The sequence below is a fragment of the Leucopleurus acutus genome (assembly GCF_964270905.1).
Source record: "Leucopleurus acutus genome assembly, chromosome: 14".
In the NCBI taxonomy this organism is placed as follows: domain Eukaryota; kingdom Metazoa; phylum Chordata; class Mammalia; order Artiodactyla; family Delphinidae; genus Leucopleurus; species Leucopleurus acutus.
Window position 1 is genome coordinate 18,857,693 of NC_139156.1, and position 273,357 is coordinate 19,131,049.

General features: G+C 40.6%; 4 protein-coding genes and 1 pseudogene across 8 annotated transcripts; 1 reads left to right on the forward strand and 4 right to left on the reverse strand.

Annotated features, from left to right (window-relative positions):
- Positions 1-5,447: 5,447 nt before the first annotated feature.
- On the reverse strand, positions 5,448-6,036 carry LOC309971466 (oxaloacetate tautomerase FAHD1, mitochondrial-like; annotated as a pseudogene). The gene has a single exon. The product of its transcript is annotated as an oxaloacetate tautomerase FAHD1, mitochondrial-like (transcript).
- A 51,925-nt stretch (positions 6,037-57,961) lies between these two features.
- ADRA2A (adrenoceptor alpha 2A) lies at positions 57,962-59,359 on the reverse strand (the record flags this gene model as incomplete). The annotated part of the gene is made up of 1 exon (XM_082854043.1): positions 57,962-59,359. One exon carries the CDS (start codon positions 59,357-59,359, stop codon positions 57,962-57,964), a length of 1,398 nt encoding a protein of 465 aa, XP_082710169.1.
- A 23,634-nt stretch (positions 59,360-82,993) lies between these two features.
- SHOC2 (SHOC2 leucine rich repeat scaffold protein) lies at positions 82,994-196,141 on the reverse strand. 2 transcript variants are annotated; one of them, XM_082854670.1, is made up of 10 exons: positions 196,083-196,121; positions 155,157-155,221; positions 128,695-129,625; positions 113,842-113,979; positions 99,109-99,239; positions 94,690-94,878; positions 89,225-89,347; positions 87,142-87,279; positions 86,703-86,820; positions 82,994-85,199 (listed from the first exon to the last, which is right to left on the reverse strand). In XM_082854670.1, exons 3-10 carry the CDS (start codon positions 129,395-129,397, stop codon positions 84,991-84,993), a joined length of 1,749 nt encoding a protein of 582 aa, XP_082710796.1. In that variant the 5' UTR covers positions 129,398-129,625; positions 155,157-155,221; positions 196,083-196,121; the 3' UTR covers positions 82,994-84,990. The 2 variants fall into 2 exon arrangements, with proteins under 2 accessions (XP_082710796.1, XP_082710795.1); XM_082854669.1 differs by lacking the exon at positions 155,157-155,221 and having other exon boundaries at positions 196,083-196,141.
- Positions 196,142-197,598: 1,457 nt separating this feature from the next.
- Positions 197,599-213,374, forward strand: BBIP1 (BBSome interacting protein 1). Its single transcript, XM_082854796.1, has 3 exons — positions 197,599-197,696; positions 208,267-208,337; positions 212,824-213,374. Exons 2-3 carry the CDS (start codon positions 208,292-208,294, stop codon positions 212,988-212,990), a joined length of 213 nt encoding a protein of 70 aa, XP_082710922.1. The 5' UTR covers positions 197,599-197,696; positions 208,267-208,291; the 3' UTR covers positions 212,991-213,374.
- Positions 213,375-214,507: 1,133 nt separating this feature from the next.
- Positions 214,508-243,522, reverse strand: PDCD4 (programmed cell death 4). Of its 3 annotated transcripts, none has more exons than XM_082854795.1 (12): positions 243,412-243,522; positions 237,569-237,676; positions 232,692-232,952; positions 231,007-231,101; positions 229,819-229,932; positions 227,498-227,719; positions 225,848-225,945; positions 224,793-224,907; positions 222,155-222,262; positions 220,660-220,770; positions 219,846-219,985; positions 214,508-215,216 (listed from the first exon to the last, which is right to left on the reverse strand). In XM_082854795.1, the coding sequence occupies exons 2-12, from the start codon at positions 237,609-237,611 to the stop codon at positions 215,156-215,158; spliced, it is 1,368 nt and encodes a 455-aa protein (XP_082710921.1). In that variant the 5' UTR covers positions 237,612-237,676; positions 243,412-243,522; the 3' UTR covers positions 214,508-215,155. The 3 variants fall into 3 exon arrangements, with proteins under 3 accessions (XP_082710921.1, XP_082710920.1, XP_082710919.1); XM_082854793.1 differs by having other exon boundaries at positions 214,510-215,216; positions 232,692-232,994; XM_082854794.1 differs by lacking the exon at positions 243,412-243,522 and having other exon boundaries at positions 214,509-215,216; positions 232,692-232,994; positions 237,569-238,018.
- Between the last annotated feature and the right edge of the window lie 29,835 nt (positions 243,523-273,357).

A 273,357-nucleotide genomic window follows, 5' to 3' on the forward strand; every position in this document is an offset into this window, starting at 1 on the left:
TACCAAAGGAGCGTGACTTGTGTCTTGTCAAATGAAGTGTGAAGAGGCAGGGGTTGAGGAGTTTTTATTTTTCATTTGATTTTTTGAGACACAGCAGGATGTAATCAGCTTATGAGTTAAACAGAGACATCTGTCTGGTTCTACTTGAGACCTCCCAGCTTGCTGTACTTAGCCCAGAGTCCTTTTTAATAATAGGATAAAGATTCGGAAATATGCATAAACACCAAAAGATGGAGAGTGGAGCCACCCCCTTTCCATTGCCCTCCCCCCACCTTCCCCTCAATCACTGATTCCCCTGCTCTCTCTCCAACAGGTGAGAACTGACAGCCTGTCTACAGCCAAACTACATCTAAAGGTCATGGCACCTGGAGGGGCAAGAGGGGGAGCTTCCAGAAAAAGGAGGGAAAAAGTCCTTCAAGATTGGGGTCTTCCCTGTACTGCCCTGGTTATGGATTGCAAATACTGCTGCCACTATTGGACACCAAGGGCCTGGAAAAAGTATTCAACTGGTCGTTCAATGGGTATTTATTGAGCACCTACTTTGTGCCAGGCCCTTTGCTAGATGCTCAGGAGATAAAACACGATAGATACGCAAGTGACATTCAAGTGCGGATAGAGAACAAAAACAAACCAGCCCTATTTGTAGTTTTTTAAGGAGCCTCCGTGCTGTTCCCCATAGTGGCTGTACCAATTTACATTCCCACCCGCAGTGCAGGAGGGTTCCTTTTTCAAAGAGAAAAACAAATACTGTATGCTAACACATATATATTGAATTTTTTTTAAAAAAAGGCACTGATGGACCTAGTGGCAGGGCAAGAATAAAGACATAGAGAATGGACTTGAGGACAAGGCGGGGGAGGGGGAAACTAGGGCGAAGTGATAGTAGCATCAACATATATACACTACCGAATATAAAACAGTTAGCTAGTGGGAAGCAGCAGCATAGCACAGGGAGATCGGCTCGGGGCTTTGCAATGACCTAGATGTGTGAGATAGGGAGGGTGGGAGGGAGGCTCGAGAGGGAGGGGATATGGGGATATATGTATGCATATGGCTGATGCACTTTGTTGTACAACAGAAACTAACACAGTATTGTGAAGCAATTATACTCCAATGAAGATCTATTAAAAAAAAAAGCACACAAATGAGAAAGGTTAGATGGAGAAAAGGTTAAGGACTATGGGGAAGACAGAGTGATGGAAGAGAGGGTCACTGGGGGCTGGGTGCTTGCTACAATAGCCAGGGAGGGCCACTCTGAGCACATGACACCTGGGGCAAAACCTGGAGGCTATGAAGAAGGCAGGTTTCAGCAAAGGGAGCAGAAAATGTATCACTGGCGTCAGTAGGCATAGCGATGGAGCCATTCCCAGCCATGCAAGGTGAAAAGAGACAGACAGATGTAAGGAATTACTCACAGGGCAGTTCTGACTCATCCACATGCATGGCACTGCACGCACTTGTACATGTATATTTGCATGTAAGACGTCCCATGTTCCTTCCACGGCTAGAGCGCCCATCTGGCTTCATTTAGCAAGCCCAAGGCAGATCCAGAGCATGTAAATAAATGGCCAGATGAATATATCAACCCAGTTCACAGGCCACGGAAAACCATCCTGCACTAACAACAGGGCTTCCTGCTCTTCTACACTCTGAGGGTAGCATCACCTGATGCTCCTGTTGTATCAGGGAAACCTACTGGGCATGCACGGAGAGCAAGGCACCTTTCCTCCAAACGCTCAGGAGCAGAGACAGAGCTCCCTCACATTTTACAGTGAGCTTGGGGCTGGATTTATGCTGGGTCATTGTGCCCCATTAAGGTTGCCATGGTTACACCAAGCCCGTGTTACCTGGACTTTTGATGTGCTGGTCGCAGGGGCAACAGCTGCTTTGCTTCTTCTGTAATTTGCCAGGAAAGTGGCAGAGAGGCTCGAGGTAGAAATGCTGGATAGGACCCCAGGGTTTAGAGAGACTGCAGGTAGACAGGGCACACCCCCTTCCAATGAAAAAGCAAGGCTCTTCCCTAAATCCACTAGCCTGTGAATGCCAGCAGGGCAGGGACCCAGACTGATAAATCTTAGTCTCCCCCAGCACTTAAAACAAGACCTGGCGCATAACAAACTCTCAATAAGCGTGACTGATTCATGGGAAATATTCCTAAAAGAATTCAAACGAAGAATTCACCTCGGGCACTACCTTCTTTAGAAGTCAAGGGGTAATGAAGAGGTTACAAGGAAAACTATGTGGCTCTCACTGCACACTGGAGATCACAGCGAGTGAAATTTCTCCACATAAGGGAAAGGCTCTGAATACGTGGGAAGGGAGGCAAGTCAGTGTCAGCCTTCCGAGAAGCAGACAACAAGACAGCGTTAGATGAGCAGAGGTTTATTTAGGGAAAATGCCTGTAGAGGATAAAAGGGGAGGAAGCAGGAGGGGAGAGAAGAGCCTTCAGACCATGATGCGGGCCTAACCCCCAGGAGAGGAGGTGGTGTGGGGGGGGGGAGGGATGAGGGGGAGGGGAGGGGGAGGGGTGGGGGGGAGGGAAAATTAGACTTCAGGGCAGCTCCGGGAAAGCCTTGGCCAGGCTGATGGAAAGCCTCCGAGAAAAGGCTGTCTGTTAGAAGAGTCCCACGCTGAGGAGGAATGGCCAACTCTAGTGACCCTGCTGCACTCAGTCAGGGGCCGGGTGGACCCAGGGGAAATGTGGTCTCACCATGAACGTGGTGGGGAATCGAAAGGCAGGCAGCTGAGGCTGTGCAGCAGCTGTGCCCCAGCAAGGAGATCCGAGCAGGGCACCTCCATGACTCCCCAGAGTGGGGGGATATTTGGGGTGGGAAGGGGAGTCTGGAACCAACATGGCTGGAGGCGTGGGGAATGTCTTCAGGCCACAGAGGCAAGATGAGGAGGTGGCTGGGAGGCTGTGCCTATCCTGGCTGGTTGCCTGCCAGTGTGTGCTCTGCCCTTCCTGCTGAAACCCAGAAACACCCTAGACTCCCGTGCAGCTGGAAGCAGCCATGTGACCCAATTCTGCCTGGAGAGATGGAAGCATGGAAGCAGAAACCTGCTGGATGTTGATAAAAAGGGACCAGCTAACTGGCAACGTGACATGCTCTCCTCTCTTCTCCTCCTTCCTCCAGAATATGGACCTGAGGCCCGCAGGGGAAGCAGTCCTCTCGCTACCATGAGATAAGCCTGAGCATGAAAGCCATGTGCTAGAGATGGCAGAGCACGAAGACAGAGGAAGCCAGGAAAACCTCCACCAAGGTGGAGCTGCTGCCCATGGGAAGCCCACCTCCAGAATCCTTGTTATGAGAAAAATAAACTCCCATGGGATTAAGCCCTGTGAGTCAAGCTAGCACTCCCTGCAGCCAAGCCCACGTCCCAAAATAATCCGGAGGAGATGCAGACGGAGAGTGAGCAATGGGACTCCTTGTCCTTGGACAAGACATTCAGTGAAATCTCCTCCCCGATGCCTTTGGAGAGCCTTGGCAGGGTCAGAGAGGGGCTTCTGGAGGGAGGTGGGCATGAGAGAGTTGCTCCGTGTTTAAAGCATGCACAGGGCAAGAGAAGAGGCTGTCCAAAAGAAGCAGTCACCTGCACTATAAATGAACGACTCCCAAACCCTGCCCTCAAGTAGTTTACAATCTAAGTGAGGGGAAAAAAGCACAGAAATTCTACCTTAATCTAAACATTAATCTTTACATTCTGTGGCTTCGTCCCCAAGCCACTCTTACCCCCATGCCCACCACCCATGACAGACATCAGTAACAGTCTCAGGACTTTCCCCTTTGGGCCTAGGGAAGGCCTGGCATCCTCCCTGCCCTCAGGCAGCCCCTACCACTCAGGTGAGGTTGGCCCTTGAAATGAGACCTATTTACCTGGCTGGCTATCATCTGCAAACTTGAAGATTTTAGGCCACAGAAAAGAAAGTTGCAACACGCTTTTTCCTCTCATCTCAACTGACTGAAGTAAGACAACTTCCCCCTAGGGATCCCCAGAATATGATTTGCCTTTCAGATACCAGTGAACATGAAACAGGCACCCAAACCCACCCATCTCTTTGTGGCTAATGTTAGAAAGTGATCCAAATGATCCAGTCCTTCCTCTGGTCACCAGAGGGAGAACTCCTGCTTCTGAAGCTCTGGGAGGAGGGCTAGACCAGGGCAATCACCGTGACAAACACTGTACATTCTCAGTGATGGAAAAGATTTCCAGGCCACACTTCACTTGTCACAATATCAATCTCAGAATGTTAGCAAAGACGTTCACTTACCATCACTGCTCCGTGGGTCAAGCACTGGAAATCTGATCAGTTCTGTGTTCTATGAAGGCATGGCTCATGGTCCAGAAAGTTAATTAAGGCCTCCAAAGGAAACAGAAAATTCCAGTCTTTAAAAAATGAAACCAACTGCCCTCCCCTCCCCTCACATCCCCAGGAAACTCACCTGGAATCAATCTTCTCATCTAAGTGCAAGTTCCACAGCCTTTTCCAATTGTCACAACAAGAAGAAGTTCCCCATGGACTTTTTCAGTTTTTTCTTCAATCTGGAGGGAAAAAAAATGATTAATAATCATGTAATTACATTTCCAATTCAATGACCATTATCACTGGATGGGACCACCTCGGGGCTTCAAAGATGAAGTCCATCTGACAGTGAAGAGTTTAGTAAAGGGGTGTCACTGGTGATGAGGGGAGGCTTCATGAGAATCACAGTCACCACCTGGTTATATGATTGGAGTCCTACCCTTTTGCACTTTTTTCTTTTTTGTGGGGGGGGGGGTGGTGCAGAGCAAACAAAAGACAGAGTATTTATTTGGGAAACAAGTTTCAAAATTATCCCAAAACCAGAATCTATGGGCTAGAATACACCCCCTAAGCAAATAAGTGAGGTCCTCATTAATTGCTCAGTTATTAAATAAAACTTTTAATTAACTGACTGTGTAGTGTTTTCTCACATTTCCATGATAAGAATCACTTGGAGTGCTAGAGATTAATTCCATTAACTAATACGTGGGGCCTGGGATGGGCCAGTAATTTGGAAATTTTAATTTTACAAATACTTCCAGGTGATTTTAATGATCAAGGAAATTTGGGAAACACTGATGAAACGTGCTTTTCTGCTTTCTTTGCAGATTTTAAGTCTTGAACACCTGGTCCCAGAATGACCCAGTGAAAAGTCTTATCCAGTCCAGCTCTAGGAAAGGAAAGTAAGTCTTCTGAACATTTGGTTCGTTGATTCCTAGAAGACACTGTTTCTCATTTCCATTTCCGGCCCAGCTCTTCTAGATCAGGTTTTTCCTTGAGTTGAGGCACGGCAGTCCAGTCATTTTTAAAGAGTGGTTTCTTATTAAAGGATTATCACATTTAATTAAATAACCTTTTCTTGCTTTTGTCTTGTTCCCTTTTCCCCTGAAACTTCTGTTAAGAAGTTAGGGTGCTTTGTATAGACTCAATATTCTGGCCTTTCCACCTTAAATCTCATACTGACGACCCCCTGTATACCAGCCTGGATCTCATTGTTCTCTTTAACAGGTCCCACTCCCTTTGGCGTCCCGGTCAAGATAATATCTCCTTCTTCAAGTTCATTATCTTCGAAACGTAGCTAATGGTATAGGAGGATGGAAAAAAATCCTGAAGGATATTTCACCCGCCTGCCTGAGTTAGCCATTGACTTTGAGCCAGAGCTTCAGGCTTTGAGGGTCAGGAATCTTCTCTTTGGGCACCAACACTCTGACAGGGCAGGAGGCCGTGGAGCTCTTGGCCTGAGTCGCAAGCAGCCCCTTCTTCTTGCACTCTTCCTGCATGTCCCTGGCGGTCTCATCCAAGCACAGAGCGTAGCCAGCCACGCAGTCCACGACCGCGGCCTCCCGGCCGGCGCAGAAACGCTTGCGCATCACCATCCCCAGCTGGAGCTCGTGGTGCAGGCTATACGCGTAGGTGGGCACGAAGACCCGCGAGCGCAGGCAGTGGAGGCTACGGGGAAGAGCTCCGGCTGGCTTTCTCTGCAGGGCTGGCTTTCTCTGCAGCGCGCTCTGCATCTCCCCGACAGGGGCCGCGCGGCTCCTGCCCGAGCACACGATGCTCATCCCCCACCCTCAGGAGCGGGACGGCGGCCTGGCGGCTGCCGCGCTCCTACCCGTGGCCCCCGGAGTCACGTGGACTCTGCCTGGCCGGCCATCGGACGCCTACAGCTGCCCAGAGAGGACCGACTACCTCGGAGCGCTGTCCCCGACTCTGACCTCGGTGCCTGGGAGTCGCGGTGCGAGTCCCCTTAGGAGCCGCCGTCTGGTGGCTCCCTGTGCGCTGCCCGGCCTGGGGACGCAGCCTGGTCCCCGGAGAGAGGCGGAGGCTCCGGCGCAGCTCTCCAGCCGACGCTGCCTCTCAGGTGGCCCTCAGCAGCCCCACACCGGGCCTGCAGACTTTTTCTGAGAAGAAACCCACGTGAGAGAGTGGCATGGACGTATATACACTACCAAGTGTCAAACAGAGAGCTAGTGGGAAGCAGCCGCATAGCTCAGGGAGATCAGCTCGGTGCTGTGTGACCACCTAGAGGGGTGGGATAGGGAGGGTGGGAGGGAGACGGAAGAGGGAGGACATGTATGCATATGGCTGATTCACTTTGTTATAAAGCAGAAACTAACACACCATTGTAAAGCAATTATACTCCAGAAAAGATGTTAAAAAAAATAAAAGACCAAACTTACCTCTCTTAAGCTGAACAGACGAAATTAGGAAAAGAGAGGCAGACAGGAGCTGGTACCATAGAAAATGTGCCTAAGAGAAGGTGGTCCAAAAGGCAGGCTGCTGTGCTCTGCTCTCCCTGCGCCACTCCCCGAGGCTCCTGCCAGCACCCACACGGCTAAAATACCATCTCCAAGCCCAGAAAGCCTCACTTCCGGCTTGAACGCCCAGCTCCCTCATCAGGACTTAAATATCCTAGCCATTTGCCCCACCTGCTTAGTTCAGGTAGTAACTGCCCATCACTGACTTACCTCCTTCACAACCTCCGCTAAGCTGTGTCACCTGTGCCGCTATCTAGTGGGAACTCCTGTGTGTTAACCTGGCAAAGCAACAGCCCCAGTTACTCAATCAAACACTAGTCTAGGTGAAAGCATCTGCAGATAGGATTAAAGTCCGTAATCAGTTGACTTTAAGTAAGGGAGATGATCCCAGATGATCTGGATGGATCGATTCAATTAGTTCAGACACCTTGAGAGCTGAGGTTTCCCAGAAGCAGAAGGAATTCCCCCCGTGGAAGCAGGTTCAGCCCAGCCTGCCCTCCCTGACCACCCACCTATGGATTTCAAGCTCACCTAGCCAGACCCACACCTATGTGAGCCCCTTGCAATAAATCGCCATACATATCTCCTCCTGCCTCTGTTTATTTGGTTGAACCCTGACTGACGCATATGACACATCTAATTAAGAAGGTTTTCTTCCAACCCACTCACCTTATTTTACTAAAAGAAATGTATTTGTGCACAAAATATATGTGCCTATCATAAGTAGAAAACCAGTGCCACCTGCCATAATGGAAGGAAACCATAAAGATAAATACAATAAAAACAAAAGCAGTGCCATGGAATTCCAGCTGGATGCTACTGCCTGCCAAAGGTGCTGAGCGTGAGGCCCATCCTGCTAGTGTCAGAAAGAAAATGAGAGAGTGGTGATTTGGTGCTGGGATGTGCTTCCATCAACGACAAAGTCTTGGGGAGATGCTGACCAGAAGGACTGACAGAGAACAGGGGACAGAATACACTTCTCACCATGTGCTCTCTGGAATTTAATGCTACCGCTGTGTATATCCCATCTGAATCCTCTCCTGTGCAACCAGAAGTTCCCATCCAACACTTGCAGATACAACACTGCAGCTTGTGGAAGGGTGGTCTGGGAGCCCACAGATCTCCTTCCCGGTGATCGCTCAGTGTCCGGAGCAAGTGGTCCTGGTTCAACTGCAGGGAGTTGCCAACCCCAACCGCGAGGACAGCAGAATCAGCCCACCTGCCTCATGTTTCCTATGCACCCAAGAACAGAGCCCAGCAGAAGGCTCCCTAGTGACATATTAGGGTGGCAAGTTCATGCACCTTCCCTGCCTCCTAAGGAACTTGCTCTGTGCCTGTCCGCTCTGCCAAGGTTCTCTGGGGGCAGATTCGTCATGTACAGGAATCAGATTCACAGCACACAACAGAGCTTTTTTCTAATCTTCCACCTGCGTAACTGGATTACTTCTTGTTTGACAACTGGCTCTAATTGCTCACCACTAACCTGTAGGAAGCCAAGCCCGCGGAAAGACGCAAGAGGTGCTCCTGAGTCAGGGACTGTAATATATTTGGTCAGGCCCAAAATAGGCCAAATAATGGAAGGAAGACAGACTGAGGGTTCAAATTCCAGTTCCGGCACTTCCCAGTGGAGAGATCTTAAATTACACAAATTCTCTGACCCTCAGTCTCTTCGTCTATGAAATGGGCCCAATAAAAGAACTGTGGTGGATGCCTGATATTTTGTCTTCTTTGGATTAAAGGGCCCCAGTTTCCTTTGGGAATACCATCCCTTCCCAGTCTCACTTCATATGCTATGGATGGGGTGGACCTTACTCCTCCCCTCAAAGGACCCGGTATAAGCACATGACCCAGCTCTGGCCATTCAATCTAGTCTACCTCCCTGGTTCAGGTTTGAAGACTACCTTTGGAGCATGCAACCAAATGTAGTACACTCAGAGTGACTGCTGGAGCCACTAAGCAAAAGCACTTTCTTTCTACTTGGGCCTCTACGCTGGGAGGATATAAGCCAGAGCCACTCTCATAGAGAGTTTCTGCTGAGAACAAAGTCAATATAAAGGAAGGCAAAGCAGTATGAGGAGAGAGAGGTCTGATCATATCATTTGAGCACCTGGATACAGCCAGGCCTAAAGCTATCCAGATTTATCCCAAAGACTTTTTTTTTTTTTTCAGTTTCATCATCCAATAAAACTAGCTTGGAAATTGAAGAGAGCTGAGTCAAGTTACTCTCACTTGCATCCTCACTAGGTAACTACACTTCCTAGGAAGATATGAAGGTCAAATGAGACGCTATAAAATCACTGAGCACAACTTGATGCACAGCAAGCACTCGATAAATACTAGCTGCGGTTTTGGAGGGTCTCAGTGGAAATAAGGCACCTAAAGTACTTCTGCAGTTGCTCGCACAGGGTGAGCTTATTCAATAATGGCGGTAGTTACTTCTCCATAGTAACCCCCTTAAGCACCATTTCATTTATCCAGCAGCCCAACCAGCCAGTAGGCTCACGTGGGCATATTGCTGAAGCTCCATATTTCAGGCTCCAGACATATAAAGGTTAATAAACCAAAAAACTATTTTTTGTAAGTGGCAAAGTTCACTGTAGTCACCACCCAGCTCTGTGTGGTTTGGTGGACCTCGGCAGAGCTGTTCAAAATGGGAAAGTCATTTTGCTACGGATCAAATCAAGACAAGCTCTGAAAGGTAACCATCAGGCTCCTGCAGAAGCTGAACTTTTTTAAAAGGAAAAAAAGGGCCAAGGAAAAAATTCATCTTGTTTCTAAAATCCAGATTTAGACACTGCCAAGAGTTATGCATGACACACAACCCCATTACATCTTGATGACAAGAAAGATTTAATAATTACTTTTTTTTTTTGAAGGTTGATGTACTTAACCATTCTTCCAAAAATACCAACGAAGGTGGGGAGAGGAAGGAGCTGATGGAAAGTGACAAAATGTGTCAATTGCCAACATCATTTCACAACACCAGTGGTCAGAAGAAGTCAGTTTCCAAGTGAGGGAACTGTCATCTTTGGATCCAGCTACCATTGGCAGATTTCACCTGTACCTGCTTCAGATGAGCCCCCTGCTTTAAAAGACAAAAAAAAAAAAAAAAAAAAAAAAAATCTGTTAAGGGAAATCATTACGGAATGAGTGTTGCTAGATAAACTCTTTTAAAATAATCTTTTGAAGGCTTCTGAATTCTTCCAAGGTCTATGTCATGGGCAGGCAACTTATGACCCTGGCTTTATCTTGTTAGGGTAAGGACAGGAGGGAGGTAAGAAATTAATATTTATTGAGTAGCTACCATATAAGTTCTCTCCTTTAATCCTCACCCCCACCCCATAAGATAGGTAGAGAGTAACCCCCTTGTAAAGATCTTGGGTTCTAAATAGCTAAGCAATTAAGGTCACACTAGAGATGACAAGGACAGTCTTTGTCAGACTCCAAAACTTGTATGCCCAACACCACTGCCCACCCTATGAATCTCTTTTCTCTCCCATTCTCCCAATTATTGTCTCTCCTTTTATTCCTTCTCTATAAGAACTGGAGCTCAGTGAGAACAGGAAACAAGTCTGTTCTGTCCAAAAAATATTTAAGGAAGGACACAGGAAAGCAAGAAGGAAAGTTGGTCTAGCCAAGCCACTGGTCCTCAAAAGTAGCCCCGAACCTGGGTAGATGTGATGACCAGCACTATTTGAGTGGCTTCCCTCTGTTTTCATCTTTCAACCCTTTGAAGTCCATGAGGAGTCCATGTCGATTAGAACTTTCCAATCAAGCAAAATCTAAAAAACAGGAGAATGAGCCTGAAGTTAAAATAACAGTTGTTGTTTTTTGACCTAGGTGCTTAGCATCTACCTAGCACTTTTTTTAACCATTTCATTTATATTAACTCAGAGAATCTCTATAGCAATATTATGATGTAGGTACTATTATCTCCACTTTACAGATGAGTAACAAGGCCCAAAGAGGTGAAGCCATGTGACTGGGATCACCCAGCTAATAAATGGTACGAACCAAAGCAGCTGGCTTTGGAGCCCATTTGGAAACCCATCATGTGAGTCCTCAGTGGGTCAGCGTGTCCGATAAACTATGTTCATCCTAGACTTCAGTCACATCAGGGCAAGAAGACTTTGCCTGAAGGAACAAGGAGTCCAGGAAAGGAGAAGAGGTGCAGAGTTGCCCACATCCTCTCCAAACAGAATAAACCAGTGTCAGGATGGCAAGGGGCTTCCCATACAGCCGCCCATCAAATCATCCTCCTGCCCAATCCCCAAAGATTCACTTGAATCTTGGCCACGGAAGGTAAAATTACAGAGCCATTAAAATGAAAACTGCTGGAGCCCTGGGCAGACTCAGGTGCTACCGAAGGCAGCCCCTGGATGCAGACATCATCCTCTGCCTCTTGCTGTTGGTCAGCCAGGCACAGACGGCTCAGCAGGGGCAGCCAGAAGACAGGAGGCAGAGCCGCCACTCTTGGCATCCCTGAGATGGGAAAACCAGAGTGGCAGAGACGGCAGGTGCCTTGGGTTACCAGGAGGCGAGCAGACATGTTCATGAGCCCTTTAAGGGATGCTGGCGTCTCCACAGAACACATGAGGTAGAGACAGAAATTCTTATTTGTCACTATCATCAAGACCCTACTTTTACCCTGGGCTGCTATAATCTAGAATGTACAGTATCTTTATTGAGAAAAATATATAACAATAAATCAAGCATCAGACAGGTATACACGCACATGTACACACACACGGGTTTTGTATGCAGGTGCGTGTATAGACATTATGTGTAGTCACGCTTCACTTATCATTTTAAAAAGTATGTACATTTTCTTCTCCCCTGAGTCACAGAGTCGTTTGAAAAAGTAGAAAAGAAACTCTTACCTCCTGTGATTTCTTCAGTTTTCTGAACAGAGAGCTTCTTAGAAGAGTCATTCAGGAGAGAACCACTTGGAGCAACCTCTGGACACAACCCATAAAATGCATCTTGGCTGTTTTCAAGACCCTGCAGCAGCACCCCGCCCACCCCTTCTTTCCTACAGCCCTCTTCCTTGACGGCACACGTGCTTTTCCTTCAGTCCTCACGGGTACCTGCTTCACCTGCTCAATCTGCTTGTAAATCCCTTTGACTAAGGACTGGCTCACCTACTTATTTCACTCCCATCTTAGTGACCAACAAACAGAGATGAACCCTCAAATCTTTACTCAACATGTGGAGGTTGAAATTTGAAAAGGAGACGCCCTGGAATTAGCTCTCTCTGTGTCATCCCGTCCTCTTGTCTGCTTCACCCCTGAGAGGCACAATCTCCAATTCTGGAAGGATCTGTGGAGATGGCGTGAGCTGGAAACCAAACCAAGTCAGAGAAGCAGCGTTGAAAGGCGCCACGAAGCTTTCTCGTACCATCGTTCTTTCAGCAAATGTTAATTGAGCACTTAGAGAATGCCGGGCAATTCTTAAAACGCGGTAGAAGTGTACATATATACACTACCAGATGTAAAATAGATAGCTAGTGGGAAGCAGCCGCATAGCACAGGGAGATCAGCTCGGTGCTTTGTGACCGCCTGGAGGGGTGGGATAGGGAGGGTGGGAGGGAGGGAGACGCAAGAGGGAAGAGATATGGGAACATATGTATATGTATAACTGATTCATTTTGTTATAAAGCAGAAACTAACACACCATTGTAAAGCAATTATACCCCAATAAAGATGTTAAAAAAAAAAAAACGGTAGAAGGTCAAGCTATGAGATTAGCTTATTTTCGCAGTTGTCAATCTCTTCTCTTTTTGTCTGCTTTTAAATCATTAGAAATTTCACTCACATAGTGAATCAAAATCTTCCTCCTGATAACTTAAATCCTTTGATTTGGATATTAGTTTAAACTGCATTGTAATTAAATTATGAGGATTTAAGTGTGAAAACAAAACTTAAAGGCATTGGGAAAAATATATAGGTGAACATATAATCTTAGGTTAGGAGAGATTTTTCTAGATATGACACAAAAGGAAAAATTGAATAAAATTTTTGATGGATTGAAAAATAAAAATTTTATGGATTGGACAATATAAAAATTTGAAATATGCATACACTAACTCAAAGGCAAGAAGCAAACTGAAAAGAAATATTTGCAACCTGGATGGCAGATAAAGAGCTAACAGTCTTAACATTAAAAACGTTTAAAGTCAGTAAACGAAAGATAATACCGACAGAAAAAAAATGGGCAAAAACACAAATAGGCATTTGTAAAAAGAGATTAAAAATGCCAAATATGAAAGAAAAAATATTTAACCTCACTAATAATCCAAAACAAACAAATTAAAATAAGATACCACATTTCACTTATCAATCTGGCAAGTTATTTTAAACTCATAATACCCAGTACTAGGGAGAATGTGGGGAAACACAGGTACATTAGCGGCACAGCTAGGGAACAGTTTGGTCATATGCATCAAAAACAACAAAATAAAACCCTTTAAAATGTTCATAATCCTTTAAATCCTAGAACTTCCACTTCTAGGACTTTATATTAAAGAAATACTCAAGAGTGAGCACAAAAATTTATGTCCAAGGCTGTTCATTCCAGCATTTAATGTATTAGAGAAAAATTGAGAGGAAAAATGTACAAAATAAAATTTTGTAAATAAATTTTGGTAAATCCTTAGAATGCTTGCAATACCTGAAAATGGTGTTGCAACTATTATAGATAGGATGGATAAACAACAAGGTCCTACTGTATACCACAGGGAACTATATTCAATATCCTGTGATAAACCATAATGGAAAAGAATATGAAAAAGAATGTATACATATGTATAACTGAATCACTTTGCTGTACAGCAGAAATTAACACAACATTGTAAATCAACTATACTTTAAAATAAATTTTTTTAAAATGAAAATGGTGTTGCAGAAAAATATATAACTGAAAGTTGTTTATAATAGTGAGCTATTAAGCCAGTTTTCTAAACTATATTCTTTCAAAAACTATATATTTATATATACGCGTGTGTGTGTGTGTATTTGTCTAGGGGAAAAAAATAGGTTATAACCCAATGGGTTAACAGATAATTGTGAGAATTAAGGGTAATTATGCACCACTACCATCTCTCTCTCTGCCCTCTGTAATTTTCTAATTTTGGGGGGGAACAAATACGAGTTTCCTTTCTAATCGTAAAATTTTGTATTTAACCTAAGATTACATTCAGTGTTTTAAGAAGCTCTATCACACAATTAGTCCATGTTAAGTCTTTCACAAATATAAAGTCCAGGGAATTTCCCCCTGATCTTATGTAGTTGACTTCTGGGAACTAAATGCCATCTTTTGCATCTATCCCAGCAGAATTTCATTCATTTCTGACTTCCAGCCTGTTAGGGGCCTTTCGACCCCATGCTGCCATAGACACTTTAGCTTTCTGGCTCTGAACCTTTGGGAAATTTGATAAGCACGCTTTCTCTTCCCTCCTCCCCTCCCCACGGACACAGAATTGCGGACGGCCCACTGTGGGGTCATTTCCCCTCTCTAATCCTGCCTGGCCAGTGGGTCTGGAAGGACGAGAGACACAGCAATTTACCATGTCAACCCTCAAGACCAACAGGGAGCAGAATGGCAGAGGAGGGGAGATGGAATCAAAACAGAGAGATTATATGGAGGAACCACAGAAAAACATTCTGCCTCAAATCTGATTACAAAGCCGAAGAAATAAAACCTCTGAGGCCAGCTCTCCTGGCTGCCTGCTTCCTCCACAGACCCAGGCACTGTGGGCGACCCATTCTGCATCACTCACTTAAATGGCAACGACATCTGACAGACAGAACACTGAGCCGTGGCCGCGTGTGTCCCTAACGTGGTTAGAGTTGGAGAAATTATTCATCAGAGAATATACTAAAGCACTTAGGATCCCCTGGATGCATTAGGGGAAGGTTCTGTCAGCCTCCGTGAAGCACCTCTGTGTGTTTATCCTGAAAACCCCTGAGCTGGCTCCACACTGATGCCCTCATTACTCATCTCCATGACTCACAGCCATGTGGCCTCATCACAGCCCCTTGTCTCTCTTCATTGCCCTCCAGGACTCTTCGGGGCCACTTGCTTCCCTCTCCCTAGGTGCCACAGTCTCCAGTGAAGATGCAAAGGGCGCCCACTTGCTGTCCTCCCCCGATCCTCCCATGCCCCCTGTCTGCCCAACGGGTCTCTGCTCCCCAGCATCTCCACCTGTCCTTCCTGTCCTTCCGGGTCTGGCTAAAGCCCCTCCTCTTGATGTCTCCCCAGCTTTCGTTAGTGGAAAATATGCCCACTCTCAAGTGCTTACCCAGCACTTTCTTTTTCTTTTATTGAATTATAGTTGACGTACAATATTATACAAGTTACAGTTGTACAATAGTGATTCACAATTTTTAAAGGTTATAGTTATTATAAAATATTGACAATATTTCCTGTGTTGTACAATATATCCTTGCAGCTTATTTTATTCTTAATAGTTTGTACATCTCACTCCCCCACCTCTATGTTGTCCCTCCCCCCTCCCTCCCTCCCCACTGGTAACCACTGATCTGTTCTCTATATCTGTTAGTCTGTATCTTTTTTATTATATTTACTAGTTTGTTGTATGTTTTAAATCCCACATATAAGAGATAATGTACAGTGTTTGTCTTTCTCTGTGTGACTTATTTCACCTAGCATAAGACCCTCCAAGTCCATCCATGTTGCTGCAAGTGGCAAGATATCATTCTTTGTTATGGCTGCTTAGTAATCCATTGTATACATATATCGCATCTTCTTTAGCCATTCATCTGTTGATGGACACTTAGGTTGCTTCCATATCTTGGCAATTGTAAATAATGCTGCTATGATTTTTGGGGTGCATGTATCTTTTCAAATTAGTGTTTTGGTGTTTTTCAGTTATATACCCAGGACTGGAATTGCTGGGTCACATGGTAGTTCTATTTTTAGTTTTCTGAGAAATGTCCATACTGTTTTGCACTGTGGCTGAACCAATCCACACTCTCACCACAGAGCACTTTCTTTTCCTTCCCTCCCACATTTCTGAAACAAGCATGTAAGGGTAGTAGAGGGGTGGGGGGGGGGACAGCTGTTGTGAGGGAGATTATCATCTCCTACAGAAAGGAAAGACCACCACCTCCTGCTCCTTTATGCTTTGCATACAGCATAAAACCAAGTACATGGCCGTGGTGTGCCTTGGCTTGGGTTTCCTGTGCTCTGATTCCCTGTGAAATAGAATGGTTTTACCATCATTTCCAACAACCATTATTAAACACTTACCTACCTAATATTCTGAAGTCTGAGGTTAGGAAAAGATCTCTATGAAAGAAACTCATTATAATTGCATTACTGTCATCATTAGTAGTAGTAATCGCCTTCATGTACTATGCATCTTCTATGAACCAGGTCCATTCTGCATGTTCTATGTATACTGTCTCTAATAATTACAATAATACCTCAAGGTAAGTCCTAACTTCATGTTAGAAATGGAAAAATTAAGGCAAAGAGAGGTATAGTGACTTGCCTAAGGTCTAATTACTCAAAATTTGTGACGTCAGGATTTAAACCTGTGATCTAACTCCATATTCGTTTTGTCTCCACTATTCAGTGTTTTCTGGTAAACTTTAAGACTCTTCCTGTGGATTGTGAATTACTAAGCCGTACTTAGGGATTTTTACTGGGGGGAGAATGGTGTCATGGTTAAGAACAGGATCCTGCAGTCTGGCATACTGGGTTTAAATCCTGGCTCCAGATGACAAGCTGTGAGACCTTGTTCAGGGCATTCATCATCCTCATGGCTGAGTTTCCTCATCTGTGAAATTGCAAGTTAGCTCAATGAAATCCCAGCTATTGCAGTTCTGTGTGCCAAGCACATTATGGCAATGAGCTCATTAATCCCTAAAAACAGCCTGACGAGAAAGGCATAATCCACTTGGCAGGGAGACTTTTGAGGTGAAGGGCTGGAAAGAGTTTTGAAATCACCAAACTTGAAAGATCCCTCAGAATTTTTTTTAAAAAATCCAAAAGTAGCTTGTAGGTAATTTGGAAATCATTTTGTGGTTTATAGAATGCTTACGATGTGCACATGTTCAGAGACATTGGGTTTACCAGTTGTCCTGGCAACCTGGGAAAGATTTGTTAGAGCATGAGAGGCAGAAGGGAGCCCTGTGCCTTTAGTAGCTCATTTAAAATCCTTCCTTCAATAAGTCCTTAATGCCAATAGGTAAAAGTCCAACGCCTGAGCATGCCTTACGTGAATCCTATCAAGCTGCCTCAGGCCAAATTACCAGTCTTATCACCTCACACACTAACCTTCCATTCCTGCGTATTGCAAGCTTCTACTCATACCCAACTCTAATGTCCCCTGCTTAGTAGAGCCTTCAATGATTTCTGTGGAGAGAGGTCATTGTTACTGCAGCCCTGTAACCACGGTCCTTTTGAATACCTCTCTACTGCAGCACTTCTTACATCGTGTGTTAATTAAAGGTTTATGTGTCTGTCTCCACTGTTAGTCATGGATAGTGAACTGCTCAAGGTTGGAGTCATGTCCTGGTCATCTTCCATCTTTGTATCCCTAGTACCTGCCCATATCAAGTACCAAGTAAATAAATCAATAAAATCACTCCAGCAAACCAGAATTTTGTTTGGTCTCAATAAATAGTAGCTCCCTCATCCTCGTCATCCTCCTCCTCAAGCTCATTAAGATCCCAGCAACGCAGCCCGTGTAACTGAGAAAACTTAGGATCCTCGAAGGAGGATTTTCCTGCATTGTTCTCATAAATAACCAGTGTCAATCGAAAGGCTTTCTTAGAGGTCTCAGATATAACTACCTTCCTCATACAGCCAATCTGCTATGAGATGGGAAAAGCGCAAGGACCGTTCAAAGGTTGATTCATTGCTCTTGCAGAGGCACAGGGAAGCCTGTGTTCACAGGGGCAGCATATGCGGTAGGCACCCTGGTAAATACTTGCATTATGAGTATTCATGGTGTAAAGCAGCTCTCCCACAGTGCCAGCTTGGAAGTCAACTGTCCACACATCTCTGGTTCAACCACCTCAGTTATGGAGGAAGAGGTGGTGTTGCAAGGAAGAAAAGCACTCAGTCAGAAGACCCAGGTTTAAGTTTTAGCCCTGCTGCTTAGCCGTTGGGTGACTTTGGACAAATCACTTGCCTCTCTGGGAAACAGTGTCCTTATCTGTAAAACAGGGATGATTTCCCTTGCCTTGTTGCAGGGATGCCACAAAATCAATACATCAGAAGGTATCTAGCATAGGCCCGATGGGGTGGACCATGGACATCTGTAGGGTATGAACTTGGCTCTGTGGCTTTGCTCAACTTCTTTCATGACCCTCAGCTTCAGGACCCAGAATTGTATTCCTATCCATCTACCAGCATCCAATACAAGAGGATGAAGGAAGAGTAGAAAACAGAACGGAAAGACTGAGTCCTTGGAAGAAAAGGTACTTTATCCAATTGGACTAGAGGTGGGACTAAGAGAAAGCATCAGGGAAAACCATCACATACACACACACCCCAGACACTGAGTGTGATACTGGGGACAAATTCAGAGAAACACCCAGTTTATTTTGGCTCTATAAAATCTGACAAAGTACTCCCCTTACGGAAAGCACTTACCATTTGTGCCCAGTTTTATGCTGTGCACATTATTAAATTATACGTTGGCTTCACTTGCTATATGTCAGTATGCATGCTGCATCTCTTAGTGTGTTGCTTATTTGTTGGAGTCAAACAGTCACTATTTTTAAAAATCAAAGGGTATGTTGGCTCTTGTTCATATTTGTGACTAAAGAAAGAGCAACTTAAAAAATATTTGTATGCACCCATTCATATGGCAATTAACCAACAAAAAATTGTAAAATAACAAGTGTTGGTGAGCATATGGAAAAATTGGAATCCTTGTACATTGCTAGTAGAACTTTAGAATGGTACAGCCACTGTGGAAAACACCATGACAGTTCCTCAGAAAGTTAAACATAGAAGTACCATATAATCCAGCAACTCCACTTCTGGATATAATATACCCGAAAGGATTAAAACCAGGAACTTAGATACTTATACACCAATGTTCATAGCAGCATCATTCACAGTAGCCAAAAGGTGGATACAACCCAAATGTCCATCAAAAGATGAACGGTTAAACAATATGTGGTATATGCATACAATGGAATATTACTCAGCCTTAAAAAGGAAGGAAATTCTGATACAGTGCTACAACATGGATGAACCTTGAAGACGTTATGCTAAGTGAAATAAGCCAGACATAAAAGGACAAATTTTGTATGGTTCTACTTATATGAGGCAACTAGAATAGCCAAATTCATACAGACAGAAAGTAGAATGGTGGCTACGAGGGTTAAGGAGGAAGAGGCAATGGGGGATTTTTGTTTAATGGGTACAGAATTTCTGATTGGGATGATGAAAAGTTCTGGAGCTAGACAGTGATGATGGCTGTACAACCTGTGAATGTACTTGGTACCACTAAATTCTGCACTTAAATGTGGTTAAAACAGTAAATTTTATGCTGTGTCTATTTTATCACACTTTTTAAACACTTTAAAATATATATGGAATACATTTCTGTGACGCAGTGATTGGGATGCTTCTCAATTTCTCCTTAATCGTTTCAGTACAATAGCTGGCAAACTGGCAACGGGGGAAACATCCCAACGTCAGTGCCTTTCTGGAGACCTGCATTTGGAGGGATCCTGAAGGGATAGTCTTTTCAATTCCTCCTTGTGAATGTCCAAAACCCTGCCAACAGGGTTGGCAAAAGGTTGAAGGAGCCCATTCCTTCTGGAGGCTGACACTCCCTGGCAGGTCCTTAACCGAAAACAAACCCACCCTATCATCCTATTCTGCGCTTCTATATCAGGTCACCAAACGGCCATCTGGGGCCCCTCAGAGTCCAGTTACGTAGCCAGAACTAATTCAACAAACTGGTGATATAGACTTAATAGCTTAACAGGCTACCTTTCCCAGAAATCATATTTACATTTTCATTGGGTTTTCTGGAGACAATAGTTTAAATTGAAAGAGCAAATAAAAATCTGCTCTCTCAACAGATATTTGTTGCTATGGGACACACAGTAACACAGCAACAGAACACTTTTCCTATCAAGGCTGCGCAGGTCACATGCTACAGGTAGCTGCAGTTAAGGCATGAGTTCACTGGCCCCAAGGGAACGAACAGAACGCTGGACATTGCAGAGAACCAAGGGCACCTTTCTGTTTTGTGCCAGTCTCAGCCTATGATAGTGATGCTAGAGATGCCAGGGGGCAGCCTCCTGGGCCCGGGTTCCCCTTTCAGAACCCATGTTGTGGCTGGACCACCCCTGTGGTGCTTATTATGACTGCAAGACGCCCTCAGCAATAACCATCAGGAAACTTTGAAAGAGAGGGTTCATTACTCACAAGTCCTAGAAGGTACGCAGCACACCGGGGGCCACACAGCCAGGTCTCGTGGATGGTGAGGTCAGGGAGCCTGGGATTCTGCTTTTACTGGGGTTGAGGGTGGGGTTCACTCTTTATTGGTGAATTTAAAACATAAGAGTGGGGGGCTTCGCTGGTGGCGCCGTGGTTGAGAGTCCACCTGCCGAGGCAGGGGACACGGGTTCGTGCCCCGGTCCGGGAAGATCCCACGTGCCATGAAGTGGCTGGGCCCGTGAGCCATGGCCGCTGAGCCTGCGCGTCCGGAGCCTGTGCTCCGCAACGGGAGAGGCCACAACAGTGAGAGGCCCGCGTACCCCCCCCCAAAAAAAAACAAAAAACATAAGAGTGGGAATTAAAGTTCAGAAAGAAAAGAAAAAAAGAAGTGGGCAACCGGTCAGTTATCTAAACCATCCAAAGATCGCTGAAACCAAGGAACTTGTCAGGGGTGGGGGAATGTGGCCTGGGTCTAGTCCTGTGGCTGGCAGTGTGTTTATTCAACATGTTTATTCAGGAAGTGAATCTTTGCCATCTTTGGAGTGGATGCCTGAACAATCCAAGCTTAAATCGGGCACTCAACTTACAGAAAGAAAAACCAACTGGGAAGGCTTAACACTACCCTCTCTAAGCCTCTAAGCATGGGTCCCCTCACTTGTAAAGGAGACTCTTGGACTGCATTCTCTCTGGGGCCTTTTCAGACCTGAATTGCACTGATTATGCTCTGCTATGATATTCGACAGCTCAGCTCCAGCCACACAAGCCTCTCAAGTTTCTCACCTGAGTCACATGCCAAACAGAGGGCTTGGTGGGTAAATAACACTGTCTTCCCGCCCAGTTAATTCCATAGGTTTCCTGAACAAGCACAAGGCCAGTGCAGCTTTCATCCTCCGTGTTTGTGGTTATTGGATTACCCCCCCAGGTTCCAGCTAAATTCCATTAACTGAAAGCTGGACTTTTGAAACAGACTGAAATTTATTCCCAAATGAGCTGGGGCAGAGCCCTAGAGGCACCTTGTTTTTGCTGGACAAAGGCAGGCAGGATGAGCATCCCAGAATGGCTTTGGTCCAAGAGGGTAAGGGGTTGATCCTTGAAGGAGGCAGGAAAGAAGGGGGGAGGGGGGGAGACAGGGGTGCATGGATTCCACAAGGAGGAGGAGCCATGGTGAGCTGTCCGCCCTCTCCCAGCCCTCCTGGGCAGCTCAGGCCACACCCTCCCAGACAAGCAATTCTAGTACAAACGGGTAAAGATTCTCAGGCAGAAGAACGGAAGAAAGGACTGAAGGGAAATCTTGGGCTCAGGGCAAGTTGCCCACCACCCACTCAGCTGACTGAATAACCCTGTCTAAGAGCATCAGAGCAGCTGCCTGCCCTCAAGCTCTTGCAGCAGGTCCAGCATGTGCTGTACACTGGGCAGACATTATCTCATTTAATTTTCAAGCAAAACAGGAACTATTATCTCTTCTTTGTAAGTGATGGGACTGAGACACAAAGATGTAGGCTGACGGTGCAAGAAAGCAAATCTGTAGCTCCTCTCAGCTACCCTCATAAATGACGTTTTTTAAAGGCTCAATTCATGGCGTGCCTTTCACCCACCATCCACGACACCTTCCTCATTTTCCTAATTAGAGGTGGGTGCCTCTCTAAAGTCCCCCAACCTAGGACAGCGCTTTCCCCTGCCTCTGCCCTTAGAAGAGATGGGCATACATTTGAGGCCCCTCTGGACGGCACTTGGGTGCCAGGCTCTTGTGTCTTGTCCATCTTGGATCCCAAGTGAGCTGAGCCCAGGGCTGGAGCCCACAAGGCCACGTGGGTAACACAAGAGGAAACCATCAGAATACAGGATGTTTTGCCGGGGGTTCCTTCCCAGGGCTGCAGACACTGAAAGGACCACCAGACACCCTGTCCCCATCCTCCAGGCCTGGGGGAGAGCAGGGCTGACTCTTGCCTACTGTCTGTAACTAACATCAAGGCCAGACCTTGTAGTGTATGAGCCCTGGGTATTTTCTTGGTCTTATGGAGCCAGTTGCCTTGAAAATATCCAACAGCTGCGCATCCCACAGTCAACTGTACGTTAATCACGCATCACAGGATCTGCTAGATTCTCTCATCACACTTTCTTTTCTTTCTTCCCACAATCCTGTCAGGTCCTCCTGCTATTGTTATTACCTGGTCAGGATCCCAAAGCCCGGAAATAAAAATGACTCACCAGAGAGGCCAGGCCAGCTCAGGGCAGAGAGGGGGGTTGGGTGGGGCAGGACGGGGCAGGGGCGGGGCTAGGGCTGTCAGAGTGGGAGGAGCCTGTGAGGAAGCTTATGCAGAAGGAAACTATTGTGAAACGTTTAATTGTCGCACTTGGGGGTAATTTATTATCAGGAAAATTAAGTGATTCCATTAGCCTCCTGTCGCTTTCCAAAATAAATTTGTCAGAGTGGGATGAGCAGGGAAAAGGAGATGAGAGCTGCTCTGTTTTAATTTGTTTTTCTGCTGATTGCCATATGGAGGTCCAGGCTCCATTTATCTATGGGAAGGGAGCTGGCGATGGTCCTGCGTGCGCCTCTCTGCTACATTCATCCCCCTGCAGCCACATTTCCATACCAGAACAAAAACCGAGCCCAGCTTGGGAAAATGGGACAAGTGCCCAGTCAATGCGGAAAGAGACCAGAGGCCTGGGAGGTGGAGGCAACTCTGCCACCAACTGGCTCTGGGGCCCTGGGCGACTCATTCCCGGCTCATATGTGAGATTCTCAAATGGTCATGCCCTCCCCGCCAACATCTCCTAAGCACCGACTGATTCAAACTTCCAATAATCCTTGTGCCTAAGTCCAACACTTGGCTTATAAGAAGAGCTCAGTCAATGGCAATGGTCTCCTTCCCTCCCCACCGCCAGGTATATTGCTCTCTGTGTCTAACAGATGTGGTCCTGAGGGAGCCCATGGTGGATCCAGAACAGGGACCCACATCTAGGTCCTCAGCCAGCACTCTAAGCCCCGGCCCTGCACTGTCATCTCCTCCCATGTGGGCCCAGGGAATGCTCTACAGGCTCCTCAGTCATCTACCTCACAGCAAAGCGAAGTCCTGTCTCTGCCCTATTGCTTTCTTCTTTATATCTGAACTAGTCCAGAGCCTAACCAAAGGCAAAAGTGCTTTTTTGTATTCCCAGCGCTTGACACTCAATGGGTAACCCAATGTATATTTGTTGAATTAATTGATCTCTCTGTAATATGAAATTTCTCACTTAGCTGAATGGATAACCAGATCACAACCAAGGGACAGGGAACTGTGCCTTTTTCACGGAAAATCTAAATATCTGGAGGAGAGCTGATGACGATCTCATAATTCCAGTAAAGAGAAGCCAAAGTATGCTCCTCTACCAAGAGCTCCGATTTCCTCAGCAACTCCATCATGGCTCCAAAGAGATGAATGCCACCAACTGATAAGGGTGCCAGAGGCCAAGGGCCACAGAAATCTGCCTTTCCCAGATGCCCAGCCCTGGCCATGGACCCAGGGAGCAGCAATCTTTCTCCTGGCACAGTTCCCTGGTCGCTTCCTCATCTATAACGTGATAACAGAGCAGCAAGGCTCAGCCCCTGTAGGCAGAGCCCGGACCCAGGCACTGTGTGAGACCTTCTGGAGGGTTCAGTGCCAGGGAGTCAGGGCACTTCATGGTCCAGGCAGACACCAAGCTCAAAGCCAAGGGGGCCCAACTGGGCCACATGCAGAGGCCCAAGACATGTGGCTGCCATTATCAAGGAGTTATCCTGGGTCTCCAGTCACATTCCGTGTGTTGGGAGTGAGACTTCCCCACCATGGACAATGTGTCTGACCCCACTCCCAGCCCACCATCCGCGTTCACTCAGTAATCCACATCTGGAAGGAACATACGCCCTGGACACAGTCTGGGTGGTTTTGTAAATCAATAAATAGCTCTGTTTAGCATAAGCCACTCAAACTATTTGAAGATGCGCCTGCCAGGGAGCCAATGAACACCATCTGGGAGCGAGATCCAGGTGTCTGACCCAAGTTTTGCACATCCTGGTCCCCACTCTCCTAACGTGGGTGTGGAGGGTAGAGCCATCCCCATCTCTTGAACGATGGCTGCCTGGACCCCTTATCTATATCTGCCATGAGCTAGCTAGACAACATCAAGCAAATCCCCCAAATCAGTGTGTCTCAAATTTTAATGTGCACACAAATCACCTAGTGAGCTATTGTTAAAACATAGATTTGGATATTTTGATATAGGACTGGGGAGGGATCTGAAATTCTGCATTTCTAACAAGCTCTACTACTGGTTAGAAATGTAGATGCTACTGGTCTGCAGACCATTTGAGTAGCAATGCCCTAAACTCTCTGAGCCTCAGTTTCGTCTATAAAATGAGGTTCACACTAGCTACCTCACAAGGCTGTTGGAGATTAAACACCATGACACATGCGGAGCACTCAGCAAAGTGTCTGGCACATAATGGGGCATGTAATTAATATGAGCTTCCCTGCCCTTCCACACCTTTCTAGCTGACCCCCGAGCCAGTGATTCTTGACCTTGTTTGGCTAAGAGACCCCTCGGAGAACCCAATGAAAACTAAAGGCTCTTTAGCAGTCAGGATGGGCAAGGCTGTGCTGTGGTAACAACCAAGTCCAGAATCTTCGTGGCTTAACACAACCAAAGTTTACTTCCTGTTCCTGCTACAAGTCTAGCATGGGTCAGCAGGGCTTCTCCCATTATGGTCATTCAGAGACTCAGCCTGATGGAGGCCCCATCTCAACATATAAGTAAAAGTCCATGACCATATCCTGGTGGAGGAAAGGCACACAGTGACTCACACGTTGTCACTTACAGCATCTGCTCAGAAGTGACCTATGTCACTTCCATTCACATTTCAAAGGCCAAAACAAGTCCCAGGGCGATGCCTCATTTCAAAGAAGCCAAAGAAGTACAGTCCTACCCTGTACCCAGAAGAGAGAGAGTCAGAAATATTTGATAAAGAACACTAAAGATTACCACCAACCTACTTCCCAGGGAAAAGAATGCAATATAGAAGCTTGCCCATAATTCCAGGAGGTCCATAGCTCCCCACCCCGCTCCAAAGCCTGGTCCACCCTTTACACTTTCTTACCATGGTCAAAGCAGATTGGGGAGAAGTAGTGCTCATTCATCAATTCGATAAATGTCAATTGAGTATCTACTATGTCAGGCATATTCTGACATAGTAGTGGGAGGTCTGGGTGGGAGGCCTATGCCCTCACAGATCTTATAGAGGGGATAAACAGATAATAAATGAGGAAGTTACAGCAGGTAGTAAGTACTGTCAAGGTAAGGAACAACAGTGTGATGTCACAGAGTAACTGGGAGGTGGAGAGAGACCTACTTTAGACGGAGCGCTCAGGGAAGGCCACTCTGAGAGGAGCCGCCTGAAATCAGAAGTGAAGGGTCAGAAGGAGCCAGACCTGTGCCAAACTAAAAGAAGAACATTCCAGGCAGAGGGAACAGCAAGTGCAAAGGCCACGTGGCAGGAAGAGATCAGTGTGCTGGATGGATGGACAGAAGGCCAGTGTGGTGAAGGCGTAGTGAGTCAAGTGGGCAGTGGCAGGTGGCGTGATGGGAGGTGGATTCAGAGAGGTCAGCATGGGCCTGATTGTGCAGGTTCTGGGTGTGTGTTCATGCTACCTGACCCAGATCCTGGGTGTCCTTCCCCACTGCAAGGGGAGTCAGAGCTATCCTGAAGACCGTGGTAAGGAATCAACTGTAATCTTAGGACAACACAGCCCGTAGCAGAAGCCAAGACTGCGAGGGCAGATGGCACTAGTGCTAAGCCCAGTAGCCTTGAGATGAAGATCCTCCATTAACATCTGCTTTCCCAATCTCCTCTCTCCCCTCTACAGGACCCACTTGAGGGCTTCCTTCTATAACACAACACATCTCTCCTTTCTCTTGTATGAAGACCCATAGTGCCTTCCTCTTCTCCCCTTGGCTGCACCAGACTGGCCTCTGTGTCTCCAGAACAAGTTTTCTGCTTTCTTACCACCAAGGTTATGATGTTCCTCCTTACAATTCTGTTCCACGTCCTCCCTAACTGAACATGGACTATTCTTCCGGCAGAAAACAGCTTAAATCCCACCTCCTTTCTGACAACTCTAGGGATCCGCCCCCTCCCAACCGCAGCTGGAGCCAGCTGAGCTCTTCTTGAAGTTTTACATCTTCCCCAGCAGCACTGACTTGGCCTAATGGCATTGGTTACTGTTTCACACGCACTTCTTATCTCTGTGAGGAGACGGTAAGCTCCTGGAGGGCAGGAGTGATGAAGATGGGCAGGTGCCCCTTGGGTACCCACCTAGCACAGAGTTTGTACTCAGAAAATGGTTTGACTTGTTAAGACAGAGGCAGCAAACTGGGAAGTGTATCAACATTGCCATCTGTGCCCAGGCCCCCTGGACGACAGGGTTGGGCTCATCTCTGTATCCCCAGTCCCCTAACAGAGGGCCTGGAGCTGGCCAGGACTCCATGAATGTTTGTGAAATAAACATCCAGACTCATCTTAGGTTGGTGATTTGGGATAAGGGACTTGACATCTCTGAGCCTCAGTTTCCTTATCTCTAAACCAGAGATGATGAGTTCCTCCCACATATGGTTATTCTGAAGACCATATAAAACATGAAAGGATTTTGCTAACTGTGGAGTTCTCACATATTATGAACGGCTGATCCCTTGTCATTTCCCAGTGGACACCACACCCAGCTGAGTAGGATGTGAACCAGAGAGTCGACTGAAGTACATCCTGCTTCCTACCAGAACAGGTCAGACCAAAAGCAAAGAATAACAGTGTTGTGCTTCAGAGAAGAGTGTCTGTGCTTTGAAGGATGAGTGCCTTCTCACCCACCACGTCTGATATCGACACTGCTTGCCCTCTGATTCTTTTTCTTGCCCTTGTGGGGAGAGGGGAGGGAAGCTTGGGCGGTCAGGTCTCATGCTGTTCTCGGTCCCCAGCCTCCTTCCATCTTGTCTACATTTCAGGGGGCTTATTTGAGTTGGGTGGCTCTGCAGAGATCTGCTCTGGCTTCCCGCACAGTCTGTACATCAGAGGAGAGCCTGAGTGGCAGTGATAAAGGTCAACAAGTCCATCATACGTGCAGACAAGAGGTTTAGATCCTACAGGGCAGTGAATGATGCAGAACTGGAAGCCAGCACCTTTCAGCACCTTCACGCCCAGGTGACATTCCCCCGGCAGACAGGGCTGAGGGATATTCTGGCTGTGCCGTGTAGGAACTGTGTGATCTTGGGCAAGTCCCTTAGTCCTGTAAAGCTTCAGTTTCCTCCTGGACCTACTGCATAAGGTTGAATAAGGTACAAATGCATCCAGAGAATGCCTGGAGAGCACTTAGCACAGTGCCTGGCACGTGGAAGAGCTCAATCGATTTTAGCTATTTTCATTATTATACCATCAAGGCACAGGTTTAGGGTTTGCAAAGTATCCATTTGGAGGGCTGGAAGCTAGGACCCCGATGTCCACTCACACCTCCCCGAAGGAAAAGAGCCACAATCCCACAATGAGTGTCCCTGAGACACTCCCCCAGGCCCACTCTACACACTCTCAGAGACAAAGGTGTCCGAGCCCTGTGAGCTTCTGCTGTACAACATATACAGAACAAACAGGAAAGTCTCTACACTGGCAGGTTCCCAGTCCCCGGTTGCTCACGTAATGGCCACATGACAGAACACCCCTTCTGAATAGGAAGTGAGGGAGGTGGCACGGACGGAAGGCAGAGCTCTCAAACATTCCTGTCCCAAAGCCAAGACAGCCCAGGCACAATTCAGGACCACCATGGAAGTCTCACCTCATCAGCTGATGAACCAAGACACGTCTGCCTTCCCCTCTACCCCGTGCAGCACCCGTGTGCTGGTCATCCATCCGCCTCACTCATCAGACTCAGAAACCCTCAAAGGCAGAGCCAAGTCTGCTCGTCTTTAGGGACCCAACACCTGATGGACAATATGCACACAACAAATGTTTGCTTAAGTCAGCTGAGTTGAGAGAATCCTATTTCTCTCCCCAAAGTGCAGAGAACAACAAGCTCTGCCTAGTGGGGCAGCTCCCAGAGAACTCCAGCAGCTTTCCTGGGGCAGATGCACACCCCGACCAGTGACCAATCTTCTCTGCTCCATACTGGCATTTTGGTCTCGGGCTGTTAGGTACCTGTTCACGTCTGCCCCCCATCTGGATGGATGAACTTCTGAAGAGTAGAGACACTCCATCTTCTGGAGCAGAGGGGGCAGGATGAGCTCACCCATCTTATTGAGGCCAATCCGCTTTCCTCAAAGTCTGTTGAGTTAAATGATAATCTCATCTAAAAAAAAAATCATAGAAACATCTAGAATAACGTTAGATCAAATATCTGGGTCCCAAGGCCTAGCAAATTTGACACGTAAAATTAACCATCCTCTCTTCATTCTAACAAATCGCGTTTCCTGAGGGAAGGGCCTAAGCAGGACAAAGGTGAGCCTGAGGGCAAGGTCAACTAGGGTAGAGGGCCTGTGATGACCAACTCCAGTGTGGTCTCAGGCAGCATCAGTAGAAGTCAAGGGACCTGTTTGCTTTCAGGGAGGCTAGACCAGCGCTGTCCTGATTCGAATGTGCATGTGAATCACCGGGGATCCCGGGTGGGGGCCTGAGATTCAGCATTTCTCACAAGGCCCCAGGGACTGCCTGCTGCCGGTCTGAAGGCCACACTTTGAGGAACAGGGTGGAGGGGTTAAGAGCACAGGCCCTGGGATTAGATTCCCAGGTCCAGGCCCAGCTCTACCCCCTCACTTGCTATATAACTCCAAGTGAGAGTGGTACTTACCCTGCATGAATCTCAGTACCCTCATCTATAAAGCAGTGGCTAATGATAGTATCGACTTTAAAAGGTCATTGTGAAATTAAAGAGAAAATGAACACGAAGTACAGTGGCACAGAGTCCAAGCCCAGTAAAAGCTGTTGGCTACCACCATTAATACACTATGTGCACCAGATTTTTAAAGAGTCCATGTCAAGTAAGTTATAAATAAATCCCATGTCCGTTGATGAGCATGGTAAAGGGACCTAGACGTAAAACCACGGGAAGAACAATAATAAAATTGACAACATTCTCCCTGGAGAAAAATAGATGTAGGAAGGAGGCAGAGGGGGAGTGAAGGCTCCCCAAAAAGAAATGATTAAGGGCTCCCTGAACACACTTGAAATAGAGTGTTCGTGGAAATGAAGTGAGAATTATCCTGCAAGGCTCCAGAAGGTTAAACAAAGACCAAGAGATGGAGCTTCCTGGGAAGTCAAGATGGGATCAATAACAGGGCTTGAGAGTAATCGAAGCTGTCCAGAAGTGAAGCATGCCGCGTGGACTGAGAGATCCATCCGCCCTGAGCCGGGCCAGCAAACTGCTCCACCACCCCTTCGTCCCAGGCCACGAGGCTAGCGTCACAAATCCATGGGACAATTCCTCAAACCCTCCGAGCACTTCTTGAACTTGGAGCAGCTGACATCAGTGGCTGTTCCTGAGAATGTTCTCCAACGCGCAATCCTGGCACTCCAGCCCTGCTACCCGAGGGCCTCTCCCGGGGGACACTTGGCACATTGCAAGCTTAGTCATGACGCCTCAGACAATTCATTCAGATTTCTTCAATTCCATTACCAGGCCCTTTGGGAGGAAAATAGGAAAAAGAATCAGTACATGTGCCGGCCAGAGAAGCAGCGTGTCCAAATAGCCCATCCCCCACCCCCCATGAAACCACGGGCCTGTCCTCCCGCAGCCTCCCAGACCAGGGCTGCCATGTTGCCAGGGTGCTCCGGCAGCCACCCTGCTTGGTCAGATGTTGGAACGCCTTATCTATACCAGTCAAGACAGTTCCCTCAGTACCCTCTGCCCCAGCCCCTACCCTAGGACCCCCGGACGCCCACAGTCTAGCAACCAAAGGGTTAATGTCTGGCACACTGGGGGTCTGGTCTGCCCAACAGCCAGTGACCAGCTGTGGAATATTTTGCTCGTCATTCTGTACTTTCTGGATGTGCCCCCAGGACTCACCAGCCACGTGCTGCTCGCCTCATGCACGTGGCTGATAATTCCCTCCATGCTGAGCAAAGCCTCCTGAGAGAGAAAACACTGCTTCCCCAAACACATGTGGCTCCATGCAGCCTTATATCCTCATCTCCTGCACCCCACCACCCTCCCGGTACAAGAGAAGAAAGCCTGGGAGAGAAATAGGATGAAAAGGGCAGAACCACAGCAGGGAGGGGTGGGTACCTGGGCCCAGCTGTGGGGTTGGGTGTTGGACCATCTAGGGAGACTCTTTGCCCCAACACGGGAAGGAACAGCCTTCCATGTCCTCCTACCCCTCGGGGATGGGGGCTCATTTATTCTTCCTGCAGGAACAGGGAGTCGCTCAAGGCCAAGGACAGATCTGGGGGTCAGGCAGATAGTCCTAACTTCAAATCCTGGCCCTGTTGCTCATACCTGTGTACTTGTGAGGTAACTAAAGCTCTCAGAACCTCGGTTTCTTCATCTGTAAAATGGGAATGAGAATACGAATAATACCTGCCTCGCAGGGATGTCATGAGATTAAAAAAAGATTAAAGCACATAAAACACTTAGCCTGATCCTTGGCATTCCATCCTGAATCATCGTGGGAGTCACACCTCACTGGAGATACCCTGGCCTCCAAGCCTGGCACAGAGCGGCCTCTGACTAAATGCCCATCAAACTGAATCAAGCTAGGTTCTGTCAGGAATACTCACCAGCTCCCAGGTCTGTCCTAAAGTGGATTCCAGGGGCGGAGGCAGCTGTGTCCTGGCACCCCCTCTCCTGTGTCAGCAGGACCCAAGGCCAGGGAGATGGGGACATCCCCATCCGAGCTCTCCCGGGGAAGACAAGAGCTCTGCCGAGTTCAGGGAGCCCACGGCTCATGCAGCTGACGCCGCTTCAAAGTCACAGCTCCTTCAGCCCAGGGGCCAGGGAAGGAGACCTCCCAGTAGGCCTCGCTCCTATGTCTATCAGGCCCAGGCAGCTTTAGCCTGAATGTTCTAACGTCTCTCTGCCTGATGCCCATCCTGTCCTCAATTAAAGGGCCTCCTCTGCAGGGGCTTCTTGAGTGAGTCCAGAAGGGAGTTGGACCCACACCTGTCACAATTGGCCCCAGCAGGCTTCCCTGACTGCTTGACCAACCCACTGAGAAAGGCCTACAGGCGACTGTGGGCCTGGGCACTAACCCCCAGCCGGCCCGGGCTCCTGGCACTGGGCCTATTCAGACAACTCTGTTAACAGTCGGGCACCTGTTGTGTGCCAGGCTCTGTGTCCCTTACAGGGGAGAACAGGGCACTCAGTCTGCAGAGGGAGGGAGGGAGAAGGATGACAGCACCAGTGCCCATCATCTGAGGCTGCGGTGGAAAGGGCCACAGGGACCTCTCACAGATGCAACAACGATCTGCAGCGTTCCCAGGGATGCTTTAGTGGGGACACAGAACTAGCACCCCATCCGTTAGAGAGGTGCTTACAGACCAGTGGAGAAGTGCTCCCAGGGGATAGGATATAGATGACAAGAGAATATGGGTCGTTCCTGGTGAGGTGGGGTCACAGGAAAGGCAGGGATGAGCATCTGAAGCACAGCGACACTAAGTCCATGCACCTGGGATCCAGGGGTGCTCAGAGAAACACTGACTTGGAGAGAAAGACACCCACATGCAGGGATCAGGGGAAGCGGCCAGAGGAGAGAGCCCTGGAAGCTGCTCTCACACATGCTGTCCCCCTTCCATGGAGCAGGGGGTGACCTCAGACCCTGGAGAACCCCAAGTACTAGTGCAGGTACCCACCCTCTCCTCTGTGAGAGGCTCCTGTAGAGACCACGCCCTAAGAGGTGAGTCTGATTGCTTTTAGCCAGTCATGGTGGTCCTTTGGGCTTGGATATGTGGTTCTGGCCAATGAGATGTAAGCCTGCTGGAGGGCCACTGGGCAAGGTCTTCTTGCGGGTGGGTGATGGCCACCAGATGGCAACAACATGGATATGTTACCTGGAGATACTGCATCCATCCAGTGACCCTGAGGGGCACCATCCTGGAGACAGAGCTGAGAGAAGCTCAGAGCAGGTGCAGCTGGAACTCAGGGGGCAGGGGGGATACCTCCCTGCCCTCTGGACTTCTTATTATGAGCAGTAATAAATGTCTGTATGCCCAAGTCCATCCACTCAGAGTTTTGTTACCGGCAGCTGCAGGCCTTCTAAAAGATTTAGGGATTCCATCTCCCCTCCTGTCCCCACATCCAGCTTGAGAAACGTCCAGAGCCTATCGACACTAGGGTTAGCAAATAAAAATACATGACGCCCAGTTAAATTTAGACTTCGGGTAAAGAAGGAATACTTTTTCTAGGATAAGTATGTCCTGTACTATACTGGGGACATATTTATCCTAAAAAATTATTCATTTGTTTATCTGAAATTCAAATGTAACTTGGCATCTTCTATTTTCCCTGCAACTCTACTCCAAACCCCTCATCTTCTCTTACCTAGTAGTGGACTGTGCTCCAAAATGGTTCCACTGCCCTTGGGGGCTTCTGGGGGGGCACCAATACACCCCCTGGGGCAGCCTAGGATGTGCTCACAGACCACCTTATGCCCCCCCAGTGCTATGGGGTTAGGGCTGGAGGGGGCCCAATACATGGTCCCTCTTCCCTACCACAGCCTAACAAACGACCAAGAGAGAGGAGTGCGCAGGAAAGGAGACAAAATATCACCTTGATGGCTGAGAAAGGCGATTTGGGGGAATCATGGCTGAGAGCTGCAAGCACCTGGGCCTCCTAACAGTGAACCCCAGAATTAGACAAATCACCTACCCAGCCCCAGGCAGCCCTGGACCCTCCAGCCCTACTGTGGGCGGGCTGGGGGAGGGGAACTGCCATCTCCCTAACCCTTAGTAGGACCAAGAACAATGGAGACTTTCTCCCTCTGACTTGCTTCACTTAGTCTGATAATCTCTAGTTGCTGCAAATGGCATAGAATGGATAAACAACAAGGTCCTACTGTATAGCCCAGAGGGCTATATTCAATATCCTATGATAAACCATAATGGAAAAGAATTTTTAAAAACAAATGCATATCTATGTATAACTGAATCACTTTACTGTACAGCAGTAATTAACACAACCTTGTAAATCAACTATTCTTCAATTTTTTAAAAACATCCTTCTTTAAAACAACAACAACGACGACAACAATGGAGACTCAGGCAAGAAGAAATGAAGGTTCTCATGACCTGTTTCTTCTCCCAAGCTCACTCATCAGCTAAATCCTGTGTGCTTTCCTCCCACCCACTCCCTTGGGAGAAGAGAGGTCTGGAGTATTGTTCTAACAGGTGGGCGTCCACATGGAAGGATCACTTGTGGGGCTTGATCCCGCCCCCTTCAGCAGCTCCAGGGAGCCCCGCTGCCCCCACCAGCAGCAGGTCACTCACACGAGTGCCCTTTGATGCCGAGGCCTGGCCCATGGAGTTACTAGTCAAAATGAGCCCTGGCCAACAAACAGAGCTCACGGCCAACCTGTCTTGACTCAATTTTCTCATCTGTGAAATGGGGAGAAGAAGAGCCCTTACCTCAGAGGGCTTGTTCACAGATAAGCCCACAGCCCATCAACCAACACAGAGAGCACACGGCATGGGCTGTGGCTGCTTCCATCCCTGGCCCCATCCCACCAGGCGGGGAAGTGGGGATGACTAGGCAAGGATGAGGCTCTTGAGGGAGGAGAGAAAAGAGGAAGAAAGGGAGGACTAAGCTGACTTAGTGTGAGATCTGAACCTGGAAACCAGCTGGGGGTTGGGCAGTTTTGAGGAGGAAGAGGGATGAACTGATGAATGGGGGCTGGTCCGGCCTCGAGGGTGAGCTCAGGGAGGAAACAATGCCCTGCAGGTAGCATGAGATGGAGGAAGGGAAGCCCTCTGTCCCCCATCACACCCTCAGAACCACATGGTCTCAGAGCTCTGACAACCTTGGGGTCTCAGAATTCTGACAAGCATAGTGCAAGCTACGACTCAGGGTGTGGCTCCAGGCCCAGCCAGGGAGGTTCATGGGACCCGAACAGAAGCCACAGGAAACCAACGCAGAGACAATGAAAGAAGTAAAGGGCAGCTGGATAGACCCTTGGATACCTGAGTTCATGCCAGATTCCAGGTCAGGCATTCATTCCCTTGCTTCTTTACATATATGTTCATTCATTCATTCCACAAAATTAATTATCTCATCTGCCCTGGGCCCTGTGCTAAGCACTGGGGATATAAGGGTGAACATGACAACTATGGCCCCTGCCTCCATGGAAGAGCTTTCTTATACTGGGAGAGCTGGACCCAAACAAATGCATGAAATAACTGCACATCATGGGCAGTTCTGTGAGGGGAACATGAGAGCTGAGATAAAGAATTATAGAGTCCAGCTTTAGAAAGGTGATCAAGCAAGTCCTCGTCAAAGTGGTAACATATTCACAAGGATCTAACGGATGTGAAAGAGCCAGCTCTGGGAAGAGATTTTCAGGTAGATGGTGCAGCAAGTGCAAAGGCCCTGAGGTGGAAAAGGGCAAGAGGATTTAGGGCTGCAAGATCAATGCCCAGCCCTGTTCTCCATGTGGAGGCCACAGTGCTTCCCTCCACACTCCACCCTGGTTAGGAATGGCTCAGCCCATGACTGGGATGACACCTGCCGGGTGAAGGACCAGGAGTGCAGTCAGGGGACACGCTCAGGGTGAGGGCTCCTGCACACGCACTCATTTAGTGGGGAGTCAGTCTCCACAAGGCAGTTAGAAAGCATGGCAGGCAGAGTGCTCCTGGGTGCCCGTTTGTGAGGCCACAGTGCAGGGAGGCTCCCATTTGTGATGGCTGGAAGCCTCTGGAAGGCTTCCTGGAGAAACCTCACAGAGGACCCATTTGGACAGGCTGGGGGTGTCCAAAATGAGAACAACACAGGACAGGAGTGATTCCTGGCCATCTGTGGGGCAGAGAAGAAATTCTTGTGCCCAGGTCCACCACAGGGCAGCAATGATGTCATGGGGGGGCAGTTTTCTTTATACTTGCTGGGGTGGAGGAAAAGGGAAAAAAGAAAACCATTAAGAGCGCTTGTTGGCTGCCCACTCATCTCCCAGCCCTCTTTTCCTCTACCCAACCAAACCCAGATTGACACTGGGATAGCCACCCTTTACACACACACACACCACGTGCTTTGCAGGAATTGAAACCTACAGCTCAAGGGGTAGGTCCCAAATGGGCTAAGCCAATCAGTACATTCTATCTCCTGGTCAGAGTCCTTGGTCTGAGGGAGCACATGTGACCAAAGCCCAAAGCCCATCCAGTCAGAAGGATCCCTGAGACTCTGTCTTGGCCTAAAAGCCCAGCTATGCAGCCTGAGGCAGCTGGCAGTCACTGTGCATCAGACAGAGAGATGGAAAGAAGCTGGGTCCCTGGTGACATCACTGAAGCCCTGGATCAACCAGTCCTGCAACTTACCCACCTCCAGGCTTTCTGGTTACATGAACCAAACATCACCTTTCACGATTAAACCAGTTCAAGCTGGGAGTTCTATTCCTTACAATGACTGCAAAAGTTGTTCCACATCTAGTAAGTACTGGGCCCTGAATTAAGCTCTTCATACACACTGTGTGATGTTGGAATTATCACTCACACTGCACAGAAGGGAAAGCTGAGGCTCAGGGAAATGCAGTAATCTGCCCAAGGTCACGCAGCTGGAAGTGGCAGAGCTGATTCCAGGGCCTGGGCCGTGGCCCCTTCCCACCAGTTCCTTGAGGCCCTGGAACCAAGGGTCTAAAGCCACCCTAAGCCAGAGCCCTCACCCAGACTCTATGGAGGCCATTCCAGATGGAGGATCCCAAGGGCTCTGAGTCTTGTTCAGGAAAAGCTGGATAGGGCAGAGGACTAGACTTTGGGCTGGTGGAGCCCTGGGTTCTAATCCTGGCACCCCAATCAGTGGCTATGTGACCTTGGGTAAGTTGCTTCTACTTCCTGAGGCTTAGTTTCCCCATGTGTGAAGTCACGGTTAAAATAAGTCCCTATTATGTCATCTATTACTTACTTTAAAATACTTATGTATAAACAATGTGAAGTAAATGTATATGTGTATATAAATTTACTGTCATCTTCACTGAGGCAATTAGTCAATAATTGCAGTTCCCTGTCCAGACACTCTAAGAAGGTGCTACCAGGCTTCCCTGGTGGCGCAGTGGTTGAGAGTCCGCCTGCCGATGCAGGGGACGCGGGTTCGTGCCCCGGTCCGGGAAGATCCCACATGCCGCGGAGCGGCTGGGCCTGTGAGCCATGGCCGCTGAGCCTGTGCGTCCAGAGCCTGTGCTCCGCAACGAGAGAGGCCACAACAGTGAGAGGCCCGCGTACCACAAAAAAAAAAAAAAAAAAAAAAAAAAAAAAGAAGGTGTTACCGAGGGCTTCAAATATCCTTTTCTAAATTTGAACCATAGGGTCTGTAGCCTGACCTAAAGGAGATCAGATAGACTTGCCATGGGTGAAATGATAGGGGTTCCAGGAACGGGGCTGGCTGGAAAGACTGTCTTTGCATAAACAGGATTCAAGAATTCAGAAACCCAGCCACCTAGCAGAGGACTAGTGTTCCCTTTGGTCGTGTATGCCCCACTCCCTACCTAATGGAGGGGTCTGTCACCTAATTTGCCTAGAAGGGTGGCAGGTCCTGCCATCCAAACACTGTTTCTTCCACCTGGAGTGGTTTCATGCATGGAGCTGTCCCAGCACCAAGGACAGAGCAAGGAGCTCTCCCAGCTCATAGGAACAGGTGTGATGTTTTCATACACTTGCCTGCAGCTCTTCACGTGGCAGAATCTGGTCACCTCCAAGTAGCAAGAAAAAGATGCAGAACTCCGGCCCAAGAGTAATTGTTGGAAGATGCATATTGATGGAAAAAAAAACCCTGACAAATATGGAACGGCCAAGAGGATTCAGGTGCCTTCCCAGCTTCTGCTTCCAGGTTGTTGGGAGGATTCATGGTAAGAGACATCTGGCAAACGTTGTTATTATCATCGTTCTTGTTATTATTCAGGCCACTCTCTCTGTGCTGGAGGGAGGAGCTGAGAAAGGGGGGGAGGAGCAAAGAGGGGAGTTGTTTGCTGAGACTTAAAGTCCAGCCAACAACACTCCCAGCCCCCAGAAACTGCAATACATTAAATATTAGGGCACGGGGGTTTTGAAGAACCCCTGGTAAGAGCCTACCCAAGGCCCTCCACCCTCATCACCCCAATCTCACAGCCACACAGGAGCTGCTAGAGCCCGCTTTCTCTGTCACCCACAAGCGACACATGACATCGAGATATGGCTACTCTGATGTGGACACACTTTGTCACGGAGCTATTTTGATGATGATTATAAGAATAACACCAGAAATAATCATTGTATCGTACCTGGTACACAGTAGATGAAATGCGTTGGCTGTGTTCTGTACGTGAAGATTCTCATGATATGATACAGTTTCTTATGAAATATACAATGGGGAAAGTGAGGCTTTAAAAAATTAACAAATTTGCCCAAACTCACAGAGTAAGTGGCAACAGGGATTTGAACACAGGCAGTCTCACTCCAGAACCTGTACGCCTAACCACTGGTTTATAAAACACCAACAGAATCCTATTTGGGGGGTTAAATTAAAGCTCCCCACCCTGGCCTGTCCAGTCTGTAGCCATATGACCTTTAAAATAAAAGGTTAGTCGTCTCACACTGGGGTCCAACATGCTGTGCCCAGCACAGCCCCCTACACACTCCAGAATGGTCTAGCCTCTACTCAGCTTCCAGAGTGAGCGTCCTACAAAATAGACACTGACAGCTCCCTGCTGCCTCCAGCAAAACCTGTGACCCTTCCAGTTCTGGACCCAACCTGGCTCCCTCGTCTCCTCAGCACGCGCCCTTTCATACATCCTTGCGTTGCACGTGCTGTTCCCTCTGCCTGGAACATGTCTCCCTTTCTTCTCAGCCTTTAAGAGCCAGCTAACATGTCACTTCCTCTGTGAAGTCTTTCCTGATCCCTCCGGACAGACTCAGCCCCTCCATCATCTGTTTGCCCACAGCCTTGTGTTCAGTTCCCTAATGCAGAAGCACACATATAGGCAGGCAACTCAAGAAAAGCATTTGGTAAACTGCAGAGGACTGACTGCTGTGCATCCCCTGGTTCCTGATGAATTACAGTGAATTCCTCCAGTGGAGAAAATCACCCCTCTTTGTTCCTCACAGCCTAGAAGGCACTGGTTCCTCCTCTTCGCCTTGGAAATGCTTTCTGAAATAAACAAGCTCTGTGTCAAGCCCAAGTTGTACCAACTTCAGGCACCTTGAACCCTAAATCCTGATGTTCCTTCATTCACGTCTGCCCCACTACGTGATTCACAACAATCACATGCCTACTTGAGAAAGCAGGTTACACGGGGCCCCAGTGTGGGGAAATGGTTGGATTTTTCCCATGTGAATGAGTGACACAAGATATGAAAATAGAAATGGACAGAGGAACTCCACCCCACAGCTGATTGGTCTCCCTGAGCTAAAAAGGAGAGCGAGGTTTTAAAACCCAGGCAAGGTCAACAATGAATTGGCTTGTGGGGAGGAAAAGAGATGGCATTTTCTTGAGCTAAAAGGACTAAAAATAGTGTGAGGTTTTCCAAGAGGCTGTAGTGGTACTTCAGGATGTGGCTATGAAGCCCTTATTTCAACAGCTACTGGCGAGCTCAAAGCCAAGGCCACTCACCGTGATGGTTGTTGTGACGGTGACAGACTGGTCACCCAGCTCCCGGGGGCCAGCAGAGCCGCACCTTGCTCCCATCTCCACGTCTTTCTCATGCTGTGCTCTCCCCAGAATGGCTTCCCCTCTCCCCAACACTGAGTCACGCCGCCCCAAGCCCTGAGTTCCAGCCACTCCTCTGAGTAGCGCTTCTCAAATTTTTTCCGCCAAAGCACCCCGAAGAGCAGAGGAGAAATTGCAGTGGGAGGTTGGAGCGGAGAGGGAAGCAATACCTGAGAATTGCCTGTCAAGGGCTCCGCAAGTATGAAGTTCCCTCCAAATCTCAGTTTTATCCTAAGAATTCACAAAAATATCTCCCTCTATTTCAAAAACATAGTCCAAGTTTGTCTTAGTGTTTAAAAATCAGTTTGTTCTCTTATCTCACAGTTATAGTGTCACCCCAGACAGGAGAGCTGCGTTTATCCCGTGACATCAAGAGTCCAGTGACTCAACGTCGTGTGCGGTGCCCCACGGGGACAAAACAAAAGCTTTCACTGAGGACCTCAGCCTCAGAGCTCCTTCAGCCATTGAAGTAAATCATCTATCCATCCATCCATCCATCCATCCATCCAACAGGTATTTACTAAACTCTTTTTAAATGCCTAGAACTCGTGATGTAGCAAGGAGGATCCCAGTCCTCCAGGAACTGTCTCATGGAAGAAACAGATGAGACTAGGCGTTTCATGGCTCTGTGACCAGTGTCCCAACAGCGAAGAACCAGAGGGCTTTGGGAGCAGGGAAGTGGGGATTGGGAAAGCCTTCCTTCCAGGAAAAGCACAAGCCAGGCTGCACCCCAGCCTAACAGTTAAGATCCATGTGTCCTTGGGCAAGCCAGTTAACCGGTCAGTTTCCTCACCTGTGAACTGGGTATAATAGCTTCATACCATATTCATTGGGATTAAGTGAGTTATTCAGTGCAAAGTGCTTCATACTAAGTGTTCAATAAATATGATATATTAAGCTGAGGCCAGAAGAATGGATGGAATTGGGCTGCAGGGATGGGGCAGAGATAAAGGAGGAGGGAGAGGAAGACTGTGTTCCAGACAGAGGGAACAACATGTTTAAGAACAAATATTCAATAAATATTTGTTGAACTAATAAGTTCTTTAAGGGAAGTGAGAGTAATACAGTCTCCATAAGCCGTATCTTTTATCTATTGTTCCGTGGTATGTGCGTGCGTGTGTGTGTGTGTGTGTGTGTGTGTGCGCGTGTGCGTGTGCGTGTGTGTGCATGTGTGTGTGAGGTGGGAGGCGCAAAGTGGCACCTCAGCCAGGCAGCCACAGGCCAGCCTGCTGCATTTTTCTAACCAGAGTGTCAGATTCTTAAGAGCAGAGATTAAGTTCTTCCCTTCTTTAAGTCTCATAGCCCTGAGCCTTTAATCCCCCGAGGGTGACCAATTCCCCCCTCTACGCCCTCTTTCTGCTCTATCACCACCACGTCCATCCCTGAACTTGCAGGCAGAGGGCCTGGATTCAACTCCTTGCTCTCCCGGTTGGCAGCCCTGTGACCTTGGGTGGGTTGCCTGGGACTCCAGTGAGCAGGCTGGACCCCCACAATGAGCCGGTTTAGGGGTGCAGGGGGTAATGCAGTACGGTGACCAACCATCCTGGCTTTCACGGGACTGAGAGGTTTCCTGGGATTCAGGACTTTCAGTGCCAAGACCAGGAAAGTCTCAAGCAAAGAGGAATGAGTTGGTCACTCACAGTCTTGGTTCTCCCTCTCATGTTCTGCCAACTCCTCTTCCCAGATCTGAGTCACAAGTCAACACAGAGCAGCATCTGAGCCCTTTGGCTTCGCGGCTGACCCATGGGACCGCATCTATGTAGAAGGAGGGAGACAGAGGATGAGTAAGGCTTTGGTGTTGCTGCCATGTTTCCACACTGAAGGTTGGCATCAACCCATCGTTTGAGATGGGAGGGTTGGGCCAGAGTCTCTCAGAGATCGATGGAGGGCCAAGACCAGGTTAGCCAGCGGTCCACAGGGCTGGGGGCAGGGCAGGCTGGTCCGTGCCGCTCTCCAAAGGGTTGGAGGAATGGAATTTATGACGGCCCTGGTGGCACAGGCACACTGATCCTCCCCACGAGAGCTAATTGGGCCAGTCAACCTGCTGCTGAGCCGTCTGCCAAAGAGGGGGCAAGAGGCTGCAGGGTGATCTCAGCCGGGCCCTCACCCCACCACACTGGGAAATCCAGGAGAGCCCCCGGGGGGGCGGGCTCTGGAGATCACAGCAGGCTCCCTGCAGCCCCATCGGAGAGACATCTTGTGCTTTCAATTACCAGTCCCCATTTCTGTCCTGGTTTGGGCTCGAACGCCAGGCTATATTAGGTCATGCCGAGCCAGCCCTGCTGTGCTTTCTCATTAGCCGTTATCACATCGTATTTTTAGGGGCAGCCAAGACTGAGACAATGCCAGAGGGCTGCTTTTCTTCCTGAGTCCCCAAACACCACCTCCATTAAAAGATTACACTTGAAGGTCCAAGGGCCCCTGTAGTTGCTGCTGCAGTCAGCAAAGGCATCAGCTCCGAGGACAGCGGCAAGTGACCGGATAAATTGGAGGCAAGGAGGAAAGTGGTCGCTCTGCCTGTTTTTCCGTCCACTTCAGCCACCTACACTCACCACCCCGAAACCACACTGAGCTCCTGGTTTCTCGTGCCCCAGCGCAAAAGGAGAAAGATCCGAGACGCCTGTGGGGACCAAACTGCCTTCCTCGGAGCAGCCTCTCCTGTCCCTCCTGTCCCTCTGCAGACCCACAGCACAGCAATGCGGGGTTCCCGTGCTCTGGCGTCTGCCCTGCCCACCATCACTACAGCAGGAACATTACAGTTTGCAAAGCGCTGCCTCATCCATGGTCTCATTTGACTGACCTATGGAGGTGGTGGTAGGATACCTATTTTACAGATGGGGAAGTCAAGGCAGTGTAGAGGAAGATGACGTATCCAAGACACAGAGACAGTAGGTGGGAGGGTCGGCCTTCACATGGCCCCAGGGCCTTGGCTCAGAAGCCAGGCCCAGACGCCCATTTTTGTCCACACACTGGGTAACCAAGGAGAGGTCGCTGTTCATGTGTTTCCTCTCCCTGAAGCGCACTGCCCACTGCGGGAAGTGAGGGGTCCCGCAAGTGCCTGGGCCCTCTGTACTTCACTCCCACCACAGCTTCCTCATGCCAGGACAGTCACCATCCACAGGGCCGGGGACCAGGGCAGCAGAGAGAGAGGAAGTCCTTTCTGTGACTTTCTACTTGTCTCTGCCCCCTATTCCTGTCCAGTCCTCAATCAGTCTGTCTGTCTGTCTGTCTCTCTCTCCCTCCATACACACAGACACAAACACACATGCACACATGCCCCCAGGTGAGTCTGGGATCCAGCATCCAAGAGACCCCCAGGCCATCTCAGATGGGAGGGGGAGGGGTAAGGCTGCTCCTCTGGCTTAAATTTCTTTCCTGGCCAACAATCAAACACAGAGTCGATGTGCAAGGCCAGTGGGTGAGGGGTGTCTCCTACGGAGTGGGCAGCGGTCATCCTGGGGCTGAGATAGTAGGGAAGAAGGTCCTACTATCAACGCAGCTATTCTGAGAACAGGGCTGGGACTTTCAAGATTCCTGCCGCCATGAGATCCTGAGGATAAGACTGCAGACAGAAGAGGATCAGAAACAACTCCAGATGCCTTCCATGCTCTCTGTGGAAGAAGGGCCAGAGCAAGCCCTTCGCCCACAGCTCTTTGGCCTCTAGCCCTTCCATGTCATTCACAGGTCATGGGTCAGGACACAGACCACCCAAAAGGGCTGGCCCACGGGAAGGGCTGGCCCAGGGGAAGGACACCAGACCTGCAAGTCAATCCACCTCGTGTAAGTGGCTGTGGTCACTTTTGCTTCTGCCTCAAGCCATGAATCCAGTCTGACGCTACAGAGGCTCAGTGCAGCTATGAAGCACCTGAACACAGACTGGACAACAGAGCAGGCATTTAGCCTCCACCTTTCACTGGCCACTTCCGCCCTCTACTCCACCTGTACCTCCCCTCCTATACCCAACGTCTGCCCCCAGACTCTTCCCTCACACTCACTGACCACGCCCCACGCCCCGGGCAGCAAAGGCCTGGGGGCAAAAGGCCATGCCAAACACCCTCTATATGTAGGGCCCTGCGATAGACGCTGGGGGCTGAGGGAGAAGGAGAGGTGGATTTGTAGAGAAGTAAAGCAGAGTCTTGACCTACCCAGCGGTTTCAGGCTAGCTTGAGACAAAGGAAAGGCTCACATTGACCAACCTCCCCCCCCCAAAAAAAACCATCAAACCATATGGCAAGACACATATCCAGAATTCATCCCTGTACATGGTGGAAGCAACAGAGAAAGATCCTAAGTGAGAAAAAAACCTGAGGAATTTGGAGAGTTGGTGACACCCCAGCTTATCTTGGAAAGATGAGAGAAATGTGGTCCCCAGACACTCCTCTTTTTCTGGAATCACATAGCTTGTAAGGAGCACAGGTCTGCAGACCCAGTGTACATATTCTTGACCACAGGACTCCCTCATTTTTCACTGGACCCACATTCACACAGAGCTGACTTGCAGATATTACTGGCACTTATAGGATTCGTGCCCAATCACCGTTGCACAGCTTTGAAGGCTGAACATCTATAAAAATGTGAAAAGAGGCAGAATGTAAAGGCAGAAAGCTGGAAGCCCAAATGGCGCATGCTCTCAGCTCATACGGTTTCATTTTGCCAACTAGGTCAAAGAAGAATATCCCCAAAACTGAACACAAAAAAATACACATGCATTCCAACAACCTCTAAATCCATTTCCTGGAAGGCTTAGCCATGAAATAAATCACTGGGTGGCAATAGCTCCTATTCAGGGACAGTCAGCATTTGCGTCATGAGCTCGGTTGCCTTTGGTGCTGATGGCCATGTTGTAGTATTTGCTCAGCCAGGAGACTGTTGTGAGAACAACGGCTCTGTCCTCTTTAGAAACACATGAAGGATAAGTTGGATCCTGGGAGTGGAAGCCCAGATGACCGGGAATCTTTCACCTCCTATCCACAGCAGAAAAGAATTCCAGTTGCAAGCTCCTCTCCACTCATCCAAGGAGGTGCACCGACTAATCCTATACATTCAACCTGTTGGCTCCCATAGTCCAAGTGAGGTATGGGTTTCCAACTTTCAGACAAGTTCAGACAAGTTCAAAGAACAGTCTGAGGCTGTTGAAAACCAAAAGCAATGTCAACACAGTTTGGATTAGACAGCTAATCATAACACAAGGACCAAGGGACACCCGACTAAAGAAGCGAAACAACTAAACTCGCTTCAAAATCATGCAGCCTTTGAGAATACTGACGAGGTGACTTTGACGCAAAGGTCACAGGGCTGTATCCATTAGTATTTTCTTGGTCGCAAATGGCAGAAAACCCAATTGAGATTGGCTTAAATAAGAGCAAGGGAATTTATTTGCTCATGAAAAAAACATTTTTTAAGTCTAGAGGCAGAGCTTACTTCACATACATCTGGACTGAGGGCTAAATTGATGTCACCAACACTCCATCCCTTCAGACTCTGCCATCTACCATGGTGAACCCAGGCAATAGATAAACTCAGCAGGTCCGGTGGGAGAGTACACCTGCCTCTCTCTCAACAAAACCAACAAAAGTCTTCTGGCTCTGATGGATTCAGGGATGGGACCATGACTGCTGTGGTCTGAATGTTTACGTCCACTCAAAATTTGTATGTTTAAATCCTAACCCCCAATATGATGGTATTAGGGGGTGGGGCATTTGGGAGGTACTTAGGGCATGAGGGCCGAGCCCTCATGAATGAGATTAGTGTTCTTATAAAAAGGACCCTGAGGAGTTCTCTTGCCCCTTCTGCCATGTGAGGATACAACTCTTCAACCCAGAGGAGGGTCCTCACCAACCATGCTGGCACCCTGATCTTGGACTTTCCAGCCTCCAGAACTGTGAGCAACACATTTCTGTTGTTTATAAACCACTCCGTTGGGGCTTCCCTGGTGGCGCAGCGGTTGAGAATCTGCCTGCTAATGCAGGGGACACGGGTTCGAACCCTGGTCTGGGAGGATCCCACATGCCGCAGAGCAGCTGGGGCCGTGAGCCACAACTACTGAGCCTGCGCGTCTGGAGCCTGTGCTCCGCAACAAGAGAGACTGCGATAGTGAGAGGTCCGCGTACCGCGATGAAGAGTGGCCCCTGCTTGCCACAACTAGAGAAAGCCCTCGCACAGAAACGAAGACCCAACACAGCAAAAATTAAAAAAGAAACCACTCCGTGTGTGATACATAGTCTGTGTTACGCAGACTGAAGGGACTAGGACGACGACCCAATCACTGAAGTCAGGGAGGGAGTTACACTGGCGGGTTACTGGCCTGGGTTTAGCTCAGATGGTCACCTTGGGGCCCACCCCAGCTATATGGACTGAGAGGAAAGCACCCAAAGGCAGATTGGAGGGGTGGTTAGGCCCCTCCCATTGGAGAGGGAATGGAGGCTGGGGGAGGGGGGCGGGGGCAAAGCATGACGCTCACCACAGGACCTACAGCAACCGGATCAACTTTCACTCGTGGACTCCATCATACACGTGACCTTGATGAGCTACAGGCAGAAACCACGACCTCTGTTCCCTCTGCCTGGTGCAGGGGAGAGTCCTGGGGGTGCTGCCGTGAAGCTGGGATATGCAGAAGGTCAGACAAAGTGTCTGACCCCATGAAGATCTTGGAGGTGGAGCCTAGGAAAAGCACTCTACATCTACTGCCCCCCTCCACTTTGCCCCCATGGTCCACCCCCACCCCCCACCAGGGGAACTATCTAGCCTCATCTGCAAAGGTGAGCCCAGCAGAGTATAAGTCATCCCTGTCACCCTCCTAGTAAGGCCCCAGGGACTGGATCAGGGAGGCATGCCCAAGACATTCTCCGTGTGTTGCTGGGACAGAGAGCAGACATCACTATTACTGAGCGAGTATCATCATCACCACCACCATCATTATCACCAAGAGGAACCAAGACCCAGAAGACAAGAGCACGTGCCAAAACCAAAACCCAACCAATCACAGGAGAGGCAGTGACCACGTTGGCCACCAGGACAGCCCGGAGTCAGACACGATGGCGTAGGCAAGTGAGTTGCAATGAGTGGTTCAGGACCAATACTGTGAACCGTGAGTACAACAGAGCTGCTTGAAGGTTGAGCAAGCGTGATGATAAGGAGGCCCAGATCCTGCCACACGACAGGAGGCCACACACAAGGAGGCCACACGACACAGAACCCAGAGCAGCTACTAAGGCAGTCCCAGCGTGACCCTGACTTTGAGGCTCTCCTCTCGCAGTCTCCATGGAGAGTGGCAGGGAGCAGTTGAGTCACCCAGGGAGCAAAATAAAGGCTGGTGTCTTTGCTGCACCCACAAAGGGTCATCAGGACTGTGAAGCACTGAGTCACGTGAGGTGATTAGTTCTGCGCCCTTTCTGGTCCTTCCCCGCTGAGTCAGGGCCAGTCTTAATGAGCCGAGACTACCTTTTGTGTTTTGGTTAAAAGCTGGGACAGGAAAACCTGTCCCAGCCAACTCCAATGTCCTGAGTACAGACAAACTCCTAGATCAGGGCTGTTTTAAACCTACCTATGACAGTTAATTTTATACATTTGTATATACATATTTGTATTTGAAGAATGAAATGGCTAGGCCACAGTACCCAGATATTTGATTAAACGTTATTCAAGATGTTTCTGAGAAGGTGGTTTTTATTTAGATGAGATTAATATTTAAATAGGTAGACTTTAAGTAAGGCAGATTGACCTCCATAATGTGGGGACACCTCAGCCTTTCCGCTGGGGGCCTTACTGGAAAAAGACTGACACCCCCCCCCCCCACCAAGCAAGAGGGGATTCTGCCAGCAGACCACCTTTGGACTCAAACTACAGCTCTTCACTGGCCCTCCAACCTGCCAGCCTACCCTATAGATGTTGAACTTGCCAGCCTCCACAATTGTGTGAGCCAATTCTCTAAAATTAATCTATATAGATAGATAGGTAGGTAGATAGATAGATACACACACATACTCCTCTATACCCTCAAGGCCCTGCACAGAAGTATTCTCTCTGGGGATCCCTCCATGACCCTCCAGCCTGTGCTCATGTCAGGCCCCTTGGGACCTCTACAGCCTTTAAGTCTGTCCACATACCCTGGAACACCTGCCTTCATTCTCTAGTCATTTCAGGCACCAAAGCACAGCAGAACCGCAGTTCTTGGAGGTCAGAAGACCTGCGAATTCGGTTGATTCAACCCGAGCCCAGAGAAGAAACATTTGACGAAATCAACCCCTACTTAAATACCTTTAGGAGACGGGACTTCATCTACCTGGAGACAGGTTCTTCTCTGCTGGACAGCACACCCCCTGTTCTGTCCTGCCCAGTGGGCAGGTACACGTGGGGAGCATCACATAGTATATGCACCTGCTTTAGGCTCTCCTTTTCCCACTTGACACCATGCCTTCACTTTTGCACTCACCATTCTGTGTTTTATCCTGGTTCTCAATGGTCATGTCTACTGCCCTGTGTGTACTCTATCACAGTAAGCATCATTCACTCATTACCTAACAAACGTTTACTGGGTACCTACTATGGGCTGTAGATGCCTGAGATTCAGCAGGTAACAAAGTCCCTCCCCTTGTGGAACTTAAACTCTCACGGATAAAACATGATGAACATGTGGATATGACATGATAACCATGCAGCCATGACACCGTGGAAAAAGGTCATATAGACAGCCAGAGATGGAGCCACGGTGTGACCCCACTTCTAACACCAAAATCTAAGCTCCTCTTATCCAGGTGCTGGAGAGCTTGGGAGAACTTGTAGGCTAAGCGTAGCTGAAAGGGGAGAGAACTTTTCAAAAGCAAAATATCTACATTTCTCACGTTTTCCTCTTGGTTTATGTCTGAAACTCTTCTGACAGAAGTTCCCCCATGAAGCGAGTACAGTAGAGTTGGTGAAGACACCAGTCCTCAGCCTCAAGCCATTTGAGCAAGAAGGAGTGGTGAAAAGACGTTCCCTCAGAGCTTTGGAGGATGGGCTTGGGCAGGCGGCAAGCCCAGGAGCAGCCCCTCTGAGTAGAAGCGTGGTACCCCTCCCCATGCACCCCCATTTGCCACCCTCAGGGACAGGGAGGGAAGGTGACAGGGAGTCAGACCCAAGGTTTAAGTCCTGGAATAACTGATGCCAGATCCCAGGTTCTTCCCACTATTAACATTCAAGGGTGTTGTGGCGCAGCTTGGCTTTAAAGTTTGGGTATGATTTTTCTAGGCAGCCGGGGAAGAGTGGTGTGGCATTCCCCATGTAGGAGAAGCAGAGTTATGGAGGCAAGAGCAAGAGTGTTATCATCAGGACACACTAAAAACAGCCTGGGGTGCAGCAAGGCAGGGAAGGGCACCAACCTGGCCACCAGGAAGCCTCTGTTTCAAGGTTGCTTCAAGAGAAACCATCGTGGTCACCATGGGTCTGGTCTGGATCTTGGAGTTCATCCAGTCCCACCCTCTGGCTCTAATAAAGAACACAAGGTCTTCCTTTCATCTGGCTGGAAAGAGAGAAAGCTAACAGCCTAACAGTTCAAATCACCATCACAAATCTCCCTAAAACAGCGGTTCTAAGGGCATGATGCTAGCACCACCCAAACTGGCCAGCCCAGCCTGACTCAGCCCAGAGCAGCTTCCTGAGCAAAAAGAAGCCTCCAGCTTCCAAACTGGAGCAGAAAAGATTAACAGTACTGGTCTCTGCCCTATGCGAGCACCGGCCTGGGCAACTCACTGAAACGCTAGGAACCATTATCTCCAAGTTACCGGTGGGGAAAATGAGGCTTGGTCATTTGTTCAAGGTTAAAATCAAAGCGATGAGGTAGAACCAGGATTGCAATCAGGTCTTCTGACTCCCAAGTCTTAACTTTAAAATGTCCTTCTCAGAAATGCCAGCCATTCCCTCCAAGACCTGGACACGTTCTCTGGGAACTCCTGGGAGAGAGAGCTCGCTAGCAAATAAGCACTTGTTGAAAGCCTAGGGATTGGGTTTTAAGCAAACAAGCAGGTGTAGAGAGTCAGAGGAAGAGGCGCTCAGGAGTCATGGGTCTGCAGCTGCGAGCGCCTGGCAGCAGGCAGAACAGACAGGTGTGCCAAGTTACGGGTTTCCTGAACTCCTTGCAAACAGGGGGCTTTTCTCCTGGAGAGTCCTGGTTAAGCCTGGTGCAGGAGTAAGCGGGGCGAGCCCCCGATTTGTGGGTTATCAGATTTTCTGATCCCAAGCGGAATCCATGGGCTGCTGGGGGCCTCCAACTCTCATGCTCTTGCATTGCCAACGAGGCTTTGGGAGGCTCAGTAGAGCACACAGCCTGCTGTTCTCATGGTCTCCTCTAATCCTCCCTGACCGTCATAAAGACAAGGCGACTGAGGTTCAAAATGGGCAGCGAGTCAGACCAGGTCGCACGACCAGTTAGGTCTACAGACCACCAAGATGACGGAGTTAACGCTTCAAGATGTTTTCGTGTCAATGGCAACAGGAAGCTCTGAGCCCGGAACCACCCTCTAGAGATGGAAATTCACAGAGGGTAGGGGCGGTGGTGTACAGTACTTTGCAAGCAAGGGCACCTCTGAAATCCCAATATCTCGGTCTGCACGGAGACTGGCCCTGCCCTTGAGTGACCTTGGGGGAGGCAGGGACCCTAGACTTTCTAGGCCCCTGTCATCTCCAGGTTCTTTTTTTTTTTTTTGCGGTACACGGGCCTCTCACTGCTGTGGCCTCTCCCATTGCTGAGCACAAGCTCCGGACGCGCAGGCTCAGCGGCCATGGCTCACGGGCCCAGCCGCTCCGCGGCATGTGGGATCTTCCCGGACCGGGGCACGAACCCGCATCCCCTGCATTGTCAGGAGGACTCTCAACCACTGCGCCACCAGGGAAGCCCCCATCTCCAGGTTCTTGCTCCCGACACACCCCTGCCCATCAGTCTCGACCCAGCAGCCAGAATATTGTTCCAAATAAAAAAAAAATCAGATCACGTTCACCCTCTGCTTAAAATCCCTCCAGGGGCTCCCCATTGCCCTCAAGATAAGTCTTTCCAGGTGGCTGCATGATCTGGCCCCAACCTCCTCCAGCCTCTCCGTCCTCCTTTCGGCCTCTCACGACACATGCTCCAACCAAAGTGGACTTCGTTTAGTTGCTTGAACATCTGTTTCTCCCACTCTCAACCGCAGTCCCTTCGCCAGACCTGTTCTTGCCCAGCTTTCAGTTCTCATCCGGCTGTCACTTCTCCAGGCCCCTCCCCTGACACCTTAGCCCAGGCCAGTTACCCGCACAGTGAGTCCCTGTCATCCACTGTCTCATCCTTGTCAACCTGCTTACCACTCCTCGGTACCCACTTAATATCTGACTGCCCCACAGAAGAAGAAGCTCCGCAGGGTAAAGATCTAATTATCATGTTCACCACTCTACCCGCCTCACCAAACACGAATAGAGCACTGTCAGTGATATGAGTTTGGGGACAGCTCCAAAAAATAGTTGTTGAGGGAATGAATGAATGAAGAAAGGAATCGGTCATGCATTAAAACTCTCAGTGCCTCCTCTGAGGCCAACGCATGAAAAAGAATCCTAAAGGTGCGTATATGCTGGGAAGGAAGGCTAAGGGGTGTCCACGGGGGCCGAGTAACAAGCAGCCGAATCCCTAGTGTACCCAGGGGACAGACGGGGTCACTGAGCTGGGCCAGTCCCACCACTCCTCACCCAGGCCCAGCGTCCTGGGTCGTCACTTCCGGGCAGCTCAGTGTCTGCTTCTTGGCCTCCGAAGCTGGACCTGAGCCACAGATGTGAAGACAGTCTAGAGAACTTTGGCCAAGAGCCAGCCAGAGGGTGTCTGGGGCTCTCTCTCACCTGACGCGCCAGCTGGCAGGTGTGTGCGTCTGTGTCTCTGTGTCTGTGTGTGTCTGTATATCTGTGTGTGTGCACAGCCTGGCCATGTTCATAACGACTCCAATACACGCCCTCCCATCCACGAAGTCCAGGAGGAAGTAGGGCCTGAGATTTTCTTCGACACCTGCCCAGTGGCCCACACAGCTGGCCATGGACAAATTGAAGGAACTAGGCACTGACCTCCCTCCAGCCCATCCTGAAAAGCAGTGACATCGCTCAGCCTTTCTCAGGTGGTGGGTCCTGCGCTGGGTAGTGCCCACCTGCCCCTGCCGTTGCCCATCTGCTCCAAGCCCTGGAAGGCGGCCCCCAGGAGCTGCTGCCTTCCTCTTTGTCTCTGCCATGCTCTCGGGTCCTGGCTGCGGGCACACACCAGCAGGTGTGGGCGCAGGGGTGATGTGGCCAAGGAGGAAGTGTTGACCCCCGGGGCTCTCTCTCTGCCTGTGGGCTACAATGACCCTCGACCAACAGCACCTTCCAGCCATCCTCCCTCCAAACTGCAGTTCTAATGGATTGAGTTACAGCTCCGTCCCTCCCCTCCCCTCACCCCTGACAGCTCCCAACAGGGCGCTTCACCTCCCCTTGTCAGATTTAACCCAGCTGCACCTTGTAAATAGTTCCTTTTTTTTTTAACATCTTTATTGGAGTATAATTGCTTTACAATGGTGTGTTAGTTTCCGCTTTATAACAAAGTGAATCAGCTATACATATACATATGTCCTCTCTCTTACATCTCCCTCCCACCCTCCCTATCCCACCCCTCTAGGTGGTCACAAAGCACCGAGCTGATCTCCCTGTGCGATGCGGCTGCTTCCCACTAGCTATCTATTTTACATTTGGTAGTGTATATATGTCCATGCCACTCTCTCACTTCCTCACAGCTTACCCTTCCGCCTCCCCATATCCTCAAGTCCATTCTCTAGTAGGTCTGTGCCTTTATTTCCATCTTACCCCTAGGTTCTTCATGACAATTTTTTTTCTTAAATTCCATATATATGTGTTAGCATACGATATTTGTTTTTCTCTTTCTGACTTACTTCACTCTGTATGACAGACTCTAAGTCCATCGATCTCACTACAAATAACTCAATTTCGTTCCTTTTTATGGCTGAGTAATATTCCATTGTATACATGTGCCACATCTTCTTTATCCACCCCTTCTCAGTGCACCATCTTGTTTTTCTCAGATGCAGATTCCAAAGAGGCCCCAAGTTCCTGCCCTTGAGCAGACTGGTGCCTTAAAGGCCACGCCCACCTGGGCTCCCACACCCTCCTGAGCTCCCTGGGGTCAGACTCCCCCCTCCATGGAGAACAGGACAGCCCGGCTGCTAAGTAAACTGCTACAGAACCTGTGTCAGCTTCTCCAAAACGGCCAACCCCGTCCTCCAAGCCTCCTCCTTCTGACTCAGCTCCACTGCCTGACAGGCGAGTGGGATTGCAGCGCGGGGGGCGGGGGGAGCACCTCACAAGCTGGAGGGGCTTTTATAAGTAGGATTGACGGCACAACCCTGCTCTGCCCTTCACACCCCTTATGACCTCTTCATCCGGTACATACATATCTACCCTCAACTCCCCTGCTGCTTACTCCCCAGATCCTGGTGAGCGAAATATCCATTTAAAACAGGTGTTCACACACACACATCCATTCACAGACACAGACACATTCACATCCACTTTTCACACATGTACACACACACACACTTATTCACATGTTTACACACACACACACACACAAAGGCACAGCCCACATTTGAAAAACACACCAAACTCACTTTTACCCCAAGCATCAGTAAAGCCAATGACTCTTAGAGCTGGCTGTCCCCAAGAAGAACATTCCTTCCCGAGCCAGTGGGCCTCACCTAAAGCAGGGACAGGAGAGAGCAGAGCCAGCATTTCATAGAAGCTCAAAACCCATCAACAGAAAAGCCTGGTGAGATCCAACAAGTGTTCCAGCAAAACACAATTCACTGAGATGCTCTGTGAAAAATGAGATTCTGCAGTCCGGGGAGTTTGGGAAACAGCACACCATATCATCCCCTTTTGAGAATCACATCCACACTGGCATAGCCAAGGTTCTGAGAGGTCCTAAACAAAAGATACTTGTTAAAGGTCACTTAACCCAGCATTTCATCAGCTAAATGATGTAGATGGATAGACAGACAGACAGAGAGGCAGATGATAGATGGGAGAGAGAAAGAGAGACTGATTTTATAGTTACATAAATTCAACAGAACAGACTTTTAAATAACACGGATCCAGATCAACGATTTTCATTTTATAATGAAGACATGGGGGCTCAGAAAGGGCTTTGCCCAAGGTCACACCGCTGGTAAAAGGCAAAGCTGGCGCTAGAGCCCAGGCCTCTTAATGCTCTTTCCAATAGGCCCTCTTTCCTTTTCCGTTTAACTCTAACCCCCAGGACTTCTGGTGATGAAAGAGATGGATGCTATTTCCAAAACAGACCCTGGTGCTTGTGACGGCACTCAGTGAATTCGCAGGGCTTCCCTCTCAAGTGTGCTCTCTACTGCGGAAGGCACTCTTTCCTGCATCCCAGACTCCAGGCCCACCGTGGCGGGGTGGCAGGGCCCAGGACAGAGGCCTGAAGGTGAGGGTGATGTTGAGCCCTGGATCTGGGTACCTGGATCCGGGTACCTGGATCCTGCTACTCTGCTGGAGCTGGGGAGGCGGGCTTCCTGATGTGTGTCCCCAAATGGGAACAGACACTTGCCATGCTGTCCCCAGGGATGGGGTTGGAGAAAGGAAATCTGGGGCCTGACCTAGGCCTTGGGGCACCGCCTGGCCTGGCACTGCTTCATGGAGCTCAGCTGCTAGAACCAGATCTGCCTTCCTGCCCCTGCTCCCTGGGCATCTCTGAGCTCCTGCAGCCACAGCGACCTCTATCCCACCGCATGCTCACCGTCCAGAAAGAGGCACGTTACCCTCAGTGGACGCTCAACGTCCACTACTGCCCCCAGCTATCGCTGTTACATGGCGGCTACTTAATGCCTCACGCAGACACATCCTGTCTCCCTACAGCGCCTTCAGGATTGCTGGGTGCAGGGCAGGCCCTAATCTCTGCTAGCTTCCCAGGGACGAGGGCTGGGCTCTGCAGGGCACACACATGGATGGAAGAGTGCCTGCCAGGGTGTTTGGGGTTTGTAGCAACTCACCATGTCCAACAGCAAGATGAATTCCTGTTGGATATCTGTGGCAACAGGCAGAGTCATGGGGAGGGGCAGGCTCGAGGGACCCCAGGAAGCCACAGAACCAGCCTGCTTTTCAGGGTCTCAGTGCCCCCCACCACACAACATGGGAGTTGAGGATGTAGGTGGACCCTTCTAGCTCTAAAACTCTGATGCAATTCTATTATAGAATCATACAGAGGGGAAAGCCTAAGCCACTTTGTTGTCATTCTCTTCTCCAGCCCTTTAGCACAGAAGAAATTGAACAAAGACTTGCAGGGAGGATGTAGCACTGGTGCCCAGGCTCAAACAAGGCTGCCCCTCCCCCAACTCCAGGCACCCTGTGGGAGTGTATCTGGCAAGACACTTCAGACCCCAAAGCCAGTGGTTTTTGATGCCCCAACCAAAGTCGCATAAAATAGAGGACTCCACCACAGTGACAGGCCCAGATAATCAGGACCAGGTATGGACAGGAAGATGTAGGGTGACTGTCTCGTCTCCTGATTTTTAGGCTGAGAGCCCCGAGTGAGCCATTTATCTTCCTCAAATCCCCTCCCCACCTGAGACCTTTTAGACTGTGGCTTGAGCTCTCTGCAGTGAACAAACAGGGATGCCCCCAGCATCCTAGCCTGGCTCCAGCCCTCTCTCGCCCACTTTCCCCAGGCCCCATCCATCTCTGAGGCTTCTCTGCAGCTGGAATGGAGGGGTGGTGGGTGGTATATGACACCAGAAGCCTGCCCTCTGTGGCACCAATGCCCACACTTCCCTCTTTCCCAGGGAGCAGGGTCACTTCCCTGAAGACGGAGCAGAACAGAGTTAATAGCAAGCAGTGTTTGTATCTGCCCCATGTCTGGGACACACAGCCCAGTTCCTGGGGACCTGCCAGGGTGGCCTACTGTCTGGCAGTGTTGCCTTTGGGGCAATGGTTGCCTTGAGCGGGGAGGGACAAGGAGGCTGAAGTGGGGGTGGGGAGCAGGGCACAGCCTGAGACCAGGCAGCCTTGGTGCCAAAGGCCATGGCTTCTGAAGCCCCAGATAAGGGTCGCTGGAGCCAAGGGCCTGCCCACCGTCCTCTCTTCAGCATCAGGGGACCCTGATGACGGTGGAAACTCCTTCCCACCTCTAACAAAACCCCTCAGAACCATGGTCTTTCTTCTCCCAGGCTCCTCAAGGCCCAGATAACTTCTCAGGGCTCTGCACCCTCCCACCCCTGCACACCTACCCTCCTTAATAAGATAAGGAGATGCTGCAGGTGCTGCCCAGAGGGAACACGTGGAGGAGAGCTGAAGCCCTGCTTCCGGGGGTGTCCAGAGCTGGGCTGCACCTGTGTTGTAGGCGGCTGGCCTTACAAACCCATCTTCCCCCAAACCGTGACCTGTCACTTCTGACTGCCCCTCAAACCCAGCTCCTGGGGCAGCGTCTCTCCTTCACCAGCGCAGCATCTGATTATACACATCCAAGAACTATTCTGCTCTTGGGCAGCTGCTTCTAACTGAATGTCACCCAGAGCTGTGGGACCCTAAGCAGTCACTTCCTCTGGGAAGATGAGGGGCTGGATTCCTGGATCTCTAAGGACACTTCCAGCTTCAAAGTGCCGTACCCATAAGCACAGGGCAGGGGTCTTAGGCCCTCCTGGACATCAGGACAGAACTTGATATTACAGGAATGCAGCAGGAAGCACCCCAACCTTCTGCCAGAGACCATTCAAGCCACCGACTAATACATGGTTCCCTTTAGGCGTTTATACCACACTTGGCGCATATACCATACTATGGGCTGTATACCACATGTTATATATCATCACACTGTAAGGTGTGGTACACATTTTGGAGTATATGTCACACTTTGTGCATGTACCGTACTTGGGGGATAGATACACTTTGAGGCATAACAAACTTTAGGGCATAAAGACACTTTACAGCACGTACACACTTTGTGTATATCTCCACACTTGGGATATACCCCATGCTCTGTGGATACAGCACACCTTGTGTAGAGACCTCACTTCTGGGAGCATTCTGCAAAGTATTAGTGATGTAACTCCGGCAAGGCTGCAGGGTGAAGAGTACAGACCCTAGAACCTGATCATGCTGCATGCAGTGCACTCCCACCACTGTGGTTAACCTTGAGCAAATCACTTGTCCTCTGAGATTCAGTTTCCTCACCTGTTAAATGGGGATCATAATAGTACCTACCTCATGGGGTTTGGGGGACGATTAAATGAAACGGAGCTTATAACAGACTTACCATCGTGTCTAGCACAGGAGAAACACATGGTAAATGACAGCTTTGTTATTGCTTGTACTTTTTAAGATGTTTTATAATGCATAAGTATCTTTGAATTTCAAATATACATAAATTCAGACATTCCCAGAGTCTTAATGATTTTGAAAACTCAGATAACAGACCATTTAATTCATATTTATTTCACATTTGATCTGTAAACTTTTTATTTAAAAAAAAATTCCACTGTCATTAACAACATGTGCTGACATTAGTTTTTCTTTAGTGAAATGAGAGCACAGGCCTTAAAGAATCTCTGTCTAAAACATGGGGAAACTTGGATGTAAACAAGGTCTCCACCCTCCTCCCTTGACTTTGGGAGTTCATTAATGACTTGATCTCAACCAGAAAAAACAGGGAGGAAAAAATGGACAACACTTTGATACCTAGGAGCTCTTGGGGCAGGAACTGTACAGTTTGGCAGGCCCATTTGTCTCTTCAGACTGTTTACCTTGGGCAAATTGTATCAGGTTTGCTTCTTCCACATAATTTCCACTTCTCTGTGTCTAAAAACAGCAGGTAAAAGATTCCCCACAGTCAGCACTTTGGGGGAGGGAGGGGTGCACATACATACAAGATGGAAACATACATATTTTTCAAGCAGTGGCCCCCGAGGAAAGGAGGGAGGGGACACTGGAAAGAGGAGGTTTTAAAGTGAGGTACTGGGGCGAAGAAGGATGCATCAGAGGATAATGGCTTTATACACAGGGCTGCTGCAAGGCAGAAAGGTTCATTTACTTCTGTCTTGGTCCATCATTGTAATATTTACATAGGAAAAGGCAATTATGCTGTTAGGCACAGGGGAAAAAATGGACAGAAATCTTTTCCCCCTCAGGAAATCTCAAAGCAGGTCCAGTCCCAAGGGACAGTCACCAGTTGCTGGTGAAAATGACACAGAGGGAGGTAATGACAACAGAAAAGGGCTCACATTGCAAAGAGGCTTGCCCTGAGCTAGCCACAATGTGTCTGCCTGGAGAGCATCTCCAACAGCCAGGATGCCAACATCAAAAGCCAAGCGACATTGCGGACAACGTGTACTATCAAAAATAGTGTATATTTACAAGGGGGGGGGATGGGAGGGCGGGCAGGGCTGCCCTGAGCTTTTGTTTAAAAATAGAGTCGGGGGGAGGAGGAGAGCCAGGGCTGGGTACCACCATCTATTAACCCTTTGAGAGCCATCCCCTCTGAGCTCTCGTGCTTGCTCTGAACCACGGTGAGAGCTGGATCCAGGGGAGGTGAAAATACTTTTAGGAAACAATACTGATTTGGGGGCCCGCCCAAAAACCCAGGAAGATGGCTCCGAGTGAGGAGCGGCCCTAAGAACAATTGGAGGGGGGGGGCGTGTGCCCTTACGGTCCCCCACCCACCCCCAGCCAGTACTTTTCTCTGGTAGGAGAGTGCAGATGCCTGCAGGGCGCCGCAGAGCAACCCTCAGGCCAAGAAACTCGGAATAGGCAGGACCCAGGTTTCGGAGTACTGGGACTGCGTAGACGCACCCCTGGATCCCAGCGGCCGCTGTCGGCGCGAGTCTGTTCGCGGGGCGCGGACTCCGCGCTCACACGATCCGCTTCCTGTCCCCCCGGCAAAGGATCTTCTTGAAGGCGCGGCGGAAGTCGTGATTGAAGATGGTGTAGATGACCGGGTTCAGCGAGCTGTTGCAGTAGCCGAACCAGAAAAAGAACTTGAAGAGTGTCCGCGGCACCGAGCAGCCGACGGCCGTGAGCGTGTAGGTGAAGAAGAAGGGGAACCAGCACGCCACGAACACTCCGATGACCACCGCCAGCACGAAGGTGAAGCGCTTCTCGCGGTTTTGCCGCCCGCGCCAGCGCGACGCCTTGGCGCCTCCGCCGCGCTCCTCCCCGTGCCCGGCCGCGGGTGCCCCCGGCCCCGTCGCCCCTGGCCCGCGCCGCGGCAGGCTGTCCCCGGGCTTCACCTGGCTCGCCCGGGCCTTACCCTTGGCCCGGGGGCCGCGCTCGGACCTGAGGGTCCCCGGGGGCCGCTCGGCGTGCTCGGACGAGGAGCTCTCCTCGAGGTCCAGCGCGTCGGCGTCCCGCGGCCCTGCCGGCGTGGGCTCCCTCGGGGCACCGTTGAGCTGGGCCGGCAGCGACTCCGCCTCGGCGCCCACGGGGCCCACGCCGCGCTCCGGGCCCAAGCCGTTGGGTCTGCGCTTGGCGCCCCCCGGCAGCGTGGCGGCGGCATCAGGACCCCTGCGACTGGGCGGCACGCGGGTGCGGCGCTTGGCGATCTGGTAAATGCGCACGTAGACCAGGATCATGATGAGGCAGGGCGCGAAGAAGGAGCCGATGCACGACGAGATGACGTACCACTTCTGGTCGTTGATTTCGCAGCGCGGTTCGGCCGGCTGCTGGCCACCACTGCCTCCTTTCTTCTCGATAGAGATGAGCGGCGGGAAGGAGATGACGGCCGAGATGACCCACACGGTGACGATGATGGCCTTGATGCGGCGTGGGGTGCGCTTCAGGTTGTACTCTATGGCCTGGGTGATGGACCAGTAACGATCCAGGCTGATGGCGCACAGGTGCACGATGGACGACGTGCAGAAGAGCACGTCGAGCGCCAGGTAGGTCTCACACCATGCCTTGCCGAAGTACCAGTAGCCCATGACCTCGTTGGCCAGCGAGAAAGGGATGACAAGCGTGGCCACCAGGATGTCGGCCGAGGCCAGAGACACCAGGAAGAGGTTCTGGGGCGCCTTGAGCGCGCGGCTTGTGAACACGGCAATGATGACAAGCACGTTACCGAACACCGTGAACAGCATGAGCAGGCCGGCCAGGCACACCAGCGTCAGCGTCACCTGCAGGGAGTAGGGGGTGGCCCGGGCGCCACCCCCCGGGGCCTCGGTCCCGTTCCAGCTAGCGTTGCTCGCGTCCGGCTGCAGGGAGCCCATGGGCGCGAAGCTGCCTTCGGCCAGCGCCTGCTCCTGGCGGAACATGAACGCGGGTGCCCGCTCGCCTGGGCCTGCTGCCAGCTGCCTTCCGGCCGGCGCCCGTTGAGCCTCCTCTTCCTCCTGCGCCCCGCTCGCCCCGCCGCGCCTCACATGGAGAAGCGGCCTCTGGGAGGCCGAGCCCGAGCTGGGGGACCGCTAACGGCCCATGGACCCGGCTCCCAGGAAGCACGCCCGGCCCGCGCTTCGAGCGCTCGGGGTCGGCGCCTTCTCGCTCCCAGCTCCTAAGCACCGCCAAGTTTTATTTCTAAGCGGCGGGAGAGAGTAGTAGGTCGAGCCGATGAGGAAAGGGAGATTTATTCTTCAAGAAGAGAGAACAAAAATAATCGGTGGCCTGATGACTTGGAAGGATAACAGGAAATTAAATATATCTCTATCTATATCTTTGACTCCGGAGCCTGAGCGAAAGCAAGAGGTCTTACCGTGTGCGGGGCCCGCCCCCACCCCGAGAGGCAGCCGAGGGGTGCTGATGCTGGCTTGGGGTCCTATGTCTGTCTCCTTACATCCCCGAAGCGATTACCGACTCTCTCGCTTCCCCCAGACGCTGCGGGGTCGGCGAGGCCCGGGCTAGGGCCAGGGCGCAGACTCTGCCGCCTCTCGGAGCGCCGCGGGACTTCCAAAGTTGCGTGCCCTGCAGGGGCTGGGGCGCAGCGCGTGGAGCTCGGAGGCGGCGGCGGGGTGAGGGGTGTGCGGGCCGCATGAAGGCGCCCCCGTCCTAAGTCGGGCCCAGGCGGGTGGGCGATCGGCCCTCCAGGAGCCGCGGCCGAGGCAGGGGGTCTCCTGGGCGTCGGCCCGGCGAGCTTCGGGCGCTGAGCGCGACGGGACAGCTGGGGTCCGAGGGCAGCGTGAGTTGGGGCAGGAGCGCAGGGCTTGGGGGAGAAGGTGCTGGGGGTGGCCGGGCGGCGGCGCGCCGGCTGCTGGGCGTCTGCACGGGAGCTGGGGCCGGTGCTTCTCCGTGGCGCTCACGGTGGACTGGTTTTATAGCCCCAGGATCAAGCCGGCGTTGCCGAGCAGCCGGCGTCACCCCCACGTGGGAAGCCGACCCTCCCCCGCCCCTTGCGCCTCCCCTCCGCGGGTCTGGAGTCCGCGCCGGGCGCCGGACCCACTGGAGCCCTGGCCCCCTGGCAAAACTGGCCCTTTGGGGAGGCGGGTACCTTGAGCGAGGGATTTAAAGAGCGTGCCCGGGCAGTGAGCAGCGGTCCCTGCTGGGAATTGGCCAAGCATCTCTGGGACCGCCGAGCAGAACGCGTCGGGCACCCGGGAGTGCCCACATCGAGCTGAGTGGGACTCGGGCGGAAAGGGTAGGGTATCCCCGGCCGAATCGGGAGAAGCAACCACCGGTACGGGTCGCATCCGGAGCAGCCCCCCAAGTGCTCCTGGCGGCGGGGCAGTGGGGCTGGTGAGAGAGGAAGGTGCACGTCCGGATCCAACCCCTGGGGCGAAATGGGAAGCATCCCCCGGGGAGCGGGCCCCGCCAGAGTTCAGAGCTCCGCTCTGGGGAGAAACGGCCACTTGTCCCAGCTGCAGAGCTGTCTGAGAGACACTAGCAGGCAGGATCTGAACCGCGCCCCCTAGACCGCGGTGAGGAAGGGTCCTGGAGCGGAGGCCGCGCGCGGCGGCAGAGCGAGGGCGCACTGACACCTGCCGGCCGCTTGCCGTCACCGCTGCGAAGCTACAGGCCAGCGACTGTAGCCTACTCCCGCCCCTGCAGTCCTTTGCCTACAGAGCCTTCTCCCATCTTAGGACAAATTTGTGTCCAAGCTCAGGAAAAGAGAACCCAGATTTCTACTTGCACTTTGTCATGTTGGAGAAATCTTCCTAAGGAGAAATCTTGTGTGTGTACCCTCTCCACCAGCGAGAGTGAGGATTGTTCTGATAAAGTCACATCAGATAGGGCTCGGCAGGCAACAGAGCCCAGGACTGGCATGCCACCCTGGACCGGCACAGGGCAGCCCACCCTTCCCGCAGATCCGAGAGGCCTGGATTCTGCCTGGCTGGTTGCTCTGCTCTGGCCTTCTCTGAACCATTGTGTCTTTGTTGAGGCCAGAAAGCTAGACTCCACCCCCCACTCCACACCTCCATTTCAGATGCACACACGCTGCGTCTTTCAGTAAGGGGAGGATGCCGGCCAAGAGAAGAGAGAATATTTTCTATATCCTCTCTGATAGAAATAGTACGGAGTGGGGGTGAGTGCAGTTTTCCTCTGCCTGCTAGATGTCCTGAGATAGATTTTAACGTTTGCTAGAGTACCAGCTTGCATTGTGCTATCTGCACTTTTCAAATAAACAGAAGGCAGTTTAAGGGTGAGGCCCAGGAGGATAGGAACTGTCAGCAGGAGAGAGATTAGACCTAAAGAAAAATTGTCTTATTTAAGGACCTACTAAACCAAAATACCTTATGTAGTCAACTAAGCTGGAAGTTCCAAGTATTGAGCAGATTGCCTTTCTGCCCGGCAGGGTTCAGGCTCAGGGGCTGAGGACTAGATTAAGGACCTTGAGCATCACCCTCAACAGCAGCTGATGTCTACAGCCCCCACCAGTGACACAGGCCAGTGATACAGTGATTGATGCTGTTGCCCTTGATGTAGATAGTCCTGAAGTCTGTACTTTTCAGAGTACTTCACAGGTGTCTCATGTGACCTGAGTAGGTTTATCTTCCGATTTTTGCTCCAGTGGGATGACCTCCCTTTCCAGTCTTAATTCTGAAGAGCCTTTCTAATCCCCTTTTCTGGAGCATCTAAAGAAAGTTAAGGCAGAATTTCCTCCCTCTGTTGAGTCCATTCTTTTCCATCTTCTAACCAATTCTCAGCTCTGTATATTCTGTCAGGGGGCAGAGACATTGCACTAGGCTCAGCTGGAAATGTGGTTACACTCACCTTTGCACAGAAACTAGGAGCCCCAAACCTCAAGTATGAATGCTAAGAGAGCCAAAAACCAAAGCCCATGGCAATGTGGACTTCGCTGTGTTGTTCCCAGACCTTAGGGACTGAGTTTTGAGAGGCCATCAACTCCCATCTCCACACCAGCTGCTGACACACATCTCTCCTTCCTATCTCATTTCAGAAGCAAAAAGGGAAATGAAAACACAGGCCACAGTGCTTTCCTTTCTTGGAATCTCTGCTGCTAGCATGTGTATGACACCTCTTGTCACATTTTCTAAATGCTTCCCAAACAGCCAGTCATTTTCTTAATTCCTGGGTTTGGAAACTTTTCTCCTAAAATGGAAACAGGCTTTTCAAAGAGCTAGGGTCTCGGAGGCCAATACACCACAATTATTAATAATAACAATAGCTGCCTTTTGTTAAGTTCCTAGTACGCAACACGTCCAGGGCTATATACAGAGCCCTCTTACATGCAGAGTTCTTCCTCTGGATACACATATCTTATCACCAAAGGCTCTGCCTCCTTAGTTTGACACTCATGGTCAGTATCTCTGAGCTTTAAAAAGCTGTGTGGATGCCATTTACTTATTTATTGCTAGAAGATTTAGTGTTGTGCTTGCTGAGTGAGACAGCATTGAGCAGAGAGATATCCACAAAGACAATAATTCTTAACCAGGCCTGTATATCAGCATTGCCTGGGAAGGTGAAATACACTTACTGGTGCTCCACCAGGGTAATTATAATTCATCAGGTCTGCGATGGGATGCAGAGTGTGTATTTTAACAAAGCTCTGTGAGAGATGCTAATATGCGTGCTCAGTTAAGACTCGCTGCTCTAAGTAATAAATCTCAGTGGGGGCAGGAGTGATGAGCAATTGCCTTGGTGGGGGCAAGAAGGGGGTGTCCAAATGACCTGGGAACTTTTATCAAGCCAGCCTGAGCTACCAAGAATGGGCTCCAAATTGAGAATAACTGTCCTGATTCTCCTGGGACAGCCAGGAGGGTGTCACAACCCTCCAGGCACACGAGGCATAACAAACAGTTGAGAGCCACTGTAAATATGGAGGTTGGCATTCCTGGCCTGAGGAGAAGTCACTCCTGGGCACACAAATGGGGATCCACTATTATTTCTACTATTAGTAGATACTACAGAGCATCTGAATAGACATTTTCCCAAAGAAGACATACGAACGCCCAACAGGCACATGAAAAGATGCTCAACATCGCTAATCATCAGAAATGCAAATCAAAACCACAATGAGATATCACCTCACGCCTGTCAGAATGGCTATCATCAAAAAAGATCACAAATAACAAGTGTTGGTGAGGATGCAGAGAAAAGGGAACCCTTGTGCACTGTTGGTGGGAATGTAAATTGGTGCAGCCATGGTGGAAAACAGTATGGAGATTCCTCAAAACTTAAAAACAGACTAACATATGATCCAGCAATTCCACTCCTGAGTATATAACTAAAGAAAATGAAAACATTAATTAGAAAAGATATATGCAAAAAATATATATGTTCATGACAAAAGACCCCAACTAGCCAATCCTGAGAAAGAAAAACAGAGCTGTAAGAATCAGGCTCCCTGTCTTCAGACTATACTACAAAGCTACAGAAATCAAAACAGTATGGTACTGGCACAAAAACAGACATATAGATCAATGGAATAGGATAGAAAGCCCAGAAATAAACCCACATACCTGTGGTCAATTAATCTATGACAAAGGAGGCAAGAATATACAATGGAGAAAAGACAGTCTCTTAAATAAGTGGTGCTAAGAAAACTGGACAGCCATATGTAAAAGAATGAAATTAGAACATTCTCTAACACCATACACAAAAATAAATTCCAAATGGATCAAAGACTTATATCTATATGAGGCCAGGCACTATAAAACTCTTAGAAGAAAACATAGGCAGAACACTCTTTGACATAAATCTCAGCAATACCTTTTTTGATCCACCTCCTACAGTAATGAAAATAAAGACAAAAGTAAACAAATGGGACCTAATTAAACTTACAAGCTTTTGCACAGCAAAGGAAACCATAAACAAAACGAGAAGACAACCCTCAGAATGGGAGAAAATATTTGCAAATGAAGTGACCAACAAGGGATTAATCTCCAAAATATACAAACAGCTCATGAAGCTCTATGTCAAAAAAACAAACAACCCAATCAAAAAATGAGCAGAAGATCTAAATAGACATTTCTCCAAAGAAGACATACTGATGGCCAAAAGGCACAAGAAAAATGCTCAACATCACTAATTATCAGAGAAATGCAAATCAAAACTGCAGTGAGGTATCACCTCACACCAGTCAGAATGACCATCATGAAAAAGTCTAAGGACTTCCCCAGTGGTCCAGTAGTTAAGACTCTGCATTTCCACTGCAGAGGGCTCGGGTTTGATCCCTGGTTGGGGAATTAAGATCCCACATGCTGTGTGGTATGGCCAAAAAAGGAAAAAGGAAAAAGAAAACGTCTACAATCAACAAATGCTGGAGAGGGTGTGGAGAAAAGGGAAATCTCCTACACTGTTGGTGGGAATGTAAATTGGTACAATTACATTACCACTATGGAGAATAATATGAAGGTTCCTTTAAAAACTAAAAATAGGACTACCATATGATCCAGCAATCCCACTCCTGGGCATATATCCAGAGAAAACCATAAATCGAAAAGATACATGCACCCCAATGTCCATTGCAGCACTATTTATAATAGCCAAAACATGGAAGCAACCTAAATGTCCATTGACAGAAGAATGGGTAAAGAAGATGTGATACATATATACAATGGAATGTTACTCAGCCATAAAAAAACAAACAAAATAATGCCATTTGCAGCAACATGGATAGACCTAGAGATTATCATACTAAGTGAAGTAAGTCAGACAGAGGAAGACAAATATATGATATCACTCATATGTGGAATCTAATTTTTTAAAAAATTATATAAATGAACTTATTTACAAAACAGAAACAAAGATTTCAAAAACAAACTTATGGTTACCAAAGGGGAAACATGGTGGGGGAGGGATAAATTAGGAGCTTGGGATTAACATACACACACTACTATATATAAAATAGATAACCAAAAAGGACCTACTTTATAGCACAGAGAACTCTACTCAATATTCTGTAATAACCTGTATGGGAAAAGAATCTGAAAAAGGAATGAATATATGTATATTTATAACTGAATCACTATGCTGTACACCTGAAATTAATACCACATTGTAAATCAACTTATACTCCAATAAAATTTAAATATACATGTATGTATATATATATATATGTTCATGGCAGCATTATTTACAATAGTCAAGATATGGAAGCAACCTAAGTACCCATCAATAGATGAATGGATAAAGAAGATGTGTTATATATATATACAATGGAATATTACTCAGCCATAAAAAAGAATAAAAGCTTGCCATTTGTGATGACATGGATGGACCCTGAGGGTATTGTGCTAAGTGAAATAAGTCAGAGAAAAACAAATACTGCATGATTTCGCTTATATGTGGAATCTAAAAAACAAATGTATAAACAAAACAAAATAGAAACAGAGTTATAGATACAGAGAACAAATAGGTGTTTGTCAGAGGGGAGGGGGTGGGGGAGAAGAAAAATAGGTGAAGGAGATTAAGAGGCACAAACTTTCAGCTGTAAAATAAATGAGTCACCTGTATGAAATGTACAGTGTGGGGAATTTAGTCAATAATAATGTACTATTGGGGCTTCCCTGGTGGCACAGTGGTTGAGAGTCCGCCTGCCGATGCAGGGGACACAGGTTCATGCCCCGGTCCAGGAAGATCCCACATGCTGCGGAGCGGCTGGGCCCTTGAGCCATGGCTGCTGGGCCTGCGCGTCCGGAGGCTGTGCTCCACAACGGGAGAGGCCACAACAGTGAGAGGCCCGTGTACAGCAAAAAAACAAAAACAAACAAAAAACACACGGTCATCCGTCTGAACGTGATGAGCAGGTGGGGAACACAATGTTCCCACTGCCGCCCATGCCCCACACACAGCTGGAACCGAATGCTGCAGTAAACTACAAACATCTGTCAAGTCACTGCATTGCTGACACAGGGGCAGGGGCAGGGGCAGGGAGGGGGTGGCAGTCACCAGAAAAATATCTATTGCTTCCTCTGAGCTATAATTTAATTCCTCCACTTTCTTGCTACCAGTGCTGGAGCTCTTTGCAAGCACATTGTTCCTGAAGGTGAATGTAAGCCAAAAGAAAAGCATCACCTCCAAGAGTGTTGTTGGAAGGAGCTGCCTTACTTACCACCTTCCGTGTTTCTCGTCACTGACTGGCAGGTCCATCCTGCTTTTCCCATGAAAACAAGTATGAAGTCCTACCGCCACCTTCATCTTTTTTCCAAGGTGCTAGCCCATCCCGCCCCCACCTGGAAGATGAAGCCAAGTGTTTTCTGCCCCTGCAAGGGCCTCCGGCCAAGACCCAAAAGACAGCAGTCTGTGCCAGGATCAACTCTACCTTAAGGATGCCAAGAAAGGTTGGGCTCCCATCTGGCTCTTTGCTGCTGCCAACCTTGCAGGACATATGTGTGTTTCCCCTAAAATGTGACTGCTGAGAGCTGTCCGCACACATGAAACTTACCATCACCTCCTGAGTTTTCCAGGTCAGTTCTCACAAATAAGGGCCCTTTCCCACCACATCCAGGTGAATTGCCTTGACTGCTTTGTCCAGAAGCATAAGAAAAAGCACACCTTGAATCAGTTATGGCGAGTGATGGCTATTTGTGGCACACAGGTGAGCGAGAGCCACTGGCCCTTGGGTGTAAAGGAGATATCTGTCACCAACATTAATAACTTTTAAACTAACATTCATTAACCAAATTAGGTAAGGTGAATCCCCCTTCACATTCACGTAAAGAAACTGTGGAGACCCCATGCCTGAAACACACACACACACACACACACACACACACACAGTATAAAAGGTAATCTGGTCATTCTGCTCCCTGGAAATGATTTCTTTTTTCCATTCTCCCTAGTTAATGACACCAGCAAAGCACAAGCTTCTCCCTTCTAAAGGGAGGGGTGCCTGCCAGCTCCTGTGAGGCATTAGAGTGGAGTCATTAAGAATTTGAGCTTTGGAATAAGATAAACCTGGGCTCTGGTCCTGCTTCTGTCACTTAGTAACAGTATTAACTTACTTAACCTTCTGGACCTTGTTTTTCTCATATGGAAATGGGGAAAATAGTAGTAATCACCTCATGCAGGCTCTTAAGTGAGTGTTAAATGAACAAATACATGGAAAATACATAACACAGTGTTCAGTATTTAATAAATGCTTGACATGCATTAAGTACATTTGTTTATTTGGCAAAACTTTCTTCTTTATTAATCTGATTCTTCCTCAGACAGATGCAAAGAGATCCTAAGACCTGCCCACTTAAAGTTTGATAGTTAGTTAATAAATTGGCATGAGAGGGACTTCCCTGGTGGTGCAGTGGTTAAGAATCCACCTGCCAATGCAGGGGACACGGGTTTGCTTCCTGGTCTGGGAAGATTCCCACATGTCGCAGAGCAACTAAGCCCATGTGCCACAACTACTAAGCCCATGTGCCACAACTACTGAAGCCTGTGCACCTACAGCCCGTGCTCCACAACAAAAGAAGCCACTGCAGTGAGAAGCCCGCGCACTGCATTGAAGAGCAGCCCCCGCTCACCGCAACTAGAGAAAGCCTGCGTGCAGCAATGAAGATCCAATGCAGCCAAAAATAAATAAATAAATATTTTTAAATTGGCATGAGAAATAAGAATTAAAAAACAAAATAAAACTGGGGAAACGTGACTTTAATGAGTTTTAACAGGTATTTATTCCTTTTTGTGTGTGCGAACGGCAAGGGAGGGGGTGGAAGTCCCTTGCCTCGAGACTACATAAAACTAAAAAGCTTCTGCACAGCCAAGTAAAACCATCAACAAAATGAAAAGGCAACCTACAGAATGGGAGAATATATTTGCAAATCATGTATCTGATAAAGGGTTAATATCCAAAATATATAAAGAATCCACACAATTCAATCACAAAAATATAAATAAATAATCTAATTTTTTTAACTGGGCAGAGGATATGAATAGACATTTTTTCCAAAGAAGACATACAGATGGCCAGCAGGTACAAGAAAAGGTGCTCAAAATCACTAATCATCAGGGAAATGCAAATCAAAACCACAATGAGACACCACCTCACACCTGTTAGAATGGCTATTATCAAAAAGACAAGAAAGGGAACTCTTGTGCACTATTGATGGGAACATAAATTAGTGCAGCCACTATGGAAAACAGTATGGAGGTTCCTCAAAAAATGAAAAATAGAACTACCATATGGTTCAGCAATGCCACCTCTGGGTAAAACACTAACTCAAAAAGATACATGCACCCTCACGTTCATTGCAGCTTTACTTACAATAGCCAAGATATGGAAGCATTATTTACAATAGCCAAGGTATGGAAACAACCTGTGTCCGTTAGTAGATCAATGGATAAAGAAAATGTTGTGTATATATATATATCAATGGAATACTACTCAGCCATAAAAAAGAAAGAAATCCTGCCATTTGTGACAGCATGGATGGACCCTTAGAGCATTATGCTATGTGAAATACGTCGGACAGAGAAAGACAAATACCATATGATCTGACTTGTACATGTGGAATCTAAGGAAAATTCAACCAAACAAACAAAAAGAAAACCAAAAACCAAGTTCATAGATACAGAGAACAGATTGGTGATTGCCAGAGGTGAGGAATAAGGGGTGAGCAAAATGGGTGAAGGGCAAAGGGTACAAACTTCCAGTTATAAAATAAATAAGTCATGGGGATGTAGTGTACAGCATGATGACTATAGTTAATAATACTGTATTGCATATTTGAAAGTCACTAAGAGACTAAATCTTAAAAGTTCTCACAAGAAAAAATAATTTGTAACTATATATTAACTAGATGTATTGTAGTGATCATTTCACAATATATACAAATATTGAATCATTATGTTGTATACCTGAGGCTAATAAAATGTTATATGTTAATTTATATCTCAATACTAAGTGAATGAATGAATGAAGTAAATTAAACCCAAAACAAACAAGGAAGGAAAAATGAAGGGCAGAAATCAATTAAAAACAGGACAACTATGGAGAAAATATCTATAAAACCAAAAGCTGGTTATTTGAACAGATACATAAAATTGATCAACCTCTAACCAAAATGACCAATGATACGACACAGGATAATGATACCTGTTGGCTGCGAAGAGACAGGGCACGTTCATTTTCTCTTAATGGTCACTCTTCACTTCTTGGTCTATTGATGTTGAAAGCCAGATTTTGAACTGAGGGTGAATAAAGTGTGAAGACAGAGTAATTATAGCACAATATTTCTAAGCTAATGGACATTCTTAAAACTCTCTGGCAAAAGAAGCATCACCCCAACGTGACGTTAGGTTAAAGGAAGCAGAGGTAAGGATTTCCTGGCTGTGCCTTAAAGAGATGTTTGTTAAGTATTAAAAGCCTTTTATCTTCCCAGACTTTGAATATTTTGGTTTCTAATAAGAAATAAATGAAAATTATTTATTTTTTGATCTAGCTAAACTAGTTTTTTGTGTATATGTCAGGCAATCGCCAAATAATTTTTTTACAGAAACTGTTTAAAATAATTTCAAACTTACAAAAAATGTTATAAGAATAGTGTAAAGATTCATATGCCGTTTACCTAGATTCACCTATTTTATCCCAATTGCTTTATCATATACTTTCTATGTGTGTATGTATGTGTGTGTCTCAAACACACACACACACACACATAATTACACAATATTACTTTTCAGAACTACCTGAGGGTAAGTTGCAAATATCATGGAACTTCACCTCTAGATACCTCAGTGTTTATTTCCTAAGAATAGAAATGTTCTTTTACATAATCACAGGACAGTTATCAACTTCCATTGGTACATTATTTTATCAATCTCCCTTTGTATTTCAGTTTTGTCAATTGACCCAACAGCATTTTTTCTCCAATACAGAAGTCAGTCTAGGATGCATTTAGGTAGGTCCCCTACATACGAACCTTCAAGTTGCGAATTTTCAAAGATGAGAACATGTGTTCCATCAACGTCAGGCGTGAGTGAAATTGCAGCTTGCCCTCCATCTCCTATTGCTGGCGATCCTTCAGCTCTACCATCTCCCACCTCCTCTCCTTCCTCCAGTCAGTAACTCTTCTTGCCCGTTCCCTTGATGGCAGCCCCTGTATGCCAGCCGTTGTACTGTACTGTAAGATTAAAAATGTTTGTGTTTGTTATGTATTTGTGTGAAAAGTATTATAAACCTATTACAGTACAGTACTATATAGCCGATTGTGTTAATTGGATACCTAGGCTAACTTTGTTGGACTTACCAACAAATTGGATTTACGAACGGGCTCTCAGAATGGAATTCGTTAGTATGTAGGGGACTTACTGTACTTGTCATGTCTTTAGAGTAGCCGCCAACGGATTATTCTACAGCCTTTCTTTGTCTCTTATAACATTGACATTTTTGAAGAACAGAGTTTCATTTTGTTTTTTAATAGAAGATTCCTCATTTTGGGTCTGTCTGATGTCCTCCTGATTAGGTTCCAGTTATACATTCCCAGCAGGAATACTAATATGTGTGACATTGTATCCTTCTTAGTGTATCACATCCAGAGTAACTTCATATCCATCTGCCCCTCATTGGTGATCTTAATTTTAATCACCTAGCTAAGATGTTTATTGGATTTTTTTAAAAAAATAACTATGATTTTCCCCCTTGCAACTAATGAGCAATCTGTGGGGACCCACTTTTTGGTCATGCAAATGTCCTGCTCCTCATCAAAACTCCTCCCCTAGATTGAACATCCATTGATGGGACTTCCCTGGCAGTCCAGTGGTTAAGACTCCGCGCTTCCACTGCAGGGGGCGCAGGTTGATCCCTGGTCGGGGAACTAAGATTCCGCATGCAGCGAGGCCAAAATATAAAATAAAAAATTATCATCACTGATATTTGCTTGAATCATTTTTTACTGTGATGGTTGCAAAATTATTTTCTCAGCACTGCCTCTTCATTTACGACATTGCACAGAACCCTCACTTCTTCCCTGTTTATGTGTCTATCACAAATATGGATTCATGGCTTCCTATTTTTTTCATGATTTATAATTAAATACTGCTCTTATTTTGGTGTCCAAATAATCCCTGATTTGGCCAGTCCTTCAAGCTGTCTTCTCTGTCATTGTGACATGCTCCCATTAATTTGGGGAGCACTTTCTTGCTCTTACTTAACAAGATGTTTCAAGGATTCTGCAGCCTTGGAATCAGCCATTTCTGAGGAGCCCTGGATTCTGTTAGTGGGGTAATAGAAACAAAGATCTGGATACGAGGAGTACTCTTTGCTCCTGGGGTGTCTGCTTCTAGGTCCTTCCAGTGAGCTAAGAAATATACAAATGTATATACACATACACACACCTAGATACACACACACACATACATGTGCACATGTACATATTTTGGAAATCATGAGCTTACATTGTTACTTCCAGTGTCAGTCCATCCCCACAGGGTTCTTTCTTGCTTTCCCCATTCCAAATGTGTATGACACTTCTTTCATAGTGAGAATCCTGGCTCCCATCCATTTGCTCAATTTTATAATACATATAATTTCAGGATCACTTCACCTAAACCACTACAAAAAAAAAAAAATCAAGTTCCTCAAAAGATTTCAGAGATAACAGTAGGCTAAATGAAAGAAGCCAGACACAAAATTCACATATTATATGATTCCATTTATATGCAATATCCAGAATTGGTAAATTCACTGTGGCCGATAGCAGATTTCTGGTTGCCAGAGTCTGGGAGAAGGGAGAAATAGGGAATGACTGCTTTGGGGTATGAGGTTTTCTTTGGGGGTGATAAAAATTGTTGGAACCAGATGGAGGTAGTGGTTACACATAATGAATGTACCAAAGAGCACTTTGAAATATTCACTTTAAAATGGTTAATTTTATGTTATGTGAATTTCACCTAATTTTTTTTTTAAAGAATTCAGAAATCATAAGCAGTTTTCCCCTATCCTGCAACCCCAATGACTGAGGGAATACAGTCAAATACAATTGAGTTTGTACGTTTGCTTCCAGTTTTCGGGTTTTTCAATTTCCCATTCCAATCCTTGCATATTTTATATTGTGAATGTGCTGACTATGCTTCCAAAAGTGAAAGCTATACCCAAAAGTTATACTCAGAGAAGTGTCACTCCCACCTTTATCCCTTCCGGTCTGTAATACACCACCACTTGAACAAACTTAATCGTCTTCCTTCTATAAAGATAAACATATATTTATTTTCCCTCTTTCCCCTTATTTCTAAACAAAAGGTAGTATATATGTAATATCCACTTCCTTTTTTTTTCTTTTCTTTTGCGGTATACGGGCCTCTCACTGTTGTGGCCTCTCCCGTTGCGGAGCATAGGCTCCGGACGTGCAGGCTCAGCGGCCATGGCTCACGGGCCTAGCCGCTCCGCGGCATGTGGGATCTTCCCGGACTGAGGCACGAACCCACGTCCCCTGCATCGGCAGGCAGACTCCCAACCACTGTGCCACCAGGGAAGCCTTTCACTTCCATTTTTTAACTGAACAAGTTACCTCCGGCAAGTGACTCCATATCAGTGCATAAAGCCTTCTCTTCATATAGTGTTGCGTAAAATAGTCTATAGATTTCAATTAGATCAGTTGATTGGTTGTGCTATTGAGTTTAACTATGTCCTTGTTGATTTTCTAACTGCTGGATCTATCCCTCAGAGACAGAAGGGTATTGAGGTTTCCAACAGCAACAGTGGATTGATCTATTTCTCCTTACAGTCAGTTCTATCAGTGTTTGTCTCACATATTTTGATGCTCTGTTGTTAGGCATCCACACATTAAAATTATGTCTTCTTAGAGAATTGATCTTTTAATCATTTTGTAATGCCTCTTTACCTCTGATAATTTTCTTTGCTCTTATGTTTGTTTTGTCTGAAATATAGCTACTCCAACTTTGATTAGTGTTAGCATGGTATATCTTTCTCCATTCTTTTGCTTTTAATATATATGTATCTTTATATTTAAAGTGTGCTTCTTGGAGGCAACATATATTTGGTCTTGTTTTTTTATCTACTGTGTCAATCTCTTTTCATTGGCGCTTGACGTGATCACTGATATAGTTGAATTAATATCTAACTTCATTACCCTTGTTCTCTTTTTCTGTCTTCCATAATTTTTCTGCCTTCTGTGCTTTGAATGGAGCACTTTATGATTCCATTTTCTCTCCTCTTAACATATTAAGTATATTTTAACTTTTTTTAGTGGTTGACCTAGAGTTTGCAATATACATTTATGACTAATCCAAGTTCACTTTCAAATAATACTTACATCACTTAATGGGTAGGGCAAGCACTTTATAGTAGAGTGTTTCCAATTCCTCTCTTTCATCCTTTATATATAACATTACTGCCATTTCACTTATCCATAATCTATAGTCACCAAATATAGTTATTATTTTGAAGTTATGTTAAATCAGTTAAGAAAAATGGGAGATTTTATTTTACCTTCATTTATTCCTTAATGCTCTTCCTTTATGTAGATTAAGTTTCTCACCTACATCACTTTCCTTCCTTCTTAAGAATTTCTTGTAGCAATTCTTGCAAGCCAAGTCCACTGGTGACAAATTCCCTAAATTTTAGTTGTGTAAGGAAGTATTTCTGAAGGAAATACTTCACAGGGTACAGAACTCTAGGTTGGTTTTTTTTTCTTCCTCTCAACACACAAAATATTTTACTCCACCCTCTTCTTGAATGGTTTTGAAAACAAGTCTGATGAAATTCTTCTCCTTGCTCCTCCACGCGTAAGTTTTTTTTTTCTCTCTGGCTTTCAATTTTTTTTTCTTTAGTTTTGATTTTTCTGTCATTTGAATGTACTATGCCTAGGTATAGATTTGAGGGTATTTATCCTGTTTGGTATTCTCTCAGCTCCCTGGATCTGTACTTTGGCATCTGACATTAAATTTGGGAAATTCTCAGTCATTATTGCTCAAACATTGTTCCTCTCTTTCTTCTCCTTCTGGTATTCCCATTACATGTACATCAAACTTTTTGTAGATGTCCCATAGTTCTATTTTTAAGATTTATTTTTTATTTATTTGATTTATTTTTGGCTGCATCGGGTCTTAGTTATGGCACGGGGTCTTCGTTGAGGCATGCGGGATCTTTCATTGTGGTGCATGGGCTCTTCATTGTGGCACGAGGGCTTCTCTCTAGTTGTGGCTTGCAGGTTTTCTCTCTCTAGCTGTGGTGCGCAGGCTCCAGGACACATGGGCTCTGTAGTTGTGGCGCACGGGTTCCAGAGTGTGTGAGCTCTGTAGTTTGTGGCACACAAGTGCTAGTTGAGGTGCATAAGCTCAGTAGCTGTGGCATGAGGGCCTAGTTGCCCCACGACATGTGGGATCCTAGTTCCCCAACCAGGGATCGAACCTGCATCCCCTGCATTGTAAGGTGGATTCTTCACCACTGGACCACCAGGGATGTCCCTGTTCCATAGTTCTTGGTTTTTGTTTTTTTTGTCTGATCTTATTTCTCTTTGCTTTTCATTTGAAATATTTCTACTGACATATCTTCAAGCTGATTCTTTCCTCAGCAGTGTCATCTACTGAACCCATCAAAGGCAGTCTTCTTTTCTGTTATGGTTTTCCATTTCTAGCATTTTAATTCTTAAAATTTCCATCTATGCTTATATTACCCTTCTTCCTGGCACATTGTGTACTTTTTCCATTAGAGTCTTTAGCATGTTAGTCATTTTAAATTCCTGGTCTGATGATTCCAGCATCCCTGTGATATCTGAATCTGGTTCTGATGATTGTCTCTTCAAGTACCTCTTTTAGTATGCCTTATAACATTTTGTTGAAAGCTAGACATGACATATTGGGTAAAAGGAGCTGATGTAGATACGGCTTCAGTGATGTGGTGCTAAGAGGTTGGGGGAAAGGGAAGTGCTCCATAGCCTTATGCATAGGCACATCTTTGTGTTTTTGCTCCTAGGCTGTGACCAAGAAATACTTAGTTCTACTCCCCACTGCCCCACCTTCAGTGGGACAGGAAGGCTAGAGTTAGATATTTCCATTCCCACACGTGGAGAGCTGGAGGGACCTATAGTTGGATATTTCTCTTCCCCAAGAACAGCCAGGCCCTGATAAAACCCCAGAGATTAGGCTCTGGTAAAACAGTTTCTCTTGAGGGCAGGGCTTTTTAAGAACAGAAATGCTCTCCGTATATTTCAAAATGGCTACTTTTTACCTCCCCATGCTATAAGTATGAAGAGATTCTTCTCCAATCTTCACTGTGAGAACCTGTTAGAGCTTCTGGAGATAGAAACTCAAAATAAGTGTGGGGACCCCTTTAGACTGGGCCACAGCAAGTTTTTAATTCTCAAGACTTGTCCATGCTGAACCATCAGCAATTATTAATTACAGTTTAGGTTTCCTACCCCAGCACTGGTTTCCATGGAAACTTATGCTCATCGGTTTCTGCTCTGGTAATTGTGATTATCTGTATCCACTCACCTCTCTAATCTGGGGGGCAGCAATTTTCCCTGTGACCTCAATAATCTGACAAATCTAATAAGAGTTGTTTTCAGTTTGTTTAGCTTTCCATTTATTGTTAGGACATAGTGACAACTCCCAAGCTCCTTACATGCAGGACTAGAAACTCGAATTTTGTTTTTGTTGTTGTTTTTTATAGCATTTATCAGCCTCTAATAGACTGGAAGTTTTATTATGTTCATCACTTGCCTTACTCCACTAGAATGTAAGTTTCATTTATTCTGGTGTTTTGCTCACTAATATATCCTGCACCTAGCTCAGTGCCTGGCATGTCAGAGAGTGCTCAAATATTTGCTGAATGGATGCCCACCATTTCTTCATATCCAAGTCTAGGGTATAGAAAAACAAATGAACTTCAATGCAGAATCCTCTATCAGCCATACCACAAAAGACAACTGTGATAACTTTAATTTGGATTTATACCCTGCAGGCCACCTGGATTCAATGGTCTTGGAAGCAAATGAAGTCTAGTTACACCACCTGTCACTCCATTGTTCCCTTGGATTAATTTAAACTGATCAGGATGGCTAGCCAGGAAACCACCTTTCTTAATTACTACTCACACAGCTCCAAACATCTCTCTCCCAAAGCTGAATTTTTAGTAAGGAGAATGTGTTCACAGCTAAGCATACAACATCACAAAGCCAACATGATAGAGTCAAAAGAACACTGCACTAGTAGAGGTAGTCCCCAGGTCCACTGCACTACTTATTAGCTGACCTAACAAGCTCTTTGGTTTGGTTTATCTTTAAAATAGATAATGTCTTATCTACCTGAAAGGGAATGGTCCATGTGATGTCTTTGAATCCCCAATTCTAAAATCATTGATCCTTTGTCCAAAACAAATATTTCATTAGTAATATTTCACCTATAATCAAGATGAAAGACTACCCACACAAAAACAGTAGCAGCTAAGTATATAAATTACACATTATAGACTTAAGTCTGACACTCTGTATCTTGCATTTGGTTTAAAAGGATGAGAAGGAAAGAAGTGGGGAACTCAATCTAAACTGTTCAAAATTATGGCTGTTACAATGTATGATTTTTCAAATTAGCAGATTCTTAACAGAGGAAAATTTGATTTGGCTTTCACCTGGTTAACCTGTTTAAATCAGGCCTCACTTCATCAGCTTTCACTTGAGTAACCTATTTCAACTGGGGCCGTGCAGATGACGTGGTTTATTGCGAGTGGAGTAGGAAGAATACCGACTAAGGAGTCAGAAGACGCAGGCTCTAATTTCAATGTTGACATGATACTCACCAGTGTGTAACTCATTTAATTACCCTGGATATTCTCTCATCTTGAAAATAAAGATAATGGAGTCAGATTTACATAAAAACCAAAAGAACAGCAAGGGAATAATGAAACTAGCTTAGTTACTTAGAGTAATACACAACTGATCCTTAAAGCTAAACATAACCCAAACCAAGAAAGTAGGAGAAATTATCAATGTTGTTTTTTAAGATACAGAAGTAAACCGAATCCTTAATAAAATTGAATCCTCAATAAAATTCATAGGCCATGGAATTGTAGTAATTCAAATTATTTTAAAATTCACTGTTGGAGAAATAATAGTAGAGTGGAAAAAAGTGATAAAATAACTGCCAAGGCAATTTGGTATAAGCAAACCCTTTTTGACCTTAGAACTTGTTTTAAAGACTTCCCTTGAAAGAATTATTTGTATATTTTACAATATTTTAAAAAGCTGGTATTTACTACATGGTATTCAAACTGGAGAAATGTAATCTCGACAAAGAGTGAGTGGTGTGTGTATGCGTGTGTATGCATATAAAATGAAAAAAGTAAATCCTAATACTCAGATTATCTCATCTGTGATAGCATCTAATGAATGTGGTAAGACTAATTGTCTTGGGAAAAGTAACAGAATAAGTTATGACTGTACCAAAGCATAAAACTAGAAAAATTTTGCTTCTGCAATCCGAATTAGGAGTTACTTAGAAGAATTCTTGACTGTACGGGGTTCTTTTCAAGTTGACATCAAAGGTCAAAATGTGTAGATTACTTGCATCTACGCTGATGTTCAAGGAAGGAAAAAGAAATCACCAAACATTTGGTGGAAAAATGGTTATCACTCCAAACCCAGGCTCCTTCATAACTCGTTAATATTTTATTCTCTCTAAACCAGTCTATCAGTACTTTTAATAACTCAATTAGTGTTCTCAATTGCCTTGGGATGGCCTTTATTAAACAGTAACAGGAGTTGCTCTGGAGGCTAGAAAAACTGAACTCTCAATGAAATCAGCTATTCTTAATTTTTTTTTAAGCAGATTACTCAAATAGGTGTGAAATTCATTAGATTGTAATCTCCTCAAAGGCAAAATTTTGTGTCCATAGTGTGTGTTTGACAAGGTATATGATAAACATTGCTTTGCACCAAGTAATAGTGCTAGTTAAAAGTATGGAACCTATAATAAAACTGAGCGACACATAACAACCCTCCAAATCAAAACCCAGAGAACTTCTTTACAAATCAGTCACCTGCCTGAGTTAAAACACATAAAGTTCACTTCATTTATGTTTTCACCATTGTGCTCTTTCTCATATTCATATATATGTACTCACATACACGTGACTAGTGTGACTGAGAAATTAATTTTAATTAATCTAACTAGCCACATGTGGCTAGTGGCAACTATTTCAGACAGTGCAGAGTCCTAGAAAAATGGGCATAGAAAGTAAAATGATATTGAAGAATACATTGAGAGGTCAGAAAAACTAAACTCTGAATGAAATTGACTATTCTATTTCCAAAATACCATATTCCTTGTCTCCTTCACAGTTTTACTACAGCTACTTCTCAATTTCTGCAGATTCTTCCCTTTCTCTGCAAAAGCTAAATGTTGGAGTTCATCAGTATTCCACCCTCTTCCCATTCTCCATGTTCTCCCTAGGAAATTCTTGCTTCAATTACCATCTATTTGCTGGATCATCAGTTTCCAGGCCTAACTTCTAAGCACCAGATCTAAGTATCTAATTGCTTACTTGACATCTCCACTTAATGTCCCACAGGTACTAGAAGGCATCTTCCCCTCACACCCAGACAACTAGAAGAACCTGGTCCTCCTGCAAAGTACCATAGTTTAGCAAATACATGCAGGTGCTTAAGCCATAATCCTGGAAGTAACCTTTGATTCTCTAACTCACTTTTTCCAACCAGTCATCAAGTCTTACTAAACTTTCTTCCTAAGACTCCCTTAAATGTTTATTGCTTTCCATCCCCAATGCTACAATCCCAATCAAAGCCACTGTCATCTCTCACCTGGATCACACCAACAGCCTCCCATGTGGCCACTTGGCTCCTAGTTTTGATTCCCTCCAATCCATTCTTCTCAAGATGGCCAGAGTGAAGTTTTAAAAATATTCAACACATATCATAGAATGTTAAGAGGAAAGATGACAGTTAATCACATTGTGAACAGGACAAATATTTGTTACCTGCCCTGATAAGTTTTCTTCAGTCAATTAAATAGTTCCCACTGGGTAAGGTCTCTTTTACCCTTATAGTTTTTGTTCTCATTAACATTTGAAAATACAACTTAATGGTCTTTATTAGCCAATATTAAAACTTTCTTTTTCTAGGAATCCTGTACTCAATTTCCACCTTTAGTTACCAAGACATCTTAAACGGCAGACTTTCTTATGAAAGGTTACAAACAAAACAGAAAGCATTTTCTTCAATGAAGGCTCAGAGAATGGGGAATTACCTCTAATAATTCAATGTCTCCATTATAGGACAGTCTTCATTACAGGATATATTCATTATATACTGTTTTTTAAAAATCTCCCAAAATCCTATAAGTTTGGAATTTTATAAATAGTAAATATGAACAATATAATAATTATGCTGAAGGTCACTATTCACCACACAAAATACTTTGTTGCATTTTTTTGTGCATCTGTTTTTGTGTATCTTATGAATGCCATTTGCTTTTTTAAAGTTTTCCAGAAGATTAAATGGTAGTGAAGAGTCATTTCTCTTAGTTCCACATTCTTGTGGTTCAATGACATTGCAAAGACTGATTTCATGTCCAACTTCAGTTACACATAGGATTGGAGGTTTCTTAAAAGATTCAATGGCAAAACATTAAAAAATACATTATTTATACTGAATACCTACTAATGACTGACTGAAAAAGGAAATTTTTATGTAGTCAAAACAATCAACAGTATAAATCAGGTTAAAAGTACATTTTCTGAAGGCTGTTTATACCTTTTAGCCTTGAGTCATAACTCAGAATAGCACAAACCACGTTAAACATCGGTGGAAGGCTGATTTTTACTAGGAGAAAAGTCAAAACTGTTAAATATTGTTCTCAGGTATCATTTTTGTAGTGTTCTGTCTATTCCCTGTAAACTGTGTACTATGTAAATTATCACGTATCTAATTAAAAACAAGTTCTGGTGTGCAGATTCAAATATAATCAAAAGACACCATCATCATATAAAATACTTTGTTTCATTCTTAATTACAAGATAACTTTCTGAACTCTGTTAAAAATGAGTTTCGAGGTGAGAAATGAGGAAAAAATATACATCAGTATACTTTTCTATTAAAGACTAATATTAAAATAAATGTTTTGAGCCATATATGAAACATTCCCTTTGGTAGTGGAATGAGGTTTTATGTGCTAGCTAGCTAGCTAGACTTATTGAAAAATAATTTCTACAAAATCATGATAAAAGTGGTATAGATGACTAATGCAAATGTTATTTGTATATTAATCCTCATCAGACCAGTGGAAGGTTAAATTCAGCATATAAATAATACCAGTAATGATAAAAGGTAAATTAGATAACATATGAAATCTAAATAATAATGGTCACTGATAAAGCACCTACAGGCTCTAATTAGACTTTTAGAGTAAGATCCTTTTTAGTAGTACCTATAACAAATAAACTGATTTTAATGTCATTTAAATATTATTTGTTATTAGGATTGTTAGGATGGAGCTCTAATAATTTGCATGAAGATCAAAGTCTCTCCACTATCCCACCTAGTGCCATTTGTGCAAATGAGGGAAAATGCTCCTTCCTCAAGACTCTTTACTTCCATGTATCAGAAATTTGACATAATATCATGATTTTGTTAGAACAAGGCACTTTACTGCCATCTGCTGAAAAACTGTCATAATAAATATGCAAATCTATGATGTGACTAAATCCCCCCAACATGTAGTGTTGTATGCTGCACAACCTGCAAAACCTGTGCGTGATAGCCCTGCCCATACTACTTTCAATAGTGGACACTATTCCTCCTACCAAACTTTAAAAAGTCCCCAGTCTGAAACACTATAAACTACTATCCAGTTGAAGTCTTAATCACTAACAGGTATTTATATTGGTGCAAAACAGTTTACATTTAGAATGTATGCTATCAACAGGAAAGTAAGTGTGTAAAGAGAAAGTTTTTCAAAAGGTACTGAGGACCAACTTCAGTTTTAAAAGTTAAAACAAAAAATTCAAACCTTATTTATATTTTAAATTAAATTTCAAAATTAAAAATTAACCCCACAAATGTTTTCTTAGAATTAGTGTTGTCAGGTTTAAGAAGACATTCTATTCAATAACAAAGTACTGATGTTTTATAAAACATTCTCATAATATTTTTGTAATACAACAGCATTCAAGATACTCCCTTAGATACCAAATCAGTATTACAACTCTTGCATATTTAAATTCTGAGATTTGATAATTAACCAAAGATTGTCATGTGTATTCCAGTTCCCCAAATTGGCTCTTAAAGGCTAAACCAACCAAAAGAATAAGGCAAGAGAAAAGTTCTAGCTAAAGATATGTGGTATACCATCTTCTTCTGGTATAGGCAGAAGGAAATCTTTCTTCACAAGTTATTTATTTTAGTTAAATTTGAAAATTTCAGGAATGTATTCTTTTTCTTATTTTGGGTTGTACCACTTGCTTTCAACTAAGTTTTAATCATGCAAGAATAACCATATATCCTGGTTTTCCAGACAGTTCTGATGTATGGCTACTGGCCCAACACAACAATTTATAGCCCCCTTTCCATTTCAAAGTGTACCACTTTATACACTTTAACCACGACCCTTTCTTACTGATGAACAATTACAAATTCTGCAAGCTGAAATTTGGACTCACTATTTATACATGGCTTAGCAATAACTGAGATGAAAAGCAAAAGTTACAACAAAAGTTATCAGAGAAAGACTAAATTGTGATATATAACAGTTTATCTATGTTAAATGATTCAGGCTTTTACAGTGAGATAAATTAGAAATACGCAATTACATTTATAGAGCTCATTTCAATTGTATTTCAATTGTATTATCCACCTTTTACTAAAAGTACAAATAAATATTTATGTGTATTTTCTCCTCCAAGAGTTTCTATCTTCTACTGTTTTCATATGTATCCGTCAAATCCATAAATTACTTAGCATCTCCCGATTCTTTCTGTATGAAATAATCATTTGGGATTTTAAAAGTATTAAACTACCACAAAAGGATTGTTTGACATTGTCAGTTTGCTACTATATATATTAACAAAAAGCAAAGTTTAGAGCAATGTTTTTACAGTGTAACATTCTATGACATTTTCTATTTACTGAGCCTCACAGAGAAACCAAACCTAAATTCTTTTAAAAAAAAAATAAAGGACAATTGATGGACATGGCAATTTGTCCCACTGCAGTTTTAGGAAAATATTAGTTCATATGTAGTCATTCAACAATATCCCTTACTATACTCAAACTACTTAAATATTAAATATGATCGCACAGGATAATTGGGAAATTAGAGTCCATTTTAGTTTTGTGTTAGAAGTAATGAAATTCATGAGTTCTTGCAAGGCGGCAGCCATACATGTGACACGTTTTATGCATCTTAAAAAAATATATATAATTCCTCAGCTATAGATGGTTTGCCTGTTATATCACTTCTACATGTAGGACTGTGATCACTTTGCATTTCTCCTGCAAACTAACATAAATGAGAGTAGGGGGACCAAAATGTTTTAAAAACCATATCTATATTCATTTTTAAGAAACAATACCCATATTTTTTTCAAAAAAAAAAGACATTAGGTTACTGCCTTTAAAGTTCAAGTTCCATTATCTTAAGATATAAACACACCTGGATATGAGATTTTTAAAAACCACACACACACACAAGCTCTAGGTAGAGCTGTAATAAACAAATTCCTTTTATAAACACAACTTTAACTGAAAAGCCACAGTAGATGGAAAAAAAGAAGAAAGGATATTACTTGGTAAAATCCAGTGACATCTACAATAGTTTTACAGCACATTTAAGCATTCTACGGTTTTATATCTTTACCTGCCTTCCATTTCTTAGTTGCTCCTTTAAAAATTGCCAATTACGTCTACAGGTTGAACCTCAAACTTAGTCCTGATTTTGAGTGCCAGGAAAAGCAAAACAACACTCCAAATTTCTATCTTAATGTTATAACCTTACTTCAAAAATGGTTTTATTTAAACTACAATGCCCATCTAAATGGAAAAAAAAAAGAAAAGAAAACCAAGCAGCAATATGTAATTATACATAATAGTTATTCATTATATGGGAAGTGTTTTTTAGGATGATATCTAGAATGCACTTGCTCTGTGAGTCTCTTCAAAAATTAAATCGACTAGACTGACACTATCAAAAGTAAGCATACTGTAATAAGGGGCACACACAATACTGCTAGCCTTAAAAGCAGTAAAGCAAAAGAAAATATACCAAACAGCACATGCATATCTTACAGAACTTCCACTGAACTATCAATGGCTTCTATGCAATGTGCTCTTTTCCATAACTGTATTAACTACCAAAAAAGGAAAGATGAGATTGAAATCAAAGGTACTGAACTGAATTGTCTGAAGCCAGTACTCCACATGTGGGGAAAAGTGCATTTAGTTCAGCAGCAATATAGCACAGTGTGAAGATATTGTGCTTAGACGCAGATATTCCAGAACTGAAAGATGTACAAGGCAAGTCAAGATATAAAACCATAGTACACTGTTAAATAACCTTGAAACATACATATATTGCAGTGTTCAAAGAAAAACATTCATTTCATTGTACAAGGCTAGGGAGAAATCCTTAAAGTTACCTATCGTAGTTTATGATATAATAAATACATATCTATATAGCATTGTATATACATATATAGAATGTGTGTTTATGTGTATCTTTGTCTTTTTTTTTTGCCAAATTATTCTGTTAGTTTTTGTGGATCTGCAACTTTCAGGAATGAAAACTCCTTTACACTACAAGTTTCTGTTCCCCCAAACTTAAGAAAAGATATTTATACTAGAAAAGGTCTCAATACCCTCCCCCCAAACCCAAAGACTCACTTCAGATATTTTGCTTCACAATTGATCAGAGAAACATAATTAAAGGAATTCTAGAATTTCTGACTGTATCTTTTCACTTTGCCAGTTGTTTTAACAAGCAAATATCGTTTAATATTTAAATCAGCTGATGCAAATTCTTTAGCAGAGGATATAAACTCTAGATTTCACTGATCAAAACAGAGCAAATCAAAACCAAAAAAAAAAAAATCCAGTGATTTACTCTGACTGTAAACAATATATAAAATTCAAATCTCAAATTTCAAAATAAGTTAAAGAAAAATTATACCTTCAGGGCCTATAATACTATAAAGATCTGACAATTGGTAAGGGGAAAATATATATGAAAAGTTGCAACAAAATTGTTTGCCCAGTATTTTTGCTAAGAGAAAGTATATCTAACTATACTACCTCTGGCCCTTAAATTTAATAACTTCATAATTTGTTGGCAAATGTTTTAAGCAAACTGGCATATCATATTACACAACAGAAAACATCCATCAAGTTCAGCAAAGAAAACTTATATAAGCCTTTTGTACAGAATTTAAAAAAATCTAAATGGCTATGATTCCTCTATTAGCAGAAACACATAACGCAGTCTTTATAAATCTGCCAAATATATCAATATCTACATAAATAGATACAGATATAGATATGAAACATTAATGGCAGTCTATTTTCGAACAGTGTGTGGGACCAGCAGATTTGTATCAGACCATGGCACGATATGGACCCTGCATCTTTAGGAACTGAATGATGAAAGAAGGACCCCCAGCAACAATCTGAGGTGGAAGATGGCTGAGTGGACAGTTCTCAATACTCATGATTGAAAGCTTGCTGCAAAGAGCCAGCTCAAAGGGAAGGCTATGCAGATTGGGGTTGTCATTCAAATACAGCTCTTCTAGATTCTCCAGTGTACCTGTTTTAAAAAACAAAATTATTTTTTAAGAAAATTAATTACTATTTAAAAAATTCAACTGGGCATGATCCTTATCCTGGGTATTATGCATACTGAACACACATTTCCTTTTACTCTCTTCTCTTAGTTTTAAAACTCTCTACAACTGTGGATCTCAAACGTTCCCGCATATTCACATAAACTGATGTCCAGATCACGCTCTATACTAATTAAATCAGAATCTCTTCCTTTATGGTTAGTTTTCAAGCTTGGAGTTTATTTGAAAAAACATATACTACAACTCCAGAGACTCTGTTTGGGATAGCTTGGCATTCATGTGTATTTTTTCAAAATTCCACAGGTAAGTTTATTATACAGTCAGTGCCTATAATCACTTTCCTCTTGGAGAAAATGTGATAATCTCTCTCAGTAATAAATTTCTCATGTGAAAGGTTTTTGTTACTTTGTATAAATCTTTCACTAAGAGAGTTATTACATATTTGACAGTAAGCCAAAAATCAATTTATGTAATCTTTTAAAATTTTTTCTTAGACTGTCTTAGGATACTCATACTTTCTAGGCAAATGTTTCTAGCAATTGCATGAGGCCAGATGGATAAACATACTAGAAATAAAAGTGTATAGTTGCCTTATTGTTTCCAATTTTTAAACTTCAAAATTTATAATTATTTGATAGTGGTATGTAGAAAATAAAAAAACAACAGTTACTAGGTAATGGATTTGTTCACATTTAAGATTTTGTTTATTATTCAGAGCAACTCTATGAGAAGTTACTACTATCCTTATTTTACAGGTAGGAAACTTGAAGCTTAGGGAGTTTCTGTACCTTATCCAAGCCACAAAACCAATAAGCAGCAGAGCCAGATTTTGAATTGTCTATTTTACTCCAAAACCATTCTTAACCACTAATCTATAGTGCCTCTGAAACAGCATGGTATATAGATGGGAGAATATAATACATGGGATTACTAATTTTAGAATTACTATGTGACCTTAATCAATTAACTCTCTTTGTAAAATGAGGCAATTTACACTGCCTAAAATTTAAGGTGTTTACATTGATAGTATGAAATAATGGATATGAAAACACTTAGAAAATTCTAAAGTACTCTCAAATATTAATATTAATCAAATATTAATATCAATCCTAAAACCTCACAAGGGAAGGTTCTTTTGGCATAGGACACTACTAATTTAATTCAATCTTGTGTAATTTTTAAATTTGGAAGAAAAATAACTCTTCTAAATTGAGGTTAAATCTACTGAAATATAAGTACGCTAAAACATTGTCAAATATAATATTAACCCTAAAACCCCATGAGGAAACCTAATCAAAACCAACTAACCAACCAACCACTACTGGTGCTCTATAAAAAAATCTTGAGCCTGATGTAACCTGATTAAGATGAAAACAATAGTAGATTTGTTATATTTATCTGAAATACTGCTTGAACACACAAAAGCAAATTATTACTACAAAGTCAAGTATCCAAAGGGTTCATACCAATTTCCTCAGGAAGATGAGTAAGTAGGTTCTCTCCAAGGCCTAGATGTGTAAGATTGGTAAGGTGACCAATGCCTCTCGGAAGAGTGGTTAATTGGTTGTTTGTCAAGACTAATTTCTAAAAGATTAACAAAATAAAAGACGGTTACATATATATTTCCTATAACTGATGTAAATTTTTAAAAACTACATCTAAACTACTAAACCAATAAAATAAACATAGAAATTAGATTGGATAATATAAGAATCACTAAATAAGCTTTTCTTTCAAAAAATATCATTTGTTAGGAAGACAAAAGCAGATAGGTTACATAAACATAAAATTCAGCCCTAATGCTGTAACAGGAAAATCTATTTGGTCCAAGAATAACATGCAATTTGGAATGCATTACAAAAACTTTAATTATATACCTATAAAATCATCAGGATAATGTTTTACCTGTAAATCCTTAAGATAAGCAATTTCATTTGGCAAGGATTCTAATTTGTTCTCCTCTAAATCCAACTCTCTTAACTTCCTAAGGTTTCCAAGACCATGGGGAAGCTTCTTTAGAAGATTGTTTGATAATATCAGAACCTAAAGAGAAATTTTTGATAATGTTTGACAGCTCACAAAACAGAATTATGTATTATTGTGTGGCTTAAAATTTATTAAGCAATGCTAATTTCCTAAACAGTGAATATTAAGGGTAATGTTTAATTATATAACAAAACATTAAACTTACTATTCTAAAAAAAAATCACCATAGTTATTGGAAACAAAATAGTTTAAGACAAAACTAATAAAAGCAAAAGGAAAGAATTTAGTTTTAACTAAATTACAAAAAATATAAAATTATTAACTACTTGCACTTAGATTCATACAGTTAATGGTATTTTGATACTGAATAGTTACAAATATGTATCTAATAGGAAACCAATTATTTATTCAAAACTCCTTACAAACCATCATTTAAGGGAGACAATTGACTTCTAAATTGCCCATATCAATCCACTATAGTTATTATTTGTAGAAAATTTATTACATTGCAAGGCATCCTGAAATATCCTGAAGAAGGAAAAAAAAAAAGGTTGAAGAAGATAACAGTCCTTATTCTCAGAGAAGTTACAATGGGGGAGGGTTAGGTGGGGAAACAATACTGGGTACAGGGATAGTGAAAAGAGCACTAAATGAAAAGATCTATATAAAGTTCTGGCTAATTTTTTATGCCCACTTGTTTCTCCCAAAGTTATACTACACATAATGAAGTAAACATATTCAGTAAGACCAAGAAATGATATCATTTATTGAGCTATCATTTACTGAGTTTACTACTATTTGCATTGCACTATACTAAATGAGAAATGTGCATTATTGCATTTAATCCTAACTAAAACTTTATGAGGAGAATACTATCATCCCCATTTCACAGCTGAGGAAACTGAAGCTTGGGCATGTTAAATCCATAAATAGAGAGAGTTAAAGTGGAACTGTACCCAGATCTGTTCGGCTTCAAAGCTCCTGCTGTTAACCACTACACCATACTATTTCACCTTACTAAATACAATAATAATAGAGAAATTAGATTTTTTTAAAACATGAATACAGAGGACATTTTTAGAAATGCTTATTTACTATTAGTAAACTTTTTCATCAAAGGGTGAAAATGTTAGTAACTTAGAGGCAGGAGAAATCATCCTTGACTGAGGAGGTGACAGGAAGATGGATCTTTAATTATGAGAAATAATTTTAAAAGAAAAATTTATGGGGATGAGAAGAGAGCATACTAGATATTGGGAACAATAAGACTAAAGGTACAGAGCTAGAAATATGCACACACTGCCAACAAAGAAAATAATCAACTTAGTAAATAAAAGAGGAGGTGGGTATTCAGGACAGAGAAGTAGGTCAGAATTACGTGAAGGGTTCTGAATTCCCATCTGAGGACGCCATAATTATTTTAGAGGACAATGGTGCAACATTCTTAAACAGAGCTAAGAAAAAAATATGTTCTAAAAGATGCTAAGTTTTAGAGACCCTTTCTTTCAAAGATACTTTATAGCATTCAAACCTACCAACTTTTAGTGGGCAAGAGTAATTCAAAAGCATTGAGCCCAGATTAAGTCAACACTTCATCATCCTAATAGGGCTGCATGTTTAAGAGAGCACTAACATTTCTTTTCTTTTCTTTTTCTTAACTGATTAAATCTGGACTTTATCTATTTATTTATGGCCATGCTGCATGGCATGTGGGATCTTAGTTCCAGACCAGGGATGGAACCCATGCCCCCTGCATTGGAAGCACACGGTTGTAACCACTGGACTGCCAGGGAAGTCCCGAGAGCACTAACATTTCTATTGGGTTGGCCAAAAGGTTCGTTCGGGTTTTTCCGTAACATCTTACAGAAAAACCCGAACGAACTTTTTGGCCAACCCCGGTAATTATGATCTTCACCCACTTAGAAACTGTTTAACTGGAAACTTCACAAGTGAGAAAACTGTGGAAGAGTCTAAGGAGTTCTAGATGCTCTTTTATACTCACCTCAAGAGAAACAAGACCAGACACATCCTCAGGGATCTTCGTGAGCTGATTTGTAGCTAAATTCAATTCTACCATACTGGTCCAAGTTCCAAAATCCAAGGGAAGTGATGTCAACTGATTGTCCTGACAAAGATAAAAAGAAGCATTCAAGGTAAAACCACAAAAACAAAGCACCATATGTACCTCCCTATAGAAAGAGATTTCTTAAACAGAAAAAGTCATTCCCTTTTTTGATGTCTAAATATATTGGATGGGCCAAAAAGCATCTTTGGTTTTCTAAGTAAAAATAAAGGACACATTTTTTCATTTTCACCAAGAACTTTATTGAACAACGTATTCACCCTTTTGTTCCACTAAGTTCTGCCATTTTTCAGGCAACTTCATAATTCCATCTTCCCAAAACTTTTTATGTTTTTGAGCAAAGAACTGGTCCAGGTGCCTTTTACAGTCTTCCAGGGAATTGAAAATTTTCCCATTAAGAGAATTCTGTAAAGACCGAAATAAATGGAAACCCAAAGGTGCAATGTCTGGTGAATACAGCAGATTAATCAGAACTTCCCAGCCAAGCTGTAACAGCTTTTGCCTGGTCATCAAAGAAACACGCAGTCCTGCGTTATCCTGATGGAAGATTATGCGTTTTCTGTTGACTAATTCTAGACGCTTTTCGTCAGGTGCTGCCTTCAGTGGGTCTAACTTCGAGCAGTACTTGTTGGAATTAATCATTTGGTTTTCCAGAAGGAGCTCATAATAGAGGACTCCCTTCCAATCCCACCATATACACAACATCATCTTCTTTGGATGAAGACCAGCCTTTGGTGTGGTTGGTGGTGGTTCATTCTGTTTGCCCCATGAGCTCTTCCATTCCACATTATTGTACACTATCCACTTTTCATCGCCCATCACAATTTGTTTTAAAAAGGGAACATTTTCATTACGTTTCAGTAGAGAATCGCATGTGGAAATATGGTCAAGAAGGTTTTTTCACCTAACTTATGTGGAACCCAAACATCAAAGCGATTAACATAACCAAGCTGGTGTAAATTATTTTCAATGCTTGATTTGGATATTCTGAGTATGTCGGCTATCTCCCGCATAATATAATGTTCATTGTTCTCAATTATTGTTTCAATTTGATCGTTATCAACTTCAACTGGTCTACCTGACCGTGGAGCATCGTCCAGCGAGAAATCTCCAGCATGAAACTTCGCAAACCACTTTTGACACGTTCGAGCAGTCACAGCACCTTCTCCATACACTGAACAAATCTTCTTTTTGCATTTCAGTTGCATTTTTACCTTTCTTGAAATAATAAAGCATAATATGCCAAAAATGTTGCTTTTTTCAATATTCTTCTTATTCTTCAATATTAAAATGGCTACACAAAAATTCACCAATTTTGGTAAGTCTTTTTTTAAATGCACAATGATATGACAGCTGTCACACACAATCTAACAAAATTGTTTTGAATGAAGTTAAAGACAACTAAGTGCTACTAGAGCCATCTTAAGGAAAAAACCGAACGAACCTTCTGGCCCACCCAATAGAAAGAAAAGAAAAGGAACAAAAACTCTAAGCCTCCAAAGTTTTTCAAACAGTAATTAGGTTTTTATTTTTAAGTCTAAACTAGAAGTTTGTTCCCTATGCGATTATCTGTGTTGGATATGGAAAAATACACTATACAGATGAACACTTGAGATTTCAAAGGTCCCAGTGATAAATATAATGTTTTCCTCACTTCACAGTAATGTATAGAAATCACTGAATAAAATCTGAATGTTCATGAGCACAATGGAAGAAGACATATCTAACTATAGCCCACAAGGAATCCAGATAAGCTCAGCAATTCTAGAGATGCTGAACAATAAAGGAGGAGAGGAAAAAAGTTGTAATAAGACAGCAAATTAAATCATTAAAACACTAAGTATCCATGATTTTACTTTAAAAATCCATACGAAAAGATGGTAAAAACATACTTATCATTAAATAATAAAAACAAATGATGAAACACTGTGATTCTAATTTTATTTAAAAATTAGATATAGCTATACACAGAAAATAGAGTGAAATACATGCCAGTGATTCATTAGTTTTTTTTCTCCGCTTCCTCATATTCACTTATAAAACAACTCTTACCACACTGTTGTGTGCTCAGGGTATTTTGGGACTGAGATGGGACCATCAGTATTCCCTGTCCCAGTTGGGTATCAATGATATGTGCCAATTTATTAACAGCAGTGGAATTTTAAAATTTTATGTCCTTTTTGTTCATCTGTATTTAAAATTTTTTCTGCAATGTACATTAATTACTGATCTCATTTTACACAAAATCATCCGTAAGAGAAATCCCAAGTAGCAAACATACATTTGAAAGCCAAGTTTTTCTTTTATTATAATATTTAAACTTATTACCTATTTAAACTTCTTATCTACCTATGCCCAAACTACTGATAGTTATTAGCACGATAAAGCATTTTCATTAAAAAAATTTACTACTGATGCTTATGTGAGGAGGAGAATGTCAGGCATCATTCTGACTTCTTTCAAGAAAATGTTTTGTTAACCATTTGTCTCGATTTTGAAGAAAAATTAATTTCAAAGCTCTATGCAATTTTTTTTATCATTTCACTGAAAACAGCAAGCTTTTCCAAGCTAACATATTACAATAACATAACATCCATAAAAATGTTTAACCAAATGGGACTTCCCTGGTGGCGCAGTGGTTAAGAATCCGCCTGCCAATGCAGTGGACAAGGGTTCGAGCCCTGGTCCGGGAAGATCCCACATGCCATGGAGCAACTAAGCCCATGTGCCACAACTACTGAGCCTGTGCTCTAGAGCCTGTGAACCACAACTACTGAAGCCTGTGTGCCTAGAGCCCGTGCTCCGCAACAAGAGAAGCCACTGCAATAAGAAGCCTGTGCACAATATCAAAGAGTAGCCCCCGCTCGCTGCAACTAGAGAAAGTCCGTGTGCAGCAATGAAGACCCAGTGCAGCCAAAAATAGATAAATGAATAAATTTATTTTAAAGAAAATGTTTCACCAAATGAATACCTGGACTGCTGTCTAAGCCTCGTATTACAAATTGAACATTCAGAACTAATGCCATTACCACTGGTAAACCTCATATAACCAGACTAGTTAACAGTACATTTTACTTGTTTAAGATTATAAGACTATTTTGAACTTCCACTGGTTCACTTATTATATACTTCCAAACAATTATAAAAGATACATATACTTATGAAGAAGTATACATAGAATTAAAAATTATACAATTAGACTGTAGTTTAAAGAACCACAATTATTCTGAAATGGTTCAAAGACAAAAGGATGTAGTATGATACAATATAAAGAACACTATACCTGAAAGCAGGAAATCTACGCTTCCTGGATTCCTACCTCAGCCATGAATTACTTATGTGGCCAATTATTATTACCTGTGGGCCTAAAGTTTGTTCACTACAAATTAAATCACTGGACAAATCATTTTTCATTTCTTTCCTCCTTTTGCAATAAAATTCCTTTTTCTTATTACAAATGTGAAATTCATTCACTGTAGAGAATACAGACAAGTAAAAAGAAACTAAAAATCACCCGTTAGGAAAAAATATTTGCAAATCATCTATCTGACAAGGGATTAATATCCAAAATATATAAAGAACTCATACAACTCAACAGCAAAAAAACCCCCAAACAGTCCAATTAAAAATGAGCACAGGGGCTTCCCTGGTGGCGCAGTGGTTGAGAGTCCGCCTGCCGATGCAGGGGACGTGGGTTCGTGCCCCGGTCTGGGAAGATCCCACATGCCGTGGAGTGGCTGGGCCCGTGAGCCATGGCTGCTGAACCTGCGCGTCCGGAGCCTGTGCTCCGCAACGGGAGAGGCCACAACAGTGAGAGGCCCGCATACCGCAAAAAAAAAAAAAAATGAGCACAGGATCTGAATAGATATTTTTCTAAAGAAGACATACAGATGGCCAACAGATACATGAAAATGTACTCAATATCACTAATTATCAGGGAAATGCAAATCAAAACCATAATGAGATATCACTTCACTGCTGTCAGAATGGCTATTATCAAAAAGACAAGAAATAACAAGTGTTGGTGAGAATGTGGAGAAAAAGGAATCCTTCTGCACTGTTGGTGGGAATGTAAATCGGTGCAGTCCCAATGGAAAACAGTATGGAGGTTCCTCAAAAAATTAAAAAGAGAATTACCATATGATCCAGCATTTCTACTCCAATGTATTTACCCAAAGAAAACAAAAACACTAACTCAAAAATAAATATGCACCTTTATGTTCATTGCAACATTATTTACAACAGCCAAGATATGGAAACAACCTAAGTGTCCACCAATGAATCAATGGATAAACAAGATGTGGTATATATATTCAATGGAATACTATCCAGTCATAAAAAAGTATAAAAACCTTGTTATTTGTGAGGACATGGATGGACTTTGAAGGCATTATGCTAAATAAGTCAGACAAAGAAAGAAAAATACCATATGATCTCACTTATATGTGGAATCCAAAAAAAACAAACAAGCAACAGCAATAACAAAAACCAAGCTCAGAGAGAAAAAGAACATATTGGTGGTTGCCAGAGGCAGGGGGTAGAGGGTAGATGAAATGGATGAAGAGAGTCAAAAGTACAGCATGATGATTATAGTTAATAATATTGTATTGCATATTTGAAAGTTGATGAGAGAGTAAATCTTAAAAGTTCTCATTACAAGAAAAAAAAATTCTGTAACTATGTATGGTGATGGATTTTAACTAGACCTACTGTGGTGATCATTTAACAATATATACAAATACTGAATCATTATGTTGTACATCTGAAACTAATATAATGTTGGAGGTCAATTATACCTCAATAAAAAAGATAAAAAAAAAAGAGATCACCCATAAATAATTCTGATATTCAAAGATAAACATTATATTTTAGTAAACACTGGCTGTATGTATGCATATAAATCTATAGATATTTAATATATAATTGAACACATTAAAAACAGCTTTTAAAAACAATGTGTACAAAGAGAATCTTTACATGCTTAACTTTTTCCTACTTAGTAAATTGAGAATATTTCAACTGGTATTTAATATTCTTCTACACTAGAGTATTATTTGTAATTGCTTCATATTATTTCACTGAAGATATAGTACTTTTAAGAAATGAAATCCCTATTAATTTCAATAAGTTGGTACCAGTTAAATGGAAAGCTCTGCAATAAATATCCCTACAACTATGCTTTACGGATATTCATGATTATTCAAACTGCTAAGGATATTGCATGGTTCTAAGCTATTTGTTGTCTAACACAAATTGTCCTGAAATATCCTTATTATCAGTTTAGATTCTCATCAGCAAGAAACAAGTACCCATTCTGATAAACCATAAATATTAGAAGTACTAGTCATAGTAGTTATTTTCCCCTAATACAAATAGAGGCTTACCTTCATATTCAGCTTACTTAATACTTTTGCTCTGGAGAAAATTCCGAATGGGATTTTGTTGATTCGATTGTGTTCCATGTTGAGGGAATAGATGGTGGAAAACTGAGATGGACCACCTACTGGATATAACTGGAAGCAGTTTCTAGCTAAGGTCAAACTATTCAGTTTCACAAGACTTGATAAAAGACTCTGTAAAAAAAAAATGAAATAAACATAAGAATTAGAACTGTAACAAGACTTATTCTGTAGAGTACAGAGCAGCAGTCCCAAACAAATGCCTCAAAGGGCCTTGCAGGTAACAAATGACAGAGACCGGTTGGACCGGTTCTGTGATGCCTCATCTAGAGGAAAGTCACTCACTACTCAGCTCTAGCTAACTGTTGCCTTGCAGGAATGTGGAGCCAATGTAGTCAGATTTCCAGACTTTACAAAGAAACAGGAAATTCATTTATTTATATTAAATCTCTTGATTTTTATTCTTTGGCTTTAATTTATTTAAAACAGTCTACAGGGTAAAGAAAATATAGCTGTGGGTAAGAGGTGTTTCATGAGTGGCTAGTTTTAGACCTCTATAAAAGCAGAAACATTGGTATCAGACAGTCCTGGGTCTGAGTCCTGACTCTGCCACCTGCTATGTGATCAATCCTATCCAGGTCTTAGTTAAGTACCTATCTCTAAATTATTACTAAGGTTAATATAATGCTTAGCACAGAGTAATGTGTCATTCAGTAATTTAAATGTTCCTTTGAGGAATATTAAATTCAGAAGATAATATACTTCCTCATATTATATATTGCTTTTCCATACAGTAAATTTCTGAGGGAATATACATCTACCAAACAACTATTTACTTAGCATATAACCCCATATTCCCTCTTACTTCAGTCTCCCACCATGTAACCACAGTGCTAGGTGTTATAAAAGAGTCTCTGCCATTAAGAAGACTAAATCCCACTTAGAGAAATAAAGCACACAGAAAGGAAAAAGAAAATAATATATAACTGTATATAATCAGTAATAAAGTATACAGAATAGGCTCTTGCTATTCAAAGTCTGGCTCAAGGAAGAGCAGCATCAGAATCCCCTGAGAGCATGCTAGAAATAAGGACTCTTAGGCCCCACTCCTACAGAATCATAATATGAGTCTTAAGATTCCCAGGTAATCTGTATGCTCATTAATGTCTGAGAAACACTGGTACAGGCTATAAAGCAGTTTTATATCCTGGCCCTATCTTTTAGTAGCTTGTGACTTTGGGCAAGTTATTTCTCTGAACACTAGTTTTATTCATTTGTAAAATGATGATGCCTTATTTTATAGGCTATAATAGAGTTTTTTTTAAAGAAATAAAAATATATAAACAGCTTTACAATACCTCCCATTATAATAAGTGCTCAAATTTTAAGTCACTTCTTTATTTAAATTCAAAGAAAAGAATAAATACTGGAATAACCAGAAAAGCAGGAAGAAGGCTGAGAGTCTGAGAGTGTGCCAGATCTTAAAGGATGAAAAAAAATTTTAAATACTCAGAGAAGCAGAAGAAAATATTCTGGATTGATGTAAAGGCCCAAGCAAGGAGAAAACAAACGTTGTGAGGTGTGTGTTTTAAATAATGTTCTAATTTTGGCTATCCACCATGAGGAAACTGAACACTTAGTACCTGAAGTGTCAGCTGTGATTTGCAAGGCCCACTGAAGGAAAAAAATAACTATATAATTGAAGTTATAATTAGTGAAGTGAACTGAAACTTGTCCTTTATGATGAACACGAATAAGCTACTCAACATTTGTCAACTGCTATACACAGAAAAAAGAAAGAATAGAGAAAGAGAAAACTTTCATGGCAGTCAATTCAGGGAAAATGTCTACATCCTACTCCACTGTAAATAAAGGAGTTCTATTGAGTCTCATGGCAAAAATGTTATTTTTATTATTCTTAGAGCTGACTTACTTTATTGAATTGATATTCTTTTATGAAAAAATGTTAACACCTGAGGATATTTGAAAAGGGGCAACAAGAATGCAGCTCTCCAACCTTTCCATTCTTAGGTCATGCTATGAAGCTTTGGGGTTGCTTATCATTGCTTTAGAGTCAGGCACATCTGGGTTCCCATCTCACATCTTCTACTTACCAGCCTTGTGATCTTTGGTGAATTAATTAGATAATACATCTCTCAACATATTTCCAGAAAAAAAATTTAAGCGTGACAAATTTGGCCAAAAACATGACTTTTCTTAAGTCTTATTTCCCTATTTGATGAGACTACCCCAATAACTAGTAGGATTATAGTGAAGATGTAAATGGAATAATACATGTAGAGCTCCTAGCCTTATGCCTTGAGTATATGTGCTTAAATTCATTAAGTTCTTTCTCCTTTTGTGTTTACGTCTACATTAAAACTAGTCCATTTTCAGACAATCTTCAAATGGAAAAGTAGTCATTTTGCCAGCTCTGATTTCAGCAACATAATGCGCCCCCAGTGAAAACCACTTTCCTGATTTTTCTTGCCAGCTTGAACGTCTAAGTGCTGTTTAATGGATTTTATTATTTTTCTTATTGTGATTATAAATGCAGATAATTACACATTTGCATTAAGAATACACTACTTCCAAAGCACATAGACTACTTTTAAATAAAACAATGTTTTCCAATATTTGAACAAGACCAATCAAGGATTTCCCCCATAGCTTCTCTATCTGAAAACAGGCCTGTTTAAATACACATACACCCTTTCTTCCACAGCCAGACTGAAGAGAGCTGTCTTCTTTATAATTCTCTTATCAAAAAAAAAAATCCTAACTTATTTCAGTAACAAAATATTATATACTTAGCACGTGTCTTTATCCTAAGAGGTTTCCAATAACTATGTTTCCCTTCAGTAACAATAAGACTGGATATATAAATAAATATTAAAATTTCTCACTTGATGAAACTTGATATACACCCAGTCTTTATATTTAGGCATATTGACATTGTAAAAGCAGTCAGTCTTACTTAAGCTCACAAATCACATCCTAAAAAAATCCCAACAAGGTCTAATTAATATGCTAATTATTTCCCTTATTATGGATATGACTTACTGTTAAAAAGAGGATGACATTAAACAGTAGAACCTCACCCATTCTGATCACTGTAAATTACCAACATCACAGAAATTAAAAAATCCAAACAGTCTAGCTGTCAGGGCGATATCTACAATCTGTGGATTCTAATCCTTATCCCACTTAAACTACTACTAACAATAGTACTCTTTTGACACAGGTGATATACTGTCATAGTAGTTTTAGTGAACTGGTCCAGACTAGAAACTACAATCCTGGGAAACTCATTTTTGTACTCTGACCAAGTTTTTTCTGAAAACGCAAGCATCTAGATTATAGGTGCTACTTTATTTTGTATGCCTAAGAAACAAATTAATTAAATAAATTTATTTGATAAAATAATTGCTACAAACCTAGAGCCTCACCTACTCAAATTGTTCATTATAAATCAAAGCATATATCTGAAAAACATTCATCCAAAGCACCTTTATTCTTAATTCAAATACACACACACACAGATGGGAAAATTAGTAATAATCTAAACATAATAGGCCTACTTATATAGTTTTAATTATTAGAGAAAAAAGACTTTGCAAAGGTCAATCAATAACTCCACAATTCCATTCTTTTGCTTGTTAGAATACTACAGTAAGATATTATGCTTGAATAACTACAAGCAAACTTACTAGTTGTTGGGTATGCTAAAACAGCAGGTAGCAAAAGAAGAAATAGCAAGAGTAAAAAATAATAAAGTTGAGAAAAACAATTTAGAAAAGAATATTGCATCTTGCCCAATTAATCTCTACGCAAAAGTGAAAATATTTTTCTAACAGAACCAACAAAACCCAAATTTAAAATAATGTGTTAAAAAAATAGTAGATTCTGGTGACTGGTATTGCTAAACAGGATTTAATGTTATTGTATAAGCAGGGCAATAATTTGGGTCACAGGCATGTTGCAGCTCATATTAATCTGGATAATAAGTAGTGTATTCTATATAGTCATTCTTTTATCATCTTTCTACAATATCTTTTTTCTTTTATTACTGAACTGGGTGGGGTAGCTGAGTTTTAAAACCAGCTATACAACCTCTCCTCAATGGCTTTTATTGTCAAGTCCCAAATGACATGAGAAAGATTTACATGGTACTAAAGCGGAAAGTAGAACACTGATTTTCCACCTTCCTTTCTGTTCCTATAATCTTATCTACTCTTTCTTTTTCGGAATTTTTATCTTAGTGGTGGGCTATATGTCCATAGCATACCCATTATTTAAGCAATTTCAATCATCATATTATTTACCCAGCTGTAAAGACTGACTAGTTTTCCCTTCATTATCTTGCAGGCTTGTTTCAAGAGTTTACCGTAATCCACTTCTTACCTCTGGTAAAGTAGAAATGTTATTGTTCTCTAAATTTAATTCTTCAAGTGCACTGCATTTTGCCAATGATCTGGGTATTGCTGACAGTCTGTTATATCTCAGACCAAGACGACTTAAACTGGACAGGTTTCCTGTGAACACACAAAAAAAGGGAATTTCTTTTAATCCGATGAGCCTGTCACTGTCCCAGGCTATCAAGCAGTATTTATGAATTACTTTGAAGCACTATTTCAGCAAGATCCTTAACTTTTTGTACCAAGAAACTGCACACTACACTCTATCAATTAGGATGAAACTGAAACCACTTTCGTGCCCTCTTAGAGAAATAATGAAATACACAGCTATAAGTCAATTTTTAAAATCAATTATTGGAAAGTATTGTCATACTTTAATAAAAAAATAACCTTTAGATAAGGCCTAATTGAATAACATCAAAGTAGTAAATATTTTAAATTTATAATAGTTAATCCCATTTGTATCTATGTGATGGTGATCCAATACAGAACAAGTGGCTATATATAAAAATGTACATGTAATTTTGAAGAAAAAATTTTCAAATTTCTAAAATGGTATTATTTAAAATATAAGATGCACAACTATTTTGTGAGATCAGAAAGGTTCAATATTTTCCATGAATTTAAATATGAACATTCCAAAATTTCTCTAAAAAGTTGACCTGATGGTAAAAAAATTTCTCAAAGTAATTTTTTACAAACAAAAGTGGAAGTTATAGTCTCTCTTATTATCTAAACATATCCAGCTTGAGCATATTAGCCACTATTGAATAACTAAAATAAGCAAAGCATAAAAATAGACATTTTCTACTTTTATTGCTAAGACCCATGGCAAGCTACATGTAAGCTACATGGATGAATATGATGATATCTGCTATCATAGAAGGTTTAAATCAAATTTAATTTCCCAAATATACATCAGAAAATAAGTTCATTTTGATAGCAAAAAAGATAAGAGTAATGAGAATTTAGTTCAATGTATTTCTTTGCAATGACTGGTTAATTTATTTTCTGATTCCACATTGCAATTGTTGCTATAATATTTTTAGTTGGGCTAGGTTAAAATGTTAAATGTAGCCTCTAGTTTTAAATTAAACAGTATTACCAGTATTAGAAATTATAGGCATACTTCATTTTACTGTACTTTGCTTTATTGTGCTTCACAGATACTGCAACTTTATGTATTGAAGGTCTGTGGCAACCGTGCATTGAACAAGTCTATTGGTGCCATTCTCCAACATCATTTGCTCACTCAATGTCTCTGTGTCCCATTTTAGTAATTCTTGCTATATTTCAAACTTTTCCATTATTATTATACTTGTTATGGTGATCTATGACCAGTGATTTTTGTTTTTGTTTTTGCGGTACGCAGGCCTCTCACTGCCGTGGCCTCTCCTATTGCAGAGCACAGGCTCCGGATGCGCAAGCCCAGCGGCCATGGCTCACGGGCCCAGCCGCTCCGTGGCATGTGGGATCCTCCTGGACCGGGGCACGAACCCGTGTCCCCTGCATCGGCAGGCGGACTTTCAACCACTGCGCCACCAGGGAAGCCTGACCAGTGGTCTTTGATGTTACTAGTATAATTGTTTTGGGTTGCCACAAACTGCACCCATTTAAGACGGTGAACTTAAATTGATAAATGCTGTGTGTATTCTGTCTGCTCCACTTACCAGCTGCTTCCCTGTCTCTCTCCCTCTCCCCTAAGATACAACAATATTGAAATTAGGCCAATAATAACCCTACAGTGACCTCTAACCAAGTGAAAGTTAGAGTCGCATGTCTTTCACTTTAAATAAAAAGCTAGAAATGATTAAGCTTAGTGAGAAAGGCATGTGGACAGCTAGGTTGAAAGCTAGGCCTCTTGCGCCAGTCAGCCAAGTTGCGAATGCAAAAGAAAAGTTCTTGAAGGAGATTAAAAGAGCTACTGTAGTGAACACGTGAATGATAGAAAAGGAAAACAGCCTTATTGCTGAAGTAAAGAATGTTTTAGTGGTCCAGATAGAAGATCAAACCAGCCACTACATTCCCTTAAGCCAAAGCCTAATTCAGAGCAAGGCCCTAACTCTGTTCAATTCTATGAAGGCTGAGAGAGGTGATAAAGCTGCAGAAGAAAAGTTAGAAGCTAACTGAGGTTGGTTCATGAGGTTTAAGAAAAGAGATAGCTCTCCATACATAAAAGTACATGGTGGGCTTCCCTGGTGGTGCAGTGGTTGAGGGTCCGCCTGCCGATGCAGGGGACGCAGGTTCGTGCCCCGGTCCGGGAAGATCCCACGTGCCACAGAGCGGCTGGGCCCATGAGCCATTGCCGCTAAGCCTGCGCATCCGGAGCCTGTGCTCCGCAACGGAAAAGGCCACAACAGTGACAGACCCACATACCGCAAAAAAAAAACGAACAAAAAAGTACAAGGTGAACCAGCAAGTGCTAATGTAGAAGCTGTAGCAACTCATCCAGAAGATGCAGCTAAGATAATTAATGAAGGCGGCTACACTAAACAAGGTTTTCAATGTAGACAAAACAGCCTTATACTGAAGATGCCATTTAGAACTTTCACAGCTATAGAGGAGAAGTCAATGCTTAGCTTCAAAGCTTCAGACAGGCTGACTCTCTAGACTTCTAGAATTAGAAGTGGAGCCTGAAGATGTGACTGAATTGCTGCAATCTTATGATAAGACTTTTAACAGATGAGGCACTGCTTCTTATAGATGAACAAAGAAAGTGGTTTCTGGAGGTGGAACCTACTCTACTGGTAAAGATGCTGTGAAGACTGTTGAAATGACAACAAAGTATTTAGAATATTACATAAGCTTTCATTGATAAAGCAGCGGCAGGGGTTTGAGAGAACTGACTCCAATTTTGAAAGAAGCTCTATTGTGGGTAAAATGGTATTACATACCATTACATGCTGCATGAAAGGAAAAGTCAGTCAATGCAGCAAACTTTATGTGGTTTGATTTAAGAAACTGCCACATCCACCCAAGTTTCAGCAGCCACCACCCTGATCAGTCAGCAGCCATGAGGACCAAGGCAAGATCCTTAAGGCTCAGATTATGGTTAGTACTTTTTATCAATAAACTATTTTAAATTAAGATTTGTACATTTTTTAGACATAATGCTATTGCACACTTAATAGACTACAGTACTGTATGAACATAACTTTTATATACACTGGGAAACAAAAAATTTGTGTGATGCTTTATTGTGATATTCGCTTTGTTGTGCTGGTCTGAGATGGAATCTGTAATGTCTCCAAGGTATGCCTGTATAGAAGTGGATGCCTGTGTCACACTTAACTTTTTGGAGATAAATATTTTTATGCCTTTCAACTTTCAGCCACTTTCTGATGTCTGTCCATTTCTTTCTTTTTGCTTTGACCATTTTTCAAAAAGTTGTTGTACGAATAATTTTCTTTCTTAGATATGTCTAACATTACTTCAATATTTACAGAAAATATATATTAGCCTATAGAATAAGTTAAGCCTTAAAACCTAGGAGGGCAGTCACCATGCCTCATATTCCTTATCCTGTTATACTCATTTGCATCCTTCCCTTTTGCTGAAGAAAACAGTGATCAAGGTTCTAAGAAATGATTAAATGGAGCTAATTTTTACCCTTTACATTTTCAAGAGTTAGTATTGCTATCAAAAATACTCTGGGGAGGGCTTCCCTGGTGGCGCAGTGGTTGAGAGTCTGCCTGCCGATGCAGGGGACGCGGGTTCGTGCCCCGGTCCGGGAAGATCCCACATGCAGTGGAGCAGCTGGGCCCGTGAGCCATGGCCGCTGAGCCTGCGCGTCGGAGCCTGTGCCCCACAACGGGAGGGGCCACAACAGTGAGAGGCCCACGTACAGAAAAAAAAAAAATACTCTGGAGACTTCCCTGGTGGTCCAGTGGTTAAGACTCTGTGCTCCCAGTGCAGGGGGTCCATGTTCGATCCCTGGCCAGGGAACTAGCTCCTGCATGCCACAACTAAAGATCCCACATGCCACAACTAAAGATCCCACATGCCTCAATGAAGACCCGGTGCAGCCAAATAAATATTTTAAAAAAATACTATGATAATTCTATACCATAAGTCTAGCCAACTATAATGTGAAAAAAACCTTAGCAACCATTTCAATTCCTGCAATTAGAACTATTACAGAGGTATGCTATGCTCATTTATATTACTTTCTTATAACAGTGCTTGGAAACTGGGCCGAGAGTTCGCTATTTATGATTAATTAAGATTCCAACAGGCAGAAAACTGAATTAAAAAGCAACAATAAAAACTACCACTTAGGGCTTCCTTGGTGGCGCAGTGGTTGAGAATCTGCCTGCTACTGCAGGGGACACGGGTTCGAGCCCTGGTCTGGGAAGATCCCACATGCCGCGGAGCAACTGTGCCCGTGAGCCACAACTACTGAGCCTGCGCGTCTGGAGCCTATGCTCCGCAACAAGAGAGGCCGCGATAGTGAGAGGCCCGCGCACTGCGATGAAGAGTGGCCCCCGCTTGCCACAACTAGAGACAGCCCTCGCACAGAAACGAAGACCCAACACAGCCAGAAAAATAAATAAATAAACAAATGTGGGGTTTAAAAAAAAAAAAAAAACTACCACTTAGCAAAGACAAGTTAAATTTGCCTTTAAATTGTTTTCTAAATTAACTAAGGATGCTTCACTAGTATCTTTCTGATGACACTCCAGTGAGATGTGTCAATTTTGGAAGGGGAGAAAAAAACAAACAAGCAGAGGGCTGGGTCACTTTTCAAAGCTCCAGAGAATTTAGAGATCAGAAATAAGGGCAAGAATAATATTTACTATTGTTGTCACTGCACTGTGACATTGAATTTGATACAAATGTTACTTAGAAGTTGGGATGGCAAAAAATAATCTGCTTTATGATGAAGTATGTTAATTATAGTCATATTTCTAATAGCAAAAAATGGGGACAACCTATATGTTCAAGAATAGATGAATAATTATTTAAATTGAAGGCACCACAGTGTAATAGAAAAAACAAAGGATATTATATTATCTATGTGACCCTGGGCAACTTATTTAACAAGAGTCTATCTCCTCACTCATAAAGTGGGGATAATGCCACCTATCCGACAGGGTCACTCTAAGGATTAAATACAATGTGTGTAAGATACTTAGCACAATGACTGATACCTAACAGATCTTCAAAACATGATTTTATTCTATGGTATTTCTATATTCTGTTACAGTCTGTACCTATTAAAATTATGTTACAAAAATCTTTAAGATGTGAAAGACTAAGTTACGATATTAAATGAAAAAAGCCAGATAACAAAATCACGTGCTTTTTATTACCTCAACATTGTAAAAAACACATGCATGCAAAAAGAGTGGGGGAAAACACACCAAAACTAACAGTTAGGGCTTCCCTGGTGGCGCAGTGGTTGAGAGTCCGCCTGCCGATGCAGGGGACACGGGTTCGTGCCCCGGTCCGGGAAGATCCCACATGCCGCAGAGCGGCTACGCCTGTGAGCCATAGCCGCTGAGCCTGCGCGTCCGGAGCCTGTGCTCCACAACGGGAGAGGCCACAGCAGTGAGAGGCCCACGTACCACAAAAAAAAAAAAAAAACCAACCAAAAAAACCCTAACAGTTATCTCTGCATGATAGAATTATGGAAGATTAAATTTTTTTCTGTCAACTTGTCTATAATTTCCCTAATTTTCTATAATTTTGTAATTTTAAAACACCCTTTTGATAAAGAAAAAGTCTATAATTCTAAAGTCATTTTACTTTTAAAAACTGTGATATCTTTATACCAGCCTTTTATTCAATGAATATTTTACATTTTGGAGAAGTTTTATACTAATGTAGACCAAGATGTTTGGACATTTTACATTGTGAGGCTCGTTTTCTCCATACAGTGAGGATATGAGCTAAGTTGTGGAAAAACAGAGCATGGTAGTTTGAAGTTTTAGATAGCCATTCTGATAAAAAAGACAAGAGATAAGAAAGATACCCAAGAAGTAGCAGTAAGAGCCAACTGAGAGTACTCAGCACAGACTTTAGCATAAGATATGCAAAGTGAATTAATGGCAGAGCTAGAATCAAACTCAGTTGGCTCCTTATCAAGTAATCATTTTTTGTGAATTTCATCGACTCTGCTCCAGTGAGCTTGTTTCCTCCTGACACAGAAGCCATGATATGTTCATTCTTGCCTCCACGCTGTTTGACTGTCCTTGTTGTGCTCATGGAATGCATTTCTATTCCATACTGAGTCCAGCATATTTGTTCATGAAGCTTTCTCTGGCCATTCTATGAAGACCTTATTGATTTCCCTATAAACTGGACTCATGGCCACACATTGTTTTCATCATACGTTGGCATTTACTTATATTTGGTCTTATGTTGTTAGTTGTTTCATGGATTAGTTACCTCCCCCAAAAGACTGAAAATCCTTTAAGTAAGGGAGGTTGCTATGTACTTCTGTCTCCACACAGAATTCAGTGCTAAGCACACAGCAGGCACTCATTCATACTTTCTTAATAATTATAGAAGCTAAAATATTTCACTTTGTCCTCCTTTCCATTAGGAACAAGATGCAAAAACTTAAAATTATATGAAAGGTTCATAAAAAGATTTTTTCTTTGACCCATTCTCATCTTATAAAATAGCCTGTCTATGAAACACAGATGTTAACTGGACATGGTTTTAAAATACATATCAGATTTGTCTGGTCTGAGTACAAATTAGTTCTTCTACAAATATCTGCAATAATTTTTTCTGAGACACCCAATGTCTACGCAGCCCATTTTTAGATATCGGAGAACGAACTAATCATTTCCAACTCTTTGCACTCCTCCCATCCCACCAAATCATTTTTTAATTACAAAATATATACATGCAACTTACTCTCTTCCCCAGAGAACCATGGTTTGTAGTCTAATATGTACCTATTGAGACCTTTCTGTAAGCATTTACTTACACATATACAAATACAGGATTTTTTTTAATGTTTCCGTGTTTATTTTTACATAAATGGGATCATTTTACGTACTTTTCCCCCTATATAATAGGTCACAGAAATATTTTCTGGTGAGTAAATTCAGATATACTTAATTTTATTTAACCATTGTATTCTACAATGTGCACCATTATCTAAACATTCCCCAACTGACAGCATTTGTTTCTAATTTTTAAAAAGGAATTCTATAATGAACATTCTAATACATATCTGTGCGTACATGTGAAAATATTTCTGATGTATCAAAAGATATAGATTTTTTTTTTTTTTGCGGTACGCGGGCCTCTCACTGTTGTGGCTCTCCCGTTGTGGAGCACAGGCTCCGGATGCGCAGGCTTGGTGGCCATGGCTCACGGGCCCAGCCGCTCCGTGGCATGTGGTATTCTCCCAGACCAGGGCACGAACCCGCGTCCCCGGCATCGGCAGGTGGACTCTCAACCACTGCGCCACCAGGGGAGCCCCGATATAGATATTTTAAATCTTGATAAGACAGTGCCACTAGGCTATATCGATTTCATTCCCACCAAAATTGAAGGACAGCGGCCATTTACTCATATCCTTTCAAAATGGGGAGGGAGGGAAGGTATCAATATTTTATCCCTGTCTATCCCGTGCCCACGGCCACTATAGCTACAAGGCTGGTAAAGGTGGAAATTTTCTTGCAAGCAGTGATAATGTCTGACTACAAAGAATGTCAAAATCTTCTGATAAAATTTTAATTTGCTATACAAAGTTGAAGATAAAAGAGCCTCAATCTTAAAAAAGAACTGGAAGTAAAGAAGCTCATCCCTTTCTCTCCTTCATACCACTGCTTTCCCTATGAAAGAAAGTTGTTCCATTGTAATAAAATGGCAGAAGCATTTACCAAAGGGTCTATGAAATCTGCCAGAAGAGGAAAGGGCTTATTAATAGCAGAAAGTCCCCATAATTTTGCTCCACCAACTGACATGCCTCAATAATTGTTTACAGTAGAAAAGTAGGTGAATACAATATTTTAACCAATTTTTATTCTCAATGAAACCCAAAAACTTTCTCTGGTAACAAAGATTAGTATGGTAACCAAATTCTAAATGCTTATCAACTCACAAACCCAGTAAATAGAACCACATTCCTGAAATTTCTCTTCCAAAAGCAAAATAAGCTTCTCAGTTTTAAAGTCAGAATAGGTTTCTAGAAGTTAAAAATTACAAAATGGGGAATTCCCTGGTGGTCCAGTGGTTAGAACTTGGTGCTTCCACTGCAGGGGGCACAGGTTTGATCCCTGGTCAGGGAACTAAGATCCCTCATGCCGTGCGGCACAGCCAAAAAAACTAAAAAAAAAAAAAAAATTTTAATTAAAAAATAAATAAAAATTATAAAATGAAAACGAAGTAGTGAAAATGCCACATGAAATTATCTAGTACCAAAACTAGTGGTTATTTAAACAAAAATGATACCTCCTACTTTCCTAAACATTTTTTTTCTTTTCTCCTTTTTTTTGGGGGGGGGGTGGTGTAGAAGAGCATGAACTTTAAAAATTGTAACCTATGAGAATATGCTATTCTGATGAAGAAACTAACATTTGCAAAGCACCTGTCACTTTCTTGAGAGCATGGCATGTTCAAGAAGTCATCCACATTTTGTCAAAGTCCGTTACTCCCAGCAAAACAAAAGAGGTGAAAAAAAGTAAGGATAAAATATCAACGCTTTCTTATGCCAGAAGAAAACTTGACATCAGAAGTCTGGCATTTACTGTGATTCACCCCCTGCAGTGGTTTCAACTCTAACCTCTTTCAATAAGTGGTTTTAACCACAAACTAAACTGCAACCTAGAAATCAAGCCATAGCTTGCTTTAATATTGATCCATTGTGACTAAGAAATAAAATCAACGTTGCTGAGCTTCTGTGTATAAATGTAGGCTGATCACTGCCAATCACTGGCATTCAGTTGTGCTTAACTTTGACTGTAAGTTGCTCTGTGTTCTGCTCTGACAGCTTGCTTTCTTATGCTGTCAGATTTTTAAAATATGGAAACATCAAATGGCTAGGAGTTAAAATTAGATGCTTTCAATTTCAGCAAATATAATCAGCATTTTTAGGTTAATTTAGTCTTTTGAGTAAGACTCTACCTCAAATAGTCTTTATCTTATTTTAACAAAGTAGCAAAAAATCAGTAGAGAAGGCACACAAGTTATAACAATGAAATAATGTCAAAGGTACAATTTTTTCCAGAAACATTAAACTGAGAACCTGAAAATAAACTGAAAAGTTATACAAAAATTCTTAAAAGTTAAAAACTCAAAAGAATGCCACCATTAAAAAACAAACAAACAAGTTGTTATATGTAAGCAGCACTGTAATTACCTAAAATTGAATCACTAAAACTCTGCTTGTTGATATAACCATAATTACTGTAACATTTCTTCAGAGACCACTGCAACAAAAAGACCTCTGTGAATTGTTCTGTGCTCCAGCCTTGAAGGCAAGGACTTGTTGCTTATTTCTCTCATTCTGAAAAGAAATAGAAAATAAAATATTTTTTCCTACTTCAGACCCTCCTCTCCCTGATTTCATAAAACCACCTGAGACCTCAGAAGGCTTCAAGATATCAGGTTCATAGCTTGAAACAAAACGACCTCTATAATGAATCTTAACATTTTCTTAAGTTTATAGCTGATTCTTGAATTAGAAAATATTCACATGAAAAGAATATACTTTATACTCTTCAACAGGGCAGATTAATGGTTAAATCAGAGAAACTCTAAATATGTTTTTAAGCGCTCTTTCACTTAACGGCAACCAGCTGCCCCTCTCCCCATTTCCTTCTGCCTCTTCTTCACATCCTGAGTTGTCAGTGATCCTGGCACTGCTCAGCCTGGAAGTAAATGGCAGTGCGTGCTGCCAAAGAATGGTAACTACTCTAGGAGTATTTGTGTTAAATAAAGAGAGGGTTTAAAATATCTGGGTCTACTTACAAGAAAAAGAAAAGGCAAAGAATTAAAGTGATTTTTGGAAAAGTGATTTTAAGGTGATAGAAGATTTGATTTTTCAATTGTGAGTTTAGGGCTAGTTTCTTTAGACCAGGGAAAAGAGCACGGCAACTTCTGTGGGACTAGCATCAACTCTCCAGGATAGGTGTTATTTTTTGTTGTTGTTTTTCATTTTAAGTTATACTTTTCAAGAAGCAGTCCAGAAAAGAGAAGAAAAGTATCAGGAGAACTATATTCTAAAAGTCTGCCACTGACGGTTTGGGGTGAATTGCTCTTCTCCAGTAGATGAGAGGGAGGATCTCAAAGGTCAATTATGACTGCTGAGATTTGTAACAGACCAAGACCCAAATGTTCTGATTTCTCACCAAATCTCAACCTTCCGCTATACAATCAAAATATGGGGGATGAGAGGGATGGAGAAAGGCAAAATAATTATTTTAATAAACATGGTATATGATAAATGACTACAATATTATAAAAACTTTCAATAAACAATACTTATTCACTTTGCTACTACTTGGAATAACAGCTGTATTAGTTTGCTGACAACTATCAAAGCATATAAAAATAAATGAGATATTTAAATTTTTATTACTGTTAATGTTTCAGTTCTCATTGATTTACAATACATATTTGTAATCTGACCATGTAGAATGTGCTAGAAGTGAGGCACCTGTGTTATTCTGAGATAATATGTCAACTGGTAGAGATTAATAATGAAGTCAAATGTTTTCATATTAATAAACACACTTGAAATACAGAAGAATTACTTCTGATAGAAGAGAGAAAAGAAATGTAAAATTAAGAAAGCCAGGAGAAAGAAGGATACATGGAGAAGTTACCCTTTGTCAGAGGAAGTGAATCCATAGCACCCTAGTCTTACTAACTGGATGATTTTACCATCCTCCACTACCTATGCTATCTCTGTTTGCCAAGACTATTCATTTTAGTACTTTAATTGCATCCCTCTTTGATTGTTATTTAACAAGACAGGAAAACAGACACATGCATAAAATACTAAATAACAAAATATTGTTAGATAATTTGAGAGTAAGAACAGGGCTGATTGATGACCATGCCCTTTATAGAACTCTATATATCCATATGATCAGTTGAAAGAGTAGAGGAAATTATGTGTATATTTAGGAGAAAAGAGTTCTAAGCAGAGAAACTGAGAAGTACAAAGACCCTGAGGCTAGAAGTTGGCTGATATGCTCAAGGAACAATAAAGTATATGCATCTATAATATCCTAAGAAATATACAATAATTATCCCTCAATGAGAGTGATAAGGACATAACTTTATAACATTTCAAGCATCTTTAATTTCAGTTCCCCTGTCTGATTTGCTAGAGTAAACAACCTTTACTTTTTTCTAAGACTGAGCAAGCCTTTAATTTTATAAGTTTCTTTTCTAAAGTGCTTTCATGTTTCATTCCACCGAAAAGTGATCATGTTAAAATGCATTATTCTTTCTTTCCTCCTTTACTATTAAAATTAGTTGGTTTTTCAAAATAAGCAAATTTAGACATATTTCAATGTAAGAACATACAACACAAAGTAAATATGTCAATATGTAATTTAAGAAAACTATACTGAAATAAAGATTAAACCTATATGTTGAACTGGATCAGAGTATCCCAGGGAAATGGGCCCTGGGATATAATACAGTTCTTGAACTTTAGAAATAAAGAACACTTTGGGTGGTGAGATATAATACAGTTCTTGAACTTTAGAAATAAAGAACACTTTGGGTGGCCAGGCACAAAGATTAAGTCACTTATAATGGAAAAAAAATTAGACTGGCTTCATACTTTATATTCAATTCCAGAAGACAACAGAGCTACCTCCTAGTTCTCCTAAAATGCTCAAGGAAAAGTAGTTGAACCCAGTGATTTTTACATCCATCAAACTGTTCTTTAAGTATAAAGGTTACAAACATACAAGAACTAGGGAACTACTGTTCATGAACCATTTCTGAGAAAACGACTACAAGATTGACTTCAGCCAACCAAGAAATGACTTGGGCAATTATGGCAACAGCATTGATGATGAACATTATGACTAAAATAAAAATACAGACTGGCATAACAAGACATAACATAAATGTTGCATGTCCTAACAACAAAGCTAATAAAAACTGGGAGGAAAAGAGACCAAAAAGGGCAAGTAGTAGAATAAATTCACTGATTGCCTCATCTACATTACTCTACTCAACAAAAATAGAATACACATTCAATTGCACATGGAACACTTATCAAGATAGACCATACACTGAACCATAAAATAAGTCTCAATACATTTAAATGATTCAAGTCACACAAAGTATGTTCTTGACCACAATGGAATTAACCTAGAAATCAATAACAGAAAAACCCTTGGAAAACTGTCAGATGTTGGGAACTAAATAACATACTTTTAAATAACACACAGATCACAGAAAACAAAAGGGTAAATTAGAAAGTATTTTGAACAAAACAAAAAAGAAAACACAAGATGTCAGAATTTGTGGGATGTTGTTAAAGCAGTATGTAAGGCAAAATTTATAGCACTAAATGCCTGTATGAGAAGAAAGGTCTCAAATCAATAATCTCAATCTTCCGCCATAAGAAACTAGAAAAAGAACAAATAAAACTCAAAGTAAGCAGATGAAAGGGAAGAAGAAAGGTCAAAGTGGAAATCAATGAAACAAAAACCAAGGAAAGAATAGAGAAAAATCAATACTTTGAGACAATCAATAAAACTGGTAAAACTGATAAACCTCTAACCAGACTGATTAGGGGAAAAAAAAAAGAGAGAAGATATAAATTACCAATATCAGGAATGAGAGAAATGGCATTACCACAGATTCTATAGATATTGAAATAATAATGGAATATTATGAACAATTTTATGCCCATTAAATGTGGCAACTTAAAAGAAATGGACACATTCTTTGAAAGACACAAATGATCAAGTTTTCTCAAAAAGAAAGTGATAACCTAAATAGCCCTATGTCTATCAAAGAAATTGAAATTGTTTTCAAAAACATTCCAACAAAGAAAAATCCTGACCCAGGTGGCTTTACCAATTAATTTTATCAAATATTAAAGGAAGAAATATGTCAATTTTATACAAACTGTTGCAAAAATTGAAGAGAAGGGAGTACTTCCCAACTTATTATATATGGCCAGGATTACCCTGAAACTGAAACTAGACAAAAACAGGTTTTATAACATTATGTATGAATATATTGTTTGTTAAAATTAATTAAGTAAATCTAATTTTTAAAACTTCTACCAGAATGTATGTTTTTTCATTATTTCTTCTTGGTAAGCAATTTCAATCTTATTATCTGGGTTTTTGTCAAGTTCAGGGAAATATTAAATTATATTTTATAGCTTCTTCATTGTCTTACTCTATTCTCTTTCTAGAACTTCTAGTCCTGTCTTCCATGACTTTTTTTTCATTTATTTTGTATTTATTTGGTATTTTTCTGTCTGTTCTAGACTCTAGGGGACAAGAATCAGAAAGATATAGGTTCTAATGGCTAGCTATTATATCCTGAAGAAGTCTCAGATTACTCTTCTGTGAACAGGTGTCATCTAACCAAAGACAGTCTATTGTAACTTATTTAAAAATTCCATAACAATGGCTTGTTTCAAGTAGTGGTAGACTAGATAATTCAAGCAACCCCTCCCATTGAAGAAAACTAAAAACACTTCTAAAACAAAAACCAGAAAGCTAACAAGACTGGAAACCAGCTGGGAACCCAGAAACAAGCAAAACACTGGAGAAGATTTTGTCCCAAGAGTGCTTTCCTAGCTAGAAGATGCAGCTGAAAGGCTAAAGCATGTTTCCACCAAAAGTCAAAATCTAGAGCCTGCCAAGGGGGAGGAGTCTAGTAATCAATATCAACTGAGACCCTACAGGGCTGCACCCTAGTACAAGGGGTAAACCGGAATTAAAACAACCCTCCAATTAGTCTGCCGCTTGTCTCTGAATCACTTGGGGGACCAGAAAAATCACAAACCTTAGAACACAGATGGAATAAAGTGGTCACCCTAGGTACCTGAGAGAAGCAAACAAAAATCCTTCTGGAGAAAGATAACATTATCACAGGCCTCAAATGATTTAGTAAGAGAACCTTGTAAATATTCATTACCAAAATTATATAAACTTAGTATAGAGTAATTTTTTTAATGTAAAAATTCCCTCTACTGTTTGTATAAATTTGGGGTCATTTAGAAAAAGAAACAAGAATATATAAATATGGAACACATCAGAGTAAGTGCAATCCAACTTTCTGTTCTTTGGCTATGCACTTTCAAAACACATTTTGCACTCTGAGACATCTTTTAGTCCCTCAATATTACAATGAACAAACTTTAAAATATACTGGCCATGTTTTAAAAACTAAACAGCAATGATTTTATTTTTCAGTGTGGTCTATTTTAGCAAAGAAGGGACCGCACCCTATACAAGAGCATGCAACATTCTGAAGTAAGCAAAAACAGAAAATGCACCCATTCTGCAATTTAAGCAGATTTATATATAGAACATATACATATTACTCAATATTCTATCTTCTTTACAATTTAATTGAGATCATTTCCTAAAATTTAGTTATTTTCTTTGCCTGGAAATGGAAATTAAAAAATGATTTTAAAATACTGTCTTTTAGAAGTTTTACCACTTTGACAACCCTGAATTTTAATTTTTTATTATCAAAATGGATTTTAATGTCCAAGTAGCTATAAATGATGAACAGTATCTTCTTTCTCCTCTCATACCTATAGTATCTGGGAGGTCTAGCAATTCATTGTGCTGCAAGTCAAGGTTGGTTATCTGTGTGCAGTTTCCAATCTCCTTTGGAAGGTGTTCAAGTTGATTGTGAGCTACATCCAGCGTAATGAGGTTACATAATTCACCTGTAAATTGACCAACATAAAAATTTAATAAGAATTTTTAAAGAATATATTAAATAATGAAAGAAAAACATTTTCTATATCATAACTATACTTTTTCTGAAAAAGTAGAAGTCAAACACAAAATTTGAAGCTGTTATTTGAAAATGACATTTTACAAACATTGAATTATGAAGCTAATATAAGGTTATATGTCAATTATACCTAAAGAAAAAAGGAAAATGACATCTGATAATGTTAAAATGTTGGTTGTAAATCATTACCAACCAATATTATATATTTTTTTAACTTAAGTAACCAATTTAACCACATTTACATTTGTATATTCCATTACTTCAAAAAGAGCTTACTAATTTTTTAAACCAAATTCAACACAATAATATCAGATACATCTTGAGTTTAACTTGAGGGTCACCTTTACCTCAAAATATGTATGCTTTCAAATAAGCATATGTTCTGATGTTATATAAATAAGTAAACTGAGATTTATAAATCAAAACTGCTTCTCAATTTAATAGTACTCCAAAAGGATAGAAAATAAGGTATTTTTCTCCTCATTCTGGTTGAAAGGACTGTATTTGGCAATTCAGATTATTCTTAGTGTTTTTCTGTCTTCAAAAACTTATTTATAAAAGTTATATTGGCTCTCTCATGATTTTCCTTTTTTTTTTTGGCAGAGGTTGGAAATACTGAAAAAGTAAGATAAGCAAATGAAGTGCATAAAACTGAAAAATGGGTGTAGGGCATATTATTAAGCCACATATTACAAACATAAGCAACAAAAGAGAAAGTAAATTGGATTTCATCAAAATTTAAAACTTACATGTATCAAAGGACACTATCAAAAGAATGAAAAGACAACCCACAGAATAGGAGGAAATATTTACAAATCACATATCTGCTAAGGGATTAATTATCCAGAATGTATAAAGAACTCCCATAATTCAACAACAAAAAAACTAACCACCCAATTTAAAAGCGGACAAAGAACTGGAACAGACATTTCTCCAAAGATACGCAAATGGCCAATAAACACATGAAAAGATGCTCAACATCACTTATCATTAAAAAATGCAAATCAATACGATGAGATACCACTTCATACCCATGAAGATGGCTACAATCAAAACAACAAAAAGACAAAGAAAACAAACAAACAAAACAAATGTTGGCAAGGATGTGGAGAAATTGGAATCCTTGTGCTTTACCTCCAGGAGGCCCACCCCAGGTTCTCAGGGTGAAGATAAAAGTCCCCTCCTATTGTCACTTAGGCATATCATATTCAAAATCATATACAGATAATCAAAGACAAAGAGAAATTTCTGAAAGAAGATAGAGGGGGGGAAAAAAACACCTTACCTATATAGGAATAAGGATAAGAACACATTGGACTTCTCTTCAGTAACCATGCAAGCAAGAAGAGAACGGAATGAAATATTTAAAGTGTTGAGAGAAAAAAAGAAATCACCAACCTAAAGTCTATATCCAATGAAATTATCCTTCAAAGTAAAGGAGAAATAAAGACTTTCTCAGACAAACAGATATTGAGGGAATTTGTTGCCAGCAGACCTGTCTTGCAAGAAATATTAAAATAAGTTCTTCAGAAAGAAGGAAAATGATATAGGTCAGAAGCTCAGATCTACATAAAGAAAGGAAGAACTTTAGAGAAGTAATAAATAAAGACAAAATAAAATCTTTTATTTTCTTATTCTTAATCTAACAGATAACAGTTTGTTCAAAGTATTAACAGCAACAATATAGCAGGTGATTATAGATTAAGGATAAATGAAATGAATGACAGCAGTGTTACAAGGGACAGGAGGGAGGAACTGGGAATATTCTGTTATAAGGTACCCACACTACCCCTGAATGGTACAGTGTTATTTGAAGGTGGACTTATGTTAGCTGTAAATCCATACTGCAAACTCCAGGGCAATCACACACATACATACATACAAACAAACAAAAAAAATTAAAACAAGTATAAATGATATGTTAAGGAGAGAGAAAATGAAATAATACAAAATGCTCAATTAAACCCAGATAATGCAGAAAAATGGTGAAAGACAAAAAAAAAAACAAGTTCAACTAATAGAAAACAGTTCCAAATACAGTTGATACTATAAAGCCACTACACTCCAATAAAAATTAATTTAAAAAAAGCCAACTAAATCAATAAACACTTTAAATGTGAATGTGAATGAACCAAATAAAAGAGACTATCAAAGTGGATTAAAAAACGAGACGCAACTAAGTAGTACTGTCTTCGAAAAACCTACTTTACAGACACAGGTGGATTAAAAATAAAGGGATGGAGAAAGAAATACAATGCTAATGTTAATCAAAAGAAAGCTGAAGTAGCTACATAGATTTCAGACAAAGTCAACTTCAAAGCAAGGAAAATTATCAGAGATATAGAAAGCATTACATAATGGTAAACAGAACATATCTCCAAGACATAATAATCCTTAAAGTGTAAGCAGCTGCTCATCTCCTCCATATCTAGTATAGTGCTTAGTACACAGAACCATGTTCAACTGAAAGAATAAATGATGATAACTGGGGAAAATAAAACTTGGATTCTAATACTCTTCAGGCCAGAAGTAATAAATGTTTTTTGTATTTGCCACAACTTTTCTAATAATACTTGAAGTTGTTTCAGTTCCCATGAAAGTAAATCCCACTACTTTAAAGGAATATGCACAAATTCAAAAGTGTATAGAGTCCCAGCAAGTAAATAAAGCAAGTTGGGAGGAGACTGGCTAACTTTAGCCTATTCGGAACAGATATGATTCAACTCAGGTCAATTATTGCTACACTACAGGACTTCTCAACTTCAATACTGAAATACTTTGGACCAGATAATTCTTTGCTGTAGGAGGCTGTCCTGTGCATAAGCAGCATCCCCGGCCTTTACCCATAAGATGCCAATAGCACCTCCCCACCAAGTCATGACAATCAAAACTATCTCTAGACATTGACAAATGTCCTTTTTTGTAACACTGCCAAAATTGCCCCTGGTTGAGAATCACAGCAATGTTGGGACGAGAAAGCTCAATATTGTCCAATTCTCATGCTTGTCAAAAGAAGTTGGAAATTCATATTTTCATATAAAATCTTCTAATGTTCAAATACTAACAACTAATTTTTAGGTTGAAACAGAACAAAACACTGTGTTATCGAACGTATCTGTGGACTTTTTTCAGTGTTCAGGATGCCAGTTTGACACCTCTGAACACAGAAGCAGATGAATTACCAATATCTTAGGACAGGAACTTACATATGACTATCTAATATTAAACTAAAAAATAAGTGTTTTTAAAAAGTAGGGAATATAATTATCTAGACTCAAATTAAGTTAAATCCTAAATCCTTTTTTGATTTATATAAGTCACCATATAATAACTGAATTATTTTGAGTATATATTCTCTCCCGAAAATTATCCTCCAGCAATACAACACTCTGCAAAGTCAGGAAATCATGTTAACACCGATACATTAAGAAGAGTGTCATCTAATAACACTAATACTTCTTTCTCACAATCTAGTAATGACGAAAAGTTTTGAAAATGCTTAAAACTCAGGAAATGTGATTTAAGGTTTTAACAGCATCAGCACACAAAAGTAACATGTTTTTAAATTTTATTTTAGTCCATGAAATACAATAAACTCACAAGTAAATTATATATATTATTGAGTTAAATTTGAAACTTTAGATTTTCCCCAAAATCCACGTATACATTTTAAAGGACTCATGCAAAACATTTTCTCTTAGGAACTTTGAATTTTCTTCAGTCTAATGAAAAAGATCTAAAAAATTTCAGGGAAGTTTATAATTAATAAAAGATAGTTTCCAGGAAAATCTAAAATATTTTTGGAACTAATCCAAAATGTCCTATTAAATGCAATTAACAAAACATTTTTAGTGTGAGGAGAAAAAAAAAGGAGTTTAAGATCTCTCTTATTTAGAGCAACACTCCTAACTGCCCAAGCTTTTCTTGTTCATATTCAAATAATCAAAAACATTTGAAAATTCTGAATATATGATAAATTCTGCACTAGACAATACTGTGCCAGGATAAGAGCTCGTGCTACAAATCACAAAAGACAGAATATTAAATATTTAAGGAGTTCATAAACTACTTTCACACTATTTATTATTTCTATACTCTGTCCAGTTAGTTAGTACTTTAAACATTTATTTTACTATATGATCCAAATATTATTAACAAAATATAAGTTCATCTCAGATGGTTCTAAAGGACAATAATCAAGGCCTTAACAGTGACTTGTCTCTGGCTGGGTTGAAGAGTGGTTTTTATTTTCTACTTTATATATTTGTATTTTGTGATTTTTCCTTGTTTTTACACATTTTTTAATCCAAAGAGAAAAAAAAAAGGGAGATTCAAGAGGTAAATACTAGCAGTCTCTCCTACACTGTACATGGAAGAGCATTTTTTGACTCTTAAATAGAAGTTTCCTGTCTGTGGAGCAGATGTATCTTTTAGTGAAAATGAACACATCATGTTATCATATTGATGACACGAGCCATTAATACGATACACCTTATGACTCATATTCCATATTTAGTAAGCAATCTTTTAAGTTTGACTTCCTACATAGATTTGCCTACAGAGAGAACACGGACTTCATTCACTGATCCATTCTACAAATACTTATTAAGCACCTACCATGTACTAGGCACTATTCTAGGGACTGAAGATACAATAGGGAAAAAAGAGGTAAAATTCCTGCCTTTGGGCTTCCCTGGTGGTGCAGTGGTTGAGAGTCCGCCTGCCGATGCAGAGGACATGGGTTCGTGCCCCAGTCCGGGAAGATCCCACATGCCGCGGAGCGGCTGGGCCCGTGAGCCATGGCCACTGAGCCTGCGCGTCCGGAGCCTGTGCTCCGCAACGGGAGAGGCCACAACAGTGAGAGGCCCGCGTACCGCAAACAAACAAATAAAAAAAACAAAAAAAAATTCCTGCCTTCATGGAACTTATATTTTAATATGGAAAAAATAAATAATATATAACCAAGGTGAGGACGTATAAAAGCTATAAAAGAAAATAAAGCAGGATAAAAGAGTGTGATGGGGGAAGGGGAGATTAGAGATATTGATAGTAAGTAGAAGGGGAAAGTAACCCCGATGGAGCAGCATTTGAGTATACACCTGAATAATGGGAGAAGAAAGAAACAATGGAAATATCTGGGGGAAGCTGAGTGAACAGCAAACACAAAGACTCTGGGGCAAGAGAGTAGTTCAAAACACAACAGGAAGCCAGTGTGGCTGGAAGAATGAGTAAGGAAGAAAGTGACAGGAGATGAAGCAGCCCGGAGTCAGGGTCTTGTGGGCTAAGGTAAGGACTTCAGCTTTGACTAAGGAGGTAGTGGTGAGGGTAGTAAGAGTAGTTTTTTTGTTTGTTTTTAGAGCAGTTTCAGGTCTACAGAAAAACTGCACATAAAGTACAGAGTTCCCACATACCCCACCTCCTCACAGTTTCCACTATTATTAACATCCTGCATTTGGTGCATTTGTTACAGTTGATGAACCAACATTTATACATTATTATTATTAACTAGAAGTCCATATTTTACATCACCACCCACTCTTTGTGTTGTCCAGTTCTACAGGTTTTGATAAGTGCATAATATCATGTATCCATCATCACAGTATCATACAGAAGTTTCACTGCTCTAAAAATCCCCTGTGCTTCACTACTCATTGATCCATCTCTCTCCTGGGGCCCTTGGCAACCATCGATCTTTTATTTTGCCTTTTCCAGAATGTTGTATAGTTGGAATCATATAATATGCAGCTTTTCCAGATTGACTTCTTTCATTTAGCAATATGCATTTAAGGTTCCTCCATGTCTTTTTGTAGCTTGATAGTTCATTTCTTTTTTACCACTGAACAAATATTCCATTGTATGGGTGTACTAGTTTACTATTCACTCATTTATTGAAGGACATCTTGGTTACTTCCAATTTTTAACAATTATGAATAGAACAGCTAAAAACATTTTGTGTAGTTTTTTGCATAGACATAAGTTTTCAACTCATCTGAGTAAACAGGAGCATGATTGATAGATTGTATGGTGAGACTATGTTTAGCTTTGGAAGAAACTGCCACTGTCTTCGTCTTCCAAAGTGTCTGTACCACTTTGCATTCCCACAGTAATGAATGAGAGTTTGCACCAGCATTTGGTATTGTTCAACCAAAAACAATAGAATGAATAAATAAAATCATGGTATATTCACACTATGAAATATTATGCAGTAATGAGAAGGAACATTCTCTAACTATATACACCAATATGATGAATAATGTGAAGGACAGCTCTTCCTTATAGAAGAATTTCAATTAATAAATGCAAAAGGAACAAGGGAAATTTTAAAAAATCATCATTAGAATATAGTAATAATTGTTTTGGGGAAGAACCACCAAGGAACCCTCAGTATTTGTTTTGCAATTTTTCTTTACCTCTAAAATTTGTCCAAAATGGATAGCTTAAAAAAGATAAAGTTTAGGGCTTCCCTGGTGGCGCAGTGGTTGAGAGTCCGTCTGCCGATGCAGGGGACGCGGGTTTGTGCCCCGGTCCGGGAGGATCCGACATGCCGCGGAGCAGCTGAGCCCGTGAGCCATGGCCGCTGAGCCTGTGCATCCGGAGCCTGTGCTCCGCAACGGGAGAGGCCACAACAGTGAGAGGCCCGCGTGCCACCAAAAAAAAAAAAAAAAAAAAAAGATAAAGTTTAAAGTAAAAACGATGGCAATATATTATTATGGGATTTATGATATATGAATAACATAATATATATAACGTATATTGTCATATATTGTATGACAATAATGGCACAAAAAACAGGAGAAACAGAAGTGTTCTATTGTAAGGTTCTTAGGATACATGTAAAGTGGTATAATATTATATAAATGTAGACTGTATTGTTATGATATGCACTGTAAATATTAGAGCAGACACTTAAAAAAGGTATCAGAGATGTATAACTAATATGCAGCAGTTGAGATAAGTGGAATCTATAAAAAAAATCCAAAAGAAGGCATGACATGAAGGGTAAAAGGAAAAGTAACAAATGGCACAAATAGAAAATAGCCAGCCAGCTGACAGATTTAAACCAATCATATTGATAACTATATTAAATGTAAATGGTCTAAACCCTCCAATTAAGACAAACTGTCACGATAAAACAAGAGACCTAACCATATGATGTCTACAAGAAACAATTTTAAATACATATAAAGACACAAAAAGTAAAAAGATAGAAAAAGATATGGCTATATCAAATAAAATCAGAATTTAGAAAAAGAGATACTACCAGAAATATTACCATAAAGACAGATGGTTCATAATGATATAAACTGCATCAGAAAAAAAAAAATCCTAAGTATATATACAACTAGTAACAGAGTTTCAAAATGTAAGAAGCAAAAATAATAGCACTAGTGGGAGAAAGACAAATCTACTACTATAGTTGGGTATTTCAACACTCATTTCTTACTAATTGAAGAAAAAAGTAGACAGAAAATCGATAAGGGTATACAAGAAATTAATAACATCATCAACCAATTTGACCTTGCTCCAAAAATAACAGCAAAATGCACCTTCTTTTCAACTGCATATAGAACATTTACCAAGACAGACTGTATTTTATAAATCAGTAACAAAAAATAGGGAATTCCCTGGCAGTCCCAGTGGTTAGGACTCCACACCTTCATTGCTGAGGGTTCAGGTTCGATCCCTGGTCAGGGAATTAGGATCCCACAAGCCGCATGGTGCAGCCAAAAAGTTAAAAAAGGGAAAAAAAAATATGAAAACATCTCTGAAATACTTGGAAATTGAACAATGCACTGTTAAATAATCCATGGATTAGAGAATAACAAGAGATATTTAGAAAATACTTTGAACTAAATAATAATGAAAACAGAACATATCAAAATGTATGTGCTGCTGCTAAAATAGTACTTGGAGGTTTATAGCTATCAATGCCCTTACATAATGCAAAGAAGAAAGATACAAAATCAATCTAACAACTTAAGACAGAAGACAAAGGACATATTAAACATAAAGTAATAAGGAACTAGATAATTAAGAGCAGAAAACAAAAAAAAATGGAAGATAAGTTAAAAAATAATAAAACCAAAAGCAGTTTTTTTGAAAGGACCAATAAAGCCAATATCAGGAATGAATGAAAGAGGGATGTGATAATATATATATTACAAACTTTAGAAGAATAAAGAACCATTATGAACTTTATGCCAAAAAATTCAACAGATCAAATAAAATAGACAAATGCTTTGACAGATTCAAACTATCAAAGTTCAACTGAGAAGAAACAGAAAACCCAAATAACTTCCTATTAACTTAGTCATTTAAAACCTTCCTACCAAGAAAACCCCAGTCCCAGATTACAAGACTGATAAATTCTTCTAAACATTTGAAGACATAATACTAATTCTTCACAAACTCTTCCAGAACATAAAAGAGGAACACTTTCCAACTCATTCCACAATATGAAGCCGGCATTGCCCTGATAGAAAACCATTACAAAAAAACAGAAGAAAAAAAAGAAATTACAGATCAATATCCATGATGAATATAAATGCAAAAACTCTTTAAATTTTAGTAAATTAAACCTAGCAACAATACAGAAAGGCCCTATTAAAACATATCTATTAACAGGCACTCAAATACTGGTAAATAAATAATTTAGGTTTCTTTCATAAGTTGTGGCCTTCCGTATATTATCATTTGACTCACGTTAATAAGGACGCTTACATTTTTAAAGTAACTATCGTTCCTGAGCTTATAGGGTTACTTTTCAAACATTCAGAGCTTAGCTCTATAAAAATCACATCAAATCTTACTAAAATACATTTGTAAAACTACATAATTAACAAGGGCTGGAAATACTTATTACACAAGCTTGAATAGATTTAGGGACTTAGGTCAGAATACACACTATTATATTTGCATAAATTTGTCTTGAAAGCTTAATTCTCCCTTTCATTGCAAAGAAAACTTTAGTAGTTCTTCTGAGCAAGTGCTTCTGTAACTAAGCAACATGGACAACAGTGTCTATATTCTTTGAATGGATAGCATGCTATCATTAGAGTACAATGATTGCCCTCCTCCCTACACCTTAGCAGTGTGGGAAGTCAAATGTATCCTCTGGTTCTATCAGATCCTTCTAAGATGGTTGAAGTGTTTTTTTCTGTTCTCTTACATCCTCCTTTAGCAATAAGAGTAACTTTTCCAGGTTTCTGTTGTTTAGTGAAACACCTGACAATTTGATAACAATCAACTAAGTTAACAGTTCATTTCTAGGCCTCTAAGGTTTCTTACTGATTTCCAGTGAAAAGAAGTTATTTATTAACAACTATGAACTCCCTTTCCTGATTTCGTTTTCCTGCCAAACTAAGTTACTCATTAGCACTTGTACAAAACACTCAAATGAGATCATTAAATAATGTTACCTGGACCATGAAAGCAATTGCAGCACCTCTGGCAGTCCTAGGAGAACTTCAAGAATTTTAGGAACTAAGGGTTACAATTTGGGTTAATATTAAAAATTGGGTAATAGTATTTGGCTTCACTAAATTCACTTCAAGCCACGTTTACTGAAAACCCACTGTTTATTACCTGCAAAAATTCATAGAAAATTACATAATAGGGAATTAAATAAGATCTCTAAGGTCCTTCAACTTAAAAAAAATTGCTGATTCTGTTCTTAGTATTTTTATATATATTGATTATACATACATATTTATATTACTTGACATAAAAAATAACTGCAGTACTATAGTATATATAGTAGAAAATTGATTGTTTTCAATAAATGTTAATGAGTCATATGGGTTAAAAAATTGCTGTTTCTAATTTCTCATATATCTGAATGCTGTGAGAGGTTTTTTTTAATGAGTAAAAATGATCTGGGTTCTCAAAAAGCATACATAACATAGCAGATCATTCTCCTAAGAGAAATTTACACAAAATTGTATACAATATAAATGATGTAGCATTTTATTGAACATACAATATATAGGACAAACAGATTTTTTTAAGATTCCCTCTAACTTAGCAGTTTTTATAAATAATAATAGGAGGAAACTTTAAGGAGAAGCAATCTTAAACCAGCCTTTAATTCAATGAAGGAAAAGTTGTAGGAATATTAGTAAGAGACAAAGATGGAGTTTATTTCTGGTTTCAAAGAGTAATCATTTTCTTTCTAGAAAAATAACATCATTTAAAACTTCACTAATCAGAGTTTCCTTAAGTAAAGTGATTAATTATTCAAACTGACAACCTGATGACCCTCACTCTAATCTATTCAGGCCCACCCAAAAAAATTTACAAAAGCACATCTCTAACATGAAACTCAAAGGAACCAGGCCAATTGCGGGGGGGGGTGGGGGGTGGGGGGTGGGGGGGGTGGGCGGGCGGTGCAGGGAAGGATGGGGTAAGGGAGTGGTTATTCACTGTTTTCCCTCTGAAAACATGATTTCTTGAGTGCCTTGGTGTTCAGTGAAGAGTCTCTTTCAAGATTAAAAATGGTGAAAGGAGGTATGGGCAGGAAGAATGAAACACTAATCTAAAAAAGCAATGACTAAGGTTTCCATCTATCTTATTTAACACAAAAAGATAGGACATTTACTTTATTTGTCCATGACTTACCATACAAAAGGAAAAAAGTAAGTCAATATTACCAAGTGAAGAGTTTTCTTGGCTGCTCTCTAATGTATTATGTCTGGCTCTTCGTATGTCTTTCAGTATCCTTTTACTGCTTTCTGCCAGTATTCACCCACGTGAATATGCATCATTAGTATCAAATCACATGGCATTAATAAAGATACTATTAATGCTTAAACAGGTATTCAGATTTTAACATAATTTCCCTATAAAGGCAACAGCACAGCTGCTAAATTCCAAATACATTATTTAAACTAAATACTAGGCTATGTTTCACAAACTTCTAATTTCTCACATTCCTCAAATATACTGCTGAACACAAACTGGATGGCATGATTGAAAGTGGTATACTCATAAAAACAACAGAGAAGAATAAGCACTTAATATGCATAATATAAATCTAATATATATATATCTATAATAATGTGGATCTAATACGTATAAATGAAAGTTTAACAAAATGATAATTAGCATATATTTTGAATTGTAAATTCTCTTGTTATGAGTTTCAGCAGTAAGTCAAATTGCATTAAAGACGTATAACTTTTAGAAATGTCAAATTCCGTTTTATTTGATCTGGGTGCATGAGTCTTATTTTGTAAGCATTCTCAAAGGAGCTCAGGATTTTGGGGGTTTTTGTGTAATTAAAAAAGCAGTAAAGCAAGATCTGCATCACAGAAAATAACTATTTCTCTCTTTCCTTTATAATAAAAGATAGCCTTCAAGAGTTAAAAACAAATCAATAATAATCAGGAAACTATAAATTAAAAACATAATGAGATACCACTTCACACTCATGGAATGGCTATAATAAAAAAAGACAGATAATCACAAGAATGTTGACGATATAGAGGAATTGGAACCCTCATACACTGCTAATGGGAAGGTAAAATGGTGTAGCCACTTAAGAAAATAGTCCAGTATTTCCTCGAAAGATTAAACATAGAGTTACCATATGACTCAGTAAATCTACTTCTAGGTATACACCGAAGAGAAATGAAAACAAATGTCTACACAAAAACTTTTACACAAATGTTCACAGTAATTTTATTCATAATAGCCAGAAAGTGAAAACAACCCAAATGTTCAACAACTGATGAGTGGATAAACAAAATGTGGTATAATCATACAGTGGAATATCATTCAGCAATAAAAAGGAATGATGTACTGATAGATGCTATGACCTGAATTTTGAAAACATTATGCTAAGTGAAAGAAGCTAGCCACCAAAGACTATATATTTTATGATTCCATTTATATGAAATGTCCAGAATAGGTAAATTTATAGAAAAAGAAAGTAGATTAGTGTTTGCCTAGGGCTAAGGAGTTGGGAGAAAACATGGGTGGGGTGGGGTAACTGCCAAACAGAACAGAGTTTCTTTCTGGGGTGATGAAAATCTCCCATAATTGTTTGTGATAGTGAACAAGTCTGTGAACATGCTAAAACCCACTGAATTGTATACTTCGAATGCATTAATCATATGGTATGTGAATTATATCTCAATTAAGCTGTTAACACTGTCCCCTCTCAAAAAAAAAAAATCTACTGTAATAGCTTTCAACTGCAGCTACACTTGGAATAACCCAACTTACTCATTAAAAGTACAGATCCCCTGGACCTGCCAGACCAGTAAATCATAATCTATGGGATGAGACCCACTCTTCTAGACTAGTGGGAGCAGTACAGTGAGACCTAGATTCAAACTCTGACTATGCCATCTTCTTAACTGTATGATCTTTAGTAAATTATCTAATCTCACTAAATTTTCAGTTCCTTTTTCAGTACAATGAGGTGAGAAGTACCTATTTCATTGGATTACTGTAAGAATTTAATGAGATATTAGATGTAAATTTACATGTACAAAATAGTGTATGTTCTATGACATACTGTGCTCAAACAACAGCTACTCTTATTATTACAATTATGTTATTTTTACTAGATCTTTATTTTCTTTTTCCCTATAAGGAAACATAACGCAGACTTCAGCAATGTTTGTCCCAAATCCATGCATGTAAGTTAAACCTTATAAATTCTAACTCCTTATAAGAAATATTGTTTTATTTTTTAAAGCAGTTTACTTTCTATCTGATGCCCTGCTCGGAATAAAATAAATGACATTTATGAAGTTACTATTTTTATAGAAATACAGAAATTACAAGAACACAAAACTTCAATGTCACTAATGGTGGGAGGGTGCTCATTAAAAAACAAATCAATGGTTATTTTATAAATTACAAATTTAGGAATAAAGTTCCAAAGATTAGGCAGCCACAAAAATCAACCATTTAATTAAATATAATTTGCCAATTTTTAAAAATAAATTCACTTTTTAGTAAAAATGTTGTAACCATCTGCTCAAGAACAAAGTGAAGTAAATTTAAAGTCCTATGAAATAGTTTCTTGCTTAAGAAATGCATGTTCTTAATTCCCAGGTAATTTGACAACATCTTCTAAAGAAAAAAAAAAATCCTCAAAGAAAGACTTTCATATGAATGAAAGCCAACGTTTTAGAATGGAGTGTAACACATGCACAAAACAACAATAAGTACAAAGACTGGAAATAACATTTTATATTTCTACATAAAAATTCAGCATTTCTTTCCCCAACAGCTTATAATTCTATTCTACAATGAGTCATACAAACAGGTCAAATTTTGACTGAATCTGGTACAAAAATCAAATGTCATTCAACAACCACATTGTTATCTGAAGACATGGAAAGGAACATATCCATTCGAATTCCTAGGGATATTTTAGTATCTCATAAGTGTGTCACACTTTATAAATACAAGTACATTGCTTGAGAAAAATGACTGTGGATTTTCTAAATACATTTAATTAAACCAAAATTAAATTAAGTGTCTGGTTAGAGCTAAATATAATAGAACACCATACCTAAAATTTAAACTGCATCTTTCTCAAAGCTAAATAAAAATTTTGAAACACCCAGAGAATATTATATCTCTACATAGCTGCACAGCCTAAAAACAAAGTTTCCTTCATCACCCACTACAAGACCAATGCTCAACCAATATATTTAACCTGTTTTATTCAGAATAAATTTGTGTTTCACACAAAAAAGGGAAACGTCCCTTTAAAAGCTGTATAATCAATTTTTATGTCAATTTTTCAAACTCTCATAAAAAGGGCCCACAAAGATAATACCGTCTATCAATTTCTCAAAATCGGTAAGTCAACGGTTGACTACATTCCAAAAGTTGCTGAAATTTTTTTTTAATTAAAAATATCAAAACAACTAACTTCTTTTTACTGACTTGTTTATACATGTGTATTTCCTATTTTTTATTCTACTATCTATTCTTTTAAAAACAGTCCCCTTTTTTCAGTACAATTTAGCTTTACATATAAAAACAAGAATGAAATCTACCAAAATACTAACAGTGTTGGCATTAACTATCGCTAACTTTTCTACTTTTCTGTATCCTTAGATTGTTTTTAATGAACATGTAAGTACTTTCAAAATGAAATTTTCTTTTCAACTTTCTTACAACCCTGCTTCTTCACAAGGCTCTGATATGCCAATCTTTTGTGGTAAATTAGGTAGAAAAGTAATATGAATTTAAACAAACACTTTTTAGGTAAAAAAGAAGGTGTCAGAGAATGAGAAAATGCAGGCTTAAAGCATCTTATATAATCATATCTTGTAAATACTTTAAAAACAGGTGGTAACAATTAAAAAATTAGGTAAAAATTCTTTTTCTGCTTCAAATTTACTTTTTTCCAATGAAAATGAAAGCAGATTAGATTTGTGTAAAAAAGGCCCAATTACATCTACATTCTAACTAATTATCTAGGTCTATAAAATAATCTCAAACCATGTACTATTAATACCGCTAAAACTGATTAAAGTAAACCATAAAGAAGACAAAACTTAGAAACCAGCTGTTTTTTAGACAAGTATCAGATATTTTCTGATATGGAAAAGCACTGGACAAAATTATTGAGCATAACAAATACTACAAACAATAATAGTAACCCAAGGCCTCTTACCAATTTCAGCAGGTAGTTGTTTGATTTTGTTCTCTCGAATGCTAAGCATGCTGAGTTTTGACAGGTTTTTGATGTCTTTTTCCACAGTAGTTATTCGATTAAAGCGAAGGTAAAGAGTGGTAAGAGAATCCAGCCTATACACCACTGAAGGAATTTCTCTCAGTTTATTATGCCGTAAATCAAGCATCCGCAGCTTCTTCAAGTTATCAAGAGAGTCAGGCAAACTGGTAAGTGAATTTTCACTTAGAGCAAGTGTCATGAGATTTACTAGACAGCCCACTTCTGCTGGGAGGGACTGTAATTTGTTGCTATATAAATAAAGTTCTGTTAATTGAGTCAACTCTTTGATTGATGATGGCAAGATGTGTATAGACCTCTTGGATAAGTCCAAACGCATTGAGTTCTCTTCCCGGCATTTGTTGAGCTCTTTAATCACCTCTGCATTGCTAGATTTCTTTCTAGTCCCAGGTGCTGGATTTGGCCGTTTGATCGTATTATCAACTGAAAAAGCCACCCCTGGTTGGGCAGCACTGGAGTCCTTCTTTCCATCTTTGGCATCTTTCCCTTTGGTCTTAGGTTCTTTTTCTTTGCTCTCTTTCCCAAAACCTCCAGAGGCTTTTGCCTCCTTTTCTCTTTCCTTGGCTGATGGTGCTTTGGGATCTTTCTCTTTAGAGTCTTTTTCTTTTCCTAAACTACTACTCATGGTGACTCAAGCTTGGGCAAAAACTACATGAACTCCTTTTATTTGCCAACAGCAGAAACTGGAATTCAAAGATGAAGAGACAAAAATCCTACACAATCAAAAAAGGTGTTGGCTTCAAGAAGTAATCGCCATCTGTTACGTGTTGGATCTAAAAGCACTATGCCCATTTCTGATAACTCATTCCAACTGGTAAAATGGTGCTGGTCAATCAATGATTCATTAGAATTCCTGAAATATAATACAGAGAGAGTATTATATTACTTTAGGTTATAAATTTATATTAAGTAAATGGGCTCTGAAAAACAATCTTACTGAAAATTTTGCTATTTTCCTAAGATTTGATACAGTAAATATTTATTGAACACCTTCTACTTTGCAAAATCCATTGAAAAATTATAAAAATTAACAAGGCGGGCTCTCTAAGGAATTTACAATCTAACAGGAAGAGGTAAGATAGGTATGCAAGTCACCAAACTGCAAATGTTTTTAAGAGCTGAAAAGTGGGAGAAATCACAACAGCAACTAATGTCTGAGCGCTTTCTATGTACAAGCACTATTGTATGGAATTTACAAACATTATAACTGCTCTATGAGATAAATTCTTATCTCTATTTTACACACAGAGACGACTGAGGCACAGAAATATTTTTAGTAATTAGCTTTGTGATCCTGGAAAAGTGGCAGAGCTAAGATTCCAATGTAGGTGGTACACTGCCTATATTCTTAATCACTACGGTAAAACTGCTCTATCTGCAGCTAATTACCAGATTCTAGGAACTGCAAAGGTAGCTTTTTTAGTTGATAGTGAGAAGGATTAAAGGTTCTTAGAAGTAGAAAAGGTTCACTGGTAACATGACTGACCCAAAATGATCCACAAAGATTGAAAAGATGAGGGGAGATGGAAGTGAGACAGCACTAACCTAATAAGATCTATTCTTGGTATAAGATTATAATGATGATTATCACATTTAATAATTATTTACTTAAAAAACCACATCAATAGACCATATATACTAAATATATTCCTTAGTCTTACCTTAAATGCCGATGTGAAAGCTTTACAATATTGAATCTTGAATTACAATAAACAAGACTTCTGGTTCCATACAAGATGGAATAAGCCCACTCTACCTTGTTCCTCACATTAATTACAACTTAAAACCCTGACAAAATACATGAAGCAACTAGCAGAATATTCTGAAAGGTAGAGAAAAGAAGGCAGACTGGTTAGGAACCTTGGTTTGCAGATGACCTGGTGGTTAGTACTCTAGGGGTTTTTTGTTTTGCTTTGTTTTTATTTCCTATATATCCTGGCCTGGGCAGTAGAGAAGCCCATAAACCCAAAACACCAATAAGCATGGACTAAAACAAGGTCCAAGGAAAGTCTGCTGTCTCTAGTCAAAGGACTATGAAGAGAATAGCACTGCAGGATGGAACCCTTTTGACTATACCCCTCCTTATTCCACTTGAACACCACAGAAGAAGTCATGTCCCACCCCTCCCAACTGGCACTGAGGCCACAAAGACTGTAGAGTAAAACTCTGCCAACCACCCAGCTCTGCACTAACTTGAAGAGAAGCAGTACACATCCCCCTTGGCATCAGTACTGCAGCCATGGAAACTATGGAGGAGAGCCCTGTTGACCATCCCCACCCTGTACTTAGTAAATGTCAGCCAAGAAGTGGTAGCCCTCTCCCTCTCCACTGGTGCAAAAGCTGTACTATGAGGAAGAATCCTGTGGATCATCCCCTGCCGTGCACTAAGCAAATGTTAGCAAAGAGACAGCACACCACTCCTTCACAACTAGAGGTGGAAGGAGAAAATTATGGAGAGGAGGGAGCTGGAGAAAGGGATTCTTTCAATCTGTGTATTCCCAAGCACACTCCTTAGAAGCTCAGCAAGAAACCAACCAGAATGAAAACAACAAATGCTTTGAGAACTGAACTGTAGTGTGGAATATCACCTATTTTTCAGATTGGTCTTGGGGTGGCATACAAACAGGGCAGACCAGAATACCCCTAAAAAGCACATTAAAAGGATCATACACCATGATCAAGTGAGGTTTATTCCAGGAATGCAAGGATTCTTCAATATACGCAAAACAATTAATGTGATAAACCATATTAACAAATTGAAGGAGAAAGACCATATGATCATCTCAGTAGATGCAGAGAAAGCTTTCGACAAAATTCAACACCCATTTATGATAAAAACCCTGCAGAAAGTAGGCATAGAGGGAACTTTCCTCAACAAAATAAAGGCCATATATGACAAACCCACAGCCAACATCGTCCTCAATGGTGAAAGACTGAAAGCATTTCCACTAAGATCAGGAACAAGACAAGGCTGCCCACTCTCACCACTCTTATTCAACATAGTTTTGGAAGTTTTAGCCACAGCAATCAGAGAAGAAAAGGAAATAAAAGGAATTCAAATCAGAAAAGAAGAACTAAAGCTGTCACTGTTTGCAGATGACATGATACTATATATAGAGAATCCTAAAGATGCTACCAGAAAACTACTAGAGTTAATCAATGAAGTTGGTAAAGTAGCAGGATACAAAATTAATGCACAGAAATCTCTGGCATTCCTATATACTAATGATGAAAAATCTGAAAGTGAAATCAAGAAAACACTCCCATTTACCACTGCAACAAAAAGAATAAAATATCTAACAATAAACCTACCTAAGGAGACAAAAGACCTGTATGCAGAACATTATAAGACACTGATGAAAGAAATTAAAGATGATACAAATAAATGAAGAGATATACTGTGTTCTTGGATTGGAAGAATCAACCTTGTGAAAATGACTCTACTACCCAAAGCAATCTACAGATTCAATGCAATCCCTATCAAACTACCACTGGCATTTTTCACAGAAGTAGAACAAAAAATTTCACAATTTGTATGCAAACACAAAAGACCCCGAATAGCCAAAGCAATCTTGAGAACGAAAAACGGAGCTGGAGGAATCAGGCTCCCTGACTTCAGACTATACTACAAAGCTACAGTAATGAAGACAGTATGGTACTGGCACAAAAACAGAAAGATAGATCAATGGAACAGGATAGAAAGCCCAGAGATAAACCCATGTACATATGGTCACCTTATCTTTGATAAAGGAGACAGGAATGTACAGTGGAGAAAGGACTGCCTCTTCAATAAGTGGTCCTGGGAAAACTGGACAGCTACATGTAAAAGTATGAGATTAGATCACTCCCTAACACCAAAATAATATCAAAATGGATTAAAGATCTAAATGTAAGGTCAGAAACTATCAAACTCTTAGAGGAAAACATAGGCAGAACACTCTACGACACAAATCACAGCAAGATCCTTTCTGACCCACCTCCCAGAGAAATGGAAATAAAAAGAAAAATAAACAAATGGGACCTAATGAAACTTCAAAGCTTTTGCACAGCAAAGGAAACCATAAACAAGACCAAAAGACAACCCTCAGAATGGGAGAAAATATTTGCAAATGAGGCAACTGACAATGAATTAATCTCCAAAATTTATAAGCAGCTCAATAACAAAAAAACAAACAACCCAATCCAAAAATGGGCAGAAGACCTAAATAGACATTTCTCCAAAGAAGATATACAGACTGCCAACAAACACATGAAAGAATGCTCAACTTCATTAATCATTAGAGAAATACAAATCAAAACTACAATGAGATATCATCTCACACCAGGCCATCATCAAAAAATCTAGAAACAATAAATGCTAGAGAGGGTGTGGAGAAAAGGGAACACTCTTTGCACTGTTGGTGGGAATGTAAATTGATACAGCCACTGTGGAGAACAGTATGGAAGTTCCTTAAAAAACTACAAATAGAACCACCATATGACCCAGCAATCCCACTAATGGGCATATACCCTGAGAAAACCATAATTCAAAAAGAGTCATGTACCACAATGTTCACTGCAGCTCTATTTACAATAGCCTGGAGATGGAAACAACCTAAGTGTCCATCATCGGATGAATGGGTAAAGAAGATGTGGCACATATATACAATGCAATATTACTCAGCCATAAAAAGAAACAAAATTGAGCTATTTGTAATGAGGTGGATAGACCTAGAGTCTGTCATACAAAGTGAAGTCAGAAGGATAAAGACAAATACCCTATGCTAACACATATATATGGAATTTAAGGGAAAAAAATGTCATGAAGAACCTAGGGGTAAGACAGGAATAAAGACACAGACCTACTAGAGAATGGACGAGGATATGGGGAGGGGAAAGGGTAAGTTGTGACAAAGCGAGAGAGAGGCATGGACATATATACACTACCAAACGTAAGGTAGATAGCTAGTGGGAAGCAGCCGCATAGCACAGGGAGATCAGCTCGGTGCTTTGTGACCACCTGGAGGGGTGGGATAGGGAGGGTGGGAGGGAGGGAGACATAAGAGGGAACAGATATGGGAACATATGTATATGTATAACTGATTCACTTTGCTATAAAACAGAAACTAACACACCATCGTAAAGCAATTATACTCCAATAAAGATGTAAAAGAAAAAAAACTATATTGGAACCAAAAACCACAAAAATGGGTTAGGGCATGTATTCTGAAACAAAACAGGTTGACTGCTAAACAGAAGGCTTAAAAAGAAATCAAAATTTTATAAGTCTCAAAATGTCCAGGATGTAATCCAAAATTACTCATCATACCAAGAACTAGGAAAATATCAACTTGAATGGGAAAAGACAATCAACAGACACCAACAATGAGATGACAGATGTTGGAATTATCTGACAAGGATTCTAAAGAAGGTCTCAAAAAACAAAACCATAAAAAAAATGCTCCAACAACTACATATACTCTGGAAACATACAAATAACTATAAAGTCTCAACAAAGAAATAAAAGGTAAATCGAGAATCAAATGAAAATTTTAGAGCCAAATAATATAATAAATAAAATTTTAAAACTCACTGGAGGGGCTTCCCTGGTGGCGCAGTGGTTGAGAGTCCGCCTGCCGGTGCAGGGGACGCGGGTTCGTGTCCCGGTCCGGGAGGATCCCACGTGCCGCGGAGCGGCTGGGCCCGTGGGCCATGGCCGCTGGGCCTGCACGTCCGGAGCCTGTGCTCCGCAGCGGGAGAGGCCACAGCAGTGAGGGGCCCGCATACCGCAAAAAAAAAAAAAAAACTCACTGGAGGGGCTCAATAGGATAATGGAGATTATTGAAAATTCAGTGAATTTGAAGAAAGATCAGTAGAAATGATCCAATCTGAACAGCAGAAAGAAAAGAGATTTTAAAAACTCAAAAGAGGGCTTCCCTGGTGGCGCAGTGGTTGAGAGTCCGCCTGCTGATGCAGGGGACACGGGATCGTGTTCCGGTCCGGGAAGATCCCACATGCCACGGAGCGGCTGGGCCCGTGAGCCGTGGCCGCTGAGCCTGCGCGTCCGGAGCCTGTGCTCTGCAACGGGAGAGGCCACAATAGTGAGAGGCCCGTGTACCGCAAAAAAAAAAAAAAAAAACAAAAAACTCAAAAGAGCCTCAGTAAGCTGTGGGACAGAAACAAAATGTCTAATATTTGTTTCTTCAGAATCCCAGAAGAAGAGAAGAATGGATATGGGGGTGAAAAATTATTTAAAGAGACAATGACTGAAACATCTGAAATTTGGCGGGGAGGGGTTGGACTTATAGAGACAAAAAGCTGAGCAAATCCCAAACAGGAAAAACCCAAAGAAATTCATTCCCAGAATATGATAATAAAATTTCTGAAAACTAAGGCAGCCAGAAAACAACATAAACCTATAGGGGAACAATGATTTGAATGACAGTGGATTTCTCATGAGAAATCAAACAGGCGTAAGGAAGTGATATTTTTCAAGTGTTGAAAAAGAAAAGAAGTCAACCAAGCCTTCTTCATTCGGCATAAGCATTCTTCAGGAATGAAGGAAATATAATGACATTTTGAGATGAAGGAAAACAAAGAGAATTTGATGCCAGCAGATCTGCTCTAAAATAATTGTCAAAGGAAGACCTTCAGACAAGAAAGCAAACAGAATGAAAATTAGAACATCGGGAATGAAGAAAGATCTATGGAAAGAGTAATAATATGGATTAATATAACTGGCAATTCTTTTCCTCTTCAGTTTTGTAAATTGTTTGACTGCTGAAAGCAAAGAATATATCTCTGAGGTGGTTGTCAATGTATATAGAGGTACTAAGACAAGTATATGACAAGGGAATGAGAGTGAAAGGACCTGAGTGATGCTAAGATTACTACATTGTATTTGAAGTGGTAAAATGTTGATACTAGTAGACTATGATAACTTAAGAATGTATGTTGTATTTCCTAGATCACAAGAAAAAATATAGAAAGAAGTATACTCAAAAACACTACAGATAAATTGAAATCTTTGTTCAAGTAACCCAGAGTAAGACAGGGAAAGAGAAAAAAGAAAAACAGAGGGCACAAAAAGAAAATTATGAACTGGCACATTTAAATCCAAACGTAGCAATAATTACATTAAATGTAAACATTCTCAACACACCAATTAAAAGAATTTGTCAGAATGAGTTTTTAAAAACATGACCCAACTATATACCATCTACAAGAAACTCAATTCAAATTTAATAACAAAGGGGGAGGGTTAAAAGTATAGAAAAAGTTATACCATGCAAATGCTAATCAAGGAAAGTTTGAGTGGATGTATTAATAGCAAAATAAAATTCAGAGCAAAGAAAACTACCTGGGACAAAGAAGGAGATTAGACTACAAAAAGAAAATGGTCATTTCTCCAATAAGATAAAACATTTCCTAACTGTGTATGCACCAAAGAACAGAGCTTCAAAAGACATAGTAAAAACTGATAGAACTAAGAAAAATCCACAAATCCACAATTACAGTTGGGGATTTCAAAACCCTTCTCAGTAACGGACAAACTACAGTACAGAAAGTTAGCAAGGATATAAGATAACAAACAAATACCATAAATCAAATGGATTTAAATTGACATTTGCAGAATACTCCATTTGATAAAGTAGAATACATACTCTTTTCAAGGCATATGCAACATTCCCCAAGATAGACTATATCTTATATCATAAAAAATCTTAAAGAACTGAAATCATACAAAGTATGTTCTCTTACTATGATGGAATTAAACTAGAAATCACTAATAGGAAGATAACAAAAATCTCCAAACACCTGAAAATTAAACACCATACTTCTAAATAATCTGTGGGTCACAAACAGTAATAAGGAAAATTAAACTATATATTGAGCTGAATAAAAATAAAACTATATCAGAATTTATGAGATGTAGCTTAAGTAGTGCTTAAAGGGAAATACATATTACTGAATGATTATATTAGATTACATTAGAAAAGAAGAAAAACTGCAGATCAATAATCTAAGTTCCCACATCAAGAAACTTGAAAAGGGCAAAAGGAACACGAAGCAAACAGAAGGAAAATACAATATAGAACAGAAATTCATGAAATTGAAAACTGAAAAGCAATAAATAAAAATCAATAAAACCGAAAGCTGGTTCCTTAAAAAGATCAACAGAATTGATAAACATCTGGCAACTCTGACAAAGAAAAAAAAAAAGAGAACACAAATTACCAATATCAGGAATGAAACAGAGAATACAGTTAAATACTCCACAGGCATTAAAAGAATAATAGGAGAACACTAAAAATAACTCTTTGGATTTAAATTCAACAAGTTAAAGTCGACCAAATCCTTGATAACCACAAATTACCAAAACTCACCCAAGATTAAACAGATCATCTAAATAGTCCTATCTATAATTGCTAAAGAAACTGAATTAATAGTTTAAAACTTTCCAAAAAAGGAAATTACTAGGCACAAATGATTTCACTGGAGAATTCTAACAAAGATTTAAAAAAGAAATAACACCAATTCTACACAGTCTCTTCCAGGAAGTACTCATTTTATGAAGCCAGCATTATCCTGATACCAAAACCAGATAAAGACAATACAACAACAATAAGGGGGAAAAAAAGCAAGCAAGCAAGCTACAGGCCAACAGCCCTCAGAAACAGAGATGCAAAAATCTTCAATGACATATAAACAAATCAATACAGCTTTTACTACTCCTATTGAACACAGTACTTAAAATCCTAACCAGTGCAATAAGGCAAGAAAAAGAAACAACATACAGATTACAAAGGAAGAAATAAAACTGTCCCTGTTTGGAGATGAAATGTTTATCTATGTAGAACACTACAGGGATTCTCAAAAAACTCATAGAACTAATAAGAGAGTTTAGCGTGGTCAAAGGAAACAAGGTCAACACACAAAAATCGATCATATTTCTCTTTGTTAGAAACAAACAAGTGGAAACCAAAATTAATACCATTTGCAATCACTCCAAAAAATTAAATACTTAGGTATATATATAATATGGAATATGTATGCTTAAAACTATAAAACAATGATGAAAGGAATAAAAAATGACCTTCATTTAAGTTTCCTCCATTTCTTTCTGGGTCTGGATAGCTTTTTACTGCTACACAATATTCCATTGTCTGGATGTCCCATAATTTATTTATCTATTCACCTATCACCTACTGAAGATCATCTTGGTTGCCTCCAAGTTTTGGCAATTATTAATAAAGCTGTTATAAACATTCTTGTGTAAGTTTTTGTTCAGACATAAACTTTCAACTCATTTGGGTAAATACCAAGGAGAGTGATTGCTGGGTTGTAATGATAAGAGTATGTTTAGTCTTGTAAGAAACTAACAAACTGCCTTCCAAAGTAGCTATACCATTTTGCATTTCCATCAGCATTGTTGCTCCACATCTTCACCAGCATTTGGCAACGTCCAGTTGATTTTGACAAACATGCAAAAGCAACCCAATGGAGGAGAACAGCCTCTCAACAAATGCTGTTGGAATAACTGGACCTCTATAAGCAAGAAAAAGACCTTTGACCTAAATTTCATACCTTACAAAAAAGTTAACTCAAAATGTATCAAAGATCTATGTGAAAAAAAAAAACTATAAAACTTTTAGAAGAAAACATAGGAGAAACTCTTTATAACCTATGGTTAGGCAAGGAATTAATAAGACAGCAAAAGCACAAACATTAAAGGGAAAAAATTGATAAACTGGACTTCATCAAAATTAAAAACTTTTGCACTGTGTATCACTCAGTTAAGAGGACGAAAAGACAGGCTACAGCCTGGGAGAAAATGTACCAAGAATACATAAAGGACACCTTTCATCAGTAAGAAAACAATCAATCCAATTAGAAAATGGGCAAAAGACTTGTAGAGACACTCCACCAAAGGTAAAAATGACAAATAAGCACATGTAAACATGTTGGACATCATTAGCCATTAGAAAAATGCAAATATAACTACACACTTATTAGAAAGCTAAATTTAAAAATACAGATGTTACCGAGTGCTGATGAAAATGTGGAGAAACTGATGAAAATGTAAAACGGTAGAGTCACTATGGAAAACAATTTGGCAGTTTCTCATAGTTAAACATACACTTGTAGCACACAACCCAACAATTGCACCCCTAGATATTTGTCCTAGGGAAATAAAAACTTGTGTTCACACAAAAATCTGTATACAAATGTTCACAGCAGCTTTATTTGTAATACCTCCAAAGTGAAAACAACCCAAACGCCTTTTACTGGGTGAACTGATAAACTGTGGTACATCCATACAATGGAATACTATTCAACAATAAAAAGGAACGAACTATCCTTGCACACAAAATCTTCGATGAACCTCAGGGGCATTAGGGGTTAGTGACAAAGTATCAAAAGGTTACAAACTACATGATTCTGTTCACATAATATTCTTAAGTGACAAAAGTACAGTGATGGGGACAAATCAGTGGTTATCATGGCTTAGGACTAGGGTGAGAGTGTGACTATAAAGGAGTAGCATGTGGGAGCTTCTTTGAAGTGATGAAATAGTTCTGTACTTTGTGGTGGTGGTTATTGGTGGTTACAAGAATCTACACATGTGATCAAATTTCATAGGACTATGAACCCCCACCCTCCAAAAAAAGACTGCATGGAAAAACTGGTGAAATCTCAAACAAGAACTGTAGTTTCATTAACAGTATTGTGCCAATGTCAACTTCCTGGTTTTGATAATTGTACTACAGTTATGTAAGATGTTATCATTGGTGAAAAATAAGTAAAGGGTACAGGAGAACTCTCTGTACTAATAATTTTATAAATTCTATGAGTCTAAAATTATTTCAAAAGAAAAATGTAAAAAATAAAATACAATGGACGATACAAATCTACCATATGTAGATTACAAAGAAGTATACTGGCGTTTCTTAAATAAGTGAAAGTTTAAAAGGCACATTTAAAAAAAGCATATTTTGAAAATCAAAATTTTTTAAAATAAGTGAATAAGCAATTCAAATTGGCTGGGAAAAGATTCTCTCAATCTTGTTCAGTATAAGATAAAAATATATACCCATTCATAGATATCACTTGATTTGGGAAAGTACATATTTCAACTGACTGGACTATAAGCAGAAAGAAAAAATTTAAGTGGGAGTGCAGTGAAGGAAACTTTAGGACAAGGAGCCCTTGATGAAAAGATATATATACAAAGATATAAAACTAGCAAAAGTACCACAGACCACAAGTTGCAAGCAGTTGTATCTGAAGAAGCAGGGTGTTTTTGTTTTTGTTGTTTTTAGGTCAATTCCATTTATTTGTATTTGTATTTAAGAAGGCTACAATGATGCCTGGCATATGACAAATATTTTTTGAGTGAACAAATCAAACAATTCATCTCTTTTATATAAACTGCACAAAATTATAAAGCTAACAATCAGATTATTGTTAGTGACTATATTTTGCAACACATTTTATACTAAGTGATTGTTCATATCAAGTTCTTTGATCTTTTATTCAATCATGCTACATGTTAGAAAAGCAGAGGTCAGAAAATCTTTATATATAAATTTTTATGAGTATCATTAATAGTAAAACCACAGAGTCAATAATAGAACAAAAATGAAAATAATCCGTCAGATCTCTCAAAATTTGAATATTGTGCCATTAGGAAAATTTTTGAAGATAATTCAGTAGTGGTAATGACTATCATGTTGGGGTGAGGTTAAAAAAGAAAAAAATGCTGAATATATTATGATAAGTAGTCAAGGAGGAATTACTGCAAAATGTTTTATGTATATGGAAAAGCATTAGAAAAGAAAATTGGAAAATAATGGACTGTTTTATTGTGGAGGTAATGGGACTATATATAATTTGAAAAATTTTTTTATTGGAGTATAGTTGATTTACAATGTTGTATTATTTTATTTTTATTAATCATACCTTAATAGTACTTATACCAAAAAAAATTTAAGCATATTCAAGGACATTGGCTAAAGAAAAAACAAAACAAAACAAAACTGTAGCGTGATAGACAATCTCATAGTCTGAGTTTCACAGAAAATAAGGCCCAAGGCAAAACTTAGGTGCTAGAACCTGTTTCTCCATGCCTTCAACCTGAGCTGGCCTTTTCAACTTTCATTAACCTATAGAATGTAACAAAAACAATTCTGTACCAATTTAGACTGCAAGAGGCCTTGCATGCTTCTGCTCTCTCTCTCCAGACCCTTGCCTCTCTATGTGAACAGACCAGGGCTAGCCTGGTATAGTAGGGTGGTCTTTAAAGTCATGGATTGTAAAAACCTGCTGAGCTCACAGAAGCCAATTCAGGCAATGAGGCATATATGGACAGTAGATGAAACTACACAGGTGACTCTACAAAGCCCTCAATTTAGTAATTTTTATCTAAGTTTCATGCTACCCACATACTTAATAAGCCTATTTCCACTATTTATAACTCTTGTCATATCCTACGATTATTATGACAATGACCTCTAAATTATATGAAAGTATTTTACTCGTTGTTTCTTATATGTCTTTATACTCTTCCCTCTCCCCAACTGGCATGTAAGTTCAATGAGAGCAGAACTTTTTCAATGCTGAACGAATCTGCTCTTAAGTACTGGTTGAAACAAAAAACTACAGAAGACAGAGCAATGAGATTACCTCAGATAATGTGTTTCTTGGTTAAAAAATTCTATTTTTCCCCGAGGTCCCCTGAAAGAAGTCTTACTCCATAAGACTTCCATAAGATAGAGTCCTTGTCTCTCTTCTTCACAGGTATACTGTTAGCATCTGTATCAGTCTGGAATATAGCAGATGCTGAATAAATATGAGCTAAATGACTAAGTCAAATTGAGAGAGTATCCCTGATAGTATGGATAAATTCAAAACTTGTTTATAGCTTACAAACTAAGACTATATAACATATTAAAAGAATGAAATCAGATATTTAAACTTAATTTCAAAGAGAAAAGTGTTTTAAGAAATCATTGCACAGAAAATGACTTTAGTATCCTTTTAATGCCAACATAAACATTTTCTTGTCACCTAACTAGGTACTGACAGCTGATTCTAGATAGCCAAGTCTTTTGATTCTTTATTCACAGAGTCAATCAGTGGCAGAGGCAGGAATGAACCAAAGCTTTACTTTCTAGGAATCTTTCTGCTACCGCATTCTACTATACCATACATACATAACTAATGGATACGTTATTTCCACTTATACCCAGCTACTTGAGTAAATTATTACAAATTCTTTCCTATATAAATACGTAAGAATTTAACTTATTAAAATCATTTACAAGAATCACACTTATTTGTATCTTCCCACAAAGTTAGGTACCATGTTAAGTGTTATATTAAGTGAATTGAGGAGACAGAGTTTTTTCCCTTGGGAGCTCACAACTTAAGAAAAGTTATACTGATTTGGACACAATGTCAATGCTGTATGTTATTAGCTAGATCATATTTTAGGCTATAGCAGCCTTTTTTTTTCTCATGTAGGCTCAGAACCAGAAAATCACAAATTTTATTTGTTTTGAACCAACTTACTACTAAGGACTCCTGCCCCAAATAATTCTAGTTCTAAACATGTATATTCCTTTTCCTCTTCACATAAAAGCAGACAATATTTTTCAGAGTTTATATTTTGACATATTAATAAAAAACTTTCAGCATTTCCACATTGGTAAGTCTAACAGTCAGTTCCTCATCCTTGTCTTACTCAAAACTATTGACAGCATTTAACAAGACTGATCATCCTTCTCTCCTTGAAACACTCTACAATTGGCTTCCAGGATACCACTCTCCCTTGGTATCTCACTGGCACTCCTCAGTATCCTGTGCTGGTTCCTTCCCATCTTCGCAATCTCCAAACATAAGAAATTCCCAGGACTCACATCTCTTCTCTGTCGTACTCACTTTCAAGTAGGGACTCGATGATTTCACCCAGTCCCATTATTTTAATGCTACCTACACGCTCTCAATGCTCAAATACCATCTCCAACCTGGATGTTTTTCCTTAACTCCAGAGATCTGTATATCCAGTTGCCTATTTGGCATCTCTACTTGGATATGTAACAAGCATCTCAAATTAAAATGACTTAAGTTGAACTCCTGAATGTGTTCCATCTTCTCAATCTTCTTCTCCATCTCAATAAATGGCAAGTGCATCCTTTCAAATGCTCAGGCCAAAAACCGTGGAGGCTTCCTTGACTTTTCTTTCACTCAATCTGACATCCAATCCATCAGAAAACACCATTGCTCTATCTACCAAGAATCCAACCACTTCATACTACCTCCGCATTTAAAAGCCCCCATCACCTCTTGCCTGGACTGTAGCCTTCTGGCCTCCTACGTTCCATCTTTACCCCCTTAACAGACTGTTCTCTTAGCAATCACTGTGATCCATTTAACTGTTAAGCCTGATTATGTCACTCTTTTACTTTAAAAAATCTGATGGTTTCCCAGGCTCTTACTCTGACCTTCAAGAGCCCTTTCATGCTCTAGTCCTTTCTCTCTCTATATAGTCCTTTCTCCCAAATATCCACATTGCTTGCTCCCTACTTAAATATCTCATTCTTGACTACAACATATAAAATAAAAATATCTCTTTCCTATTCTTCTTCCTCTGCTTTATTTTTCTTCACAGCACTCACTACCTGGCAAAAAATATACTTAATGATTGATTTTGTTTATTGTCTCCCTCTCTCCCAAGAATGTGAGCTCTCTGAAAGCAAGGACTTCTGATTGTTTGGTTTACAGCTGTATATTCAGAGCCTAGAACCTGGCCAATACTAGATGCCCATTAAGTATTTAACACATAAATGAAAGAACAAATGAAAAAACCCAGATAATAATTTTTTAGAATTCCTTCCTCTTTAGTAAATATAAATGATTAGTTTCAAAATACCTTTTATACCTCAATAAAACAAAAACTAAAATGAAAAATATAGAAGGCACAATATAGAATTGTGTCATTTCCCACACCTATCAAGAGTTACCACTACAATAACAAGATACAAAGGATTTCATTGAGTGATATTATGACATATACTATTCAACTTAAGATACTTTTGTTTATTTTAAGATTGCTTCTGTCACAGCTGTTTGTCAACTTGTTTGGGGAACAGAAACAGAGGAAACAGAAAGGCAGGAAATTTTAATAAATTTTTTTCATATAATTGAAAACAATTATCCTAAAATATCTTTTATACCCTGCAAGTACTGACTTGAAAAGATTACTTTTTGTCTCACATTTCTAATCCATTTATTACTATTCCCTAGAATTAAGGAAACATTCTAATTACGAATTCAAAAACTTCTGTCCAAACCTTGGACCTGAAAGGAAATACTACCAAGAAAACCCCAAGGGAGATGTGAGGAAAGAGAAAACAGTGAGTGTTTTTTACATAAAAAGGACACTATCATCATCTAAATAAACTTTTATCTAGTTCTCACTGGGCACCTGAATTAATGATGCCATGCATAAAAGATAAAATTAAACTAGCAACATATTGTACTAATAAGTAAGCAAAGCAGACTAATGCAAAAGGAGAAAAAGAACAATGCTGAATTACAATGAACTGATATGCTCAATTTTTAAAAAATGAAAACATTCCAATTCATATATTCCTTAATTTTTTTCATCCTGTAACAGCAAGTAGAAATCTCTGGGAAACCTAACAAAATAGTAACATTAGCTGAAACCTGCTTGAGGCACAAAGGGAGCAACATACTGAAATCCACAGCTTGCTGTTTCCTTTATGTAAGGGGAACAAAGTCTCATAAGTGGAACACTCTTAGTCTTTTGGTGTTAACTAGCCCCTAATCATAAGTCACTGGCTTCATGTTGGTTTATCCTCTCAGTTTTTAACCTTCCACTGATTATATCAAATCTCTACTGTCCATATTATACATGAGGCCTAAGGTTTAAATAAACTTAGCCTTTTCTCATGCCATTCTCAAGTCACTAAAATTCCAAACACTTCTCCCCTCTACCCACTAGAGTTCTGTATTGCATTCTCCTTTGTGTTCACTGTCTTCAGGCTCAGTCATTTTCCCATGTGTCCTCACAATGTAAGACTCTTACACTCCAGAGCTGCCAATCAATCAATTCTTAACATCTTAACAACTTGGGTCACAAGTCCCACTTTTGGAGCTGAGCTTGCTGATAATTTCTCCTTTGACCATCCCAGCATTTCTTAAACCGATTACCTCTTCACAGTTTTAATTTTAAATCCTAAACAATAATCCAATCACTACACCAAGTTTTAGCTTTTTCTATTTCTTTTCCCTCTGGCTTCCTCGAATGATCAATTCCCAAGCGTCTCAAACTCCGTGTTACTTCTTATTGTGCCCAATCCCCACAACTCTTACCATATTCTTAACCTTCACTAAGCTATTACATAAGATTCCAAATTCATCTCCCTGACTCTAAATTCTAAACAGCAACCCCTTCTCCATCCCAACCAGTGATGCCAGACTAAGCATCTTCAGGCTAAATCACTGATTTGAAGCCACTCCCCTACTCAACACACACACAAATAAGTACACATACATATACCTACACATATGTATAAACACACATTAGGTTTCTCCATAATCAGGCTCCAATCTATCTTTTCCATGTTTACCTTTTGCACCCTTAATACACTCCATTCCAGTCTTACCATACTATTGACACAGTAGGCTTAAAATGCTTTCATATAACCATATCTTTGCTCGGACTGCTTCTTCTGTGGGGATGATCTTTTCCTCCTCTCCACATTTACTCCCTAGTCTCCCTGGCCATACCCTGTATACACTATCCTCATCAGTATTCTATTTCCTGAACAGAAGGTACTGCTTCCTGTGTCCATACCTATACTCTTGCTGTTTGCTCCTCTGCTTGTACGTCTTCCCCGTTCACATCTGTTCCTTTTCCAAGTACCACCTTTCCAGATGAACCCATAAACATCTCTTGAGACTTCTGGTAATCACTTTTGCCAGAAAGTCTTTCCTACATTCTTCTGATTAGGCTAGGTATCTAGCCTCCTCCTCCTGGGAGGAGCTCTTATGAATGTCTGTCACTATATAACATGAATTTTAAAAAAATTACTGGTTTTATTTTAAGTTCCTAGGTAAATCTTTATACCTCAAATTCTTGTTAACTTTCACAACAGCAGTATACTTGTCTTTTATATATTCTCTCTGTTCCTTTTAGGATCTGTGTTTTTCTTATTTCTTTAGTAAATCTGTAATAACATTGTTGAGTGTCAAAAAATTAAGCACATCTATTCTGCATCCTGAACAACTCAATACTAAAGCAACTGAATGTTGCAGAGCAAGTTGGGCATCCACCCGAGTGATCGTGGGAGGTGACAAATCAAAATGTCCCACAGCAGAAAGAGTCATAGCCCAAGCAGATTAAAGAGGTATAAGTATAGAAGACCCACTGCATCTTGGATTGCAGAGCCTGGGTGAGATGTGAAAGACAATCCCACAAGAGGCAGCTCAGTATAGGGTATCAGAGCCTGAGCAGGACAGGGTGGATATCAACATGTACTGGTAACACACAAGAGGTATTAGAGTTCAAGTGAGGTGGGGATGGGTATCCTCATAGGGAGATGGCTCAGCATGGAGAATCAGAGTCTTATTGGGACAAGAAGAGCATCCACAGGTGGTGACAAACCAGTGGGCGATACTGGAATCTAAGAATGGTGAGGAACATGTCTACATGGAGGGGTGGGTGGTTAAGGGGTAGGTGGCATGGCATGGAAAGTTACGAGTCCAAGCAAGGTGAAGAGGTCATCTATGCAGAGTGGTCTGACAGGGGGAGTCAAAGTCTGGGTGAGGTGGGGGGTGGAGGTTTGGGAGGACTTCCAAACATGGTGGCCTGTCAGCACAGGATGTCAAAGCCAAGTGAAGGTGACATCAGAGAAAACAGTACAGTAAGTAACTCTGAAAATTCTCTCCTCCATAAAAACAGCAAGAAAAATGACAAAAACAGTTGGAATAAACTCTATCAGAACTCTCAAAATTAGCCAAGAGCTTGTACACAGGATGCATTTACAAAAAGGAAGAAAGGATCTCAGTAAGAACAACAAGCTTTGTGACATTTTAACTTGCCCTAGTCCCTTCCCCTGCTCTCCAAATCCATGACAGCCTTGAAAAATTACAGTCCACATTCCCAGCTCAGCTTAGCAGACACCAGACGGAACAGAACAAAGCTGGAGCTCATTCAAAGCTTCATTCACCAACAACCCCTCCGAATTATCACTATTTGACCTGTCTGGTGGCTCCTGGAAAGACCCCATTTGCAACACTATCTGTATTTGACCTAACTCAGAACTTACTCAGTGCAAAAGACCTTTTCCCCAAGAGGACGTTTGTTGAAAACAATTACAGGCGAGTATTTTATCCTCACAGTTGCTTAAGGCAGTGAACAGTTGGAGCAAACAGACTAATCAAAAAGATTGAAAGGAATATCTCAGAATGAGATATCATAGGAACTTTGAAAAGCTCCCACGTTCCTGGGAATCTAGAAGCTTATGTACACACTTAATGCTATGTGCATGGCTAGAGCTGTGTATACACTCAGCAAGACCTGAGAAGGCCCTAAGGTATCACTTTTGACAAACTAACTTTGGAGCTGTGTACAAGCAGAAAGCAACAGCTAAGGCAGTTAACTGCCTGGATGAGTGCTGAAGGTATGCCCTAATACACACAGAGGTCTTTGGCAAAGACTGGGAGATTTACTGGTTGCAGGCATTTAAAGAAGTCTCTGCCCAATCATTAGCCAACCACTAAGCTAACCAAATAGTGACTTCACTGGCCACATGAAACAGAATTAGTTCACAAAGTTACTACACCAACAGCAACCACAATAAGCAGGAACAATAAACACCCCCAGAAAGGGGGCAAAATCTAATTTCCATAATTGCCACATTTTGTTATTTAAAGTGTCCGTTATTTGGACATTTTTATGCTATCTAAGATGCTCACGTTATTTAAATGTACATTTAGTATTTTAAATGTCCATAGTTTTTCAATAAAAAATTACAAGATAGGCAAAGAAATAAGAAAGAATGGCCCAAACACAGGAAGAAAAGCAAACAACAGAAACTGTCCCTAAGGAAATTCAGATGTTGGACTTACTAGACAATGACTTTAAGCCAGCTATTTTAAATATGAGCTAAAAGAAAACATGTCTATAGAACTAAAAGAAGGCAAGAGAAAAATGTCTCACCAAACAGAGAATGTGAATAAAGAGAAAAAAAGTTACTAAAAATATTAAATTCTAGGGCTTCCCTGATGGCGCAGTGGTTGAGAGTCCACCTGCCAATGCAGGGGACATGGGTTCGTGCCCTGGTCCGGGAAGATCCCACATGCCGCGGAGTGGCTGGGCCCGTGAGCCATGGCCGCTGAGCCTGTGCGTCCGGAGCCTGTGCTCCTCAGCAGGAGAGGCCACAATAGTGAGAGGCCTGCGTACTGCAAAAAAACACAAAAAAACAAAAAAACAAAAAATAGAATTCTAGAGTTCAAAGTACAATAACTTTGAACTCTAGAAATGAAAAATTCTCTAGAAAGGTTCAACAGCTGATATAAGCAAGCAGAAGAAACAATGAACTCAAAATAGGTCAACTGATATTATCCATTGAGGAATAGAAAGAAAAAAGACAGAAGAAATAGAAAGAAAAAAGAATGAAGAAAAATACACAGAGCATCAGAGATCTGCGCACACCATCAAGTGAACATTTTAAATAACAATACACATAAATAGAGTCCTGGAAGGAGACGAGAGAAGGTGGCAGAAATACTGGAAGAAGTAAGGGCCAAAAATTTCCTTCCAAGTTTTGAAGAAAAACATTAATCTACACCTCCAAGAAGCTGAACAAACTCCAAGCAGAATAAACTTAAAGAGATCTACACATAGGCACATCCTTACCAACTGCTAAATGACAAAGACAAAAAAAATAAATCTTGAAAGCAGCAAGAGAAGCAACTCATCATGTATGAGACATAAGAAGATTAACAGTCACTTCCACAAGTCATTTCTTTTCAGAAAATATGGAGGCCAAAGGCAGTGGGAAGACATATTCAAAGTTCTGAAAGGAAAACCAAATAAACAAAAAATGTCAAGAATTCTATATGCAGCAAAACTACCCTTCAATAAAGGTAAAATTAAAACATTCCCAGATAAGCAAAAACTAAAAGAATTTGTTGCAGACCTGCCCTACAAGAAGTGCTAATGTGAGTCCTTCAGGCTGAAATGGAAGGGCACTAGACAATAACTCGAATACAAATAAAGAAAGAGCACTGGCAAAAGTAACTACAAAAATAAATATAAAAGACACTATAAATGTATTTCTTGCCTATAGCTTTTTTCTCCTATCCAATTTAAGAGAACTGCACAAAGCAGTAATTATAAATGTGTTGATGGGCACACAATGTACAAAGATGTAATTCTGTATGACAGTAACAGCAAAAGGTGGTGGGGGGGAGTGGAGCTAGCTATATAGGCACAATGTTTAAGTAGACTGTTGAAATTAACGTGGTTTAATCCAAACTAGATTCTTATGACTTAATATGTTAATTGTAGGACAGCCACTAAAAAATGACAAAAGAATTTTAAAAGTACTCTAAAAAATATCTAACACAGAAGAAGACAGTGATGGAGGAAAAGAGAAACAAAAAACATGTGACACACAGAAAACAAAGTAGCAGGGTGCAAATTCTACCTTATCAATAACTAAATGTAAATAGATAATATTAAACCCTCAATTTAAAAGCCATTAGTTCGTAGAATGGATTAAAAAAAAGTGATCCAACTGTATGCTGTCTACAAGGGATAACAGTTTAGATTAAAACACATGAATAGATTGAAAGTAAAATGATGAAAAAAGGTATACCACACCAATACTAACCAGACAAAACAGACTTTAAGACAAAAATTATTACTAAAGACAAGGGACATTTTATAACAATAGAAGGGTAAATCCATCAAGCAGATAAAACAATTACAAACACATATGCACCTAACAGAGCATCAAAATATATTAAATGAAAACTCACAGAATTGAAGGGAAAAAACAGATGATTCAACAATAATAGTGACTTCAATACCCTACTTTCAATACTGGGTAGAACAACTAGATATATCAACAAGGAATAGAAGACCTGAACAACACTATAAGCCAACTAGGCCTAAGAGACATTTATCAATACTCCACCAAACAACAGCAGAATATTCACACTCTTCTCAAGTGAACAGAAAACACTCTCTAGGACAAACTATATTTTGGAACATAAAACTTTAAGTTTCTGTAAGTAAAATGGAAAATACATTCTCCAACCACAAAGTAATAAAATTAAAAATCAACAAAAGAAACCTGAAAAATTCACAAATATGTAGAAATTAAAAACCACATTCCTAAAACAATCTATGAAGAAACCACAAAGGGAATTAGAATCCCAAGCAGATGAGAAGAGTGTCCACACAAGAGGGTGTCCAATTCCCTAGCAAAGGAAGTCAGAGCCCCTGTAAGCCAAGGAAGGTGTTACTAGAAGTGGCCTGATGTGGACTATCAAACCTGAGCCAGGTAAGGAGAATACATAGCTCTGCAGACCCAGGTATTTGGCAGACATTTTCTTAAAAATGAAGCAAGTGAGCCCATCACTTCACATAAAACAACTGAGAATATTTGTTGCCAATGACAAAATTAGAGTTAAAACAAAAATCAGAACTTTGGAAAACACGTATCTTCTTATCATGAGCTTGAAAAGCTACTCAGTATTTAAAGACATTTCTTTCTTTTTTTTTTTTTGTGGTACACGGGCCTCTCACTGTTGTGGCCTCTCCCATTGCGGAGCACAGGCTCCAAACGCACAGGCTCAGCGGCCATGGCTCACGGGCCCAGCCGCTCCGCAGCATGTGGGATCCTCCCGGACCGGGGCACGAACCTGCGTCCCCTGCATCGGCAGGCGGACTCTCAACCACTGCGCCACCAGGGAAGCCCTTTGAGACTTTTCTGATGAGATCAGTGGCATTATTAACAAATGTGGATGTTTAAAATATTGTACTATAAAGTGTGCCAACATTTAGGAAATCGACATAACTCAATAAAACAGTATTTTCCAGTTGACTAATTTATGATGATTTGAAAATCACAAATGGGTAACAGAGCCACTCAAATTACAAGACAAATGAATGAGCCATATTTTAATGGAATGAAAAGTCCACAGGTTGGCACTGGAAAAGCTGAACATCCATAGGCCAAAAGGAAAAGAAAAGAGGAGAGGAGAGAGAGGACAGCAGAGGAGGAGGAGGAGGAGGAGGAGGAAGGGAGGAGGGAGGGAGGAAGGAGAAAAATAAAAAAAGAACCTAAATCTCACACTGTACAAAAATTAATTCAATTAATTTAAAATTAATTAAATAAAAGCTAACTCAAAATTATGATATTTTTAGATATAAAATGTAAACCTATAAAACTTGGAGAAGTAAAGAAATGAGAAAATCTTTGGGACCTAGAGCCAGGTGAAGATCTCACAGGCATGACACCAAAAGTACAACCCATAAAAGAAAAAGATTGATAAACTGAACTTCATTAAAAATTTAAAATTTTGCACTGCAAAAGACCCTGTTAAGAGGATGGAAAGACAAGCTATGGGAGAAAATATTTGAAAACCTCATATTCAACAAAGGTCTTACATCTAAACACATAAAGAACTCTCAAAACTCAACATGAGAAAAACAACCCAACTGGAAAATGGGCAAAAGAGAGGTGTAAACATTTCACCAAAGAGCAGATACATATGGCAAATAGCACAAGGTGTTCAACATCATTAGCTATTAGGGAAATGAAAATTAAAACCACAATGAAATATTACTACACTCTGTCAGAGCACCTTAAATAAATAAAAAATAGTAATAACATTAAATGTGGACAAGAATGCAGAGAAGCCAAATATCTTATATACTGCTGGTGGGAAGGTAAAACAGAGGTGAATACAAAAATTCTGAAGAAATAGTTTAGTGATTACTTATAAGTTATAAGTAATTAGTTATAACGTATAACTAATATGTATATGGTACATATACCTACCATATAATCCAGCATTTCACTCTTCGGCATTTACCTCAGAAAAATGAAAACTTGTGCTCACACAAAAAACCTGTACACTGGGACTTCCCTGGCAGTCCAGTGATTAAGACTCTGCACTCCCCAGTGTTTAAGAATCTGCCTGCCAATGCAGGGGACATGGGTTCGAGCCTTGGTCTGGAAAGATCCCACATGCCACAGAAGCAACTAAGCCCATGCGCCACAACTACTGAGCCCGCGCGTCTAGAGCCCATGCTCAACAAGAAAAGCCACCGCAATGAGAAGCCCATGCACCTCAATGAAGCGTAGCCCCAGCTCACCGCAACTAGAGAAAGCCCGCACGCAGCAACAAAGACCAAATGCAACCAAAATTATAAATAAATAAATACTCCACGCTCCCAATGCAGGGGGCCTGGGTTCAATCTCTGGTCAGGGAACTAGATCCCACGTGCCGCAACTAAAAGATCCCACGTGCCGCAACTAAAAGATCCCACATGCCACAACTAAACATCTCACGTGCTGCAACTAAAGATTCCACATGCCGCAACTAAATATCTTGCATGCCGCAACTAAAGATCCTGCATGCAGCAATGAAGATCCTGCACAGAGCAACGAAGAACCGGCGTGCTGCAACTAAGACCCTGCACAGCCAAATAAATAAATAATATATTTTTTAAAAAACCCTGTACACCAATGTTCATACCATTTATTTGTAATCCCCCCACCCACCCAAAAAAGGAATCAATCCAAAAGTCCTTTGGTGAGTGAATGGTTAAACTCTGGTACATTCACACAAGGTAACACTACTCAGCAAAAAAAGGAATGAGCTACTGATATATGCAACAACCTGGCTGGATCTCAAGGCTATTAAGTTTAATGAAAAGGTCAATCTGAAAAGTTTACATACTTTATAATTCAATTTATGCAACATTTTTTGAACTGATGAAACTATACAGATGGAGAATGGAACAGGAATTTTCAGGGGATAAGGACAAGGTAGGGAGGGAGAGTTCCTTTGAGGTGATGAAACCATTCCATATCTTAACTGTGAACCTATACATGGGATAAAAACATGCAGAATCATAGACACACACAAAAACACCTAAAAAAAAGGCAAAAAACCGAATATGGTCTTATAGTCCCGTATAGTATCAATGTCAATCTCCTGGTTTTCATATTGTACTCCAATTATATAAGATGCTAACATTAAGGGATGCTAAGTGAAGTGTTATTTTTGCAACTTCCTATGAGTCTATCATTATTTCTAAGTAAAAAGTTAGGGGGGAAAAGTTCATTAATATAGGTTTAAATTCTACATTGCAGTTAATCTTCAAGAAGTTATTTATCACTGCCATTTTAAACTAGTTATCATTGAATATCTTCAATTATCTGAAAAGGATATTAAAATATTCCAACTACATATATGTTTGAGGACTGATTTTCTTCATATTCTTCAGCCAAAATAACATATTGCAACTGATTGAAACAATTATGAGAATTCAGCCATTATCTGTTAAGGAAGACATTAAGGAAATTTGCAAAAAATGTGAAACAAATCCACCTGTTTTGAAAAGTAGTTATTTTTCATAGAAGTTTTTACTTATATTACATGTAATATGTCTTTTAAAAATTAATTTTTAAATTCCTTAATTTTAATTTCTAATATAGTAAATGTGAGTAAATATAACCGTTATATAAATAAGTTCTAAAGTTCCAAATAATTTTTTAAGACTGTAAAGTTGTTCTTAGGCCAAAAGGATAGAGAACTGCTGCTAAAATACTCAGGGATGATGGAGCATCAGATGAACACCTTACTCTCAATTAATTTGGGAAAAAACAGGTTATTTTACTGAACTCCAAACTTCTAAGTTTGTGAACATTTAACAACTTTTAAAATGTTAATTAGAAATAATAGAAACAAAAGAACATGCTACAGACTAGGAACAGATCTTTGTAACTCATTTCTAAAAAAGGATTTGAGTCTAGAAAACATAAAAAACTTAGCAGATTTCTAAGAAAAGGCAAATACTGCACTAAGAAGTGGGCAGGCAATTCACAGGAGATATTTAAAAGTCCATTAAATACTCAATAGCACTAATAATTAGAGAAATATGAAAAGCTATAACTGCCATCAGGTTAGCAGGTGAAAAAGTCTGCTAAAACCAACATGGGAGAAAGTGGAGCTGTGAGAACTCACACTCTGCTGGTAAAAGTATCAATTGTCAAAACGACTTTGGAGAGTAACATGGCAAAAATTTGATGAATTAGAAAATGTCCAGGTAAACCCATTTGATCTATCAATTCTACTTCTAGGTATTTACAGTATGAAAACTTCTGTATTTGCACAAGGAGCCACTGCGGCAAGGTTATACTACCCAATGGAAAAATGAATCACTACACCTAAAGGAAGCAACAGAAACAGATCTCAGAAGAGATGGTAAACAATAAAAACAAGACAAAAAACAGAAAATTCCTTCCAGAATTAGCTCAAGATAGCAGAGTAGAAGGATGTGCACTCACCCTTTTTTATGAGAACACCAGAATCACAACTAACTGTTGAACAACCATCCACAAAAAAAAATGCTAGAACCTACCAAAAAAGATACCCTACATCCAAAGACAAAGAATAAGCCACAACAAGACAGTAGGAGGGGTGCAACTGCGATGAAATCAAATCCCATACCCATGGGTGGGCAACCCACAAACTGGAAAACAATTATTCTACAGAAGTTCTCCCACTGGACTGAAAGATCTGAGCCCCATGTCAGGCTTCCCAGTTGACTGGGGGTCTGGCAATGGGAGGAGTCCCCACCAGAGAATCTGGCTTTGAAGACCAGCAGGATTTGATCACAGGACTTCCACAGGACTGGGGAAAACAGAAACTCCACTCCTGGAGGGCACACACAAAGTCTCGTGTGAACCAGGACCCAGGGGAAAAAAGCAGTGACCTCTTAAGAGACTGGGCCAGACCTAACTGCTAGTATTGGAGGATCTCCTGCAGAGGCAGAGGGTGGTTGTGGCTCACTGTGGGGACAAAGACACTGGCAGCAGTAGTTCTGGGAAGTACTCATTGGCTTGAGACCCTCACCTCCCGGAGGCCACCATGAGCCCCACCAAACAGCCTGTAGGCACCAGTGCTGGGTCGCCTCAGGCCAAACAACCAACAGGGAGGGAACACAGCCACACCCATCAGTAGACAAGTGGGTTAAAGTTTTACTGAGCACAGCCCTACCCACCAGAGGGACAAGACCCAGGCTCCACCCACCACCCCTTCCTCCCAGTCAGGAAGCTTGCACAAACCTCTTAGATAGCTTCATCCACCAGAGGGCACACAGCAGAAGCAAGAAGAACTACAATCCTGCAGCCTGGGGAACAAAAACCACAATTATAGAAAGTTAGACAAAATGAAACAGTAGAGGAATATGTCCCACATGAAGGAACAAGATAAAACCCCAGAAAAACAACTAAGTGAAGTGGAGATAGGCAACCTTCCAGAAAAAGAATTCAGAATAATGATAGTGAAGATGATCCAGAAGCTTGGGAAAAAAATGGAGGCAAGGATCAAGAAGATGCAAGAAATGTTTAACAAAGACCTAAAAGAACAAAAGAACAGATGAGCAATACAGTAACCGAAGTGAAAAATACACTAGAAGGTATCAATAGCAGAATAACTGAGGCAGAAAAATGGATAAGTGACCTGGAAGACACAATGGTAGAAATCACTGCTGAACAGAATAAAGAAAATACAATGAAAAGAAATGAAGAATATCTAAGAGACCTCTGGGACAACATTAAAACACACCAACATTTACATTATAGGGGTCCCAGAAGGAGAAGAGTGAGAGAAAGGACCTGAAAATATATTTGAAGACGTAACAGCTGAAAACATCTCTAATATGGGGAAGGAAACAGTCACCCAAGTCCAGGAAGCACAGACAGTACCAGGCAGGATAAACCCAAGGAGGAACATGCCAAGACACACAGTAATCTAAATGACAAAAATTAAAGACAAAATATATTAAAAGCAACAGGGGAAAACAACAAATAAGACACAAGGGAATTCCCATAAGGTTATCAGCTGATTTCTCAGCATAAACTCTGCAGGGCTGAAGGGAGTGGTACAATATATTTAAAGTGATGAAAGGGAAGAAGCTACAACCAGAATACTCTATGTAGCAAGGCTCTCATTCAGATTTGACAGAGAAATCAAAAGCTTTACAGACAAGCAAAAACTGAGAAAATTCAGCATTACCAGACCAGCTTTGCAATAAATGCTAGACGAACTTCTCTAGGCAGGAAGAGTCCAGCAACTTTAGCAAACCTTGTACATATACAGACTGCTATATCAAAACCTCATGGAAACAGCAAACCCCAAAACTACAACAGATACACACACAAAAGGAGAAAAAGCCACCCAAACACAACACTAAAGATGGTAATCAAACCACAAGAGAAGAAAACAAAAGAGGAAAGGAAGGGGTTTCCCTGGTGGCGCAGTGGTTGAGAGTCCGCCTGCTGATGCAGAGGACATAGGTTCGCGCCCTGGTCTGGGACGATCTCACATGCCGCGGAGCGGCTGGGCCCGTGGGCCGTGGCCACTGGGCCTGCGCGTCCAGAGCCTGTGCTCCACAGCGGGAGGGGCCACAACAGTGAGGGGCCCGTGTACCGCAGAAAAAAGAGGAAAGGAAGAAAAAAGACCTACAAAAACAAACCCAAACAATTAAGAATATGGCAATAGGAACATACATATCAATAATTACCTTAAATGTAAACGAATTAAATGCTCCACCCAAAACACAAAGAATAGATACAAAAACAAGACCTGTATATATACTGTCTACAAGAGACCCACTTCAGACCTAGGGACACATACAGACTGAAAGTGAGGGGATGGAAGAAGGTACTATATGCAAATGGAAATCAAAAGAAAGCTAGAATAGCAATACTCATTTCAGACAAAATAGACTTTAAAATAAAGACTGTTAAAGAGACAAAGAAGGATATTACATAATGATCAAGATATCAGTCCAACAACAAGATATAACAATTGTATATATATATATGCACCCAACATAGGAGCACCTCAATAAATAAGGCAAATACTAACAGCCAAAAAGGGAGAAACCAACAGTAACACAACAATAGTGGGGGACTTTAACAACCCACTTCCATCAATGGACAGATCATGCAGGCAGAAAATCAAATAAGGAAACACAGGCCTTAAACGACACATCAGACCACATGGACTTAATTGATATTTATAGAAGAGCATTCTATCCAAATGCCACAGAATACACGTTCTTCTCCTGTGCACATGGAACATTCTCCAGGACTGACCACATGCTGGGCCACAAAAAGCAAGCCTCAGTAAATTTAAGAAAATTGAAATCATATCAAGCACCTTTTCCAACCTCAATGCTATGAGATTAGAAATAAACTATAAGAAAAATATGTAAAAAGCACAAACATGTGGTGGCTAAACAACATGCAACTAAACAACCGATGGATCACTGAAGAAATCAAAAAATACCTAGAGACAAATGAAAACAAAAGCACAACAATCCAAAACCTATGGGATGCAGCAAAAGCAGTTCTAAGAGGGGAGTTTATAGCAATAAAACCTTACCTCAGGAAACATGAAAAATCTCAAATTAACAACATAAACTTATACCTAAAGCAACTAGAGAAAGAACATCAAAACCTGAAGTTACTAGAAGAAATCATAAAGATCAGAGCAAAAACAAATGAAATAGAGACAAAGAAAACAATAGTAAAGATCAATGAAACTAAAAGCTGGTTCTTTGAAAAGAAAAACAAAATTGATAAACCTTTAGCCAGACTCATCAAGAATAAAAAAGGAAGAGGACTCAAATCAATAAAACTGAAAATGAATAATAAGTTACAACTGACACAACAGAAATGCAAAGGACCATAAGAGACTACTACAAGCAACTGTATGCCAATAAAATGGACAACCTGAAAGAAACAGACAACTTCTTAGAAAGGTACAATCTCCCAAGACTGAACCAGGAAGAAATAAAAAATATGAACAGACCAATCACAAGCATAGAAATTGAAAACTGTGATTTAAAAACTTCCAAAAAACGATGTCCAGGACCTGATAGCTTCACAGGTGAATTCTATCAAACATTTAGAGGAGAGCTAACACCTATCCTTCTGAAACTGTTCCGAGGAACGAAAACTCCCAAATTCATTCTATGATGCCACCGTCACCCTGATACCAAAACCAGACAAAGATACCACATGAACAAAAAATTGTAGGCCAGTATCACTGATGAACACAGATGCAAATATCCTCAACAAAATACTAGCAATCCAAATCCAACAATATATTAAAAGGATCATACAACAAGATGAAATGGGATTTATCCCAGGGATGCAGGGATTTTTCAACATCCACAAATCTATCAGTGTGATACACCACATGAACAAACTGAAGAATAAAAACCATATGATCATCTCAACAGATGCAGGAAAAAGCTTTTGACAAACTTTAGCACCCATTTATGATAAAAACTCTCCAGAAAGTGGGCATAGAGGGGACATACCTCAACATAATAAAGGCCATATATGACAAACCTACAGATAACATCATACTCAACAGTGAAAAGCTAAAAGCATTTCCTCTAAGATCAGGAATAAGACAAGGAGGTCCACTCTCACCACTTCTATTCAACACCGTTTAGGAAATCCTAGCTACAGCAATCAGAGAAAAAAAAGGTATCCAAATTGGAAAAGCAGTTAAAACTCTCACTGTTTGCAGATGACATGATACTACACATCGAAAATCCTAAAGATGCTACCACAAAGCTACTGGAGCTCATCAATGAATCTGGCAAAGTTGCAGGTTACAAAACTAATATACAGAAATCTGATGCATTGCTATACACTAACAATGAAAGATCAGACAGAGTAATTCAAGAAACAATCCCATTCAGACTCTGGGAGGGCTCATGCCAAGGAGTACTTCCCAGAACTTCTGCTGCCAGTGTCCTTGTCCCCATGGTGAAACAGAGCCACCTCCCGCCTCTGCAGGAGACCCTCGAACACTAGCAGTGAATATAAATTATATTTAATAAGGAACATTAAAGACAAGGGGAAGATGGCGGAAGAGTAAGATGCAGAGATCACCTTCCTCCCCACAAATACACCAGAAATACATCTACACGTGGAACAACTCCTACAGAACACCTACTGAACGCTGGCAGAAGACCTCAGATCTCCCAAAAGGCAAGAAACTCCCCATGTACCTGGGTAGGGCAAAAGAAAAAAGAATAAACAGAGACAAATGGATAGGGATGGGACCAGCACCAGTGGGAGGGAGCTGTGAAGGAGGAAAGGTTTCCACACACTAGGAAGCCCCTTTGCAGGCGGAGACTGCGAGTGGCGGAGAGGGAAGCTTTGGAGCCGCGGAAGAGAACACAGCAACGGGGGTGCGGAGGACAAAGCGGAGAGATTCTCGCACAGAGGATCGGTGCCGACCGGCACTCACCAGCCCGAGAGGCTTGTCTGCTCACCCGCCGGGGCGGGCGGGGCTGGGAGCTGAGGCGCAGGCTTTGGGGTCCGAGCGCAGGGAGAGGACTGAGGTTGGCGGTGTGAACACAGCCTACAGGGGGTTAGTGCATCGTGGCTGGCCGGGAGGCAGTCCGGGAAAAGGTCTGGACCCGCCGAAGAGGCAAGAGATTTTTTCTTCCCTCTTTGTTTCCTGGTGCGTGAGAGGGGACTGGGAGCGCTGCTTAAAGGAGCTCCAGAGATGGGTGCGAGCCGCGGCTATCAGCGCGGACCCCAGAGACAGGCATGAGACGCTAAGGCTGCTGCTGCTGCCACCACCAAGAAGCCTGGGTGCAAGCACAGGTCACTATCCACACGCCCCTTCTGGGGAGCCGCCACTGCCAGGGTCCCGGGATCCAGGGACTTCACCGGGAGAACACACGGCGCGCCTCACGCTGGTGCAACGTCATGCTGGCCTCTGCTGCCGGAGGCTCGCCCCGCACTCCATGCCACTCCCTCCCCGCCACTGGCCTCAGTGAGCCAGAGTCCCCGAAGCAGCTGCTCCTTTAACCCCATCCTGTCTGAGCGAAGAACAGACGTCCTCCGGCGACCTACACGAAGAGGCGGGGCCAAATCCAAAGCTGAGCCCCTGGGAGCTGTGAGAACAAAGAAGAGAAAGGGAAATCTCTCCCAGCAGCCTCAGAAGCAGCGGATTAAAGCTCCACAATCAACTTGATGTACCCTGCATCTGTGGAATACATGAATAGACAACGAATCATCCCAAATCGAGGAGGTGGACTTTGAGAACAAGATTTAAGATTTTTTCCCCTTTTCCTCTTTTTGTGAGTGTGTATGTGTATGCTTCTGTGTGAGAGTTTGTCTGTATAGCTTTGCTTCCACCATTTGTTCTAGGGTTCTATCCGTCCGTTTTTTTTTCTTTTTAAAATTTTTTTCTTAATAATTATTTTTTATTTTAATAACTTCATTATATTTTTTCTTACTGTATTTTACTTTATCTTCTTTCTTTTTTTCTTCCTTTCCTCCTTCCTCCCTCCCTCCCTCCTTCTTTCCTTCCTTCCTTTCTTTCTTTCTTTCTACTAATTCTTTCTTTCTACTTTTTCTTCCTTTTATTCTGAGCCATGTGGATGAAAGGCTCTTGGTGCTGCAGCCAGGAGTCAGTGCTGTGCCTCTGAAGTGGGAGAGCCAACTTCAGGACATTGGTCCACAAGAGACCTCCCAGCTGCACATAATATCAAAGGGCGAAAATCTCCCAGAGATCTCCATCTCAACACCAGCACCCAGCTTCACTCAACGACCAGCAAGCTACAGTGCTGGACACCCTATGCCAAACAACTAGCAAGACAGGAGCACAACCCCACCCATTAGCAGAGAGGCTGCCTAAAATCATAATAAGTCCACAGACACCCCAAAACACACCACCAGACGTGGACCTGCCCACCAGAAAGACAAGAGCCAGTGTCATCCACCAGAACACAGGCACTAGTCCCCTCCACCCAGAAGCCTACACAACCCACAGAACCAACCTTAGCCACTGGGGACAGACACCAAACACAACAGGAACTACGAACCTGCAGCCTGCAAAAAGGAGACCCCAAATACAGTAAGATAAGCAAAATGAGAAGACAGAAAAACACACAGCAGATGAAGGAGCAAGATAAAAACCCACCAGACCTGAAAAATGAAGAGGAAATAGCCAGTCTACCTGAAAAAGAATTCAGAATAATGATAGTAAAGACGATCCAATCTTGGAAATAGAATACACAAAATGCAAGAAACATTTAACAAGGACCTGGAAGAACTAAAGAGGAAACAAACAATGATGAACAACAAAATAAATGAAATTAAAAATACTCTAGATGGGATCAATAGCAGAATAACTGAGGCAGAAAAACGAGTAAGTGACCTGGAAGATAAAATAGTGGAAATAACTACTGCAGAGCAGAATAAAGAAAAAAGAATGAAAAGAACTGAGGACAGTCTCAGAGACCTATGGGACAACTTTAAACGCACCAACATTCGTATTATAGGGGTTCCAGAAGAAGAAGAGAAAAAGAAAGGGACTGAGAAAATATTTGAAGAGCGTATAGTTGAAAACTTCCCTAATATGGGAAAGGAAATAGTTAATCAAGTCCAGGAAGCACAGAGAGTTCCATACAGGATAAACCCAAGGAGAAATACGCCAAGACACATATTAATCAAACTGTCAAAAATTAAATACAAAGAAAACATATTAAAAGCAGCAAGGGAAAAACAACAAATAACACACAAGGGAATCCCCATAAGGTTAACAGCTGATCTTTCAGCAGAAACTCTTCAAGCCAGAAGGGAGTGGCAGGACATACTTAACGTAATGAAGGAGAAAAACCTGCAACCAAGATTACTCTACCCAGCAAGAATCTCATTCAGATTTGATGGAGAAATTAAAACCTTTACAGACAAGCAAAAGCTGAGAGAGTTCAGCACCACCAAACCAGCTTTACAACAACTGCTAAAGGAACTTCTCTAAGCAAGAAACACAAGAGAAGGAAAAGACCTGCAATAACGAACCCAAAACAATTAAGAAAATGGTAATAGGAACATACATATCGATAATTACCTTAAATGCAAATGGACTAAATGCTCCCACCAAAAGACACAGATTGGCTGAATGGATACAAAACCAAGACCCATATATATGCTGTCTACAAGAGACCCACTTCGGACCCAGAGACACATACAGACTGAAAGTAAGGGGATGGAAAAAGATTTTCCATGCAAATGAAAACCAAAAGAAAGCTGGAGTAGCAATTCTCATATCACACAAAATAGACTTTAAAATAAAGACTATTAGAAGAGACAAAGAAGGACACTACATAATGATCAAGGGATCGATCCAAGAAGAAGATATAACAATTGTAAATATTTATGCACCCAACATAGGAGCACCTCAATACATAAGGCAAATACTAACAGCCATAAAAGGGGAAATCGACAGTAACACATTCATAGCAGGGTACTTTAACACCCGACTTTCACCGATGGACAGATCATCCAAAATGAAAATAAATAAGGAAACACAAGCTTTAAATTATACATTAAACAAGATGGACTTAATTGATACTTATAGGACATTCCATCCAAAAACAACAGAATACACATTTTTCTCAAGTGCTCATGGAACATTCTCCAGGATAGATCATATCTTGTGTCACAAATCAAGCCTTGATAAATTTAAGAAAATTGAAATTGTATCAAATATATTTTCCAACCACAACGCTATGAGACTAGATATTAATTACAGGACAAGATCTGTAAAAAATACAAACACATGGAGGCTAAACAATACACTACTTAATAACGAAGTGATCACTGAAGAAATCAAAGAGGAAATTAAAAAATACCTAGAAACAAATGACAATGGAGACACGACAACCCAAAACCTATGGGATGCAGCAAAAGCAGTTCTAAGAGGGAAGTTTATAGCAATACAATCCTACCTTAAGAAACAGGAAACATCTCGAATAAACAACCTAACCTTGCACCTAAAGCAATTAGAGAAAGAAGGACAAAAAAACCCCAAAGTTAGCAGAAGGAAAGAAATCATAAAAATCAGATCAGAAATAAATGAAAAAGAAATGAAGGAAACAATAGCAAAGATCAATAAAACTAAAAGCTGGTTCTTTGAGAAGATAAACAAAATTGATAAACCATTAGCCAGACTCATCAAGAAAAAAAGGGAGAAGACTCAAATCAATAGAATTAGAAATGAAAAAGGAGAAGTAACACCTGACACTGCAGAAATACAAAAGATCATGAGAGATTACTACAAGCAACTCTATGCCAATAAAATGGACAACCTGGAAGAAATGGACAAATTCTTAGAAATGCACAACCTGCCAAGACTGAATCAGGAAGAAATAGAAAATATGAACAGACCAATCACAAGCACTGAAATTGAAACTGTGATTAAAAATCTTCCAACAAACAAAAGCCCAGGACCAGATGGCTTCACAGGCAAAATTCTATCAAACATTTAGAGAAGAGCTAACACCTATCCTTCTCAAACTCTTCCAAAATATAGCAGAGGGAGGAACACACCCAAACTCATTCTACGAGGCCACCATCACCTTGATACCAAAACCAGACAAGGATGTCACATAGAAAGAAAACTACAGGCCAATATCACCGATGAACACATGTGCAAAAATCCTCAACAAAATACTAGCAAACAGAATCCAACAGCACATTAAAAGGATCATACACCATGATCAAGTGGGGTTTATTCCAGGAATGCAAGGATTCTTCAATATACGCAAATCAATCAATGTGATCAACCATATCAACAAATTGAAGGAGAAAAACCATATGATCATCTCAGTAGATGCAGAGAAAGCTTTCGACAAAATTCAACACCCATTTATGATAAAAACCCTGCAGAAAGTAGGCATAGAGGGAACTTTCCTCAACATAATAAAGGCCATGTATGACAAACCCACAGCCAACATCGTCCTCAATGGTGAAAAACTGAAAGCATTTCCACTAAGATCAGGAACAAGACAAGGTTGCCCACTCTCACCACTCTTATTCAACATAGTTTTGGAAGTTTTAGCCACAGCAATCAGAGAAGAAAAGGAAATAAAAGGAATCCAAATTGGAAAAGAAGAAGTAAAGCTGTCACTGTTTGCAGATGACATGATACTATACGTAGAGAATCGTAAAGATGCTACCAGAAAACTACTAGAGCTAATCAATGAATTTGGTAAAGGAGCAGGATACAAAATTAATGCACAGGTATCTCTGGCATTCCTATACACTAATGATGAAAAATCTGAAAGTGAAATCAAGAAAACACTCCCATTTACCATTGCAACAAAAAGAATAAAATATCTAGAAATAAAACTACCTAAGGAGACAAAAGGCCTATATGCAGAAAACTATAAGACACTAATAAAAGAAATTAAAGATGATACAAATAGATGGAAAGACATACTGTGTTCTTGGATTGGAAGAATCAACTTTGTGAAAATGACTCTACTACCCAAAGCAATCTACAGATTCAATGCAATCCCTATCAAACTACCACTGGCATTTTTCACAGAAGTAGAACAAAATATTTCACAATTTGTATGGAAACACAAAAGACCCCAAACAGCCAAAGCAATCCTGAGAACGAAAAACGGAGCTGGAGGAATCAGGCTCCCTGACTTCAGACTATACTACAAAGCTACAGTAATCAAGACAGTATGGTACTGGCACAAAAACAGAAAGATAGATCAATGGAACAGGATAGAAAGCCCAGAGATAAACCCACGCACATACGGTCACCTTATCTTTGATAACGGAGGCAGAAATGTACAGTGGAGAAAGGACACCCTTTTCAATAAGTGGTGCTGGGAATCCTGGACAGGTACATGTAAAAGTATGAGATTAGATCACTCCCTAACACCATCCACAAAAATAATCTCAAAATGGATTAAAGACCTAAATGTAAGGCCAGAAATTATCAAAGTCTTACAGAAAAAAATAGACAGAACACTCTATGACATAAATCACAGCAAGATCCTTTTACACCCACCTCCCAGAGAGATGGAAATAAAAACAAAAATAAACAAATGGGACCTAATGAAACTTAAAAGCTTTTGCACAGCAAAGGAAAACATAAACAAGACGAAAAAATAACCCTCAGAATGGGAGAAAATATTTCCAAATGAAGCAACTGACAATGAATTAATCTCCAAAATTTATAAGCAGCTCAATAACAAAAAAACAAACAACCTAATCCAAAAATGGGCAGAAGACCTAAATAGACATTTCTCCAAAGAAGATATACAGATTGCCAACAAACACATGAAAGAATGCTCAACATCATTAATCATTAGAGAAATGCAAATGAAAACTACAATGAGATATCATCTCACACCAGTCAGAATGGGCATCATCAAAAAATCTAGAAACAATAAATGCTGGAGAGGGTGTGGAGAAAATGGAACCCTCCTGCACTGCTGGTGGGAATGTAAATTGGTACAGCCACTATGGAGAACAGTATGGAGGTTCCTTAAAAACCTAAAAATAGGGCTTCCCTGGTGGCGCAGTGGTTGAGCGTCCACCTGCCAATGCAGGGGACATGGGTTCGTGCCCCGGTCCAGGAAGATCCCACATGCTGTGGAGCAGCTGGGCCTGTGAGCCATGGCCACTGAGCCTGCGCATCCAGAGCCTGTGCTCCGCAACGGGAGAGGGCACACCAGTGAGAGACCCGCATACCGCAAAAAAAAAAAAAACTAAACTAAAAATAGATCTGCCATATGACCCAGCAATCCCACTACTGGGCATATACCCTGAGAAAACCATAATTCAAAAATAGTCATGTACCAAAATGTTCATTCCAGCTCTGTTTACAATGGCCCGGAGATGGAAACAACCTAAGTGTCCATCATCAGATGAATGGATAAAGAAGATGTGGCACATATATACAATGCGATATTACTCAGCCATAAAAAGAAACAAAACTGAGCTATTTGTAATGAGGTGGATAGACATAGAGTCTGTCATACAGAGTGAAGTCAGAAAGAGAAAGACAAATACTGTATACTAACACATATATATGGAATTAAAGAAAAAAAATGTCATGAAGAACCTAGGAGTAAGACAGGAATAAAGACACAGACCTACTAGAGAATGGAATTGAGGATATGGGGAGGGGGAAGGGTAAGCTGGGACAAAGCGGGAGAGAGGCATGGACATTATATAGACTACCAAACGTAAGGTAGATAGCTAGTAGGAAGCAGCCGCAAAGCACAAGGAGATCAGCTCGGTGCTTTGTGACCGCCTGGAGGGGTGGGATAGGGAGGATGGGAGGGAGGGAGACGCAAGAGGGAAGAGATATGGGAATATATGTATATGTACAACTGATTCACTTTGTTATAAAGCAGAAACTAATACACCATTGTAAAGCAATTATACTACAATAAAGATGGAAAAAAAAAAAAGAAAGAAACACTCCCATTTACCATCACATCAAAAAGAATAAAAAACCTAGGAATAAACTACCTAAGGAGACCAAAGACCTGTACTCCAAAAACTATAAGATGCTGGTGTAAGAAATCAAAGATGACACAGATGGAAAGATATACCATGTTCTTAGACTGGAAGAGTCAGTATTGTCAAAATGACTATACTACGGAAGGTAATCTGCAGATTCAATGAAATCCCTATCAAATGCCATTGGCATTTTTCATAGAAGTAGAACAAAAAAATATTAAAATTTGTATGGAGACACAAAAGACCTAGAACAGCCAAAACAATCTTGAACACGAAAAACGGAGCTGGAGGAATCAGGCTCCCTGACTTCAGACAATATTACAAGGCTATAGTCATCAAAACAGTATGGTACTGGCACAAAAACAGAAATACAGATCACTGGAACAGGATAGAAAGCCCACAGATAAACCCACGCACCTACGGTCAATTAATCTATGACAAAGGAGACAAGACCGTACAATGTGTAAAGACAATCTCTTCAACAAATGTGCTGGGAAAACTGGACAGCTATGTGTAAAAAAATGAAATTAGAAAAATTTTTAACACCATACACAAAAATAAGCTCAAAATGGATTAAAGACCTAAATGTGAGGCTGAACACCATAAAACTCTTAGAGGAAAACACAGGCAGAACACTATCTGACATAAATTGCAGCAATATCTTTTTCGATCCATCTCCCAGAGTAATAGAAATAAAAACAAAAAGAAACAAATGGGACCTAATTAAACTCAAAAGCTTTTACACAGCAAAGGAAACCATAAATAAAATGAAAAGACAACTCACAGAATGCGAGAAAATATTTGCAAATGATGTGATGGAGGATGGATTAGTCTCCAATATTTACAAACAGCTCGTGTGGCTTAATATCATCAAAACAAGGAATCCAATCAAAAAGTGGGTAGAAGACCTAAATAGACATTTCTCCAAAGAAGATAAACAGATGGCCAAGGGGCACATGAAAAGATGTTCAACATCGCTAATTATCAGAGAAATGCAAGTCAAAACTACATTGAGATATCACCTCACACCAGTCAGAATGGCTATTATCAAAAAATCCACAAACAGTAAATGCTGGAGAGGGTGTGGAGAGAAGGAAACCCTCCTACACTGTTGGTGGGAATGCCAATTGGTACAGCCACTATGGAGAACAGTATGGAGGTTCCTTAAAAACTAAAAACAGAGCTACTATATGATCCTGCAATCCCACTCCTGGGCATATATCCAGAGAAAAACATGGTCCAAAAGGATACATGCACCCTGATGTTCATTACAGCATTGTTTACAACAACCAAGATATGGAAACAACCTAAATGTTCACTGACAGAGGAATGGATAAAGAAAATGTAGTATATATATATACAATGGAATATTACTCAGCCATAAAAAAGAATGAAATAATGTCATTTGCAACAACCTGGATGGACCTAGAGATTATCATACTGAGTGAAGTCAGACAAAGTGAAATATCGTATGATATTGCTTATACGTGGAATCTAAAAAACAGATGCAAATGAACTTATTCACAGAACAGAAACAGACTCACAGACTTAGAGAACAAACTAATGGTTACTGGGGGGAAGGGTGGGGAGAAGGGATAGTTAGGGAGTTTGGGACTGACATGTACACAGTGTTATATTTTAAATGGATAACCAACAAGGACCTACTATATACAGGGAACTCTGCTCAATATGTACTAACCTAAATGGGAAAAGAATCTGAAAAAGAATAGATACGTGTACATGCATAACTGAATCACTTCACTGTACATGTGAAACTTACACAACATTGTTAATCAACTATACTCCAATATAAAATAAAAAGTTTTTTAAAAAAAGACAAAAAAATGTAAGTTGCAGAATGGTAAAGAATGGTTCCATGTGTATAAAGTTTCAAAACATACAAATTAATGTATATGGCCTGTGATTACATACATACATACATACACAAAGGATTGAGAAACATCAAATTTGGGATGGTGGTTTCTAAGCTGTAGTTCAGGGTAAAGACAAGGTAAGATAGTACGCTAACCCAATGTTTGACAAGTGGATTTCATAGAGTCCAAAGTTATGTTTTCATTTTGAAGCAAATGCTCAAATGAACCTTGAGTTCCTCTCCTGGCTGTTTGAAAGATCTAGAAAGACATCTTCACTAGTTATTAGAAGAATATTTATTTAACAAATACAATGAGAAGTAATGTTTTATCTATCAAATTGATTAAAAAATAAAAAAGAACCATGCTGGTGAGGACACAGAGAAACTTGCACCCTCACAGACTGCTGATGGGCATACAATCCAGTAAAGACTTTCTGAAAATGTGGCGTCTTCATAATATGATTGACTTGGCACTTTTTGTTTGTTTGAAGAAAAATATAAATGTATGTGAGAGTTAACACATCTGTGTAGGAACACAGAAAAAAATAAAAGAATATACTCTCAAACTGTTCATTTAAGTGCTTACTCCTCTCTCTGGAAAAAACAATGGAGTTAGAGGTTATGAGAGAGAGATAAGAGGAAATGCCAGGGAATGAGGTAAAGAAATGGAAGTTGAGAGCAAATCATAAAGGGCCATAGCTACTGAACTAAAAGAGTTTGGACTCTATCACAAATTCTTCACCTAGGATCTTACAAGCACATGGAGGACAGTGATGAAACAGCTATGCATTCTGAGCCTGACTTATCTGGAAAGGAAGTTATGTGTCTGCATGTGCCACAGTCTAGCAGTACTGAAGGAAGACAGATCTGTCATCAAGACTTCAGCTAAGCCCTTTCCCAAAAAGCAAATCTCCACTCCCTCTGCTTTTACCTGCCCAGTCCTAATGGCGTAAGACTTGTTACCTCAGCTTAGATAGGTTGAGAAGTTTATCAACTACTATCACATGATTATCTTTGATTTCCCAAGTAACCCTCTGTGAAGTAGGCACCCCGAGAGTGTTATTCTCATTAACAGATGAGTTAACCAAGGTTTATGGAAGTTAAATCATTTGCCCAATAGCACGGTGGGAATCTGACAATAACACCACTAGAGGTAGCAGCAGTGCTAAATGCTTTTTAGCTCATATATCGTTAAGTCCTTGCAACAATTCTGAAGCACATTAAAGACCACTTATAGATAAGGAAACTAAGGCTCAAGAGCAATCAAACAACTTGTCAAAGACCACATAGACCATAATTGGCAAGTCACAAGACTAACACAGTTCTGACTGCAAAACCCTTGTCTTAACCAATATACTATTTCAGAATACATTAAGTGGTTATACATAATCATGTAAATAAGCAGGATTAGACACATGAACCAAGGAAAATTTCTGACAAACCAAGACTTGAAAAGGTAGGACTGACTGCTTTCTATAGTCTGAAGAAATGCTGAATAAAAAAAGCCAAAACAGAAAATCTAAATATCTGTCTTTAAAATATTATCGCCCCCCCCCATATAGATCACACTAGTAGTTTACTTAGCAATCTGGCATTTAAAAGGTAAATGTTTTCCAATAATATATTATTATATGTCTATATGCATAATTCATATAACCTCAAGTTCAACGAGTTCAACTATTTTCTACTGGGCTTCCCTGGTGGCACAGTGGTTAAGAATCCGCCTGCCAACGCAGGGGACACGGGTTCGAGCCCTGGTCCGGGAAGATCCCACATGCCGCGGAGCAACTAAGCCCGTGCACCACAACTAGTGAGCCTGCGCTCTAGAGCCCGCAAGGCACAACTACTGAGCCCACATGCTGCAACTACTGAAGCCCGTGTGCCTAGAGCCTGTGGTCTGCAACAAGAGAAGCCACCGCAACGAGAAGCCCGCGCACCGCAACACAGAGTAGCCCCCGCTCGCCACAACCAGAGAAAGCCCGCGCACAGCAACAGAGACCCAACACAGCCAAAATAATTAATTAAAAAAAAATTATTTATTACTGAGTGGTATCTTCTGGAAAAGTATGATAAAAGCAATATATTTTATAAATTAATTTGAATTCAGTACCTTAGAGTTTAACTCTACAACCATTTAGGCCCACTTTTCCATTAATAGAATATATAAATAAATGTTTCAATAACTGACCACTAGGAAGTGATGATGCATCTCAATTTAGAAAAGAACCTGACTCAGGCATCCTTGGCCCATGCACTAATTATTAAAAACTAGCACTGACTATTCCCTTTCAGTAATATTGTCATATAATCCAGCAATCCCACTCCTGGGCATATATCCAGAGAAAACCATAATTCAAAAAATACATGTACCCCAATGTTCACTGCAGCACTATTTACAATAGCCAGGACATGGAAGCAACCTAAATGTCCATCAACAGAGGAATGGATAAAGAAAATGTGGTGTGTGTATATATATATATATATATATATACACACACACATATATACATATATATATACATATATATACACATATATACATACACACACACACACACACACACACACACACAATGGAATATTACACAGCCATAAAAAAGAACAAAATAATGCCATTTGCAGTGACGTGGATGGCCCTAGAGATTGTCATACTGAGTAAGTCAATGACAAATACCATGATATTGCTTATATGTGAATCTTAAAAATGGTACAAATGAACCTATTTACAGAACAGAAATAGAGTCACAGATGCAGAACACAAACTTATTGTTACTAAGGGGGAAGGGGGGAGGGGTAAATTGGAAGATTGGGATTTGACATATACACACTACTATATATAAAATAGATACCTAAAAAGAACCTACTGTACAGCACAGGGAACTCTACTCAACACTCTGTAATGATCTATATGGGAAAAGAATCTAAAAAAGAGTGGATGTATGTATATGTATAACTGATTCACTTTGCTGTACAGTAGAAACTAACACAACATTGTAAATCAACTACAATAAATTTTTTTAGAAGAGTACATGCTTATTTTTTAACTAGTTTTCTCTTGTCTAGGATAAAGAGAATTATTCAGATAAGTGAGGGGGGAACTGGATGTCCAGAGACTTTAGGAGTTCTAGCTATATTAAATTTGACCCACCTTATAATCTAATTCAGTCTCTACCCTGTATTCTCATGTTAAATGTAGGTATCACCTAGCTAGCTTCTGTCTCTAAAGGATTTTGGTTAAAAGTACTACAGAAAAACAAATGCAATTAAAAAAAAAAAAAGCATAAGATCCGGGGCTGTGGGTTTGGGCTCCAAATCCCTTGATTAATTACAATGTGATTTCTACTTCCCTTACATTTCTAGGCCTCCGTTTATCTGAAAAATGAGTTTGGGGAGTTATATGATCTCATAGGTACCTTAAAGCTGTAAAACTCCTACTGCTAAGTCTTCACAGAAAGTAGTTCCAAAGACCAATTTTGGGCGTTCAACACATAGTAGGATATTTAAGAATTACCTTCAGACTGGAAAATTCATTCTAACAAAATGTCCAGGTCAAAACCCAAACCCTTAGAATTACAGAAAAGATACTTCCAAAATTAAGTGTGTTCTGATTATATTTACATTCTGCGACAGTAGTTACCATCTATATATATTAAAAAGCTTACTTGGTCCACATGGCTATAGGTAATCATAGCTGCAAATGTTTGGAAATACCCTTACAATGTATTAATCACAATATGTCCTGTAATACAGTCTCAGCATTTCCCAAAACGTATTTCTACAACATCTAGTTCCATGGTCAAATAGGTTTAGAATAAAATGTGTTTCTGCTGTCTGACAGCAGAAATTATTAGTACTTTTAATATAATAATGTACTTTTTTTTTTTTTTTGGCTAAGTTGTGTCTTCGTTGCTGTGCGCAGGCTTTCTCTAGTTGCGGCAAGCAGGGGCTACTCTTCGTTGTGGTGCACGGGCTTCTCATCGCGGCGGCTTCTCTTGCTGTGGAGCTCGGGCTCTAGGCGCATGGGCTTCAGCAGTTGCAGCACACAGGCTCAGGAGTTGTGGCATGCAGGCCTTAGAGCATGTGGGCTTCAGTAGTTGTGGCACATGTGTCCAGCAGTTGCGGCTCACAGGCTCTAGAGCACAGGCTCAGTAGTTGTGGCTCACAGGCTTAGCTGCTCCGCAGCATGTGGGATCTTCCTGGACCAGCAATCAAACCCATATCCCCTGCACTGGCAGGCGGATTCTTAACCTCTGCGTCACTAGGGAAGTACCTAGTATAATAATGTACTCTTGATGAAGAATATAATATACAAGATTTCCCAATTTATTTGCATCAGAAAACCTTTTCTGAGGAATACCTGTATCTCATAGTTTCAAGTGAAAAGCACAAATATTTAGCAGTAAATAAAAGTCACTGTTAGACAAATTAGAACACTGATAGAACTTCACAGAATTATTTAAAAATTTGATATTTAAAAAACACTGGATCAATAATTGGAGTAACAAACACTTAAAACTGAAATCTCCAATAATCTACCAGGCATTACAATTCTCTGTAAGGATATTAGAATGAGCTTTTGTATCTGGGGCTAACAAAGTAATATATTCAGTCACACAGTCATATAGGAATGGGGTGGAAAAAATATCTACCTTCTCTGAGCTGTCACCCTGCTCCTGCTAGTAGACAAAGGGTAGGTAAAACAGAACTGGGTCAAATGAATATATGTTCAAATCAGAGAACAGAAGAAAGCTTGCCCACTAAGCTATCAAGATTTTTCAAACATATTTCTTTTAATAGAGTCATTAAGTGAGAAAAATAATTGACATTTCCCTTGAAAAACAAGATGCCATTCAGAATACCAGATTATTCCAGAACTAACATGTATTATGCCAAAAGACTTAAAATAAAAAATTCTAGTGGTAGCAACTAAAGTACAAAAGTTCAATTTTCAGATTCAACTGAAAAAGGAATCAACATCTAAATAAACTAAAGAACTAAAGAGTACTCTAATTCCTAACTACAGGCATTAGTTTCTAGTCTCATTTTTAATGCTTTGTAATGTACAAGGCTTCAGAAATATAAATTAAGTAATACAATCAAACTCAAATGTTTGTGTTTTTTTAATTAAAAAAATGATCTAAAAGAACCTCTGTAAATGAATTGTTTTCAACTTTCAGAAAACTACATCAGCACATATTTTATTCCTTGTACTTTTTCTTTTTTTCAACTGACAAAATAACTTTAATGACCTCTAAGGTTAACATTTAACTCTAAAGTCTATGATTTTTTTTTTTTTTTTGCAGTACGCAGGCCTCTCACTGTTGTGGCCTTTCCCGTTGCGGAGCACAGGCTCTGGACGCGCAGGCTCAGCGGCCATGGCTCACGGGCCCAGCCGCTCTGCGGCATGTGGGATCTTCCCGGACCAGGGCACGAACCCGTGTCCCCTGCATCAGCAGGCAGACTCTCAACCACTGTGCCACCAGGGAAGCCCTAAAGTCTATGATTTAACCACATAATGAAGGCTACTAACACTATACATATATATATATATCTCCCTTAACATTCAAGGAAAACCTGCCATGTTAACTTTGGAATTCCTATCTACAAATACCATGGTAAATATAATTCCTGAAGATCATAAAGTATCACAAAACCCAAATAAAAGAAAGTAGATGTATACTTGAATCTCAATGAGAATACTGTATATGCAATGGAGTAACATGTGAGCTAATGAATAAAAAGCTCATTTAGGGGGCTTCCCTGGTGGCGCAGTGGTTTAACCCCTCATTTTTGGATTTCCTTCCCATTTAGGTCACCAGCGAGCACTGAGTAGAGAGAGTTCCTTGTGCTATACAGTAGGTTCTCATTAGTTATCTATATCTACGGTATATATGGCAATCCCAATCTCCCAATTCATCCCCCCCACCCCCATTCCTTGTACTTTAAAAATTATCTTAATTCTGACAAAATTGGACCTACAGCCCTTATGATTTTTGGTTTAAAAATGGCAGGGTAAAAAATGATGTGACCTCTTTCTCCTCTTGAAAAAATCTCAAAACTAAGAAAACAATGAGAAACAAATACAAACTACACTTTCATCCTTAAGCACACCAGGAGACATCCCTAACCATATGTGAGAATGCAATGGGTTAAAGAGGGATGCTGGATGGTCTCAAGCAAGGGAGAAGGCTTGCAGCTTCAAATCTCAACATTATCATACCTCAGTTCTCTAAAGTACTTGGCATGGCCAGAAGGTAAGGCCAACAATCCCTTGTTTGGCATATTGGAAGCTTTCACAGATTTCATTTTGCATCACTGAGACACAGGAAAATCAGAACTGAACAAGAAATCATAGAGTTTAAAAGGGTACATGTTTTCCCTGGGGTGGGGAAAAGACTATTGTACTTCAAGGATTCAAAGAGAATTCTTTGAGAATCTACACAAACTCACTGCTACCTAAAAATGAACAGGAGAAGGAAGTCAATAGCAGAAACAGCGGATCAACATGTATAGAGTCTTCAAGGTCAAAAAATCTGACCAAGAATTAATACTGAGTCTAACAATATAGTTCAGTATAAAAACAACAGGTAAATATTATTAAATATGTAAGAACTCAAGGAATATTGTTCCTATGAACTGCTCTTGAAGAAAACACTAGTTTATAAAGTTCAATCATCCAGAAGACAAGTAGAAAAACTACGACCTCCTGGGCCTCAGCACCACCCACCAGTGGCCTAACACCAAGTCTGGGACCCCGAGGTCCCACAGCCAGAGACCCCAAGACACAGCTCCATGTACCAGTAGGCCAGCACTGGCACCAGGACTCAGCCTCATCCACTGTTGGGCAGGCACAAGCCCCTAGAACCCCTGGGCCTCAGCCCCACTCACCAGTGGGCCAACATCAGTCCCAGAACTATTGTGGCCCCACAGCCAGCCATGTAAAGACCCAGCCCACCCACCAACAGGTCAGGACCACCCCAGGACTCCTCTGGCCAAGTAGCCAAATGTGCCAGGACCCAGCCCCACCCACCAGCGGCCAGCAGCCTCCACAAAAGGCGGGGCCTGGCAACCAACTAGACTGGGGGCCAGCCATACGGGAGTGTGCCCATAATAGGCAGCCCACCACAACATAAGTGCTGACAGAGCCCACAAAGAGGACATTCCTAGGACTTACAGCTCTGGTGACCAGAGGGGAGTGTGCTATTGGGATCCATAAGACATTTCCTATATAAGGCCACTATTCCAAGATCAGGAAATATAACCAATCTACTTAATACATAGAAATAAAAGTAGCAAATTAAGCAAAATCAGGGGAACAGAGGAATATATCCCGAATGAAGGAACAAGTTAAAACCCCAGAAGAACTAAGTGGAGGTATGGAATATACCCAATAAAGAGTACAAGGTAATGATCTTAAAGATGTTCAAAGAACTCCAGAGAAAAATCGATAAACACAGTGAGAAGTTTAACAGAGTTAGAAAATATGAAGAGCAACCACAGATGAAAACGATAACTGAAATAACTAATATATTAGAAGGAATCAACAGTAGATTAGATGATACAGAGGAATGGAGCAGCAAACGAAAGTCAGAGTAGAGGAAATCACTGAAGCCGAAAAGAAAAAAGAATAAAAAGAAATGAGGACAGTTTAAGAAACCTCTAGGACAACATAAAGCATACTAACATTCACATTATAGGGATCCTGGAAGGGGGTGAGGGTTGGGGGTGGCGCAGAGAACATATTTGAGTACATAATAGTTGGAAACTTCCCTAACCTGGGAAAAGAAACAGACATCCAGGTCCAGAAAGCACAGACAGCCCCAAACAGGACCAACCAAAAGAGGACCACACCAAGACACACTGTAATTAAAATGGCAAAAATTAAAGATAAAGGGAGAATATTAAAAGCAGCAAGGGAAAAGCAACAATTTATGTACAGGGAACTCTCATAAGACTACCAGCTGTTTTTCAGCAGAAATTCCACAAGTCAAAAGGGGATGGCATGATATATTTAAAGAGATGAAAGAGTAAAACCTACAATGAAGAATACTCAACCCAACAAGGCTTTCATTCAGATTTGGAAGAGAGATCAAAAGTTTTACAGACAAGCAAAAGCTAAAAGAGTTCAACACCACAAAACCAGCTTTACAAGAAAGGTTAAACCCATAACTAGAAATATGAAAATTACAAAAGGAAAAATCTCATTGGTAAAGGGAAATACACAATAAAGGTAGTAGATCAATAAAACTTGTAGGAAGGTTAAAAGACAAAAGTAGTAAAATCATCTATATCCACAACAAGTAATTAAGGGGTATGTAAAACAAGAAGATACAAAATATCTTACACCAATCAAAACAGTAAATGAGAGAAGGGGAGTAAAAATGGAGGGTTGTTAAAATGCATTCAAACTTGAGATCAGAAACTTAAAATACTCACATACATAAGTATAGATTGCTGTAATATAAACCTCATAGTAACTACAAACTAAAAATCTATAATAGATACATACACAAAAAAGAGGAAAGTATCCAAACATAACACTAAGGATAGTCACCAAACCACAAAAGAGCAAAAGGAGGAACAAAAAGCACTACAAAAATAACCGCAAAACAAACAAAATGGCAACAGATACATACCTATCAATAAATACTTTTAATGTAAATGGACTAAATGCTCCAAACAAAAGACATAGAGTAGCTGAATGGATACAAAAACAAGACCCATATATATGCTGCCTACAAGAGACTCGTTTCAGGTCTAAAGACACACACAGACTGAAAGCTAGGGAATGGAAACAGGTATACCATACAAATGGAAAATCAGGGTAGCAATATTTATATCAGACAAAATAGACTTTAAAACAAAGACTGTGACCAGAGACAAAGAACATTACATGACGATAAAAGGATGAATCCAAGAAAAAGCTATAGTAACTGTAAATACATATATGCACCCAACAAAAGAGCAGCTAAATACATAAGGCAAATATTAATAGATATAAAGAAAAAAACTGACAGTAACACAGTAATAGTAAGGGACTTGAATACCCCACTTACATCAATGGACAGATCATCCAGACAGAAAAATCAATAAGGAAACACTGGCCTTAAATGACACATTTGACCAAATGGATTTAATAGCTACATAGAGAACATTCTGTGCAAAAAGCAGCAGAATACACACTCTTTTCAAGTACATATGGAACATTCTCTAGGATACATCACAAGCTAGGCTACAAAACAAGTCACAGTAAATTTAAGAAGAATAAAATCATATCAAGTTTTCCAATCACAAGGCTATGAGACTAGAAATCAACAACAAGGGAAAAAAACTGCAAGAAGCACAAACACATGGAGGCTACACAATATGCTACTAAACAGTCAATGGATCATTGAAGAAATAAAGTGAAATAAATAAATACCCAGAGACAAATGAAAATGAAAATACAATGAAGCAAAATCTATGGGACATAGCAAAAGCAGTTCTCAGAGGGAAGCTTACAGTGATACAAGCATACCTCAGGAAACATTAAAAATCTCAAATAAACAACCTAACCTTACACCTAAAGGAATTAGAAGAAGAAATAACAAAAAACCCAGTGTTAGCCAAAAAAAAAGAAATCATAAAGATCAGAGCAAAAATAAATGAAATAGAGACTAAAAAACAATAGAAAAGATGAATGAAACTAAAAGCAAGTTCTTGAAAAGAAAAACAAAATTGATAAGCATTTAGCCAGACTCATCAAAGAGAGGGCCCAAATAAATAAAATCAGAAATGAAGAAGAAGTTACAACTGACACCACAAAAATACAAAGGATCACAAGAGATTACTATGAACAAACATACACCAGTAAAATGGACAACACAGAAGAAAAGGACAAATTCCTAGAAATGTACCATCTCCCAAGACTGAATCAGGGAGAAACAGAAAATATGAACAGACCAATTAACAGGAATGAAATCAAATCATTAATCAAAAAATCCCCAACAAACAAAAGTCCAGGACCAGAGAGCTTCACAGATGAATATTACCAAACATTTAGAGAAGAGTTAATACATATTCTTCTAAAACTACCCCAAAAAATGGCAGAGGAAGGAATGTTTCCAAACTCATTCTATGAAGCCAACCATCACTGATACCAAAACCAGACCAAAAACACTGGAAAAAAAAAAAAAGATTACACCCAATATCACTGATAAACAGAAGCAGAAATCCTCAATGAATGAAATATTAGCAGACCAAATTCAACAACATATTAAAAAAATCATACACCATGAGCAAGCGGGATTTCTTCCAGGGGTACAACGATGATAGTTCATTATCCACAAATCAATCAGTGTGATACACCACATTCAGAAATTAGGGACTAAAAATCATATGACCACCTCAATAAGATGCAGAAAAGCTTCTGACAAAATCCAGCATCCATTTATGATAAAAACTCTCAACAAAGTGGGTACAGAGGGAACATATCCTAACATAATAAAGGCCATTATGACAACCCTAACATTACACTCAATGGTGAAAGCTGAAATCAGTTTTTCTAAGACCAGGAACAAGACTTGCTGCTTTTACTCACATTATTATAGGAAGTCCTAGCCACAACAATCAGAAAAGAAAAAGAAATAAAAGGAATCCAAATTGGAAAGGAAGTGGTGAAACTGTCACTGTTTGTAGATAACATGATATTATACATAGAAAATCCTAAAGACACCATCAAAAAAACCACTAGAACCCATTAATGAATTCCATAAGCCTGCAAGATACCATATTTACAGACAGAAGTCTGTTGCTTTTCTATACACTAACTAAACTATCAGAAAGAGAAATTAAGAAAACAATTCCATTTACAACAGCATCAAAAAGAATAAAATACCTGGGAATAAATCTAATTAACGTGGTTAAAAAAAAGACCTGTACCCAGAAAACTATATGACTCTGATGAAAGAAACTAAAGATGATACAAACAGATGGAAAGATACACCATGCTCATGGACTGGAAGAATTAATATTTTTCCATACTACCCAAGGCAGATTCAATGCAATTCCTATCAAAACACCAATGGCACTGTTCACAGAATTAGAATAAATAATTCTAAAATTTGTATGAAAACATAAAAGACCCCAAAACAATCTTAAGAAAGAAGAACAAAGCTGAAAGTATCATGCTACCTGATTTCAAACTATACTACAAAGCTACAGTAATCAAAACTGTATGGTACTGGCACAAAAACAGACACATAGATCAATGGAAACAAAGGGAGAGCTCAGAAATTAAGCCCATGGACGTATGGTCAATTAATCTACAACAAAAGAGGCAAGAATACACAGAGGGGGAAAAGACATCCTCTTCCATAAACGGTGTTGGGAAAACGACAGCTACAAGCAAAAGAATCAAACTAGACTTTCTCAGACCGTATACAAAAATAAATTTAAAATGGATTAAAGACTTAAATATAAGACCCTGAAAGCATGAAACTTTTACAAGAAAACAAGCAGTACACTCTTTGACACCGGTCTTAGAAGTATTTTTTTGTATATGTCTCCTCAGGCAAGGGAAACAAAAGCAAAAACAAACAAATGGGACTACATCAAACGAAAAGCTTTTGCATTAGTGAAGGAGACTATCAATAAAATGAAAAGGCCACCTACTGAATGAGATTAGATATTTGCAAATGATATATCTGATAACGAGTTAATATCCAAAATATATAAAGAACTCATACAACTCAATGCCAATAAAACAAACAACCTAATTAAAACATGGGAAGAGAACGTGAATAGATATTTTTCCAAAGAAGATACGGATGGCCAACAGGTACATGAAAAGATATTCAACATCTTCAATCATCAGGGAAATGAAAATCAAAACCACAATGAGATATCACCTCACACCTGTCAGAATGGCTGTCATCAAAAAGACAACAAATAACAAGTGTTGGAGAGGATGCGGAGAAAAAGGAATCCTTGTGCACTGTCAGAGGGAGTATATATTGGTACAGCCACTATGGAAAACAGTATGGAGGTTCCTCAAAAAATTAAAAGTAGAACTACCATGTGATCCAACAATTCCACTCCTGGGTATTTACCCAAAGAAAACTAATTTGAAAAGATATATGCATCCCTATGTTCACTGCAACATTATTTATAATAGCCAAGATATGTAAACAACCTAGGTGCCCATCAAATAGGTGAATGAATGTGGTATATACAATGGAATATCACTCAGTCTTAAAAAAGTATGAAATCTTACCATTTATGACAACATGGATGGACCTAGAGAATATTATGCTAAGTGAAATAAGTCAGACAGAGAAAGACAAATACCATATGATTTCACTTATATATGAATCTAAGAAACAAAACAAATGAACAAACATAACACAACAGAAACAGAGTCATAGATACAGAGGACAGGTGGTTGCTTACAGGGGTGGAGGAGAAGAGAAATACGTGAGGGAGATTAAGAGGTACAAACCTTCAGTTACAAATTAAATGAGTCACGGGTCTGAAATGTACAGTATGTACATTATAATGTACAGTACAATTACATAATATCTTTTTATGGTGACAGATGGTAGCTACACTTATCATAATGATTATTTTGAAATGTACAGAAATAGCAAATCACTATGTTGCGTACCAGAACTAACACAGTCCTGTAGGTCAATTATACTTCAAAAACAAACCAAAAAAACCTGAAAGAAAAATAGATCAGATCTGTGGTTACCATAGGGGGAGGGGAGATTAGATGAAGGCAGTCAAAAGGTACAAACTTCCAGTTATAAGATAAACAAGTACTAGGGATGCAATGCACAGCATGATAAACATAATTAACACTGCTATATGTTACATATGAAAGTTGTTAAGAGAGTAAATCCTAAGAGTTCTCATCACAGGGAAAAAAAAGTTTTTCTATTTCTTTAATTTGTACAAATCTTTAATTCATATCTATATCAGATGATGGATGTTCACTAAATCTATTATGGTAATCATTTTATGATGTACATAAGTCAAATCATTATGCTGTACACCTTAAACTTACACAGGGCTGTATATCAAGTATATCTTAATAAAACTGGAAGAAAAAAAAGAAAAACTACTGACAAAAGGACAAGTTTTGAGCATAAATTCCATTTCATTATTGGTCTTAGAATTTTAAAAAAAAGAGAGATGTTTATGGCTACAGAATATAATGTATATATTACAATCCCAACAATGCTGTTATATAACCAACAAAAACTGGAGAGGAAATGGACTAAGGTATGCTTACACCTTTATACTGTACGCTTTATACCTTTAAGTATACTTCAATTGTTACAGCTCGATCTATGTCTTAATCTCTTAGCTATAAAAGATGAAGAAATAAGCATAAATATAGATAGTATAATATAGATGAACTAAATACACTCATTAAAGGAAAAAGTCTGATAGTAGATCACAAAACAAAATATAACTATGCATACTAGATTCACCCCACCTCGCCCAAATTTGAAAGAATGAAAATGAAATACAGGCAGATTCTATATGTTCAAAATGACATAGGTATTATATAGACACAAGAATATTCACTGTAACACTATATGTAACAATATATTCAAACAACCTAAATATCCATCACCAAGGGCCTGGTTACATAAATTATTTTTTTATTCAGTGAAATATTATGTAATTATTTAAAAGAATGGGGCAACAACCATGTACTGGTATTAAACAATTGAGATAGTAAAGCATACTGGTTAATAGTAAGGACTCTGCAGACAGACTGCTGGAGTTGAAATTCCAGCTCCACAACTTATTAGCATTTTACTTAAAGTTTCTATGCCTCAGTTTCTTCCTCTGTAAGAAGGGGATAAATAATATTATCACAACTCTCAAGGTTGTGAAGAAGATTAATAATGAATACCAAAATGCTTTTTAGAACAGGGCCTAGAACATACAAAGCACTGCATAAGTATTAGATTAGTTATAGTTAAGTGAGAAAAACCCAGCTGTAGAACAGCATAGTATGCTATCATTTATGAAAAAATTAATATATTAACATATGCTTATATATGTATAAATTATTTGTAGAGGTACACACAAAACTGATAGTGGTTTCCTAGGAAGGGAAACCAGGCAGAAGAGGTTTCAGAGTGGGAGAGAGATTTGCTTCACATGTCTATATCTTTTGGACTTTGTATCATAAGCATATACTGATCAGATAAAAATCAGTACTTAAAAATCAGTACCCTTAAAAACGTTAAGGAATCTAGGATGACTGAACACAATGCTAGTTTTCTGATTAGTTCTCTGACTACTATGCCTAAGGTACGTTTACTCAGATCAAAGGTCATAAATAGCAAACTCTCAGAGACAAATGTATTTCTTCAAAGTACCTATGAAAGTTCAGATATTTAATATGTTACTACATAATATACAAAGGGTATTTATCTTTGGAGACAACACTACAAATACAAATGTTAAAAAGTGTTCATAGCAATGTGCATATAAATAGCAAAACATTAGAAATAACCTACATGTACATCAGTAGTCTCAATAAATTATGGTGCCACACAATGGAGTATCATTTAGACATTTAAAATGACAGCATATACATGCAGTATAAATTTATGTATAAAATTATAACTTTGTTCATAAATGATAAACAGTAAATTATGGACTCTTTCTATACAAGAATACAGATATAGTTCGTTCCTTTTCATTGCTATAATTTGTGGTATGACTACACCATAATTTACTTAATCATTCTCATATCAACTGACATTTAGGTTGCTTCTATTAGCCTTTTTTTTTTTTTTGGCCAGTACAAACAATGCTTCAACCAACATAAATCTTCATACACAGGAACCAGTATTTCCATAAAGCAGATTCCTGAAAGCAGACTGGTCAAATCTAATGTGCATTTTAAATATTTATGGGTAGTTCCAAACTGTCTTCTTCTAAAGAGATGGCATCAATTTATACTCTCCCAATATTGCCAATTATTATTTGTTCTCGTTTTTGTCAATCTGATGTATGAAAAATGATATATTATCTAATCTATACTGCCTTGATTAGTGAGGGTGAAAAAATCTTTCCATTCTTTCACTATTTGTGGTATTCAGACAAAAAACAGACCATAGCTACACTATTTTTAACACACATTGTGGTTTAAATTTTTCTTACAGTGCCAATATTTAATAAATGGGAGCTTCACATACAAATTCAGACCTCTACTTTCATTTTAAGAAATTCAAAAAAAGTGGGCACCACTGGGTTAACATTTCTTAATGACAAAAAGCAACTGGTGCTAAATAGAAGTTGTGCCCACCCAGTGCTCTCCAACTTAACAATCTCATATATTAACCTTACTGAGTTCACTTATGTTACCTGCCTGATCTCCTGTAGGAATTTAAGTTTAGCACCCCATTACTATTGAGTTATTTGTTTACATACTAGTTATCAGAATTCTTCCAATGAAGGAGATATGTATGTGTGTGTATATATATATATGCATATATATATACATACATATAAATACATGTAATTATATATAATATTTTCTCTCGATTTTTTTAACTTAATCATATTGTTCATCTATCTATCTATATATATAAATATATATAAAATCTTAAAGTCTAAAAAACACCCATCAAATGATAGCAATGTTTACCCTTGGTTATTAGGATGGCTTTCACTTTTATTTATTTCTGTATTTTTTTTTAATATATACAATAAGCATTCCCTCCTTTTATAATCAGGGAGGGGGGAAAAGGTATGTTCATTTTGAAACAGAAAATGATAGTTTGGTTATGTTCACTTTTAACCTGACAAAGGATAATAAAATGTATTTATAAAGAAAACCTGAATATATAATACAAGAGGAGCTCAACATAATCAAAGCCCATTTAAATTAGTCTACAACAGCTCATGAGGAACTAAATATATTCAATACTTCAGATGTGAATTGTAATGTACATTGTTTTACAAGAGATATTCAAAAGTACCTGGAGTGATCTGATTCACACTGAAGTTATAAACCAAGTTTTTGAATATTGGCAGTTCAGAAACCAGTCTTTCCCTCCATTTATGAATATTTCAATTTTTATAAATATAAAAACTGTATTTTCATCCAGTCAACATTTTATTTAATACATACTAAATGCTATGCACTGTGCAAGATGCTAAGTATGCAACAATAACAAGGCAAAGTCCTTACCTGTAAGCTCACCAACAAGTGGAAAAGGCAAAAAACATAGTGTGGTAAGAGCTGTTGAAGCACAAAGAGAAGGCACTTAAACCTGCCTTGGAGTTTGGGGGACTCAGGCTTCTTCTTAAAAGAGATAACATCTAAGAAGGAATCAACTAAAAAGAGTGGGAGGGAGTCAGGAATCCTGGAATCATCCTGACTCCTCTCTCTCCTTCAACTTTCATATCCTAACAATCACTAAATCCTACCCATTCTTCCCATAAAACTTCTCCTGACTCTTCAACTTCTCTTCATTCTCATTGCCACTACCCTGTTCCAGGGTACACTGAATACTCTCCTCTAATAGCTTTGTAACTGGTCTCACAACATGCACTCCCCATCCTGTCCCTAACCTAACCACTACACTGTAATTAGAGTGATCATTCAAATATTCAAATCTAATCAAGCAACTGTCCAATTTAGAACACTTGGAGGGGAGAATAGGTGGCCCCACAAACACAGCCCTCAGGATAAAATCCAAAATTCTTAGCAATAACTACCAAGCCTTTCAATATCTGGCCCCTGACTTCGCCTGCCATAACTCCAACATTCCCCACCTTGTCCTCTGGTCACATGAACTTCTTTCAGATCCCATAGCAAGTCCTGCTATCTCTTGTCCCCAGGACTTTGCATGAGCTATTTCATTCGACCAGAAACAGGTTTACAGTTCTTCATTGAGCTAACTCCATGTATCCTTCAGATCTCAGTTCAGAAGTCAGGGAAGCCTTTCTTGACTACTCAAAAGCCTTTCTGAATACTGCCTCCCCCCGCTCTGTGCTCCCATTTAAAACTCCCCCATTAGAATATTTTTCACACTGTATCATATTTGTCAGGTTAGTTGTCTGACTCTCTCATTTAAAGTAGTGGGAAAACAGGGAGCCTTCTGTCTTTTTCACAGTTGTATCCTAATATTTATAAATAATACCCGGGAGTTATATTTACTGAAAGAATTATAAATATTTGTTAACTTGGCTTTATCTACCCTACTAAATAGCAGCCTCCTTACAATTTCTACTCTAAAGTACTTTACAACTTCAAAGATACTATTAACTTTGTTAAGCACTCAATAAGCATGTATTAAACACTTGCTGAAGACAGTTGAACAATAAGCAAAGACAAAAACCTTGTCTCATTGCAAGGTTTCCCTATACTCTACCTAAAATTAACTCTAAATCACTCCGATTTTTTAATGAATACCTAAAAATGGCAACATTTCAACTATTTTCCTTTGTTTTTAAAGATCTGAAATGCTCCTTACTCTTTTACATAGTTTAAAGGACAATAAACTGCTCTCCCCTCCAAATCACATAAAGCTATATATTTTTGTAGTTCAAAAGTCAAAAAAAGGAATCTTCAAAACTGGAAGACCAAAGATCAAGAAAGCATCCAAAATTAACATGTTCAAGGGAATGTTACTGTTCAGAGAGAAATGGAAAAACACATCCTTAAACAGCATGAGTGAACATGAGGTGAGAGTACTTTTCATGGAGGCTAAAGAAATAGCTGTAAATAAAGAAATAAAATGCTCTGTATTAGTCCATCTTAATTAGAATCATGCCAAGAGTGTACAACTCATAGCACCTCTAAATTCATTCATTCAGCTTTTCCCCCCTGTGGTAAAGAGGCAAGATGAAATAGTTTGGACTGACAAGGAGAAGGACTAAATTTTATATAGTAGCAAATACATGAGAGTTTTTCAAGAAATCTGGTGTTCTTTCTTATGGGAAAGAATAAGACTTATTACGTAATTTTGATTCTGAGCAAACAGAAGTTTTAAGCAAAGAATTGAAAATTTGTTTATTCAACCTAAAAGTCAATCCATAATTGAGACTACAGCCCTCTTGTATAACACTTCAACTCACTATATATATATAAATTGCAAGATTCTCCAGCAAAAGAAAAGGCAGGGGTGGGGTAGAAGGGATTTAAATGTCTCAATATGATTAAGATATAATAATAAACATCAAATATCTTGAGCAAACTTTATCTGAAAAACTCTTATGCCACACAATCTCAAAGATTTGCTTGTGAATATTTGTTTAAACTGCCTTTCTTTCCAATGAACTCAAATCGTCACACAGAACCTAAGTATTCCCAACATACACTTTACTCTTCATTTAACATGGGCTAATTGGCAATAAATCAAAAAGCTGGCTACCTAATTATCAGTGTAAAGCACAAGAGATAAAATGTAACTGCTATCTTAGGTTATAGGCACTAAGGTGACTACAGTATTCACAAAGTATTTTCAACTTAAACAAATGATTTTCAGTACTTTTAAGCTAAAAATTAATTACATTTAACTGCTTTGTTTTTGTATGTATAAACCCACACATTCTTTCACTAGGTCTTATCTGATTATAAATCCTTTCCATTACTCATTCTATAAACTATTTTTCAGAAACTGTCAGAAAAAAATATAAACAAAAAAAATTTACTACACATAGCAAGATTAGAAGTGTGGTCTCAAAGAAGGTATCTTACATTCAAGCATCAGTATTTAGTAAGTTGCCATTATTATAAAACAAATAGCCTTTCTCACATTCACAGAGTTCATTTTTGAGATTATTTAGATGAAGACCTTATGTTCAACTAATTATTTATCTAGTCGTCCTAATAGCTGTTAAAATAGGATTTACACCGTGCATTTTGGGCCTTAAAAATATAATCTTGTTATCTCTGTATTACATTTTTTAAAATATCCCAAAGCAAAAAAATCCTCCTCATACAAGATAAAAAGAAATACGTTGAGCAACCCGGCCCAATTTAACTTAGGGTTAATAAAGAATTTCTCCCATCAGAAGCTACTCTAAATATTGACAGGCATCCCTCGCTTATAGTTTTGAATATACATTAAAAAAAAACCCACACATTTATTTTTGTAACTTAACACATTAAATCTAACCAGTTCCCAACTGGCATGTACCATCTACTATTGTGTGACTATAACTGCAAAATATGATTCCCACCTACATTACAGAAGCTGTGATGTAAAAAAATTCTTACACCACAAAGATGTAAATCCCATTTAGTAATGTGCAGGTTGCAAGTGATATAGTACTTAAATTATGCCAGAAAGGTAAAACATTATTTGGCCTTACTTAATTTCAATTACTCTCAGAAGCAACTCAAATATTATCAAATTGTTAGTTATAAAAACTGGATAATGGTATGGTCAGAAAAAAGATGTGTCAATTAATAAATTATTTGTATTTTTAGACATGAATCTACATTTGCAGATCATTCATCTTCAAAGAATTTGAATATAATAAAATATAGCAAAACTTCAATTATATGAAACAATTTCAACTTTCTTTGATAAAACAAAAATCTTCACGATCTTACCACAGGATCATTATTATTATATCAATTATCACTGTGTGTGTGTGTGTGTGTGTGTGTGTGTGTGTGTGTATGGAAATGTCAGGCATAAGTGTGCTCCTGTTGAAAAAGGTCAGATAAGTTTTTTATATTTTTGTATGCAGATAATTAGTTATGCATCAAAGTGTTGACAGAGCTGACTCTAAAAATTATACTGACTTTTAAGGCAAATTTATTGTCATTCCTTTTTCATATCACAAAAATCTTTAAACTGAGACATTTAACTCTAATATCCATTTGCTTGATATTATAATTAGTGTAGATCAACTCAGTCCCTTTTTTAATTAACAAAATAAGCTGGTAAAAGTATGTTTTACCAAATGCCTTCACAATATACTATCCTGAACAATGGATATAAACTAGTGGATTTCATTCTTTATATTTAGTTTCTAATCAGTTTCAGTATCTGGTTCTCACAGTCTGACACAATGCTGCAACGTTTGGGTTGCACAACATTCTAAGGGAAATGTTTAAAATTATTTCCACTGAAATATTTAAGTCCTGTACACAAGCATCATGGAAATGTTTACATCAGTTGTCAAACTTTTTAAATAAAAATATTAAATTTTAATAGATTTTTTTTAATGTTTGTGCTTCAAAAATAGTGACTCCATTTTTAAAAAGTCATTTTCCTCAAGCCCCAAAACAATTCTTGCTTTTCATGCCTTATTTGCAACCTAAAACATTACTACCTGATCTATGTCACTCACTCACTCACTGACCATCATTATATTTGATCACCTTTAGGTCCTTACTGCCCAAAGCCCGACAGTCTCACATGTTTTGGCACTTCAATACACTTTGTTCTTGTCCTAAATACTCATGTTCTGTGCGTACTACTATAAGCTATTATATAACAGGAGGTGGGAAAAATTAAAAAATATTGCAGCACTACAAACCATTTAACATGCTGAGTTTCCACAGTTGCTTAGTGGGTGTTCTGAAACTAGGCCATATTTCTAGTATTAAGAATTTCAAATCCCTACTTCCAAAGTACAGAAATAACTATTTTCAAGATTAAATCATAAAACCTTACTATTTTAAGCTCCCTGGTATATAAGCATCCCATTTCTATGAGTTTAAAACTGTAATTAACACATGGTAGATAAACCAGTATTTGTTTTAGCAACAAATAAGAAATAACTAGCTCTTTTACCTATCCTTATAATACTCAGAGAATTCAACAGGTTACAAAACTAAGACAAAATGCAATTTATATGAACCAGAACTAAAGCCCTTCAGTGAAATATCAAATTCTTTATCCCAGAAGAAATAAAAAACAAAGTTGAATTAAATATAATCTATTTCAGGTCTCCCAAGCAAAGAAGTAATTATGACCTGCAATCTAATTTTTCCAGTCCAGGTTACCAAGAAATACCAAAAATAAATAAATAAACAAAACTTACTCTCTTTAACAGTTTAAAAGTTGCAGAAATATTTATGTCATTTTGTCATATCGTTGCAACAGGTATGTTTTCATTCAAAACTGATGAAAACATGTTGTTACTCAATTTTACATATTTCATACCTCAGTACATAAAGAAACACATGGTAGGTATAAAACCTACAAACTTTAAGGCAGTAATATTATACTGCACTGATTCAGTACTTTCAGACAATTATTTGCTTCAACTTGGTTTTACTCAGTAAATACTTACAATACCTATTACGTTTCGTCTCATTAAGCGAATCTTCCCAATAACAAAAGGTTAACACACTAAAATTCTTAATTGTATCATTTTAGATGGAAATCTTTCTGAACTATAATACATGCTCCTGTGTCATCTTTAACAAAATTTACTAACAGCAATTAATCTCATCATGATCCTACATCATTTTTGCTACACTGTTCTCCATATAAAACAAATGACATCTTAAAAAGATTTCAAATGTTTATCCCATAAATTTGCCTTAAACTGCTATATTCTTTTAAATGTGTTATATCTGCTTTTTAAGTATTTTACCCTTGCTCTTATTTTCAACTTTCATGTGGCCTCGAGGAGTACCCCAGTCCTTTTTAAATTTGGTTAACAAACTTTTTTAAATTGTACATTTTAAGAGTTTAGAGAGCCCTCAATTAAGACCTAGGGGATTCTAAGAGCAGGAAATGTGTTTAAGAGCAAAAGCACTATGACAACTCTTTGTTCTTTTCAGTGGCCTGTTTGTTTGGGGGCCCGAGACTATTAATTTAAACTAATTTTCTATTAAGAGCCTACAAAGTCAAGACATTGTATACTGGAGAAATGGTAGTAAAGGCGGCGGACATACTTGATGCTCATCATGAAGCTTACAGTCTAGCAAAAAAACAGACAAACACATCGTTACAAAAATAATTTAGTCTTATAAAAAGGAAATACAGGTGTGGTAAGGGACCTTAAAACAGGAGAACCTAACTAGAGATCAAAGGCCTCCCCAAGGATATGATATGGAGGCCTGAAGGGCAATTATAGGAAGTTAGCCAGGTGCAGAGAGCATGGGGTTGTATCCAAAGAGATGATACCAGAAACGTTTTAGTTTCCTAAAAAATAACCTTAAGTGAAATGTTATAATATTTATGAGGTAATTGCTAAAACGTGAACATTTAAAAAGGATTTCTCAGATTTCTATAATGAAAATAACAGGAAGAATCAAAACCAAAAAAAAAAAAGCAACACAAGAATTTTTAAATGGGAAAACTATGGCATTTTGGAGGGAATGAAGTTTGGAATGACAAATAAGGTCCCTCATTGTGCCCTCAAATAAGTATTGAATCATCCTATATGAAAAATTACTTAATATTCAAGTTCAGAGAACTTTTAAATCATATAAAGCCATATAAAGACTTCTACCAGGATATAACTGCTGATCATAGTCTGACTTACCTAAAGCAAACAGTGACACTTTGAAATAAGTATGAGAAGAGGTTGTTTTTGTTGTTGTTGTTTTGTGTTTCTTTTGTGCTTTTTTTTGCGGTACGCGGGCCTCTCACTGTTGTGGCCTCTCCCTGTTGCAGAGCACAGGCTCCGGACGCGCAGGCTCAGCGGCCATGGCTCACGGGCCCAGCCGCTCCGCGGCATGTGGGATCTTCCCGGACTGGGGCACGAACCCGTGTCCCCTGCATTGGCAGGCAGATTCCCAACCACTGCGCCACCAGGGAAGCCCGAAGAGGTGTTTTTAATGTTCTCAGAAGAGTACATTTTAAATGTTTGTATAATAAAACCTTACCGTGAGTTCTAAGGAAGGAAATTCATAAATGTTACCTTAACATGATGCATACATGCTGAGAAATATATATTTAAATATGATTTTGAAACATTTTATCATTATCCAAGTTCTAATTCTCAGAATTATTCCACATTAGGCTGATATGTTCTTGTATTTAATTAAAATATTAATGGAAAATATACAGTTAAAAGTTTTAAATAATAATTTGGAGCAGCTCCCCAACGTTAATGGAGATCCATAGTTCAAGGCCCAAATTAAATGAGGTACACAAGACAGAACAATCTCTAAAAATGATAACTTTAATGAGAGCCTACTGTATCACTTAAAAGATTAGGTCATACATGGACTCCAAACTGTTATTCCCTGCAGTTCTCCAATGGACCTTAACATCTCTAACTTCTATGCTTTTTCTACCCTCTACCTATCCAACTTATTCCTCAAGAGTTAGTTCAGGTTGTAACCTTCAGTAAGCATTGCTGGTTATACATGCAGTCTGAATCTTAACTCATCTGAGTTCTTCACTGTATACTGCTATCAAAGCGCTTGTCACATTGTAAAACAATTTACTGTTTGTCCCGTTCATGCAACAAACCGTGAACTTACTGAAAGCAGGAAACATAGTATATTTATTCCTGTTCCCTCACAGTATGGGACACACATGGCACTCAGTAGAAGGTCTATGACATTAGTGAGTATGAAACTAGTTAGTAAGAAATATTTATAGAACAAAATTTAAAAGTTAACTTAAAGACTATCTGCAAAATTGTGAAAGTCCTGAAAGCAGGAAGGACTGTTGTACAACACAAAAGTGGACACTGAGAAAGCCCAAATTTAACTGATGAAACTAACTCAAAATTCTAGACATTATCTGTGTCAGAAAAAGTCATTCCACTTTACCTCAAAGACATCAGAAAAACTAAAAGAAAAAAGACTTATCTGTCAACTGTGAAATTACTTAATTATATTTTCAAGATTTATAAATAGTGTTTGAGGGCAAATAAAATGCTTAAACTGTGTGTTCACAGTGCTATGAACATTAGAAGACAGACATGCCAAAATACTTCATAAAAGTCTTTCAGGTTCATTTCACATAGGGACCAATTATACCCTCTTTTAAGATCACCTGTAATGTTTTAGCTTCAAGCAATTTGTTCATTCTTTCCGATAAAAAAACCTTTACCTTTTACAGCATGAACTACTTTTTGCAATCAGTTCTAATCTTTAGAAAAGTTGGAATGAGACATATAGTGTGAAATAATCTAATTAGTTCTTTAAATCTTGATAATGGCAATATCATACTTTCTCAAAAAGCACATATGTTACCAACATCTCAAAAGCTGAAGAGCCCTCTGTAATTAGAATACTCTTTTCACATGTTAGACCTTTGATTTGCTGAGTTAAAGATGATGTGCTGAAAAACTGGGAATCAGGAGAAAATGCCAAAGACAGAAGGAACATTAGTTTACCTTAAAATAATGCAGTTACGTATTTTAGAACATAACTCAGTTTCTTAGACTTATGCATGCTCTTTTCTACCTGCACTGGTTGACAATTAGATTTCAGAACACTCTATAATATATCAAGTTCAAGCACACCATAGGTCACCTTGTAACTCAGAAATTTTTCATATTTTAAAAGTCAGTGTAGTTAGGAAAATACAAACTTTATTACATTAACAGAAAAAAATATTTCCAGAAAGACCTACAGCACACAACTTTGATACAATGTAAAATTCAGAAGACAGGAATAGCAAATTTTACATATATATTCTTTAGCGGGTTAAAGATTTAACTTTTATATTTTACATATATATTCTTTAGCGGGTTAAAGATTTAACTTTTATATATTATTTAGCGGGTTAAAGATTTAACCTTAAATTATTAATTATAATATGCCTAATGTATAACATGTAATGCATGAAATGTAAGTCCAACAATAAGTAAAAATAGCAACCAATTTAGTATCTGCAGTAGTCATTTCTCAAGTTCCACATAAAAGTACTTTACCACTCTGCTGCTAAATGACAGCCAATTTCTAATTCATCTATAACAAAGTATTTACTAATTCCCCACTAGTCTTATAAAACTTTGGCATTTCTGTATCTAAGTTTCCTCTCCTAATTGATATGAACTATTTCAAGAACACTTCCACCACCACCACCACCACCACCACCCCAAAAAAAAAGAACACTTCCACCAAGCCCAAGCTATAGACCTCAGAACTGACTGAAGGACTTGGGGTCAACTTGTTTTTCTGGGGGGTTTTTTATTGTTTTGGGGGTGTTTTGGCCTTGTTTGGGGTTTTTATTACTATAAGCATAGATTCTATGCTTTTCCATTCATGAATGATACATGAATGATATAGTGAACTGAATCCTATAAAGATATAGTCTTTCATTTAATCTTCAACCTCCAAAAAACTTCATCCTTATATCTGTATGTCAGGGTTAGTGTATATTTTTTAGTAAAAAAACACAACAGATTTTGATATTTTTTCTCATAAGATGATATATAAAATCTAAAAACTATTTAAACTGTTTAAAGAACATGTCTTACAGAAATACTAAATTACACAACAGATATTGATAATCCAGCATGTTTAAAACAAATATGAATGCAATTTAACTGTCTGGATAACAAAGAATTTCAATTTTATTCACGCTTCCCCTCAAAATCCATATAGGTAAGCCAAGGCAAAAAAAAAACCAGCAGCTATTCAGAAGCCATCTATGAGCATTCCACATAGAATTCCAGTTTATATCTCTCTTGAACGTGGGACAAGCCCTGTCCCAAGTCACTGAAGAAACAATATTTAAAAAGTATAATTCCAGCAAGCATAACAAAAGAATTTATAATTTTAGTGCTCCTTTTGAAAAGTGGAATGTTTCACATTTCTGACTGGTTTCTAGTTCACAAGTTGTTGTATGAGTCTTACTTGCTACAATTATCAAAACACAGCTCTGATCAACTTTCTGAATACAGTAGTTTAAAAACTAAAAAAAAATCCATCTGCAAGTTATTAATGTATTTCTTAATATCACTCTTTAATCCACAACAATTCATAACAAATAAGAGAAAATCTTAAACACTTGAAAATTGTATTATCAGAAACCAGAAAACAAGTGCCAACCTGAGATAAATGTTTTCTTCAAAAACTGAACACTTTGGGAAAAGTAGTAACCTTAGAGATAGACCAAGTCCATATCTCCAAACTGGCATTTCAAGAATACAGTTTTATATGTCAACTTTATCTTACATTTAAGCCATCTGAAAGTCACAAAACTTAAGACAAAGCCTTTATTTCTCTGCTATTTTTAAAGGCATATTCATAATTAAATAAAACTTTTACAGTGTACCTGATTTCCAAATTAGTATTTAAAAGATTTATCACATTCAGTCTGAGATCCTTATGTTGGGAATGGTCATTTACATACTTATTCCTAATAATTCTTGTCACTGTCACATAGAAAACATCAACACTTGACAAATTCAAACTATGAACTAAGCTTACTGAATGTTACAAATTGTACCCAATAGCTACGTCTCTTCAAATACATAGTAACAAACAGTTACAAGGGCTATGGCATGTAAAGCTGAGGGTAGAGGTTAGCAACTAATAAACAGGTTTTTAAAATTAAGACAATCTTTCAGTGTTGATGCTACATTTAGATAAAAAATACTTAGTTACACAAGTGTACCCTAAGATTCTGAAAAACATAACAAAAAATAGTTTTAGATACAATTATCCATTACTCTGAGCAGATACGAGAAAGTGCTGACATTTATGAAGAAGTGTACAAAACTGCACAGGTGTAAGCTTAGATGTAGACTGTTGGTACTTATCGTGAGGGAGGCAAATACTATACAGTCCACATCTGCAACCCAATTTTGCTTCAGCATCCCCAAAGACTTAGAAAACATTTTTTTGGGTAGGTTGCAAAACATTGCTTCCTCTTTTATTCTCATCACCCCCATTATAATACAAAGCAACAGACAAGAAAATCAAATCACCAACTGCAAGGGTTGAAGGCTTAATGAAACACACACACACTCAAAAGCATCTTCTTTTCAACTACCGAAACGGTATTCATTTCACCTGTTTGTACATCCATATTAACACAATTACACAAACCCTCTGTTGATTTTTTTAAAAAAAGGAGCAATTAATGGCTTGGCGTCATTATTCTTCTACCTAGGAAAGGGGGGGAGGGGGATGGTACAAAACAATGGATACTGAGGGGCTGGGGAAAAATCGTTTTGTCCTGAAGCCTCTAGCATGGGGCGGGGGGGGGGGCGGGAAAGAAGAGTACTTTTCCTCTGTCCCTAAAATCTACCGCGGAAAGAGGCTGCCATTAGGCATGTCCAACAGAGCAGTCCTGGATGCCTACAACTCGCTTCACCAAGCAACACACCCAAAGCCGACTCACCACTCTTCAAGGAACGGAGAGAAGACGGGGAGAGCGCGGTGGGCTTTGGGGAAGGGGCGAGGAAAGACTCCACCCCGTAGCACTACCGCCGCGCCAGGGCCCCCGCCAACGATTCACACGCCCACGGGGCGCCCGGCAGCTTGGGCGCGGTGACCCCGGGAGCCCAGTGGAGCAGCACCGTCCTCCGGGCGCCCCCGGCCCCGGTTCTCGAGCCGGTTTAGTCCTCGCCCGGGCGCTGTCCTGGTCGCCCGCCGCCACCGCAGGCCCGGCCCCGGACGCTGTCAGCCGGCCGGCTCGCTCTCGGCGCTCGGCTGTGGGCCCCGCACGAGAGCCGGCTACTAGGGCCCGGCCCTCCCGGAGACAGCACCCAGGAAAGCGGCGGCGGCGGCGCCTCCCAGGGCCCCGGCCCCTCGGGCCTCGCCCCGGCCCCGCCGGCTCGCGCCTGTCAGGACGCGCGGGGCCTCCCCCTATCGACAGCCCGCCCGACCGCCCGACGGGCAGGAAGGAAGGCAGGAAGAACCGGCCAACAGGCACCCTCCCGCCTCAGCGGCCCCTAGTTACCGTCAGGAGCCGCGACTCCGCCATCCTTCTCGCTCGCCCTCCTTCCTCCTCCTCCTTGGAGGCGACTCTGCCCAACCGCCGCCCCCCGCCCGCCCCTCCCCCACTCGCCCCGCCCCGCCCGCCCGCCCGCCCCTATACACACTCTCGCTCCTACCGCCCCGCCCCACCCCTCCGGTGCAGGCCCGTCAATCGCTGGGGAAGAAAAACAGGCGGAGCCAGGGCAACAGACGCTGCCCAATCAGAGTGAGGCACTGTCGCCAGCGACGCTACCCAATCAGAGTAAGGTATGGGCGCCTGCTTCCCTCTCTCCGCCCTTTTCCTTTCCTCCGCTCCTCAACGCGCTCTCTCCCGCCCACAGGGCGCCGCTGGCTAGCTGGGCCACAGAGAGAGCCTCCAGCTGGGTAGAGAGACAACTCTCAATCCGAAGTTACTGTTGACGCTAAGGCAGCCATAACTGATAATGGCATCGGGAGTTTCCGGGCCTGCCGTCTCCTGTGTGACGTAGTTTTCCCTTCGCCCAATCTCATAGTTGCCCTGGGCAACAGTTGAGCCGTCTGGGAAGAGATGCATCTGTAAGTAGGCCCAAAACAGAACCAAACGTGACCAGACATCCCATGTTAAACAAGTTAATTCCTATTCCGGACTACCTGCCCGGGTTCGGGGATAGAGGGAGGTTTCCTGGCCCTTATTCTGCTGGGATGTCTGGTCACTTTCTTAGGTGGACAGGAGTTTAGGGCTCCGGAATCCCCTGTCTTGCCCGGAAGTTGCCTTTGACACTTCTGAATGGGGTCAAGGCAGAAGGATGGGAATAGCTTGCGCCCCCCTTGCCCCAGGGAGTACCCATTCTGACAGGAGTGGCGAAGTGAGGTAAGTGTCCCTTGGTCCCGAACCGTGGGTCAGGCCCGAGCAGGCCGAACAGCCCCTGGGAGACAAAGCGCAGATGGGGCTAGCCGAACTCAGAGCCGCTTCCGCTGGAAGAAGGTTTTCTTTCCGGGCTGGCCAGGCGGCGGCCCGCCCCCCACCCCCCTCCGCCCCTTTGAGGTTCCCTGTGGGGTGAGGCGGCTCAACCGGCTCGCGTCGCCGCGCTGCTGCAAGCTGGGACGGGAGGGGCCTGGGTGTGGCCCTTAACTCCCGCGAAGTGGAGCTCCTGACCACGCCCCCGCGAAGTCTGTTACGTACTTTCACCCCCTGACCTTTGAGGAGGGAGAATTCTGGAGCTTGAGGAAATCATTTTCCATTCCCAGCTATAAAGGAAAAAGATGGTTACCCACCACCGCGGCAACACCTCTAAGTCTTATTTTCGCACTTCCTGCCTTCAGATTCTGAATTTTCTCCCTTTTCTTTGTTTCTCCTCCGGTGGGGGTTTGTAAGCATTGACTGCAGCTCTGGATGAAGGTATACTGCCCTAATCCTGCGTGTCTACGGTTTATTAAACAATGTTTGTGAATATTCGTAAAACTATCGTATTAGTTTTATATGGCTCTTTACCAGAATTGTCACATATTATCTCATGTAGTTCCTTCTGTAGGTTTTGAGTCAACAGCTGTGAGTCATCTTGGTAATATCGGGTTGGGTGCCTAAAGCTGCGGGAAAAAGGATCAGGAGAACTTTCAGGTAAACTGAAAATTGTTTATATCCAGGCCAGTCAACAACAAGGGTGCACACCTACCTTCTTTGCTTAGTTTCTTTTTGTATCCTTAGTACTCATGCTCCAGCCAAAATGAACTATGTATTCTTTTCTCTAACAAGGTTTATCACTGAAGCACCAACCTTTTGTGATTCTGTATCCATGTCCTAGTTATAATTGGAGATGTGTTTCCAGATTCTCCCCAGCAGGAAGTAATTTTCTCTGAGCTTACCTAGCACTTTTTGTACCTCTTTTATGACAACCACTATTTTGTATAACAGCTGCTTGTGTTCTTAGCTTCACTACCATATTTACTCCTAAATAGAATGGTTTGTATCAGATTTATCTGCCTGTTACTTTACCCTGCACATGATATTATTTTGATAAATACTGAAACATGGAATATATTGGGTGTCTCCTGGATGCCCAAGATGTTGCCAGCAAAGTTGAAGGGAACTTCAGTTTATCAGAAATTCAGCATAGTCCCTGTTACTCAACCTTTTCTTAGGCTTCCACTCTGAAGTCTCTTCAAAATGATTTCTTCCCCCCATATTTTATTAAAGAAATATTCATACATTAAAAAGTTTAAAGAATACAATAAACATTCATGTAGGTTTCACCTAAATCCAACAGTTGTTAACGTCGTGCCATATTTATTTCACTCCTTCTCATACACTGTTTGTCACTGAGACATTTGGAAATAGGTTGCAGACACCTATTGTTAGGCAGACATCTCTAAAATTCCCAACATGTATTTCCTAAGAATTATAAAGTTCTCCTGCAAAACATCATTATCACAACTAAGGAAGTTAATAATTCTGTAGTCTTTGAAATTCAATCCGAATGTATGTACATTTTCCCATTTGAACCAAGAATGTCTTTTATACCTTCTCCTCCTTGCAAAAAAGAAACAAAACCAGGATCCAGTCATGGTTTATGTATTGTATTTGGGTATTATAACTCTTTGGCCTTAATCTAGAACAGTTCCCCCATCTCTCTTTCCCTTGTGACATTGTCATTTTGAAGTGTTCAGGCCAGGGGTCTTTTTGAATATCTCCTTTTTTCTTATTTCTTGTAAATCAGAAGTTGGTCTGGAGGTGTGATTAGATTCAATTTAACATTTTTTGCAAGAATACTTCACAGTATTCATACTTTTCCAATCATGATTAAGTCTTCTCAAATGAAGCTACTTTTACCATACCATGAGCTGCTTGTTAAATCCATCCCACTTCTCAACATACCACCCTTCTATGATATCCTACAAAGAAGAGTTTGGTATTTAATCCTCTTGTCTACGTAGAGTATGAGACTGCCCTGCAATGGCAACATAGACTGTCTACCTTTTAATAAAGTGTTGCTGCTACTTTGCCTACACTTGGAGCTGATGCAATGTAATCTTCAGCAAAGTGTACTAATGTCAGCATAGTTTCATGAGTTTTCAACTCCTGGCACCCCAGGGACAGTTGATGAAAGATGTGTGGGCCCTGCAATTCAAATACAGATGAATCTTGATGTTATCAAAGCAGAGACTGGGGCAACTGCTGGCCATCTGGCCACATCCAATTTTGGCAATGTTATTTTTCTCCCTGAAACTCTTGCAAGTCCTAATTAGTCCTGGTATTTCTGTGATAGGCTTTTGGTAGCATTCATCAGAGCTTATTAAAAATTGCAAAATCAAGATTATACTTAGCACTTAGTACATTAGGTACAGTCTGTGTCCAATGGATAGAGAAGTGTTTGCAGAATTTACTTCATAATCACAAGAGGAAAACTCCCCAGATTGCCAAGCTTATGTATTCCTTCTATCCTAGACTTATATTTGATCATGAAAGATAAGCAGAAGGAAGAAAATGCACTTAAGGGGACAGAAGAAAATGCTCTGGTAGGGCAAAAATTCTTAGATTGATATAGAATGTTTTTAGCCTTCATATTGAAAGTTAAGTAATGCACTCCTTCAGTCACTTCTTTTGTGTAGAAGAAAATTTGCTCATGGTGGGACTATGAAACAGTTTTAAGTTTACTCCAGATTCAAATAAGGCAAAATAATATACCAATTTAGACCACAGATTTTAGAATCAGACCTGGGTTTCAGGAACAGGCACATTCATTAGCTGGTGACTTTGGACAGTTAACTCATTCTGTTTATCATCTATTAAATGGAGCTGTAAAACCTCTTAGAATTGTTGAACAGAATGAGTCAAACACATAAAATGCTTTATTTTAGCATAGTATATAGTACATGGTATATGGTCAGTGTATGGTAGTTATTAGTAGCTTCTAAAGCAGTCCAATCTGAGTACATTGTAGGCATTAAATATTTATTTATTGAATGAGTGAATGACTTTAAGTTGGTTCTCCAACTTTAATGTGGGGAACTTAATTAAAAATTAGAGATTCTGATTCATGAGTCTGGGGAAGACTCCTGAAGAATCTGTATTTTTAATAATTGTCCAGGGGATTTTGATATAGGTGATCTGAGGTTCAGGCTTTTAGAAATAGTAAAGTATCAAACAATTCTTTATTTCCCCTTCCTTGCATACTATTGAAGTAGGTTTATATCTGTGATGCTGAGAATATAAAAAGTTCTTCAGATACGTTTTTTTAAAAAGGTTTAACCCTTTTTTAAGGGTTAGTAGCTAACAGTTTTAGAACCACTTTCTAGTACTGAATTTTGAAAAAACAAATTATTAGAAAAAGGTATTCTGCATGAGTAGGATATGTCATTTTCTACTAACTTAACAGTAGTGTCTGCTACTGGAATGTAACAGAACCAATGGCATCATCCAGGTTCACCCAAGAAGAGCAGTTCCTGTTCTTAGGCCTAGGCATGTTTCAGAAGCTAGACACTGCACATATTATTCACATGAGTCTGGATTAATTAGCCAAATTGAACATGTTGCAACATTTTTTCTACCAGCAGATGCCAGATAGCAAAACAAAACAGAATCTACTCTAGTTTCCAACTACATGACATATGATGTTATTTGGCATCTCTGGTTGAACATTATCAATCCAAATTAAGCAGTCTGCTAGCATGTGGTCAACCACTTGAGTGAGAGTGAGCATTACTAATTTGTATCTGCTGAAAACCACGTTTTTTGGGACTCCCTCTTTCACCTTTTTTCATGTTAGTTTACATTCAGAAATCTAATATGCGTTTGAAAATTCATCTGTCAGTCAACCACACAAGTCTTGCATAAGACAAAAGATAAATTTTTTCATTTTTCTTCCTGCCATTCCTGCCACCCCCATCGACAACCTGCAGCAGGGAGATTGAACTTACTTAAAAGGAATTAATAAATAGTCACAAAAGAAAAATATCCTTTACTGTATTCTACATAAACAAGGTTGCTTCCAGTGCCTCCCTCAGTTCCCAGAGATTGTATTTTTGCTTCTTAATGCCTATTAATGATAAAAGAGGATCGTTTGGCATGTAATATATTGGCGTGGCTCTGTTTTACTGAAGTTGTGAAGTCAGGTGCCTATGGTTGCCGGGCAGGTAATGTTAAGGGAAACAATAGGCAGTGGTGGGGATTGGAGAACTCCCCATGCTCACCTAAATGGGGCATCACTTCCCAGCCCCAGCCAAATTTTGCCATCTGGGGATATGGACCTGGTGTTACCAGATTTGTCAAGAGGAACTAAAATGTGGACTTAATGTGAAATATCCTGATTTTTTTTTTAATTTTTGTTTTGTTTTGAAATCTCCTGACTTTTAAACATTGGTTCGAATACTTTTTAAACATTAATCAAGCCAGCAAAACATTTAACTGGGTAACACCAAGGGCTACGAGTTTATGACCTCTGTGTTTCTTGCATAAAAACGCAATTGGTACTTTGGTTGAAAATCTCAGAATGCTTTAGAAATGTTTCCTTTTTTGCCGTATTTCAGGTGCATTTACTTCTCTAAGTAAGGTAACAAGTCACTTATCGCCTCCATCAAAAATTAAAGATAGAGGGGCTTCCCTGGTGGCACAGTGGTTGAGAGTCTGCCTGCTGATGCAGGGGACACGGGTTCGTGCCCTGGTCCGGGAAGATCCCACATGCCACGGAGTGGCTGGGCCCGTGAGCCATGGCCGCTGAGCCTGCGCGTCCGGAGCCTGTGCTCTGCAACGGGAGAGGCCACAACAGTGAGAGGCCCACGTACCGCAAAAAAAAAAATTAAAGATAGACTCTTATGTACACTAACTGTCTATTTCCTTGATTGCAATTTAAAAGGTTTTTACTCTTTTCCACCAAATTAAAAACTTGTTCACATTTTCTCAACCTTGAATTATATTAGGAAATAAGTTTTCTTTATTATCATATCTTTAATATATTTAAGAAAAACGGGATTTCCCTGGTGGTGCAGTGCTTAAGAATCTGCCTGCCAATGCAGGGGACACGGATTCGAGCCCTGGTCCAGGAAGATCCCACATGCCGTGGAGCAGCTAAGCCCGTGCACCACAACTACTGAGCCCACGTGCCATAGCTACTGAAGTCTGCTCACATCTAGAGCCCATGCTCCACAACAAGAGAAGCCACTGCAGTGAGAAGCCTGCGCACCGCAACGAAGAGTAGCCTCCACTGGTCGCAACTAAAGAAAAGCCGGCGTGCAGCAACGAAGACCCAACGCAGCCCAAAATTAATTAATTAATTAATTAAATTTAAAGAAAAGAAAGAACAATCCGGTAGCCCATGCTCTTTAAAAGTAAATAATTAAGACAGATTTTTAAAGGAAAACATCTTTAAATAGATCATGCTCTTTTGTAGGTACTGTGGTGTTGATGAGGATTCAGAGGGTTTTTAAGTGTGGGAGGGCACTTAACAGGAAATCTACAACAAGTTTTTTATTATAGAGATACGAAAATTAGACATGGAATAATAAATGTCACACTGTATTTCTAAGCATTTTTACATTCACTTTTCATTTGAACCTTGCAACTCAAGACTGGTACTAAACATGTTTTTTATGAGAAAATCAAACCTCCAATTGGTTAGGAAATGTTTTCAATGTCACAAAGCTAATTAGCCAGAGTACAACCCATTTAAAGTATAAACATGGAATATACTGACCCGAAAAAAATGAAAACAAACAAAAATGCCAGTACAAGCTTTTGTTTTAAATCATACATTGGATTATACTGTTGCAGCTTGTTTAAAATACTTGGGATCCTAGAATACTCTGAAGCATTCAATTTCAGAATTTAAAAATGGGGTTTTGTACCATTAGGATAAGCTGGTAAGTTTAGATAAATTAATGGAGGGAAAAAAATGATGAAAAGCTAATGGTGGACTAGAAGTGGTAGGCACACCACTTGACCCACAGAATGGCTCTTTTGGGGCTCCTATCAAAGATCAAATATTAGACTAAGGAGACTTTAGTATGACCTAGGAGGAGAGTTTTTAAAACATCCAAATCCTGGCCTGAGCATTTTTAGAAGCTAAGACTTGGCTTTGGCATCCACAGTATGTTTCCATTTTGATATTTCTGATCCATATGTATATGTTTTGAGTTACCAGGAATGGAATTTGGATTTGAGTAATCTATTCCTCTTCTCTGTCTGCCCCCATCTGACTGTAGTCTACATTTTCCAGCTGGCTAGATGAAAATAGAGTACAATTTAAAGCTAACAGTCCTGTTTAGCTATTTAACCCATGATCTTGGTCTCAACAGTATGTTTTCATATAAGCTAATCTATGAAAAATATGCAAAACTTGTAAGCTTTTCAAGTGTTGCTTATTGCTGATTAAGCTTGAGATCTGACAGTTCCAGTGGCAGCATCTTTTAAAAATAAGACTAATGCTATAAAACAAAACCCACAGACAAAAAGTATTTTTTCCTACTAAGAGATTTTTTTTAGCCATTAACTTTATTCTTTATGCTCAGTAATTATATTATTGATGCGTAATTTATTTTTATTGATTTTCACTAATAATTGGAATAACTCAATCCAAAATATTTTAAGTTTTCATTTAAATTTATAAACATTTTTGTGGCAGAGAAGTATGGTAGGATAATTACTAAAATATGTTCAAGCATGAAAACATACATTAAAATAAAATTAAGTGGAGTGGAAATAGAGATGTAGGGAGAAAAAAAGATACAAAATTTCTGACTTAAAAAAGAGTTCTTGGGACTTCCCTGGTGGCGCAGTGGATAAGAATCCGCCTGCCAGTGCAGGGGACACAGGTTCGAGCCGTGGTCTGGGAAGATCCCACGTGCCGCAAAGCAGCTAAACCCGTGCGCCACAACTACTGAGCCTGCGCTCTAGAGCCCGCAAGCCACAACTACTGAAGCCTGCACGCCAAGAGCCCGTGGTCCGCAACAAGAGAAGCCACCGCAACTAGAGAAAGCCCGCGCACCACAATAAAGAGTAGCCCCCGCTCACCGCAACTAGAGAAAGCTCGCGCACAGCAACGAAGACCCAACACAGCCAAAAAAATAAAATTAAATCTTAAAAAAAAAATTTTTTTAAGTCCTTCATTTTTTATTAATGGGTGATGGTAGCTATCAGATTGCTATGATATTTTGATTATATTACATATATTTTTAAGGATTAATATGTTATTTTTAAATATGCTGGAAATTTTATCCTTTGTAACTAAACTTATAACAAATTTATATGTCTATCTAGAAATGTGTAAAAGGTGACCTAATTTCTCTGCCTAGTTTTTTCAAAAGGGTTATACAAGGATAAAATTTGAGGACTACTGAACACATTCTTAAGGTTCAGAAGGACACACTAGTGCTCTTGTCCAGTCCCACACCCATAATTTAGTTTGGTTGTCAAAGTAAATCTAGTTTGGTTATCAAACTAAATCTCCCCAGAGATTTCTAACTTGTCCAAGTTGTATGACTAATTTATGTTATCAACATGTGTATGATTGACTTAAAGTACTAATCCTGCCTAGACATAAATGCTTTTCAACTCTCACACCAACAACTTAGTAAAATTTTTCATGACAAAGATTTGGTTTCCCTCTGGGTTCTTTTGTGTTAATTTTAGACATCTAGCTCAAATGCTACAACAGGTTTGGTTCCTTTATCATGATTTTGAAACACATTATCCGTCAAAACCATTATCTCTGGGAGAAATTACAAACTAAAGAAACTGGGGGGAAGGGAAACAGCAGATTATTTTCTAATTACCCAGACTAAAAGCTTCAAAAAGTGACTCATTGACACTGCATTCTCTAAGCATTAAAAGTTTGGGTTCTATTACTGTAGGAATTTTCTTTTACTTTTTTTTTTTGCGGTACGCGGGACTCTCACTGTTGTGGCCTCTCCCGTTGCGGAGCACAGGCTCCGGATGTGCAGGCTCAGCGGCCATGCCTCATGGGCCCAGCTGCTCCGCGGCACGTGGGATCCTCTCGGACCGGGGCACGAACCCGTGTTCCCTGCATCGGCAGGCGGACCCTCAACCACTGCGCCACCAGGAAAGCCCCATTTTACTTTTGCAATTTAATGTTTTCTCTTAAAATATGGCTTGCCCATCTGTATCATTTTAAAGTCTATCATAGTACTCCATGGTATGGTGGTTCCGTGATTTATTTGACCTGTGACATGTGCCTGAATGCAGTGCCCTAATGAACATTCTTATTCTTATATCTTTACACACTCATGCTTTGTTTCTTTAGTGAGCATTACTAGTAGAAGGTTTGGGTCAAAGAAAATGTGCATATTTAGTTTTAGTAGATACTACAAAATATTAAAAGATACTATAAATTATCCCTCTAAAAAAGCTGTACCAACAAACCCGCCCACCAATAGTGTCCATTACCCTATACATTCCCTAACTGAATACTAGGCTTCTGATTTTCTTGCAATCTCAAAAGATACAACACACACACCAAAATGAGACCACAATGATTTTCCTGTTCAAATTGTAATCACCACAACACCCAGCCCTCCTAAATCCCCTTAAACTATTTTATTTTCTATAACACTTACTACCATTATGTTATTTGTTTCTCTCCCCATACTCTAGACTGTAAGCTCTGAAAGAGCAAACATTTTTTTCTCTTTTGTTCACTAATGAATGGTGCCTGGCACATGGTAGACACTCACATATTTATTGAATTGAATGATGTGGCACTTGAATAATACACATGAATTTCATCCCCAGCTGATATATTTCTTCTTTGGCCCATCTATCCCTGGTGGTACACACATATTACCTTACCAATTAGAAAGTACCCTTAGGGGTAGCCACAACTCCTTAGGGTGCATCGCACCAGGCAAAACACCCATGCTTGGCTATTAGCAGTTACCCTGGAGAAGGATATAAATGCTCCTTCCTACGCTGGGCTCCCTGGGCAGTTGATTATCAAGACAGTGTAGCATTGGCAGTGCTGGGCATCCAACCACCACCTTGCTTATTTTAGCCCTCCCTTCCTGTTCCTCTCCTGCCAATGCCTAGGGGGGCCTAGGAACAAGAATCAACCCTAGCAAAGTAGACACTCCACCCAGGCAAGTGACAGCACTGATCTTCCCCACACCAGGCCCAACCCACTCCCTACAAGGCCTTTGGCTCCACACCCTTGCCAGTGACAATGGAAGCTTACTCAGAGAACTAAGGTTTGGTAGAGCACCAAGCTTCATTGTTTTCCGCAAGCCAGATTTTGGATGTGAAAGAGGTATAAAGAAGAGATAGCAAAAGATAGTGATTAAATTCTGAGTAACTAGAGTTGCTACTCTAAAACAGCTAAGAGTTAAGTATTTGTTCATCTATCATTTTGGTGATTAAAAATTTGGTGATATAAAAACCCTTAGGGCTTTCCTGGTGGCACAGTGGTTGAAAGTCCGCCTGCCGATGCAGGGGACACGGGTTCGTGCCCCGGTCCGGGAAGATCCCACATGCCGCAGAGCGGCTGGGCCCATGAGCCATGGCCGCTGAGCCTGCGCGTCCGGAGCCTGTGCTCTGCAACGGGAGAGGCCACGACAGTGAGAGTCCCGCGTACCGCAAAAAAAAAAAACCCTTAGATGCTATGCATTTCTCTCACATTCATCAACATTTATAATGTCTATCCTCCCTTTCAGTAGCATATCATGTCAGATTTGTACCAAATAAGGGCCTAATGAATATTTTCATTGTGTTATCCTTAATGGAGAGGCTAAGTATTGTTTGTTATAGTTGTATTCAGGCTACTCAGAGATCTGCAATATTACTAACCTTCAACAACAACAACAGAAAGGAATGAACACTAGTTACCACTGGCAGGCCTAAGTAACAAGAAGGAAAGAATGTGTCAGAAGGAGAAGCTGTGCATTCTGAGTAAATTGTATATTGCATTTATCTCAGATTCTAGGTAGTGATGAGTTGCTTTATTCCTGGTCCATTCCCTACTTCATCTTCATTCCCAGAGAGAGCAGTATAGGGGTAAGTTTCAGTGACAGTTGTGGAAAGCAGATAGAGCTTCCTCAGGAACTTTAGATCTTCCAGAAGAGGAATTTGAACAAGAAGGGGAAGAGGCTTGGTGGATGGGGAGTATGAAGCTTTTTTTAGGAATGTCAAAGTAGAGGTAATGGGAATAACTAAGACCAGAAGCAGCTTCACTTGATTATAACTAATTTGCAGTGGGTGGTAAAGGCAGGCACCAAGCCAGCATCACCACATTATAAATAATCTTTCTTCTGTGGTGGTGATGTTGTGAAAGATATACAGTGAGTTGCATCAGTATGGCGAAATATCACAAAATGGGTGGGACTGTCTAGAGTAGCATCTGTGTTTGGAAAGGGGTCACGCTACAAGTTACAGTCCAGAACACCTTGAATATATATAACATGGCATAAACTGGGATGTAACACTGGGAACGGTTGTAATCAGCCAGAGATGACATATATGCTGGGATATTCATAACAAAATACTCACGTGAGGGTATTCACTGATGCTTCAGCATAGAGTATCTCTGTATTAGAGGAAAATAAACTGAGAGCACACCTCGCTTCTGGTATCCAAGAGCCAATTTCACCTGTTTGTGTTACTTCCTTACAAATTGCAGCTATGTAGCCAGTAACTGATCCTTAAGATGCTTTTTGTCATTATAGCAAAGGAATTAAAGTAGAAACTGGCTGTTAGTTACTGAAGGAAGTGGGGATGTTAGGCAGTATTTACATACTACCTCCTCCTTTCCCTAACACTCTGCCTTACCCCACCTCCCAAATGGTCATGTCTTTTACATCACCCACCATTCAGGGGAGATGCTATCAGCTGCACATAAATCCCTTTGGTTTTCCTCAGCTGGATAGATAACTATTGGATAATTTACCTTTGCCTGAAAAACTTAAGCCCAATTTTCACTAGGAGGGGAAAAATTTAGAACATGCAGCCTTCCAATTACCACCACCACTTATGAATGAAAGTTGACAAGATCTGCATGCTTATATGAACTATCTCAACCTTGTTTCAATGAAAAGACTCACAGGTAATTAATGGGAAAATTATGCAAGGATAGGATAGTTCATTTTCTATAGGAATTGTGATTTTCTTAAACTACAATGGAAATATCTATCTCAAGCAATATGCTTTGGTAATTCATTCTTGAATAGTACTAATAATTGTTTTCTCATTGAAGGAAGAAACTATCCAACAATTCAGATATGGCAGAAATGAAGTCAATGTTCCGGGAAGTTCTTCCAAAACAAGGTATCTAAGTTACAAATACTTAGGTCATAGAATATTGTAGGAACCTAAAAACTAATAGGCAGTGTCATGTAGCAGGCTCAATAGCTAAATATCTGAAACTATTTTGTGTTCTATACACCACACATACTCTCCACCTTTACTATGCTTTTGTCATGAGTAGGTTGTAAAGGAGTAATCCATTGCCTCCCCGCCCCCACTAGTAAAAGGATGTAAAATGACAGTTGGATTGTTTCTTAAATGTAGAAATTCTGTTACACTCAAGATTGCAGATTACAATAAGGAATTTCCAGTGGAAAAAAATAGCACCATAATTTACCATAATACTAAATAAGGTCTGAAAATGGGGGAAAAGAAACCTAAATCAAACAATGTAGCAAAAGCCGAATTACAATTACATTCAGTAATTTGAGTATTCATGTTAATACCATACTTTACTACATATTTGTTGTTGTTGTATTTCCATTTCTTTTTTTTATTGAAGTATAGTTGATTTACAGTGTTGTGTTACAGGTGTATCGCAAAGTGATTCACTTATACATACATATATATCTACTTTTTTTCAGATTCTTTTCCCTTATAGGTTATTACAAAATATTTAGTATAGTTCCCTGTGTTATACAGTAGGTCCTTGGTGTTTATTTTATATATAGTAGTGTGTATATGTTTATTCCAAACTTCTAAGTTATCCCTCCCACACCTTTCCCCTTTGGTAACCATAAGTTTGTTTTCTGTGTCTGTGGGTCTATTTCCGTTTTGTATGTAAGTTTATTTGTATCATGTTTTTTAGATTCCACATATAAGCAATATCATATGATATTTGTCTTTCTCTGTCTGACTTACTTCACTTAGTATGAAAGTATCTAGGTCCATCCATATTGCTGCAAATGGCATTATTTCATTCGTTTTTATGGTTGACTAATATTCCATTGTGTGTGTGTGTGTGTGCATGTATGTGTGTGTATATATATACACACATATATATATATATACACACACACACATATATATACCACATCTTTATCCATTCATCTGTCAGCGTACATTTAGTTTGCTTCCATGTTCTTGGCTATTGTAAATAGTGCTGCAGTGAACATTGGGGTGCATGTATCTTTTCAAATTATGGTTTTCTTCAGATATATGTCCAGGAGTGGGATTGCAGGATCATATGGTAGCTCTATTTTTAGTTTTTTAAGGAAACTCCATGCTGCTCTCCATAGTGGCTGTACCAATTTACATTCCCACCAACAGTGTAGGAGGGTTCCTTTTTTTTGACACCCTCTCCAGCATTTATTATTTGTAGACTTTTTGATGATGGCCATTCTGAACAGTGTGAGGTGATACCTCATTATAGTTTTGATTTGCATTTCTCCAATAATTAGTGAAGTTGATCATTTTTTCATGTGTCTATTGGCCATCCGTATGTCTTTGGAGAAATGTCTATTCAGATCTTTTGCCAATTTTTTGATTGGGTTGTTTGTTTTTTTGATATTGAGTTGTATTAGGTATTTGTATATTTTGATGATTAATCCCTTGTCAGTCTCATCATTTGCAAACATTTTCTCCCATTCTGTAGGTTGTCTTTTTGTTTAGTTTATGGTTCCCTTTGCTGTGCAAAAGCCTTTAATTAGGTCCCATTTGTTTATTTTTGTTTTTATTTACATTACTCTAGGAGACAGGTCCAAAAAGATATTGCTGCAATTTATGTCAAAGACTGTTCTGCCTATGTTTTCCTCTAGGAGTTTTATAGAATCAGGTCTTACATTTAGGTCTTTAATCCATTTTATTTTTCTGTGTGGTGTTAGAGAATGTTCTAATTTCATTCTTTTGCATGTAGCTGTCTAGTTTTCCCAGCACCACTTACTGAAGAGAGTGTCTTTTCTCCGTTGTATATTCTTGACTCCTTTGTCATAGATTAATTGACCATAGGTGAGTGGGTTTATTTCTGGGCTTTCTATCCTGTTCCATTGATCTGTATGTCTGGTTTTGTGCCATACCATACTGTTTTGATTACTGTAGCTTTGTCATATAGTCTGATGTCAGGGAACCTGATTCCTCCAGCTCCGTTTTTCTTTCTCAAGATTGCTTTGGCTATTCAGGGTCTTTTGTGTTTACATACAAATTTTAAAATTTTTTGTTCTAGTTCTGTGAAAAATGCCATTGCTAATTTGATAGGGATTGCATTGACTCTGTAGATTGGCTTGCATAGTATAGTGATTTTGACAATAATGACTCTCCTAATCCAAGAACATGGTATATCTTTCCATCTGTTTGTGTCATCTTTGATTTCTTTCATCCCTGTATTATAGTTTTCAGAGTTAGGTCTTTTGCCTCCCTAGATGGGTTTATTTTCCTAGGTATTTTATTCTTTTTGATGTGATGGTAAATTGGATTATTTCCTTATTTCCTCTTTCTGATCTTTCATTGTTAGTGTATAGAAATGCAACAAATTTCTGTGTATTAATTTTGTATCCTGTGACTTTACTGAATTCATTGATGAGCTCTAGTATTTTTCTGGTAGTGTCTTTAGGATTTCCTATGTATAGTATCATGTCATCTGCAAACTGTGACAGCTTTGCTTCTGCCTTTCCAATTTGGATTCCTTTTATTTCTTTTTCTTCCCTGATGGCTGTGACTAGGACTTCCAAAACTATGTTGAATAAAAGTGGCAAGATTGGGCATCCTTGTCTTGTACCTGACCTTAGAGGAATGCTTTCAGCTTTTCACCGTTGAGTATGTTAGCTGTGGGCTTGTCATATATGGCCTTTATTATGTTGAGGTATGTTCCCTCTATGCCCAATTCCTGGAGAGTTTTTTTTTTAATCATAAATGGATGTTGAATTTTATCAGAAGCTTTTTCTGCATCTATTGAGATGATCGTGTGGCTTTTATTCTTCAATTTGTTGATGTGGTATATGGCACTGATTTGCAGATATTGAAAACTCCTTGCTTCCCTAGGATAAATCCCACTTGATCATGGTGTATGATCCTTTTAATATATTGTTGGATTCAGTTTGTTAGTATTTTGCTGAGGATTTTTGCATCTATGCTCATCAGTGATACTGGCCTGTAATTGTCCTTCTTTGTGGTATCTTTGTGATACCTGTGGTTTTGGTATCAGGGTGATGGTGGCCTCATAGAAGGAGTTTGGAAGTGTTCCTTCCTCTGCAATTTTTTGGAATAGTTTCAGAAAGACAGGTGCTAACTCTTCTCTGAATGTTTGGTAGAATTCACCTGTGAAGTCATCTGGTCCTGGACTTTTTTCAGGGGTATTTTAATCACAGATTCAATTTCAGTGCTTATAATTGGTCTGTTCATATTTTCTATTGCTTCCTGGTTCAGTCTTGGGAGATTGTACTTTTTAAAAATGTCCATTTCCTCTAGGTTGTCCATTTAATTGGCATATAGCTGCTTATAACTTCTCCTTTTTCTAGTTTTACTGATTTGGGCCCTCTTCCTTTTTCTTGATGAGTCTGGCTAAAGGTTTATCAATTTCATGTATCTTTTCAGAGAACCAGCTTTTAGTCTCATTAATCTTTTCTATTGTTTTTGTTAACGTCCCAAGCAAGATGTTAGCCTTCAGAGTACTCTTATATATGTTTGCCACCAGCCTTTATGTCCTGAGAACCACAGTCACCTCACATCTCCCCAGCAGACCCTCCAAGACCAGCAGGTCCATCTTGCCCAGGCTCCTATCAAGTCACTGCACTTTTGCCCTGGGTCCCAGGGCACACAATACCTGGTATGTGTGTTCCAAGAGTGGAGAGTCTGTTTCCCCCAGTCCTATGGAGCTCCTGCATTCAGGCGCTACTGACCTTCTAAGCCAAATGCCCTGAGGGCTCCCCTCCTGATGCCAGACCCCGGGGCTAGGGAGCCTGACATGGGGCTCAGAACTCTCAATCCTGTGGGAGAACTTCTGCAATGTAACTGTTCTCTGGTTTGTGGGTTACCCACCCTGGGGGGTATGCGATATCATTCTATTGCGAGTGTGCCCCTCCTGCCATCTCACTGGGTTTCTGCCTTATGTGTTTGGATGTATCTTTTTTGATAGGTTTCAGTTTTTTTTATCGACGGTTGTTCAGCATTGTGATTGTGGTGTGCTCACGAGAGGGGGTGAGCTCAAGGTCCTTTTACTGTGCCATCTTGTTCCTCCTCTTATTTTTATGTACATTGTATTTCCCCCAAATTTTTTTTTTGAGATTAAACGTTTGACACAAAAAGTTGTCTCATTGTAGCTTAGGATCTTAAATAATTCAATACCTTATGAACTTCCTAGTATTAAATGTTGCTTTTATATTGAAGATATGCTGTAGGGTAAATGTTGCTTTTATATTTTTATACTGAAGATACACTTGGGGGGGAACTATGAGAACAAGAGATTTTTCAACGTCAATGGATTAAGTTTTTACACCTTAATTCTAGCTGCAAATCCAAACCACCAAACAGCTGTGTTATCTCACTCCAATTCTTCTTTCTTTTTAAACTTTAGGGCAGTTGTCTGTAGAAGATATAACCACAATGGTGCTGTGTAAACCCAAACTTTTACCCCTAAAATCTCTGACTCTGGAAAAACTGGAGAAAATGCAGCAAGCAGCACAGGATACAATTCGCCAACAGGAAATGGCAGAAAAGGAACAACCGCAAATAAGTCACTGAATGATAACTTAGCACTTCTGCAGAACACCCTACACCTTCCTTATTATTAACAATAGCTAGAAAATAACCTGCATCTGTATGCTGAAAGCAGTATGTATTAATAAAACAGATTTTATTCCCATAATATAAAAATAACCAAGATTAATAAAACTTGGATTGTGAATTTAAACACTCCGATTTGGGGCTTCCCTGGTGGCGCAGTGATTAGGAATCTGCCTGCCAGTGCAAGGGACACGGGTTCGTGTCCCGGTCTGAGAAGATCCCACATGCCACGGAGCGGCTAGGCCCGTGAGCCACAACTACTGAGCCTGCGCGTCTGGAGCTTGTGCTCCACAACGGGAGAGGCCGCGACAGTGAGAGGTCTGCACACCACGATGAAGAGTGGGCCCCGCTCGCCGCAACTGGAGAAAGCCCTCGCACAGAAACGAAGACCCAACACAGCCAAAAACAAATATAAAATAATTAAAACAAAAAACACTCCAGTTTGTACTAAACAGAAGCAATTTTAAAACTTTGAACCCAGATTTTGGTTTTTTTTTAACCCAAGTTTTTAGAACTGCCAATTATTGTTCACCATTCCCATCAATTTTCTCGATAACATTCTTAGGCACAAGTGAGTAAATGCACCTTTTATAGTCAGAGAATCCTGTAAATGTTTATTAAAAACTGAATTTGAAGAATTTTGTGTCATGACACATTTAAGGCTATCTTGCCTGACCAACTGATACTACTAGTAATGACAAAACTGTATTTCTTAAACAAATTTAATTTTTAAGAAACCCTCACCTATCCAGTAGTTACCTAAGCTTTTAATTATACTGATTTTACGGACTTACCTGGCCACCTTTGTCTTCCAGGTATCAAACACAATTTTAAAACCCTAAAAATGGAAATTAATATGGACTTGAAAGAGCCCATGAAGTAAATATGAACATAAAATTGGAAGTTTTCGTTCTAAAAGACTGTAGCTAAACCTGTAATGGGTATGTTCTAAGAATACCTCTGTGAATTCTCAATGTAATTCTTGGTTGGTTTGCTGCAGTCAGTATCAGACAATTTAAATTAGTATGGACCTTGAGGCCTTGCTGAGTATTTAGGCTTGGCAAAAGAGGTCAGAAATGTGATCATTCTTTAGATAACTTATTTATTGGTAACTATTTTCTCAGACACTGGGTAAATGTAAAACTATGAGTCTTTGAAGAATAATTTTTTGTAACACAAGCATTACTTGGTAATAGAACTTAAGAATTATGAAAGGTATATATGTTTTAGAAATTTCATTAAGCTCTAGATAAGATCAAAAACAGGTAAGTGTGCAAGTATTTCTCACCAAGTATAATATTAAAATAATTCATTTACTACTGTACTCTTGTTTTTAAAAGTTTTCTAGGAGCAAAGTTTAAAATTCACTAGGTTCAAACATGCTCTTTTATATGATTTAAAATTTGTTGTGTGAAATATGTTTTTTGAAAGCCCTAAAATAAAGGTACTCCCAATAAAGAATCAACACTGCTTCACATGTTTTATTTTGTCATACATTCTTCTAGAACTGGGTTCATTCGTCCAGTTTTGTAGAAAAATAGATGTTCCAGCCACCATTTACTTAACTGTCTAGTCTTTAAGACCGAGCAATGTTCCCTGGAAAGATGAATAAGTCTCATAACTAAGTCATTTTTTTAAAATTCTTTAAGACAAAGAAATAACTTTTTTTTTTTTTTTTAACTCCCAAAGCACAGTATTTCAACAGCAGCAGCCAACATGGGGTTTTAGCAGCTTAACTTTACCCCCTAAATAAAGCTTTGTATAAACCAGTGATTTTACTACAAAAACACTGTCCTTGAAAGAAAGGAGTGGCAGTCAGACATCAATGCAAAACTTGGAATGATTATGTCATAAACATGGCACTTAAAAAAGGTAGCTTATGAGAATATCCCACTTAAGAAGTGGTTACTTTTCTGTCCCTCCTTTACACGCTCAAAAAAGAAAAAGAAAAAACACTTACTTTAAAAATTTCCCTTAAATGTAAGTTTACAAAATTTCAAAAATGCCTTGTACCCAAAACAAGTGCTAAAAAAAAAAAAAAACCAAAAAACTGTGCTAACAACTCTTACAATTCAGATATATATATATTTTTATAACATCTAAGACTGCAAGAGTTCTTATATTCAGTAGCTCTCTGGTTTAAGACGACCTCCATCTCCTTCACTTACAAAACGTTTTCTGCCCCTGCAATGAAAAGAACACAAACATGAAAACAGATACAAATTGTGACTACAGTCAACTAAAAGAATTTAAAACTTCATCTTTTTTGGTTATTCATTAATTTCCAAAGCAATCTACAGATTCAATGCAATCCCTATCAAATTAGCAATGGCATTTTTCACAGAACTAGAACAAAAAATTGCACAATTTGTATGGAAACACAAAAGACCCTGAATAGCCAAAGCAATCTTTAGAAACAGAGCTGGAGGAATCAGGCTCCCGGACTTCAAACTATACTACAAAGCTACAGTAATCAAGACAGTATGGTACTGGCACAAAAACAGAAATATAAATCAATGGAACAGGATAGAAAGCCCTGAGATAAACCCACGTACATATGGTCACCTTATCTTTGATAAAGGACACAAGAATATACAATGGAGAAAAGACAGCCTCTTCAGTAAGGGGTGCTGGGAAAACTGGACAGCTACATGTGAAAGAATGAAATTAGAACACTCCCTAACACCATACACAAAAATAAACTCAAAATGGATTAAAGACCTAAATGTAAGGCCAGAGACACTATCAAACTCTTAGAGGAAAACATAGGCAGAACGCTCTATGACATAAATCACAGCAAGATCCTTTTTGACCCACCTCCTAGAGAAATGGAAATAAAAACAAAAGTAAACAAATGGGACCTAATTAAACTTAAAGATTTTGCATAGCAAAGGAAACCATAAACAAGACCAAAAGACAACCCTCAGAATGGGAGAAAATATTTGCAAATGAAGCAACTGACAAAGGATTAATCTCCAAAATTTACAAGCAGCTCATGCAGCTCAATATCAAAAAAACAAACAACCAATCCAAAAATGGGCAGAAGACCTAAATAGACATTTCTCCAAAAAAGATATACAGATTGCCAACAAACACATGAAAGAATGCTCAACATCATTAATTGTTAGAGAAATGCAAATCAAAACTACAATGAGATACCATCTCACACCAGTCAGAATGGCCATCAAAAAAATTAGAAACAATAAATGCTGGAGAGGGTGTGAAGAAAAGGGAACCCTCTTGCACTACTGGTGGGAATGTAAATTGATACAGCCACTATGGAGAGCAGTATGGAGGTTCCTTAAAAAACTACAAATAGAACTACCATATGACCCAGCAATCCCACTACTGGGCATATACCCTGAGAAGACCATAATTCAGAAAGAGTCATGTACCACAATGTTCACTGCAGCTCTATTCACAATAGCCAGGACATGGAAGCAACCCAAGGGTCCATCAACAGATGAATGGATAAAGATGTGGCACATATATACAATGGAGTATTACTCAGCCATAAAAAGAAACGAAATTGAGTTATCTGTAGTGAGGTGGATGGACCTAGAGTCTGTCATACAGAGTCAAGTAAGTCAGTAAGAGATAAACAAATACCATATGCTGACAAATACATATGGAAGCTAAAAAAAAGGTCATGAAGAACCTAGGGGCAAGATGGGAATAAAGACACAGACCTACTAGAGAATGGACTTGAGGACACGGAGAAGGGTAAGGGTAAGCTGGGACAAAGTGTGAGAGTGGCATGGACATATATACACTACCAAATGTAAAACTAACAGCTAGTGGGAAGCAGCCAAATAGCACAGGGAGAACAGCTCAGTGCTTTGTGACCACCTAGAGGGGTGGGATGGGGGGGGGAGGGAGACACAAGAGGGAAGAGATATGGGGATATAATAATATGTATCACTGATTCACTTTGTTATAAAGCAGAAACACACCATTGTAAAGCAATTATACTCCAATAAAGATGTTAAAAAAAAAAAAAAGAAAACAAATTCTGACTACAGTCAACTAAAAGAATTTAAAACTTCATCTTTTTTGGTTATTCATTAATTTTTGAAGGGGTGTATTGTCATTTATATTTTTAAAAGTCAGCATTCCTCTAAGTCTTTTGAAAAGACTTCCCCTGATACGTATCCTAGAACATATCAAATGAACTGCTTAATCTGAGCAGTTTTTAGTTAAATAAAAGCTTGATGATTGAAATAAGTTCACTGTCCAAATGAAGTCATGTAAAAAAAAAAAATTAAAATATAAATAAGGCAAACATTATTATGCTGTCTGGAAATTTAATACAAACATGCCTCAAAATTATTGTGGGTTCAGTTCCAGATCACCACAATAAAGTGCTATCACATTACAATCACATGAATTTTTTTGTTTCCTGAATATAAAACTATGTTTACACAATACTGTGGCCTATTAAGTGTGCAATAAGCATTATGTCTAAAAACCCAATGTACATATCAAAATTTAAAACTACTTTATTGCTGAAAAATGCTAATTATTATCCGAGCCTTTAACAGGTCATTAATCTTTTTGCTGGTGGAGGGTTAGAAATACTGAGAACTACCAAAATGCAACACAGACACAAAGTGAGCAAATGCTGGTTGGGAAAATGGCACCAATAGACTTGTCAACGCTGGGTTGCCACAAACCTTCAATTTGTAAAAAACACAGCATCTGCAAAGCACAATGAAATGAGGTATGCCTGTATTTATTTCTAGTATGTCATTAATATTATTTGAAAGCTAAACACTGAACCAAATAGGAAACACCAACATGATTGGGAATTATGCAAACTAGAGCTACAGAAGCTATCAAAATATCTATGTTTAAAAATGTTTAATTTTTTTCTCAGATATAGAAAAGCCATAACCTGAATGTGGAAAAACAGAGTCCAGTTAATTCCAGTATATGCCCCTTTTTAAAAAATATTTACTTATTTATTTATGTTCTTTTTTTTTGGCTGTGTTGGGTCTTCATTGCGGCATGTGGACTTGTCTCATTGCAGCACGCAGGCTTCTCTCTAATCGTGGCATGCGGTTTACTCTCGCTAGTTGTGACTCGTGGGCTCCAGGACGCATCAGCTCTGTAGCTGTGGTGCGCGGGCTCCAGGGTGCATGGGCTCTGTAGTCACGGCGTGCGGGCTCCACAGCACGTGGGCTCTGTAGCTTGCAGCACGCAGGCTCTTGTTGAGGCACACGAGTTCAGTAGTTGTGGTGTGCGGGCTTAGTTGCCCCGCAGCATGTGGGATCTTAGTTCCCCGACCAGTGAATGAACCCATGTCCCCTGCATTGTAAGGCGGATTCTTTACCACTGGACGTCCCATATGGAAGTCCCATATGCCCCATTTTGAGATTTCTGCTATTTCAAACTCAAGAGACCTTCCTCTATAATGTAACCACACACTAGCTACATGTAGCGACAGCAGCCCAAGAGGAACAGTTGAACAGCAGCCTAAAGCAGTAAGTGCTAAACAGAACTTGAGCAGGATTAGCCCTTATTATTCTCTGACCCTAGACCAATACACACAGGCATTCAAGGTCACACATAAATGTGCACTCCGTCCAAATAAGCAAAAGGATAGAGATAAAAAGTGAAAGTTCTATGGAATACATAGAAGGTTTAGACATCTCTTCAAATGATCCTTGAAAGTAAAGCCACAATAGAAGTAACTAGTTAGACCTTTGAATAGAGGCTGAAAAACTTTTTAAAAGAGCCAGTGCCAAAGTTAACCCCTTTTCATACTAAGTCTAAATGTAAACCAGCTATATTTTCCTGAACGTAAAGGCTTCACACTATAATATTAGGAGATCAAGGCTGGAAATGAAGCAGCAAGTAGCAGAAAGCCTTGCCAAAGCTGGCAGTTGTTACTGATGTATACCACTTGGCACATCAGTACATCAATGATGCCACACCAAAGTAGAGATCTACATTTTCAAACATTTTTTATCAAAGCCATTAAAATGTATATTCCACCATTATCTTTTTTTCTCTCTTAATGGCTTCTAAACTTTGTAGAGCAAAGGACACTATCGGGAAGTATTTTTTGAGATTTAATTCTCACAGTGCACTTACATAAAAATACATAAAGACTGAAACTTCTTCATATAAAAATTACAAAAACTTAAAATATAAAACAGACCCAGACCAGAGGGTTAGCTGTTGCTAAACTTTTATATCTATTACAATACAAACTTCATTATAAGCTTTAACAATAACAAAAAAAATTCATCAACTCCTAAGGAGTTTGAACCTAGCAGCACATATATAATACCTCCGAAAGAATCACACACACACTTTCTAGAGCGGTAAAATCCAATCAGTCCCAATTCTCCATTCTATGAGGGAGCAAAAGGAACCCACATGAAATACAGGAACGAACCTAGATCTTAAAAGCCAGAAAAAGTCTGGATCCATCCTTGGCTTCTACCGTGACCTTAGAAAAGGTACATTACACTGCCGTAAGCCTCAATTTTTTCATCTCACTGGTGATATCTACTCTGAAATAATATTTAAACCACTTAGAACAGAGCCTGGTACACAGAACTACTCCACAAAATTATTTTCCTTCCAATGAACTGTGGCTTCATGAGGTAGTCCTATACAGATTTACAAGAGAACAAAATAAGCTTCACCCTTGTTTCTCCATAAATTCAGATGATTTTCACTGATGAGTGACTTCAGGGAAGATACTATTATTTTTCAGACACAGCTGGAATAATAGAAAATTAGCTTAGCCCTCCCAAGCACCTCAGCCAGTATTTCACGTTGAGAAAGTAATAAACAAAGTACCTTGAGGGACAAAGATCTCTGAGTTGTCTGGAAATTATTCCAGCCTGAAAACATTCTTCTACAAATCGCTCAAGCACAGAGTATGAATGTGGGACATCCAGATTAATGTCTGGAATTTCACTGTAAATTCTCTCATAACCCTAAAAACAATGGAATTACATACAGAGTTGTTAGCCCATATAAAATACATAATGCCATACAATCCATCACTATTATCAATCTATATTTAAGGCCAAATGTTCATATAATTAGACTGCAGTCAGATCCTAACCTCGAAAAGTACAAAGAGTAAGTCTATTTTTTTATAGAATATTTTCTTTAAAACTGTTCTCTCAAAAGAGCTTCAGGCAGACATTAGACGTTGGACACATTTCTTCCCCATCTACTTCTCTATAATACATTTACTACATTTTTAAAAAATAAAAGGCAAGTAAGAACCTCACCAATATTTAATAACAATGCATACAATTTTAAATAGGAATAAATTAAGTACTTTATAAATTTGTTAGAAATTCATGTTTCTCTCTAGATATAAAAAAGAAATTATCGTATCTTAGAACTCTTGAAGAACACATCACATTTTTCAAAATACAGGTTCAAAAATACTGGAGTATTTATTACTTTCCAGGAAATAGTTATAAGAGGTTCAAACATAAACAGTACCATTTATATATATATATATATATATATATATATAGGCATAATATTACTACACAAGCCTAAAAGAAAATTCATTGACAATTCGTAATCTGTATTCAATCATATATATTTAAGATGTAAGCCTAAAAATTGTTCAAAATAATGTTATACTTACTCTTTTCATTTGGTCTAGAGTAATGGTAGAAGATTTCCAAAGAGATTTTAATAAGTCCAAAATCATTTTAAATGTACTTTCTCCAGTTGACTCTAAAACCATTACAATGGCCTAAAAATGGAATAAATGATTGAATTATTGCTCATTTTCATGTAAGAAACTACTCCTAAAATCTATCAGCTCTCATCTCTAATATGTGTATATATATGTATAGATGAGGATGATTATAATTTTTGTGACTTTGTTTGAATAAAAAAAATCCAACAAGGACTCAGAGGCAAAAAATATACAAATTAATTATCACTGCAAAGTAAAGGAGCTGTTGCAGTGGAGGATTACTGGACTGAATGTCATATGACATAATATGAGTGTGTTTCATATTCAGTAGTTGTAATCATTGTTGCTTTTGTTGCGATCATCCATTTACAATGCTTGGTGTCAGTTTATTTATCTCTTGTAAAAATAAAATACAGTGTGTGTGTCGGGGGGGAAATAAATAAATAAATAATAAAAGATGAGGAAACTAATACTTTAAAAGTTAAAATGAATCACTCAAAAGCACACAGATGAGAAGTGCAAGGCTAAGATTTAAATCTAGAACTGCTGAACATTATCTAAGTACTTTTCATTTAACTCAAACCTCCTGGCATTATCATTATCTGAGATAAAATGACAGATGCTATATAGAAATTAAAGCCAATGCATTGTGTTAACATATTGCCAAACATCTAATACAATATGTTAAGGGGGCATATTCTGGAATGAAAACATTATTTTAATAAAGATATTATAAAATAAAGGAAAAATCTGGAAAGTACATATCATGAATATGAATGTTTTTATAAAGTTAAAAATACTCTTACTGTATGATCCAGAAATTCAACACCTAGGTATTTACCTGAGAAAAATGAAAAGATATGTCCACACAAAACCTGTGAGTGAATATTTATGACTGCTTTTTTTAATAATCACTCAAACTGGAAACAATATGGTAGGTCTATTCAATGGAATATCACCCAGCACTAAAAAGTGAATTTACTGTTACATAAAATGACATGGACATATCTTAAAAGCATTATGCTACCTGAAGAAGGTCAGACACACAGTATGATTCCATTTATATGACTGATAGTCTGGGAAAGGCACAACTATAGGGACAAACATTAGATTAGTGGTTACCAGGAGATGATAGTGGTAGGGGAGCAGGTTAGCCCCAAACTTTTGGAAGTGATGGAAATGTTCCATATTCTGAGATAGTGATTATGTGACTTGATACATTTGTCAAAACTTCATTGAACTGCACAGCTAAAGAAAGAGTATATTTTACTCTAAATTATACCTTGATAAAAAAAGAAAAAATTGTAAAACCCTCTCCCCCTTAATATTAAAATTTTTAAAAGAAAACAAAAATGTATGTTATTAAAGAAGCATTATGTCACTGTGGTGCAAAAACGAACACTTAATAATTCTTTTTGGAATGTCAAAGTAATCTTACTTCATATACAAGCTCATGGTGAAAATGAGGTACTTCCAGTTCCTTAAGGCAATGTTCAGCTTCAGATATGTCTCCAGAGAGTAAATACTCTTTCAGCAGCATAACAATCTATTAGATTTAAAGATTGAGATGTGTTAGAATTCTTGATTTTTAAAAAATTCTGTTTTGCCTAAGGATTTATTTACCCTCATCTCAATATAGTACATGATAAATAGGTCACAGACAGTTGTCTAAGAATAGTCTTGACATGACACTATCATAACAGAATTTTTTAATAATTAAAAAGCAAATTCCCAAATTTTAAATGGTTCATAGTCATGAAGGTAATGCAGTGTTTCGGTGTGTTTCAATAATCCACTGCGATCGATGAGTAGACTTAAGATGTGTTTGGCCTGAGTTGTGACCATAATGCTTCAATGCTCCCTGTAAAACAAGGGACCTTAAATACCACTAGAGGGCACTAACTGAAAGTCTCAAAATGAATTTTTAAAGTGGTGCAAACCCATTTCCATCGGCATGACATTAAGTGGGAGCCAAAAAATGAGAGATAATAGGGCTTTACTAGACAGGGCAAAGATTTCCAAAGCAGTTTTCTCTTTTCTCTACAACTGAAGATTTGAGGACCATTATTTAAAACGTTCGTCAGTAATTCAGCTTCCAGTTATAGCTAAGGAGGCAAGTCTTGACTCTCCTGTTGAAAGTTGCACAAGAACATCTATGGCTCCAGAGAAAAGAAGTTTTTCAACACAAGAACTTCAACGAGGAATGTCCTCCCCTATACATCGCCTGTTAAAAAAATCTTTGCACCTAGTAGACACTCAATGAATATTGGCTGACTGAAATCTCATTTAAGTATGTTCTACTTTCAACTTCTACAATGTATTTCCATTAAAAGTATAGTAAAATTTGATCAACAGAATATATCTTGAGGAATAATTGCTATTATGCTTTAGGAAAATAAATATTTGAAGCATGTTACTTGAATAAAGTATTTTCACTTTATAATTATAAGCTAATATATTTATTATTTAAATTACATCACTTAGTTTTTTAACTTTGTTATTAAAGTATTTAAGTGTTTCCCATTGGGTCCCATGCATTGTTGAGAACGATAAATTATAAATACATGTATATATTTCTGAAAGTCCTCTCTGTCCAACTCATCCTTCCATGTAAAATAAATGAATATCCAAATAATGTCAACCTCATATATTGGTAGTTTTACTTCAATTTCATCGTGACCATTTTTTGTTGTTGTGATAATTCACATACCATAAAACAGTTCTGCAGTTTCTCAAAATACTAATTTTGAGAAGCATTATCATCCTAACAATATTAAATCTTTCAGTCCATAAACATGGGATATCTTTCTACTTATTTAGGCCTTATTTAATTTCTTTCAACAGTGTTTTGCAGTTTTTGGTGCACAAGATTTGCACTTCCTTTGTTAAATTTATTCCTTTGTATTTTAATCTTTTTTATGCTATTACAAATGCAACTGTTTTCTTAATTTCATTTCAGACCATTCATTGCATTGCTAGTGTACAAAAGACCTAGAATTAAATTCTGTACACTGATCTTGTATCCTGCAACTGTGCTGAATTCGTTTATAATAGTTTGGTGTTTTTGTTTTTTTGAGAATTCACTTGGATTTTCTGTATACAGATCATGTCATCTGGGAACAGAGATAGTTTTACTTCTTCTTTTCCAACTTAGATGCCTTTATTTTATTTTCTTGCTGAACTGCTCCGGTACTTCCACTGTTTTTATACCTCAATTTTTGTAATAACTTTAAAAATTTTTTAAAACAGATATTGCAATCATGACATTACAAACACCAACTCATCTACCTTAACATATATAAAAACAAAACTGGTCAAAGCTCTAACAATATTTAGAGCTCCTTAACACTCAAACTTGGTATACATATCATTAAAATATTTATTAAATATCAAAACTATAGTCACATGAAAGATTATACTCAAAAATCAGAAGCACATGTACTATATAAATCTTCTAATTTTCTTAAAAATCTTCAAATAGGATTAACTACTTTTTCTGGTTTCTTATTATAGAATATCACTTTGCTGCCAGAAAAAAAAATCCAGAGAGAATAAATCTGGTATTAATGCAAAAACCAATTACTTTTTCTTTTAAAGAATGCATACAGGTAGTGAACTTCCCTACAAAAATCTACCACTCTGATCTACTGTAGTGTTCATAATGCATAACTTACAATCTGAGACCACCCAGTTTCAAACTGCTCTTATAAATATGGACATTTACTGAATAACTACAAAACAGAAACTCAACAGTCTGAAAAATTTTACATTCCAAGAAAAAGACTTTAGGTATTCCTCTGAGGTTCCTACACAGCCTTCTTCATGAAAACCCCTTTAACTTAACACAGTCTTAGTTTAAGTCAGAGAAACCATAAAAATTTAATAATGACTATATAATTATTGTATAATTTATAGCAAAAGGGCATAAATCCAAATATATAAGGATTATTCCATTTTCCACTTGCAGCTATAAGACTGAAATTAATTTTTGTCCACAACAATACCAGCTAGAGGGTAGAGTTTGTTTCCCTGAAGAATACATATAAATTAAGCTAAAGACAATGCCCAGTAGTTACCTCTTTAACAAGGTGGTTAAGAGACTGCTGCCCACCTCCAGAGCCCCAAACACTGTCCTTGCGCTTTCCACCTTTAGACATACTCAGAAGCACGGTAGCCTTGTCCAGAGCAGCTCTACAAAAAAAAAAAAAAAAAAAAAGTTAATTTTGACATATGGACATGCTTGAGATTGACCAAATTATGGATGAAGTTGGGGGAAAATACCCCATATACACTAAAAGCTTTCATATAACATAAAAGCAACCTAAAGTTCAGAAGTCTCTTAAAAAACTATTTTTCAAGATAAAAAGTTGGGAACAAAAAAAGTTGCTTCTCATATTAATATTCTCTCACTCATTTCCATTTCTTGGTCAACGAAAGTCTAATAACGTTATTTCAAAATTACTGATCTAGCCTGAGAAGGAATGTTTCACCTAAAACTAACTTTTACATAGATCCATGCCTTTCCACCAGGGCAACCATGCCACTCTGACCTGAAGTAGTCCTAGAAAATTAATATCTATACCTGTGAAAACCTAAGACATGGCTAAGTACAAGTCTAAGTTTCCAGGAAGTTATGAAAAATCACTGAGCATAACTCCCAAATATCACATTTAGCTTAAAATTATACCAAAGAAAAAAGTGAAAAACATTATTTCCTAAGATTTCTATAGCAAATAAATACAGAATTGAAAACAGGGCTCCTTTGTTAATACTGTCCATCTTATTAGAATATTAAATAATTACAGAATATTAAAACCTAAAGGGACCTTAAAAAACATTCCAAGTCCCATCCTTTCATTTTATAAATAAGGAAACTGAGGCCGAGAGAAAAGTGGCTTGACATAAAGGTAGCTAACAGTTTAGCTAAAACCCAGAACTTCTGCATTATAGTACTGTCTTCTTTCTGTTATATCATGTCAAGAATCTCTCAATTTTGTTTTAATGGTAAAGAGTACACAAAAATGACAAATAGGCATCCACAAAGTCTGATTAATTCAAGTGTCATTTCAACAGAATCCTGTAGAACTTTCCCCTATTTTGAAAGTCTAAGTAGAAAAATTAATTTACTTACCTAGCCTGTACACAATCTACAGTTCCTTTGTAACTATCAATATAGGTATTACATAAAATTCCATCTCCAACAGCTCTAGCAATAAACTGGCCCACCAGCTATAATAAGAAAAAAAAAGAGCTATATAAAAAAATCTAAAATAAAGCTTTATAGGACACAATTTCTAAAAACATAAATGATAAAGACTGGTTGAACTACACAGTCAATACCTAAGACATGTTGGAGTATTCAAAAAACACCTATTTAGCACCTACTGTTTATGCCTGGCATACACTCCCACATCTTAACCTTCAAGTTAAAAGCCATGGGGGCATAAAATATCTGTTTTGCTCACTACTGAATCCCCAACACGTTGCACACTGCTTGAAACATAGCATATCATCAAAAATACTTGCTAGTAAGTCAATGACTTAATAGTCAAGAGAAACATCTCTTCTGGAAAGAAAAAAATTGGACTATGGTCTCTCAAAACTGTTTGATTAAAGGAATTTATCTGAGGGGGAAAAGCTGTGCACAAATATTTATCTGAAAGTATGTTCATAGCATTATTTCTTAAAAAAACTGGAAACAACTTAGTGTCTAACAGTAATTGTGTGGTTGAATGGTATATATGTAAGACGGTACACCGTGTGGCCAAATATGTTTACCACATTTTATGGTGTAAGAAAAATCAAGTTTACCAAGTAACATATACAGTATGATTCCACTTTTTATTAAAACAAAAAATGTAAGGATATGTAAAAACCATACACTGATATATACCCACAAAAAGTAGAACAGAAGATTTAAACACCAAAATGTTAACAGTGGTTATTTTTGCTGTCCTTTCTTCCTTTTGCCTTTTATTTTTCAAAACTTCTATAATGACTATTAACTTATGTACAGTTTTTTTTTAAAGTATGGGTATTGTATAAAAAGAAAAAAAATTCATGTTTGAATCACAGCTCAATACTGACACAGACTACTTACTGTCTGTCACAGGAAAGTAAAACAGAAACAGCAGTTATGTTAACCTACCTATAGTCTATTCCTAAATTAATGTTTAAGTGCTCCTACCTTGCTTTAAAACTCTGCTCAGGTAAATAGCAACGATTTCACACATTTTCAATTTCAAACCAGAAAGTCATATTATAGTGTCAGCATGTATAAAATCTAATAAAAGCAAAAGGCTTTGAACAGAATCTAAACAACAAAAGCATACATAAGTCATGAATTTTCTAATTATTTCCCCACAAAGCTACAAAAGGGAACAATCTTATTTATCATTATTTTTATAATAAACATTAGTGAAGCAAACTCAATCCTCAATTATAACAATCTACGTTTTTTAAAAATCCTAGCTCATGAAACAGCTTAACTACATGTAATAAAGAATATACAGACAGCAAAAAAAACATGACCTAGAAACTATACAGAGCATGGCGGGGAAAAGTAAGATATAAAATTACAGTGTGATGAAAACTATGTTGCGGGGGTGAAAACAGCTAGGGAAAAATACACTAAAACATTAGAGGGCTATCTTTGTGTGACAGGGAGTATGGGCCAGTTTTTCTTCTTTCATCTAATAAAATTTCCTAGGAGTATGTATTAGTTCTATACTTGCAAGTGAAGTAGACAGAGAGAATGAACAAGAGGAAGAATCATACAAACCTGTGGTGCTCTAGGAGTATCCAATGCTAATTCAGGTAGATCTTTCAACAATTTATCAAATGATTTTTCTACATCATTTGTGCTCATTACTGTCCCACAAAGGTCAGAAAGAAGCTTAGATGTCATTTCTCTATGACTAGCTTTTCCCTCCAATGCCAATGACACTGCCAACACTGGTACTCCACTTTTCATTTCGCCAAGATTTAAATCTCTTAGCATTTCCTATTCAAAAAAAAAAAAAGTATGTCACTGCCTATAGTTCAATTTAATTTAATTTTATTTTTGAAAAAAATCAAGATATTACCCATATATCCTTCTCTCTCCTTCACTGGAAAAAATCAGAGAAAACACTCAAAATTTGGGGATAAGATAAATACATCTTTTTCTACATATAAATACTGATCCACTTTAAGCTTCAACTGTCTGAACATCACTAAAATCAAGAATGTGAACTACACCTAAAATAGTTTATTAAACTACATAGTATTGCTAAGTTTGGTGTTAGGAGTTAACTAACCCTCTGCCTTATACTCTATTACTTCTAGAAATAGTGTTTTATGAGCATTTGTAGGGAAATTCATTTTACATTATCATAAGCTGTTTATACTCTCTTCACCCAAATATTTATACTTTCATATAAAGTTTAAAATGAGATCTTAAACCACTGTTTTTAAGTGGGATTATTGTTTTAAATGCTGGGATAAAGTAAAATTTTCTCTTAAAAAATATAATAGCAGCAGCTAATACTTACTGACCACTTACAGTATATCAGGAATTATAACAGCCACCTTAGTTTATACTCTTTGAGGGAGGTATTATCATCATACTCACCACACCCAAAGCACAGAAAAATTAAGTATTTGCTGAGGGCACCCAGAGGAGTGCCCAGGTTGGAAGTGGAATATAGGCAGTATGACCACAGAGACTAACTTGTAACTCAGTTACTTAGAGTAACGACTACTAACAAGGACACCGGTTAGGTAAGCTGAACAAATACTTGGTTTTATTCCTACAAAACCTCAAAGCTATCAAACCTCATATTATCAGACAAACCAAGAAAACCCAGTCTAGGGGCTGCCCTGGTGGCACAGTGGTTGAGAGTCCGCCTGCTGACGGGTTCGTACCCCGGTCCGGGAAGATCCCACATGCCATGGAGCGGCTGGGCCCGTGAGCCATGGCCGCTGAGCCTGCGCGTCTGGAGCTTGTGCTCCGCAACGGGAGAGGCCACAACAGTGAGAGGCCCACGTACCACAAAAAAAAAAAAAGAAAACCAGTCTTAATTAAAAGAATCTAAATTATAAAAATCTTCTATGGAGATGCAATTTTATTACTTTAAGTCAGTAATACTAAACTACCGAAATAGACCAATAATTAAATTTTACCCTTTTAGATTTACTTTACAAACAATTTGTAACACAGTAAATGTTCCCATACAAATTATGCTTCAAAAACACATTTGTGGGGCTTCCCTGGTGGTGCAGTGGTTAAGAATCCACCTGCCAATGCAGGGGACATGGGTTCGAGCCCCGGTCCGGGAAGATCCCACATGCCACGGAGCAACTAAGCCCATGTGCCACAACTACTGAGCCTGTGCTCTAGAGCCCGCGAACTACAACTACTGAAGCCCGTGTGCCACAACTACTGAAGCCCACGTGCCTTGAGCCTGTGCTCCACAACGAGAAGCCACCACAATGAGAAGCTCGCACACCACAACAAAGAGTAGACCCCGCTCACCACAACTAGAGAAAGCCCGCACACAGCAACCAAGACCCAAAGCAGCCCAAAATTAAATAAATTAAATAAATTAATTAAATATATAAATTTAAAGCAAAAAACCACCACACATTTGTTCTCTTGATTTCTGTATGCGTTCTTTTCCAAACTTTTGTATCTGTGTTCTTTTCTGGACAGAGTACAAAGATAAATTTTATTCTAGTCCTAAGCATTGAAATGAATGTCAAAAAAATGGAACTGAGGCATTTTTAATGAGATCCCTAAGGACATTTTAGAAGGTCCATAAATGCCTTGAAATTAATTATATTTTATAAACTATCCATTATAAAAATGCTATAATTATAAAAATTATTGTGTTGTGCCATTTTTCAGAGAAGAAAATGGCACAGAGCCCTCATCTGATCCCAAATAGGTAAGAAGTGGTCTAAATAAAATTTTAGTCCATTTCTTAGTTAGAAATTCATTTATGCATAAGAAAATGCTTAAACTTTTTCAGTGATCCAAGATCATTCTGAATACGCTGTTTTGCTTTTAACAGTGTCTGCTCTCCTATATTAAATAAATTATACTTTCAACTTTAAACCTACCGCAACTTCATTAGTATCTCCGTGCTCAAAATATTCCTGTATGATTGGTGTTAAAGTCTTCTCAAATGCCATTTCATCCAAAGGCAAAACTACAGTTTCATAAACACAGTTTTCCTGGAAAGGGAAGGGGCAGAAAGTTATAAATTAAAGAACAAAATATTCAGATGAACTGAAATTGTTTCACAATTTTATACTCCAACTGGTTAGTAATACCCATTCAGGGCAAGAAAAAGAGATGCTACATACTTTGATCACTTGTATAATATAAAAACAGAATCTATGTCACTGTTCTTTTATAAAATCTGAATACAATAAACCAACATACAGATTAAAACCACTAACTACAGCAAATATATGACTTGCTTCTGATCCCCCATATCTTCTGTTAATTTTTTTTCTCTCTCCCACAAAACCAATACTTCAGTGACCAAAAAGCTTTAAGCTTCCTATCACACCTAGTAGTTCCATTAAAACTTCACTTAAAAAAAAAAAAAAACAGCAGGAGCCAAAGCCTTCATGATTAGTATTATGATAATAAAAAAGCCCTTATAACAAAAATCAATGTTGTAGTGACCAAAATATCTCTTAAGGAAAAAGCATTATTCAACTGAAATTTCAAAAAGAATAAGATGTCCAATAATCTTCTATCCCCCTTCTCTGCAAAAAAAAGCCCTGAAATGTTTATATGCAACTCGTGACTGGCTTCAGTCTAACAACATACTTTCAAGTCTTTCAAGACTATATATTAAAATTAGAACACTTAGCAAAGATTTTATAGTACTTGAATCCTACTGGTTTTAAAATATATTTTTCATGTTCCCTTAGAAATATTTCCATGTCTAATTATTAAATTCAGAAACCAAGTACAAATTATTCATACATTACTATCAGTTAACTTGGTTTTCTAATCCAAAATTAACCTGACAGTCTGAAAGGACTGAATATATATGATTTAGATATACATACTAATGTGTGTAATATGTGTACACACATATATACACACTCATATACATATCAGATAATCACACAAATTATAATCACACATTATAAAATTATATATGATTTGAATGGTATAGACTATACATATAGAATACATGATTTGACAAATGTAGGAGTATACTACAAACATGAGGTCAAAAAGTTTATAAGTATTTTAAGTATATATTACAGAAAGTAAAACACTTCTACCTGGTCATCATCATAGTTAGGATCTTTCACATCCACCTCCTCCACATCATATACCTGTCCAGGTGTACCCCAGACACCTTTGCCTCCAGCACCACCTGAAAAAGTTTAGAACTGAGAAAGGAGAGTGCATAATGTCCATAGTTCATAAATTTTAATTGAAATCTGAAATAATTCTAGATGTTCAGGTGTTAATTCAATAGCTGTAAAAACTGTATTTTAATTTCTATGCTAGTGATTTTGCCAGTTGAGAATTATATGTTAAGCCTCTTTTTATTCAGATCACTGATTTTTCAGTAATGATTAGATATTACATAGTTTATAACCTATTTCCAGAAAAACAAGTTGAAATAGCCTACAAAGTTAAAACTAAAAAGGCAGATGCTTTAAAATAAAAGCAAAAACAAACAAACAAACGAAAAAAATCAGAAAAATAGCTGTAGTGGCGACCTCAAGGCAAGTGATACTGCAGTGGAGCTCTAAATTCTATCTGACATATCTTGGGAACAGCAACAACAAAAAAGAAATATGCTGAGCCAGAAAGATGTGGCATGTAAAACGCCACAAGGGAGAAATTATTCAAAAACGAAGTACACTGACCACCATCAAATGTTTTAAAGTCAAATACTCTTTAGATATAAAAAGAAACAAATACTTCACAACTAGAAATATGTTACAAATAACTAATTGCTATTGAAGCATTAACACAACTAATCATCATTTCTACTTCTCTACATACAAATTCACCAGCAGAAGTTTAACAATTCCAACTTTCAAGGTTGCTTTACTAAATAAACGTATTGAAATGTTTTTATAAGCTCAGTATATTGCATTATTTTTAAAGAACTTGTACAGTATCACCAGTTGGGGGGGGGGGAGGTTTTTATTTTACACATAGAGTATAATTCTTGCCACCAGAGCAAAACAGAATCTGATAACTAGGTTTCATTTTGACCCAGCCAATGGTTGCAGAGCCATTCAACAAAAATAACAATTTCTGACAGGGCACAAAAACATTTTACAAGTATCCTAGGCCATAATTTGAAGCTCCCACCATTTAGAAGTTGGTGAAATCTCCAAATTGCATCAAAATTCTATGACAGACAGAGGCTGACAGACCCCTCATTCAACAAATATTTAAGTACCCAGATTGCTAGTCACTACTCCAGGCACTGGAGATACAGCAGTGAAACAAGACCATTCCACTCCAGTACCTAAAACAAACAGACCTGAAAAGAACTCAGAACCAGATCTACAAAATTATTAAAATTCTGACCCAGATATTACCAGTCAAATTATATTTATCATGTATTCTTAACAATGGACATAACTAATTAGATTCATTAGATAATAGACATGATGAATTTCTGACCCTACTTCTTTCAAGCAGAATTAGAGAATACATGCACAATTCTTAACTGTGAAGAACACTGGTGTGTATTTTGCTGGAAATATGAGATAAAGTACCGCTCAAGAAAACTAATCTACTCAAACAAGAAAAAAAGGTTCAACTTAAAAGAAAAAGTGGTATGGTCCTCAGATTATTACTATGTAAAAACATATACAAACCGTAAAACCTTAACATTATCACTGTTTAAATTTCTCTCATTCTTAGAACAAGGAAACTGTAGTATAATAATCAGATAATATTTTTTCCATTTGTGTCTTTGGACGTGGTATATACTAACCTTTCTTTGGTAGTCCCCTTCCTTTCCCAGATCTGGATCGCCTATCTAGCAACCTTCCCTTTGGACTGGTTGGTACAGTTACTCCACTTCTAAGGCCTTCACTTCCGTTATCACTGACGGAATCGCCTCTGCCGGAGTCCCGGGACGAGTTTTTCCGTAGCCGCCTTTTCACCTTGGCATTAATTTTAGCTTCATTAATGGAGGATGCCGAAATCCAATTTCCATTTATCTCATTCTTTATTTCCTCAGTCCCAGCATTTTCTTCATCACCAGAAAAGAGAGAGTCACTTAAATTATCAGGCTCTTAAAAAGAAAATGAAGGAAAAGAATTCTAAGTATTTTAACCATCTACTGCTATACCAGTTATAGTCATAAGTTATACCAAGTTGAATCACATGAAATTATCATTTTTGTAGGTTACAGTCACATATTGGCAATTTCATATGGCTCAGTCCAATACATGACAACAAACTAGTAGTACTTTTCACATTACCATGCCAAATGAACTAAGGCACTGAATGTTAATGAAAAATTTTACTGAAAGCATGTTATTTCATGTGTTTGTATCATAAAACCTTCGTTAATATAAACAACCAAATACAGTACAAAACCTTTGAGACTTTTATGAGCTAAGACAGTCAAGCAATTGGAGATAGTAAGAAAAGACTAAGGATCTTTAGGGAAGGTAGATAAACTAATATTTACAGAATGCCTATTTACCAGGCACTAGGCTGGGCACTTTGTCATTTATCCACAAGTTTGAGAGCTATTTACTACATTATTTATACAGACAAGGAAACTAAGGCTAAGACTGTTTAAATAACTTGCCAAATACCTCATAATTAATTGTGGACACTTAGAAAATAGTACTAATCCAAAGAGCATGAAAGGCATTTAGCAAATACGTGATCATATACGATTACTGTGCCAAACTGCTGATGCTTCACTGCTTTCAAAGAAAGCCATCATCTCAAAGTTCTAATTCATCTCTCCAAACCTGACTCACACTACTTACCATTCTCTGAAAATCTTCCAGACTGTGTAAGATTTGTACATTATCCCCTGAAAGACAGCAACATTAGGAGTTCCCAAAGGTCCTCCATTTAGAATGTCATCGTCACTGCTCTTTTCAGTTACCAAAATCCTTTAGGATATACAGCTGGAGTCTTACTTCCTCCATGAAAACTTTCCTAACAATTCTAGCCACAATAACACTCATACACTGCTCATTTACCACATCATGGAAATCACTTTGTTTCTTTTTATATGTCATTGCTTTTCCAAATAAGTCATAAGCCTCAAAAGAGGAACCATGCCTATACTGTAGTTTTTGTATCCTCAGCACCTAGCAGAGTATCCTTTATACCATCAACTCCAATGTCAATGGAGATCAAATGACATGGAGACACTGGGCATTACTCCAAAAACTTTTTAAGTCAGAAAGCTACTGAATTAGTTATCCCTGGGCCCAAGTTTTGTTCATTATGACTCACTCAACTCAGAGCTGAATCCCTCAAATGTTTTTAAATATTCCTAATAATTAGGATGTGTCAAGTCTATATGCATGGGCTTTAACATGTTTTTTTTTTTAAGTAATAATATGTAGAAACTAAAAATTTTTTAAATCAACCTATAAAAAGAAGCACAGATGTGTTAAAATCTTTACAATTCTTGACAAAAAGTATGAAAGTTAGTAACAAACCCTGTGGTAATCAAAAAACAAACAAAACATTAAGTAGAGCCAAATTACTTCGGCAGTCTCATAAGTAGTCTGCTGCCTTCAGTCTTCAAACCATTCTCCAAACTGCATGGAGACTGATTTCTCCCACTGAAAACCCTAGGTATTCCTATTGGGTCGAAATGAAGTGTAAACTCATTACATTGCAATGTTAGGTCCTTCATGATCTTGCCCCTATCACTAGAATAGCTGCTGACCACTCCCACATTCAAATGGTCAGAGCTGAGATTTGATACCATAGGTAGATGATGGGGGAATTAGTTTGTCAGAGGAATACAGGATATATTAAAAAAAGAGAGAAATTATAAAATGAGAGACCAGCTAAGAAAATGTTGCAGTATTCAGTCACAAACTAACTGGAAAGGGCAAGGTTAATAACTTTGGGGTAAATAAGAAAGTGACACTTTCAAAGAAAAACTAAAGGGCTTTCAAAGAGAATAAAGAATAAAACAGTGTTTTAAAAATTTTTAGACTAGGAAAGGAAGCCAGTGTTAGGAGGGTCAGTTTGAGACATCATCATAACTAAACTACTATGACTAGTAGTAACAGCAGTAGCAGTAGTCAGTCATAATAGTCATATTACTTCTTCTATCATTACCATCAGTACTGTTACCTACTGTATCAGGTTCCAAGCACTTTACATACATGGTCTATAATCCTCACAAAGCTCTATAATGAAGCTGTTTATCCTCATTTTTCAGAGAGAAGATGTTTCATAGAAAAGTTATATATCTAGAAAGGACTGTGGCCAGGATTCAAACCCACATTTGAATCTTAGACGACTATAACTATAGAAAATACAAAGCTAGAGTACAGCAGAGTGGTGACAGCTAAAGAAATAGGCAACAAGGGAATGAATACAAAGAGAGAAAAGAAGAGGAGGAAAGGGAAGGAAAGACCAGAGACCAGACAAATCAGATGGCATTTCATGTAAGAGTGGATGACTGAAGAAAACATTAAACATCTACCTCTAACATATTGCTTTCATTATTCTACAATTAAGGTAAGCTGCCACAACTGATCCAGAAGATAAAGGCCTCTCTTAGAATGCTTTAAAATGTCCCTCAGAGTACTAAAGTATTCAAGCAATCATATATCCTACACTTCAGTTTCTTCTCTTCAACTATTTTAATATCCTTTCAAATACACATTTATGTATCTACAACAGTAGACACATCTAGGTATATTTTATATATTAGATCTTATAATTTTTAACCCATGTTTGTATCAACTGCTCTTTTATATTCTGCTATTCATACTCACCTAAGTTTTGGGGTTCCATAACCACCACTGATCTGACTTTAAGAAGACCAAAATTAAAAAGATAAAAACCCTGAGTACAGAATCTGGTGACTTCTTTTCTACTATGTACTAATTCCCTCTTTCTGAATTCTCTGACATCTCAATAACCAGCCCAACTTATATTACACCACAGTACCAGATGATCACATTTTCAATTACTGGTCCACTGAGTTATATAATTAACAATATTAGCTCATTTTCATTTGTGACATACATAATATGTGCTATGGGTATGACACACATGCACGGTATCTCACTTAATCCTAACAATAAACCTATAAAGAGGGTATTTATAATCCCAGCTTTATACATGAAGAACTGAAGGTCAAAGCAAATAACCCACTTTCCCCAAGTAACAGAGATGGTAAAAGTAGAAGTTGGAATTAGTACACTAGTCTGTCTGACTTGGACTATTTGTTACAGGAAGCATTTATTGCAAAGAAGGTCTGCCTTAGGCTCATCGAAGTACTGAAGTATTTAAGGAAGTACTCAGCAGAGGCATCAAGAACAAGATTAAAACAAGGACTTGTTATAGTTAGAAAACAAAAAGTATAAAACTTAGAGCTGTGCCATCTAATAGAAATATAATGCAAGCCAAATATGTAATTTTAAATTTCTCAGTATTCATATTAAAAACTAAAAAGAAACAAGTAAAATTTATTTTAATATATTTTATTTAATCTAATAGATCCATTATATCAATTCAACATGTAACCAATAGAAAAAATTACTGAGGATTTCATCTCTTTCTTTCATACCAAGTCTCTTGAAATCTGGTATGTAATTTTGTACCTACGATACATCCCAATTCAGGTAAGTCACATTTCAAGTGCTCAACAGCCATATGTGACTACTGGCTATACCAGACAGTGCAGAGAAGAAACAATTACCTATCTGTGAAATATATTCTTAAATTTTATTATTACCATTCTCACCTCAATGAAGCAGGGACATGATACCAATTTGTAATCCTAAAAAACAAGTACTCATACAGCTATTGTATATAAAGCAGCACCAAAATAATCATTAATTATTGTAATTTTTTCAACTATAATTTTCTAGCACACTTTAAATCAGGTTCGTAAATACAAAATAGCAAAGAAGTTTCAACTTCAAAGTATGCATTCAGATCAAAGAAAACTATGTAACTGGACACAATAGTGAATTAAAGTCACTGAAAAAATGAAGCTGTAGTATTAAAAAATGAAATACGTTAAACATATTTACAGAGATTTTTTCAATATTAACCATCAAGCAAAGAATTATCTAAAGTGTACCAACATGAAAAGTTCTCACTCTTGAGACTATTTCAAAATCCTAATTAACTCTCTACTAAGATTATTCTGAAAACTATATATACATTTTCAGTGATCTGAAGTTATTTAGCTTTTGGACATATTCCACAAAACCGTTTTTATGATAATAATGTACTACTGAAGCATTATGGAAAATCAGGGGAAATACACAGTTAATTTATAATATACAGATTATTAGTTAGGAAAGATATCAATGATACCAATAGTTTATATTATAAAGACCACTAACTAGCTCATGTGAGAACAGTAATGAGCAGGTTCACTATTCTTCTCCTCTTCTACACCATATAGTTTATTATGAATAGTGGAGAATAAACATGAAATGTGAAAGGACAGGCAGAAAAATACAACATGTGATGAATTTCATAAAAATAAGAATCACAAACTTGATTTTTAAAATATGACCTGTTTTCTTATAGCATGAGTAAGATGGTTTTTAAAGTAAAGAAGTTTTCATAAAATTTGGTATGGCCTGAAACTTGCTCACAATACAGTCAAGGTTCCTTCAAGATATTATTTACCTGTAGGGTTTACATTCAGTATCTGCTCGTTTTCTATATCCATCGTTCCTTAATTTCACTTGCACTGATTAAATTACCAAATGGAACTCTTCCTCTGGGATGTTATTTCTTTAAAAAGAAAAAAAAAAAAAAAGCTTCAACATCTTCCAAACCAATATAATTAACGTAAATTCAATTTACTTACTCAGACTGTTAAAAAAAAAAATCACCACATAATTCCATTTTTTTTAAAGCATTCACTTTACTTTCAAAGAGCTTCCCCTAATTAACATTTGGTTTCAATCTTCTTGATAAGTTTATCTGTGTCAAAAAAAAAAAAAAAAAGCCTGTATTTCTGAATGTGCCAAAGCATCCCTTTAACTTGGAATTAAAAGATGTGTTTGCTACCATACGACCCAGCAATCCCACTACTGGGCATATATCCTGAGAAAACCATAATTCAAAAAGTCATATACCGGGCTTCCCTGGTGGCGCAAGTGGTTGAGAGTCCGCCTGCCGACGCAGGGGACGCGGGTTCGTGCCCCGGTCTGGGAAGATCCCACCTGCCGCAGAGTGGCTAGGCCCGTGAGCCATGGCCGCTGAGCCTGCGCGTCCGGAGCCTGTGCTCCACAACGGGAGAGGCCACAACAGTGAGAGGCCCGCATACCACAAAAAAAAAAAAAAAAAAAAAGTCATATACCACAGTGTTCATTGCAGCTCTATTTACAATAGCCAGGACATGGAAGCAACCTAAGTGTCCATCGACAGATGAATGGATAAAGAAGATGTGGCACATATATACAATGGAATATTACTCAGCCATAGAAAGAAACAAAACTGAGTTATTCGTACTGAGGTGGATGGACCTAGAGTCTGTCACACACAGAGAAGTCAGAAAGAGAAAGACAAATACCATATGCTAACACATATATATGGAATCTAAAAAAAAAAAAAAATGGTTCTGACGAACTTGGGGCTGGACAGGAATAAAGGCAAAGATATAGAGAATGGACTTGAGGACACGGGGAGGCGGAAGGGTAAGCTGGAACGAAGTGAGAGAGTGGCATGGACATATATACACTACCAAATGTAAAACAGATAGCTAGTGGGAAGCAGCCGCATAGCACAGGGAGATCAGCTCTGTGCTTTGTGACCACCTAGAGGGGTGGGAGGGAGGGAGACGCAAGAGGAAGGAGATACGGGGATATATGTATATGTATAGCTGATTCACTTTGTTATAAAGCAGAAACTAACACACCATTGTAAAGCAATTATACTCCAATAAAGATGTTAAAAAGATATGTTTGCTATACATGCTTATTTCAAGTTAAAGGAATATATACACATTCCAAATTTTTTAGGAATACCAGGCCTCATAATTAATCTGCTATACATAGATACTGATTAGTTTGTTACCAATGAACTCTAAGAACTAGTACTCTAAAATGCAAACAACGTGGTTTTGGTTAAAAAAAAAGACATGATTGACTTATTTTTCACACTAAAACATATCTGAAGGCAGATAAATCTGCCATTTCATCACGTAGGCATCTGTAATTACTGTTCTAAGACTCTGAGATCAGGAGAAATTTTTTAACATCTTTATTGGAGTATAATTGCTTTACAATGGTGTGTCAGTTTCTGCTTTATAACAAAGTGAATCAACTATACATATACATATATCCCCATATGTCCTCCCTCTTGCATCTCCCTCCCACCCTCCCTATCCCACCCCTCTAGGTGGTCACAAAGCACAGAGCTGATCTCCCTGTGCTATGCGGCTGCTTCCCACTAGCTATCTGTTTTACATTTAGTAGTGTATATATGTCCATGCCACTCTCTCACTTTGTCCCAACTTACCCTTCCCCCTCCCCGTGTCCTCAAGTCCATTCTCTACGTCTGCGTCTTTATTCCTGTCCTGCCCCTAGGTTCTTCAGAACCTTTTTTTTTTCTTTTAGATTCCATATGTATGTATCAGCATACGGTATTTGTTTTTCTCTTTCTGACTTACTTCGCTCTGACAGATTCTAGGTGCATCCACCTCACTACAAATAACGCAATTTTGTTTCTTTTTATGGCTGAGTAATATTCCACCATATATATATATATGCCACATCTTATTTAGCCATTCATCTGTCGATGGACACTTAGGTTGCTTCCATGTCCTGGTTATTGTAAATAGACTTGCAATGAACATTGTGGTACACGACTCTTGTTGAATTATGGTTTTCTCAGGGTATATGCTCAGTAGTGGGATTGCTGGGTCATATGGTAACTCTATTTTTAGTTTTTTAAGGAACCTCCATACTGTTCTCCAAAATGGCTGTATCAATTTACATTCCCACCAACAGTGCAAGAGGGCTCCCTTTGGGAGAAATTTTTTAAATCAGCATTTTCTAAAATGAGAGAATTACTTTTATAATCTGAAAAACCCATTCTTTTTTTTTTTAAATCTTACCTATTTAAGAAAGGAATAAGTACAATGACATTAGCATCTCTATATTTTAGACCTTGGTTTCAAAATGGCTTAAAAATTATTAATGCTGGAAGGTTCTGGTTGATGAAATCAGTTACCTTTTATTTAGACAATTAGTGATAAAAATCAACTGTTACTTGTAAAAAAAAAAAAACACTATCAAAATATATTTTCATAAAAACTATCACCAGAAGATTTAACCAAATGCGATTTCAGAATCTCTCTGGAAATATTTTTTAAATAGTGGTTTAGAGTACTTAAGTATTTATCTGTTTAAGAATTTATCTGTTTAGGTAACATAAGTTAGATGTAAGTCCTTCCGGCCACTTATAATCATTTCCCCAACAGTGTGACCTTTTTTTAAGATATAAAGTGCACAAATTAATAAGAATGACTAATAAACTAATTACAAAAAAGCATTTAGTTTTTATATAACATAACCTACTGTTAGTTGTCATTTTAGAAAGACGATATGATGCCTCTTGAAACTCAAAGGGAAAACTGACTTTTAAATTCCTCAATATATACCATTCTAACATGTTACAAGTTTTACAGCCCTTTTCTCCAGAAAACTTCTCCTTTCTCCTACCAACTTCAGATTTAGGGGAAAAAAAATGAACCTCAGAAATAAGTACATAGAGATAATGGACATATATACACTACCAAACGTAAGGTAGATAGCTAGTGGGAAGCAGTTGCATAGCACAGGGAGATCAGCTCAGTGCTTTGTGACCGCCTGGAGGGGTGGGATAGGGACGGTGGGAGGGAGGGAGACGCAAGGGGGAAGAGATATGGGAACATATGTATATGTATAACTGATTCACTTTGTTATAAAGCAGAAACTGACACACCATTGTAAAGCAATTATACCCCAATAAAGATGTTAAAAATAAAAAAAGATATATATACAAAAATAGTTTGTAAACATAAACATTTAGTATCCTCCAGGACTGAAAATGCCTTATTTGTTTCATTTCAGTATATGAATTACATGTTATAGGAGAGTGAAAATGTCACATGATACGTGTGTGAGATTTTTAAACTGGAGTTACATTTAAAAAATCATTTTCATTCTTGCTACAAATATGATCTTCAAGAGAATACTTTCTGAAGAACCTAACTAATAAAGGAAATGATTATAACTAATGTTTTAAAAGCCCTTTATAATTCAAAAAGAATTTTACACGCATTATTTCATGTACCTCTCAGAACAATCTTGAGGTAGGAACTCCACTTTGCATACAACTAAACAGACTCAGAGAAGGTAGATCACTAATCTCTCCAAAGAGAGATAGCTACTCACTGGAAGAACCAGGATTAGAACCCAGACCTTCTAAATCCACTACTGTTTGCACAAGTTCAACGCAAGACTTTAATATCCCACAGGAAGACTCTTTTCTAGGGTTAACAGAGAGAAGCTTACAAAAACACAGACCCCTACTGTTACAACAAATTTTTAAATACTGCTTTTCAAACACTAAAAATAATACCTAAACTATTACACAAACGGCAGGCAAAGAAAATTATCAGGTAATTGACTACAAATAACTTACCAGGTTTGTTTTTATTAAATAATTATCACAACAACAAGAAAAACTCCTGTCTGGGTCTTTTGGCAATCATAACACATTCAAGAACTCAGGCACACTTGATAGCAACACAGGTGTTTTAAAAGAGTTTACAGAAAGATAAAGATGTGCTCCCTGTTTTTACTCTCTTCAAAGTAATGAGGGTTTCCAGTTACTTAACAATCCTTAAAATTTTTGCCCCAAACTTAAATGTAAAGCAAAAAATCTAAACTCCACATCCTTCATACTAAACCATAAAATTAATTTTCAGTAAGAAAACAAAACTGTAAGTTAGACAAAAGGCTGAAATTAAACATTATTTTCATTTCTCCAGTGTGTTTCACAGAAACATACAATCAGAAGTATTCAATTGCCAAGACATTTACTAAAAGAGTCTGGCTTTCCCACCCCACCTCCCCCCAAAAATCTATTTCCTGAAATATACCTCATAAACCACTTCAACATTTTTTTGGAGTCAAGTTTAGGCCATACATTAACTACTACTTGTATTCATTCCAGGGCTACAATCATAGCTAACTAGCCTTTTAAAACAAAATCAGCTAAAAGCATTCGACCACAATGATGCAAAAATAAGCAGGAAAGAAAAATATCATTTATTTTTGCACTCCTAGCAACCATGTTTCCTTTCTTATTACTACAACAGAAAAACCAATCAAAATATAACTCAAAGACGCTTGCTGAGATATTAAGGAGTTTAATAAACCTGGAATAAAGGAAAGTTAAGGGCATAAATACCAATAATTTAGAACACATCTGCAGTGGTCCTTTTTTAAAAAAAAGTGAATGGTGGTTCCTAAAAAGCCTTACATTAGTAAGAATGCCAAAATTCTAAAATTTAACAGTGAAAATGCAACAAAAACACAGGCGGTGACTTTATATTCCCCCAGAGGAAGGTGCATTTTTAATCATTTTAATCATCTGTAGATATCACACAGTTGCTAGCTATGCGGTCAGTTCTCACTAGGGTGTAGGGAGACAGGCGATTTTGACGTCTGCAGTTTTGAAGCTCTTGGAAAAACAAACACCCTCCCCTTGAACACTGCAGCACCAAATTGACAAATACAGCCTATACAGCAAGCGTTTCACAGAAGGGGGCTCCCTTCCTGCCTTTGTTTTCTCCTGGAAATTTCATTTAAACTAAACAGCGACCCTTTACCCGACCGGGGGGTGGGGCGGGGGGCGGTCTGCGAAGTACGTGCAGAGCCCGGGTGGCGGGCACGTGTCCGCCTCCCAGAAGCCACTCCCGCCGCGGCCCGGCCCGCTTCCCCGCCGCGCAGGCCGGGACTCTCGCAGCACCCATTCAAGGCCGACCCCCGGGGGATGCTGGACCGGGGCGGCCGGAGGGCCGGGTCTGGGAAGACGGGCCGGGGGCCCCAAGGAGGCCAGGGGGCGGGGAAGGCGCAAACCTTCCTCACAGGATTTCAGTCAGGCCAGAAACTCGCCTCCAGACGCCCACCCCCAAAGGAAAGTATAAACTCGGCCTTCTGGGGGACGAGGAGCCCCTCGCCGGCGAGCGCCCCGCGCGCCCCTCTAAGCCCGGAGGGGGTCCGGGAGGCGGTGGGCCCGCGCCGCCACGCTCTGGGCCCAGGCCTCCCCAGCCCGGGGCGTTGGGGCGGGCGCGGCTGGGCCTGCCGAGCTCCAAAGAGGCAGCGGACCCCTCCCCGCCGGCTCGGACCTGACCTGGCCGCGGCCTCCACGCCCCTCCCCCTCCCAACGAGCGGCTGCCTCCGAGAAGAGGCAGGGGCTGCGGGAGAGGTCGCAGTCGTCCCAAGCGCGTGAGCCGCGCCGCCGCTACTGACCCCTCAGGCCGCCGCCGCCGTTCGTCCACGTCCCTGGTCCGCCGGCCCCGACACAGCACCTCAGCCCCTGCAGCCGCCTCGAAGCGTCTCGGGCCAGTTTCGCTCTGTTTTTGTTTTGTTCTACCCAGTAACACGGAGGCGACAGGTCAGCGTTTATTGGCCGAGGCGAAGAGCTCTTCTGGCCAATCGTGGCGGTAGAGCGGGAGTTGCGGAGGGAATAGGAGGGAAGTGAAACGTGGAAAGCTGGGCAAGGGCGCGGGAGGGCGCATGCGCGTCGGGCTCCGGGGCCTGGCTGGAGCGGGAGCAAGAGCGGGGAGGGAGGCTGGAGTTGGGGGAGGCTGGGAGGTGCGGCGGGATGGAAGTGTGGGAGAATCGGGCTGCGGACTAGGCTGAAGCCGCTCACCCATTCTCCTCACAGGCCGGTCAGAAACTCGGCGGAAGCAAAGGCTTTGGGATTCCTGAGGGGCCCTGCCTCAATTTCCCGACACTCCTCAAGGGGATACCCTTAACCTCTACATTTCCTTCTCTCACTGGCCCCTGCTCTCTCCTTAGTTCTTACTGTGTGCAAACACCATGCTAAGATTTGCAAATGTGCTCGGTCCTTTGAGGTTGAAATCACTCCCATTTCATAGATGAGGAAACAGACTAAAAAACTCTTTTAAGTCCCGTTGCTAAGTATGCCTAATCGGGTCCCTGGGGTTCAAACTCACACACGTATATAGAATCTAAAAAAAAAAAAATGGTTCTGAAGAACCTAGGGGCAGGACAGGAATAAAGACGCAGATGTAGAGAATGGACTTGAGGACACGGGGAGAGGGAAGGGTAAGCTGGGACGAAGTGAGAAAGTGGCGTGGGCATATATACACTACCAAATGTAAAATAGATGGCTAGTGGGAAGCAGCCGCATTGCACAGGGAGATCAGCTCCGTGCTTTGTGACCACCTAGGGGGGTGGGATAGGGAGGGTGGGAGGGAGACGCAAGAGGAAGGAGATATGGTGATATATGTATGCATATGGCTGATTCATTTTGTTGCGCAGGTGAAACTAGCACAACGTTGTTAAGCAATTATACTCCAATAAAGGTGTTAAAAAAAAAAACTCACACATTCCCGGCTCCAAGGTTGAGGTTTTCAACCATGGCTATAATTTCTTCATTGAACCTTTGGCCTCCCGTGGCTGTTCTCTGCATCTTTTCCTCCTGGCTGCCTTCTCTTTGGCTAGTCTTTTCCTCACATTCTCCCTAGTTTCCCTATTCCCTGAGATAACAACCAGAACCTTCTGCTATCTCTGTCCTCTCAGGAGAGGACTTAGCCAGTATCTCTGGCCAGATTTTCTGATTGTCTGATGTGCAACACCTGAATGGTCAATTAGTCTTTCTGGAACCGAAGTGAGCTCCTTCCCCTGGCTTACCCCTTTCTGCCAGTCATCCTGCCTGGGAATCATCTCTAATGCTATTATTTCCCTACACACACGCAACACACATACACACACACAACAAAAATCTGTTGCTAGCTTCCCATTGCCTGCTTGGAGCATCACCTCAGCCAGGCATTCAAAGCCCCATGGATGGGCTTCCCTGGTGGCGCAGTGGTTGAGAGTCCGCCTGCCGATGCAGGGGACACGGGTTCGTGACCCGGTCCGGGAAGATCCCACATGCTGTGGAGCGGCTGGGCCTGTGAGCCATGGCCGCTGAGGCTGTGCGTCCGGAGCCTGTGCTCCGCAACGGGAGAGGCCACAACAGTGAGAGGCCCGCATACCACAAAAAGAAAAAAAAAGCCCCGTGGTATGACTTGAAGACTTTCTAGCCATATCTCTCCACACCCCTCCCAGTCCACACACACCCGGTGACTGCAACCCACTTGGCCCACTCACTGTTCCATATGCTTCCCCACCACTTTGAAATGCCTCTCCTCTTAGCTCTGCTTGATGCAGTCCTATTCATGCCTCATGGGTCTCCCACACAGTCCTCCTTAAGCCTCTTACTTGATATGATCTGCCAGTCTCCTGATTCCTCACAGTATTGGCTTGTTGCACCTCTAGAGGCGCTGATCACATTCTACCTGACGTTTTATCTGAGTCCCTGTCTCTTCTCCTCCATTAGACTGTCACCTTGTTGACAGCAAGACCTGTGTCTTACTCATCTGTTATTGTTGTAGTGCTTAAGAAAATGTCTTGCACATTTATTGTACCAGTGCAATAAATACAACTTGATCCAGGTTCACAAAGGTTCTCAGCAGTTGATGCTAATCCTCATCTCCTGGCCAGGTGCCTCCTGGCATGGCCAGGCTCTGAATTAGCTTCATGAGTCACTTTTTAAAAGCAAAGCTTCCTGGTCAAATTCAATTTTGTTTTGTTGTTTTTTTCCATCACCTACAACTGTCTCCTTTCCCTTCTCTGTCAGAGCGCCACTATCCTCCACTGATCACTGACTTCTGGCTCCTTTTTTATCCATCCCGTTCTTTCTCCCCATTTTCCCTTTCTGACTCCTGCTAGATTCTTTCATTTACTCATTTAACACATAACCTATGGCACACACAGGCTGCAATGGGCAGGCACCCCAAGAACGATGAGATAACAAGAGTGGGATAAAATTACCCATTTTTAAAAGCATCTAAAACAACCGCTGTCTTTAAGCAAATTACCCCCAAAAGGACCTATTATAAAGTAAAATGTTCACATTCTTTTTACCTATTATCTCAAAGACCACCCATGATGCCTGGCATCCCAGGACCCACCTTAGGGAATGCCCCTCTAGTTGGATGTGGTTGACCAGTTTGGACCAGGCAGTCAGGAAATGAGGTTCTAGTCCTAGCTCCCCTCACTAGCTCCCGGAAAGAACTTCAGCCCCTCTCAGGACCTCTGTTTTTTCACTAGTAAAATTCAGAAATTGGCCTCTGTTAGTAGTTCCCAGGATGTTTTCCAAAGAACCTGAATTTTGTGGAACTTTAATGGATATCATTTTTTTAAACGGGGGAGAGATTGTTCCATAATTAAATTGACTTGAAAATAAATTGTTTAAACAAAGTTAAAACTGGTTTTCAGTTTTTTGTTTTGTTTTGTTGCCCCAGATCTTCTCAGTATCTTTAATAAGCTGATGTGCCTTGAGAATCTTGAGGGACCAGAGTAGGAAGCTCAGTAGTGTTTCCCCAACTGACTTAAACACAGAACTTAAGTAACAGAATCAGTGTTACTCAGAAACCACTTTGGAAAATACAGATGACAGCCTCTATCACCAACATTCCTGCCAGCTGTTTTGAACACTGGCCACCTGTTCTAAACATTTTAAAAGAATAAAAAAAAATCAAAAGAATAAGCTGAAAAATGGAAAAGTATCCAAGCGCCAAGAATTTTTGCCCACCAAATCAATCCATAAATATTTGTTGTGTGCCAATTCTGTGAAAAGCACGGAGCTGATCCACGTGTGTTCTTGGCAAAAGGCATTGTGTTCTACCTTAGGGTAGGTGATGCCTGAAGCACAGAGCTGCCCAGGCTTCTGGGCCACAACGTACCTTTTCATTTCACATTATAATTGCTCACAAACTGACTTTTCCATTTCCTAAAACCCTGTGCCTATGGGTTATGTTAATTTAGCTGTCGGATGAGAGAAAAGGAGAGAGCCCTTCCCCCTCTCCAGAATGATGGAATTACTACTTCCATTTCCCTTAAGAATGACCTATTCCAGGAGCTTAGGCCATGAAGGGCCACCGCTGTGGCCCAGGATGAGATAACTGTTCAGAGGTGGCAACAGAAGCTCTGTGCTGTGTGTTCAGATAGACATTATGTACCTCGTCTTCCCCAGACCCCTCAGGTTTAAGCACTGTTGATACCTAGAGGTGCACAAAGAGTGTTTAATTTGTTAGGGTGTATGGAGGCAAGGTGAGGGTAGAGGGTGGTTTCTAGTCTTTGCTTCTTGAGACAAGTTATTGACTATGTCCCTAGCTAGCTGTGTTGCTTTGGGTGTTTCACTTCCCCTCTGGGTTGATCAGATGTCTCTGATTTCTTGCACTGTGGAGTTGGCCCTGCAGGGAGTCCTTAAAGAGCCATTTCACTTCTGACACCCCATGATGCTGGGCAAGGCACTGAGATGGCACCTCTGGGGTCCTGGTAGTGGGGGACAAGAGATGAGAGGGTTTGCTGCTGGTGGCAGGGGAGAATTCTACCAGGTGTGAACAGAGGGACTGTCACTCTCAACCCAGGGGCTTTCTCTGAATGCAAAACTCAGATAATATCACCTCCCTCCATCCCATAGCCCGGTGTAGGGTTGGGAGTACTAATGAGTTAATGTGGGTAAGTTACTTAGAAATGCACAGATGCTAGGCAAAAGATAAGCACCTCAAATTACTGCTATTGCCTGTGGAACTCTCTAAGCCCTTTTCATTTGTTGGGCAAAACCCCATTTGAGAACATGAGTTTCTTAGCAACCACTGTTTATGCCCGTGAATGAGATCAAGAAGAGGCAAAAAAAAAAAAAAAAGAGGCCACCTCTCTCTGGGGACTGAGGGATGCCTTAGCCCACTTGCTTCCGAAGAACTTTCAGATGCTACCGTCACTTACAACAACTTTATTGCTTGAACTGATATCTCGCCTCCTATTCAGTCAAACCAAGGACTGAATTTTAGGAATTCCTTTAAGGCACTGACTTCTTCTTTAGCACAAATGGTAAAAGACATGAAGCATACTCTGAAGAAAGAGAGAGCTGCATAAAGAATTCTAATAATGATGACAGTAGCTGACATTTGTGTTGTTTTAACACTTACTGAGCACTTTCACATATACTTTCACGCCCTCCCTGTGAAGTGGACAAGCAGATAGCACTCTCTCTGCTTTACAGGTGAGGAAAATGAGACTTGAGTAGATCACTGGTAACCATGGGACTTTTATACTAAAAGGAAATTTGGGGATCTCTAGTCCAAACCCTTCATTTTACAAATGGAGAAAGAGAGACCCGGAGAAGTTAAGTGAGTTGCCCAAAGTGATACAGCTAGTTAGTAGCAGAGCCAGAGTGCAAATGAGTTCCCAGTGTCTCAGCCTTGCACAGGCTAGGGAGCATGTTGACAGGAAGAGTCCAGACCTTCTGGCACTCAGGCCTGGCCTGGACTATCTCTGCCACTCAACTTTGAGTCTCTTGGATAAAAGTTAAATATATGAACATGGGTCCCCAGAGCCTTCTGCTATCAGATGAGCACATTTTAAGGAAGCGGGCTTACTGGAAGTGAGGAAGGAGGGGCCGTAGGACCTGGGAGGCTTTGTATGTTCAGAAGCTGTTGATGGGGGCATTTTCAAGAGTCTCTTTCCTGAGTAAAGAGCATAGAGTAATGTGAAGCACAGCACAAAGAAGTAGATGCAATGTTTAAAAATAGTGTGTACCAAGAAAGGCGAATGAGGTTTTACTTCCCCAATTCGAGTTTTGAGGGCTTTTCTTCGTGCATTCGTCTTTGTGTTCTTCCCCCCACCAAATCACTCCTGCTACCTGAGGGTTTAGAAACAAGCAAAATTAGGGTTGAGAAGCTCCACCAGATCATCTTTTCCCAAAAAGTCCATAAATTATGACACATCTCCTGCACCTGGCCTGAGTTGTAAGCCTGTGAAAACTCCAGCTCCTCAGAACTGTGCAATCAGGGGACCATTCAGCCCAGTGCTTCCAGCGCTTGCTAAAACTGCCACATCCTGCATTGAATTCATTGTGTTGGGTCTGAGTAGAGAAGAACTCCTCCAGTTGTGTCTCTGGGGCTTTTTCTTTTTCTCTTTTGCATTCTTCTGGAACCCTGGGTCCTCAGCTAGGCTTCACACTTCTCAGAGTTCATTCCCTCTTCTCCAGTGAGCCCTGAGTGCACATAAACTGCCATTACGCCCTCGTCCAGTCTGCATCCGAACAGTGCCCGCTTGCCTCCCAAACTAGGCAGCAGAGCCCAAGGAGCCTGGTGTGAAATGATGTGGAACTTTTTTTGTGTGTGTGGTACGCGGGCCTCTCACTGTTGTGGTCTCTCCCGTTGCGGAGCACAGGCTCCGGACGCACAGGCTCAGCGGCCATGGCTCACGGGCCCAGCCGCTCCACGGCATGTGGGATCTTCCCGGACCGGGGCACGAACCCGTGTCCCCTGCATCGGCAGGCGGACTCTCAACCACTACGCCACCAGGGAAGCCCTGATGTGGACTTTTTACCCTGGGAAATAAGAGTGAGTGGTCATGGGTGGTGATTAAGAGAGGCTGATCTACAAAGAAACACAACCAGGGAAGGCTGGAGGGGGTGGAGAGTGGGCTTAAGAGGTCACTGCTGGACAGAGGGAGACACACAAAGAAAAGGAAGTTAATGAAGGGAACAAATCAAACCTCTATTTATTTTGGGAAAAAAAAGAAAGTAGTGGAAAATAAGAAAAGAAAAGGGCTAAGCCAAGACATATATTTCTTTTTATTATGAAATGTTTATAATAAAATGAAGTTAGCCCCATGTAAGGTCAGAGACAGAAGAAGATCCTGGGAGATGGCCTAGTGAGACCAACTTGCTCAGAATACAGATGAAAACACTGAGGCCCAGAAAGCGGAAGAGGTCTGGCTCCAGGCGAGGTACAGACAGCCACAGCACCCCTCCTTGCTATGTTCAGCTTTCCTCTCTCAGTATGGTTCTCTGCAGCGTCTTGGCCTTCAGCCCTCACTCTTCCTCCTTTCTTCCCTTCCTCCCTTCCTCCCTCCTTCTTTCCTTCCTTCCTTCTTTCCTTTCTCCATTCCTTCTTTTCTCTTCTCTCTCTTTCCTTCTTCCTTTCTTTCTTTCTTCCTCCTTCCCTCCGTCTTTCTTTCCCCCTTCCTTCCTCCCTCTTTTTCTTTCTTTCTTTCTTTTTCTTTCTTTCTTCTTTCTTTCTTTCTTTCCTTCCTTTCCTTTCCTCTCCTCTCCTCTCCTCTCCTTTCCTTTCCATAAAGGGCAGCTTCCACAAAGAAAAACCAGGACTGACATTTTAAAGCAGCCTCAGGAAATCCCCGAACTCTACATTTAACACAGTGTGATTGGCAGCCCTCCAGCACAACTGACAAAGCCAGCATCTCAATAGGAACTAGCAGGTGACAAAGTACAAGAACCAAGAATTCAAAAGAAAGAAAAAAAAATAACTCCTGAGGGGGCCGCTTAAAATCTTACCACCATTTCTTGTGTTGTGTATGTGTATGTGCACGTGTGTGCGTGTTTTGTTTTTAGAAAGCTCTCTTTGAGGTCAGTGAATCTAGGTCAGTGATTTATTGACGAGCTTCAAAGGGTACAAGAACCTTCTAAAATTTTATGCAAATTTTATTAGGAATATGTATTTTCTGGTCCAAGGAGTCTGTAACTTCTATTAATAAGACCCCCAAAAGAGTCATATCCCAGAAAAGATCAAGAACTTCTGGAATACAGCATGCTATTATGTTGAGGCTCATCTTCAGAGTGAATTTTCCACCAAGAAATGCCAGTGGCTTCTCCTTGGTACGTCAAACCAGGTGCAGAGTCAAAATACCTTCAAAGTAACCACAACAAGGAAACAGATCAAAATCAAATTGGTTGTTGAGATAGCAGTGGTCCTAAAAAGAGCTGGAATGACATTTTGGGACAGCCTAATACTCACTCCAGTCAGGTATGACAGCTACCTTCTATTTTGTTGACTTCCATGGGTCAGTTATATAAACCAAACCTACCATGTATCTTAAACAAAGGATATAGCTCCGATATCCACAAATTTATCTTTTAAAAACTCTTGAACTTACTTAAGAGAGAAGACAGTATATGTTATCTCTCAAAATATGCTCCACAGATGTTCCAGCACAAAAGCTAGGATGAAGTAACTTGGAGAAAACTCCTGAGTGTCTCCCCTGTTGTGGGATCACAATAAACAATGGTATTTTAAAGGTTCTGAGAAATCCTAGCATAAGTAAACTCATTCAATTTTCTTTAACCCAATGTTTGCTGACCTTGCTTGACCATGGCATTCTTTTTTACATAATGTCTATTCAAATCTTATGAAATACACACTGGAAAGCAATGATACAGTAGAATGGGACCTGAGCTAGAAGGCAAGAGGCCTGGATTACAATCCTAGTTCTGCTACTCATTGGATGTGTGACTTTAGGCCATTTGACTGCCCTAAAGGTGCAGAACTTAAAACGTCTCCCAGATTCTTTCTGGGGCTGTGATCTGTACAATATGATGTCTTGGATTCTGCTTATAGCCATTTTCTATGATTATGCATATTTTCATCCAGGAGACTGTACAGTAGTACCTGCTATCCTGATAAGCCACTGTCTCTTAAGAATCCTTCAAAGAGAGAAAGTAAATATCTAAGCACTAGACAGGATGAAACCACACTGCAAAGTGGGGGAGGCTTTATCACTGTGATGAGTGCATGTGAGAAGCTCAAAGCCATAGACCTTAGTAAACAAAAAGGCTGCTGACAGGAGGCCATGTACATTTGATGGGGCTGGTTTTTTTGAAACTGCACAACCTCTTTGAAGCCAGCAAGGTTTTACCAAGCATGACCTTAAAAGCGAATGCCTCTTTTCAAAAGACTAAATGTATTCCCACTGGTGTTATTATCCTCTGGGAGAATCCCTTATCTCAGAGAAAAGGAGTGCTCTAGCTCACTTTCAAACGTGTTTGAGTCTGTAACAGCCTGACGGCAAGCTTTCCCAGGGACTACTAGAGGCCTGGGAACACTAAGTAACACTAAGTAACACCTGTGAAGGTCCTGGGCTCTTGCACAATCAGTGAATTAGCCCAGGGTGACGCACTAAGACTACATACGCTTTCTGCATCCGAGGCAAAGGAAGCTCTATAAAAATTTTGCAGGCATAACATAGGGAAGATGTCATAAAAAGCAGGGGCCCTGGGCTGCAGGGAACAGGGCCAGAGATAAGTTGGGACGTGTTCCACAGAAGGGCTTTCCCCAGCCACCACTGTGGCAGTGTATGTGTCCTTGTATCCAGGAGGGGCCACATGTCCACGCAGGCTATGCTGTGTGGCAGCTTCTTGCCACGTATAGGGAATCTTTCAAAAATAAATCTTTCTCTAGAGCCCGCAAGTCACAACTACTGAGCACACTCACCACAACTACTGAAGCCCCCGTGCCTAGAGCCCGTGCTCCGCGACAAGAGAAGCCACCGCAATGAGAAGCCCACGCACCACAATGAAGAGTAGCCCCCGCTCGCCACAACTAGAGAAAGCCCGCGCGCAGCAACGATGACCCAACACAGCCAAAGAAATAAAATAAATTTAAAAAATAAAAGAACAGGGAAGATCTCTATACACTTCAATGGAAGATTCTCTAAGACTGCATTAGGTAAATATTAGTGTTAATATATGACAAATTCTGTTACAAGAAAGAGGGAGAAATATGAATATTTGACTTCTTTATATTTACATAAAGAAAGGATATACAAGAAAAGAATATAACTGTTTACATCTATAAGGGCTAAGGGGAGATGAGGTATACAGGGTCCAGGATGGAGGCAAGATTTCTCAGCATATACCTGCTTATATTCCTATCATTTCTGGACGTATTAAAAAGTATAACAGGGCTTCCCTGGTGGCGCAGTGGTTGAGAGTCCGCCTGCCGATGCAGGGGACGCGGGTTCGTGCCCCGGTCCGGGAAGATCCCACATGCCGCAGAGCGGCTGGGCCCGTGAGCCATGGCCGCTGAGCCTGCGCATCTGGAGCCTGTGCTCCGCAACTGTTGTTGTGGAGAGACCACAACAGTGAGAGGTCCGCGTACCACAAAAAAAAAAAAAAAAAAAGTATAACAGCCTAGGTTCTGGAATCAGCAGAACTGGGTTCGATTCTGGCTCTTGTGTTTCCTAGTTTTGAGCAAGTTATCTTATCTTCTCTGAGCCTCAGTTTCCTCACCTGTAAAATCACCTGGATCATACGTTACCTATTGCGTTAGGGCTGTTGTTCAAAAATAACGTTTGTAAAGTACTCAGCAGGATGCCTGACATATTGTAAGTACCTAATTAATAATAATACTTTGATTGATGTTGATATTATTTTTACTTATTGAATTCTGACTGATCCTTCAGACTCGGGTAAAATGTGAGAAGTTTTGCCCGGGGCCAGGGCCGAGTGAAGCGTTTCTTTCTCCATCGCACCCACGATAGGCCTGTCGGGTCTTATGCTGTTCTCCCAGGCTCAGCTTTTTGTTTTCACACTGGCTCCCCAATAGACTATGGGCTCCTGGGGGGCTAAAACCCTGCTCCTCCATCAGGCACAGCGTAGGGGATCGTCAATAAATGTCTGGCGAAAGAATAAAGGAACTAATACAATTTTGATTTTCTGTACAAGAGCCCGTCTGAGGCTGTCAGTGGGAGTTTCACTTCCTGGTTTGGCCCAGCAGATGCCTGCCTGTCACTCGCTGGGTCTGCAGGGAGTTGCCAGGAGAATAAACTGCAAGAAGCCGCCTTCAATGCTCGTAGCTAAAGCCTGGCTTTGCTGAGAACATTCCAAGGACGGGAACTGTGGCAATGTGTAGGGGCCTCCAGGAACGGCAGGAAGCCAGAGCTCTCCTGGGAGGCCAGGCACGCTGGATCTGGGCAGAACGTGCAGAAGAACACTCCAGCTGTCCCAGGAACACGCTGACCTGATGGGCTGGGGCAGGGTTGATGTTTCTGTCTCAGCGCAGGGGCCGGGTGCAGCCCCTGAGCTATTCCTGCTCTCACTGAGCCTGCTTCACTGGGGAGAGCACAATTCAAAGGAACAGCTGACAAAAATAAAACCAGAGTGCTGAAGTGCTGCTCAGGAAGTTGCAGGTCTGGGAGCCAGAGCAGAGCACAGGTACTCGGGTGACACACGACAAGAAAGCTGCCTGAAGGTCAGAGCGTACAACACCTTCACTTGATGTGCATCTGGGTGTTTCTTCTTTTCAAGAGTCAAGTCAACAACACCTACTGTTGTCAGGCAGATCGGGGTCTAGGGCTGGCCTCTGCCACCTACCAGATGGCTGAGCTTAGACAAGTGGCCTCTCTGAGCCTTATTTTCCAGAGCCTTTGGGAGAGACTTAAGCCAAAAACATATACTAAAGGATTAAGCATTTACATAATAAATATGTTTCCTTCCTTCACTATTGAGCACTATTGAAGGTGAAAGACAAGTTCTCCAGTAAGAAGATGAAATCTTATTCTAGAGATAACACACACACTATGCACAACATACACATACACCACACACACACACACATATACACCACACACACCTATACACACAATGTACATATACTATACACATACACACCACACACACACACACCTATACACACCGTGTACATATACTATACACATACACACCACACACATATACACACCGTGTACATATACTATACACATACACACCATACACACACACACCACACACACCTATACAAACCGTGTACACATACAACAAACATATACATCATACACCACACACATACTCCTGCTAAGTTTAAAACATTCATGAATCAACGACTCCAAATTTCACAGCGCTTCCATTGGCTGCTCCCTAAATGGAAACAGGCCGTCTATCGGCCCAGCTGTTTCTGGGGCAGAGTTCCTCTAAATGTGGGTCTACTCATGGTGATTTTGTTTCCTTTTCTCGGTCAACAGTCATGCGACACCACTAACCCAGGTGTTCTCCATAGCTCTGTCTTTTTATTAGTTTATAAACCTGGGAACTGAGGGAATGTTTCCAAAAATTCCTAGACCCCACCATTTATTGAGTGACTACTGTGTGCGTGGGTGTATTCATGGCGTCTGATCCTCAACACAGCCAGCGAAACACTTCTGTTATCCCCTTACACCGCAGATAAGAAAACTGAGGCTCAGAAAGATTTTTTAAATTGCCCAAGTCCTTCCAAGCAGTAAGGGGCAGGATTTGAACCTGAGGACCTATAAGCCTGAGCTGCTTCCACTGCCCACTGCAGCCTGGCAACACAAAACCCAGTTGGAGCCCTTTGAGGAGTTCCTACTCCACGGTCCTGATACCACCCAGGCTGTTTCCCTCCCAAGTTTCTAACTTGGGTCCCTCTTGGCCCAAGCTCTCTCTTCTCCTCTCTGCCCTCCTCCATCTAGGAGCAGCAGGCTTTGCCTTCTTGGCGCAGTGCCCTGAAGGCAGAAGGCTGGAGGCCTCTACTTCCCTTGCCCCCTTCATCATGGCCAAGGCAAACTTCTCATTGGAAAACACTGTGCCCTCCGGCCAAAGGTTCTGTGTGATGTTCTAATACCTGCCTGATGGGTTTTCTGTGAAAAGACTCATCTGGGGTGGCTGGGCTGCCAGGTCTGGGACAGGCAGAGTTCATAAACAGCTTCTCCAGCCACAAAGCTCAGACTAGACTGGAGCCAGGTGCTGCCTGCCTCAGTGCCTAAACCCTCCCTGGCCTTGGTCAGCCAGAGCCCCCTTCTGGGAAACCAGCAGGACAGCTGGGTGTACAGGGGCTGAGGCAGGGGGCCCCTTCACAACAGAAAATAGGTTTTGGGCTCAGGCAGACCCAGGTGTCAATCCCAGCTCTACCAACTTCTACCTGTCTGACTTTGGGAAAATGGCTTCTGCTGGCTGAACCTCAGCTCTCTCAGCTATAAAGGAAACAAATAATATCCACTGCCCCTAGCCCTATGCTTGGGTCTCAGTCTCCCTGTCTCTAAAATGCAAGGGAAGGGTTGGGCCACATGACCTTGAGGTTTCTGTGTAAAATGTGCTCCATCAGGCTGGGTTGAACGTGTCCTTTCTGCTCATGGGACAGTGGAGAATTTGATGTCTTGCTGTGTCTCTCAAGGTGAACTCAGCCCTGGGGGAGAGTTTTCAGTTAAATTCAACAGTTCTTACTGAGCACCCCACAGCAATCTGTACCGTTTTAAGGACTCAGGGTACAAAGATAAGCGTAGGCCCTACCCTTCAGGAGCTCATAGACTAGACCAGTAGGAGTGATAAGACCCATAAAAACAAGTATAATATGCAGTGCAAAGTGATAAGTGTACTAGGAGGGGTACAGATAAAAGACTATGAAGGCTGAGGGCAGAAAGAAGGTGATTCTAGGCTGGGAGGGAGATAAAGCCGTGGCTAGTCCAAGAAGGGTCTTGAATGGTAGTTTGGACTTTAGGGGGCCAGACTGTTGGAAGCTGTTAGAGGCTGTTGACTAGGGCAGGGGGCAGATCAGAGCCATGGCGACCAGAGAGTTTTATTAGTCCTCTACCACCTGGAAAAACCAGACTGTGGAATTTCTAAAAGAGAAAGGCTCAGCTTCCACCATTTTTACAAGGGCTTTATTTCCTGAATACAGTAGTTCAGGATTTGCATAAAATGTGCAGGGGTTAAAAGCTGCCCTTTGTCCCCGGTCTTGAATGTTCCACAGCCCGATGCCCACTCTCTCCTCTGTGCCCTCTTACCCAGCCACCTCCCTGCATGAAAGACGTGAGAATGAGGCATATGGGGCAGGAGGCCGGCACCCAGCTCAGGGACACGGTCCTGGCTCAACAGACAAAGTGTCCTGGGACCTCTGCCGCCCTGCCCGCTTGCCTGGGCTCAGCTTACAGCCTTCTGGGAAGGAGTTAGCCTGTTGAAGAAAGCATGTGTCACTGAGCTGCAACTGGCTTACGTTGCCTGAGAAGTGCGTGTGCATGTGTTTAGAACTACGTGTTTTGCAGTTGATATCAATCTGGGTCAGAACTGTGCAGCCCTCAGCACATTGCTATCTAGAGATGATAAGCTGGAACTATACCCTCTAGGACCGAGCAGTGCTCAACAAGCCCTTAAGATGTAAACACAGCTGTTCGCCAGGCTCTCATTTCTAATGATGAAGGGGCCTGCTTCGTTAGCAAAAGGGATCCAGATGGAACATAGGTTTGGTGAAGCCTCCCAGGGAGGCAAGGGTCTACAGCTGGCCCACTCTTCTGGTGGGAAACACAGAAGAGGCGATGCTGAATTCTGCAGTGATGAATCCTGCCACTTGCTTCAACAAAGAAAGCACGTCCAGGGCTGGGCCCGACACCCATGGGGCTGAGGAAGACCCCCAGGCTTTCGTGCTTGTTCTGCCTCTCAGCTACCACTGTGACCTTGACCAAGTCACCTTGTCTCAGTGGCATTTTGTTTCCTCATCTGTAAAGTAAATGCTTTCATCAATGTGAAAACCAGGAAGAACATCCCAAAGGCTCCTGAGTAATCAAAACAAATTAAGAAATGAATCCACCTGTCCCTCTATCTCGTTCTTTGCTCAGAGAAAACTTGCCTTTGCCCCTCTCTCGGAGCCTATGTTTTTTAGTTCACATATAATGAGAATATGCTTGGTTTTCTTGCTTCCTGGCTGACCACAGTTGACAAACAATTGATTAGCAGGGAGCTGGTCTGCTAGAGATAGGCATACAGGTGACTGACAGACACAAAAGGCAACCAAAAGAGCAAGAGAAAGGCAACCAAAAGGAAAGAGAAAAAACAAATTGTTGGGCAGAAACAAGATCTTTGAAAGCAACACAAGCCATGTAGTACTCGAGTGAATACGGTTACACATGTCAATAGCTCCAAAGGCCATCACACCTAGAAGCCTAGTGTGATAATTGACCCTTCAAGGACTTTCCAAGGACATTTCAAACGACCGCACTCTATTTCTACTGTTTAGCAAGGCAGGGCTTTACAGAATATTATTTTAGAAGGATTTCCTTGCAAGTGTTTCAAATAAATAATGTTTGGGTGCTTAAAGGGGAAATTCTCCAATATCCTGAACCATCAGACATTGGGAAAGACATACATATTCCACGAGTGCTCTGGAGGGCACAGTCATACATGTTCTCTGCACACTAGTGTTTGGCCCAAGGATCAAAAATCAAATAATGGGAATGGAGAAACTATGGAAAAGGTATCAAACACTATCCAGAGTAACCGTTGGGATAGTGAGGGGCAATCCCTTGGTTTTGAATTGTTCTTGAAGACTGTCTAGGAATGATCCTAACAGGCATGCTGGTTGAAGAGCTGGCTGGAATGTTCATTGGTTTTGCCTTGGCTACTGTTTAGAGTGTGGACTCTTCCCAGGGTATGTGGCAAGCCCACTGTGGGAGGAGGGAGGGAGGGAGGAACCAGGAAATACAGTTTCTGTCCAGAAGAAACATCTTTTTCAACGAGCCAAGCCATGGTCTTCACATCTGTGTGGACACTGTGGGCTTGTACAGAAATTTAACCGATGGAGCTGCACCTTCTGCTGCTGGTCAGGCCCCGTGCTAGGTGCGTGGGAGGGGCACCCAAGAAACATGGGGCTGCCCTCAAGAAGCTTATAGACTTGTTGCTTTTCAAGGATGGGGCCTAGGTCAATGGGAGATATTAGGTTAACTGCACTCTTCCTGATACTTCTTTCTTTAAATACACTTCAGTGCACAGATAATAGTTGTTTATGTAGCAAAACAAGAAAATACAGATGAGAAGAGAGAAAAATTAAAAGCATCTTCAATCCCATCACACAGAAATGACCAATATTAACGTTTGTATTAATAACCAGCATTAACAAGCTGTAGAATTGTTCACATGAATGAGTGCATGAATAGGATCACACTGCACACGGGTCTTTTTTACTTAAAAAATTATGGGTCCCTTCATGCATTCAGAGAGTTGAGAGAAGAAAATCTCAGAAACATAGCATCTATGCTGGGAACATAAATTCCTCATCTACTCCAGATAGAAATTCCTGTAATATTAAAGATATGAATGTAGGGGTTTCCCTGGTGGCGCAGTGGTTGAGAGTCTGCCTGCCGATGCAGGGGACACGGGTTCGTGCCCCGGTCCAGGGAGATCCCACATGCCGCGGAGCGGCTGGGCCTGTGAGCCGTGGCCGCTGAGCCTGCGCGCCCGGAGCCTGTGCTCCGCAACGGGAGAGGCCACGACAGTGAAAGGCCCGCGTACCGCAAAAAAAAAAAAAAAAAAAAAAAAAGAATATAAATAAGTGAAGCTATAAAAGCATTACAAGAAAAGAGAGTAGACTAATTATGTAATATGAGGATGGAGAAGACTTCTTAAGCAAGACAGGAAACCCAGAAGCCAGAAAGAAAAAAAAGACAGGTTTGAATACTGAAACATTTAAACATTTAAAACTCCTTCATAGGAGGCAGCATAGATAAAGTTTAAAAGCAAGTAGCAGACTTGGGTAAAATATTTGCAGCGTTTAACAGACAGAGGATTAATATCCCTAATGTCAAACAAAGACTTCTGGCACCTCAGTACCTGCTCCAGGTGGCCCACGGCCACCCATAGGTGCTTCAAAATAGAGTTGTTTTAGATGTAGAGAACGAACGTATGGACACCAAGGAGGGAAAGTGTGGTGGGGGAGTGGTGGTGTGATGGATCGCGAGATTGGGATTGACATGTAGACACTAATAGGTATAAAATGGATAACTAATAAGAACCTGCTGTGTAAAAAATAAATAAAAATTTTTAAAACATTTTAAAACACAAAATATAGTGTTTTTTCTTCCTACCAACAGATGTCCATGGTTAATGTACAAAGAGTGCCTACAGCTAAGAACAACTCAAACATTCAAACAGAAAAATGGGCAAGGAATATAAACAAAGAATTCACAGAAGAAAGGCAGGTGGCCAATAAATATTAAAAGAGGTTCAACCTCACTGCTGTGGAAAAAATGCGAAATTTTTCCAATTATTAGAACCCAGTGCTTGCAAGGGTATGTAGAAGTGAGTACTCCCGTCCACCACGAGTGCAAGTGCAAATCGGCACAACTTTGGGAGGAAGGTGATTCGGCAGCATCTAAGGCGAGCACTTTCAATGTGCGTACTTGTGGACCCAGCAAGGACCCCACAGCCGGAAGAAAAGAGAAATTCTGGACCTAAAGGAAGGAGTGAGTCTGTGAATTGCTCAGCCTCCCAAGAGGACAACCCCTGTGTCCTCACTGTGCTCAGGAGCCCTGAGCCCACGGAGTCTAAGGCTTGCCACCCTCCTAGCCACGCTCTGCAGAGAACATAAAAGAGCCCTCAGCACAGGCAGCCGTGCTCCAGACGCGGCTCACCTCCTTTTCATCCTCTGGTGCTGCTTTTGGCTAAACTCTCTGGCCTCTTGCCTGAACCAATAGGACAGAGCAACCCTATCCTGGTTGACGTTCCTGGACTTGGCTTCTCTCCTGCTGGCCTCATGGTACTCACCTGATCCTACCTTCCTCACACACCCTTCTGGAACTTCTCAGAGCGCTTCTGGGCAGCCATGCCCTGGCCAAGGTGAGTCACTGACAAGCTGACACATTTAAAACTCCAGAGTTGTTCGTTGTCATTTTGACTTATCCTATAGACCGGCACACACAGGCTGGTGAATTTCCAATGACCTGACCCTGGATTGTCAGTTCCCTGATGGCAGGAACCAAGACGACTTTGAACACCAATTCTATACACTCAGGACCTAGTAGCTACAAGGTCCCCATGAGAACTTGTTGATTGAATGAAAACTGGATGAATCAACTTAAACTCCCTTCTCCCCGCCACGTGTGGCAGTTTAAGTCAGCCCAACACAGCAGATAATCCGCTTAAGCAGGGGTCAGAAAACATCTTCTGCAAAGGGTCGGAGAGTAAATAGTTTAGGCTTTGTAGGCAAGAGGCAAAATCAGGACTATTATGTATCTCTTAAAAAGCAAAAGAGAAAACAAATTTCTATGATATTTTTAATGATGGAGTTCAAAATATAATAATGATAACAGAGTACAGCATTTTTTTTAATAATACAGGTCTCCCGATGAGAAGAATAACATTCCTTTTTGAGGAGTAACATTTCACTTAACTGGAGTTCAAAGTCAGTGCCTCTGTCTTCAAAAGCTATTGCAAATATTCATCTGTTAAGGCTGATGTGTAATGAGATTTTATGTATTTCATCTTTGAAAGCTGAATTTCATATAATTTTCACGTGTCATACAATATTACTCTTTTCGCTTTGTTTTCAATGAAGCTCAGCTCACAGGCAGTACAAAAGGAGGCAGTGGGGTGGGTTCGGCTTCAGGCTGTAGTTTAACTCTTGCACTTGAGGGTAAAACCGAGGAGAATATTTTCATTCTCGCTCTTACCTCAGCCCCCAAATCCTACATTTCCTAGACCTTGGGGTTTCTGAGACACTTTCACGCCTTTCCTTCTCAAGGAACACACAGGCTGAGCCTGGCAACTCCCCAGAAGGGGTTCTGGGAGTGTCGTTATTGCCCAAGGGCCCCAGAAGCACAGAGTGAAGTCAGAGAGGCTGCATGCCCTTCCTTCTCCAAGGCTGGCGTTAGCTTGTTGCCAACCACACAAAAAACCACTGGGAAGGGCCTGCTTGTGCTTTCTCTCCAGCCCAAACCACAGAGAGAAGGGGGGCCTCAGAGTGGCTGGATTAATGGGAAACAGTTGTGCTTGCCCAGCCCCGTGCACAGAGGGAACAAATCTAAATGCCTAAAATCTCACTGCATCCTGAAAAACGTATCATTTGGAAAAGACAACTGACCGCAGAACAGAATTCAATGCGAGCGAAACAAAATAAATAATGCACTAAAAGGACCTCACTTTTTGTCCATATAGAGAGTACCAAGGAGATCAGGGACTTGTGAAAGCATCAATCATTCATCGACTCATTGATTTATTCAACAAATAATTTTCTAGGGTCTACTATGTGCCCGGCACTGTATTAGGCCCTGGCATACTGCAGAAAATAAGACTTCCCATAGTTTCTGCTCTCATGGAATTTACTGTATTGTTCAATGGCATTTGCTAAAGTCCAGTATTGCCTGGCCTATTACTAAGTATCCTCTGAACCACAGTGATTGCATGGTAAAATAGTTGGGGAAAGAAGGGATTAAGTCAAGTCAACCAGGTGACCTTACTGTAAGACCTCAGAACCTTTAGTATGCAGATTTCCACTGAGAATCTCCAAGAGAGGGATATATAAAATGCAGCCTTCCCAATCTTATTCAACTATGGCATCCTTTTTGTGAGTTGCATATTGTGGCATCAGAGTCAAATGGAACATAGTTTGAAAAGCTATGGCTCTTAGGACCGCTGGGTATGACCATGTAGGGTGTGCACTGAACAGCTTCAGTGGGACCACTCACATAGACTACCAATCCATGGTGCCCTGGAGTTTTATGACAGTGGACCTGATCTCTGTAACCATAGGGCAAAGCATGGGTAACACAGGGTTCATATGGCTATCACTCAGCTACCTGCCACTTGGCTCTTTCTCACAAAACAGGCCAAGCACAGTACTCAGGAGCTGGGAAAACTGACCTAGCTGCAGAGATAGCCTTAGGGAAGGTCGAAGCACAACATTCATGTGAGTCTCTGGGTAGAAAGCAACCAGCAGAATGAATTGTTTTAAAAAAGGACCACACCAAGGTACAATACAGTGATGTGTAAAACTCTGAGGATATAAAGAAGACCCCAAAAACTTCCAGAGGGGAAAGGAAAATCAGGTCACAAAGAAACAATTATAAGAATGGTATGGGAGTTCTCAAAAGCAACACTGGAAACTAGAAGACAATGCAGCAATGTTTTTTGTATTCCAAATGAAAATGATTTTCCACCCAGAAATCTCTACCTGGCCAGGCTCCAAATCAATTTTGAAAGTAGAATAAAGACATTTCAAGAGCTGAAAAGCCTCAAAACTATTACTTATCATGCTTTTCAGGAATTATTTGAATATATGCTCTACTGAAAACAAAAGTAAATAAAGAAAGAGAAAGGTATGGGCTCCAGGAAGTAAGAGATACAACACAGGAGAGATGCAAAGGGCATCTAGGATGATGGCAGTGACAGTCTAAGGACAACAGCTTCATGGTAAGTCTGGAGGGTAACTGGCTCCTACTGAAACTGGGTGACAGACAGAAGTGGGGAAAGAGTCCTACAGAGAAGATCCAGGCAAAAAAAAAAAAAAAAAGAAGAAGAAAAGAAAAGAACCAAAAGATTACTGACCCTGTGGATAATTCTATTTACAGAACTGGGTTCAAAGGACACTAACGACGACAACAACAACAAAAAGAGGTAATTATTAACCAAAAAAAAAAAAAGTGTAAGAAAGACAGTGTGATCACAGCTTTCTACTTGGCTCGGGAGTGATTCATATCTATTTAGCTATAATAATAAAAACACAAATATCAATTTAGAATGGGAGGGAGGGAGGTTGGGAAGGGGTAGTGTAAGCAAGCTAAAATTCTCCTCTACCATACCAAGAAGTCAGTAGAGAATGTGTAAAACTCATTCAGCAAGAGCGAATGCATTGTATGCATATTATTTAGAAACATGGAGGACTTCCCTAGTGGTGCAGCGGTTAAGAATCTGACTGCCAATGCAGGGGACACAGGTTCAAGTCCTGGTCTGGGAAGATCCCACATTCCGTGGAGCAACTAAGCCCGTGCACCACAACTACTGAGCCTGTGCTCTAGAGCCCACGAGCCACAACTACTGAGCCCCCATGCAGAAAACTACTGAAGCCCACACACCTAGAGCCCATGCTCCGCAACAAGAGAAGCCACCACAAGGAGATACCTGTGCACCGTAATGAAGAGTAGCCCCCACTCGCCGCAACTAGAGAAAGCCCGTGTGCAGCAACAGAGACCCAATGCAGCAAGAAAGAAGGAAGGAAGGAAGGAAAGAAAGAAAGAAAGAAAGAAAGAGAGAGAAATAAGGAGGAAAATAGAAGAAATAGCTGAAACAGTGGGGAGTGGTTAGAAGCTGGTTGTAGGTTGTGGATGGCTAAGCAGGCAACACAGGGAACTGCCATTTCTTTAATAAGCCTTTTAGTGCAATTTGATTTTTTTGTGTTAAGTGTATACATTACTTCGGTTTTTTAAAATGCAGTTGGTAGGCTGTTAACCAGGTTGTCACTGGCTAAGCAGCTTATACTATTTATCAGTTTCAAAGCTTGCCTAATTAAAGTTCATGGATTAATAAAATGACAAATCACTGCACATTCTGGACCTTCGGGACTTCCAGGGAAGAGTACAAACTCTGGATGTCAAACCTGAGAATAATGAGCGTTTATTGCCTCAGTACTTCAAGTGCTACCCACAGACCAGAAGTATGGGTATCACCTAGGAACTTGTTAAAAATGAACAATCTCAGGTACCATCCCAGACCTATCGCATTTTAAAAGATCCCTAAGTGATTCATATGCACATTAAAGTTTGTACTGGGATGAGGATGGTGTCAGGGCAAATGGAGTGGAGGGCAAGTATACAGGCCCATGAGAAAGTCAATGGTGACAGATCAAGAGGATCATTTTGGTGGATGTTTTAAGGGTTCCCTGGCTTTAGAGGTCCTAATCCACATTCTAACAATTCCACATTGAAACAAAATGTATATATCTACATACAAGATGGGTTGAACTATATGAGACTGGTTGACATATGTCACATTTTGTAGGCATTTAAAAATTAAACCTTTATCAATTAAAATCAACAAAAAGTACAATGTCCAGAGGGCGTCCAGTTTAGGCATGAGCCAAGGACAGAGAACCCTGGGCCAGCTCATCAGGCAGATGGGGCTATTGTCAGAACGCTTGTTTGCAAGTGACAGAACCCCAACTCAACTGGGCCGAAGAAAAGAAGAAAGTTTTAAGTCAATGGAAGTCATATCATGTCAGACATCGCAGTTCTAAAATGGCATTTGCTCAAATGCAATTCTACCTGTCTAGGCTGTTTCACATTTACCATTTCATACTCTGCCTCTTCTACTTGTTTATGCTCAGAGGCACTCATCTAATATAATCTATCAGGGTTATAGACTATCAATTCAACCATTCCGCTCTGGTGACCAGTACTTCCCTTTTGAAAGACTTTCTTACTTGGGTCTCCTTGATGTCATATTCTCCCAGGTTTCCTCCTAATTCTACGGCTGCTTTTTCTCAGACTCCTTTGCACATCCCTTCAATGATGGTAGTCTTTGGGGGCTCTGCCAGAAAACCACCTTTCTTCTCTGTAGGCAACGTGATCTGTCCCTGTGCTCTCAATTACCGCCAATTTCTTTCTTAAAACCACCCCCTCGTCCCTTCAGCAGGCACAAACACATTCTTTGTGTGCGAAGCCCCTATCTATACTTTCCTCAAGGGCCTGGGATAATCAGAGCAATTGGTACGCTGCTGGCACCAAGGCCATCATAAACCCACACATACAAAGGAGGACTGAAATCAGGTCACCGGATCATCCAGATGTTCAGACTGTGGTGTATGTGTGTATGTGTCTGTCTATCCATCTCTCAGACTGTCACTTAAGTGAAAAATATGTATAGGAGAGGAACTGCAGCCCCCTGGGAATATATGATTGCTCCATAAAATTTAATTGAGTAAATGGGTTCCTACGATGTGCCAGGCTCACGTAGTAAATGTTGTGAAGGTTACAGGGTGAAAGAGTCAGTGTCCCTCCAAGGGATGGGTTAGCATTGGGGAGACTAACAAATGCAGGACTGTAGTCAGAATAAATTTAAGAGCCTGGCACTGCCTAGCCCCAGCATGTTGTTGCATTTTAAAGAATCTAAAGTAAAAGTACTGTATTCATATATTTTAATACACACAATTTTTCACATTTTAACATTCCTTAAAGTCAGGTTGCATCTAACAAACGATTTGATAAGAATACATGTGTTAGAATTTAATTGGCAGTGTTTTTTCTTTCCTAGTTGTACAAAAAATAAAGATAAAATTGATAATTGATGCTGTCTTAGATAAGACGAAAAATATTATTTGGGTCTCTCAAAGAACTTTAAGATCAAATTTGTAATCCACAGCAACGTGTCCTGAAATCCCTGCTTTCTTTTGGTTTCCAACTGTCAAATACCTACAGCTGCCCAGAAGCCTCTCTTTCCATCCCAAACTCTTTGCTCTCCACCAAAACATGATGAAACCTCCTTGACATCTTCCCCAGAGAGTGCATCCTCTTTCTTCCTCTCCCTCCTGCTCTTTCTCCCTCCCTCCCTCCCCTCTTCTGAGAGTCAGCCTCAGCTATCTTCAAAGGACATCACCCCAGGCTCACTCCTCTGTTTCTTCCCCAGCCTGGCAGATCGACCTGTTTTAGCTACTAAGAAAGAGAGGGAGGGGCAGATGCTTGGCAGTTAAAATTTTCTTTAGCAAGGAAGGGGAAAGGCAAAGAGGCTTTGACTAATCCCACAGAAATAATTCAGGAGTGAGAGAACAGGCAGATCTCAGTGTCGGTTAAAACAGATGTGGGTGCACTGGGCCGCAGCAAGGGGCAGGCTTGGAGTGATCCCTAAGATGGGGCAACCTGGGAAGGCTCAGATTTTAAGACCTCCAACTGTGAGCACTGTTCTTCAGAAGCTTCATGTACATGTATCACACATGCGTGCAGGGAAGCACAGACACATGCACACATACGCACGTGTGCTTAAATAACAGACTGAGGCCTTTCTGTCCCACCTCACAAAGCACCAGGAGGGAGGAAGGTGGGGTGAGGATGACTGCCTGCCCTCCCGGGGTTGAGGAGGCCCAGGGACAGAGGTTAGGCTGGCTGGCTTAAGGCCAGACCACCATGGCGGCTGGAAAGCCCACTCCTCCCCACCCAGTCCAAATAGAAACTAACCACAAAAGGCTGGACAATGTACTAAAAGAGTGGCCTCCACTGGGCGGGAAAGGCCTCTTAGCTCTGGGGAGATGCAGAGCAGGAAGGAGGAAGGATGGCGGGGGGGAAGGTGGCCTCTGGGGAGGAGATCATGCTTCCTTAGGACCTTGGAAAAAATAGGGGACAAACTATAAGGATGATCTGCAACAGGGGAGGGAATGAGTGGGCCCCGCTTTGGCCACCTAGCTGAGCCCTGGTATGTGGGTCCTCAGCTTCCAAGTTGCCCAGCAGGCACCCAGAGTCTCGGGGTTCTTGTGGCCAGAAAAGGACTGTTGGGAGAACTTAGGAGGCCCCCAGTGACGAGGGCAGAATGCAACCCGGCTGACTGGCTCCCACCTCCCTGAGCTAAATGCTTTTCCTGTGCCAGGATCAGACAAGGTACCCAGTGTACCCTGCCCTTTGTAGAGCTCTGGGCAGCGGGGAGTATAAATAAGAGAGGGGAGAGGCTGCAGAAGTCAAGATGGAGTTGAGGAAATCAAGTGTCAACAAAGGTGGAGCCCAAGTCCAATCTGATCTGCAAATTCCACCACCACCACCCCTCCCTCCGGAGAGGGCCACCCAGGCTGGCTGCAGTCTAGGAATTGCCCAAGGCCTGCCCGGAGCTCAGAGCCTGTGGGAAAAGTCAGGAAATATTTATTTGGGAGGTGGACTTGTAGGACCTTAGGTAGGTGAGGAGAAGCCCTAAGACTCTCCCAAACCCCCGGGTGGTTGGAGCTGGGCCCATGCTGAGCTTCCAGGCCTCCCTTCTCTGCCCCTCATCCCTGCTGATTCCTGGCTCGGGTGTGTTAGCTGGGAACAGGTCATCTGACCTGTTATTAATCATCTGACCAGCCTATTCAGCCTAGACCAAGGTCTCTCTCTTCCTGAGCTGTGACATCCCCACTCACCAGCTCTCCTAGCTTTCCAGACGCTAGGAGAGGAGGGTGTGAGGCGCCTCCCTGCAGCCCCTGGGTCTTTAGGAGGCATTGATTAGGTGTGGGCACCAAGCAGCTGGCAGGCGTGGTTTCCAAGATGCAGGATGAACTGAGGCCATCTACCCAGTGTTGACACAACTGTCATAAACCGTGCTTTGTTCCCAGCTCTACCCGGGAAGGTCCCTGAGAACTGGGTGGGCCTGACTAGGCGGGGATGCAGAGTGAGGACAGATGGGTTTGGAGAGGGGATGCCCCTGGGGGCACAGAGAAATGAAGCTGGCACAGGAAGCCCAGCCCTGTGGCTGCAGAAGAATCTGTTAAAAGGACAAGCTTTGGGCAACACAAGCAGGGTTTGTGTCACCAACTGTCAGAGCCCCAAGTCCTCGGTAAGTGGGAACCCGGAAGGAAAAGATGGACAGGGCCAGGGCGGGGAAGTGGGAGGTGGGTGCCCCCTGGCACCACTCCAAGGACACACCGTGTTCCTACAGCGCAGCTGGTGGCTGGGCAGAGATCCGGGGCTCAGGCATCTGTTGCTGCAGCCAGTCCCAGGGATGGGCAAGGGAGCTGCTTAGCCCTTCAACTAACAGTCACTGGTGCCTGTTGTGTGGCGGGCACAGGGCAGCAGGACACACTCCCTGCCCTTGTAGACTCAATGGCTCATGCAGAGACAAACCTATAAACAGATCACAGGGCAACCTGATAAGGGCTATAAAAGCGAGGCGTGTGTGTGTGTGTGTGTGTGTGTGTGTGTGTGTGTGTGATGCGGGACTGTGTCCTGGGACACAGTGCAGGAGAAGTAACACCTGTGGGGAGAAAAAAGAGGGTCAAAGAAGGCTTCATAAAGGAGGTAATGCTTACTTAGAATGAATGCTAAAGAAGGTCATAGTTTCCAAATAGAAGGGAGAAGGGCATCCATGCAGTGGACCAGGCGCAAAACCGAGGAGCTGAGAAGGGGCCTATTTGGGGACCGATGCAGCACTGAGCATGGCCGGACCACAAGTAGAGGCTGTGGCGGTGAGAAAGCGGGTGGAGACGAGGCAGGCAGTGAGTAGCTTCAGCGATGCCAGCAGAGGCACATGAGGATCCAGAGCCCAGAGGCCAGGATGGCACAGGAGTCAGCCTGCCCCGCAGACGCACCCGTGTTTGCTCCTGAGAGGGACCTGTCCCCCGCAGACGGTGGACCGCCCCAGCGGGGATGGGAAGACGGTAACAGGACCAGATCTCCCGGCAGGCCTGTGGCATGCAGCACTGGGGCTGGGGGAAGTGCAGGGACAGAGGCGACCACCGCCCCTCGTGACTGGCCTCGAGTCCCGCTCAAGTCCCACTTTCCCTTCAACAACCTCGGGCAAGCTCAAGACAGCCATCAAACGCAGACGGGAAGACTGAGGGGGCGGGACGTCCGCATTCGCCCAAGCTTGAGTGAGTTCACTGTGGATCTGACACAGGGGCTCAAGGCCCTGAGGCCTGGCACAGGGAGCGGCTCCTGAACCAGAAAGTTCCCTCCCTCCCTCCCGGCCTTGCAGATGGCAGCATGAGAGCTCTCACAGGCGGGTCCTCTGTGCCCCTCCTCCCCACGGCTGGTCCTTGTTAGGCAGGTTTGAGGTGGCTTCCAGGCTCAGCACTGAGGGAATCAGTGCTTCCCAGTATGGCTGGGTTACCTCCTGGCTGAGGTCAGCCCATGGGGGAGCCGCAAAGAGTAAACGCCCTCGAGATTTTCCCAGAACCCAGACTGGCAGGGTCCCCACCCAGAGTGTTCTGTTCTCAGGTGGGTGTGCTGAGCAGTCAGATGGTAGCAATGACAGTGGCCTCCTTGTCCTGTGGAGCTCAGCCAAGTAACAAGAGAAATTTGAAAAAGTTTGGAAAAAAAGCTGAAACACACCAACTCAAACCAGCACACTGGCTTACGTGGGCTAGGCAGGCATGAGCAAAGGTCAGGCATTTGGACACTTGGGAGGCCTGTCACATCAGGAACCACTTCACACAGACCAGGGACCATCCTAATGTCCCCTCCAGAGGGGCCGCCACTGTGTTCTTTTCCAACTTCAGGCTGCCAGCTACCTAAGGATAATCTCCAAGCCTCTTAGTGCCTCTGCCCATACCATGTACAGTCTCAAAGGAGAATTCTTCTGGAGTATGGAATCGAGTAGAACAATTTCCCCAGATTAACTGGCATGCTCTCTCTATTCTAAGAAGGAGAGCCAAGTAAGGGAGCATGCTTGCTCTTTTTGCCTTGGCTCCCAGGAGGCTCCCAGTCACATTTCATGCTTCTTCACCACCACCACATCAGCCCTTACTGCTCACACACTTGCTGCCTCCAGGTTTCCTCAATCCTCACTTAAAATATCTTCTCTCCACTTAATGTGGTCACACATGGCCTGTGTTGTATATTATCTCAGCTCCTTGCTGTTAAGAGGTTCCCCTCAGGAAAGAAGGGTTAAAAGTGCAAAGCCTGCCCGCATTTTGGGGCAGTGGGAAATCCCCTTCTGATCACGGCCCTTATACCCCGAAATTCCCCAGGAACACAAAACAAGACACTTTCCTCCCCGGCCTGAAGCAGAAGCAGCACCCCCAGCACCCGGCCCTCCCCCATCCCTCACCCCCTGGATCCAGCTCCCCGGGTGGAAGCTCCTGAGTAGGGAGAAGGAAGAAGCAGTGTTTCTCTGGCACCTTCAGCCTTCCTGCCTGTTTTCCTGCAGTGCGTGGGTGGAGGCCTTTCTTTAGCTACATTCTAAGGAGGGGAAGTGTTGAGGAGATCAGTTTCAGGAATTTAACAATCAGGAGGTCAGTCATAAGCACCTGAGTCTAGCTAAATTTGGCTCTGTAATCCTCCCAAGCAGGCTATTCCTGGCCCACCCAGGGTCTAGAGGTTTCAGCAAGAAGCAGGAACAAGAGAAGACCCCAGCCCTGAGAAGGGCGGTAGAGAATACTGGTTAAAAGCATTGTTTGAGAGTCACGTGGACCTGGGTTTGAATCCCAACTCTGCCACTTACTGGCTGCCTGTCCTTGGGCAAACCACTTTTTGTCTCTGAGCCTCATTTTCCCCATCTGTGAGATGGGAGAATAACAGTGCCTGTCTCTCAACGTTGTAAAGAAGCTGAGAGACAGTGTCCCTACAGAGTGCACACTGCGTGTGGCGTGCAGACAGGCTTAATAATCTGCAGGGCTAATACTGGTATTCGTGGTGGCTCATGGAGCGTGGGACAGTGTGACCCCAGGGTTCCCCGCCGGCAGTGACAAGGCCCTGGGGAACTCCCCTGCTGCCTGTGACTCCAGTCTCCTCAAAAGGCCTGCTGACTGTACAATGCTCTGCCCTGAGGGGGCCAGGCTATCACCAGGAGTCTTCTTAATAATCACAGTGCGTTCAGCCATTAACGAGGATAAAGAGACCTTTGGAAGACTTTTGCCTAACCACAGTAAGTATGAATTCAACTGAAAAAAATCCTGACACATGCTCCAAACCCAGCCCCCTCCCACCACCAGCTCCCACCATCTCCATCTGCCATGGCGAGACCGTAGCTCCTCCCCGCTCTGTCTCCCATCTTGAAGAGCCTTTTCCACACTGGAGTCTTCCCTACCTTGAATGCTTTCCATTCACTTCTGTTCTGCCCTTCCCCTCAGCAAAATAAATGTCCCTTCTATTCCAGGAGCTGCTGGGGAAGTCCCCGGTTGACATCTAGGGCAGCGTTTTTTAAAAGCGCCAGCAGCGGACTCCACCTGCGCTGAATCACCCAGGAGGCTTGCTGAGATGCAAATGCCTCACCCCAGCCCCCAGGACCTAGCATGAGGCAGAATCTCCGCGCAGGAGGCAGGGAATCTCTAGTTCTAACGAGGTTCCCCAGGTGATTCAGATCCACGCAAAGCACAAAAATCAAGGGTTTGTTTTGAGTCCTTGCTGATTGCTGGAGTCCAGCTAGGGCTAGACCTAGAAAATTCATGAAAGAATGTGGCGGGAAAAATCCAAGCTCCCCATGTGTTCCCAGTAGGACCTCCCAGGACATCTGGATTCCATTCTTACCTTATACCAATAAGTGGTGTTACCTTAAACAAGTCGCTTCCCCTCTCTGAGCCTGTTTTCTCATCTGTAAAAGGAAGGGCCAGGACTTGGGGGTCTCTGGGGCCATCCTGCTCTAACATGTTTGGAAATCCACTTGGGTTAGGCTGCTTTGTAGGGTCAGTGTGGTGAGAAAGGAGAATGGGGAGCTGTTGAGGGTGAGCCCAGATGTCCCATGACTGCCTTGGGGGACAGTCAACAGTTGCTGTTGATGTTCAGAGGGGCACAGAGATCTCAGGCCAGATGAGGGCCAAGGTCAGTCCCTAAGCGGCCTGGCCTGCGAGGGCCGTGGCAGAGTCAGGCCGGGGCGGTCTGGTGCCGATCCTTGGGGAAAGGAGGGAGCCTGGAGAATGGGTCTGAATGTCAGGGCTCCGGCCTGGTAGACTGGATCAGAACCTGGCTCTCAGGCCCTTAGGAACCCGAGAGAGCAAACGGGAGCCCCCAGGCCTGGCAAGGACCTGCAATTCAGGGAGCCCCCTGGCAGGATGCTCCATTGCACAGCTCCAGGGGGCGGGTCATCTCAGAATACAACGTGCGTCGTGCCCCCAAGAGTTGGGCCACGTGGAGCGACGCGCTGGGACCAGGCACCAAGGGTACCGCCAGCCATTCTGGATCCTGAACTTAGGGCAGCAGGACGAGCTCCAGGCCCACCCACTGCCTTGGCCTGCTAGGGCGCAGCCAGCACTTGCGGGGAAGGATGTTTCTCCACCCCTCCTGGTTGGGAACTGGAGGCCTGAGCTCAGCCCTCCCATGGCCACAATAGGTGGGGGGGGGAGGGGAGGGGTGGCAGCAGCAGGCTTGACGGGAACTTACCTCAGATGGACCAATCTGCTCCCACTAATTACAGGCAGCCCCAGTCACTCTGCCCTCTGGGGCCAGACTGCCCAGCCCCTCCCCGTTGACTCAGGAGCACTGCCAACAGGAGGGGAAGGCCCAGAGAAGGTTCCAGGCCATTCAAAGGACTTGCTAACTGGTCCCAGGAGATTGGCATTGTTTTGCTAGAAGAAATGGTTGAGAAAGAACTTAAGAACCACTGAAAATTGGAGGGCTGTTGTCCTGAGCACAGACTCCCGAAACAAAAAAGATTCACGGCTGTGCAGCAGAGCAAGTGCTTTCACCAGCAATCATCTTAACCCTGAAACAACCAGAGAGGTGATTAATACCATTACCTGCCCTTACACCCAAGCAAGCGGGAATTCGGAAGCCACAGAGCTAACAAGTGCCCAAGCTAGGCACTGACCACTTCACAAGGATGGAACCTCCAGAAACAGCCTGGCCCTGGGGTAGGACAACAAAGTTCGGCCACGAGAAGATCCGAGAGTGCTGGGTAGAAGGGCCGGGGGGTATAGGAGGCCAAGAGGTTTTCTATCGGACCCTTCTGGGGTGGGGAACAGCAGCTCCCCACTTTCCCGCACTCAACCCTCCTGGAGGTTC

Bases quoted from the DNA above. Each gene is read 5' to 3' on its own strand.
- BBIP1 (XM_082854796.1), top strand. From the start codon at position 208,292: ATGGCAGAAATGAAGTCAATGTTCCGGGAAGTTCTTCCAAAACAAG. The intron at 208,338-212,823 runs GTATCTAAGTTA...TTTAAACTTTAG, and splicing joins GGAAGTTCTTCCAAAACAAG to GGCAGTTGTCTGTAGAAGAT.
- SHOC2 (XM_082854669.1), bottom strand. From the start codon at position 129,397: ATGAGTAGTAGTTTAGGAAAAGAAAAAGACTCTAAAGAGAAAGATCCC. The intron at 87,280-89,224 runs GTGAGTATAAAA...ATTTCTCTTTAG, and splicing joins CTGGTCTTGTTTCTCTTGAG to GTTCTGATATTATCAAACAA. The intron at 86,821-87,141 runs GTAAAACATTAT...TTAATCTTTTAG, and splicing joins CTTATCTTAAGGATTTACAG to AAATTAGTCTTGACAAACAA.
- PDCD4 (XM_082854794.1), bottom strand. From the start codon at position 237,611: ATGGATATAGAAAACGAGCAGATACTGAATGTAAACCCTACAG. The intron at 229,933-231,006 runs GTAGAAGTGTTT...TTCCCTTTCCAG, and splicing joins CTAACTATGATGATGACCAG to GAAAACTGTGTTTATGAAAC. The intron at 227,720-229,818 runs GTAGGTTTAAAG...TTTTTTGAATAG, and splicing joins GAGATACTAATGAAGTTGCG to GAAATGCTAAGAGATTTAAA.